This window comes from Lissotriton helveticus, chromosome 1_1 (assembly GCF_964261635.1).
Source record: "Lissotriton helveticus chromosome 1_1, aLisHel1.1, whole genome shotgun sequence".
NCBI classification, from domain to species: Eukaryota; Metazoa; Chordata; class Amphibia; order Caudata; family Salamandridae; genus Lissotriton; species Lissotriton helveticus.
In genome coordinates this window covers 261,376,651-261,665,008 of record NC_136057.1, presented here as the reverse complement: position 1 = coordinate 261,665,008, position 288,358 = coordinate 261,376,651, and the positions used below count along the sequence as shown (strand labels likewise).

Below are 288,358 nucleotides of genomic sequence, written 5' to 3'. Positions count from 1 at the left end.
CAAAGATACCCCTACTTCAGCTTGATGGAACCAACTGGTTATACTATCACCTCTGCAAAAGATGTACATTTTTCAGCAGTCAATCTCCCTTTGTATTCAATGTCACCTAAGAAGTACCCAAATAATTGTATTGGTTGACCACCATAAGCCAGTGGTTTTATATCAGGCTTATATATCTTTACTTTGCCACAGAGCTGTTGTTCAAAGAAGACTTTAGGTATGAGAGAAATCTTCGCCCCAGAATCAAAAAACATTTTGATTTTACATTCATTGACCTGTACCTCATCAATGGGACCTTCACACTTTTTATTACAGCTGAGTAAGGAGACTTTACCTCAATCCAACTCATTACAGTCAGAGTCACTTTCCTCTTCAATAGATACTTCTTTAACTCGTCTACCTTTCTTGTTCGTTTGTGACCTACAAGCCTTTGTTAAATGACCAACTTTCCCACAGTTGAGACATTTGGAAGCAAGTGCAGGATAAGATTTATCATTAGCTAGGTGATCAAGGGCATTACATGGATAACATTTAATCTTGACTGCAGCTTTTGACTTAGTAGAGCTAGAGGAAGGAATGGAATCACATTGTGTCCAAGTAGGCTTAGACGTAGGTTTGTTGTAAGATTGTCTTTTAGTGATATAGAGTACTTTCTCTTCAGAAGTACTTTTTTCCTTTTTGATTAGTTCAACACAAGCGAGAGAATGCTCTATCCTTTTGGCTATAGAAACTACCTCATCCAATTTAAGATCATCCTTTTGCCAAAGCTCGTCTTTTACGTTCTCTATATTACAACCTAGCATGAACTGATCACGAATTTGCTCCTCCAGAGAGCCTTCAAATTTGCATGTAGCTCCCAATTTGCGTAGAGCAGTCACATAGGTTTCAACAGATTCTTCATCCTTTTGTGTGCATCTGCCAAAATGATACTGCTCTAAAATGGTACTTACTTTAGGGAGATGATGCTTGTTAATTTTCTTTACATTAATTTCAAATTCATTGAGAATATCTGACTCATCGTCATTCAAATCTGGAAGGTGTTCAAACACTTCTTGGCCCACCGAGCCCAGACAATGCAGTAATAGTGCAGACTTCCTTTCTGCACTAAGAGATACTCCGCATACTCTTGTATAGTTTAAGAAAACTTTCTTCCATTTTGACCAACGAATAGGCTGATCACCAGGGTTAGAGAGAAAGAATGGCGGCGGAGTGATGTTTTGCATGTTGTCACATACATATAAGTTTGAGCTATAATAAGAAATGTAGTAAAATTAATTTAGAAATGCAGAACCTTAAATGGAGTAAAAAAACAATTTAGTAAACAAAATTAATTTTGTGAAATGACAAAGTAGTTTCTGTGCGGAAATGAGATGCAAACTCACAAAATAAGTGCTGTGCACCTCAGCGTGAAAATCGCCATATCTTTTTCTTTTGCTATTATTATTTTTTTAATAAGATGACATACAACCTCCAATGCTGTGCACATCAGCGTGAAGAATGTTTTTATTTTTAGAATGACATGCAACTTCCAGTGCAAGAGCTGTGTACATCAGCAAGAAAATATACTAATCCTCTTACGTTGATACACAAGTGAACATGTGCAATAGTGGAAGGTAGCTGTGTGTGTCAGGGTGATGACAAAGCAAGAGACACGATACACACAGGTAGGAAGCACAAGTATTAAATAACGACATACAGCAAGGCACATTACTATACAATCAAATTGCTGTGCGAGTCAGCGCTGCTGTGTTTGTCAGATATGTGTGACACACTTATTATTATTTATTTATAGAGCTTATAAAGCGCACTGTCGCCATTGCAGGCATCCTGGCGCTGACACTGTAAAAATACAATGTAGTATACGAAAAACGCTTTGTGTGTCAGCGCGATATGTAAAGCTGCAAGATAATGAGTAAAGATGATTTGGTTAGTTCAATTTAGTTGTGTAGCAATGTTGTTGTGCGGTTGCTAAGGAAGCTGCTGGGTTGCTCTGTGACGAGTAGACGTATGTGACGTCAGTTGTTTTGAGATGCGTCTGTTGTTAGAGAAGTCTCAGTGGTTGTTAGGTGACGTACAAATGCTGGTGACGCTGGTTGCTGGGTTAACACATGGATAGCAATGAAAGAAATGGAGCGTTACAGAGTGAGGCACGAGAAAGATGCAAAGAAGGTAACGTGCTAATTTTTTAAAAGACTCTTGTGTCCACGACAACTTGCTCTGCCCATACAATGTGATTAGATTGAGGCAAAACAAAATCGTAACGCCAGTGAAGATAGTCAGTGCTGTGTATGTGAAACACAGTAGAGAATCATCCTCAAACAGACATGCAAGGAGCAGGCAATAAGCTCATGCGCTGGAATATCACTTGTGCTGTTAACGCAGACGAAAATAGTTTATCTCAGTAAATTAGTGAGGAAAGTACATTTAAATCTCCAGAAGCAGCTCCCTTTAGGCTTATCCCAGTTAAGTTCAGTGTAGAAAATACCTTAAGATATCCAGAAGCAGCTCGGTTGTGTTAGGACCTTGGATTTTCCTTCTGTAACCTGTAGTAGTACAAGGCCCCATCCATAGGACAACAAGCATCAACTGATCCACAGCACTAGGCAACCAACATCAACCTGACATCACATTCTGGATTGCACAGCTAACATTCTAATGAAAGAGAGAACTTTACTATGCATAAAAAGTATGGAAGAATACCACAGTCATTTTGCCTACTCCATGAATCCCACAAAGCGTTGATTATTTCTTCTCCAGCATCAATTCTGGTCTTCGGCTCGATCCTCCAGCTTGTTGTTTCCTTTGCAGCTCCATGACCATGTTCCTGAGAGATTTAATCTCTGTCTTTTTTGGTTGTGGTGACTCTGTCTGCTACCTTATGCAGATCACATCGCAGAAGGCTGACATCAATCGCTATTGCGTCTATCCTCGACACCATCTCATCTATTGTGTTCTGTATAGCCTCCAGGATGTCTGCCAGGGAGGCATCCCATCTTTCTTCCTCTGGGCCCTCCCGCTGCTTCGTCCTCCGCTGGGCGTGCAGATGTGTCCCTTTGCTGTAGGGACTGCGTGTAGTTAAGGATTTTATTGGCCTGGGCCTTGTTTGCTTTTTCCTTCACCATTTTCATTGTTCTTCCTAATAGCCACACCACGAGAATAGCACTATTTGTCCCTTTCGCTTCTCAGTTCTCCAGCTATTTCAAGTGTGCGACACGGCCAGCGTCCCCAGGTCTCAGTGCAAACAGGTCCACTGGCCAATTCGTCCTTCCGCAATCAAAGGAGGCTAGGTCAAGTGGGGTCTGCTGCTCCAGGCTCGGCGGCAATGGGTCTGTCTTGTGCTCCGCCGCGGGTGCCTAATGGGGCCAACAGTTCCACCAACAGCACCGAGGCCGCATGGTTCCAGTGTCCCTCAGTCCTGGGTACGGGCAACCCCACCAATGCCACACGCATCACCCGGCCTCCTGGTCTGGGCTATCAATATCAGCAGAGTTCCAGGGCAGGCTTGCAACACTATGAGTCGGCCCTTCAATAATCGGGGAAGCCCTCACTTCTCACCCGTTCCGTCGCCCTCTCCACCTCCGCTTCAATCTCTCCGGCCAGGGGCCATGACTCTGCCAGCGACTCACCTTCTCACATCGCGGGCGGCCCCAACACCTCAACCGCCGATCTGAGTATTGGCCCATTCCGCACAGTACTAGCTGCGCTCACATATTCCTGCGGGTCACCGCTATCCCTAAGTTTGCTCCCATGGTATTGGCAGCGTGTAGGCTCACCGCCGACTCCCGGTTGTCCGATGGGGTCCCCCATCTCCGGTACTCTGACATCTACACCATCCTTGGAGGCGTCCACGTAAGGGAAGATGGCGGGCCCATTGATTCCTCTTCATTTCCTGGTGTTTCACGGCAGGATTCCCCACACCAGCAATAAATCCTGGCCAAACTTTTTATTTATTTATTTATGGGGTCGATGCGATGTCGCACCGTAGGATAGTAATAGATTTCTCTGTGAGTTGGCAGGAACACCGGAAAGGCACCTCCTATGCAGTGATTTTGTTGGCCACACCCCGAATATCTCTGGAAGTCGTATTGCAGAATTTGAAAGTAACAGTTAACAGAAGGGACAAGGCAGGAGGCAATTTGCTGATGTACACAGAAAATATGTTAACCAAATGAGATTAATGAACATTACACAGGTATTACCAGTGACCCCACAGGTATAGTTCCCAAGAACATACAATGGCTGATCACACAAGCTCTAAATGAAGGCATCATATGCACTAAGGAATTTGATTTTTTGAATGGCAGAAATCCTCGTATGGCAAGTATTTTTGTGGTATCCAAGATTCACAAACATTAACATGATTCCCCCTTAGGGCCTATAATTACTACGATAGGATGAGTGACGGAACCTTTATTAAAATATGTTGAGTCTTTTTTGCTCCCCATAGTGCCTTGTATCAAACCCTATATCAAAAACACCTGACATATGACAGCATCTGTAGAATTTTTAGGGAATCAATGAATCAGAATTTGTAGAGCATGGCACTGTCACCCCTGGTGGTATCTAGGCGCGGGGATGCAATGTCTCTGTCAAAAAGATTGGTCTTGAGGAAACAGAGGGAAGAGGTAAGAAACGACCAGAAAAATGCAAAACAAGGGCAGAAAAGCAACTGAGCTGATAAGGCAAAATAAAGGGCAAAAAAACAATCAGAAAAGGCAATCCAGAAGGAAGAAAAACAAGCAGAAAAGGCAAACAGCAGAAGAGGGAAAAACAAAGGGCAGAAAAGCTAGCAGAAAGGGCCAAAGAGAGGGCAAAATAGAGGGCAGAAAAATGAACAGAAAAGGCAAAACAGAGTACTGAAAAAACAGCAGAAAAAAGGCAAAACAGAGGGCAGAAAAGCGGCAAAACAGACGGTAGAAGATGGCAAAACAGGCCACAGAAACATGAGCAGAAAAGGCAAAACAGAGAAGAAGAGAGCAAAAGAAGGCAGAAAAACTAGAAGAAAAAGGCAAAACGGAGGGCAGAAAAATAAACAGAAATAGTAAAGCAGAAAAACAAGCAGGAAAAGGCAAAACAGAGGGCAGAAAAACATGCAGAAAAAGCAAAACAGAACAAGAAACGAGCAGAAGAGGCACAAACAGAGTGTAGCAGGTAGACAGGCAGCAATGAGTAGCGGACTGCAGACAAGCTGGACAGGAGAACTGTCACAGGGGGAGCTGGCATAAACAGAATGAGATTTTGGTCATACTAGATATCAAGGCTTTGTATAGCAACATCCCGTCATAGGCAGTCATTAATGTGGTGGATAATTTCATACAACAGCACTTGAGAGTTGTATTTAGATTTTTCATTATAGAATACCTTAAGATTGTTTTGCATGAAAATACTTTTGAATTTGGGGAAGACTCTTGAAAAAAAGAGTTATCATGGAGCATCCTGTGCACCAAGCGTAGTGAAGGTCTTTATGAGACTTTTTGAGGATAAATGTACCCATAATGTACTACCGCTGTTGTAGAAATGTAATGGTCATATTACATTGAAATATTTTTTTCATTTGGGAGGGTGAGTAGGAGACCCTTATGGAATGTATTGAATGGCTCAACTTTTGGGACCCAAACCTGCAATTCACAGCCAACATAGAGACATCTCAGACACCAAAACCAAGAGATCCCGTTTGGTAAGTTTGCCAGACTAAGGCGTAATTGTAGCAACCTTGCAGACTTTGATGAGAAGGCAGCATTATTAGAGACAAAACATGGATACTCTAGAGCGCTCATTAGATAATCATACAAGAGAGCAAGATTCGTTGACAAACACCATCTACTGTGGGGCAAGAACGACAAAAGCTATCCCAAACTGGTGTGTATCACTAAACACTCAGTGTTCAATGAAAAAGTCATTCTAATTGGCGCATTCTGAACAGTGATTCAGTGAAGTACACCAGGATACCAAACCCAAGTTTTCCCACGGTGGCGAACTTACAAATACAGGCCATTTCATTCAAAAGACCATTGTTGGCACTAAGGCCATTAAAGGAAATGTTACATGTTTCTAGCCTGAGATACTGCTACAGAAGCAAGTACCCACACCCATAATGGATACAACATACATCTACAAACTATGACAAACTGCAAGACGCAACATGTTATTTACCTAATGGTGTGCCCCTGTGGTCAGGGGTATGTGGGGAAAACAGGATGTAGCTTCCTTATTCGCCAAACTGAACATATATCAGTAATTAAAACTCACAAACTAGCTACCCCATTACTAAACAATACATTGAACAGGGACACAAGCTAGAGAACATACAGTGGTTTATTCACAGAAAGCTTGGGATACAAAGATCTGACAGATTTGAGGAAATTCAGAGAAGTGTTTTAGATCTTCACCCTTCAAACCCAGAATTTGGGTTTAAATTAAATAGCAAGAATCCCTGGGAACATGCCATTCGATATGGCTGAAGGCATATTTGAAAGTTGTCCAGCTACTAAGTTAAGGTCGCTTTCTGCATATCTGCATGCTGTGTTTGGCATGGGTGCCACGGGTGCCTTGAGTGATTTGGGCCATTGTGAAGAAAGAACACTTTAATTTAAAGTTTTCTATACCTTTGTTAAAGTTTTTTTAACTCTCCCCCACTTTTCTCAGACAAAGCATATTAAGTAAAGGGACACACTTTTTGAATAGTTGGCTCTCAATTACAAGAGCTTAAGATGGCTGCTGCTTTATTAGGATGTTCAGGCGAAGAGGTTGTAATTCCATTCAAAGCAAGTATATTATAGTTCTCTTTTTTTGTTGTTCAATGGCATTTTAGGAGGGCAGGCACAGACCCATTGGCCTCCTTGTATTTAGTGTTCGAGTGGATTTTGAGTCTGGCGGTTTATCATCTGAACATCCTCTGAAGTATTTCTATATGGTGCCTCAGGTGTACTTCTTTATTTTTCTATTTCCCGCTCTTTCCCCCTTGCACAAAGATAACCGGCTGCCACATCAAGATGGCTGCCGCTGGGCTTAGGACTCACTTGCTCGTACTCCTGTGGGGGTGTGATGCTTCCAGTATGAAATCAAAGCGTTACTTTACTTCTTTCTGTTGTGCCTGGTTGTGTTAGGACTCCATATTCTGTTGATTTATGAGCAAAGATCGTAGGGGATTAGACCACTGCCTGTCTGGATAATTTTGTGATCACATATGAAGCCGAGCGCTGCAGCAGACAGGAGATATCTATTATTACATCCTGTGCCCATTTTTCAGCACAATGCAACGATTTGAACTTTGTTTAGGCAGCTTTCTTAGTATAACACATACCCGGGGCCTAAAACTCAATGTCAAGAAGACATATGTGATGACATGTGGAAAGGGGAGAAATAATTGTAAAAGCTTGCCGCTAGGGAATGATAGGATTAACGTAACCAATACTTTCTCCTATTTGGGTGTCTTGCTTGATCATACTGGGACATGGATCCCGGCGGTTAAGAATAGAATCTTCTTTTTAAAAGGACAATAGGGGCACTGATTAACTTTTCTAACAAATTGGGTAAAATACCCCCGGGATATTGCTTCAAATTTACCAAGCAAAGTGCATGAGTATTGCTATGTACGGGGCAGGAGTATGGGGATACAGGGGTGTAGCAACACTACAAAAAGAGGAAAACTTGTTTTTAAGGTTTTTACTAGCGGTACCGCGGAGCTTCTCAGTTTGTAATTGCCACAATGAATTGGGGATTCCTTATATCTCAGATCTGATTAAAATGCAGCCCCTATTATCATGGCACAGAGCCTGTACAGCTGATAACACCGAGCTAAACAGAGGTTTAATTGGAGATGTTATGAGCTTAACCCAAGCAAATAGGATTCCATGGTTAAACTCAACTCCTAAACCCTGAGTACAATTTCCGAGAAGGATTTTAAAATTATCTGCCAGGCATACTTAGAGGCTTTAAGAGCAGCCACAGAGATGAAGAAAAGTACTGTTATTCCACACCAGCTTACTCTTGTATCATACAATATTCAACCATATTTGGAATGGTGTAATGGAGGATATGACAGGTATGTCCTTACAAGACTTAGATTTGACAGTTTCCATTGATTAGTCAGCTTCCCAACACCAAATTACTTGACCAGTGACTAGACCATTGACCTTTACAGGTGCCCTTGCGATAAAATCTCTTTTCAGACGACAATACACATGATTTTATTTTGTACGTTTTATAGCTCTGAAAGAAAGTGGTGGATTTTGCCATTGCTGAAGAGAGGGGGCTGGAGGCAATGTCGTCCTGCCTTCCTATATCTACAAAAATTGGACAATGTGTATTGTGTGGATGCTATGACTGGACTCCTGAAATCCATATTGAAAAAAAGGAAAAGTCTAAAGTGGGAGACCAATTCTGAGGATGACCAATGTATAGAATGCCTGTTATAATAATTATGAATTAACTGAAGAAGGGAATTTAAGATCCAAGTGGTATATAAAGATGTAATTGCTGCATGCAATAATCTAATTCTTTTTACACTGTATTTTGTAAATTTTTAACATGTGACTTTTATGATTTTTAATTGCAAAAATCGAATAAAGTTTATTTGATTTGATTTGATTTAGTATAACACATACATGTGTGGAGCCTTCCACTCATGCCAGGGTGTTAGTGTCTGTGTTTAAGTCGGTCGCCGTGTGAAGAGGAGTTTAAGAGGCCGCTTCTCTATAATGACTGGCGTGGCCAAGCTCCTTTCCAGACCGCAGCTGGTCGAGCTGATCAGGATTGTGTTGGGCTTTTTAAGCATGCTCCATTTAGTCGTTTTTTGGGAGAGTGATTTTAGGTCGTTTTTATCTTTGTTTTCAGGAGATGAAACAGAAGCCCACCAATTAGAGGCTATCCATTCCACAGTGCATGGATGGCAATTTAAACTCATTTCCTTTAAGGATCCTTTATAGGAGAGCAGGTAGATCTTCCTCAACCTAGTACATCTTGTAGGGTCTTTCCCTATTGCTTGCTCTGTAGCTATTTTTCAGATCATGAGATGAATTCTCCCTTGTTAGTGCACCATTTCGAGTCAATCATCTAATATCAGCTAAAGTTTTGAAAGATAAGGTGCCAGCGAGTTAGAACCTTCAAAAAGATTCAGCTAAGTGGTGTCATAGAGAATTTATATGAATCAACATGAGTGAACAGTGACTTCTCAGCGACTCATTTGAGGATGGGATACATGTTTGGACTTTTTAGCCCAGTTACCTCTGCAAGAGCCCTACTGTAAATAGGTATCTGCTCAAGCTATAAACTATTTTTGGGACATACCACTTTTTAAAATCCTAAATGCTTTTCAATGTTTCCTATAACGCAAGTTGCGGCATAGAGGGAAGATCCATTACTTTCTGGGACTTGTGTATACAGGACAAAATAATACATTTGTCTCTCCCCTTTCAGTTTTGTAGCAATCTATCAAACAGTCGCTGCTATTATAAAAAACTGCATAGATAAAAATACTTATGTGCACTGCTCTCAGCAACACCAACAGTTATTTCATGCCAGGGGCGTGGCTTTTAATTGTGCAGTAGGTGCAGTGGAACCAAGGCCAGTAGGTTTGAGGGTCCCATACAACTCTGATTATTGTTCTGTTTTTACAGCAGTCTTGAGTCCCATTTTATTTGCTTGCACTAGACCGAGGCACTCTTGCTACACCTCTAATGCAAATGTCAGATCTTGCTGAGAAGTTTTGTTTACATCTATACACTACCATCAGGGTTATGTGTTCTCAAACAGATAAATACATGTATATTTTGTAAACCAGGGTGTACACTAGAGAACTTAAAATGTCTTCCTTGCTCAGTCACACATTGTATTCCTCTCGGTACTCTCTTCTTAACCCTAATCAATTAGACTTGGACAACATTACTTCTTTCAAAACCCTTGTGGATGTGAAAAATGCTTTTCTCAAATTGTTCCAACATTAAGGAAAAGGAACCATCACCTATTTCTTGGAATCCTCTTATTTGTGATTTGTGGGTGGTAGCTCAACTCCAGAAATGCGCAATCAAAGGTAGAAATCTCCCAATCTCTTTCTCAGTGATTTTTATTTGGGATTCCTCACATTAAACTATCAGACTCTACTGGTTTGCTGTTAACAGGGCCCATCCTGCAGTAGAATGCAATGCAAGAGGAGCTCATTGGGAGGCCGACACCTGAACTCGTGCCCACAGTTTATCTGGGTCTCAAATGGCCAATACCGCCCCACCCTCATTAGCTTATATTGTGTAGGTAGCGTGTGAAACTAGCTGCTCAGCATCACACAAATATGGTCACTCAAGATGACCAAGTATTGACTGGCACAAGGGGTATGCAGGACCTTTCCGTTGAAGACACATATGAGTCTCTCATGCAGTTTCAGGAACTCAACACAAAGCTTAGCAACATTTCCTCCAAGAAACAGCCAGCCAAAAGTCTAATCTCCATGTCACAAGAGTCTTACACTAGTCTTACACTAGTGCAGGCATGTTGAAAGATTGTCAGGGATTGCCAGCACCAGACAATAATGTGTTCTGTGCAACTTACTGAATTTCCGAGAGCACAACCTGGTGTAGTGTCTTGAACAAAACTGTTTACATTGAATGTTTCATTGGATTCATACCAGAAGCAACAGACAGAGGGAGCAATTATGAAGGCCAGAGCCATGGTAAATGTTTCCAGGGGGGAGGCACATTTTTAACTTCATCACCATCCAGCTTGCACCCTTCTCCCCTCTGCCTTGCACCCTTCTCGCCCTCCCCCTTGCACCCTTCACCCACTCCCCCTTGTACCCTACTCCACCTCCGCCTTGCACCCTTTTCTACCTTGCACCATTCTCCCCTCTGCCTTGCACCCTTCTCCTCTCTGCCTTGCACCTTCTCCCCTCTGCCTTGCCCCCTTCTCCCCTCTGCCTTGCACCCTTCTCCCCTCCGCCTTGCATCCTTCTGGCCTCTGCCTTTCACCTTCTCCCCTTCGCCTTTCACCTTTCTCCCCTCTGCCTTGCTCCCTTTTCTACCTTGCATCATTCTCCCCTCTACCTTGCACTCTTCTACCCTCTGCCCTGCGCCCTTCTACCCTCTGCCCTGCACCCTTCTCCCCTCCGCCTTGCACACTTCTCTACCTTGCACCGTTCTCCTCTCTGCCTTGCACCCTTCTCCCCTCTGCCTTGCACCCTTTTCTACCTTGCATTATTCTTCCCTCTGCCTTGCACCCTTTTACCCTCTGCCTTGCACCCTTCTCCCCTCTGCCTTGCACCCTTTTCCCCTCTGCCTTGCACCGTTCTCCTCTCTGCCTTGCACCGTTCTCCCCTCTGCCTTGCACCCTTCTCCTCTCTGCCTTGCACCCTTCTCCCCTCCGCCTTGCACCCTTCTCCCCTCCACCTTGCATCCTTCTTCCCTCTGCCTTGCACCCTTCTCCTCCCAGCCTTGCACCCTTCTCCCCTATGCCTTGCACCCTTCTCCTCTCTGCCTTGGACCCTTCTCCCCTCTGCCTTGCACCCTTCCCCCCACCGCCTTGCACCCTTCTCCCCTCTGCCTTGCACCCTTCTCCCTCTCTGCCTTGCACCCTTCTCTACCTTGCACCCTTCTCCCTTCTGCCTTGCACCCTACTCCCCTCCGCCTTGCACCCTTCTCCACTCTGCCTTGCACCCTTCTCCTCTCTGCCTTGCACCCTCCCCCCCTCTGCCTTGCACCCTTCCCACTCAATGGAGGGGTCAACCACCTGGAACAATGGCACCATTTCAAAAGCATTATGGACTGGGGCCGGCCCTGACTGGGCCCACACTGGATGCACTGGCGATCCGGGGGGGATAAGTGCCCCACCTTGCCCCCCCCTGCGGACGCCCCCATTGTACCTTCTCCAATTCCTATTTAATTTACTGTTTGTGTGTCATAATCATAAGTCTAAGTAAATGGGGCACTAGGTTAGTCCGTTCCATTTCTGGTGCTTTGCAGCAGTTCTGAGATCGTCTTAGAGTTTCTCGTTGCTCAGATAGGCGTAATTTTTTATATTTATGTGTTTCCCTCATCTTCATTGATTTTTTAATATTGCCTGTGGGAAAGTGCCACTCATAGTTGTTGAATATCAGTCATAATCACATTTTCATTATGAAAATTTCACAAATAAGCATTCTGAAACCTTTGCAGCAATGATGTGTCTGAAAATCTTGTTTCTTTCTGTTTGAGCATTCAACATAGTACTTGTCTTTTGTTTTTTGTTTCCTTCATCCTCCATCGCCTCATGCATCAACCCCAGCCAAATCAATCTCACAATTGCAGCAAGCTTAATGTTAAAAAACTCACATACACACACTTGTTTGCTGCATGCTCGTGTTGGGACTGGTTAGAGAGGGAAGTTACTGATTGAGTCAGAAAGCTTGGACTGAGGCCTTTGCTATTACTTACTGGAGTGTGTTTCACCCAGTTTCCTGCTGCAGGTGCATTATCTCATTAAGCTACATTACCAGTTTATATTGATTTTTGGTATGAGGACCCAGACTAGTAGTATGCGTGTTCATTCAATGCGATGTACTCCCGTAAGGGACCTCAAACATAAACTCTGTGGATGGGAGGCAGGAATGGCGGTGGTGCTATTTAGATTCAACCTGCCCTAATAAAACCTGTGTTAACCCTCCGAGTTATGGTAATGTTGCATTATAGTATTCAAAAGTCATTTACGTGATTCACTTGACCGGATTCCTCCCTCTTGTGGACATATTAAGCAGTGATTTAATGCAAATGTATTTTTATTTTCTACTAGCTTACCCGTCACGCGTTGCTGCGATCTCAGAAGAAAGGAAATTTAAGGAAACTTGTTATGATAACATTTAATTTACATTGTGTCATTTTTATTGCAACTTATTCATTTTAATATGGAAAACATTTTAAAGTGTTGTTTTATTTCTGTTTATTTATTCGAGTGCTTGTGGATACACAGTATTTTTTGTTTTTCTGTCTGGTGCGTACACAAATGAATCAGAAGGTTTTCCGACGTGTGAGCTGGCCACATACAGTTGTCCAGTGAGAAGCACGGATTCTCCAAATCTAGTCCACACACTTGCAGCGATTGTCCTTGTGCTTTTTTGATCGTCATTGCAAACGCGAGTTGCACCTGAAACTGTAAACGTTCAGTATTGGCAAGATTATGAGGGCCCTGAGAGTCCGGGGGGCCGATATTTAACACATTTTTCTTTTTTTTTTTCTTTTTTTTTGCCAGAAACCTTAGCGGGAGTGTACTCAACAACTTTTAACATTTTTTTATTTTTTTATTTTTTTACCAGAAACCTTCGGGGGAGTGTACTCAACAACTTCACAAAGTTTCATGCCGATCGGATGATTGATTGTTGCATTCAGCGCCAGACAGTAGAACTCCCAACGAATTGCTTGCTTCCCCTCGCTTTCTCTTTCTCACACCTTCCCCAGAGGCAAGGTTCGCTGCTGCTTTGTTTCCCTGGGCCCTGAACTTCATATCCGCTCTGTTTCTACTCACTGTCTACTCGGAGATGGTTAGTTCTCAGAGGCTGCTGCCCCAGCCCAGGCCACTCATTCCTCTTGAGACATTGAATAACTTGCACTCTTGTGCTAAAGTGTGGGTGTAGAGAGTGGGGAGTCGCACATTTTAGGGAATATGTGCGAGATTGCACAGAGGCAGCTTCAGCTTGGAAACAGGACCAGAGATATGTTTTTGAATATTCAGCTCAGTGTTTGTGCTTGCCTCCTCAACAGTGTGACTCAGTATCACATTATTTCACTTAGAAACAGATTATACCTCTAAGTGTCTATTTTATGTTCAGATTTATTCATCCGTTGCATTAATTTTAGGAGGCCTACACAAAATAGCATGTTGCCATTCGGGTGCTCTACAGCCCCACTATTTTATGCTGTTTAGTGTCATCTGGTCAGCATTCAGAATTGTGTGTGGCATCTGTGTGCACTGTTTTTTTTTATCTTACCACAAACTTCAATTGTTACTAATGAATTTTTTTACTTTGAAGTCTATATGTGGATTAAAAAACAAAAAGGAGGGGCGTGTGTTACGGCGCCATGCAGGATGGCTGCCTAAGGGTGTTTCTCCACCACACTGGACCTGCTCACAGAGTCTCTGCTGCGTTTCCACGACGTGCTATGCAACAGTAATATTCCCAACACTAATTGGAACATGAGCTGCATCTGGTGAGCTCCTCGCTGACAACCGCTGCACCGCGCTTTATTGTTTATCGACGCTGCCGCATTTACGATATTGCAGCGGCCGCTATTTTGAATGCGCGTGTTTTCCTCATGGAGCACTGCGCCTCCTCAGAAAGACTTGCATGTGTGCGCTGGCTCAACCGTCGCAATCCTGACTTCTGCTCCTGCATCAACTGCCACATAACTGGGGGAGGTACTGAGTGATTATGCCCAAACCCTTGCTATTGTGGTGAAATGCTTTACAATGCCTGTTTATCCATCGTGTATAACAGAAGGATAATCTCTCTAATACCTCACTGTTCATCGTCTAGTGCCATTGTCTGTGACTCAGTGTTGTAAAGAGGGGATTAATTAAACTCACGTTGCCTACTTATTTCATGGGAAATGATGTTTGACCTCCTTCAGCTGGGTACATGCCTATCCAATTGCACTATTTAAAATACTACATGCTGTACTTTTCAACAGGAATTTTCTGGAATATATTATTACACCTCATCAATTCAGTTTGCTATGTCATGCCATTACTCCTGCATTATATATGTGGCTAAGCAGAATAACATGCAGAATTCCACCATTTTATAATTTCAGGACTATTTTTACTCTCTACAGTTGGTCACTTTTTTGTGGCATTGAACTTTTTTTGAACTTTTACATCACTAATTGACAGTAATTAATTTCTATGGGCAGACTGCGTAAATCAAAGTTTGTTTTTATGCCTTCTAAGAGTGTTCAGGTGGACTTTTCCTCATCTTCGTCACCCTTCTCATCCGTGAGTATGTATTCACCCACACTCCAAAGGGTAAGAGCATGCCTGAGCGGGGAGAGAAAAAGTGATATGTGTGGCAGGACCAAGGGAGAGAGATAATGCTTGCATGAGGTCCCCCTAGTCTTTGTGTGTATTTTCCACACTAAAAAGGAAACGGAGGGATATAATTCAAAGAATGTGTGAACTTAAATCTAACACGAATTTGTAGGTGATTTATGAACTGCATAGATGGCAATTATATGCATACGGGGTAAGAAGGGTCCCCGGGTCCTACAAGACTTAATGGGTACAGTAAACTTATGTCCCCCGAGAGTGAGAGGTGTCAAAGACACATTCAATGGATGGAAATACTGTGAAACAAAAGCATATGATGCTAGATGGTAATACAAACACACCCTGTAAAGACGGCTAGTGCTGTCCTACCAACATTTGTGTCCCGAATCATTCCACAATAGTGACACTGTGTTTTTCTCCCTATATATTTACAGAGAGGGTATTAAATAATAGTGCTTGAAGCCGGTGACCCCAAAGAAACGGCAGTCCTGAAGAAGGTGCTACAATATCAAGTTCCCGCAGCACCGAAATGCGTCAACGCTATACTTTTTTGTGTAGAATCCAAGTAGGGTCTGGGGAGTAACAGATACTCATGTATTAATGGTACTGTTAACTACACCACTTGTCTATAAACTAAGGACCATTGGATCTAGTAACTAGAGTGGCGAAGGAATCTAAAAGCCACATTGTGTAGGGTTTTTTTTGTGATTGAATTGCATTTCTGTCTGTTATATTTGCCTTTAACATGTTTTCATTTCTGGATACATTAATTTAAATAAATGTAATTGTGTTTATCTAATGTTTACAATGAATTGTTATGAATACTTGTTTTTTACTATACATGTTCAAAGACTTTTTCTTTGAAATTTTAAATTGTCATTTTGTGTAGATCTAATAAAAAGACTGTGAACGTTCAATTTTAGTGTGGAAAATTAATTATCCACCATCTCTGCGGTTCATTGATCCATCCGTGCGGGAGTGAGAGTGAATGAATGCCTAGATTGATAGGGTGTGATAATATAGTGAATTCTTATGAAAGTGCTTACCCAGGGATTTTCTCTGACTGATGGTCAATGTACCCTGTTCCCTGGTGACAGTGGGGTACTCTCTCTCTGGAAATCTTCAATGTTTATAGCCCTACACACCCTGATTGCTCTTTCTGGCCTTCAATAACGGAAAAATGTATTCAACATAAGGATGCATTATTTATTTCAGGTGGAGACTGTAACCAGATTGTTGATCCATTCCTTGATCGTAAATCCACGGTTCGCTTCACACCTCACAAAACTCACAAGCAATTTTTTGACACTATCTTGCAATCACGTTTTATTGACTCTTGGCGACTCTCACATCCCAATACTTTGGACTACTCTTTTTTCTCTCCTCCTCACGCATCTTTTTCTCCTCTTGCCTCCATTTTTCTCTCTCAACCTGTATCTCAAAACTTATTGTCTTCTTCTATTGAACCCATACTAATTTCAGACCATGCCTCTATTGTAACAGATCTTGACTTGCTTCTGCCACACCCCAAGTCCTCTTGTTCAATAGCGTCCTTCTTACTGATCCTGACTTCTCTTCCCCCTTTCGTTCCTTTACTAAAGACTTCTTTTTATTTAATTGCGACCCTAGTACCCCTCCTCATATCCTCTGGGATTCTTTTAAAGCTACTGCAAGAGGATTCATCATTGATTTTGTCTCTCGGAAAAAGAAGCAATATATTCAGAAGTGGAAAGCCTCCCTGGCGCATGTAAAATCTTTGGAGCATACATTTTAGACCTCTTCAGATAAATCCATGTAACCAGATCTTTTACGGACAAAATTGGATTTTAATACATTTACTACAGATAACGCATCTTCGATTCTTCTTCTTCGTAGTGCTCGTTACTATGGAGGTCATAATAAATCTGGGAAACTCTTAGCTACTTACCCTAAATCACGTAAGGAACATACTCTTATAAAATCTATCTACTCTTCTGATAACACTCTCCTACAGAAAGATAAGGAAATACTCGACCAATTTCAATTGTTTTATCAAAAGCTTTATACCCCAGAATCTCCCTCTACTCCTTCTCTTATTCAGACCTATTTTGAGAAACTTCCTAAACCTTCTACTTCTCATCTCAATTTTCCGGATCTTAAACTTGACCTCTCATTACACGAGCTTTTCGTGGCTTTGACATCCCTTACTAAAGGTAAAACACCTGGTCCTGATGGTTTTCATGTTGAATTTTATTTACATTTTTCTGATCTTTTATTGCCCAAACTTTTACGCTTTTTCATTCATTTTATTCATCTGGTAAGGCAGATGGCACTTTTCATGATGCTACCATTTGTCTTATTCCGAAAGATGGTTGTGATAATAATCGTCTGATTTCTTTAGTTAATGTGGACTATAAATTATTTGCTAAATTGCTTGCTTTGCGCTTAGATCCCTTTATGCCCCATCTCATTGGCAAGGAGCAATGTGGCTTTGCTAAAGGCAGGCTTACCTCTGATAACTTTTGCCTTTTTCTTAATTTTTTAAATAAAACCTCATCTCTTTTAATTCCTTTAACTGCTTTCTCTGTCAATGTGGAAAAAGGCTTTTGACAGGGTTGATTAGTCTTTGCTGTTTGCTTCATTACGTTGGCACGGCTTTGGTCCAAAATTCATATCCCTTATATCCTTGTTATATCCTGCATCGAAAGCTTGGATACTTGTAAACGGTCAAATCTCCTCATCCTTTACTCTTCAACGAGGCGTTCGTCAGGGCTGTCCTTTATCCCCACTTCTTTTTGTCCTAGCACTTGAACCATTTTTATTCTTCATTCGTAGCAATAACTCAATTTTTGGTTTCACTTATGGTAATAATCAATTGAAGCTTTCTGCATATGCAGACGATTCTTGATTGTCTGTATCCTTTTTCTCAAGTCAGGTGGTGTGGGCTAGTAATCTCCATTTGCAGGTGTGCATAAATAGCACTCAATAATTGATTGTCCAGTCTGTACTTTGCTTTATAAAAGTATAAAAGTAAGAGTAAATTTATTACACATGCACACTACTCAATACTATGCACCAATTTACAAATATACATACGCTGTTGGAATTACTTTGTGACATTGCATGACATTATCAAGAATTTTTTGTCCGGCACCACTTGCAAAATAGAGTTCAATCAAATCAAATCTCTTAAAGTCCTTATCGAAGTGCAGAGTCTTGGTACTTGCTCAATTGCTTTTATTTTCTCATATCAATTTATCAAAATCAGCCGACGCGTTTCGTTCTGTTGTGATGACGAACTATTATAAGAGCAATATATTACTTAATTTTACAGAAACCCTTTGCTCGAATCCAACATGTACTCATCCACTGGTTAAGAGAATGGAAGGGTAAAGAACAAAAAACGTAAAAGTATATTCACTAATCTGGGAGAAATTCGTGAAAAAACGCGGGGTGGGATAGGGGAACTATTATAGACGCATAGGTGTCACACGTAAATACGCAAATTCTATAAGTAGAGGTACAACTGATGGTGTATGATGGTGTATGTATGGTGTATTGAGCCCAATACACCATACATATTCAGAATTACTCATATACCATATCAAATCAAAGATCAATTCAGTAGCTCAAGCTATAGGGACACTCAACAGAAACCTTCAATAGATCATTTAAGTCATCAACGATACAGTACAGCTGAAGGAGAGCAGGGAGAACCCATTGACTTTAACACTGTTTACATGTAATAGTGCATTTCATCATCGGTAGTTCACCTAACAAATTTTCACAACATAGGCAGAACTTAACTAGGGCAGAAAAATCAGCCTTAGACACTCTCAGCAAGGAGGAGTAAATCAGGATTAAGGAGGCGGACAAGGGAGGGAACGTGGTCGTTATGAATACCACAGATTACAATGAAGAGATAAAAAGACAACTTGATGACACTAGCTGTTATCAGCGAATAAATGACAATCCCACTCCCTCCCTTGTCAATCACATCAATGCTAAGATACACGGATGGGATGAGATTGGACTACTATTGGAGGAAGAATGTAGATATCTGAACGTCAGAAACCCACTGGCTCCGTGTATCTACATCCTGCCGAAAATCCATAAAGGGGGAGAATTTCCCCCTGGACGCCAAATAATATCTAGCATAGATTCTCCAACTGAACGGATATCACAGTATGGTGATTGTTTTCTCCAACCCTTTGTTATAAACCTACCTACTTATATACAGGATTCAAGAGATATCCTTGGAAGATTTGAGGGTTTAACATGGTTGGATGACTTAATCTTTGTAACCATGGATGTGACTGGGCTATACGTCTGCATTCTTTGGACACATGGCAGTGAGTACCTTTTTGGCTACTCGCACTGCAGATCATGTCGAACACAGCGAAATTTTGTTAGACATGATTGACATCATCTTATCATGGAATTTCTTTTTACACTGTGGCATGTGGTACCACCAGACCCAGGGTACCGCGATGGGAAGCAGATTTGCTCCTTCGTTCGCGGGACTCTTCATGGGATGGTTGGAGAAGGAACATGCGTGGGGCAAATATGCCTCCCCCTGGATGGACATGATTTTCTTCTTGGGGAGGTATATTGATGATATCATCATATTATGGAAAGGGACCCCGGACCAACTCATGGAATACCACACATTTTTAAATGACAACCCCCACAATGAGCATCGAATTTCTGGACATTCTTTTCTATATCGATAAGGGCACGATACAGATTTCCCTCTATCGGAAGACTACATCATGTAACAGCACATTGCATGCCTCAAGTGCACACCCTAGTTCGGTTATCAGAAATATTCCCTTTGGCGAAACGGTGCGGGTACGCCGCAATTGTAGCACAAATTAAACATTCAGGGAAAACATCAATGATGTAAAAGAAAGATTTAGACAAAGGGGCTATGGTGATGATATCCTTAGAAATACATTTACATTACATTACATTACATTACATTACATTACAGGAGCAGGCAGGTAGAGCCTCAAAAGAAGGAAATCTCTCGCCTGGTATTTACCAGACAATACCAGACAATACACTAACAAGAGCGCTAACCTTTTTAGGATCCTGAAAAAACATTGGGGCCTATTGCATGAGACGCCTAATTTGAGGGGCTTGGGTAGAGCGACACCGAAGGTTACATTCAAAAGGGGCAAAACTTTACGTAACCTGTTGTGCCCCAGTTACCCCAGGAACAAAAGTGTTAAAACTTGGCGACCTAATGCCCCAGGAGGTATTTACACATGCACAGGGTGCAATATGTGCCCCTTATAGAATTTGCGTATTTACGTGTGACGCCTATACGTCTATATTAGTTCCCCTATCCCACCCCCGCGTTTTTTCACAAATTTTTTCACGAATTTCTCCCAGATTAGTGAATATACTTTTACGTTTTTTGTTCTTCGCCCTTCCATTCCCTTAATCAGTGGATGAGTACATGTTGGATTCGAGCATAGGGTTTCTGTAAAATTAACTAATATATTGCTCTTATAATAGTTCGTCATCACAACAGAACGAAACGCGTCGACTGATTTTGATAAATTGATATGAAGCAATTGAGCAAGTACCAAGACTCTGCACTTCGATAAGGACTTTTAAAAGATTTGATTTGATTGAACTCTATTTTGCAAGTGGTGCCAGACAAAAAATTATTGATAATTATATTTTACTCGACTTCGCGAGTGGTGCCCTTGGACAGGGGGCATTTTTTGGAGGTGGTACACGGAACTTATTTTCAATACATTACTGATTGGTCTACATGAGGTTGGTGCTGTATCTGGCTTGTCTGATCCACTGTCCACTTCTTGGTATTTACATTGCATGACATCTCCACCCCTCCCTCAGGGGGGTGGGGTGTAGTACCACCACTCCCCTGTATGCACATCATTTTGCCCCCAATGCAGTTAGTGGATTATGACCTGGGGCATGGGCCCTGCAGACTGGCACCATCCCAGTGGCGACACACCACATTACCTCAACCAGCATTAACAATAAGTACACTTGCCTTGGTGACACATAACGCTGACTGAGCATCTCCTACTGACCATAAAGTATGCACCTCTACATCTTAAGGGCTAACAGTCTGGGTTGTTCCTCACCTAACAGCAGCAGCAAGCATACATGCTTAAGCACCACTTTTGAATGATAGTACTCATACCATTTGGATATCATTAAAAATGCGTCGCAATTACAGCCCCCGGGTCTCCAAGAAAGTGCATTCTGCATGGAGCAGTCTTCACTGGCTCCCTGCGCCAGCCTTTTGCCTGGCTCTCCTCCTGAACCTCTCGTCCCCCTGTGCAGAGGCCCCTGCGTCTGCGCACCGGTCCTGGGCTCTTCTTCTGGTGCATCGAGGGCCCTGGGGGCCACTCAGGTGGTACCTTCTTCCAACTGCCCATTGCTAGGCTCCAGCACCTTCCGCCTCAGTATACCACACCCCAGAGAGAGCTTCACTTCCTGTGCAAGTTCTTTTAAGAATTTGGGGAGGGGACTGGCAGAAAGTCTCTGTTGGCCCTATCACACAGCGACACATCACTTCCCTGCCTCTGCTCCCTCCTTCTTGTCCTGCATCTGGGTTTATTCAAAATGGCGTTGTCCAGTGTCTCTGGCCACATGGTCCCCTTCCCCGTGCTGCCTTCACCTTCGTTCTGCTTGGTGCCTGGCACCCAGTGACTGCTCCTGATGGATTAGCCTGTAGCTCCACCTATCTTCCTCTCCCTTGGAGGGAAGATCTTCGTTCTCTCTGAACACGCATTTACACATGTGTCTGCATGTAACCAGCCCAGCGTCCCTTACTCCATCTGCTGCGCAGTGGCCTGGACAAGCCAGGGGGACACCAGTAAAATCCCCAAGCAGTCTCTTACATCCTGAGTTCACTGTGGGTGAGTCTCAACTTATGAGGTTCTCCCACAATAAAAGCTTAACAGTTAGGTGCTCAAAAAGCAAAAATATCTGGGCGGCCCATAGTGTCAGAACCACCTTCTAACAGACTGCTAAAAGTGACTGTTATTAGCACTAGGGTGCTGAGTGCACATGACATTTAAATATATGCTTGCACACAGAACATCCACAGTAACAACAACAGTGAACGTTTTTCACTGTACAGATAAACTACGTACAGAACTGGCAAATAATGCATGCTTTGCTCACACAAAAAAGATGCATTCTATTTAGTAAAAGCTTCCATCACAAACAGAGCAGGAACCTAGCAGACACCTGTAGGGCGATCCTTCCTCACACAAAACAGGCACAATACAGTACCAGTCATACTTGCACAGTCCACGATTCACTCTGGAGCAAGTACAGTGCAATCGTCTGCAGTATAAAATTGACACAGAGTAGGTACCATTCTAGGTACAGCAGTGGAAGCATCCCTGATGCACAGAGCAGCTACTTTCCAGGTGACCACAGTACGGTCTACACTGATATACATGGCAGGTACAATTGTAAGCTTCTCTTACACATAGCGAGCACCGATCGTGTCCTGTAGACACATATCCAGAGTGCAAGCTTCTCTAACACAGGTGCCTGTGGGCAGGTTTCCTGTTCTCTAATTATGCATGGGGTTTGGTGGCAGCAGTGCAAGCTTGCTTCAAACACACAGCATTTTGGCATGCATTGTTAAAACTTTCTTCATAATGAGGTGCAGTGCAATCATCTGCAGTACAAAATGACATAAGACACAGGACCGATACAATTCCAAATTCAACAGTGCAAAATGTTGTCATGCACAGAACAGCAAATGTACAAGCATTTCAGTGCATGGTACAGTAATTTACATACCATTCACTATTGCAGCATTTCTCATAGACAACCAATACCTGCATTGTAGAGATGTATCCACAGTGAGGTTTCACTGACACAAATCAGGTGGAGAAGAGCGCTCTGACAGCTCTCAAGCTGCATATGGATCTGATGACAGCAGTGCTAGCTTCCCCTGTCACAGACAAGTAGGGAGCATAAATTTACAATGCAAGCTTCTCTGAGCTTGCAAATAGACTAAATGACAAACTTCACTCACTCAAAATATTTACAATAGTAGTATCACCAGTAGAAGCATCCCAAATACAAAGAGCAGGTACATATCTGCACTGAAAATGTTGGTATTACACTGCAGGTACTGTAGCAAGCTACCACATGGAGCAGGTATGGTGCAAGCCTGCCCATTGCATGCTTTATTGACATAGAACAGGTACAGGTGGTGTGTCTTTTTCATGAGGAAAAACATTTACACTGCAAGTACACACCAAGCATCTGAATTTCATGTACTGCACAATCTGGTATGATACAATTATCGACAGTGCAAACATCCCTTGCACACAGAAGAGGTACAGTAGAGGAAACTTTCAGTTCTTGTAGTATAAATAGCACTGTAGACAGCACTGCAAACTACCCCCAAACAAAGAGCTGGTACATTATGAACGTTTGTGGTGTGAGTATTTCTCTGCTCACACACAGTGATTCATTAGGGCCAAGGGTTTGTGGTAGGGCCCACCAACTCTCTTTTGTCAGGGCTAGAAAAAAAATTCCACCACTTTTGCACAGAACAAGAGAGCAAAGGCAGAAAAGCTGTAAGGAAAGGGAAAGAGAATGATTGGAAAAGAGTGACAAAGTGAGAATACAGGGGTGAAAAAGAGTCTGTAAAAGTGAGAAAGGGGCAGCAAGTGTATGCTGGTGGAATCAAGATGTTACATTGGACAATCTGTTAGCTTCAGAGGAAAATATGGGCACTAACATGTATTTCTCCACACTAGCTTAACCAAGCTCTGGTATGATATGCCAAACATTTAGGTTTAAGCACTGTAATGAAATCAGATGTTAAGAATTAAACATTTGTAATTTGGTGTGAACAGAATTACATCTGTCACCTTGCAACTTTAGATGTTTAAAACTAAATTAAAAGGCCAGTAAGGGCAGCCAGTTTTGGCAATAGAAAATCATCCCTTGCTTTAAGCCGCCACCTCCTCTCTAATCTTTTCCACATGAAAAAGTACCTTACAGTGAGCTTCCTTGCAATGCATCACCCCTTCCTACACACAGCCGAGCCTCTTTTCCACACACTGTCATATTTCCCCATACAGTGACCTTGCTGGAGAATACCACTGTTGTAGCTGTTCAGTACTCTGCTGAACAATTGTGTGTCTTATCTAGCAAAGCAGGGTAATCAAGCTTAACTCTTTATATCTGAGAGCATGTAAAAAACTGGCAATTGTATTTTAGTGCTCTTCTGGTCTCCTTATTCTAGATAAAATGTTGGAATTGTTTGTTACTCAGGCTCTAAGCAGGGTCCTTTATTCATCCAATTTCTTCATACATTGCAGGTTGTGTTTTTTTATCATCTCCACGGTGCAGAAGGGTCACCCTACCAAGGGTCTCCCAGGCTCAGCATTATCTCCTTTGCTGTTTAATGTTTATATCTGCTCATTGATGTTGGCCCTGGCGAGTCGTGGTTGCAGAATCTACAACAACACTGATGGTTCTCAGCTCATCTTTCAGCTTGAGCTTACTGCCCGGAGCCAGCAAGAATTTCAATCTACCCTGAATTGGAACCGGATAGGCACTAACCTTCTTAACCTAGACCCTGATAAGATTGAGTTGGGTATTCTGAACGACAGAAAATATCTCAGGTGCAACATTTACTGGCTGACTGAGGTCAGTTCCCTTCCTGTTCTAGCAGCCTCTGCCAAGAACCTGGGCACCGTGGCAGACAATTTTTCAGGATCCCCCAGATCAAGACAGTCATGGCAAAGTGCCTTGCCCTATTGAAATACATCAGGAAGGTCACTCCTCTTCTGTCACCCGAGACTTTGCAAGCGGCTATTGCATCGGTAATTATATCCCACTTCAACTATGCAAACTCCATGCAGTTAAGTCTCCCTGCAATTTTTTACATACATTACAAATGATTACAAATAAATCAGCAATCATAATCCGTAAATTACACAGCCCTGTGCACATCTCCGCAGCCTAAATGGAGCTTTCCTGTCTCCATGTGAAATGGAGACCCTTTTGTAAATGGCTTGTATTATTTACAAATCAATTTATGACCAGGCTCCAATCTTTGCAGCAGGGAGAATAACGAGGCAGGTTCCTCTTTGACTTCTCAGGTCCTCTTTTGCCAAATAGTTGAGGTGCCCCTGTTTCAAGCAACAGAAAGCAGGGGTCAGGAGCTTCTCTATCATGCCCCCCACCTTATGGAACTCTCTCCGATCCTTCATCAGGCTGGGACCTAACTCACTGAGGTTCAGGATACTTTTGAAGACCCTGAGCCCTCTCTCCTCCCCCCTCCAGGTTGTCACAGCACTAAGAAATCCTTGGGCGCATGTGTGCTAACATAACATAAGATAAAATTAGCAGTCTCATGCAAATAATTGGAAGTACATCCTTGTCCTCCCAATCATTCACAAATCTGCCCTTATTTGGCAGGTTACCTCTCTTTCTTTGCATATAATGATAGGTATGAATTTCCTGCTTTCCTAGTTTCTCCTATCTAGCTAGGTTACTACAGGACTGTTTCCTTCATTCCATTGTCATTACAAATCTGTCACAAATATAGCCTTCTACCCAGAAAAACAAGTACAGTTTCTTTGTAGGACTAATTGGGTCATTTTGCAGTGACCCTTCTCACCACTTCTTAGGAACAGCAGCTTGATCATCTGTGCCTAGTTTGTTCTTGTTAGAACTGGGGGTCTCTAGTTGGCAGAGGTAGGTACCACTGTCCAAATAGGGACCCTTGCTTCTAGTCAGGGCAAGAAGATAACCCTCTGAGATAACCCATGCTCACCCTCTAGGTAGCTTGGCACGAGCAGTCTAGGCTAACCAGAGGCAATGCGTAAAGTATTTGTACCAACACTCACAGTAACACAGTGAAAACACCACAAATTGACTCCACAACAGTTTAGAAAAATAAAGGTATTTAATCTAAACTACACAAGACCAAAACGACAAAAATCCAACATACACAGTTCAAGAATATGGTTTCAAAAGAGTTCTTAAGATTTGCGATAAAGTTCTTTAGGTTGCGATAGAATAAACAACAGATGCATGAAAAGTTCAAAGTTGCGTCACGTTTCCTCACAGTACCTTTTAGTTGCAACAAAGTTCCAAAAGCAGAAGCTGGTGCGGTGGAAAACAAGCAATGCATTGCTCCTGAGACCCTGGGGAGGCGATGCGACAACCCCGCTGCAGCTCGGGCGTGTTGCGACGAATCGCAGCAACGTGATGCGGTCCGCAAGCAAGCGGTGCGGCGATCTCACCCAGCGACGACAGGCTCTGCAGGAACAGGAACAGCAACGTTCTAAAAGTGCTGTTCACAAACACAGGATTTAAAAACAAACTTTCCTAAAAGATGTGTCATTAAATTCTGAGTTCAGGGATACTAGATACTTATGTCCTATCTTGTTCCTATGGGAAGAAATGATGTTAACCACTGTAGCCAGCCTCCCCCATGTTAATCTATGGAGCAAGATAACCTTACTTTTTTTCTCTCTCACTTTATCCAGTCTGTATGGGGAGGAAGGCCACTTGTATGGATTCTGGTACGTAGGTTCCGTAGGAAGTCTGTTCTCGCAAAAGGCACGATGCACAGATCTCGTAGGGGCTGCGACGATCTCCGGGGCACCGATGCGCGGTCCAGCGGTGATCCTCTCTCTCGCAGCTCCTCGATGGATCTGCGACGATGCTCGCAGCAACGTGATGCGGTCCGCAAGCAAGCGGTGCGGCGATCTCACCCAGCGACGACAGGCTCTGCAGGAACAGGAACAGCAACGTTCTAAAAGTGCTGTTCTCAAACACAGGATTTAAAAACAAACTTTCCTAAAAGATGTGTCATTAAATTCTGAGTTCAGGGATACTAGATACTTATGTCCTATCTTGTTCCTATGGGAAGAAATGATGTTAACCACTGTAGCCAGCCTCCCCCATGTTAATCTATGGAGCAAGATAACCTTACTTTTTTTCTCTCTCACTTTATTTATTTATTTTTAAACTGTTTTATTGCGTTTTACAGTGATTACATTAACCCACCCTCCCCACCCCTAAGAACCCCCCTCCCCCAATACAGGAAAAATTCTAAACTTACAATACATCATCTTGGTATTGTCACAAAAAAAACATTTAGCATTTAAAAAATTTGATAAATAGAAAAGAAAAGGAACAAAAGAGGAAAGGAAGACAACAAAACTTAAGAAGACCAAGAAAAGCAAAGAACAAAAAGAAAAGGAGAATCTAAGGAAATCTCTAGTTTAGTAATATAATCACAAATAATTTCATTTCATTATTGTTCATTATATCGTTGCTAATCCGGTCTCCCTGCCCATTGTATGACCAAGTCCCAAATTTCTAGCCCTTTTTTTTTTTCTTCCAGCCCTTCCGATTATAGATTGCTTTTTCAAGGTTATATGTAGCTAGAAATCGTATCCGCCATTGTTGAAATGTAGGTGGGTATTGATCCAACCAGGCGGATGTCAGGCAGATTCTTAGTACAGCTATCGAAATAAATATAAGTCCCTGGATGGCATAAGGTCTAATAGCATTATCCACCCCTAGGATTATTTCTGCTGTGGTAATCTCTATAGTGGTTCCTAAAATTCCAGATAAAAATAAAGAGATTTCTTGTTTGATATTTTCTAAGGTGACGCATGTAGCCAGCATGTGTGTCAGATCAGCCTTGGGCATCATACATCTCGGGCAGAGTGTACCTTTGCCCACACTCCATTTAGATATCCTTCTAGGGGTGTAATAAAGTTGGAAAAAAGTTTTATAAAATTGTGCTTGTAATTTGGTGGACATTAATACAGAGCTTGATAATTCCAAAGCTTTATGAGCTTGCACCTCTGAGATACCTATTTCGTTATGCCACATACATATATGTTTATCTACATCATCTGGTAGTGCGTCAGATAAATCTTTGTAGATCTCTCCAATTTTGACCCTATCAGTTCTAACCATGGTTTCAATTTTTGGGGTTTTCTTAAAGCACCCACTGCCACCCCCCTTCTTTAAGATGAAATCCCTGACTTGCAAGTATTTAAAAAAATCGTGGGTATCCAGCTCACATTTAGTTTTTAAGGATTCAAATCAGCAAAAACCCATGGAATCATACAGAGAGCCAAATTGTAAAATTCCAGATCTAATCCATCGACTCATACATGACTCCCTAAAAATTTCCGGAAGATTAGTATTGTTCTCTAGGGTACTATAGTAGGAAAACCTACCTATCCCCAAAAGTTTTCAAACCTGGTTCCACATGGTGTAAATACCTTTAAGTGTTTTGAATCACACTTTTTTCAAATGACAATCAAACGTAAATTTCCATAGGTGGTTATTAGCCTCGTTGCCAAGAATAAGTTCCTGTGGTGTTGGAACTGATCGAATTTGATTAAAATCTTGCCCGGCAGTTAAAAGTAGACGACTGTATTTAATCGTTGTAGCCCACCAATATATTTTAAAGTTAGGCAGAGCAAGACCGCCTCTTTCCCTTGTATGTGTAATAAATCTGTGGGCTCTACGTGTACTTCCATATCCCCAGATAAAGCTCGAAAAAATGTTGTCTATTTCCTTGAATATTGATGTGTCAAAGTTTAGACATATAGTACGAAAAAAGTACAACAATTTAGGGAAGAATACCATTTTGATAAGGTTACACCTTCCGATGATTGTTAGGTGTAAATTATGTAGTCTAATTAGATTTTTTTATGTTTGATTCAATAGTGGGATCAAGTTGAGGGTCACTAGGTTGTTTAATTCGGAGGTGATATTTACACCAAGGTATAATGCATTGTCCACAACCCTTTCATCAGAAGAGTTTATTTTGTTGTTAATTATTATATGGGTTTTTGTTTGGTTCAATTTATAACCGGAGATCTCTCCGAACTTTTTCGCTTCTTCCTCCATTTCCTTAACTGTTATAATTGGATCGGCTGTAACAATCGCAATATCATCTGCGAAAGCTAAGGTCTTAGTATCACCATTAGGGGTCTTCATAGGTTGTATAGTTTGGTTCGTTTCTAGCCTTGCAATAAATGGATCGATATATATGAAGAAAAATAGGGGAGAGCAGGGGCATCCCTGCCTTGTACCCCTTGTCACTTTGATGGTATCGGAGATGTCTCCGTTGACCATTACCACGGCTTCAGGAGAGACATACATTTTCTGAACAGCTTTAATGAATTGGTCCCCTATCCCACTATTTGACATGGCCGACCATAGATACTGCCAGAAGACCCTATCAAATGCTTTTTCTGCGTCAAGCAATATTAGGCCCATAAGGTGTCCTGCTACCTCGGCCATGTCAAAGAGAGTGCAAGATAGCCTTACAATAGTGAAAAACGAAAATGGCTGCCATTCACTATCAGAACATGTCACCTGTACTAGTACATGCTCTGCCTTTTACATACACTGCACCCTGCCCAGGGGGGTACCTTGGGCCTTCCATAGGGGTGACTGATGTGCACAAAAGGGGAAGGGTAGGCATGGTCAGTGGGAACACTGACCAGGAGGACATGGCAGTTTCTAAACTGCACATAGGCACTGCAGTGGCAGGCTTGAGACACCATTTTAGAGCTACTCCTGTGGATGGCACAATCAGCACAGCTGGCCCACTAGTAGCATTTGTCATCACCAGCCCTGGCACACCCAGTGCGCTTTACTAGGGACTTCATGGTGATACAAATATGCCAAACATGTATATCCAATCAGAATAACACTTTACATAGGGAGCACTTACACTCTGGCACTGATCAGCAGTGGCAGAGTGTCCAAAGCATCTAAACCAGCAAAAACGAAATCCAGCACAGCATCAAAAATACAGGAGGTAGAGGCAAAAAGATAGGGGGAAGTCACGCCAAAGATGCCAGGTCTAACACGTGTCCCCTCCAGCTGAAAGTGGGGAAAACTACCCACCCTCTTGGGAGTTCTCTTCACTAAGGCAGAAAAACCTGGACAGACCATCAGTGTTGGCGTGCTCTGTGCCAGGACGATTTTCCACCGTAAAGTCCATTCCCTGTAGGGAGATGGACCACCTCAACAGTTTTGGGTTCTCACCCCTCATTTGAATTAACCATCTGAGGGGCCTGTGGTCGGTCTGAACACGGAAGTGAGTCCCAAACAGGTAGGGCCTCAACTTTTTTAGAGCCCAGACCACAGCAAATGCTTCTCTCTCAATCGCACTCCACCTCTGTTCCCTGGGGAGTAGCCTCCTACTAATGAAAGCTACCGGCTGGTGTCCGCCCTCCTCAGTGATTTGTGAGAGTACTGCTTCCACACCATGCTCTGAAGCGTCTATCTGTACTATGAACTCACTGGAAAAGTCAGGTGCCTTGAGCACCGGTGCTGTGCACATTGCAGTTTTCAGGGCATCAAAAGCAGTTTGGCAGGCGTCAGTCCAGTCAACTCTTTTGGGCAACTTCTTGGAAGTGAGTTCTGTCAAGGGAGCAACGATGGTGCCATACCTCTTGACAAACCGTCTGTTATACCCGGTGAGTCCTAAAAAGGCTCTCACCTCTGTCTGGGTCTTGGGGGGCTCCCAAGCCAGAATGGTATCAATCTTTGCCTGTAGGGGCGCCACCAGGCCGCTCCCCACCTGGTGTCCCAAATACACCACAGATCGATGCCCTATCTGGCACTTGCTGGCCTTGACAGTGAGGCCTGCCCTTTGCAGAGCCTTCAACACTTCACAGGGGTGTTGCAAGTGTTCCTCCCACGTGGAGCTGAACACAGCAATATCATCCAGGTATGCGGCACTGAATTCCTCCAGCCCGGACAGTACCTGGTTAACCAGTCTCTGGAACGTGGCAGGGGCATTCTTCAACCCAAAGGGCATGACTCGGAACTGGAAGTGCCCATCTGGCGTTGAAAATGCTGACCTCTCTTTGACCCCATCAGTTAAGGCAATCTGCCAGTACCCAGAAGTCAAATCAAATGTACTGAGGTACTTGGCAGCCCCCAACCGATCAATGAGCTCATCAGCTCTGGGGATGGGGTGTGCGTCAGTCTTCGTGACCGCATTGAGCCCACGGTAGTCCACGCAAAACCGGAGTTCTGGAGGGCCACCGGGTGTAGCAGCTTTCTTGGGCACCAAGACCACTGGGCTAGCCCAGGGGCTGCTGGAGTGCTCAATCACCCCTAGCGCCAACATCTTGGAAACCTCTTCCTTGATGCTGGCCCTGACCTTGTCAGCTACCCTGTAACATTTTTGTTTGACAGGCAGACTGTCTCCAGTGTCCACATCATGGACGCACCAGTTGGTGATTCCTGGGGTCAGGGAGAACAGGGAGGAGAACTGACCCAACACTTGGCGTCAGTCACTCTGCTGTTCTGGGGTCAGGGTGGGCGAGAGGACCACACCATCCACTGACCCATCTTGCTCCTTAACTGCCAGGAGGTCAGGGAGAGGATCACTATCCTCTTCCATTCCTGCATCTGTAGCCATGAGCATTGTCACTTCAGACCTCTCAAAGTGGGGTTTGAGGCGGTTTACATGCAAGACTCTCAGGGGCTGCCTGGGAGTCCTCAGGTTAACCAGGTAGGTTACCTCACTCTTCCTTTCCACCACCTCATATGGCCCAGTCCACTTGTCTTGGAGCGCACAAGGCTCCTCTGGCGCCATCACCCACACTTTCTGCCCAGGTTGAAATTCGACCAGAGTGGTATTCTGGTCGCACCATCTTTTCATTTCTTCCTGGCTTGCTTCCAGGTTCGCCTGAGCGAGCTTCCTGAAGCGTTGTGTCTGGTTGCGGATGGCCAGCACATAGCTGAACACATCCTGGGGGATTTTCCCACGGGACTTTTCCCAACCCTCCTTCACCAGTGGGAGAGGTCCTCTAACAGGGTGGCCATACAGGAGTTCAAAGGGACTGAACCCTAAGGACTTCTGAGGCACCTCCCTGTAGGCAAACAACAGGCATGGTAACAAGACGTCCCACTTCCGTCTCATGGGCTCCGCTAGGCCCATAATCATACCTTTCAGGGTCCGGTTCAACCTTTCAACCAGCCCATTTCCTTGAGGGTGGTAAGGAGTGGTGAACTTATAAGTTACCCCACACTCCTCTCACAGAGACTTCATGTACTTAGAGATGAAGTTGGTACCCCGGTCAGAGACCACCTCTCTGGGGAACCCCACACGGGAAAAGATCCCTATCAATGCACGGCCCACCACGGGTGCTGTGATTGTCCTGAGAGGGACTGCTTCCGGGTACCGGGTGGCATGGTCCACCAAGACCAGGATGAACCTGTTGCCTAAGGCTGTCTTGGGGTCCAGGGGCCCTACGATGTCTATGCCCACCCGCTCGAAAGGGGTGCTCCCCACTGGGAAGGGTTGGAGGGGTGCCTTCAACTTCATTCCAGTCTTGCCACTGGCTTGACAGGTTTGGCAAGATCTGCAAAAGGAACCAACGTGCTTTCTTATCTTGGGCCAGTGGAAGTGGGTGACAAGCCGGTTCAGGGTCTTGTCTTGCCCCAGATGTCCTGCAAGAGGCACGTCATGAGCCTCGGGTACCACCAGCACACGGGCTGCACCGGGCTCAGCAAACTTAGGCTCACTATACAATAAGTCATCTTCCCAGTATATAAAGTGATCTCTGGCTGCTCCACCTGCTGCCTGATCTACAGCCTGTTGCCGCAGACCAATGAGGGAAGGGCATTCTTTCTGCGCCTGGCAGAATTCCTCCCTGGAGGGACCACCTTCTTGCTGCCAATGGGTCAGCTCAGGTAGGTCTCCCAGTTCGGCCATCTGTTCCCCTGTAGGTTCCAGGGCATCCCCCTCAGGTTCTGCTCCTTCCTGGACCGTGGGAACTGCTGGGGCGGGTTTCCCGCGCCCCCTGCATCTTCCTCTCCTGGCAGGTCTCTTGGCCATTGTTTCAGGCTCCAGTTCTGCTGAATCACCCTTACTGGCTGCCATAGCACGCGTGGTCACGCAGATCCACGCAGGCAGACCCAACATCTCCAAGTGAGTTCTGTGTTCTACATCCTTCCATGGAGAACTCTCCATTTCGTTACCTAACAGACAGTCTACAGGCAATGCATCACTGACAACTGCTTCCAAAAGACCAGAGACTCCCCCCCCCATTCAAAGGGAACACGCGCCAGCTTGCAGAGGCGCACTGAGCTGTCAGCTGCCACTACAGGGCGGAGTACACAAGGGATGATTTGCTCTTCAGACATCCTTCCCATTGATGGTCACCTTCTGCCCATATTTCTTAGTGTTAGAGGGCAGTAAGGTTTCCTGGACCATCTCTCAGTCTCCTAGAGAGACAAGGGTCATAACTGCTAGCTCCTCCCAGTCACTAGAAACAAAATCCCCTCCCAAAGCTACACTTGCTAACCCTGGGGCTGGAGCACCAGTGGGTGTGGGCTTCTTCTTGGGACATTTTGGAGCAATGTGGCCCACGCCATTGCAGTAATAGCAGGTAGGGGGGCCTTGGTTATCCCTTCTGTCTCTATTGTCCTGCCTGCCCTTAGAGGGCCATGACTGTTTAGGTTTCGGGGGTTGGGATTCCTTTCCCTGGGAACTATTTTGGGGCCCTTGTGAGAACTCCTTTTGGTTACCCTTGTCCCCCCCACTCTTCTGCTGGGGACCCTGCCCACCTTTGGCTGTGGTAGCCGCAATTCCTCTGTGGACCCTGGTACTGGTCCAGCGGTCCGCCTCCTTAGCAAGCTCAATTTGGTCTGTCACCTTGCTGTCTAAAAGATGCTGGCGCAGCTCTGGAACACAAAGACTACTCAAGTGCTCCCAACTGATTAAATGCAACAACCCCTTAAAATCAGTTACTTTACTGCCCTTCATCCAACCTTCCAGTGCACGCGAGTACAAATTCACACACTCCATCCAAGTCGCAGACTCTCTCTTCTTGGAGTTTCTAAACTGCAGTCTATACTGCTCTGGAGTAAGGCCATACCATGAGACATAAGGCCTCCTTCATATTGGGGTAGGTCATGGCACCTGCCAACTCTAAGGGCTATAGAGCACTCCTCCCAGAAGCCTCAAAATGTTTCCACAGGCCCGCCCCCCAATGCTGATCAGGCACACCATTCATCTTCAATGCAATTTCATACGAAGTGAACCAGGCATAAATATCCTCACTCCTATGGTAATTCTGTACCAGGTCTTTGGGAATATATACTTTACCCTCATGCACTGGCTGCGCGCTGCCACCATTTGAACTGGCATCCACCTCCTTGGCTTTAAGATCCAGTTCTCTCATGCTCAACTCATGAGCCAAAAGCAATTTCTTTTCCTCCAAGGCGCAGGCACTGTTGCTCTCCTCCGCTGCCTTTTCTCTCTCTTTATCCATTTCAAATTGCTTCATTTTCATTTTCATTTTCAGAACTTCCAACTCATATTCTCTTACTCTCTGATTTTCTTGTAACTCTTCTGGGTTGAAGCCCCTGCAGGAATGGTTGCTGCCAGCTCCTGAGCCTACTCTGCCCACTGGCAGATCTGTGACTTGAAAACTGTTTTCCCCATTCACATCATCATTTCCTTCTTGTGCCTCCCAATGGGCCTTCAAGATTCTCTGCAGCTCCTCCTTTCTGTAGGCGCTCTTTATGGGGCACTCAAACTCAAGGCAGAATTTTCTAAGTTGCTCAACTTTGTATGAATACAAATCTCCAATGACAAACTCCATCTCTACTTCTGCCCCCTCACTGAGTGCCTTTCCTTTCGCAGACATGATGCTTTGAAGAGTTAGTCAAAAATCGAATCAAAAATCAAAAACCAGTAGTATGCGGTGGCATAGTGGTCTGCACTCACTGGTGATGTACACCAATTACTGTGGGTCAAGTACAAATACAAGTTCAAATCCCACCGCTGCCACCAATGTTAGAACTGGGGGTCTCTAGTTGGCAGAGGTAGGTACCACTGTCCAAATAGGGACCCTTGCTTCTACTCAGGGCAAGGAGATAACTCTCTGAGATAACCCCTGCTCACCCTCTAGGTAGCTTGGCACGAGCAGTCTAGGCTACCCAGAGGCAATGCGTAAAGTATTTGTACCAACACTCACAGTAAAACAGTGAAAAAACCACAAATTGACTCCACAACAGTTTAGAAAAATAAAGGTATTTAATCTAAACTACACAAGACCAAAACGACAAAAATCCAACATACACAGTTCAAGAATATGGTTTCAAAAGAGTTCTTAAGATTTGCGATAAAGTTCTTTAGATTGCGATAGAATAAACCACAGATGCGTGAAAAGTTCACAGTTGCGTCACGTTTACTCACAGTACCTTTTAGTTGCAACAAAGTTCCAAAAGCAGAAGCTGGTGCGGTGGAAAACAAGCGATGCATTGCTCCTGAGACCCTGGGGAGGCGATGCGACAGCCCCGCTGCAGCAGCGGGCGTCTTGCGACGAATCCGGTCTGTATGGGGAGGAAGGCCACTTGTATGGATTCTGGTGCATAGGTTCCGTAGGAAGTCTGTTCTCGCAAAAGGCATGTTGCAACGATCTCGTAGGGGCTACGACGATCTCCGGGGCACCGATGCGCAGTCCAGCGGTGATTCTGCGACGATGCTCGCAGCGACGTGATGCGGTCCGCAAGCAAGTGGTGCGGCGATCTCACCCAGAGACGAGAGGCTCTGCGACGACACTCGCAGCGATGTTCGACTTTCCCGCACCGGTCTGGTGAGTCCCGCAAACGAAGGATGCGACGGCTCTGGCAGCGGCGTCAGGCGCTGCGACGATCTTGACCTTCGTAGCGGCTGGAAACTTCTCGCACTGTCGGGGATGCGCTCCGCAAGCGAGCGATGCGACACTTTTCGATTGCAAAAGTCTCTTAAGCTTAGTTTCAAGCTTCCCAGCTCAGGTACAACTTCCAGAGGCCCCACAACTGGATAAAGCACTCTAGGAAGGACAGAACTCTCTCAGCAGTGTACAGGGAAGCTGGGGGTGAAGTCCTTTTGTTCCTGGGACTTCAGAACAGGGAGCCAGCTCTTCTCGGGCCCTTGGAGATTCCTTCAAGACAGGGGACACAGCACACTAGCAAAGTCCTTCCCCTTCCTTGGCAGCAAAGCAACAACAGGTCAGTCCAGCATGCCAGGTCTAACAGTTCTACTTTGCACATTAATTACTTCTTAAAATAAATTTGTCCACAAATAGTAACATTGTCAATCACCTGAATATATCTTTGACACTGACATTAATATATAGACCAGAATATATTAATAAACAAAGCAGATCATTTGTAATGACAAAGCAGCATGAAAAGGGTGAATCTGGAGATCTGGGCAAAGACTTTCAGAGTTTTCCATTCAAATTCTGTGTCAGAATCAAAACTATTCTTTTTGGTTAAACTGACTTCTTGATAGCGGGATGAACACAACCCTGTTGATTGCCAGTAGCAAGGATGAGACATTGTGATCTTGACAGTAGTTTTTTGGTTTTGCATTAGAGAATCTATTTCTCTTTTATCCCATCCTCCCGGCACAGATAGCAAGGTACAGCAATGCAAATGATCCAGGTTCAACAGTGTAATTTCTCTCTATCTTACAGGCAATACCACAATAACCCGACAGATGATTCATCCTGTCATGCCAACATCAAACTCTTCTAGTATCAGTGAACAGACGTAACATGACCTGGCTGATGTCTTGGAGCCCACAGCGGTCATGTGCTGATAGCATGTGTTTTGTAAGAGAGCACTGTGCAGATCATGTGGGATGCTAGTGTTGGTTTTGGTGTAATTATAAGTGATACAGAAGAGGTCTGTAAGCATGCTCTGTGACAATTACTGGGTAGACTCCATCTGACTAGGTAGCTCATTGACGATGAATGGATCTGGCAGTACCCATAATAAATGGACAATGTACATGGGAGTATAACAATACATACCTTATTGAACATTGAAGGTCTTGGGATGACTCAAAGGAAGATATCTGTTTTTAGTTAACAAACTTTGTTTTTTTTGTTTTTTAAATATATTTTAGTTTTCGATAAAGCAGTGCAAATGCAGCTGATAATACAAATATTATTACAATCCATCCCAAAAAAACACAATTTCATTTGAAATAAGAATCAGTCAATTAATACATTGATCATATAAAGCAGTATGGCATAGGCTAGAGATCAAAATAAAATAAAGGCTAACAGCATAGAATCATCAAATTTTATCTATAGCTTTGGGGATTATTCCAATAGAATGAATGATGTAACCCAGGCAGTAAAAGGGCCCCAAATCATATCCCCTTTAATCCTGCCATTTCTGCCTCTTCTTTCATAAGGTGCTTTTTCAAAATTCTATATATGCAGAAATCGTCCCTTCCACTGCTGAAAGGTTGGAGGTTGCGGATCAAGCCAGGCTGAGGCAAAACAAAGCCTAAGAACTGCCATTGCTATAAAAATGATTTCTTCCCCGTGGTTCTCGTCTAGATCATTTTACACCTAGTAAAATCAAACTGAGGTATCAGAGGGATATCCTCATTTAAAACCTGCTGTAAAAAACATGATATTTCAAGGCCACTAGGTTCTATGCAAGGACACGTGGCAAAAATCTGTACTATATCCGCTCCATATGTCTTACATCTAAAACAGTGAGTACCCTCCGTTCCTCCCAATCTAGCAATTTTTGCAGGCGTTATGTAGAGATCAAATAATGTCCTAAAATGTTGGGACTGCAGATTGGCATAGCATAGTACGGTATTCCCTAATTCTAGAGATCTCAAAAAGCAGGAATCCGTGACCCCTAGCTAATCCTGCCATTTCCACCTATCTAAATCATCTGGCCCTCCACCTAGCAGGGTTCTATATATCTGCGCAATTGAAGAACCAAAACTGCTAGTTAGAAATTCAATTAGAGATACCTGCCCAAAACCTGCGGCACCATCAGCTTTTTTAAGTAGAACATCTTTCAATGCAGGACTTTAAAAAAATCCTGGGGGTCAATACTGAATCTTTCCCTGAATATGTCAAAAGAGGCAATGTGGTCCCCAGCCAGTAGGTCCCCTATCCTGTAAAAGCTGCCATTTCTCCACCTTAACAGACATGCATCTTGTAGTGCCTTTGGGAGCTGATCATTCCCTAATTAGTTAACAAACTTTGAATTAAAAAGTTTACGGTAGAGTTCATAGTTTATAATTTGCACACTGTAGATCCTGTCTTGGTGCTGATGTGGCCTCTGAAAAGGTGGTGCACTTGGATATTTGAGTGTTTACCTGTTGAATTAGATCTGCATTCATTAGTTACCTATGAAAACAGTGCATTACTGCATGTCCCATAGTAAATCATTTTCTTCTGAGTTTCTGTGCTTTTCTTTACGGGTGTGTTCTTAACACTCCATTCGTGTCATTTTAGTGAGGCACCAGTAGGTGTCCCCAGTCGGGGTATCTATTTTTTATGGTTTACTTTAAATGGTGGGTACTGTTTATGGAATGCGTCAGCTTATTATAATCGTTAGGACTTCCCCCTCTCTGTACCTGACTTGAAGTTTAGACTGCTAAATAATTTTTATGAGGGGATCTTAGGATAACGGCAATTCAGTTAAGGTTCCATAGGCATTGCTAACCCTTCTCTCCCAAGATGTGCAAGGGGTGCTGTCGGTGTGGGTGGTGTCTTTTAGCCTACACATGTGCAGGACAATATCTAACAAGGAGGCATTGCGCTTATTTGACCCCGTGGCACCAGGTTTCTTGGCTACACTGTTTTTCTGGAGTTTTCTTTAGGGTTAGTTTAGGCTTTGTTTTGTTGGTCTTTTTAGCTCCTCCCTAGATCTATTGTGATCTGTTGTCTTCTTTTTCATGAAAGCAGATGTAGTTAGGAAGCTGTTCCCAAGGCCTGTGTACACCTGCTCACATTGTTTTGTAGTTTCTGAGGCTTGGCTTATTGTTTCCTTTAGATGGTGTATGTATGGCCTTTTGGGTTGGATTATTTTCAGGCCTAACATGGAAGTGAGCACATTCTCATTCTACTCTTGTTCAGAGGTGTGATGGACTTTGCGGATCCCCTTCTTCCAGACACTCCCCTGTCCTTCTTACCAAGACTTTCCTAGGGTGTTTGGACCTGCAGCTGTAGCAAAGGACTTCTAACCTTCCACACACTTCTGTTGTTGTTGTAATATAGGGACATGACCCTGTGAACAGCCTTTGTACATTAGGATGATTTAAGGGAAAGGAAGAGAAAAGATCCTGCATAGAGGGTTTTAGGCCAAGAATTCCTTGAAACTTGCCTAATGATTGTGATGGACTGGGATAGCTGGTTGTTCTGGCAAATCCCTCCTCCTGACTGACTCAGTGCCACGCAGCGTTTCGCAACCTGTCGGATCTTGTGTGCATGGTATAGAAGTTATGTAGTCTTTACTTTCCAAAGCGTAGAAGGAACCAGGCTCAGGACACTAGAGCACAGTCTTGTTTAAAACTGAATGGGGGCCTCCATCTGGCTTAAGGCTTCTGGTTATTTTGTGTCACTTTTGGGGGTATGTGCCCTAAATAAATTTTGGGTCCCAGGCTGGGTGACCGAGAATGAGGTCTCTGTGATTAGTTGATCGGAACCCCTCCCAATTAGGTTTGGCTGCGGGGAACTGGGTGCCTGTTATTGAAGACTGGTCAGGAGGCTGTCCTGCCCCGTTGTCAGGTTGCCCTCCCCCTGGTAAGTGGTCAGCCAGCTCCACTCTAGGGGATCAGCAGCAAATAGGGGCCCCAGGCTCCCAACCGTGCCCTGAATGGCACACTCTAGTCGGTTGACAAAACACAGCCCTGAATTCCAAAATGCAAGTAAAGACTTGAATTCCTTGTTTCCTTTGGTTGTTTTTGATTTTTTGGGTGCAAGAAATTTTGGGGTGTGGATGAAATGGGTGGAATGCATTTGTAGTTTCTAACTTAATACATATTTGGCGTCTGTATTTGTGTGGAGCCATTTCCTTACCAGACAGTAACTTCTCCCTGCTATGGTTGTACCCCCAGTCCCTGTTGGGCTGGGTTCTCTATCTGTTGTTGCTGTTGCCACATGTTTATCCAAATACTTGATCCCTGGTGGCTAACTGACTTCCCTGCTGCTAAGGATAAGGTCCATTCGGGTTTCCCCAGGCTTTGTTTGTGGATGGAAATTCTGTGGGGACTGGCTCAAGCTCATTGGACTGTTCATAATATGCTTTTAGATAACATTGGTCGGCCATGTGGCCAGTTCAGTAACAATCGTGATGTTCTCAAAGTTCTGGCTGCTGACAACCTCCCTGACCTCTGCTGTTATCGCTCGGTTGAGACCCTCTGGGCTTTTGTGGTGATGCCCCCCTCAAAACTGGAGACATAGCTGCACTTGTGGCCAACCAGCCCACTCGAGGGCGATCTCTTTCAGTTGGTGTCTCTTTGGGCTTGCTCCTTTTTCTTCCTATCCATTTCTTTTTGTGATAGAGTAATATGTGAGTTTGTTTCTCCAGCCAGGGTTTGGTGTCTAACCCCACTATGCTGTCCAATCCATTTTGTATTTTGGTGGGCTGCCCCTTTTTGAGGATATTACAGATGAATGCATCCTGGGGGCCTGTATTGGTCCATGGATGTCCTGTCTCCTGTCCCATCATTCCTTCATTTGATTCAGAACATCAGTTATGGTCTCCCAGGTTTTATAGTTTCTGCCATTAATGTTCCTACAGTAGAAATAGAGAAGTATCCTTTGGGTTTTATATCAACTTTCGTTGACCAATCATCTATGACTTACACACCTAGTTGATCTAGGCTCACCATTCATGCCTCATCACACTTGAGAAAAATGTACCATACGGCTCCCACAAAATTATATTTACTGTCAAAGTTACTACAATATAAACCAATTTATTGATTAAAAGCAAAAGATAAAAAGTACAAATTACAAACAAATTACAAACAAGTACATTTTACATTCAAAAGAGCAACATAGAAATGATGGAAAAAGAAGAGTACCTAATCTCAGGTTTACTTCACAGTGGAGTAACTTGCATATTAATTTTCTAGACATTTGCATTAAGGATAATGATAAGACACTGGCAGTAGAATTGTACAGGAAACCTACTGATAAAAATACCCTTCTGCCTTATAAAAGTCATCATCCTAAAGCACAGAAAGACAATATCCTCTTCGGTGAATTTTTGGGATTGTGCAGAAATTGCACCACTCTTGAGGATTTCTATAAACACGCTGATGAAATGAAGAAAAAGCTAGGTGACAGGGGCTACCCTAAAAAGCTCATAAAAAATTCATTCAAGAGGGCACGATTTTATAACAGAGAAGCCATGCTTGATATGAACAAACACAAAAATAGGAACCACAATACAGAGAAGATAGTGTTTGTTAGTAAATTTTCAGCAGTCAGCAATCAAGTTAAAAATATAATTAACAGAAACTGGAAAATCATTAATAGTAACAGGCAGAGTCCATTTGAGAAACCACTGTTTGCGTTTAAACGTAATACCAACCTTCGCAACTCATTGGTTTATACGTTTAGAGACACTCAAGAGAATTTTCAATCCACATTGTTCCAAACCAAAGCAATTGGTGACAATAAGTGTGGTTCCTTCTCGATTTGTGAACAGTGTAGGGTAGACAAAACTATATTGTGGGAGCCTTATGGTACATTTTTCTCAAGTGTTATGAGGCATGAATGGTGAGCCTAGATCAACTAGGTGTGTAAGACATAGATGATTGGCCAATGACAAGTTATTATAAAATCCAAAGGATACTTCTCTATTTCTACTGTACAGTGCCCTAATCCTTTTGGTTTTAATGGGCACCTCTTTGTTTGTATTGATTAATGTTCCTACATCAAAGCAGTCAGGAAACTTTTCCCTTAGGGACATCCATATTTCATGGCTGTACATGCTTGGTGTTTGTCAGTGTGACTCTTGAAATGTGATAGTCTTTTCTCCAATGAGACTACTTAGCAGACTTTTGGCATAAACTTTCGCTAAGTTTTTTCTTATGGTGTTCTTCTCAAATCATGAGATCTATATCCCCACCCCATCCAACAATGACAGCAATTTGGTCCTTACCCTTACTTTAGCCATTGGAGCCCATGGCATATAGATGGTCCCTGACGGGCCCTTTTGCAATAGTGGAAACATTTTGGCTTGGGGTAGCTCCACTGGGTTTTCCCTAACATGGTATTCTCATCATAATAGGCAATCCTGCATTTAGGAGGAATTCTAACTGTGATCTCCCCCTGCATGCCAGATGCATGCTTCTGCAAAGGTTTATTATCCTGACCCTTCGCAGGTGGCAAGATGGTCCTGCAAAGATCTCACCTTCCTCTCAGGCTACTATCTCCTTTGGGGGCAGTTTGTCTTTCACGTGCATTCAGGAAGAGCAGCACACTTCTTTGTCGCTGTTTCCCTCGTGCACGTGCAAAGTGGCCATCTTATTTCTCCTCGGTATTGAGCTTGCACTAGGACTACCTTGGTCTTGTATTTCTAGACAGACCCACTCCTAAGTTGACGATCAGGTAAGGCTGTGATCCCAACCAAAGGCCTCTCCTCCACTTCTGCCTCATACTATTCCCTGAACAGTACTCTGTACCTATTATCCTCTCTTCATTTGGAGGGTGTGCAATTCCAGGGTACGAGCTCTCTTTCTCTCTCTCTCTCTCTCGCTCTCCTTAGTTTGCACCTTTCCTCTAAATCCCATCTAGATTGCCTCCTTTCCTCTGAGCTGCGTGCTGTTTTTGGTCCGATTTTGTGCTCAAACTCACTTCCTGACATTTCTTTGGCTATCTGCACAAACCCCATGGCTCCCCTCTTGTATTTGGATCCTCGAGGACTGAGACCCCTTTCCTTAACCCTGCTAGTTGTATCAGTGTCAGAACTGCTATTAATCTCCCTGTTACCCAAGTGTATTCACCTGAGCCAGTGGGAGTGCACGTTCTCAGTGCTGCTGAGGTTTGATGGGCTGAACGCGACGGATGGGGGGGCCGAACTTCGGGGAACTTGAGCACTGAAATTTGATGGGGCTGGGATTGCATGGTCCTGCTGGCCTGTTAGACTCACATGACTGGACCTAACATTTCATCATTCGGTAGGGGGACTTTTGGCTACTTTAAGAGGCAGATTGGTACAATCTAATAAGGGAATAGCAGGCATCGGGAAGAGCACCTCCATTCCTGCATATGGCAGGGGAGATGCAGCCACTTTACTTCCTGATTGTGAAACAGGATTGTCGGTCTGTGCCTCCTCGAAGATGGCCCATATTTCTAAAAGAGCCTCTCTCCTGTCCTTTTGTTCTATGTATTTGGTCCATATTTGTGACCTCATGTGTCCAATTATGTTAGTGTCAAAGCTTCCCTCCTTTGGCCAGGGAAACACACATGTCTTAAAGTGTGCATGCCATTCTTGGCAAAATATGTTACGTTTTTTAGCCTGTATGAGGGACCTCATTTGTTGTTTTATTGTTTTAGTGGCAACTGCATGGTAAGTTGCATAGTTTTGAATGACAAGTGCACCCTAGTTTCTCTTATTTAGGGAATCTTGGGTTCTACCCTGGTTATGAAGACATATAGGGACAGGGATTGCAGGTTTGAATTACTTTGCTATGAAGTTAGTTCTTTTGTACGGTTGCATTGGCATTAACTTTCTACAAACACAAAAAGCAATGCACATGAAGGATCCCAACCTCAAAAAAAGTGTAATTGTTAAATAACATGAACGTTTGGCATTGAATAATACATTTTGACTTTGGCATCAAATATAATGAATGGAGTATTAGCAGCTGTTAGACCTGGCATCTTTGGTGTGTGTTTCTCCTTTCTTTTTTGTTTCTGACTTCTTGTCATTGACTGTGTGCTGCATTATATTTTTGTTGGTTTTAGAACTCTGGGTACTTTGCCACTACTGAACAGTGCCTAAGTGCACATACTCCTTTTGTAAATTGTATGTTTCATTGGTTTATCCATTATTTGCATATTTGATTTACTAGTAAGCTATTAATAAAGTGCACTGGTATAAATCTTCCCTTTACCTACATGTAAGGTACACCTACGGCAGGTCCAAGGTAGTCCCTTGGGCAGGGTGCAGTGTTTTTTAAATGTAGGGCATGTACTTGCGTTTTGCACGTCTTAATAGTAAAATACTTGTGGTAAATAAATAAATAATACCTCTATTTTTGACTGGATTTAACAATATCAGATAGCTCAATAAATAAGAGTCAAGATTCGAGGTAGTAGGAGTTTGCAGGTTTAATACAGCATAAAGGACAGGAACAGGACAACCTGCACGGACAAGATCTGGGATGGCTAGCAACTTTTAATAACCGTGCACAACCATATATACTAAAACAATTGCATTACAGTACATACAGTAGGCGTAGCAGTGGGTGGGGTTAATAGCAGTCGCGAAAGATAAGGGTGAAAGTAGGTGTAACAGGAGGCGTGTACATAGACATGTGATGTAAACGTAACAGAATATGTCATAAATGGGGCGGAAACATGGAGGGGGCTACCTAAGGAGCCGGGACCTCTAACCTACTGGTGCGCGCAAACTGGCAATGACGTGTTACTAAGGAGAAGCTGGGGGCTATGACTTCTGCGCTAGAAGGAGAGACTGAAGTCTGGAGAGTCAGAGCGACATGTACCTAAACACTATCTAGTATCTAATGTTTAGAGAACATGTTGATAGAATCCAAAAGTTATCGGGGTAAAGGCTAACAGACTCTAAGACTGGTGCATGCATTATTCTTCATGTAGTGCGTGTTGAGGAATATTAAATGACCATTAAATGCAGTATTTCTCTTACATGGAGACGTAAAGGCTAGACTGTGACGGAAACTATTGATGCGATTCAGTAGCTTAGGAATGCAGAGAAGGAGGGCTGGACTGATAACTAGAATCATAACATACTCTTGGCAGACTGGCAGGCAGAGCCAGGACGAGCCGGGCACTGTGAGGCAGGAAGTAAGTGAAGGGTCAGGGATACAGGTGGGGGCTGTATCGCTCCTCAGCGAGGGTTCAGAAGACAGGAGCTGAATCTGATGTCCGGGCCCTTTTGAGGCCTAGAAACGGGGACTTTACAATGAAATAACGTGCACACTGAGAAACGTGGCAACGTAGCTTTACATAGGCCTGATATTCGTAGTTTTCACGAGGACTGGAAACTGGCATACTAGAGATGGACACAACTGTAATTGCGTCTTTAATCGATCATGGGGAATACATATGCATATTAATCATGCACACATAACATAAGATGGGGAACACGTAGGGACACAGAACATGACAAAATGTACTTTTCCACATTCCCTCCTTGTCACTACGTTTCCATCAGGAAACATCAATATTCATGATACCATCTATCATTTCATACAGTATCATTTGCTCGTCTCGATTTGTCTTGGAACGGGATTTAGGACGGGACTTGGGACTAGGAATACAAGAGGTAGCACAAATGCCGCAAATCGCAGGGCCACATTGTATACAGAGGCAGCAACTGAATATGATCGCTACTGCAATACCTAGAAAGGACAATACTTTCCATCCCCCGGCAGAAACTATACTCCAAAACCAACCGGACCATGTCCAGGTGCCTGGATTCTGGTGTAACTGATGGGCAATTTTATGAAGTCTGGTTATAGCTGAATAAACAGATGGCGCGTTATTAGGAATAAAAATGCAGCAACTAGATCCGATGACTCTACATGCTCCTCCTCTATCGGCCAGTATGACGTCAAGAACGAGACGATTTTGGAGCACGACAAATCTCATAGCAGATTGCTCTTCGGTTAAGTTACCTAGAGCAGAGGCAGTCTCATTAACTACTGCTTCAAGGGTTCTGGTTAATCTACGTATTAACTTACTATTCTGGATAGGGCCTATAAAGAAGAAGAATCCTCTATTGAAATCTGTATACTGTTCTAGAGCAGTTTCAGTTTGATCGACAATCGGGGACTCGATCTCCCTTCTATGTCTGATGTGTACTAGATGTGTGTTTCTATGATAATCGGACGGGGCTAGGAAAACTGGTGGCAGTAGGAAGGCAATGTAACAGGTTCCCTCCCAATCGAGGGGCAGACGAACATATGCGGTCTGACCACAAACAAAATAAGAATGACGTGAAGCTTTGAAAATAGATTTCCCACTGTCACTATACTCGACAATAGTAGTACAATCACTATGTCCTACATGTACGGAACCATTATTTCTAACACATAATTCGCCTTTGACTGGTAGTACTGAAATAGCAGGTAAGTCTGGAGTAGGATCAGACTGAACATTCAGGACCATGAAATTCGAAGAATAATTACCCAAATTATAAACTTCATTTTCTAGATCTAATCCTGTTCTGTGGGGAAGACCTTGCTTGTCTGGAAAACATGTACTGTTCAGAAAGGACATATCAGTTGAGGATGACGTCAACGTGGACCATGCTCCACACGAACCATTATGTGAAAACGGATAAGGAAAGAGTGGCAGAACTCCCTTAGGTGTCTGGAAAGGGGGGAGTCGACCACACACCCAACAATTAGTGGCATTGCTGGTCTGGTGTGAATAATGTAACATACGGATAAATGAATTGTTGCGCATAGCGAGACGATAAGATAGTTCATGAGGAGGCAGATCACTAAACGTGTGCTCTACTGTAGCATTAGAAGACTTATTTACATGAGAAATTGGAAAACATAAATGAAATGCATAACTAGTGCAGGTAATCATTAAGCTTAAAAACAATATAAAACTTAGAAAAATGATACATCGGATTGAGTTTTGACTAACTCTCTCACTATGGGGGTCTATTTCATACATGTCAGATACCTGTCTAACCGTTTCACCTAGGGGAGGACTTAGACAATTAAACTGGCTGACTTATTTTACTAGACCGAAGCATCTTTTTATACTCCTGCTGCGGAGTTTCCTCTAACAGGGGAGGCTTGGTATCAATGTCATTTGCGGGACAGTCCTTGAGAATAGTATTTTGGCAGTCTTTAGGTAAAATGCAATCCTTGGCAAAAGTTTTAGGTTTTAGTCCATGAAATTCCTTGACGTGAGACAGATGGACCCACCCCTTACGGCCCTCCAACTTCACGGCCGTACGGGTGGTCAGAAGGACTTGCTTCGGTTCCTTCCAGCGAGGCTCCAGCGGATTTGAACGATCAAAATTCCGGACAAGCACTAGACTTCCTGGAACGATTTCATGCGGTTTCACCTCGGTATTGTCTGGAAATGCGGCGGCAACCTGTGAACGACAAGAGTGGAGGGCAGACATCAAGGAAGCTAGGTAATCTGTCAGCATATTACTGGAAACATCTGTAATACTTCGGGGTCTAGGTGTACCCCACATATTTGGGGGGCGGCCGAATACGACCTCGTACGGGGACAGACCTGATCTGGAATGTGCGACCATGCGCATATAAAATAGGGCGACTGGCAGAGCTACTAGCCAGTCCACACCTTTCTCTTGACAGATTTTAGCAATACGTATTTTCAAGGTTTGATTATGTCTCTCTACGAGACCGGCTGCTTCAGGATGGCGTACACAATGAAACTTCCACTGGTACCCTAACAGAAGGGAAACATGCTTCATTAACTCAGATGAGAATGGCTGGCCGTTATCAGAATACACGACCCTAGGGAGTCCATAGCGGGGGAAGAATTCACAAACCAGCTGCTTGGCAGTGGTCGCGGCTGTGTAATCTGGGACTGGATATGCCTCTGTCCACCTGGACAAAGCGCATACAACTACAAGGACATACTTGAAACCTCGACATCGCTCCATCTGAATATAATCCATCTGGAGGACTTCAAAAGGGTGGTCAGGAGGCTGGAATCCACCTTGTTCCACCGGGACACTTTTACCTGGATTGAATTGACAACATATCATACAAGTACGGACTTTCTGCTTGGCTGCAGCTCGTAAATGCTTGTTAAACCAAATGTTCTGGATACTGTCTAACATGGCTTTTTCTCCTAAGTGTGCAGGACTATGTGCGGTATTGATAATGACTTGAACCATTGAGTCGGGGAGAAACCATGTGGCTTTTCCCTTCGTCAACCATCCCTGATCTGTCTGGACCCCTCCTTGTTCGGACCATTTCTTAATTTCCTCGGGAGTAGCATGTAACTGGATATCTATGACATCTTGAGTAGGGTCCTTAACTGTCATACAAGTAGTCTGTTCGAGAGTGGATGTCGGTGTCTTGTTAACTGGTATGTCTGGTGTCTGTTCTGTAAGCTTGGCTGTTCGATCTGCTAGATCATTACCTTGGGAAATAATGTCAGTGACTTTCGTATGTGCTTTGCACTTCATGATAGCGATAGATGTCGGTAAATGTATTGCATCTAACAGAGCTTGAATGAGGAGACCATGCTGAATCTTGGTTCCATGAGAAGTCATGAAACCTCTCTCCTGCCAGAGCACTCCAAAGTCGTGTACGACTCCGAATGCGTAACGTGAATCTGTGTAAATATTAACTTTCAGGTTCTTGGCGTGTATGCAGGCTTGAGTCAGAGCAACTAGCTCTGCTGCTTGGGCAGACAGGGTGTCAATACGGTGTGTTTCAATAACTTTAGTGTCAGTAGTCACTGCATACGCGGCTACTAGTTCTCCTGTACTAGTTCTCATACATGAACCATCCACATAAAGTGTCAGGTCAGGATCTGGTAATGGAATATCTGTCAGGTCTTGTCTTGGCTTGGTCATGGTGTTAACTACTTCCACACAGTCATGTGTGGCAGGACTGGAAGTAACTGACGGTAACAGTGTAGCAGGATTCAGAACATTGCAGCGTCTGATTTCTATGTGAGGCTGGAACAGTGTCAATTCATAACCTGTTAAACGTGCAATTGTCAAGTGCTGAGTCTGTGTTCGATTTAAAAGAACTTCCACGGAGTGTGGAACTTGTACTGTCAAGGAGTGTCCTAATACTATGGAATCACTTTGTCTGATAGCTAGTGCTGTGGCTGCAACTGACTTGAGGCACGCAGGCAGAGCCTGGGCTACAGGATCTAGTGTGCTCGAAAAATAAGCACAGGGCTTGTATTGTCCTGCTTGATCTTGTGTGAGAACAGATAATGCTGTACCATTACGTTCTGTGACAAAAAGTGTAAAAGGCTTACTGTAGTTCGGTGTAGCTAGAACAGGTGCTTGGCATAAAGCTTTCTTTAGCTCATTAAAACTAAGTGTATGTTCAGATGTCCAAGGGAGGACAGTCGATACGGCTGCCTCCTGTGTCGTTAACTGTATCAATGGCTTGGCTAGAAATGCATACTGAGGAATCCATTGTCTGCAATAAGAAGTGAGGCCAATAAAAGCACGTACCTCCTTCTGTGTCTTAGGCTGTGGAAGACTCGCTATTAACTGGATACGATCGGGTGTCAACTGCCTACCCCACTTGGACAGCAAGTGGCCTAAGTAGATCACTTGCTGGACACAGAATTGAAGCTTTGAAGGAGACACCTTGTGCCCCATCTCGGCTAGGAAATACAGGACTGTAAGTGACGCTCGCTCGCAGTCACGTTCAGAACGGGCTGTGATCAGTAGATCATCGACATATTGGAGCAGGGCGGTGTCAGTTGGCATGTGAATATTGTCTAGTTGTCTCTTAAGTGCTTGACTGTAAATACTAGGACTTTCTGTGAAACCTTGAGGAGCTCGTGTGAATTTATAGCTCCTTCCATTTAAACAGAAACCGAAAAGGTACTGGCTATCTGGATGAATGGGGACACTGAAAAATGCGTTCTTGAGGTCTATGACTGTAAAAAATGTGGCTTCAGAATCAATGGCTGTCAATAAGGATGAAATATCTGGGACTACTGGGTACTGGGGAATGATACATTTATTGAGTTCTCGAAGGTCAATCACTAATCGATATACAGGGGGTGCATTTGGATCAGTACGTTTCATGACTGGAATGATCGGAGAATTACATACATTGGAGTCAGTTTCTACAACTACTCCTTGAGCCATGAGCTCGTCAATAATTTTGGATAAGGCTGCTACAGCCTCAGGTGGCAGTCTGTACTGTCTGATTCGTGGTAACACTACACCTTGCTTGAGAGTCACACGATGGGGTGTGATTTGCATGAAGCCAACATCAGTTGGACCTTGCGCCCATAGATGCTGCGGAACATTAGACAATCTCGGATCAAAATCTCGTAAAACATAGTGACCCTTGAAGTCACGTAAAAACAAACGTATTCCCTCTGGGGAGCAGCAAATAACTGCACCTAATTCTTTCAGTGTCTTAATGCCTAACAGATTTTCTGGACATGACTTAGTAAGTAACAGATCAGTAGTTCGGGACAATGGACCTACTTCTAGAGTAACTGGCTTTGATATCTCGTTTACAATAGGCTTTCCTGAAAATCCAAGGGAAACATTTCTTGAGCCTGAGAGCGGAGCCCCTGGAACCTCGTCGTGACTAATAGTCGTCCTACTTGCCCCTGTATCAATCAGAAACTTTCTGTCTTTCCCTAATACTTGACTGTGAACATAGGGACCCTCTTGATCTACAGGTATCTCGATGAGAGGCAAGCCTACCTCCCTCTCTAGGCTGTTTCATGAATACTGCTGGTACTCTGGATACTCGGACTGTGCATACTGGTACATCTGCTGTGTAACATGCTGAGTTGCAGCAATAGGCTGCGGTGCTGGAACTGTCTGTTGTGCATTCTGTGGCTGAGAAGTCTGTGAAACTTGTTCTTGTCTAGGCGGACGTGGTCTTTCTTTAGTCTTACCGGTAGCTATATTGTGTTTCAGAACTGCACACTCGTTTATAAAATGACCTGGCTGTTTACAATAATTGCATGTCCCTTTAACGGGAGCTGCAGGATGACTGGCTTGATTCGTTCCCCTCTTCTGACTGTCTTGAGGAACAGATTGTGCAACTAGTACTTTCATTTTCGTGTCTTTCATACGTTTCCTTTCATGATCTTGCTCTTCTCTGATTCTATTCTGGTGATACTGGAGCATCTGTAACATTTGGGACGGAGTATTAGCTTGCCAGGTACTTTCGACTTTCAAAACTCGATTTTTAACTTGTGGACTCGAATTCTCGACTAGTTTAGTAACAAAAAGATGAGGGTATGACTCGCTACTCGTCTTGAGACCACTGTTAATGCTAAAGCATTTCTCGAATCTAGAATAAAAATCACTAGTATCTTCGTCTTGTTTCTGTTTACAGGCTGAGATTGCATCCCAGTCTTCCTTTTTCGTGGCTAGTAATCTTGGCAAAACTTGTATTAATAGTTCAGGTAATTCTTTACATTTACCTCCTAGACCGGTACCTGGTACACGTGTATTTTATTCAGCTTCTAGAGCTGTCCAATCTATCTTTTTCTCTCCCACCTCCCAATCTTTTTCCTTGAGTTTTTCATATATGCCCGCAGGCAACAGGACTTTTAGCATTTTAATAATATCTGGATACGTGTATTCTCCCATACGGAGTATGTCCTTTAATTCTCGGTGGAACCCTGCTGGATCTTTGTCGTGACAGGGAATTAATTTCTTCATCTCTAAGAGTTCCATCTTTGTAACTGGGGTGTAAACAAATACTCGTTGCATTTCACCATCTGGTGTCCTAACTGGGTGTACTTCTCATAACGGATTCTGTCTGTCTATATAAAACGGTTTACTTTCTGGGGGTGAGACATGAACAAAATGCGGGTTCAGAAACGTTCTATATTTGTGGCGCTGTTCTAGAATGACACTAATTAAATCGGTACCTAAACCTTTCCATCTATACTGGAGTAACTCGTTCAGGACATCATGTAACGGACCTGGATCGGAATGCTGACCCTCATACAGTGTAATGAGGTGCTGGATCATATACATACCCACCAGTCGCTGCTCGGCTGGGGGCAATTTCAGAAACATTTGTGCCACTATTTCGTCTGGAAAAGTGGTAGAATCAGTAATCCATCGGACTGCTGATCGGGCTAGTTCTTGTTCATGCATGGTACTTAATTCACTATAACCGATTCGTGATTTCAGAATTTGATCGGTAGCTTGAAATACTTGTTCTAGAGAACCTTGTTCTGGTGCTGGAAGGTGAAAGACTTTCTTGTGTTCTAGGCGTAAATGTCGGTCTGGAAATCTAGATTTACCTACATACGCTATTCTGGCGGTATTCTCGTCCTCTACCTCTTCAGTATAAGAGTCATTTTCTTTCTCGCTTACTTGTGCTTCTCTGCGTTGTTCGTGTAACCTGATTATTTCTTTACGTATTTTCTTGTACATACTCTCTATACTATTGAGTGTCTTGTGCTTACCCTCGGCTATATTATCACTCCACCTTGTCAGGACTTTCATTTCGGTCGGGTCTTTAGTCGGGGAATCTTGTTCCCGTATTAAACAATTGATCAGAAACTTTAATAACATCAACTGGATCTCAGCTTTTCTGGGAGACATGACTTCACCAATACTTTCTGGATCTTGTCCTGTACGAATGAAACGATACATTCTGTCTAGATCTTCTTTCATATTCGGTAGGGTGACCAAATACTCGGACACCTGCCTTATACGTATGGAATATAGAACCATACTATCCTCGCCTGGAACTGGATCATAACCGCATTCAGTAAGAGCTCGTCTGATCTCTGCAATAGACTTATATTTGGGCGTACGCTGTAACGCACGTTCATGTAACTCGACTGCCCCTAGACGTCTACTTGGCGGCGGGGTACCAGGAGGACCTCCTCCCGCGGCCCCTAAACTGGAATCGTCGACTGATACTCTTCGAGCTGGCAGAGTGACTGATGTGGCGGGAATTTGTACTACGGGCTGGACCGGGGGTACCGTAGCAGGTACTGCACCAGGTGCCCCGGTGACTGGAGGAGCAGGAATTACATTATTTACAGGAGCTGGTGGAACAGGATTTGCATATTCTGGGACTGTGTCGTCCAAATAGGACGAGAGAAAAATATCAGCTGCGGTCGGTTTGTGACGTTACTTGGTCGGGACTAAAGGTGGCGGAAGATTACTGGATGCTTCCGGGGTTGCTTTTGGCAAGCCCTCGGCAAGAAGAGGGTACATACCCTTAATAAGGGCATTTCTCTGTCTGTCTGACTGTTCGGTTTTAACTCGTTCACCTATCTCGATTAGTTCCCTTTCCTGGGCTCTTTCTGTGGATTATCTACTTAATTCTGACTTTCTGATTTCTTTTTCGGTTCTTTTATGAGATTCTTTGCGCCATAACTCGATGGCATCTTTCTGTGACTGTCTGGCTTTCTTTTTCCATAATACTTCTTCTACTCGCATGATGCACTCGGCATCCCATGTACCCGATACGGGCCATCTGTACTTTTCCTCTAAGTTCTTGGTGTACTCCACCCATAAATCTAGATATAATATGGCGCTTATGCCATGCTTTTGATACATAAAGTGACCTGGACTGTCCCTAGGCGGGACAGGAACTGCTTCTTCTAACAGACCTTTTCTAGTTCTTAACTGACGTAATTTAGAAAACAAAGGCATGACTGGGCTGGAGCCTAGACACAATACAATACACAATGAACACAATAATTACACCACTTTCATACCACGACATTGAAATACATGAATAACATTTAGGATAACAGTTCGGACAGAATACTACCTGGAATACTGAGAACAGAATACGTGAATTTCTCGAGAACAGAACGGACTAGAACAGAAACTAGATGCACTGCTAAAACAGTACGAAACTTACCGGTCTCATAAAGAGACACGTCAGGACCCGCATCCACCTGAGTGGATACTTCGTGTTGGATCTGTGTACCCCAAACCCACGGACCAGAGACAATGCAATTGACCCTGTCTAGATACTACCTCAGCAACGGTACTCACCGGGCAGCAAGAACGGAAGGCCTCGGACTGGACTGGACTGCTACGACGCCGGACGGACGAACTTCGGACTTCAGTTACGGGTGGGCCTCCGGATACCTCGGACCTTGGACTCTCGGCTTGGGCTCTGGTCGGGACTCGCCGCGTTCCTCCACCGCCTCGTCTGGATGCTGGACCGCAACCTCCGTCTCCTCCGTGGGCCTGAGGGATACTTGAAGCAGAAATATCTGCCACTGCGCAGGATGGTTCCGTCACGACTGCAGAGGATCAGGGGGCTTGCGTGGCTTCTCCGGCGCGTGGGGAAAGGGCAAGTCCCTATTCGGGCGCCATTATGTGGTAAATAAATAAATAATACCTCTATTTTTGACTGGATTTAACAATATCAGATAGCTCAATAAATAAGAGTCAAGATTCGAGGTAGTAGGAGTTTGCAGGTTTAATACAGCATAAAGGACAGGAACAGGACAACCTGCACGGACAAGATCTGGGATGGCTAGCAACTTTTAATAACCGTGCACAACCATATATACTAAAACAATTGCATTACAGTACATACAGTAGGCGTAGCAGTGGGTGGGGTTAATAGCAGTCGCGAAAGATAAGGGTGAAAGTAGGTGTAACAGGAGGCGTGTACATAGACATGTGATGTAAACGTAACAGAATATGTCATAAATGGGGCGGAAACATGGAGGGGGCTACCTAAGGAGCCGGGACCTCTAACCTACTGGTGCGCGCAAACTGGCAATGACGTGTTACTAAGGAGAAGCTGGGGGCTATGACTTCTGCGCTAGAAGGAGAGACTGAAGTCTGGAGAGTCAGAGCGACATGTACCTAAACACTATCTAGTATCTAATGTTTAGAGAACATGTTGATAGAATCCAAAAGTTATCGGGGTAAAGGCTAACAGACTCTAAGACTGGTGCATGCATTATTCTTCATGTAGTGCGTGTTGAGGAATATTAAATGACCATTAAATGCAGTATTTCTCTTACATGGAGACGTAAAGGCTAGACTGTGACGGAAACTATTGATGCGATTCAGTAGCTTAGGAATGCAGAGAAGGAGGGCTGGACTGATAACTAGAATCATAACATACTCTTGGCAGACTGGCAGGCAGAGCCAGGACGAGCCGGGCACTGTGAGGCAGGAAGTAAGTGAAGGGTCAGGGATACAGGTGGGGGCTGTATCGCTCCTCAGCGAGGGTTCAGAAGACAGGAGCTGAATCTGATGTCCGGGCCCTTTTGAGGCCTAGAAACGGGGACTTTACAATGAAATAACGTGCACACTGAGAAACGTGGCAACGTAGCTTTACATAGGCCTGATATTCGTAGTTTTCACGAGGACTGGAAACTGGCATACTAGAGATGGACACAACTGTAATTGCGTCTTTAATCGATCATGGGGAATACATATGCATATTAATCATGCACACATAACATAAGATGGGGAACACGTAGGGACACAGAACATGGCAAAATTTACTTTTCCACATACTGCTAATCTTGTTTTTCACTATTGCAAAGACTGTCTTTCCTTTGGGGTATCATTGGAGCTCTCTGTGCAACATCTTACAAGTGTAACTCCCAGTTGGGAACAGATTCTGCTATTCAGGTCCCCAGCCTATCTGCTTCCTCTTTAAAAATAATTCCATGAACTTTAGGTACACTCCAGTTTGGTTACTGGAGCGTCCCCCGTGGGTCCCCTGTGCCACTGCCTTGGGTGGTTCCTTGTGGTTGCAGCACTTCTACAGGCTGTAGGCCTCGTGTCTAGTCAAGTTGTGGTTCTTATACCACTTTATTGATATATGATTTGGTTCGCCCCGAGGGCCTAACGTATATTGTGCTAATTTACTCTGATATCTTAAGTCTAACATAAGTGCTTTGACCTCTAGCCTCATAAAGAGACTAGTAGGGTGTGTTTAGAATAAATACATATATTTTATATATATACTTGATGTGGTTCTCCTTTCACTTAGCCATTCAAGAGATTATATACTGGTAAAACAAGCTGCTTTACATTCTTAGCCCGAAGGCTGCTCTCCATAGCTACCACTAGGATAGCTTTCAAATAAGGTTGTCTTTAACCTATCACCTCAAAGGGTTTGTTTGGACTGGTGCAAGCTGCCCACTATATAACTAGTGAACAGCATATGCCATGCCAACTTATCACAAGGCTGATGGGCCTTCCTGAGCTAGAGTGGTAGGAGGAGTTGTCGCTGACACCTGAATAGGGCTTTGCCTGTCCTCACACAAAGCTATGTCAACCCCCCTGTAGTGTGTCGGTACTCAGGTCAGGAAAAGGCAGGGTCTTGTGCACTACTCTTCCTGAGGGCTACAAAAACTTACAGGAAAGATAGAGTTGGGAAAAGGGGAGAAGGCTCAGCACTCATAGCCAGATATGGTTTCAATATGTGGTTTAAACCAATTTTAGATGTTACAGAGAGCAAGGCAGTTATTTTTAAAGTCGGGCTTGATAGCTAGAATACCTTCAATGGCACACTCATTTATCATCCTCCCACAGCCAAATCCAGCTTCCTAAATTCAATTGGTCAGGTTGGCGATTAAGGCAACACAGTCCAATGTTACTATTCTGGGTGACTTTAACTTTCACCTTGAAAATACTGCTGACACAGACACCGAACCTCTTATAGACCACATGGCTAGTACAAGACTTACTCAGCTGGTCAAGGAGCCCACACACTCGGCCGGGCATTGCTTGGATGGGATCTTCTTGGACCACCCCATTCTAGTATGGAACAGAATATTGCCTGGTCTGACCATAAGGCCATAATGTTTGAGGTTACCCTGCCAACTAAAATGGCCGCTAACATATTCAAGAAAGTCCGTAGCTCTCAACCTTGGGATAAGGTAAAGGGAGAAGAGCTAAAAAAGATGCTCACCTCCTCCTGTCACCTAGCTCCAATAGACCTGGACGAGGCAGTGAAGAGCTATCACTCCTGGATTGTCGCAGCTGGTCAGCAGTTGGCTCCTCTGTCCAATTTTGCTCACCAAGGCAGATAGATCCACCACCCCTACACTTTCAGTCTTTCCACTAGTTGCGCTTGAAACGACAAACAAATTAATTTCCTTAGTTAAATCTGGTTTTCCTCTCGACCCATGCCCGCCAAAAATTCTTCACAAGGTCCCCGAGACCATTGCATCTGTACTTTGGCCATCTCAATCTTATGATTTCTTCAGCGAGTTTTCTCCACGGAATAAAAAAAAGCCTCCATTCTGCCACTTTTGAAGAAACCCAATCTGGATCACCCCTCCAGCTATCACCCCTCCAGCTATAGACCCATATCCAGGATGCATTTCCAGCTAAGATCATTGAAAAATGTCCTAATGAAGAACTATCTGCTTTCCTAGCGGAGGGTGACATTCTGGACCATTTGCAATATTGTTTTAAGGCCCATCACAGCACTGAATTGGCACCAATCACGGCATTTGACACTGTCAACCACTATGTGTGATTAAGCGTCTCGCTTTGCTGGGAATTCGGGATGAAGTGCTCCTCCTACTTAGCTCCTTCCTGTCTAACAGGTCTCAATCACACAATGCATTAGTCTCCCCGGTGTTCTCACTCTCCTGTGGAGTCCAACAGGGCTCATTATTGAGCCCCACCCTTTATAACCTGTATGTCACCCCCTGACCAGGTTCATAAGAAGCTTCGAATCACACTAGTGTCTTATATGCGAATGTCATACAGATAAGAGTGTCCATTAACAGCTTGTCCTCTGACACTGACCCTCGATTTAAAGAATGCATGAGCCACATAGGGAAGTGGATGCAGGATAACTGTTTAAAGCTCAACACATCCAATACAGAAGTCATGCTACTTGGCAACACACCAGTTAACTGGTCAGACAGATGGTGGCCCAATCATATGCGATCTCCTCCGACACCCACTAACAAAGTAAAAAATGTTGGTGTTCCCTTCAACACCAAATTATCCTTAAGAAACCCAGATCAATCACACCACATCGGTTTGCTTTTCAATTCTTAAAATCCTGAAAAAAGTACTTACATTTATTCCACTTGAGTTAAGAAAACCAGTGGTCACAGCTCCTAATGCCTCCAGGCTGGACTGTTGCAATGCCTTTTTTACTAGTGTAAGCAAGCGTAGCATAAATAAACTCCAGATGACTCCAAATGCCACAGCTAGAGTCCTGCTTGGGCTCACTCGCTATGACTCGCCCCCAAGGCTCTCGCAGAGCTGCACTGGTTGCCCAGCAGCAAACGTATGCATTTTAAAGCATAATGTATTGCGTTTAAGACTACACATGGCCTTGGTCCTTGGCAACTGTCACAACTTTTCAATCCTTACATCCCGGCAGGATCACTCGGATCATCAGACAGCGGCAACCTGATCATCCTCAAGGCACACAAAGTTAAATAGGGAGGAAAAAGCTTTGCATATGCCACCTCCAAACTTTGGAACACCCTGACTATTTTTCTCAAATGAATCCAATTTGCATTATTTCAGCAAGCACCTGAACACCTGGCTCTAGTAACGTATTTTCATCTCTACCTCTGCTTGCCTAAACTTGTTTAGCACCTAGATACTTCCGGGTACTGGTAGCACTACATAAATTCTTCATTTAATTTATTTTCATTGCAAAGACTTTCCTTTGAGGTTTGCCCACTTCAAAGACAGACCCTGGAAAAAGTACTGGAGCTGTGTCACTCTAATTTCATAATACTTCAGGACTGAGGACTTTGTGCCAAGAAGAAGAGCTGGAGAAGCTGTCAGGAGGGACTGCTACTTTGCTGTCTGATTTGTTGGGTTGACCTGCTGCTTGCTGCTTCTGTTTCGGGCAAGGAACTTTGCTTTCTTCATCCAGCTTTCCAAATTTCTCAAAGGGCTGATGTGTGCTTGCCTTCTGTTGTGGGCCACAATTACTTCACCTACGTCTTGCTAACAGCACATGGTTGCCTCAACTTGGAGTCCAGATTATCAATTGATGCCATCTCCAGTCCCGGGGTCCTTGGAATTGTGTGGTTGGTGCTGCAATCCACAAAAAAGCAACATTGACGCCATCAGCAATGCAGGGGCCTGCACCGGAGCCAAGGGCACCGCTCATGAAGAGCATGGCACAGCTAATGCATTGCACCGCACTCCCTTTTGCCTGCTAATGCCTGCAACATATCGATACTGACTTTGTCATTGAGGCTGCTGCCTGCACTGGAGACGAAGGCACTGATAATGAAGAGCATGAGGCACCTCCTGACTTGCACTGCAGCCTCATTCCCTATTGACACCAGTGCCTCACTCGCATCATCACTGAGTCAATAACCGATGTGGGTTACCTGCCCAACCAATCAACACTGCACCGTTGTGAGGAACCAACACACTGCTGCCGCTTTACCTCCCTTGCGCCAGTGAGGAACTGATGCCTCACCTCCCCTGCAACAGTAAGGATCTGATGCATTACCCCCCTGTGCAGCAGCAAGGAATTGACACCTCACCTCTACTGTGATAGTAAGAAACCAACGCCTCACCTCCCCTGTGGTAGTACGGAACTGATGCCGCTGGCACCTGTACTGCATCATCTCCTCAATGTCGTGAACATCTTTGTTTTTATCATTAACAATGTACGGTTTCTTTGGGAGTCTGTGTGACTCAGTGGCTAGCCTGCTTTCCTCGCAGTGAGCTGTGTTTGGGGGTTCATACCCGTCACAACAGGGACACATTTACTCTTCCATATGAAATGGGGAGACTTAATGCCCAAGATCTTGAGACTTATTATAGAGCGGCGCAATGCATGTTAGCGTTACATGGCCCGGTAGACCTGACCTATCTATGGCAGGAAAGAGATGCTGCCTCTCCCTTGTCGCTAGCCCAATTCTTGTTCAGAAGGCCATTACGTTGTTTCCATGTTCTTGACCTCTTAGACACTGCACAATGCCTCTGGCAGAAGATGTTGGACCTTTACCCCAGATCCTTACTATACTCCCCTAGGCTCCCATTGGAGTGGTGCACAGGCTTCTCATTGGGTCAGGAATAAGCAGCTGCAGCAACACTCTGTGGCTATGTGATAGAGTGCATGGGAGATTTTGTTAAGAGCAACGTTCCATGCCCAGGTCAGCACCCAGTGCACTGATTTGACTACACGTGTGAGTTTCAGTTCTATTGAGCTCATCATTTATTGAGGACTTTGTTAGTTGATACACTAGCGGAACCGTGGAGCTACCAGCTCTCATAGGGATGCGAGCCCTGGATGAAGAGACCTCTATCCAACGTGTCAGAGTGGCACAGTGATATGATCTATTGTAAGACCCAATCAGTCGCATTCCATGACCTTATGCCAGCATGAAACTACCCCAAAGATATATAAGGCCCATATCAGGTATACCTAGTGGTTGTACAGAATGATATAACGAACACAAGGTGATGAATGTTGTTGTCTGCTTGGGCCCATGAGGCAGCCTTGTTTGTTTGACAATTGTCTGGAAATTATAGCGCTTGTCAGAGCAGGCGGCAGAGGTGTGTCCTAGGGCTCCCATTTCATATACCATAAGCTGCTTTGCAAATAAACACCTAATTCCAACCCCTGAGGACAACCGTGGTGTATCCATAAATATTTGTGTAGGATCATCTGCATCGATTGATACAAACACACCAATGCACTATGTATTCATTTTGTCATACCACCAGTGCTGCTTTTCTATTTGTTCAATGTTCCTCATCTGTGCCAAGGATGTCATTCTCCATTGCCTGACTGTTAAATTAATCAAAATGAAAATCGGGTTGTGTTGCATGTTCAAATCAAGTAAAGCTTAACATTGATGTGTATACAGTACAGGAAAGCATTTTACTTTCTAGCACAGTATATGTTCAAGAAAAGTAGTGCTGCAGTGGACAGACATCTATTTAAGTCATTTATGTAACGTTTGGGTCTGAGTATTGGCAACACGATTAGTTGACCCTTGCTGACTGTGCAGGAAGGCTTGGAGGGAAAAACTTGGATACACCAATGCACAACTAAATATGAGAGCACAATGCCTTATCCTTGCTGACAGGCTATCAACAGGGCGTTGAGCATTGATGCTGTTGAAGACACAGGATTATCATGGATAACTATCACCACCTTTGACAAGATCTCCAGATTCCCCATTTTCATGCTGCTTCTTCATTACAAATGACCTACTCTATATATTCATACCATCGATCTATACATTATGTTTATAATAAGGTGATTGAAGATGTTACTATGTGTGAAAATATGTGTTTAAAAAGTACTTGATGTACATGGTCGACAAAACTAAGCACAAGTGATAATGCGATTCCTAAGACGTAGTGAGAAGGATCACTGCAAAATGACACCATTAGTCCTGTAAAAAAGAAGAAAGCTATTCTTGTTATTCAGGAGAGTAGGCGTTTTTGTGCCAGCTGTGTGATGGCAATGACACAATGGGAACATTCCTGAGATAACCTAGATTGACAAGATAAAAGCCATCAAGCAGGAAATGCACCTTTAAATTTGAATGCAACCGAGAAGGAATAACAAGTCAAGTTTACATACAGGAAATATGTGGGGGACCAGAACGTGTGTTTAATTATTTGCATACGCCTGCTAATATAAGGAGACCAGAAGATCACTGACATTCAACTGCTGTTTTTGACACACAGTCAGTTAACAGTGAAGCTTGCTCATCCTGCTTTGCCAGGTAAGGCATTTGCTCATTGAGAAGGGAGTTAAACTGTTACTAATTCTGCAACAAGGGCACTGTATGGGGAAATGGGACAGTGTGTGGCAAGGAGGTTCAGCTGCGTGTGGGAAGGGGCTGCATTGCGGGGCAGCTCAGGATAAGGCTTATTTTTCATGAGGGGGAGACTAGAGAGTAGGAGGTAGATTAAAGCGAGGGATGTTTTTCCATTGCAACAAGATGCTGCCTTAGCTGGCTTTTTATTTTATTTACATATACAACGTTGTGAGGTGACAGATGTTGTAATTTTGAACACACATAATGTACAAATTTGTAAATCTTACGCAGTAATTTGACTACGGTGCTGAAAGTTTCAGGGCATATTTTTCAATATTTGACACAGCACATCGTAGCAAGACACATTGCTCTGTTGTGTGTAATGGATAGGGCAGGAATGTGCTATATCTACCAAGATATGGGGCATATCTGCTCTCTGCCTGTGCTGCCACACTATGAGCTGCCTACTGCCAATGCACGTAACCTTGTTGGTACTAAATCCTGCAAGGGTGCCTGTGTTGCACGCAGGATCCTTCTGGTGCATAAAGGGCTAACTCCTGCTCAAAAAAAATCCTTAGAGGTGTTTACAGTTAGTGTTGGCTGAGTGTAAGAAACTCTTGCAACTGTACCAGCTATGTGTATGAGTGTACCATGTACTGAGAATGGATGTCCAGTAGCTGCTCTCTCCATGAAGGAAGCCAGAATGGTACCTGCTCTGTGTCTTAGGTAATTTTACACTTCAGATGATTGTAATGTTCTTGCTCATGAGAGAAGTGTGAAATGTGCATCCCTGACTGGTACTGCACTATACTGTACCTGATTTATGTGAGGAAAGATTGCACTACAGGTGTTTGAAGGGTTTACGCTTTGTCTGAGATGGTAGCTTGTACTACACATACCTGTATTATAATTGTTCTGTGTGAGCAAAGCATGCTTTCTTTGCCGCTGCTGTAGCTCGTCTGTCGGTATAGTAGAAACGTTCACTGCAGCTCTTACCGTGCGTGTTCTGTGCCTGAGGGTATTAATATCACCATATGCCCTCAGCAACCTAATGCCAATAACAGCCACTGCTAGCATTTCCATGTCTTTTCCACCTGAGATAATACTCTCATTTTTTTTTTTTTATGTTTTTATTCAGAACTTGACAATTCATTCATCACATTACTTTCAAAGAATCAAAGAGAATACACAATGATATGCTGAAGAACAAATAATAAAATATTACATCATCTCAGAAAAAAGGATCTGAAAGAAAAAAATTCATATCCAGAAATATACAAAGAAATTTAATTAAAAAAAAATATCCCCCATATTTTTTCAAATTTGCGCAGTCCCCCAATCCTTTGTGCATATATAAATTCGCTTTTCCTTACTCTCTTCATTTTCTCATACCATTCATCCAAAGATGGTACCACATCCGTTTTCCAATACTTGAGAATCAGTGATCTGCCAACCGCTATTATAATATATATCAGTTTCGCCTGTGACTCAACCAGATTAAGCTCTGGATCAATACCAAATATGATCAGTCCTTCATAATTAATAATCGTACAGTACATATGAAGTGAGAGCAAAGAAGAGCTGCCCTCCCAGAAGGCCCCTATTCTGGGGCATAAGGCTACTATGTGAGACCAATTAGCCAAATCTGGTCGAGAACACCTAAAACAAATAGAGGATGTATTACTAAACATTTTAGCAAGAACTGCAGGGGTATAATATAGCAGCCATTTACTAAAAAACAACATTCGCTTCCAGTCGGCGCCTCTCAATACCGAGAAATTAAACTTATTTAAAGTTTTCCACATATTAACTGTTAAGTTGAGACTTTCATGTTTCTGCCATTTTTTAGTTGCTTTAGTACTCAAATCCTCCTCTCTACTCTGTGCTAGTTTTCTTCTCCATTTTCCTGGTTTAAAAAATAATGAAGACCAAAATATATCATTAGATAAATCTGAGGCTCGACTAATCTGAACTAGGCCATTTTGAACAAAAACTCACTTTCACTTGTCTCCGCTGCCCATTACGGAGGTTTTCTGCCGCCCAGGAGGGTCCTAACTGCTGTTTGCTTGCTTGCTGAGGTCCAACCACTGGTGGTAGAACATCCGCATTCGGCGGTACACCAGCACGCTCCCAGTGGGTGAGTGACCAAAAAACTACCAGGCGCATCACCGGGGGACTGCGAGGCCCAGCATTCAACTCTCACCACAGCTGGTGCCTCTTCCCCCTGCGGACACGCCCCTATGACTGTGGCCGGTATTTAGTTTTCGCGACACCCGCTTCGCGGGTGACGCTCACTTTCACTTGTCTCCGCTGCCCATTACGGAGGTTTTCTGCCGCCCAGGAGGGTTCTAACTGCTGTTTGCTTGCTCGCTGAGGTCCAACCACTGGTGGGAGCACATCCGCATTCGGCGGTACACCAGCACGCTCCCAGTGGGTGAGTGACCAAAAAACTACCAGGCGCATCACCGGGGGACTGCGAGGCCCAGCATTCAACTCTCACCACAACTGGTGCCTCTTCCCCCGGCGGACACGCCCCTACGACTGTTGCCGGTATTTACTTTTCGCGACACCCGCTCCGCGGGTGCCGCTCATTTTCACTTGTCTCCGCTGCCCATTACGGAGGTTTTCTGTCGCCCAGGAGGGTCCTAACTGCTGTTTGCTTGCTCGCTAAGGTCCAACCACTGGTGGGAGCACATCCGCATTCGGCGGTACACCAGCACGCTCCCAGTGGGTGAGTGACCAAAAAACTACCAGGCGCATCACCGGGGGACTGCGAGGCCCAGCATTCAACTCTCACCACAGCTGGTGCCTCTTCCCCCGGCGGACACGCCTCCACGCCTGTGAGTACATAACTGTCATCGTTAACCCACGACGCGGGTCGCGCGCGGGACTAAGCACGGGGCGAAGCCCGGGCCAAGGGCGGGCCCGTTTAAGCCCGTTCAAGACCGGGCAAGACTGGACTGGGCCACCCCATTTGTCTTATTTAATTTTTACTTTAGTTTTTGTTTGCGTAGGGTACTTACAAGATTTTCATATTCTGTAAATTAGCATTGCTGTTTTTACATAGCTTACTCTTTGCAATTTACCATGTCTCCCAGAGGCACTAGAAGTTTAGTTAAGAAACAGGCCCAATCTGCTGCGCAAATCATCGGCCCTATTGATCAATTCATATCTAAGACCAATGAGGTAATTGATCAGAGCATCATCCTGTTGGAACGCAGAGTCTCACAGGATCTTGCCGCTGCTAGACGTTCCTCCATGGGCCTGCTAGCAACAGCGAAAACCCCACCGCGCCCCTTAGATCCTGTTCCACCAGTGCTCAAGCATGCGGATATCCACAATGTTCCCTGCACCGTGGATTTGTCCGCGTCCCTAAATCTCTCTGATTCACAGCTAATACACTCACTGGAGAAATCACCGGCAATCTTTACTACCCAGGCTAGCGCGGTCGTCACTCCACCTGTAGATAGGGGTTTACTAGAGGGAGCAATCCCTAAGAATAAGAGAAAAGCAACCAAATCCTGTAACTCTGTTGGCCCCCCGATTCACCCTAATTCCCCACTACTGCCTACCTCTTCCCTTACTATACAGTCCACAGATTTTGCGTTATCGCTACAACAGGGAGCTACCTGTTCACTCGCTCAAGCAATAAACCCTCCTCTTACTGACAACGCAAATCTAAGTATAAGCAGTTGTGACAGTAGCCCAGTTCGAGATTGTGAGTCCTGTTGTAATAATAACTTACTTTTGACAAAAATATGGGACATATTCAGAACTCTTTTAAATCCCTTAGAGCAGTCTCTCCAGCTGATTGAAAAGCAATTAGCACAACTAACACTAGCTTCGAAAACCAAAAAAGACACCAATACAGCCCAAGCTATCACCCCCAACCCTAATCCTAAACCTAACCCCATAACCTCTAAGGTAGGCTCGACACCGTTGAATACATCCACTGTGACTTCAACGGTGCCGCAAAAACTGCCACTAACAACAGGGACTAAGGGTTCTGTACCATCTAAAGTTCCCACGTCCCTACCTACTCCTGTTCTTACTCAAACAAAGCCATCTGAAGTCTTTAACCCCATCCCGAGAACTAGAAAAAGGAGGGGTTATCCGATCCATCTTCCCCCAGAAGCTTCCCCTTATGTGGTGATCATGACCGGCGTCCCTGAACTGACAATTTGGTCGAACCGGCTTGGTCACTGAAAAACAAAGTGATCCATTGGTTATCCACTAATAGACCTCTTCCACCCTTTTTGGACAATAGAGTCACCACAGTTGGAAGGGTTCCCTGGTTGGGCACTGAGCCCAAAAATATTCAGGGCGACTGTGTTTTCGTGAATTTTGTAGATCCAAGCACAGTCGAGCATATTTGCTCCTGGGGTGATCATTCAACCATTGAAGGGATAACCACCAATAGATTGTCATATTTCTATCCTCCTGTCTCCCGGTACAACGCCAGCCCTGCCTGGAATTGGACTAGAGTCGGGAAATGGGGTGGAAGTAGAGAAAGGGGCGGTTGGTCAGGCTATGGGTCCCGGAATATAGTTCATGCTCCACCTTTAGGTTGGAGAGGTCCACCATTAGCAAATAGGTACGAATGTCTTGACATGGTGGACTGATCACCAACCCCCAGTACCTCCATCAAAGGTGGAACCTTCACCCAAATTTTGTATACACCGCATTTATCTTACCCTCCCACAGGATTATCCCCGATGGATACTGTACTCTCACAGAATCTTAGTCCTATAACAGTACTACCAGTACCCTCGGTGGAACTACCTCCCAATGCACTACTTCCTTCGGTTCAAGAATACATAACCGAACATTCACTCATTAATGGAGATCTATCTACCTCACAAATACTTCTATGAATTCATGTCATCATCTGCTACCCAGGCCAGTCACTCAATCACTGCACTCTCTCCCTGGTGCTCTTCATGTAAACATTTTGTCTCAAGGTCCCCTACCCCCTGTTGCCCCGCCAAGATCAACTATAACATCGTCCCCAAGTTGGGAGCTCTCAGTTGTTTACTGGAATGTAGCGGGGCTTCGATCCAAGGTGGTTCTCCAGCCGTGGCTTGAAGTGATTAACTCCCATCATATAGTATGCCTCCAGGAGACTTGGGCCATTAACCCTATTCATATTCAGGGTTACAAAACATTTCATGTCCCTGCCGCTTCTACTACGCATGGGAGGTCAAAGGGAGGCTTAGTTGTCTATCTTTCGACCAGAATATCGCCACTCACTGTAAATGTTTCTCTTACGTCTGCTAGCTTCCAAATTTTAAGGATTGTTTTTGAAAAAAGCTCTATATACTATGTTATTAACATGTATAACAATCTTCTACCTGCAGACTATGTAAAGATCTTGTGTGAAATTTCCCTATTTATCCAAGACCAGCGGGCAAAGTATTCCCCTCTGCTATGTTACATTGTGTGGGGGGGGGTGATTTTAATGTTTCTTTGTGCAATAACTATACGAAAGGTATATGCGGCCTTCAAGATGAATGTGATTCTCCTATGACGCATTTTACTCATTCTAGCACCGGTAATGTCTTGAACGAATGTCTTTTTTCTCTGGAACTTGAGTATGCCAATGAAGTAGTGAACCCTCCCGTTGAGTTTAAGCCGACCTTTCACGGGAGAGGCTGCTCCAGTACCATTGATTACATTCTGTGTTCACAAATTTTGAAAGGTCACGTGAAGTCCTTTTTAACAGGCACAGACATTTCCAGTGAACATTTTCCAAACACTATTACCATTACACTTATTACTGCACCACATGCCCATAACAGGACAAGCTTGCTAAACCAACAATCTTTGGTCTTAGACAAACAAAACGGTTTCACTGTTAAATGGTCTAAGATTAATCCTGATGACATCACTAGGAAGGTTATACAAAAAACTCTCCCTTTTATTAATATCTGTTTGGCAGAGGACTCGTCGCCCCAGCTGATCCTTTCTAGCTTTTCGGTAATACTTAAAGCTATTCGCCACGAGTTAACTCGAAACTATAAACCTTGCGACAAGGATTCGCTGGGGTGGTTCGATGCCCCTTGCTGGAAAGCTCTTTCTGCCTTAAAAAGTGCATTGAAAAAAAAAGACAGAGATGTAGCAGAAATATCTACGCTCAGAAAAAAGTATAAATTGGCCCAACAGAACCGGAAACGAGAAATAAAGAAAAACCTATGGGCTCAATTACATGAGAGCACAAGGAGTAAAGAGTGCTCGCTATTTTGGCGGACAGTCAAGTCACCCTTCCTAGTAGATGCTTCAGCCATCCGCCACCTAGACGTGGCGGTGCCAGCTGAAAAATGGGTGGCCCACTATTCGCAAATATTTGGTGATTCCTCCGTTGAAGCCTTAAATGTACAACCCTATGAAGAAGACCTCATTTTGGATAATCCTTATCCAATTGACCTCTCCTTCGACCTTAAAGAGGTCTCAGCTGCATTATCTTCCTGAAAGACTGGCAAAGCGCCTGGCCCCGACGGAGTTCCACTCAATATTTTTGTGAGTAATCCTGATCTTTGGTCTCCAATAGTCACTCAGGTCATGTTTGCAGTTTCACAGGCCGGCCTAATAGAATCTTGGTCCTCGTCAGTACTGCTGCCAATTTTTAAAAAGGGTGAACGGGACAACCCTGCCTGTTACAGGCCTATTTCACTCTTGGACTCATTGGGGAAGGTTGCTGGCCGGCTAATCCTGGAGCGCCTCCAGGACTGGGCTACGGAGAATAACATTCTAACCGACCTACAGTATGGGTTCCAGGAGGGATTGGGCACTGTAGAACAGGCTCTGAATCTGACCCTACTAATGGGTAAATATGTAGGGGCAAAAGGAGGCAATTTGTATTTAGTTTACGTTGACCTCAGTGCCGCATTCGATTGCGTCATTCACTCCAAATTGTGGGAAATCCTGAGGGACTTGGGGGTTGACCCCCTCTTTTAAAATTTCTTAGAGAGCTTTATACTGACGCCAACGCGTGCGTGAGGTACGGTATAAATGGTGAACTATCCCAGTCATTTAACGTAACCAAAGGTGTTAGACAGGGGTGCGTCCTTGCCCCGTTTTTATTCAATATTTACACTAATGGGTTGGAACGGGCGATGCTGGAAGGTAGCCAGGACCTTCCTTGCATAAACACTCGGCCTATTCCAGCCCTATTGTACGCCGACGATTCTGTTATCTTGGCGAGAACACTAAAACAGCTTCAATTACAACTGGACAAGTACTGCCTGTTCATGCTCTCGTTAGGGCTAAAAGTTAATAAGAGCAAGACCTTTGTGATGCATACCGGCCCGAAAGTGAAGAAACCGAAACCTATTTTTGTAGAAAAGGCTAGGTTGGATTGTGCCAGAGAATATCCCTACCTGGGTATTCTCATTGATGACCAAATAACCTGGAAACCCGCCATGGCGAGCAAAAAGTCATTATTTCATCGAACAACTGCGGCGCTGGTTTCTTTTTCTATGAAACTGGGCAAACCAGCTCCCACCGAGTTGCTTAAAATCTACCACGCTAAATGTCATAGCATTGCAACCTACGGTGCAGGAGTTTGGGGCTACGTTCCTTCTGACGACCTCCAAAAAATTCAAAATAGGTTTTTAAAATATATTCTTGCCCTCCCTCAAAGCGCCCCAATCTACGGTTGCCATATAGAGTTAGGCATTGATTACTTATCGGATACCATCAGCTACCAGCCGATCCTCTTATGGCACCGTATTTGGACCAAACAGCAATGTCATCTTACTCGCTCATTCATTACCGATTGCTTATCCTTGGCACACTGGAAAAAGATTCCATGGTTATTGTATGTTTTCAACTTTTTGAAAGCCTTAAATTGTTTAGTATTTTTCACAGACCCCCCATCACTTTTTGACATATCCAGGAAGGCCTTGAAAAACCTGTGTGTAACTCATCTTAGAGATCTTCGTTTATGCACAGAGGCAGGCAAACGTACAAATACTCACTTACTGATGGTACCAACCTCACCTGGCATTCAGTTGTATTTGTCTTCCTTTTTGTCTAATTATGAAAAGTTTGTCCTAACGAGGTTCCGTTTTGATTCCTTCTTTCGTCTCGTTTCCTTTCCCGGGGTTTCAAATTGGTCTCACGAACTGATTAAATGTCCTTGTGACGGAACTACACACCAGTCAACCTTGCACGTTACACTGTTTTGCAATTACTATGTGATTCCCCGCAAACGCTGGATTATCCCTCTCCTCCGACAAATGGGCTTGAGAAGATGTAGGCCTGCGCTCCTGGCGTTACAGTCTCTAGAAACCCAATTCGCTGCTAAAAGCATAGCTTGTTTTTTAAAAGCATGTTTGAAAATTCGTTCACAAACAGTATAGTTGCTTACCAGAGATATCTCTTGATTTTTGCTAGTAGACATCAATTGTCTTTTAAAACTGAAACATTATTAATTTATCTGTAAGAAATGTGTATGTGATAACCTTTTTTAGGAGTCTGATGTGTTTTTATTATGTACTTTTTATGATTGTAAAAAACTCCAATCGAAATAAAGACTTTGAAATTAAATGAAATGAACAAAAACTTTATATAGGAGATTATATGAACTCCTAAGAAGAAAGTTTCCCCCTATTAGAGAGAGCATCTCGTTAGGAGTTAACCAAGCATCATTTTCCACAAAATTCAATAGTGATGTAAACCCCAGTCTGACCCAATTTTGTATAATTTCTGGCCCCATTTTTATACCAAAACCAGTGATAGCATCACTAAATGGAGTTTTTAAGCTAAAGAGAGAAAGATAGTATCTCATCAACATGATGTCTCGTTTTTTGAAAAACCAATTTAATATCTTGTATTCGACTAGTTTAAATTTTAACTTCTTTACAAATTGTTTCAAAAAAGAAATTTATAAACAGTCCTTGACTTGACATTGAATATTTAAATCTTGAGAGATACTGTGCAAAATACGCAAAGTAATAGTCTCTAAGGTTTGGGAGACCGAGACCACCTTGTTCTTTTTCTGCATATACAGTATTTATGGCAATTCGATGTAATTAAGGAGTAATACCACTACATATCAAGATCTCGGTTTTCCTCCTATTAATGCGATACCCTCCTAATGCGTCAAATTCTGAAAAAACAGAAAGAGCCCGTGTTTGCGAGTGGATCTCCGGTTTAAGGAGAAGCATTATATCATCTGCATATAATTTGATTTTATCCATAGATGTTATAGGTGGTAGAATGTCTGTAGAATTCCAAATTGCCAGTGCCAGTGGTTCTATGAAGAAGGCAAAGAGAACAGGGGACAGTGGGCATCCCTGTCTTGTCCCTCTTTGCACTAAAATTGAACCCACCATGGATTTGTTAATAAGCACATGGGCTTTTGCACCTTGATACTAAGGTTATAATTTGTGAGGGGATTCCAAAAAATTGTAAAATAAAATAAAAAAAGTGTATCCCAGACCACCAAATCAAAAGCCAGTTCCCATATTTCGATCGATAAAATCCTTTATTTCATTTTTCAATAGGGTCACCCAAGTTACATCGACCAGGTATGATTTATTAAACACCCAGCATTTGACAACACTAGTGCTTTGCTCATACGTCAGTTCTAATGTTAAGAGGGCATGATCGGAGAGGCCATTGTGTAGAAATCTTTGATAACTATTTTTAAAATTTGAGGAGATCAAAAAAAAATCAATACGAGAAAATGACCAATGTCTTCCCGACCAGCAAGTATATTCTCTTTTATGGGGATTAATAAGTCGCCATGGATCAACAAGATCTAAAGTCCTTACATTGTTCGAAATTGTCTTAAATGTTTTAGGTTTTGGTTGTTTTTTACCACCCGTGCTGGAATCTAGTTTGAGGTCCATAAGTATATTAAAGTCCCCCCCAATGACAATATCACCTCCGACCAACAAAAGAGACTGAAACATTTCCTCATAGATTTCCGAATTATCGTTGACTGAGGCATAAAAGCTTACAAATGTGATAGGGGAGGGCCTATTCTTAAATTTACATGTTGCCCAACACCATCGACCCCGGCTCTCAGCCTTTGATTGCAAAATCTCTATCTCCATATTCTTATTAATAAAAAGTGCTACTCCCCTCTGTGACTCTGAAAAAAAGAAGAACCTCCGATACGAGGCCCACCCTTTAAACATAGAAAAGTTATCAGCTTTTGAGAGAGGGATGTGTGTTTCTTGAAGAAGAATAACTACAGGATTTTCAGTTAAGACCCATTTCTCTATTGCCCGCATATTTTTTGTTATTATTTAGGCCATTCACATTAAACAAAAGGATTTTTATACTTTTTCTAACCATTCTGGTAGTGTTTACTAAAGTTTAGTAAAAAGATTACTCCCTCTTTGCATATCATACTCCCTTTTTTTTAACAAAATGCAGTTGTTCAAAGTCCATAAAAAGAATATTTTTAACTTCAGCTGACAGACCAAAAAATTAAAATAAACATAGAATTTTGCCAAGAACTGTGTTTTTTTATATTTCCCCCCCCTGACCTGCCCCCCTCCCTCTTCTTCCATCTGTGGATCCTCCTTGCTCTTCCTCTTCCTCCCTCCTTCCACGCACTCCACAGAATCCTCTCCCTTCCATTTGAGGTGTCGTGTTGATACACCTGTCCTGCCCTTCCCCCACCCCCACCCCAACATAGTGCAAGAAATAAATCACCTAGTGGGAAGGGAAAAAAAATAAAGAAAAAAAAAGAAAAAAAAAAGAAAAGAGTCCACATCTCATGCAAGTAGTCTATCTTAAGTCCGAATTTAGCCATTTAGCCATTTTGAATCCCGTGCAATAACTCTTGTGCTGCCTCTACATCCGATAGCATGTAGAATTTACCTTTAAAGAGCTCTCTAAGTTTTGACTGCTGTGCTATCATTGCTTGTGCCCCATGTGCTTTAAAAAGATGAAGAATTTTAACAAATTCTTTCATTCGTCTTGCAGCCACCGCTGACATATCTGAGAAAATCCGACATTTCACTGTGGCATTCACCGGGAACTGTCTTTGTCGAATTGCTCTGGATAGAATTTGCTCCTTTACCCTAACATCAGCAAAGTTGATAAGAATAGTCCGAGGTAACGTAGAATTCGTAGGGAGGTGTGCAGGAACACGATGAGCCCTGGTGATCGTTAAATCTCCTTTGTGTTCCGGTATCACCCCCTGTTGTAGAAATGTAGAAACCCCTTGGAGGATGTCTGACCCCTCAATTCCTTCGGGGACCCCCACTATGCGTAGGTTGGATCTTCTATTGTAATTTTCAAGATCATCCAGCTTATTCTCAAGAGCCCTAGATGTTTTAGATACGTCTACAGTCTCTTTCTTTACTGCAACCATTTGATCCTCGAGAGAGGAAATCCTTTCCTCTGCCTCAGTTAGATGGGCTGGAAAGGTGGAGACTAGCTCTTCAATTTTGTCCTTTTTGTCCAGCCTCTGATGGATTGCTGACAGCTCCACGTTTTGTGATCTCTTAATCTCTCTTAGTTCGTCTAATATTAAGTTTAGCATGTCTTTTACGGACATCTTCATCTCTCCTTCTGTTTCCGTACCCATCTCTAGTACAGGGGCTGTGGAGCCACATACTCTCATGAGATTCTAGCAGTATTAGTCTCACCATGCTACCAAGACTTATATCGCTCTTCCAGAAACCCCTTGTTCTGCTTCTCTTGGCATATTTAGTCCCTACCCCCAATAATTTAAAGCAACTGCGCTGCTTTGCTCTCCTTCATCATATATATTAAAGACTCCATGTGCTACACTGGCAATAGCTCTGCTATACTATCCAATGCTTTCCTTCTAGTTCTTATGGTGCCATACAAAACGCTTCCACATGTTTCAACCTGAGCACACCTTGTATGTCCACAGCATATATGAGCAGTTACATTTCCACTCCTTCTTCTCCTGTTTTGCCTTCGCTCACCTTTATATGAACTCACCACTCCATTGTGCAAACATGTAGTGGGTGCCTGCTCACCTTTATATGAACTCACCACTCCATAATGCAAACATGTAACGGTGGGCTGCTCACCTGTATATGATCTTACCAATCCAAACTTTGATTTCAAACGTTATACTTAATCAACCAAATCCACAGAAAAGGTTAGTTTAGTATTTTCAAATCCTATTGGCAATTCTGAAAAAATATCTTTTATGAAATTCAAGTATTTGGTCAGTTGTTATCAGTTCAGGGAATGGTGAACAACTGCAAAAAGTGAATTGGTTAACATGAATAGTTATAAGGTCCAGCCAAAATGACACAACATTGTCATCATTTGTGGACAGTTCCATAAGAATGCGGTAGCATATTAAGGATAACCAAATATAGAATTGCTGGAATAATGTTGATGTAGCATGTGGCCCCTGTGAAATTATAGAATAACTAACACTTGTAGTGTCACAACTTGCATAACCTCCCTTCTCCAACATACCCCCATTCTATATAAATGCCTCCCATATTGCCCTTTCCTTGTATCACCATCACACAATCCCCAGGAACAACTATTGTATTTTAACCTGAGTTGTGACCCTAATGTGTTGTATTGAAGGGTGGTTTAACCAAACATATCTTCAAACTGCAGATCTAGTGTTTCCTTACTGCATGCTTGGTGACTGAAAGGTTTTATTTTCATCCCTCTTTGCCTCTATGAGTCTGAAGTTAGTTTGCCAATATTTCCAGTTCTATGAATGAATACATTCCATATTTATTGATTCATTATTGATAGTATTACACTGTGAGCAATGCACGATTTGCAAGATTGGGTATGGTTCATTGCAAATTCAACCCACTTAAGCAAGCTTTTGCCAGTGACCCATGTTATCTACAATTCCACGCCTATTCAATCAATAATCTAAATACCCAAGAATGGTTTTAGTATGTGACATCACACTCCAAGTCATTCCAAGGCACAGGTGCTCCATTTCTGGCGTTAACCATTTAAAAAAAACCTATATCATAAAATTGCTATTCACAGATGTGGTATAAGCACTGTGACAGAAGTAAGAGTATTCCATGGTTAGCCAAAAGAAAAATTAGGGTTACTTACATATATGTACTAACACAATTGTACAGTTAATCAAGTATGAGGATGCTTGTTTGTATTCGAGTATTATTCTATTTTCTCTATTCAAAGGTGAATGACTACACAGCCAACATATTTCCTTCCGAAAACAATGGGACATCTTTAGGGCTGACAAAATAAGCAAACTATGATACTTGTTAAAATCACTTTTACTGCAATTGTAAGAACAGGACATAACAGAAAAATACAAAAAATACATATTGTTAAAATCATGCAAACTATATGATACATTGAGCCACAAAGGTTTGAATCCTTATCTCAGGGCACAAAACCCTGCCCCCTCCAAAGAAAAACGGAGACCCTAATTGGAAGCAAGCTATGAGACAGGTGCAGATTTATAATGTAGTGATCAACTAATGTACAAGTAATTTGTAATATATATTGGTACCCTTGTCCTGCAACTTTACATTGATGTCCATTTCTTAAATACAATTCCATTCTTTTAATTCCTCATACTCTGGGATTGGCAGATATGCAAATGGACCTTACAAGATGCAGGGTCAAACATTTTGAGCAGTCATTGTGTAAATACAAATGTTAAAATATACACACAATATTTTTTACACCTTAATCTCAAATATTCAGTTTTGAGTAGACAGTCACAGTTTGTTATACGTTAAATCCTACATAAAATTAAGTATTAATATTGTTCTATTCTAATTGCCTAGTCTAATGCAGTATATAAAAATAAAAAAATGCATAATCAATACTTTTTTCCCCTTAATTATTATTGTCCAAAAGCTGTGTTTATTTGCATGCTTTTTATTCATGTTTTAAATTATTTCCAGAGTCAAATTAACTCCAGCAATAACTGTATTATGAAAGATTTGAATACCTTGGGCCCAATTCACAAAAGTAATCTGAGACAAATTCCTAAACTTACTACTTTTGGTAGGAATCCTAACTTTACTACAACTAAATTGCTTATGTCAATACCGAAAGTCGTAAAGTTAGGATTTTGTCTCAGTTTAGTAGTAGTAAAGTTAGGAATCCTAACTTTACTACTACTAAATGCCTTCTGTGAATACAAAAAGTAGTAAGTTTAGGATGTTGTCTCAAATTAGTTCTGTGAATCGGTCCCCCTATATCTAATATTCTACCACATGTGGGTGCTCAAAGGAAAATTCAAATGTTTGTTATTGAGTTTAGCCATTTTAGCAACTAATATAGAGAAAGGTACATTCAAAATACACAAATATTTCCATGCAGACTCTGAAAATGAACTGAGGCCAAGTAAAAAAGAAATAAATATATAACATATGTACTTATCCAAAGAAAGATATGTCAGAGTACACCTCACTGGGTAATACCTGCCCGTTGCAAGAACAGACCAATAGTCAAATTAATACTCATGCCAAGTATTAAGCATCATTCTGCAATTTTGGAACTGGCCATGTCTAACTCATGTTCATTCTAAATAGTGGTGATCAAACTACCCTGAACTTTTCAAACAAATGCATAGAACAGTTGAGGTCCATGAAACTGGATAATAATTCAAAATATATAAATGACAGCATGTTGGGAAACAGCACAACCAGTTCCTAATAATTGGTTCAATGTTCTTTGTCTATTAACCAAATCAAACACTCTGACCATTTAAAAAACGTCAGGTATGGCTCATCAGATAGCAGGCAAACTATCAAGTACATCACAACCCAATTACAAAAACAAAAGTCCACACATCTGACATCTGAATAAACTTTATTATATTTGAGTCATTTAAAATCACAAAAGCAGCACCTTAAAAAAATCATTTCATATATATAATAGTTAAAAAGAACAAATACATTGAACAGTTTAAGCAGACTGGTTATTTCATACAGATAACTTGCAGTAGGGTACATTTAAAAGAATGAAAGGACAAACAACCAAAATTAGAACATTCTAGACTATTTTTCAGAGTGGTTTAACCAATTATACTTTTCTGTACTCTCAATATATTTTTCAGATAAACCGTCATAACATCCACGCAATAAAAATTATCCAGTAATTGTAAATATAGAAAGGCAGGTCGACATTGACTCCATGCCCCCTGCTTTAACAATGGTGAGATCCATCTAGCTCTTTCCTTTGTATAAAATTTACAAATGAAAATCACATGAATAGTTGATTGTGGTGACACATTATCACACGGACAGTAACAGAGATCTCTAGACCAGTCATCAAGATCTGGATAACTAACTAATCGATGAAAACTGCCGGACCTGAACCGTGTCATAACGTACCTATTGTATCCCCTTGTGCAGCATGAAAGATATGCTTGAATGTGATAGGTAATCAGGGTCAATTGATGTTGGGGTATGGTACATTTGTTCATTCTAGGCCTTCTCTAAGCAGCTCTAAATGTGTCATGCATTTTATTTTGTACTCCTTCCTAGAAATAGAATTTGTTTTCTCTGGAAAAGTGTAAAAATCTAAACAGCAGAGATCCGTCAAAATTCCATTACCATAATTCAACCAAATGATATTATTTGCATGGTCCAAATTCATGGAGTCCCTGATTATTTCTCTGTTTAGCCCTGTACTGCTAGAAGTCTAATTCCATGTCACAATAATATTGGTTGACCCTTAATACCATCAGAAATATAGGGAATCCCCAGCTCACTATGACAATTAAAAATCGAGGAACTGGTTGGTACTGCTAAAATAAACCATAAACATGCGTTTTCCACGTGCTGGATCGGAGCTACATAATGAAAACCCCAAACACTCGCCACAAAGGTTGCAATAGTTATACACTTTGCTTGATATATTTTAAGAAGAATCCCCGGGGGCCTTTTGCCCATTTAAAAAAAGAAAAATACAACAGCTGTGGTCTACTTCATAAAAAGAAGACTCCTACTCTTGACCGCCTGTCCCCAGGAACCTGTGTGCTCAATTAAAAGGACCAAATAAGTAAAAATATTAGTGGCGTTTAACCTGCTATCCCCTATTGGTACACTGCTACATTTATTTCTCCCCTTTCCACAGGTCACAACAAAAGTTTTTTTTCGCATTAAGTTTTAACCTACGATTGAAAATGAAGCTGATATATGGGGTAATGGCATGCTGTAGACCTAACTGTGAATGGGCCATAAGTACTGCATTGTCTATTAACATAGGGTGGATCTCTCGCCCTTTCTTCAAGTTCCTTTTCCAAAGCATTGGTATATAAAGTGAAAAAGAATGGTGCTAGAATGCAGCCTTGTCTTACACCCCTCTCCACACGGAACACTGCGGTACACTGCCCTTTTAATCCGTACCGCACCTTAGTAGTAGCCCCTGAATATAGTTCTCTTAAAAACTGGACCAGTACCGGATCCATCAAAATATTCCACAGTTGATTGTATATAACACAATCAAATGTGGCTGTAAGGTCTACGAATGCCACATAAAATGTCCTCACCTTTGCCTGAGTGTACTTTCCAATTAAAATACTAAGATTTAAAACCTGTTCCTTTGTCCCTAACCCCTGTCTAAAACCATATTGAACATCACTTAAAATATTATTCTCTTCAGCCCAGGTGTGTAATCTATCCAGGACAACCCTTCCTATTACCTTCATCAGGGAGTTTAAAAAGGATATCGGGCAATAACAGGCTGGATTTTCCCATTCCCCTTTTTTAAAAATCGGTATTATTACTGACTCCAACCAGGACTTAATGAAACCCTTCGCGCAACAGGCTTGGAGAACCCGTGTTATCAGCGGTAACCAAAGTAAAGGCAACCCACCAGGTCCTGGGGCCATTCCACCCTTACTTGCATGTATTGCCCTATTACCTCATCATGCATAATTTGGAGCTTGATGGGTGAGAAACTGTAAGGATCTCCGTCCTGACAAAATGAGGGTATCTATGGTGTTTTCTACATACACCTGAGCCCTATACACACTTGAGAAGAAATCTATCCATGTTTTCTCATCGATAGCGACCGCTATTGTCGCGACATTATTTTTAGTGAAGAATGATGCATTCACTGACTGTCAGAATGAGGAATAGTCCTTACTCAGGGATGCTTCATGAAGGGTCGCCCTCACTTGCTCTTTTAACTCTTTCTTTCAGTTTTTTTCGAGCCAAATTATAGGAGTTCCTACATTCTTGTATTTCCCCCTGATGTCTCGCGGTCCTATGAAGAGCCTCTTTCCACAGGTGTATGTTTTTGTACAGTTTGAATCAAACCATCTGTTTTTCGAATCACGAGAACCCTTATTTTGTACTCTGAGCAGATTTTGTATTATCGACGTAATCTGGGAAAATGCGCTCAAGATATTTTCATGGGAAGTACTTTCCTGTAAACACGCCAAAATAAGTTCATAGGCTTTAATGATAATTTGCTTATTTAATTCAGCTGGATCATGGCTGTCCCAGCGTAGAGAGTATCAATTTTGGCTGATCACTCATAGCATTTCAGTGGATTTTATAATTTTCAATCCAGGTAGCGTAACAATTTGGGACACACAAGAATGCTATTGAACAAAAATATATTCCTCTCCAATAATATAAAAATCTCAATTATCCACCTGGTTTTCATAATGGTATAGGTTTGCTGAAAATTATGGCACCAACAATACTTCAAACAACTTTATTCGTATTACCTAAAACCTTTATTCAGAGCCAAGTTACAGCATCATGGTTGTGTGCAAAAAGAGTGCCATGATCCCATTCCTATAGAAGCCGACCCAGAAGTAATTTCAATAACTCTAGCCATATTGGGCACTTGTTCAATATCTACATTATAACAGTGGCCATCTTGGAACAAAAACGTGTTCTTTCAAAAAATATAATAAACAAAGTTAGCCGTATCAGCTCTGAATTTGAAGCACAATCTAATATCCAATCCCACAAGTGGTAACTATATTGGGTATATGTCAGTAGCCATCCTATTAGAAATAACAGTCAAATATGTTCAAAGGTTTGATTAGATGTAATTGCCTCATCTAAAATGGCCCATATTGTGTTCATGGCTCTCATGAAACCAACATTGAAAAATAATGAAATTTAAAAGAAATAAATGTATTTAAACAACAATTGTGCTTGGTAAACAGCAGTTGTAGTAAATGAGTAGAGATTTTACAGACCTTTTCAAATGTGTTGAGGCAATAAACGATTACTGATTCAACAAAGCACTCCAAAATTAGAGAATCCTGGTTCTATTTTTCTAAATGCCTATCAACAAACTGCCAATCAAATTAAATTCCCAACTTGTTTGTGTTAAAGATAGATTGCATTGTCTGCTTGTTCATTCCCTATCTCTACTCTCGCTATTACATCAATGCCTTGGAAGCCAAATCAGTCTTTATCTGTCACTGTACACTTATGTGATATTAGGGATATGAGACATCTTTATCGAGTCGGGTTCTCACATGTTCCAGAACTCCCTGGTGGGCTTACCAACATAGATCTGGTCATAACTACTTAATATGCACCTGTCCTCATGTATGCAAGGGGGCGTATTGATGCAAGAAAGGGTCGTAAAAGTGATGCAGTGAAATCTATGTGATTGCACTGCGCCACTTGTAGGACACAAATGCGTCAATTTCTTACACCTACCTCACAGCAGGTGTAAGACTGACGCAGGCCCTTTCACATGGGGCTTGCCCCATGTGAAAGGATACAGTGCTGGAGTTGCGTCACTTCTGTGACACACTCCAGCCATACGCCACTTTTGCCCCATACAGATACGTCAGAAATACTGACGTATCTGTAACTCCTTGCGCAATGATGCGTCATACTGTAAATATGACGCATCATTGGTAGTGCAAGGAGGGTGCAGTGATGCGTCACTTTTCATAAATGAGGCCCCAAATTCCTTACATTTTTGGCAATGGCCCTAAGCAGGAAACCTGGGTTGCTTCAACTCCATAAAATGGGTCTAGGTCGTATTCTTGGAAAATAGAAGATCACAATGGTCTGTCCTATTTGCCCAATTTAATGACCAACCAGTGGTTTGGGTTGCATCTACAGCAGAAAAAATCCACAGTGGCCCAGCTCATTTTGCACAAACACTGCTAAAGTTTCTTGAACTTGCCCCTGACCTCCTTTACTACTAAAAGCTAATGATCATGATGATAGCTGCCATGCAGTTTCTGCCAATGAAGGCACCACGTTAATTCACTTTAACCCATTGCAGACAGTTTTATCAGTAAATGTTTAAATTTTGAGAAAAGGCCTGCATAGCCGCCCAGTTATTAACCATTAAATAATGTAAAAATGTTCTGTGGCATGATGTGTGTAAAGATCAAAGTTGAATGATTGTTTTCATCTTCCCAGGAGTGTATTATTTTGATGTTTGCCTATTTTTAACAAATATGGAATGATTTTAATTCATTAACTTGCTCTGGAAATGTATGTTAACAAAACAAGCTGAACATTTTTATTATGTTTATAAATAGCAAAGAATCATGGTCTTATCAATGAAATCTTTGTGTCTTTAACTAACAATAAACTTGAACTTGGTCACGTCCACAGACAATCACATACATTACATACTTGGTCTGACTGTTTAAATTTTGTCTTATTTCGTGATCCTGCTTGAAAAATTTGATTTTATTTATGACCAATTTACGAGCTTCGCAAGTTGTACAAACGAAATCCGATGGTTGTTCTGTCATCCAGGTTCTCTAGTTGAAGGGGCTGTGTAGCTTACAATCTCTTTGTTCAATCAATGATACCTTTACCGACTTTCAATGCACAGGCAGAAGTCTATGTCTAAATACCACAACTGTTTCCAAGTAGTCACTTATGGCAATCTTCTTGTTGAACAGCCCACAGATACCCTCTTGCGTACTTTAGAAAATCCAGTTCCACAAACACTAGCCATTCCACACCTATCCCTTTGGAGCAATAGACATGCTGCCTCCTAGGATAGTGTTTCCTTCTATTCACCTTCTATCCATCTCTCAATTCCTGTCCACATCAGCTTCTAAACTACATAAGGAGATTGGGTTACTTGTCAGTTCATCATTCAGTAAGCTTTAGGCACTTGAAAAGATAAACAAACCCATCCTTTCAGGCTCTTGGCTACTTCTCAAGCTCAAGCTTTGGCTTCCTTTCGGTTGTTTATGGCTTCCTAACTTGGGTAGTGATCTGCTTGTGTCGAGATGTCCCCCTAGAAATATTGTTCAAGATGGCCACCAGTGGGCTGTAGAGCACAGTCGCATCTACTCCCTCTCCTGACTAGAAGGACAAGTAATATCCCCTAGCGCACTGATGCAGACCTAATGCTGGGAATGCGGGTATTCCTGTGGATAGCGGACGGTCAGCGAGAAGTAATCATCACAGCAGGAATACGCCTCAAGAAGCGAGCCCTACTAGCGCTCAGAACTGCGAGAGAGCACTGGGGGGCCGTGTGTAGCAGCCTGCTGAAAGTGTCACAAAGAGGCAGAGGCGAAAAGGACAAGGATAAAGACAAAACGGTGCCAGCAACAGGTAGCGCAACAGGCAGCGCATCAAAACTGTTAGGAACGGGCACTACTCCTAAAATACTGCCATTAACCAAACGGGTAAACCATGCAACCACTGCCCCTCAAAGAGTTCAACAAAAGTAAGCTTAAAAGGAAAAGAAGCTCTAAAGCAAGCCAGCGCAATCAACTCTATTAAAGAACAAAGCACCGCCGACAGCACAAGGGAAAAACAAATATAATAGCACACTGCCACGTAACAGCAGATCGGAAACGGCCAAGGATCTTAAGGATTCCAGCTACAGACAGCCTACCTTAACTGAATCATTCGGGGTGAGATCCGCAGCAGCTCGGAATCCGGCAAGGCATACTACGGGGGAAAACACCGGCATGAACGATGATGCCTGCAGAGACGCGCGTGCAGCGGGAGCCGTCCTCGAGGACGCACGCGTCTCCGTTGCTGAGCAACCACGAAACACAGCCACTGCTCGCGCGCACCCAGCAGAGCCGGGAGAGACGGAGGACGCGAGCAGTGCTCGGCTGCAACAGGTGAGCAGGGGACCTGAATCATTCGGAAGCGGGGTAGCGGACGGGGCAGGGAGCTCAAACAATGCCCAGATGTTGGACGCGCTCCTGCAGGTTGAGGAAGAAATATCTAAAAAAACGACTCTGACTCAGGACACTAAATGAGGGAGTCTGATGAGCCTTGACTCACAGAAAGACCATGAAGGTGAATTCTACTCTGTTAATGAGGGCACAGACTCCACCTCAAGTGAGGAGGAAGGTGGCATCTCCGCAGAAAGCAGCTCTGATATGGAAGAGAGCTGTGGTTCAAAGGATAAAAACACACAGAAAAGGAGGAAACCGATGGCAAGACGAGGAGGTGGAGGGGGAGGCTTCCCAGATAAAACTAATAAAAAACTCTCATGTGATTGCTCGGCAACCTCTAGCATGTATCAGGTGACCTAATTCTAGGACACCCCCGCGCCGCACGGCCACCAGCTGCTGCGAGTGCCTTTCCCGCCTTCTGCCTCGCTGCCCCGGCTCCGCCGCGTGACCACGCCCCCTGACATCGAGCGGCGTGGTCTCCGCTCGCTTCCTTCCCTCTGTTTCTGTGCCTGTTAATATTGTGCTTTGTTTTGTAATATTTGCTGTTATTCTGTGATTTTCTCCCCCATTGTTGCCTGGTTGCCTGTTCCTTCAGCCGCCCCTGTCTCATCCCTCCCCGCTCCCCGCTTCCCGCCTCCACCGCTTACCCCGCCCCTTTCTTCATTCTGTACCCTCCCCGCTCCCGCCTCCCAGCTGCTCCGCCCCCCCGCGCACTTCGCCATATATGGCGACCGTGCGAACGCGCAGCGTTGACGCGCAGCGGGCGCGCCGATTGTGCGCCGAAGGCGCGCCAAAGGTAAGCCCGTCTGCGCCCGTCCGCGCCTGGACCGCGCCCAGTGCCAGGAACCCTGTCCCCCACCGACGAAGGCCGACCCGACGAACCTACAACGCCGCCGAACTCTTCGCACTCAACACCAGCGGCATCCCGGGATGCCACCGAGCCACCCCGAAGCACACCCACGGACCCTTCAGCTGCCACGCCTGCAAGTTCTCCTGCGTCCGGACCTGCCCTGCACCAGCACCCGCCAGGCCGAACACCAGCAGCAACCACCTCAAGTGCATCCTGCTCAACACCCGCTCCGTCCACAGACACGCCATCGAACTCTGGAACCTCCTCGACACCACAGCCCCTGACATCGCCTTCCTCACGGAGACCTGGATGAACGCCTCCTCAGCGCCCGACATCGCCATCGCCATCCCAGAAGGCTACAAGATCATCCGGAGGGACCGCACCGCCAACCAGACGGGAGGAGGCATCGCCATCATCCACAGGGACACCATCCGCATCACGACAAACACCGACGACACCCTAACCACCGCCGAACACCTGCACTTCCAGATCCACACCGACCCGAAGACCACCCTCAGAGGCACCCTGATCTACCGACCCCCGGGACCACGCACACGATTCAGTGAGGACATCGCCGACTTCATCAGCCCGCATGCCCTCCCCTCCGCCGACTACATCCTCCTCGGGGACCTCAACTTCCACCTGGAGAACAACAGCGACCGCAACACCATCACCCTGCTCGACAACCTTGCCAACCTCGGACTCAAGCAGCTGGTGTCCACCCCCACCCACCTCGCCGGACACACACTCGACGCCGTCTTCTCATCCAGCAAAGACATCGCCTTCAGCCACGCAACAGGACTCCACTGGACGGACCACAGCTGCGTCCACTTCAACTTCAAAAGAACGACGATCCACCACCACCAGCAACAGGTGGCCCGAAGAAGCTGGAACAAGATCACAGCCGACCAGCTCACCGCCTCCCTGAGACAGCACCCTCCGGCCGGCTCAACGAACCCCAGCCAGGCCGCCGACAACCTCACGAAGTGGATCAGCAACTGCGCGGACGAACTCGCCCCTCTGAGGACCCCGCCCAGCAGACCCGGCAGCAGAAAAACCCCATGGTTCACCGACGAACTCAAGAGCTCCAAGAAGAACTGCCGAGCCCTCGAGAAAGTATGGAGAAGGGAACCAACAATGAACAACATGTCCACCCTCAAGCTCGCCACCCGCAAACACCACCAACTGATCCGCGCCACCAAGAAAACTGCATACAAGGACCGTCTGGACAACAACGCACACAACTGCAAGGAACTCTTCAACATCGTGAAAGAGCTCTCCAACCCCAACGCCGGAAACAACGACATCACCCCATCGCAAGACCTCTGCAACTCCCTCGCCTCCTACTTCCACAACAAGATCGCGGACATACACAACAGCTTCAGCATCCAACCGACGCACGTCACAACCGCAGCAACGCCACCCACCACCACCCTCCGCGCCTGGACCCCGATCAACACCGAAGACACCATCTGCACGATGAACTCCATCCACTCCGGATCTCCAACCGACCCCTGCCCTCACCACGTCTTCAACAAGGCCGACGTCGTCATCGCACCCCACCTGCGGGACATTATCAACACCTCCTTCGACACCGCCACCTTCCCGGAGAGCTGGAAGCACGCCGAACTCAGCGCTCTACTCAAGAAACCTACAGCGGACCCCACCGAACTCAAGAATTACCGTCCCATCTCGCTCCTCCCGTTCCCGGCCAAAGTCATCGAAAAGACCGTCAACAAACAGCTGGCCGCCTTCCTCGAGACGAATGGATCCCTCGACCCCTCACAGTCTGGCTTCCGAGCCAACCACAGCACGGAGACCGCCGTCATCGCCGCCACCGATGACATCCGAACCCTGATGGACAACGGAGAAACAGCGGCCCTCATCCTCCTGGACCTCTCCGCGGCATTCGACACTGTCTGCCACCGCACCCTAGTACAGCGCCTTGGCAACATCGGAATCCAGGAGAAGGCACTGGAATGGATCACCTCCTTCCTCGACGGAAGAACACAGAGAGTCCGCCTACCACCGTACAAGTCAGAGGCCACCGAAGTCATCTGCGGCGTCCTTCAAGGATCCTCGTTGAGTCCCACCCTCTTCAACGTCTACATGAGCCCCCTCGCGGCCATCGCACGCCAACATAACCTCAACATAATCTCCTATGCCGACGACACCCAACTGATCCTCTCCCTGACCAACGACCCCGCCGCCGCCAGAGCCAACCTGCACGAAGGGATGAAGGACGTAGCCGAGTGGATGACGACCAGCCGCCTGAAACTGAACTCAGACAAGACGGAGGTCCTCATCCTGGGCTCCTCGCCCTCCGCCTGGGACGACTCCTGGTGGCCCCCCGCCCTGGGCACCGCACCCAAACCGACGGACCACGCACGCAACCTGGGCTTCATCCTGGACTCCTCCCTCTCCATGACCAGACAAGTCAACGCCGTCTCCTCGTCATGCTTCAACATCCTGCGCATGCTACGGAAGATCTTCTGGTGGATCCCCACCGAGACCAGGAAGACTGTCACCCAGGCCCTCGTCACCAGCCGACTGGACTACGGCAACGCCCTCTACGCCGGAACCACTGCCAAGCTCCAGAAGAGACTCCAGCGGATCCAGAACGCCTCAGCCAGACTCATCCTCGACATCCCACGAAACAGCCACATCTCCGGGCACCTGAGAGACCTGCACTGGCTCCCCGTCAACAAAAGAATCACCTTCCGCCTCCTCACCCACGCACACAAAGCCCTACACGACCAAGGACCGAGCTACCTCAACAACCGAATCAACTTCTACACCCCCAAGCGACACCTCAGATCAACCAGCCACGCCCTCGCCGCCGTCCCCCGCATCCGAAGAGCGACAACAGGAGGAAGGTCCTTCTCCTACCTGGCCGCCAAGACCTGGAACTCCCTCCCGACCGACCTACGCCTGACCCAGAACCACCTCTCCTTCAGGAAGAAGCTTAAGACCTGGCTGTTCGAGCAGTAAAGGCACTCCCCCTCCTAGCGCCTTGAGACCCTACGGGTGAGTAGTGCGCTCTATAAATGTATTGATTGATTGATTGATTGATTGATTGATTGATTGATTGAGGAGGGTATGCAAGGAGAGGTCGGAGCCACAGGAGGGGTAGAAAGTGGAAATCCACAGCAGATAACAATGGACATGATGTACAATACGCTAAAACAAATGCAGACGGACGCTAGAGTAGAGAGCCGGAGAGCTAGACATGATACCAAGAAACTACAGGCGTCAATAAGAAGAATGAACAAAAAGTATGAGGAGGTTGAAGAGCGAGTGGGTCAAGTAGAAGAAAGGACGGGCAGGCTGGAGGACGAGGTCACAGACTGGCAGGCATTTAAGTTGGAACAATCGAAAATAACAGAGAACCTGCAGTGGAAAATCGAGGACTTCGAAAATCGCCAGAGGCGCAATAATGTGAGACTTTTGGGACTAGAGGAAGGAGTGGAGGGTCAGTTACTGAAAGATGCTTTTCCGGAAGCTCAATGGCAATGGGAGCTAGACGTACAAAGGGCGCATAGGTTCCCGTTGTTTAGTAAAAAGAAACGAGATGGTAGACAGCATAATTTGCCCAGAGCTATGTTGGTATTTTTTGGAAACTTTTTGGCAAGGCAAGAAATTATTGAAAAAGCCAGACCAGATTAAAAAAAAACATCTCAGGGAGTCACTTTTTTTGCTCGACTTGATTTTTGCCACGTCACTGTGGAGAGGCGGTGGAGACTCAGACAATTAATTGCGCCCTTTCAGCGACAAGGAGCAGAGGCTTACTTAATGTTCCCGGCGAAATTAATAATTATCGTAGGTGGTGCTACGAGGATGTTTTTTTCAGAGATAAAGGCAGGAGAATATCTTTCAGACCTTATTGAGTTGAACAAAGGGAGAGGAAAGAAATAGTTGAAGCAAAAGGTATAAGACATAAGATATCATCAGTAAACTGGAGTGATATACAGGCTTTTGGGCATCATGGCAGCGGGGGGTTTGGATGATCAGGAGGGAGGAGAGGGAGGCGACTCTACAACACACAGCAGTCACACATAGGTCATGCGTGACCTAGTTGCCTGTAGAAGGGGGGTGGGAAACGTGGGAGAAGGGGGGCGTTGCAGGGAGGGAGGAGGGATGGAGGGGGGAAGGGGGGGCGATGGGACACTGGAAAAAACAGCACAAAATGACAAAAATGTTAAAAACGACAGAGAGGAGGATACATTAGTAACAGAATACAAAGATGGGAGTATTAGGATCCTTGGGATGGGAAAAGTAGGAAAAGTTGGAGAATATAAATGGCATTAAGGATTATTTCTCTGATCATATGTGGTCTGAATAATGGAGATAAAAGGCAGAAAGTTGCTGCGAATTTAAGAATGCTTAAGCTAGAAATAATGTGCCTGCAGGAGACACACATTGCAGGAAAAGAAAAATTCATGCTGGAACAGATGGGGTTTGAGGTTCTTGCATATACAAAACAAGAAACTAGAACAACAGGAGTGGCCATACTAGCTAAGAAGGGGTCAGTTCAACTTAAAGGAAAAAAAGAGGATCAAGAGGGAAGATGGGTTGTGGTGGAGGTAGAGACACGGGCTGGGTGTTTTACAATTGTATCAGTTTACGGCTCTAATGATGACGAACCCAGAATTTTTGAATATCTAGACACAGAACTCTCACTGTGGCCAGAGCCTATACTATGCGGCGGGGATTTCAACATCAATGGCCTGGATGGGGTGGGACTCTCGAAGGAAGGAGACTATGCCGGGCGTAAGAGGAAAACGCATAAAGCTATACATAACATGATGCTACATAACGCTCTGGTGGATGTGTGGGCAAAAAAGAACCCAATAGGGACAGGGAGCACGTATTACTCAGCACCACACAGAATGGTAGCAAGATTAGACTACTTCCTTATCTCAAGTTCAATTTTGAGTGGTTCCCAGTTAGAAAGGCTACCAAGGTTAGCTTCGGATCATAATCCACTAGTGCTAAGTCTCCCGCTGATTAATAGGGACGGGGGTAAAAGCAACAAATGGACATATGAGAGAGGCTTATTGACGGAACCAGGATATATCAGGCATATGCAGGAATGGATACCTCAATTTTGGGAGATCAATAGGAACTCAGCTCCTGCCAATATGATTTGGGACGCATTCAAGGCCGGGGTGAGGGGGGAGACATTAAGCTATACATTACAGAGGAGCAAGAAGGAGAAGAACAGCATGGATAAAAGACTGAGAGACCTGGAGGGACTAGAAGAGCGCCTAGTTACGGCCATAACTAACCAAGAACCATTAGAGGGGATATTGCTGGAGATAGAAGTGAATAAAGCACAGGCAGGGGAATGTCTCGCGCAGAAGGCGGCGGGCAACTTTTTGTCTAAAAAGGAAAAGTGTTATGAATTTAATGAAAGAGTAGGTCACCTTCTAGCCATACGGACTCGGCAAAACCTAGCAGCAGGGGAAATAAAGGAAATCAGAGATAGCCTTGGAAACGTAGTTAATAAAGTAGAAGAAGTACAGGAGGTCTTTAGGAGTTTCTATGGGAATCTCTATGATGAGAATCTAAGTAATACAGATTATGAGATTACGGATTACCTGGAAGGTATATCACATGATAAATTAAGTATAGAGGGGAAAGAGAAATTAGACCTCCCTTTAACATTACAAGAAGTAAGGGAAGCTGTGAATCAACTACCAGCGGGGAAAGCCACAGGACCTGATCAAATACCAGCAGAATTTTATAAGGTATTCTTGGATATACTGGGGGAAGATATGTTGGAAACTTTTAGGCTGGCACAGATAGGCAGAGCAGTACCACATTCATGGGCAGGGGCAGATATCATAGTGATTTTGAAGAAGGATAAGCCATCATTAGAGCCAGGGTCTTATAGACCAATCACTTTGCTAAACGCAGACGCAAAAATGTATTCCAAATCACTGGCACAAGGACTGAGCAAGGTGATTGAGGGGTTAGTTATCACCTCTCAACACGGGTTCATTCCTGGGAAAGGAACCACCCAACACACTAGGCAGATGATTACCATTCTGGACGCTGCAGGGGTCGCAGGAGACCCTGTCGCGGCCATTTTTCTTGATGCTGAGAAGGCTTTTGACAGGGTCTCCTGGGACTATCTGTGGAGGGTTATGGAGTGGTTTGGGATAGGTGCGAGTTACATCAAGGCAATTCAGGCCCTATATGAACAGCCAACAGCAAGAGTAAGAATAAACAGGACTTATACAAAGGCAGTTCAGATAAAACGTGGGACTAGGCAGGGCTGCCCAGCCTCACCGTTGTTGTTTGCCTTATATTTGGACCCATTTTTAAGAAAACTCACAAATAACAACAATATCTGTCCGGTTAGGCTCCAAGGAACTGCGTATAAGCTATTCGCATATGCAGATGACGTGGCTATTATAACACCGAGTCCAGGGAGAGCGATAACGGAAATCGAGCAAGAGGCGTTGAATTTTGGAGGGATAGCTGGATACTTAATCAATAAAAATAAGACCAAGATTGTGCAGAATAGCTATACAACATATCAGGATATTAGAGTGGTGCCTATAGCCACCTATCTCGGGGTAAATGTGACTACTGACTTGGATAATCTCGTAGGTCTTAACATGGAACCGTTATTATCTAAAGTAAAAAGCAACACGGAAAGGATCCACAATCTCCATCTGACATTAATGGGCAGGATAAACGTGATTAAAATGATCACATTTCCGAAAATCTTCAGAGCGATACCGTTATTTTTTGATCAGATATGGTTTCGAAAATTAGAAGTAGTACTTAATAAATTGATATGGGCTCAAGGGAAGACCAGAAGAGCGTATCGATATATGGTACTACCTAGGGAGAAGGGGGGCTGGGGAGCCCCGGATTTTAGATTATATTACTGGTCAGCGGCCCTGCAGTACTCACAGGGGCTTTTGGGTGGAGGGGGAACCGAGCAACAGGTTGGCAGGTCAGGTCTCACAAATGTATATAGGGCACTGGTGGGGGGGCTGAGAATGGCTTGTTAAATACGATTGATTACAGCTATTTTAAACACACTAGGTTTAAGACTTTACGAGCGGCATATAATGTATGCAAGGCTGTGGCTAAAAAGCTGGGTATAGGCAGATACAATTACTACACCCCCTTGTATACAAACCATTCATTGCCAGGGGAAATCTTCCGGGATGGAATTATGAAGGACTGGGACAGCAAAGGGATTAGGAAGATAGGGGACTTACTGGATACAGATGGGGTGGTTGTGCAATTCCAGGAATTACAAAGGAGACATGGTATACTGTGTAATAATTTCTTTAAGTATCTGCAGATAAGAAGCTTTTTTGCAAATAAAAGAGGTGGCCCGATAGGATTTAATCACTGCAGAATAATGGATCACCTTGAAAAGAGTAACCACTGCACAATTCGCCGGCTGTATGCAGAAATGTATATGTTAAAAAATGACGATAGAGCAAAATATGCCAGTAAATGGGAGGAGAAGGTGGGCTCCACCACGGAGGGATTACAGACATCTATAGACCTAGGGCGAACAGTTTTATGCTCGGCGTCATTACAATCACAGCATTATAAGACACTGTACTCCCTGTATCATACCCCGGCTAAAATTGCACAATGGGGGGGAATAACTGGGATTACTTGCCCACGGTGTGATGCAAGAGAGGCGGACATTGTCCATATGTTCGCGCAATGCCCACAACTACATACACTTAAAGGGGCAATAGAGGAATTTCTGGAGAACACACTGGGAATTAAGATTAAATTGACAGATGAATTAATAATTCTAGGTGTCTCGGCAGGATCAGGGGGCTACTCTTCAGAATTCTTATTTATGGTAGCTGCGATATATCGTATTGGTATTGCAAGGACATGGCTTGACAGGGTGCCCCCATCATTTCAAACATGGATCGCAAAGTTACTCTCAACATATAATTTGGAAAAAGCCATATATGAAAGGAAGGGTAGTAGGGCGAGAGCATTGGGGGAAAAGATTTGGCAACCAATACATCAATGGAAAAAGAGACTAGGATAGATTGGATTGGAGAAGATATGTTAAATGAGATTATAAAAGTATATGTTCCATATCAAAATATGTTTTCACGATTTGAAAAGTATTTATGTTTGTATGATATTTTTTTTCCTCTTTTGAAAATTTTGTGCTGTAACATGTATTGGCAAATACGGTAAAAGAGGGGGGGGGGGGGACTCTAATAAAAAGATTTAAAAAAAAAAAGAAATATTGTTCGTTCAATCGGAAATATAGCAGCCAAAGCCTGCTTTGCATGTTTTTCCTTTGTTAATGTGTGGTGAAGGCTGTACAAAATATATTAAACTACTTTATGAATCTTCCTGAGCACGTCACAAGGAAGTCACTAAAAACACCTAATTTTCTTTTTTTTCAGAAACCATGAAAATATTCGGCATTCTGCTTCTCTTCTTGATAATAGAAGGTTTGTGATCTACGTTTTTCATAAAATGGGTGTTACTAGTTGCATGTTCCCATAGGTATTGAATTGTCTACTCATGTAGCCATTTTATTCATTAAATAGTGTCATAATTCACAATGACATTTCCAAATTGTATTCAGCCTGAGGGGTCTTTGCCTATATTTTGTTTTAATTCTGGAATGACTCGATAGTGAGAAGTGAAATGCTTGCAATTTCATGTTTTGCCAGAAGGGCTCCACGGAGGCATGATAAGGGTTGAGAGATCCTGCAAACTTAAAAATGGTAATGTAATGTATTCTTGCGATGTAGAGCATATTAGCACATAGACATTAATTCCATTCAAATAAAGTAAATACAATTGTCACTAACCTTGCTGCACATTCTCCTCATTCAGTTTGTTGGAGCAGGATCTGGGCATGCTCCTATGGGCACTGGGGGTGCTTCATCTCAACACAGCTGTATAAGACAGTGGGTAAGAAAAGTTTACAGTGCATGTGTTTGGCTGGCCGTCACAAGAGAGCCGGTCAAAGTGGCATGTGCACTTTAAACCCACCACTCCTCCATGCTGCTGCCACTCAGCAGCAATGGCTCTGCCCTTCCTGAAACTCATCTTGGGACGCAGTTTAGTGAAAAATAAAATGGTTATAAATTAACTATATACACGTTTTTTCCATCCCTGGAGCATTTCCTGAGAGTATTTAATTTAATGGGGCAATGTTCCCTCCACTGTTAACCAGGACCTTTCCCAGGTAAATTTTGACAGGTTTTACCTGCCAGAACTTTCCTCTGGAAAATAGTGAGGCATATGGTAAATACCAGAAACCACCTAAGTCCAATTCCTGTGCAACTTGAATTTAGGGCCAAAGCAGGGTGGCTACCAAAAGGGAGACAAGAGGTGCAGTGGCATAGCAATTGCAACATGTGCCCTAATGCAAGCTGGGAAAGTGGTCTCTCATCTCTTGGTTTGTTAGTCGAAAACAGGTGTACTTTGAGTACAGGGGCACTCATACCCACTGAGCCCTGGTGTCAATGCACCTGCTGCACTATTGACAGTTATAATGATGAGGAGGAGAGAGACTCTATAAATGAACGAGGCTTGGGAGAGAATGGTGGAGTGCGATCTTGAGCATCGGTGCTGGAAGTAGAGGACTGGGAGGCCCAACCCCCCAACAAGTAACCATGCTCGAGTCCAAAAGGTGGAAGAGCAATACAGATGCCTTTGCACTTTGTGTTTATCTTGTCACTTTCACTATGAATTTAGTGACAAAGGTCAAATGTCGAGATATGACTTCTGATAAATCATTGATTAGTCAGAAACTGGTGCTTATTTTTGTTTCTCTGACTGCAAAGTGGGAGGATTTTCAAAGAGTGCCCGAGATGACTATCTTTCTGAAAATAAAGACTATGAGCCATCTGATTTTTTCTAACATGCAACAGTATCTAACTACATATTATAAATCATATACTTTTTTTTTTTATAAACTTTATTTTTGAGATTTTCAACATGAAGCAATACAGCGGTTGGCAATGTGAAACAGATGAGCAATAACCTGATTCGTACATCTGCATACAATTATCAGCAAGGCAGGAGCATTAGAAAGCGGAGAAAAACATCAGTATAAGTATATTGCATGTCAGGCAAGAGTAATGGCTCAGATTCAGCTTACATCAAAGAGGTAACATAGTCCAGTGAATTACAAGGAGGTAGAGAAGGGCGGTTTATGTTCTCTGCATGCTAGGCAACAGACATCGGTGAGAGGCATGCCAGATAGGTACACATGCAGTAATATATGCAGTAGTTGGATACAATTATAGTGTATGTACAAGTAATACCACTTAGCAAGTCAGGCAGATTCCGTATCTGCATTCCCATCATTGCAAGCCCTGTCTCCACCCGATCCCTCAACCTCAACTGCTTGGGCTAGTGAGTAAGTGATAAGAGGACCCCATATGTCTCTAGGTCTGCTGGAAAGTGGGAGCGTCTCTGCAAAAATCATGTATTGGTCTTGACAATGGGGCATGTCAGTAAGCCAGTCCTTGAATTTCGGTGCCCTGCCCCGGCCCCATCTGCATGCAACGCGCCGTTTGGCAAGAAGCAGAGCGACATCCAGGAATTTCCTGTAAGTCTTGGGAATATGTGGTGTGTATCCTAGTAGCATCAACAACGGATCCGGGTGTAGAGAAGTACCAACCATAGCTTCAAGGGCGGTATGTACCTGTTGCCAAAAGCCCTGAATGGGGGGGCATTCCCAGGCCAAGTGAAGGAATCCAGTACGGTCTGCATGACAACGCTCACATCTATCGTCACTGGACAAATTAAACCTGTGCTTTTTGACAGGTGTATAGTACAACCGGTGCAAGAATTTGTAGTGGATCATCTTGTGCCTACTGCTGGCAGATATCCTGGCCGTAAGGTTACAGCAATAGAGCCATTGTTCATCAGTGATCTCTGCTGTTAGATCGGAAGACCAGTGTGCCCTGGCCGGGCTTTCCGGACTCAGGCCAGATGCCCTAACATGGCGGTACATGCCTGACACTAAGTGGGAACCATCCTGGGAACATAGCAGGAAGTGTAAAGGAGGGAGGACCTCAGGTTCATCAGGGAATCCAGGCAGGATGTCCCTCATTCCCTGGCGGAGTCGTATGTAGTAAAACGAGTCTAGGGGAGTAGGCGTGTGAGACTTAAAAAACAAATCTGCAGGTCGGAACTGACCATTGGAGAAGAGGTCGCCCCAACAAGTGATTCCGATGTGCCGGCAGAGCAGCTGAAAGCTGCGTTACTGCAGGAGTTTGAGCCGGGGGTGGTATGTCAGAGGCAGCCTAGGCGAGTATGGTAGGGAGCATCCTAACTTCTTGGCTAGGCGACTCCAAGCATCAATAGTGCATGTAACAGTAGTGTACGGGGTATCTATGGTTGCCGCTGGGCAGTGTAGAAGCCCATTGAGAGGTAGAGGGTGCGCTATCCAGTCTTCGACTGCCAATTGAGGCATGCAGGGAGTGGGGAGCATGTAGTGATAGGCGTAATGCGCCTGTGCACATAGATAATAAGCTTCGAAATCAGGTACATCAAAACCCCCCTTATCCTATGGCAGGATTAGTGTAGACCACCGTAACCGTGGATGTTTACCCCCCCAGAATAAACGACATAATTCCGTCTTTAATGTCTTAAAAAAATACGCACTCGGATAGTCGGGATATTAAGAAATAGGTACAGGAACCGGGGTAATACCACGCTTTTGATAAGCGAGGCTCTCCCCGCCATAGACAGAGGGAGGGAGACCCAGCGATCGACCGAGGCAGTCAGTTTTGTGATTGCCACGCCATAGTTAAGACGTAACGTCTCATCTTTATCGCGAGAAATTTGAATACCGAGGTAGTGCAGGTCCGAATGACACCACTCCAGAGGAAAGTTGAGCGGGAAGTCAGATACCGCATCCGTAAGCGGGACAATTTGAGACTTGGCCCAGTTGACATGGACTCCAGAGAGTCTACCAAATACTACGAACTCCCTCAGCAGGGGATTTAAGTTATTCAGCGGATCCTTGACAAATAGCGTCATATCGTCCGCATATAGGGACACATCTATCTGACGCTGAAAACAGCGAACCGCACTCTCACGGTGCAGCTGTCGCAGCCTATAGGCTAGTGGCTCAACGGCTATCGCAAAAAGGAGGGGCGATAAGGGACAGCCCTGACGGGTACACCTCGTGATGGCAATGGAGGGAGAGAGGTGCCTATTAATCAAAATCTTCGCTGATGGGCGCGTATACAACAATTTAACCCAGCAAATAAACATTTTAGGGAACCCCATGCGTTCCAAGACAGCGAATAAGTACGGCCATTCGACGGAATCGAACGCCTTGGTGGCATCCAGAAAAACCGCTGCGACAGGGAGATCGGGGTGCAACGTGCGAATCAAGGAGAAAAGTGTACGAAGATTATGGTAGGTAGATCGACCGGGGATGAACCCGGACTGATCAGGTAACACAATACGGGTCATCGAAAGTGACAATCTGGTGGCCAGGACCTTCACCAGTATTTTAACATCGCAGTTTAAGAGCGAAAGCGGACGGTATGAGTCACGGGCAGTGGGGCTCTTGCCAGGCTTCAGGAGAGAGGTAATCACAACCTCACACATGGAAAGGGAAAGGATCCCGTCAGCCAAGGATTCCTCAAAGATTTCTCGAAGGACAGGAGCCATGATGTCTATGTACGCCTTGTAGAACTCAGCCGGGAGTCCATCCAGGCCGGGCGCTTTGCCATTTTGAAGAGACATAATGGCATCTCTGATTTCGTCTAGATCAAAGGGAGCAGCAAGAAAGGCCCTATCGGCGTCACTAAGCCAGCATAGAGCCACGTTGCCAAGGAAGTTATCGTACGACACATCTGCGGTAGTAGCTGTGGTATAAAGTGCGTGGTAGTGAGTCATAAAATCAGTCAAAATGTCGCCTGTGTCTCTAACCGTGTGCCCTAGGTCCTCCACGATTTCCAGTATTGTGTTCTGTGAGTTTGGTGTACGTGTCAACACAGCAAGAGCCTTGCCAGGTCTGTCCCCTTCACAGTATCTCCTAGCCTGCCAATATTTCCCCCTAAACTTGACTTCTCTGGCCGCTTCTTCCTCATAGCGCGATAATTTAGCCCTAAACTCCGCGTGTATGTCAGGTGTACCGCCCACTAACATTCGGGTTTCCAATTCTTTCAGCTCATCATCCAGTGTATTGATTGTGCGCTGTATGTCGTGAAGCACTCCGAAGCTTTTCGACATACAGTAGCCCCTGACCGTAACTTTGAACGCCTCCCAGATGTGCTCAACCGAGTCAACAGACCCCTTGTTACGAGGGAAGAAAACTGTAATCTCCTCGCCAAGCTCGGTTCGGAACACCATGTCCAACAGGGCCGCAGGCCGTAGTCGCCAGTGTGGTCGGGGATTGTCCCAGCCAGAAACCCGTAGTTGCAATAAGATCGGGCAATGGTCAGAGTATGTTCTAGGCAAATGCACTACCCTGGACACCCCAGCACCAATCTCTGTAGTAATGAAAAAATAATCTAATCTCGCCCATGTGCCTGTTAATGAGGTAAAGTGTGTGCCTTCTTTCCGGGAAGGGTTTAGAGATCGCCAGCTGTCGATTAAGTCGCCCTCCGAGAGCACACCCAGTAATACTTCTCTGGATCTGGGCTTGTAATGTGTCACTCCATCCGCTCTGTCCAGGGGAGGTGCCAGCGCCAAGTTAAAATCGCCTCCCCAAATGACGTGTCTGGAGCTGACATCCAGAATCTTGCCCCATAATGTGGTGAAAAAAAAAACTGGCATATCTACATTAGGCACAACACATATGGAGAGAGTAGGGTCCAAGGGAAATATTTAACCCCTTTAGAGCTTGTAAATAAACCTCCCCAGTGCTGCGCTGTCCATTGGAACTAGTGCTGAATGGACGTCCAACGGTCGTGCGCAGCACTGGGGAGGTAGTGGCCGTGACGACCGTTGGCCGACGGCAGCAATTAAGGGGTTAAAGACCTAATCACAGTTATAAACCCCTTACAAAGCACTGTATACAATAATAACAACTGTGGGTCTCAGGAAACTCAAAGTTCTGTGTTCAAAGTGTGTCTAGTCCACTACATGAAACGCTAGGACCCATCACTGCTTGGTATGGATACCCATCAGTTACGTTTCCTAGACCGCCCTCTTGGTCATCATTTGGGCCAATCTCACCAAGTGGTACGTCCACAACGTGCCATCAGTGCACACAAACATTGGTAACTGAAAAGCAGTGCATAAAAAATAATAAGTGATAGTGAGTGATTAAAAATGGATAGTGGGTGCAAAAATGGCTTTAATGAGACGCAATTCACTTCCAAGATTAAAAAACATAGAGTGCAAAATACCAGTAGTTTTAATCAAATATCTACTGCGTGTATAGAGAGGTCGACATGTTTCTGCAGTTACTGATACTACTTGTATCACCTGCTTCTTCAGGACCAAAGTTATATTTCGCTACTGCTTCAAAAAAGTGCGTGTGTGCATAATAAAAATAATAGTACAAATATTATGATGTCACCTGAAACGGCATTCTCAGTGCTCCTGTTTAGTAGAAGCTGATAGATACAGGCAAGAAGAATCATGTGTAGACGACACATATAAGGAAAACAGAGAACAGGGAAAACACATTAGTTAGGGTTATCCATCCTGAGTTTCAACAATTGGTATCATTAATGTACTTGTGTATTCCAAGTACAGAACCCAACCACTTTTAATTTGAATATGTCTCTCACACACCTAGAGTTTGAGAAACCGGCACCACACCTCGCCTGGCCACAGCTCAGGAAATAGGGGCACCGCTCTATTTTGAAAAAAATGGACCACAAAAATCACAATGAAAAACCTCAAAAAGACCACCGAATCTCAATCAGTCGACCAAAACATTTGTATAATGGTCATCAACAGCTCTCATAGCACATTGTGTCAGTTGTTTGTTAAAAGTGCTAAGTGGATGTTATGCCTTCAAACGGAAAGATAAAATAGAAAGGAAGATAAAGCAATCCATTGTGAAGGTATGTCATGTTAATACAAGTCAAAGCGCCAACGATCAAACGCATACCAAAGTATACTAAAGCGCTACCACAGTGTTGCTAAATCAGGCACACTCAGCGCGTTAATGAAAAAATGTTTGGTACACATGGAGCTGCCAAACGGAAAGGTCATAAAATCCCTTTTGGCAATTATACTCCAATAGAGATTTCTAAGCCCCAAACATCGAGCAAAAGTCAGTTAGAATTCCGACTATACTCGTACTATGCAGGTCAGTTCAAGACCATAACGCTTTCACGAGTTAGTGCACAAAACATTGTACATGGGACAGTCTGTAGACCTACCTGTCCGTCGATACCCCAGTCTGGCGTCTGCGCTGTACGGGGAGGCACCGGGAAGTGTTTGTTTGTTGTATTTCAAGATACGGAAGTGCCGTCTACCCTGTCGCAGTGCCAATGCACATGCGCCGTCCCCCGACTACGTCGAACTACAGAGTCCGAAGGGATCATGGGAAACGTAGTAGAAGAGCTCGTATGTAATGAAATGTAACCGAGCTCTTTCTTTTTCACACTCCAAACACGTACTAATCGAGGTTCATGAATTATTGGAGATTGTTATTTGATAGTTCTGGCATAAAATTATCTAAAGTGAAAGCGATGATGTAGTGTCGCTAACATAACACAAAGTGTAAAAAAACAATTATAACATGCCGTGTAAATATCCGGACATTGCTTGTAGGTTAGTTAGGGGCAATAATTCTGGATCTGGTATCTCAATCGGTCTATGTACGAGACATGGTGTTATTCAATCCGTATCCTTTGTGCGTATAGCCAATAGTTATTACAACGCTCAATGCGTAGCAAACGACACTCGACTGGTCGTAAATAGATCTAATATCAATTGTCCATGATTAACTGATTGGCTAATGTTTGTAGACAATCAAGTAGTGTCAATAGACCCTGTGGTCAATAGAGCATACAGGCGTTCTCTCATTGCTCTTAAGGGCAATGTATGAGATCTAGTGCCATCTGAGGCAAAAAGATCCTCACAACCTGTCAGCTCAAAGCGAAGATATAGTACTGGAGGTCAAACAGGGATCACACTATAATGTAGTCCATGGAATATCTTCGTTGAGACCATTTTTATCTGTATTCAGACGATACACCCATTTTTGTTCCAATTTGAAAAGATGTTTTGTGATATCAGTAACATGCGGGGGGATCCGTGGCTGTTCCAACACTGTCCAAGAGAAGTCCGTGGGGGCGTGTCCTACCTCCAAGAAATGGTTCGTGAGGCATCGACATAGGGACTTCAAGACGCTGGGAACAAAAACAGTTTACTAACTGTAACAGTTCCAATCTCATCTATCTCATTAGATGCCCCTGTCCCTTACAATATGTTGGAATGACGACAAGAAAAATAAAAGTCAGGATATCGGAGCATAAAAGCACGATCCGGTGTAAAAAACAAGCCACCCGCCTCACGAACCATTTCTTGGAGGTAGGACACCCCCCTACGGACTTCTCTTGCAATGAGAGAACGCCTGTATGCTCTATTGACCACAGGGTCTATTGACACTACTTGATTGTCTACAAACATTAGCCACACAGTTAATCATGGACAATTGATATTAGATCTATTACGACTGGTCGAGTGTCGTTTACTACGCATTGAGCGTTGTAATACCTATTGGCTATACGCACAAATGATACGGATTGAATAACACCATGTCTCGTACATAGACCGATTGAGATACCAGATCCAGAATTATTGCCCCTAACTAACCTACAGGCAATGTCTGGATATTTACACGGCATGTTATAATTGTTTTTTTACACTTTGTGTTATGTTAGCGACACTACATCATCGCTTTCACTTTAGATAATTTTATGCCAGAACTATCAAATAACAATCTCCAATAATTCATGAACCTCGATTAGTACGTGTTTGGAGTGTGAAAAAGAAAGAGCTCGGTTACATTTCATTACATACGAGCTCTTCTACTACGTTTCCCATGATCCCTTCGGACTCTGTAGTTCGACGTAGTCGGGGGACGGCGCATGCGCATTGGCACTGCGACAGGGTAGACGGCACTTCCGTATCTTGAAATACAACAAACAAACAATTCCCGGTGCCTCCCCTCCTGAAGAAGCAGGTGATACAAGTAGTATCAGTAACTGCAGAAACATGTCGACCTCTCTATACACGCAGTAGATATTTGCTTAAAACTACTGGTATTTTGCACTCTATGTTTTTTAATCTTGGAAGTGGATTGCGTCTCATTAATGCCATTTTTGCACCCACTATCCATTTTTAATCACTCACTATCACTTATTATTTTCGATGCACTGCTTTTCAGTTACCAATGTTTGTGTGCACTGATGGCACGTTGTGGACGTACCACTTGGTGAGATTGGCCCAAATGATGACCAAGAGGGCGGTCTAGGAAGCGTAACTGATGGGTATCCATACCACGCAGTGATGGGTCCTAGCGTTTCATGTAGTGGACTAGACACACTTTGAACACAGAACTTTGAGTTTCCTGAGACCCACAGTTATTATTATTGTATACAATATCTACATTAGGGGCATAACAGTTCAGTAATGTAATGGTATCCCGGCCTAGGCGGCCCCACATCATAGCAAAGCGGCCTTCCACATCTGACAATTCGCCACATAACTGGAAAGGGACTGTACGCCCAATTAGGATGGTCACCCCCCGCGCGTAAGTGGAGTAGGGTGAGAAGACTCGGGCACTTGCCCATTTACTAACGAATGTGATGCGTGTTTGCGGTGACATGTGTGTTTCCTGCAACATAGCTATCTGAACTTTATGACTTTCCAAATATACAATCACATTTCGACATTTTTTTGCATCGTTAAGGCCCCTGACATTCCAAGACATGCAAATCAGTTGTGTATTAAGGTTCGTTCCCGCCATTAACTAATAAGCCAAACAAAGGTATAACATGCCACAATAGTGTTTGTAATATCGTATCCGCTCAGTTGCGCAACCGGACCACATATGCCAAACGACAGGGCTCATCCCCGTGGAACGAAAAACCCCGCTGTAACTACCCTCCACCCACTACCGCATCCCAATCATGGCAGTAGCCACCCATCCTCTCTCTTGCCCACCCTCCTGCCCCCCTCAACACTTGTAACTTGTACCCATGAATGGGGTATACCCGTAGGGGACCCAACATCAAGAGTGCACAGCCACTTCTCCCCCTGTTAGCCTCTCTTACTGTACCACCCTAGGTGGAGGCAAAGGCAGGATAGTGGTCCCTGGAATACATTACCACTGGGTGAGTTCAAGTGTACCCATGTTCAGAGCGGCGCCTGAGCCATCGGCCACCAGGAGTTCAAAGGCCAAACAGCCAGGACAGCAACCAATTATTGCAATTCGGAGGAGGCATCTTAGCTCAGTCATCATCATCCGGTGCCGCTAGGTCATCCTCATGTTCAACGTTTCTGCCTCGGTTACCCCTCTGCGCCTTCCGGATGGATTTCAAGTATTCTTCCACCTTTTGAGGATCTGTGAAAAATCGCTGTTTTCCTTGATACGTAATGCGCAGCCTCGCCGGATAGAGCAAGGCAGTGGGCATCTCGCAGTTTCTTTTTGACGTGCAGGAATTTACGCCGCTCCTCCTGAACCATAGGAGTGAAATCAGGATAAATTGAAAAAGTGACGTCATTGTAAGTTAGGGACTGCTTGGTGCATGCCACCCTCAGAGCAACGTCTCGGTCGCGATAGTTCAACAGACGAGCAATGATGGGACGAGGCGGGGCTCCGGGCTTGGGGACAGGGGCCAGCGACCTGTGTGCCCTTTCAATGATAAACTGAGGCGAGAAAGCATCTTCTCCCACCGATGCTCTGAGGAGGTTCTCCACGTAGAGCTCCATCTTGCCCGTGTCCGTGGATTCTGGAATGCCAGTGACGCGGATGTTGTTCCGTCGACTACGGGCTTCCAAATCCTCATTTTTGGCAGCTATAACCCGCAGCAGGTTGTCCATGCGGGGGAGTTGAGTTGTATGTGATGCGGTGATATCGTCATTGTCTGAGATACGTTGCTCTGTTGTCGTAATTCGCTCCTCATGTTGGTCCACCTTGTGCACCAGAGCGTCCATCCTGGATGACATCCTGTCCACCTTCACTACTACCGTGGCAAATCCCTGGCGCATCTCGTGCAATAGTTTGTGCATGTCAAATTCCGCAGCTGGAGATTCAGTGGCGGCCGCGCCAGCCCCTCTAGCTCTCGCGTCTTCCGGCGTTGTTTTTGAACCTTTCTTTGCAGCATCAAACGTGAGTTTCGGTTGGCGGTTATCCGGTCGCACCATCGTGCCTCTGCTCTTCCCACCACGCGCCAGCACAGGGATCAGTAAAGCAGGGGTGGTCCCCCCACCAGCTGTTTTGGGGTATCTACTGTTTGAGTCCGGACACTATGAAAAGTGCCAGCACTCTGACAATAGCCAACCGTCACTACTAGGTAGTCCACGCTAAGTATGGGTCAGTCAAGGATTGTGCATTGCAGACATCACATGCACACGGGGCATCCCAGAGGCGACCTTCAAAAAGACAACGGTACAAAAGGGGGTGGTGATGGACGGAGCATCTGAATCAATCAAACACTCACACCCAGTCAAAAGATCTGGGTTTATTCCATCACCGTTCTTTAGCCCACTCTGCCACCCCAGTTCAGACATGGCTATATGCAAATCAGTCTGACCCTGTGCCTCATGGGAACAGTCCAGCCCGAACTGCCAAGCCATGCCTTCCCTGGACCGTACACAAGCTTCCGAGGACCGGTTTCTTGCATTCCAGCCGTCTTCAGCCCGGCTTGCTTGAATCCAGTGGCAAAGTGAGCAAGGGACTCACGTCTGAGCATACCCTGCCACACTTATGGCGGCCAAAAGCGGTACAAAAGGGGGTGGTGATGGACGGAGCATCTGAATCAATCACACACTCACACCCAGTCAAAAGATCTGGGTTTAATCGATCACCGTTCTTTAGCCCACTCTGCCACCCCAGTTCAGACATGGCTATATACAAATCAATCTGACCCTGTGCCTCATGGGAACAGTCCAGCCCGAACTGCCAAGCCATGCCTTCCCTGGACAGTAAACAAGCTTCCAAGGACCGGTTTCTTGCATTCCAGCCGTCTTCAGCCCGGCTTGCTTGAATCCAGTGGCAAAGTGAGCAAGGGACTCACGTCTGAGCATACCCTGCCACACTTATGGTGGCCAAAAGCGGTACAAAAGGGGGTGGTGATGGACGGAGCATCTGAATCAATCAAACACTCACACAGTCAAAAGATCTGGGTTTAATCCATCACCGTTCTTTAGCCCACTCTGCCACCCCAGTTCAGACATGGCTATATGCAAATCAGTCTGACCCTGTGCCTCATGGGAACAGTCCAGCCCGAACTGCCAAGCCATGCCTTCCCTGGACCGGAAACAAGCTTCCGAGGACCGGTTTCTTGCATTCCAGCCGTCTTCAGCCCGGCTTGCTTGAATCCAGTATCCAAAGTGAGCAAGGGACTCACGTCTGAGCATACCCTGCCACACTTATGGCGGCCAAAAGCGGTACAAAAGGGGGTGGTGATGGACGGAGCATCTGAATCAATCAAACACTCACACCCAGTCAAAAGATCTGGGTTTAATCCATCACCGTTCTTTAGCCCACTCTGCCAACCCAGTTCAGACATGGCTATATGCAAATCAGTCTGACCCTGTGCCTCATGGGAACAGTCCAGCCCGAACTGCGAAGCCATGCCTTCCCTGGACCGGAAATAAGCTTCCGAGGACCGGTTTCTTGCATTCCAGCCGTCTTCAGCCCGGCTTGCTTGAATCCAGTGGCAAAGTGAGCAAGGGACTCACGTCTGAGCATACCCTGCCACACTTATGGCGGCCAAAAGGGGTACAAAAGGGGGTGGTGATGGACGGAGCATCTGAATCAATCAAACACTCACACCCAGTCAAAAGATCTGGGTTTATTCCATCACCGTTCTTTAGCCCACTCTGCCACCCCAGTTCAGAAATGGCTATATGCAAATCAGTCTGACCCTGTGTCTCATGGGAAAAGTCCAGCCCGAACTGCCAAGCCATGCCTTCCCTGGACCGGAAACAAGCTTCAGAGGACCGGTTTCTTGCATTCCAGCCGTCTTCAGCCCGGCTTGCTTGAATCCAGTGGCAAAGTGAGCAAGGGACTCACGTCTGAGCATACCCTGCCACACTTATGGCGGCCAAAAGCGGTACAAAAGGGGGTGGTGATGGACGGAGCATCTGAATCAATCAAACACTCACACCCAGTCAAAAGATCTGGGTTTAATCCATCACCGTTCTTTAGCCCACTCTGCCACCCCAGTTCAGACATGGCTATATGCAAATCAGTCTGACCCTGTGCCTCATGGGAACAGTCCTGCCCGAACTGCCAAGCCATGCCTTCCCTGGACCGTAAACAAGCTTCCGAGGACCGGTTTCTTGCATTCCAGCCGTCTTCAGCCCGGCTTGCTTGAATCCAGTGGCAAAGTGAGCAAGGGACTCACGTCTGAGCATACCCTGCCACACTTATGGCGGCCAAAAGCGGTACAAAAGGGGGTGGTGATGGACGGAGCATCTGAATCAATCAAACACTCACACCCAGTCAAAAGATCTGGGTTTAATCCATCACCGTTCTTTAGCCCACTCTGCCACCCCAGTTCAGACATGGCTATATACAAATCAATCTGACCCTGTGCCTCATGGGAACAGTCCAGCACGAACTGCCAAGCCATGCCTTCCCTGGACCGTAAACAAGCTTCCAAGGACCGGTTTCTTGCATTCCAGCCGTCTTCAGCCCGGCTTGCTTGAATCCAGTGGCAAAGTGAGCAAGGGACTCACGTCTGATCATACCCTGCCACACTTATGGTGGCCAAAAGCGGTACAAAAGGGGGTGGTGATGGACGGAGCATCTGAATCAATCAAACACTCACACCCAGTCAAAAGATCTGGGTTTAATCCATCACCGTTCTTTAGCCCACTCTGCCACCCCAGTTCAGACATGGCTATATGCAAATCAGTCTGACCCTGTGCCTCATGGGAACAGTCCAGCCCGAACTGCCAAGCCATGCCTTCCCTGGACCGGAAACAAGCTTCCGAGGACCGGTTTCTTGCATTCCAGCCGTCTTCAGCCCGGCTTGCTTGAATCCAGTATCCAAAGTGAGCAAGGGACTCACGTCTGAGCATACCCTGCCACACTTATGGCGGCCAAAAGCGGTACAAAAGGGGGTGGTGATGGACGGAGCATCTGAATCAATCAAACACTCACACCCAGTCAAAAGATCTGGGTTTAATCCATCACCGTTCTTCAGCCCACTCTGCCAACCCAGTTCAGACATGGCTATATGCAAATCAGTCTGACCCTGTGCCTCATGGGAACAGTCCAGCCCGAACTGCCAAGCCATGCCTTCCCTGGACTGGAAATAAGCTTCCGAGGACCGGTTTCTTGCATTCCAGCCGTCTTCAGCCCGGCTTGCTTGAATCCAGTGGCAAAGTGAGCAAGGGACTCACGTCTGAGCATACCCTGCCACACTTATGGCGGCCAAAAGGGGTACAAAAGGGGGTGGTGATGGACAGAGCATCTGAATCAATCAAACACTCACACCCAGTCAAAAGATCTGGGTTTAATCCATCACCGTTCTTTAGCCCACTCTGCCACCCCAGTTCAGACATGGCTATATGCAAATCAGTCTGACCCTGTGCCTCATGGGAACAGTCCAGCCCGAACTGCCAAGCCATGCCTTCCCTGGACCGTAAACAAGCTTCCGAGGACCGGTTTCTTGCATTCCAGCCGTCTTCAGCCCGGCTTGCTTGAATCCAGTGGCAAAGTGAGCAAGGGACTCACGTCTGAGCATACCCTGCCACACTTATGGCGGCCAAAAGCGGTACAAAAGGGGGTGGTGATGGAAGGAGCATCTGAATCAATCAAACACTCACACCCAGTCAAAAGATCTGGGTTTAATCCATCACCGTTCTTTAGCCCACTCTGCCACCCCAGTTCAGACATGGCTATATGCAAATCAGTCTGACCCTGTGCCTCATGGGAACAGTCCAGCCCGAACTGCCAAGCAATGCCTTCCCTGGACCGGAAACAAGCTACCGAGGACCGGTTTCTTGCATTCCAGCCGTCTTCAGCCCGGCTTGCTTGAATCCAGTGGCAAAGTGAGCAAGGGACTCACGTCTGAGCATACCCTGCCACACTTATGGCAGCCAAAAGCGGTACAAAAGGGGGTGGTGATGGACGGAGCATCTGAATCAATCAAACACTCACACCCAGTCAAAAGATCTGGGTTTAATCCATCACCGTTCTTTAGCCCACTCTGCCACCCCAGTTCAGACATGGCTATATGCAAATCAGTCTGACCCTGTGCCTCATGGGAACAGTCCAGCCCGAACTGCCAAGCCATGCCTTCCCTGGACCGTAAACAAGCTTCCGAGGACCGGTTTCTTGCATTCCAGCCGTCTTCAGCCCGGCTTGCTTGAATCCAGTGGCAAAGTGAGCAAGGGACTCACGTCTGAGCATACCCTGCCACACTTATGGCTGCCAAAAGCGGTACAAAAGGGGGTGGTGATGGACGGAGCATCTGAATCAATCAAACACTCACACCCAGTCAAAAGATCTGGGTTTAATCCATCACCGTTCTTTAGCCCACTCTGCCACCCCAGTTCAGACATGGCTATATGCAAATCAGCCTGACCCTGTGCCTCATGGGAACAGTCCAGCCCAAACTGCCAAGCCATGCCTTCCTTGGACCGGAAACAAGCTTCCGAGGACCGGTTTCTTGCATTCCAGCCGTCTTCAGCCCGGCTTGCTTGAATCCAGTATCCAAAGTGAGCAAGGGACTCACGTCTGAGCATACCCTGCCACACTTATGGCGGCCAAAAGCGGTACAAAAGGGGGTGGTGATGGACGGAGCATCTGAATCAATCAAACACTCACACCCAGTCAAAAGATCTGGGTTTAATCCATCACCGTTCTTTAGCCCACTCTGCCAACCCAGTTCAGACATGGCTATATGCAAATCAGTCTGACCCTGTGCCTCATGGGAACAGTCCAGCCCGAACTGCCAAGCCATGCCTTCCCTGGACCGGAAATAAGCTTCCGAGGACCGGTTTCTTGCATTCCAGCCGTCTTCAGCCCGGCTTGCTTGAATCCAGTGGCAAAGTGAGCAAGGGACTCACGTCTGAGCATACCCTGCCACACTTATGGCGGCCAAAAGGGGTACAAAAGGGGGTGGTGATGGACAGAGCATCTGAATCAATCAAACACTCACACCCAGTCAAAAGATCTGGGTTTAATCCATCACCGTTCTTTAGCCCACTCTGCCACCCCAGTTCAGACATGGCTATATGCAAATCAGTCTGACCCTGTGCCTCATGGGAACAGTCCAGCCCGAACTGCCAAGCCATGCCTTCCCTGGACCGTAAACAAGCTTCCGAGGACCGGTTTCTTGCATTCCAGCCGTCTTCAGCCCGGCTTGCTTGAATCCAGTGGCAAAGTGAGCAAGGGACTCACGTCTGAGCATACCCTGCCACACTTATGGCGGCCAAAAGCGGTACAAAAGGGGGTGGTGATGGAAGGAGCATCTGAATCAATCAAACACTCACACCCAGTCAAAAGATCTGGGTTTAATCCATCACCGTTCTTTAGCCCACTCTGCCACCCCAGTTCAGACATGGCTATATGCAAATCAGTCTGACCCTGTGCCTCATGGGAACAGTCCAGCCCGAACTGCCAAGCAATGCCTTCCCTGGACCGGAAACAAGCTACCGAGGACCGGTTTCTTGCATTCCAGCCGTCTTCAGCCCGGCTTGCTTGAATCCAGTGGCAAAGTGAGCAAGGGACTCACGTCTGAGCATACCCTGCCACACTTATGGCAGCCAAAAGCGGTACAAAAGGGGGTGGTGATGGACGGAGCATCTGAATCAATCAAACACTCACACCCAGTCAAAAGATCTGGGTTTAATCCATCACCGTTCTTTAGCCCACTCTGCCACCCCAGTTCAGACATGGCTATATGCAAATCAGTCTGACCCTGTGCCTCATGGGAACAGTCCAGCCCGAACTGCCAAGCCATGCCTTCCCTGGACCGTAAACAAGCTTCCGAGGACCGGTTTCTTGCATTCCAGCCGTCTTCAGCCCGGCTTGCTTGAATCCAGTGGCAAAGTGAGCAAGGGACTCACGTCTGAGCATACCCTGCCACACTTATGGCTGCCAAAAGCGGTACAAAAGGGGGTGGTGATGGACGGAGCATCTGAATCAATCAAACACTCACACCCAGTCAAAAGATCTGGGTTTAATCCATCACCGTTCTTTAGCCCACTCTGCCACCCCAGTTCAGACATGGCTATATGCAAATCAGCCTGACCCTGTGCCTCATGGGAACAGTCCAGCCCAAACTGCCAAGCCATGCCTTCCTTGGACCGGAAACAAGCTTCCGAGGACCGGTTTCTTGCATTCCAGCCGTCTTCAGCCCGGCTTGCTTGAATCCAGTATCCAAAGTGAGCAAGGGACTCACGTCTGAGCATACCCTGCCACACTTATGGCGGCCAAAAGCGGTACAAAAGGGGGTGGTGATGGACGGAGCATCTGAATCAATCAAACACTCACACCCAGTCAAAAGATCTGGGTTTAATCCATCACCGTTCTTTAGCCCACTCTGCCAACCCAGTTCAGACATGGCTATATGCAAATCAGTCTGACCCTGTGCCTCATGGGAACAGTCCAGCCCGAACTGCCAAGCCATGCCTTCCCTGGACCGGAAATAAGCTTCCGAGGACCGGTTTCTTGCATTCCAACCGTCTTCAGCCCGGCTTGCTTGAATCCAGTGGCAAAGTGAGCAAGGGACTCATGTCTGAGCATACCCTGCCACACTTATGGCGGCCAAAAGGGGTACAAAAGGGGGTGGTGATGGACGGAGCATCCGAATCAATCAAACACTCACACCCAGTCAAACTATCTGGGTTTAATCCATCACCGTTCTTTAGCCCACTCTGCCACCCCAGTTCAGACATGGCTATATGCAAATCAGTCTGACCCTGTGCCTCATGGGAACAGTCCAGCCCGAACTGCCAAGACATGCCTTCCCTGGACCGTAAACAAGCTTCCGAGGACCGGTTTCTTGCATTCCAGCCGTCTTCAGCCCGGCTTGCTTGAATCCAGTGGCAAAGTGAGCAAGGGACTCACGTCTGAGCATACCCTGCCACACTTATGGCGGCCAAAAGCGGTACAAAAGGGGGTGGTGATGGACGGAGCATCTGAATCAATCAAACACTCACACCAAGTCAAAAGATCTGGGTTTAATCCATCACCGTTCTTTAGCCCACTCTGCCACCCCAGTTCAGACATGGCTATATGCAAATCAGTCTGACCCTGTGCCTCATGGGAACAGTCCAGCCCGAACTGCCAAGCCATGCCTTCCCTGGACCGGAAACAAGCTTCCGAGGACCGGTTTCTTGCAATCCAGCCGTCTTCAGCCCGGCTTGCTTGAAACCAGTGGCAAAGTGAGCAAGGGACTCACGTCTTGAGCATACCCTGCCACACTTATGGCGGCCAAAAGCGGTACAAAAGGGGGTGGTGATGGACGGAGCATCTGAATCAATCAAACACTCACACCCAGTCAAAAGATCTGGGTTTAATCCATCACCGTTCTTTAGCCCACACTGCCACCCCAGTTCAGACATGGCTATATGCAAATCAGTGTGACCCTGTGCCTCATGGGAACAGTCCAGCCCGAACTGCCAAGCCATGCCTTCCCTGGACCGGAAACAAGCTTCCGAGGACCGGTTTCTTGCATTCCAGGCGTCTTCAGCCCGGCTTGCTTGAATCCAGTGGCAAAGTGAGCAAGGGACTCACGTCTGAGCATACCCTGCCACACTTATGGCGGCCAAAAGCGGTACAAAAGGGGGTGGTGATGGACGGAGCATCTGAATCAATCAAACACTCACACCCAGTCAAAAGATCTGGGTTTAATCCATCACCGTTCTTTAGCCCACTCTGCCACCCCTGTTCAGACATGGCTATATGCAAATCAGTCTGACCCTGTGCCTCATGGGAACAGTCCAGCCCGAACTGCCAAGCCATGCCTTCCCTGGACCGGAAACAAGCTTCCGAGGACCGGTTTCTTGCATCCCAGCCGTCTTCAGCCCGGCTTGCTTGAATCCAGTGGCAAGGTGAGCAAGGGACTCACGTCTGAGCATACCCTGCCACACTTATGGCGGCCAAAAGCAGTACAAAAGGGGGTGGTGATGGACGGAGCATCTGAATCAATCAAACACTCACACCCAGTCTAAAGATCTGGATTTAATCCATCACCGTTCTTTAGCCCACTCTGCCACCCCAGTTCAGACATGGCTATATGCAAATCAGTCTGACCCTGTGTCTCATGGGAACAGTCCAGCCCGAACTGCCTAGCCATGCCTTCCCTGGACCGGAAACAAGCTTCCGAGGACCGGTTTCTTGCATTACAGCCGTCTTCAGCCCGGCTTGCTTGAATCCAGTGGCAAAGTGAGCAAGGGACTCACGTCTGAGCATACCCTGCCACACTTATGGCGGCCAAAAGCGGTACAAAAGGGGGTGGTGATGGACGGAGCATCTGAATCAATCAAACACTCACACCCAGTCAAAAGATCTGGGTTTAATCCATCACCGTTCTTTAGCCCACTCTGCCAACCCAGTTCAGACATGGCTATATGCAAATCAGTCTGACCCTGTGCCTCATGGGAACAGTCCAGCCCGAACTGCCAAGCCATGCCTTCCCTGGACCGTAAACAAGCTTCCGAGGACCGGTTTCTTGCATTCCAGCCGTCTTCAGCCCGGCTTGCTTGAATCCAGTGGCAAAGTGAGAAAGGGACTCACGTCTGAGCATACCCTGCCACACTTATGGCGGCCAAAAGCGGTACAAAAGGGGGTGGTGATGGACGGAGCATCTGAATCAATCAAACACTCACACCCAGTCAAAAGATCTGGGTTTAATCCATCACCGTTCTTTAGCCCACTCTGCCACCCCAGTTCAGACATGGCTATATGCAAATCAGTCTGACCCTGTGCCTCATGGGAACAGTCCAGCCCGAACTGCCAAGCCATGCCTTCCCTGGACCGGAAACAAGCTACCGAGGACCGGTTTCTTGCATTCCAGCCGTCTTCAGCCCGGCTTGCTTGAATTCAGTGGCAAAGTGAGCAAGGGACTCACGTCTGAGCATACCCTGCCACACTTATGGCAGCCAAAAGCGGTACAAAAGGGGGTGGTGATGGACGGAGCATCTGAATCAATCAGACACTCACACCCAGTCAAAAGATCTGGGTTTAATCCATCACCGTTCTTTAGCCCACTCTGCCACCCCAGTTCAGACATGGCTATATGCAAATCAGTCTGACCCTGTGCCTCATGGGAACAGTCCAGCCCGAACTGCCAAGCCATGCCTTCCCTGGACCGGAAACAAGCTTCCGAGGACCGCTTTCTTGCATTCCAGCCGTCTTCAGCCCGGCTTGCTTGAAACCAGTGGCAAAGTGAGCAAGGGACTCACGTCTGGAGCATACCCTGCCACACTTATGGCGGCCAAAAGCGGTACAAAAGGGGGTGGTGATGGACGGAGCATCTGAATCAATCAAACACTCACACCCAGTCAAAAGATCTGGGTTTAATCCATCACCGTTCTTTAGCCCACTCTGCCACCCCAGTTCAGACATGGCTATATGCAAATCAGTCTGACCCTGTGCCTCATGGGAACAGTCCAGCCCGAACTGCCAAGCCATTCCTTCCCTGGACCGTAAACAAGCTTCCGAGGACCGGTTTCTTGCATTCCAGCCGTCTTCAGCCCGGCTTGCTTGAATCCAGTGGCAAAGTGAGCAAGGGACTCACGTCTGAGCATACCCTGCCACACTTATGGCGGCCAAAAGCGGTACAAAAGGGGGTGGTGATGGACGGAGCATCTGAATCAATCAAACACTCACACCCAGTCAAAAGATCCGGGTTTAATCCATCACCGTTCTTTAGCCCACTCTGCCACCCCAGTTCAGACAAGGCTATATGCAAATCAGTGTGACCCTGTGCCTCATGGGAACAGTCCAGCCCGAACTGCCAAGCCATGCCTTCCCTGGACCGGAAACAAGCTTCCGAGGACCGGTTTCTTGCATTCCAGGCGTCTTCAGCCCGGCTTGCTTGAATCCAGTGGCAAAGTGAGCAAGGGACTCACGTCTGAGCATACCCTGCCACACTTATGGCGGCCAAAAGCGGTACAAAAGGGGATGGTGATGGACGGAGCATCTGAATCAATCAAACACTCACACCCAGTCAAAAGATCTGGGTTTAATCCATCACCGTTCTTTAGCCCACTCTGCCACCCCAGTTCAGACATGGCTATATGCAAATCAGTCTGACCCTGTGCCTCATGGGAACAGTCCAGCCCGAACTGCCAAGCCATGCCTTCCCTGGACCGGAAACAAGCTTCCGAGGACCGGTTTCTTGCATCCCAGCCGTCTTCAGCCCGGCTTGCTTGAATCCAGTGGCAAGGTGAGCAAGGGACTCACGTCTGAGCATACCCTGCCACACTTATGGCGGCCAAAAGCGGTACAAAAGGGGGTGGTTATGGACGGAGCATCTGAATCCATCAAACACTCACACCCAGTCAAAAGATCTGGATTTAATCCATCACCGTTCTTTAGCCCACTCTGCCACCCCAGTTCAGACATGGCTATATGCAAATCAGTCTGACCCTGTGCCTCATGGGAACAGTCCAGCCCGAACTGCCAAGCCATGCCTTCCCTGGACCGGAAACAAGCTTCCGAGGACTGGTTTCTTGCATTACAGCCGTCTTCAGCCCGGCTTGCTTGAATCCAGTGGCAAAGTGAGCAAGGGACTCACGTCTGAGCATACCCTGCCACACTTATGGTGGCCAAAAGCGGTACAAAAGGGGGTGGTGATGGACGGAGCATCTGAATCAATCAAACACTCACACCCAGTCAAAAGATCTGGGTTTAATCCATCACCATTCTTTAGCCTACTCTGCCACCCCAGTTCAGACATGGCTATATGCAAATCAGTCTGACCCTGTGCCTCATGGGAACAGTCCAGCCCGAACTGCCAAGCCATGCCTTCCCTGGACCGGAAATAAGCTTCCGAGGACCGGTTTCTTGCATTCCAGCCGTCTTCAGCCCGGCTTGCTTGAATCCAGTGGCAAAGTGAGCAAGGGACTCACGTCTGAGCATACCCTGCCACACTTATGGCGGCCAAAAGCGGTACAAAAAGGGGTGGTGATGGACGGAGCATCTGAATCAATCAAACACTCACACCCAGTCAAAAGATCTGGGTTTAATCCATCACCGTTCTTTAGCCCACTCTGCCACCCCAGTTCAGACATGGCTATATGCAAATCAGTCTGACCCTGTGCCTCATGGGAACAGTCCAGCCCGAACTGCCAAGCAATGCCTTCCCTGGACCGGAAACAAGCTACCGAGGACCGGTTTCTTGCATTCCAGCCGTCTTCAGCCCGGCTTGCTTGAATCCAGTGGCAAAGTGAGCAAGGGACTCACGTCTGAGCATACCCTGCCACACTTATGGCAGCCAAAAGCGGTACAAAAGGGGGTGGTGATGGACGGAGCATCTGAATCAATCAAACACTCACACCCAGTCAAAAGATCTGGGTTTAATCCATCACCGTTCTTTAGCCCACTCTGCCACCCCAGTTCAGACATGGCTATATGCAAATCAGTCTGACCCTGTGCCTCATGGGAACAGTCCAGCCCGAACTGCCAAGCCATGCCTTCCCTGGACCGTAAACAAGCTTCCGAGGACCGGTTTCTTGCATTCCAGCCGTCTTCAGCCCGGCTTGCTTGAATCCAGTGGCAAAGTGAGCAAGGGACTCACGTCTGAGCATACCCTGCCACACTTATGGCTGCCAAAAGCGGTACAAAAGGGGGTGGTGATGGACGGAGCATCTGAATCAATCAAACACTCACACCCAGTCAAAAGATCTGGGTTTAATCCATCACCGTTCTTTAGCCCACTCTGCCACCCCAGTTCAGACATGGCTATATGCAAATCAGCCTGACCCTGTGCCTCATGGGAACAGTCCAGCCCAAACTGCCAAGCCATGCCTTCCCTGGACCGGAAACAAGCTTCCGAGGACCGGTTTCTTGCATTCCAGCCGTCTTCAGCCCGGCTTGCTTGAATCCAGTATCCAAAGTGAGCAAGGGACTCACGTCTGAGCATACCCTGCCACACTTATGGCGGCCAAAAGCGGTACAAAAGGGGGTGGTGATGGACGGAGCATCTGAATCAATCAAACACTCACACCCAGTCAAAAGATCTGGGTTTAATCCATCACCGTTCTTTAGCCCACTCTGCCAACCCAGTTCAGACATGGCTATATGCAAATCAGTCTGACCCTGTGCCTCATGGGAACAGTCCAGCCCGAACTGCCAAGCCATGCCTTCCCTGGACCGGAAATAAGCTTCCGAGGACCGGTTTCTTGCATTCCAACCGTCTTCAGCCCGGCTTGCTTGAATCCAGTGGCAAAGTGAGCAAGGGACTCATGTCTGAGCATACCCTGCCACACTTATGGCGGCCAAAAGGGGTACAAAAGGGGGTGGTGATGGACGGAGCATCCGAATCAATCAAACACTCACACCCAGTCAAACTATCTGGGTTTAATCCATCACCGTTCTTTAGCCCACTCTGCCACCCCAGTTCAGACATGGCTATATGCAAATCAGTCTGACCCTGTGCCTCATGGGAACAGTCCAGCCCGTACTGCCAAGCCATGCCTTCCCTGGACCGTAAACAAGCTTCCGAGGACCGGTTTCTTGCATTCCAGCCGTCTTCAGCCCGGCTTGCTTGAATCCAGTGGCAAAGTGAGCAAGGGACTCACGTCTGAGCATACCCTGCCACACTTATGGCGGCCAAAAGCGGTACAAAAGGGGGTGGTGATGGACGGAGCATCTGAATCAATCAAACACTCACACCAAGTCAAAAGATCTGGGTTTAATCCATCACCGTTCTTTAGCCCACTCTGCCACCCCAGTTCAGACATGGCTATATGCAAATCAGTCTGACCCTGTGCCTCATGGGAACAGTCCAGCCCGAACTGCCAAGCCATGCCTTCCCTGGACCGGAAACAAGCTTCCGAGGACCGGTTTCTTGCATTCCAGCCGTCTTCAGCCCGGCTTGCTTGAAACCAGTGGCAAAGTGAGCAAGGGACTCACGTCTTGAGCATACCCTGCCACACTTATGGCGGCCAAAAGCGGTACAAAAGGGGGTGGTGATGGACGGAGCATCTGAATCAATCAAACACTCACACCCAGTCAAAAGATCTGGGTTTAATCCATCACCGTTCTTTAGCCCACACTGCCACCCCAGTTCAGACATGGCTATATGCAAATCAGTGTGACCCTGTGCCTCATGGGAACAGTCCAGCCCGAACTGCCAAGCCATGCCTTCCCTGGACCGGAAACAAGCTTCCGAGGACCGGTTTCTTGCATTCCAGGCGTCTTCAGCCCGGCTTGCTTGAATCCAGTGGCAAAGTGAGCAAGGGACTCACGTCTGAGCATACCCTGCCACACTTATGGCGGCCAAAAGCGGTACAAAAGGGGGTGGTGATGGACGGAGCATCTGAATCAATCAAACACTCACACCCAGTCAAAAGATCTGGGTTTAATCCATCACCGTTCTTTAGCCCACTCTGCCAACCCAGTTCAGACATGGCTATATGCAAATCAGTCTGACCCTGTGCCTCATGGGAACAGTCCAGCCCGAACTGCCAAGCCATGCCTTCCCTGGACCGTAAACAAGCTTCCGAGGACCGGTTTCTTGCATTCCAGCCGTCTTCAGCCCGGCTTGCTTGAATCCAGTGGCAAAGTGAGAAAGGGACTCACGTCTGAGCATACCCTGCCACACTTATGGCGGCCAAAAGCGGTACAAAAGGGGGTGGTGATGGACGGAGCATCTGAATCAATCAAACACTCACACCCAGTCAAAAGATCTGGGTTTAATCCATCACCGTTCTTTAGCCCACTCTGCCACCCCAGTTCAGACATGGCTATATGCAAATCAGTCTGACCCTGTGCCTCATGGGAACAGTCCAGCCCGAACTGCCAAGCCATGCCTTCCCTGGACCGGAAACAAGCTACCGAGGACCGGTTTCTTGCATTCCAGCCGTCTTCAGCCCGGCTTGCTTGAATTCAGTGGCAAAGTGAGCAAGGGACTCACGTCTGAGCATACCCTGCCACACTTATGGCAGCCAAAAGCGGTACAAAAGGGGGTGGTGATGGACGGAGCATCTGAATCAATCAGACACTCACACCCAGTCAAAAGATCTGGGTTTAATCCATCACCGTTCTTTAGCCCACTCTGCCACCCCAGTTCAGACATGGCTATATGCAAATCAGTCTGACCCTGTGCCTCATGGGAACAGTCCAGCCCGAACTGCCAAGCCATGCCTTCCCTGGACCGGAAACAAGCTTCCGAGGACCGCTTTCTTGCATTCCAGCCGTCTTCAGCCCGGCTTGCTTGAAACCAGTGGCAAAGTGAGCAAGGGACTCACGTCTGGAGCATACCCTGCCACACTTATGGCGGCCAAAAGCGGTACAAAAGGGGGTGGTGATGGACGGAGCATCTGAATCAATCAAACACTCACACCCAGTCAAAAGATCTGGGTTTAATCCATCACCGTTCTTTAGCCCACTCTGCCACCCCAGTTCAGACATGGCTATATGCAAATCAGTCTGACCCTGTGCCTCATGGGAACAGTCCAGCCCGAACTGCCAAGCCATTCCTTCCCTGGACCGTAAACAAGCTTCCGAGGACCGGTTTCTTGCATTCCAGCCGTCTTCAGCCCGGCTTGCTTGAATCCAGTGGCAAAGTGAGCAAGGGACTCACGTCTGAGCATACCCTGCCACACTTATGGCGGCCAAAAGCGGTACAAAAGGGGGTGGTGATGGACGGAGCATCTGAATCAATCAAACACTCACACCCAGTCAAAAGATCCGGGTTTAATCCATCACCGTTCTTTAGCCCACTCTGCCACCCCAGTTCAGACAAGGCTATATGCAAATCAGTGTGACCCTGTGCCTCATGGGAACAGTCCAGCCCGAACTGCCAAGCCATGCCTTCCCTGGACCGGAAACAAGCTTCCGAGGACCGGTTTCTTGCATTCCAGGCGTCTTCAGCCCGGCTTGCTTGAATCCAGTGGCAAAGTGAGCAAGGGACTCACGTCTGAGCATACCCTGCCACACTTATGGCGGCCAAAAGCGGTACAAAAGGGGATGGTGATGGACGGAGCATCTGAATCAATCAAACACTCACACCCAGTCAAAAGATCTGGGTTTAATCCATCACCGTTCTTTAGCCCACTCTGCCACCCCAGTTCAGACATGGCTATATGCAAATCAGTCTGACCCTGTGCCTCATGGGAACAGTCCAGCCCGAACTGCCAAGCCATGCCTTCCCTGGACCGGAAACAAGCTTCCGAGGACCGGTTTCTTGCATCCCAGCCGTCTTCAGCCCGGCTTGCTTGAATCCAGTGGCAAGGTGAGCAAGGGACTCACGTCTGAGCATACCCTGCCACACTTATGGCGGCCAAAAGCGGTACAAAAGGGGGTGGTTATGGACGGAGCATCTGAATCCATCAAACACTCACACCCAGTCAAAAGATCTGGATTTAATCCATCACCGTTCTTTAGCCCACTCTGCCACCCCAGTTCAGACATGGCTATATGCAAATCAGTCTGACCCTGTGCCTCATGGGAACAGTCCAGCCCGAACTGCCAAGCCATGCCTTCCCTGGACCGGAAACAAGCTTCCGAGGACTGGTTTCTTGCATTACAGCCGTCTTCAGCCCGGCTTGCTTGAATCCAGTGGCAAAGTGAGCAAGGGACTCACGTCTGAGCATACCCTGCCACACTTATGGTGGCCAAAAGCGGTACAAAAGGGGGTGGTGATGGACGGAGCATCTGAATCAATCAAACACTCACACCCAGTCAAAAGATCTGGGTTTAATCCATCACCATTCTTTAGCCTACTCTGCCACCCCAGTTCAGACATGGCTATATGCAAATCAGTCTGACCCTGTGCCTCATGGGAACAGTCCAGCCCGAACTGCCAAGCCATGCCTTCCCTGGACCGGAAATAAGCTTCCGAGGACCGGTTTCTTGCATTCCAGCCGTCTTCAGCCCGGCTTGCTTGAATCCAGTGGCAAAGTGAGCAAGGGACTCACGTCTGAGCATACCCTGCCACACTTATGGCGGCCAAAAGCGGTACAAAAAGGGGTGGTGATGGACGGAGCATCTGAATCAATCAAACACTCACACCCAGTCAAAAGATCTGGGTTTAATCCATCACCGTTCTTTAGCCCACTCTGCCACCCCAGTTCAGACATGGCTATATGCAAATCAGTCTGACCCTGTGCCTCATGGGAACAGTCCAGCCCGAACTGCCAAGCAATGCCTTCCCTGGACCGGAAACAAGCTACCGAGGACCGGTTTCTTGCATTCCAGCCGTCTTCAGCCCGGCTTGCTTGAATCCAGTGGCAAAGTGAGCAAGGGACTCACGTCTGAGCATACCCTGCCACACTTATGGCAGCCAAAAGCGGTACAAAAGGGGGTGGTGATGGACTGAGCATCTGAATCAATCAAACACTCACACCCAGTCAAAAGATCTGGGTTTAATCCATCACCGTTCTTTAGCCCACTCTGCCACCCCAGTTCAGACATGGCTATATGCAAATCAGTCTGACCCTGTGCCTCATGGGAACAGTCCAGCCCGAACTGCCAAGCCATGCCTTCCCTGGACCGTAAACAAGCTTCCGAGGACCGGTTTCTTGCATTCCAGCCGTCTTCAGCCCGGCTTGCTTGAATCCAGTGGCAAAGTGAGCAAGGGACTCACGTCTGAGCATACCCTGCCACACTTATGGCTGCCAAAAGCGGTACAAAAGGGGGTGGTGATGGACGGAGCATCTGAATCAATCAAACACTCACACCCAGTCAAAAGATCTGGGTTTAATCCATCACCGTTCTTTAGCCCACTCTGCCACCCCAGTTCAGACATGGCTATATGCAAATCAGCCTGACCCTGTGCCTCATGGGAACAGTCCAGCCCAAACTGCCAAGCCATGCCTTCCCTGGACCGGAAACAAGCTTCCGAGGACCGGTTTCTTGCATTCCAGCCGTCTTCAGCCCGGCTTGCTTGAATCCAGTATCCAAAGTGAGCAAGGGACTCACGTCTGAGCATACCCTGCCACACTTATGGCGGCCAAAAGCGGTACAAAAGGGGGTGGTGATGGACGGAGCATCTGAATCAATCAAACACTCACACCCAGTCAAAAGATCTGGGTTTAATCCATCACCGTTCTTTAGCCCACTCTGCCAACCCAGTTCAGACATGGCTATATGCAAATCAGTCTGACCCTGTGCCTCATGGGAACAGTCCAGCCCGAACTGCCAAGCCATGCCTTCCCTGGACCGGAAATAAGCTTCCGAGGACCGGTTTCTTGCATTCCAACCGTCTTCAGCCCGGCTTGCTTGAATCCAGTGGCAAAGTGAGCAAGGGACTCATGTCTGAGCATACCCTGCCACACTTATGGCGGCCAAAAGGGGTACAAAAGGGGGTGGTGATGGACGGAGCATCCGAATCAATCAAACACTCACACCCAGTCAAACTATCTGGGTTTAATCCATCACCGTTCTTTAGCCCACTCTGCCACCCCAGTTCAGACATGGCTATATGCAAATCAGTCTGACCCTGTGCCTCATGGGAACAGTCCAGCCCGTACTGCCAAGCCATGCCTTCCCTGGACCGTAAACAAGCTTCCGAGGACCGGTTTCTTGCATTCCAGCCGTCTTCAGCCCGGCTTGCTTGAATCCAGTGGCAAAGTGAGCAAGGGACTCACGTCTGAGCATACCCTGCCACACTTATGGCGGCCAAAAGCGGTACAAAAGGGGGTGGTGATGGACGGAGCATCTGAATCAATCAAACACTCACACCAAGTCAAAAGATCTGGGTTTAATCCATCACCGTTCTTTAGCCCACTCTGCCACCCCAGTTCAGACATGGCTATATGCAAATCAGTCTGACCCTGTGCCTCATGGGAACAGTCCAGCCCGAACTGCCAAGCCATGCCTTCCCTGGACCGGAAACAAGCTTCCGAGGACCGGTTTCTTGCATTCCAGCCGTCTTCAGCCCGGCTTGCTTGAAACCAGTGGCAAAGTGAGCAAGGGACTCACGTCTTGAGCATACCCTGCCACACTTATGGCGGCCAAAAGCGGTACAAAAGGGGGTGGTGATGGACGGAGCATCTGAATCAATCAAACACTCACACCCAGTCAAAAGATCTGGGTTTAATCCATCACCGTTCTTTAGCCCACACTGCCACCCCAGTTCAGACATGGCTATATGCAAATCAGTGTGACCCTGTGCCTCATGGGAACAGTCCAGCCCGAACTGCCAAGCCATGCCTTCCCTGGACCGGAAACAAGCTTCCGAGGACCGGTTTCTTGCATTCCAGGCGTCTTCAGCCCGGCTTGCTTGAATCCAGTGGCAAAGTGAGCAAGGGACTCACGTCTGAGCATACCCTGCCACACTTATGGCGGCCAAAAGCGGTACAAAAGGGGGTGGTGATGGACGGAGCATCTGAATCAATCAAACACTCACACCCAGTCAAAAGATCTGGGTTTAATCCATCACCGTTCTTTAGCCCACTCTGCCACCCCTGTTCAGACATGGCTATATGCAAATCAGTCTGACCCTGTGCCTCATGGGAACAGTCCAGCCCGAACTGCCAAGCCATGCCTTCCCTGGACCGGAAACAAGCTTCCGAGGACCGGTTTCTTGCATCCCAGCCGTCTTCAGCCCGGCTTGCTTGAATCCAGTGGCAAGGTGAGCAAGGGACTCACGTCTGAGCATACCCTGCCACACTTATGGCGGCCAAAAGCAGTACAAAAGGGGGTGGTGATGGACGGAGCATCTGAATCAATCAAACACTCACACCCAGTCTAAAGATCTGGATTTAATCCATCACCGTTCTTTAGCCCACTCTGCCACCCCAGTTCAGACATGGCTATATGCAAATCAGTCTGACCCTGTGCCTCATGGGAACAGTCCAGCCCGAACTGCCTAGCCATGCCTTCCCTGGACCGGAAACAAGCTTCCGAGGACCGGTTTCTTGCATTACAGCCGTCTTCAGCCCGGCTTGCTTGAATCCAGTGGCAAAGTGAGCAAGGGACTCACGTCTGAGCATACCCTGCCACACTTATGGCGGCCAAAAGCGGTACAAAAGGGGGTGGTGATGGACGGAGCATCTGAATCAATCAAACACTCACACCCAGTCAAAAGATCTGGGTTTAATCCATCACCGTTCTTTAGCCCACTCTGCCAACCCAGTTCAGACATGGCTATATGCAAATCAGTCTGACCCTGTGCCTCATGGGAACAGTCCAGCCCGAACTGCCAAGCCATGCCTTCCCTGGACCGGAAATAAGCTTCCGAGGACCGGTTTCTTGCATTCCAGCCGTCTTCAGCCCGGCTTGCTTGAATCCAGTGGCAAAGTGAGCAAGGGACTCATGTCTGAGCATACCCTGCCACACTTATGGCGGCCAAAAGGGGTGCAAAAGGGGGTGGTGATGGACGGAGCATCTGAATCAATCAAACACTCACACCCAGTCAAAATATCTGGGTTTAATCCATCACCGTTCTTTAGCCCACTCTGCCACCCCAGTTCAGACATGGCTATATGCAAATCAGTCTGACCCTGTGCCTCATGGGAACAGTCCAGCCCGAACTGCCAAGCCATGCCTTCCCTGGACCGTAAACAAGCTTCCGAGGACCGGTTTCTTGCATTCCAGCCGTCTTCAGCCCGGCTTGCTTGAATCCAGTGGCAAAGTGAGAAAGGGACTCACGTCTGAGCATACCCTGCCACACTTATGGCGGCCAAAAGCGGTACAAAAGGGGGTGGTGATGGACGGAGCATCTGAATCAATCAAACACTCACACCCAGTCAAAAGATCTGGGTTTAATCCATCACCGTTCTTTAGCCCACTCTGCCACCCCAGTTCAGACATGGCTATATGCAAATCAGTCTGACCCTGTGCCTCATGGGAACAGTCCAGCCCGAACTGCCAAGCCATGCCTTCCCTGGACCGGAAACAAGCTACCGAGGACCGGTTTCTTGCATTCCAGCCGTCTTCAGCCCGGCTTGCTTGAATTCAGTGGCAAAGTGAGCAAGGGACTCACGTCTGAGCATACCCTGCCACACTTATGGCAGCCAAAAGCGGTACAAAAGGGGGTGGTGATGGACGGAGCATCTGAATCAATCAAACACTCACACCCAGTCAAAAGATCTGGGTTTAATCCATCACCGTTCTTTAGCCCACTCTGCCACCCCAGTTCAGACATGGCTATATGCAAATCAGTCTGACCCTGTGCCTCATGGGAACAGTCCAGCCCGAACTGCCAAGCCATGCCTTCCCTGGACCGGAAACAAGCTTCCGAGGACCGCTTTCTTGCATTCCAGCCGTCTTCAGCCCGGCTTGCTTGAAACCAGTGGCAAAGTGAGCAAGGGACTCACGTCTGGAGCATACCCTGCCACACTTATGGCGGCCAAAAGCGGTACAAAAGGGGGTGGTGATGGACGGAGCATCTGAATCAATCAAACACTCACACCCAGTCAAAAGATCTGGGTTTAATCCATCACCGTTCTTTAGCCCACTCTGCCACCCCAGTTCAGACATGGCTATATGCAAATCAGTCTGACCCTGTGCCTCATGGGAACAGTCCAGCCCGAACTGCCAAGCCATTCCTTCCCTGGACCGTAAACAAGCTTCCGAGGACCGGTTTCTTGCATTCCAGCCGTCTTCAGCCCGGCTTGCTTGAATCCAGTGGCAAAGTGAGCAAGGGACTCACGTCTGAGCATACCCTGCCACACTTATGGCGGCCAAAAGCGGTACAAAAGGGGGTGGTGATGGACGGAGCATCTGAATCAATCAAACACTCACACCCAGTCAAAAGATCCGGGTTTAATCCATCACCGTTCTTTAGCCCACTCTGCCACCCCAGTTCAGACAAGGCTATATGCAAATCAGTGTGACCCTGTGCCTCATGGGAACAGTCCAGCCCGAACTGCCAAGCCATGCCTTCCCTGGACCGGAAACAAGCTTCCGAGGACCGGTTTCTTGCATTCCAGGCGTCTTCAGCCCGGCTTGCTTGAATCCAGTGGCAAAGTGAGCAAGGGACTCACGTCTGAGCATACCCTGCCACACTTATGGCGGCCAAAAGCGGTACAAAAGGGGATGGTGATGGACGGAGCATCTGAATCAATCAAACACTCACACCCAGTCAAAAGATCTGGGTTTAATCCATCACCGTTCTTTAGCCCACTCTGCCACCCCAGTTCAGACATGGCTATATGCAAATCAGTCTGACCCTGTGCCTCATGGGAACAGTCCAGCCCGAACTGCCAAGCCATGCCTTCCCTGGACCGGAAACAAGCTTCCGAGGACCGGTTTCTTGCATCCCAGCCGTCTTCAGCCCGGCTTGCTTGAATCCAGTGGCAAGGTGAGCAAGGGACTCACGTCTGAGCATACCCTGCCACACTTATGGCGGCCAAAAGCGGTACAAAAGGGGGTGGTTATGGACGGAGCATCTGAATCCATCAAACACTCACACCCAGTCAAAAGATCTGGATTTAATCCATCACCGTTCTTTAGCCCACTCTGCCACCCCAGTTCAGACATGGCTATATGCAAATCAGTCTGACCCTGTGCCTCATGGGAACAGTCCAGCCCGAATTGCCAAGCCATGCCTTCCCTGGACCGGAAACAAGCTTCCGAGGACTGGTTTCTTGCATTACAGCCGTCTTCAGCCCGGCTTGCTTGAATCCAGTGGCAAAGTGAGCAAGGGACTCACGTCTGAGCATACCCTGCCACACTTATGGTGGCCAAAAGCGGTACAAAAGGGGGTGGTGATGGACGGAGCATCTGAATCAATCAAACACTCACACCCAGTCAAAAGATCTGGGTTTAATCCATCACCATTCTTTAGCCTACTCTGCCACCCCAGTTCAGACATGGCTATATGCAAATCAGTCTGACCCTGTGCCTCATGGGAACAGTCCAGCCCGAACTGCCAAGCCATGCCTTCCCTGGACCGGAAATAAGCTTCCGAGGACCGGTTTCTTGCATTCCAGCCGTCTTCAGCCCGGCTTGCTTGAATCCAGTGGCAAAGTGAGCAAGGGACTCACGTCTGAGCATACCCTGCCACACTTATGGCGGCCAAAAGCGGTACAAAAAGGGGTGGTGATGGACGGAGCATCTGAATCAATCAAACACTCACACCCAGTCAAAAGATCTGGGTTTAATCAATCACCGTTCTTTAGCCCACTCTGCCACCCCAGTTCAGACATGGCTATATGCAAATCAGTCTGACCCTGTGCCTCATGGGAACAGTCCAGCCCGAACTGCCAAGCCATGCCTTCCCTGGACCGTAAACAAGCTTCCGAGGACCGGTTTCTTGCATTCCAGCCGTCTTCAGCCCGGCTTGCTTGAATCCAGTGGCAAAGTGAGCAAGGGACTCACGTCTGAGCATACCCTGCCACACTTATGGCGGCCAAAAGCGGTACAAAAGGGGGTGGTGATGGACGGAGCATCTGAATCAATCAAACACTCACACCCAGTCAAAAGATCTGGGTTTAATCCATCACCGTTCTTTATCCCACTCTGCCACCCCAGTTCAGACATGGCTATATGCAAATCAGTCTGACCCTGTGCCTCATGGGAACAGTCCAGCCCGAACTGCCAAGCCATGCCTTCCCTGGACCGGAAACAAGCTACCGAGGACCGGTTTCTTGCATTCCAGCCGTCTTCAGCCCGGCTTGCTTGAATCCAGTGGCAAAGTGAGCAAGGGACTCACGTCTTAGCATACCCTGCCACACTTATGGCGGCCAAAAGCGGTACAAAAGGGGGTGGTGATGGACGGAGCATCTGAATCAATCAAACACTCACACCCAGTCCAAAGATCTGGGTTTAATCCATCACCGTTCTTTAGCCCACTCTGCCACCCCAGTTCAGACATGGCTATATGCAAATCAGTCTGACCCTGTGCCTCATGGGAACAGTCCAGCCCGAATTGCCAAGCCATGCCTTCCCTGGACCGGAAACAAGCTTCCGAGGACCGGTTTCTTGCATTCCAGCCGTCTTCAGCCCGGCTTGCTTGAATCCAGTGGCAAAGTGAGCAAGGGACTCACGTCTGAGCATACCCTGCCACACTTATGGCGGCCAAAAGCGGTACAAAAGGGGGTGGTGATGGACGGAGCATCTGAATCAATCAAACACTCACACCCAGTCAAAAGAACTGGGTTTAATCCATCACCGTTCTTTAGCCCACTCTGCCACCCCAGTTCAGACATGGCTATATGCAAATCAGTCTGACCCTGTGCCTCATGGGAACAGTCCAGCCAGAACTGCCAAGCCATGCCTTCCCTGGACCGGAAACAAGCTTCCGAGGACCGGTTTCTTGCATTCCAGCCGTCTTCAGCCCGGCTTGCTTGAATCCAGTGGCAAAGTGAGCAAGGGACTCACGTCTGAGCATACACTGCCACACTTATGGCGGCCAAAAGCGGTACAAAAGGGGGTGGTGATGGACGGAGCATCTGAATCAATCAAACACTCACACCGAGTCAAAAGATCTGGGTTTAATCCATCACCGTTCTTTAGCCCACTCTGCCACCCCAGTTCAGACATGGCTATATGCAAATCAGTCTGACCCTGTGCCTCATGGGAACAGTCCAGCCCGAACTGCCAAGCCATGCCTTCCCTGGACCGGAAACAAGCTTCCGAGGACCGGTTTCTTGCATTCCAGCCGTCTTCAGCCCGGCTTGCTTGAATCCAGTGGCAAGGTGAGCAAGGGACTCACGTCTGAGCATACCCTGCCACACTTATGGCGGCCAAAAGCGGTACAAAAGGGGGTGGTGATGGACGGAGCATCTGAATCAATCAAACACTCACACCCAGTCAAAAGATCTGGATTTAATCCATCACCGTTCTTTAGCTCACTATGCCACCCCAGTTCAGACATGGCTATATGCAAATCAGTCTGACCCTGTGCCTCATGGGAACAGTCCAGCCCGAACTGCCAAGCCATGCCTTCCCTGGACCGTAAACAAGCTTCCAAAGACCGGCTTCTTCCATTCCAGCTGTCTTCAGTCTGGCTTGCTTGAATCCAGTGGCAAAGTGAGCAAGGGAGTCACGTCTGAGCATACCCTGTCACCCTTATGGCGGCCAACAGCGGTACAAAAGGGGGTGGTGATGGACGGAGCATCTGAATCAATCAAACACTCACACCCAGTCAAAAGATCTGGGTTTAATCCATCACCGTTCTTTAGCCCACTCTGCCACCCCAGTTCAGACATGGCTATATGCAAATCAGTCTGACCCTGTGCCTCATGGGAACAGTCCAGCCCGAACTGCCAAGCCATGCCTTCCCTGGACCGGAAACAAGCTTCCGAGGACTGGTTTCTTGCATTCCAGCCGTCTTCAGCCCGGCTTGCTTGAATCCAGTGGCAAAGTGAGCAAGGGACTCACGTCTGAGCATACCCTGCCACACTTATAGCGGCCAAAAGCGGTACAAAAGGGGGTGGTGATGGACGGAGCATCTGAATCAATCAAACACTCACACCCAGTCAAAAGATCTGGGTTTAATCCATCACCGTTCTTTAGCCCACTCTGCCACCCCAGTTCAGACATGGCTATATGCAAATAAGTCTGACCCTGTGCCTCATGGGAACAGTCCAGCCCGAACTGCCAAGCCATGCCTTCCCTGGACCGGAAACAAGCTTCAGAGGACCGATTTCTTGCATTCCAGCCGTCTTCAGCCCGGCTTGCTTGAATCCAGTGGCAAAGTGAGCAAGGGACTCACCTCTGAGCACACCCTGCCACACTTATGGCGGCCAAAAGCGGTACAAAACGGGGTGGTGATGGACGGAGCATCTGAATCAATCAAGCACTCACACCCAGTCAAAAGATCTGGGTTTAATCCTTCACCGTTCTTTAGCCCACTCTGCCACCCCACTTCATACATGGCTATATGTAAATCAGTCTGACCTTGTGCCTCATGGGAACAGTCCAGCCCGAACTGCCAAGCCATGCCTTCCCTGGACCGGAAACAAGCTTCCGAGGACCGGTTTCTTGCATTCCAGCCGTCTTCAGCCCGGCTTGCTTGAATCCAGTGGCAAAGTGAGCAAGGGACTCACGTCTGAGCATACCCTGCCACACTTATGGCGGCCAAAAGCGGTACAAAAGGGGTTGGTGATGGACGGAGCATCTGAATCAATCAAACACTCACACCCAGTCAAAAGATCTGGGTTTATTCCATCACCGTTCCCCTTTTGTATCGCTTTGTTCGCCCTAAGTGTGGCAGGGTATGCTCAGACGTGAGTCCCTTGTTCACTTGGCCACTGGATTCAAGATAGCCTGGCTGATGAGGATTATGAATCCGAAACCGGTCCCAGGATGCTTGTTTCCGGTCCAGGGAAGACATGGTTCGGAAGTTCGGGCTGCACTGTTCCCATGAGGCACAGGGTCAGACTGATTTGCATATAGCCATGTCTGAACTGGGGTGGCTGAGTGAACTAAAGAATGGTGATGGATTAAACCAGATCAGTTGACTGGGGGTGAGTGTTTTGATTTGTTCAAACGCTCCGTCCATCATCTCCTTTTGTATCGCTTTGTTCGCCCTAAGTGTGGCAGGGTATGCTCAGACGTGAGTCCCTTGTTCACTTGGCCACTGGATTCAAGATAGCCTGGCTGATGAGGATTATGAATCCGAAACCGGTCCCAGGGTGCTTGTTTCCGGTCCAGGGAAGACATGGCTTGGCAGTTCGGGCTGCACTGTTCCCATGAGGCACAGGGTCAGACTGATTTGCATATAGCCATGTCTGAACTGGGGTGGCTGAGTGAACTAAAGAATGGTGATGGATTAAACCAGATCAGTTGACTGGGGGTGAGTGTTTTGATTTGTTCAAACGCTCCGTCCATCATCTCCTTTTGTATCGCTTTGTTCGCCCTAAGTGTGGCAGGGTATGCTCAGACGTGAGTCCCTTGTTCACTTGGCCACTGGATTCAAGATAGCCTGGCTGATGAGGATTATGAATCCGAAACCAGTCCCAGGATGCTTGTTTCCGGTCCAGGGAAGACATGGCTTGGCAGTTCGGGCTGCACTGTTCCCATGAGGCACAGGGTCAGACTGATTTGCATATAGCCATGTCTGAACTGGGGTGGCTGAGTGAACTAAAGAATGGTGATGGATTAAACCCAGATCAGTTGACTGGGGGTGAGTGTTTTGATTTGTTCAAACGCTCCGTCCATCATCCCCTTTTGTATCGCTTTGTTCGCCCTAAGTGTGGCAGGGTATGCTCATACGTGAGTCCCTTGTTCACTTGGCCACTGGATTCAAGATAGCCTGGCTGATGAGGATTATGAATCCGAAACCGGTCCCAGGATGCTTGTTTCCGGTCCAGGGAAGACATGGCTTGGCAGTTCGGGCTGCACTGTTCCCATGAGGCACAGGGTCAGACTGATTTGCATATAGCCATGTCTGAACTGGGGTGGCTAAGTGAACTAAAGAATGGTGATGGATTAAACCCAGATCAGTTGACTGGGGGTGAGTGTTTTGATTTGTTCAAACGCTCCGTCCATCATCCCCTTTTGTATCGCTTTGTTCGCCCTAAGTGTGGCAGGGTATGCTCAGACGTGAGTCCCTTGTTCACTTGGCCACTGGATTCAAGATAGCCTGGCTGATGAGGATTATGAATCCGAAACCGGTCCCAGGATGCCTGTTTCCGGTCCAGGGAAGACATGGCTTGGCAGTTCGGGCTGCACTGTTCCCATGAGGCACAGGGTCAGACTGATTTGCATATAGCCATGTCTGAACTGGGGTGGCTGAGTGAACTAAAGAATGGTGATGGATTAAACCCAGATCAGTTGACTGGGGGTGAGTGTTTTGATTTGTTCAAACGCTCCGTCCATCATCCCCTTTTGTATCGCTTTGTTCGCCCTAAGTGTGGCAGGGTATGCTCAGGCGTGAGTCCCTTGTTCACTTGGCCACTGGATTCAAGATAGCCTGGCTGATGAGGATTATGAATCCGAAACCGGTCCCAGGATGCTTGTTTCCGGTCCAGGGAAGACATGGCTTGGCAGTTCGTGCTGCACTGTTCCCATGAGGCACAGGGTCAGACTGATTTGCATATAGCCATGTCTGAACTGGGGTGGCTGAGTGAACTAAAGAATGGTGATGGATTAAACCCAGATCAGTTGACTGGGGTTGAGTGTTTTGATTTGTTCAAACGCTCCGTCCATCATCCCCTTTTGTATCGCTTCAAAAAGACAAGGTAGTCACGCAACTGACTCCAGGCAGAAGGGTATGTTCAGGTCTTGGACTGGACATGCAGAGCCGTAAATATGAGAGAGCTGGGGCCCCAACGTGTAAGCAGCAGGGGAGCTGCGTCGCAGCCCGCAGGAACTGGAATCAGGTGTCGCAGGCACGTGCATAAATCAGCGTGCAGTCCTCCACACAGGCCAGCAGCACTAAACCCAGACACAACACAGCCGTAGTCTTCAGCTGTCTCCGCAGTGCCACCTACTCTCTCTCAGGGGGCAGATAAATCCAGATGAAGCAAAGCACTGCAGGCGCAATATCCAAACCCCCGGGAAGGGAGTATCTACGCACGATGTCTCCACAGGTCTTCGGCGGGCTCCGGTTGCACCCTGAAGTGTCCCCTCCTGACTGGGCACGTAGTGGCGGGCAACAAGGGCGGTTTTCAGGACGAGAACAAGCCAGACACACAATACTGCGGGCCAGTTCGATATCAGCAGTTCACACAGCAGTTAGTTCCGCCCGCCCCCACAGTGAGGACATAGGCCATTTCCCTCGTGGCCCGGGTCAACACACTCACCGGGCGCCGGTCGGGAATCCTCCAGGGAGGGCGGCAGGCGTGTGAGGGGCCGGAACGGAGCCCCGCAAGCCCGGTAGTTCTCCGCCGTCAAACACTCAGGTGACACATAAATCCCGCAGTAGGCGGGGGAGATGAGATGCAGGTGGCGAGTCAGAGGTGTCCAAGTGTGCAGACCTCCCGGCAGGCGCCAACGGCCGGGGCCTGTCACCTCTTGTAAATCCCCGGACTTTCCTGGCAGCAGGTGTCCATTCTGCCCGACTCACCAGCTCAAGAGGCACCACCGGGGAGTCCTAACAGGATCGCTTTTTCGGCTCCAGATAATGCTCGTGTCCCAGAAATCGAACCAAGTGCAGGTGGCAGCGCTGGACACAGAATGTCCTGTTTTCGGGGACCTACAATCACCAAGAGGTAGGATTTAAAGAAGGATAAGTGATCCAGGGAACGGGGGCCTCCCTGTTAGGCGGCCATTCCGTGTGCGCGCCCTCTAGCGCCCCCATAAATCATATACTTAATTTAAAAGATACCAGCAATTAGAAAGCATTCTTCAATTCTGAAGTGTGATGGAAACAAATATTTTAATAGGATCAAAACAAATCGAGACGTTATAATATTAAAGTTTGGTGAAACTCAATTTCAATACATTATTGTTTGTGCTCTATATAGTTTTTCCTGTGTATACATTAAGTGGTATAAATTAGGTGGGAATTTTAATGGAAAACGGGCTCTCTGTAAATGACAATGCATTACCACAACGGGGCCATATTTTGTAAACAGTACACTTTCCCTATTTGCACCATGGCACATGTAGGAAGGTGGCTACCTGACTATGGTTACCCCAGATTTTTTGCCTGTGTTTAGCTGGTTTTTTGACTTAGTTGACCTGGTTCCCTGCTAATCAGGGCCCCAGGCCATCTGCTCTCTCTGTAAAATGGATTCCATGTACCCTAGGTACATACCACAATTGGAAATGGACTCCTTGTCAGCCCCTGTATAATGCACTATAGGTGCCCAGGGCATAGGGGCCACCAAGGCCTACCAGGGGCTGCAGCATATCTTTTGCCACCCCTGGCTGGTTCTTAAATTGACACAACTGGCTGATCACTCAGCTGGGGTAAGGTGGTGTAATCACCCCTTGCTTAGATATAGTATACCTATATCTAAACCTATATCTGGACACATGTAAACCTGTGAGCCACTCCTATGGAAGGCCTCATCAATCCTGGAGGCAGAGTGCGTGGTTTTATGTGAGATGGAGCTCTAGCATGAGCTGAGCCTGTCTGCAGCTGTCGGGAACAACTCCCTAAGCTGTTTCAGGATAATGCCATACCATATACTCTTAAGTGCCTTATAATCCTCGCGGTTATATAGCAACTCTGGTTTGGCTTTATCAAAACATGTCGTGTAAGGTGTCATACGATTTGGAATACTATCCCCTCGCCAGTTCTGGCGACGGGGATAGCATTCCACCCCTCTAGAGGGGTAAGACATGTTACCTTGCTTAAATGCGGTTAATTTCAAAAAGGGCCTTAGATCCACAAAATGGATGCCTCTGCCACAGACAAATGTCTGGACCCCTGCAGTTGACCGAAACTCAACCAAATGGGTCCTGGACAAAGGGTTTCCTGTCACATTAGGGTGTCACCGCCCTCCAGACAGGAGATAGTGGATTGTAGCAGGGAGGTTTGAAAGAAACCAGACACTGCCTGGGGCGCACAAGGCTGCCCCTTGCATAATCCGGCCAAACCGGTTCTGGGGCACTCCAGCCCTCGTGCCAGGGTGGCCTGGATCAAAGGAAAGGGGTGTATCCACCCCCTTCCTGGGTCCCACCCATAGGGAGGGACCAAGCAGGTAATCACGCCCCCCAGATTGGAATAAGAGTGGGAGCAGTGCCAATGCACATCAGATTTCCTGGAAGAAACATTAGAAACGAAACTCTGGACCCTTGGACCTCCATCTCAACGTGGAAGCCCGAAGAATCTCCCTTGTGGTCAAGGAGTGACCACCCTGCAGCAGCAGGCACCATCCAGCCCTCGACATCTACTTAGTTGCAGTTCCCGCCGGAACTCGAGTGACTGAGATCGACGAGATCAAGCTTGCCTGCCTTCCAACAGCCCGATCCACAGTCCCTGCAGAGCTGAGACCCGTGGAGGCGACCGGAAGCGTGGGGCACGCCATCTTGAATTGACCACGAGACGCTGACCGTGCAGCCCACGAGTGACCCTCGAAGCTGTGCACCGGGGTTTGAGAAGCCCCCACCCTGAGCTGCTCCTGAGCCAAAGTTCAGCCCTCCACACTCGTTGAGTGCTGCGTGGGGCCCTTTGGCTCTATTTGGCTCAACACGTTGGCCCGGTCACTTGCCAGCTGGCTAGTGGTCCCTGTGCCGAAGAACTAACTAAGAAGACTTGTGAATCTGGTTGCTCCAGATCCACACCAGCTCCCCTGAAAAGGAGCCCCGACTCTGACCTTCCTGGTCCGAGTGAGAAGCAATCTTCCGATCCCGCGTGGATTGCTCTTGCCAAGGCTTGTTTGCTCCAAACTTGAAGCCGACTGCACCGACGGTGAGAGCCTGCGTGGGACAGATCGTGACCTGCTCCTGGACGTCGCAGATGCCCCAGAGCCCACGTGACAGCGGAGAGAAGCTCCTCGACGACCACCTGATTGCGCCCGACATTGCCTGGTTCCGTCCTGGTTCCACCCTGGTCACTGCTGAGTGACCCAGACTCTGTCCCCTCTGCTTTCAGGTACTCTACAACTTGAGTCCACCCTTGGACTCCACCGGACACTTCATCTTTAACCCGCCTGCAGCCCTTTCAGCTTCAAGCACCAAGAGCGTGCGTGTCAAAACCCGACGCCACTTCGACCCTGTGCACCCACTTCCTGTGGGTGAGGTAACTTTGCTCCGCCGGTGTTCCCACACTGGTGCACACCTCTAGGGTCTGTGTGTTAAGTTTTGTTCCTCTAGGTTCAGCGGAAGTGTCCTTAAACTTTAACTCTATGACTTTTACGCACCATTGGTTAACATTGGTGCATGCGTGCGCTTTCCGCACATCTCCCGAATCCCGAGGGCCATTCCCGACTTCAGCATTGCTTGTCCTGACTGCTCCCAGCGATTCCCTAGGCCCTAGGCCTAACCACTGTTCGAGTGGCCTCTCTTATACCACTTGTTTAGTATATGGTTTGAGTGGCCACCCGCCCTCATCCATAATTGTGCAACTTGTATGTTTAAACAGTGCTTTTGATTTAACGCTTGTGCCCCTTTATTCATAAAGAATACTGGGGATTGTTTTTAGTAATAAACACATATATTTTTATAATATATACTTGTGTGGTGTCCTTTCATTTGATATTACAGGATTGTATGTGGTAAAACAGCTCGCTTAACACGACCTCTTAAGTTAAGCCTTTAGGCTGCTTAGTCCATGCTACCCCTAGGATAGCTTGTCTAATAAGGTTGACTTACAACCAGACACCATAAGGGATTGTTTGGTCAGGTAGTAGGTGGTTCCAGAATTGGAAACATCCCCTACCAGGCCAACTTCTCACATTGGTGAGCAGCGGTGCGGATTTGAGCTTGCTGTTGTTTTACCATTGCAATCTTTGTATCAAATTGAAAGATCACATCAAGTACCTCTAGGTACATATAAAATCAAAAGCTTAGCATATTAAGTTCTACTGAACTTAGTAGTTGTAGGTTGAAGGGATTAGCACACCCTGACTACAACTCACTAGTAAGGTACAGTAGGAAAACACTTAGTGTAGGTAGGTGCATCACTTACACCACACTAGAGTCATGTCTGACACAGGAAAAGCCTCAGGGTCTACTCCTGTGACAGTTGACCTTACCCAGGCAACTTCCAGCTATGACAAGCTAACCCGAAAGGACTTGGTTGCCTTGTGCAAATCAAGAGGGTTAAAAAGGGGCAGAAGCCCCACCTGTCCAATCCTGATAGCCATTCTAGAACAGGATGACTTAGAAAGGGCGAAGGGAATTCCCCTAAGGTCAGGAGATGGAGAGAACCCAGCTGTAACTGGTACCCCTCAGGAGGAAGAAGGAGAAGAGGTGGATGAGGACTCAGAGATTGAGGACACAGAAGACCAGGGTCAGGAGGGTAGCCAGGTTGGATTTGCCAGGCTTAGCCAGGCCAATTTAAACCTACTGGGAAATGGAGAGGGCCAGCACCTCCCCAGATCCCACAGTCTTATTCTCCCAGGCAACAGAAGAGTGAGATCTCCCTCAGGGGACTCTCATATTTCTAGTGCCTCCAGAGAATCTGAGAGAGGTATGACTGCCTCTCAAAAGACTGAGCATAGGGCCAGAATGAGGGCTGTCAGACTCCAGATAGAGAGGGAGGAGGTAGCCCTGGCTCAAGCTAAACTTACCTTGGCTCAAGCTAAACTTGCCTTGGCAAGAGAGCAAAAATTGTGTGGCTCAGATGCCACTGGTGGCAGCAATATTCCTAAAGAGAACCCCAGGTCCTATGATAGTAGAAACCTGACAAAGATTGTGCCCCCCTACAAGGAAGGGGATGACATCCACAAGTGGATAACTGCTCTTGAGAGAGCCTGCATGGTACAGCAGGTTCCTGAGGAACAGTGGGCAGCAATCTTATGGTACTCCTTTTCAGAGAAAGGGAGAGATAAGCTCCTCACTGTTAGACATGAGGATGCAAACAATTACAAAGTCCTGAAGAGTGTTCTGATAGATGGGTTTGGCTTAACCACTGAACAGTACAGGTTGAAGTTCAGAGATACCCAGAAGACACAGACTCAGGACTGGACTGATTTTGTAGATTGTGCTACTAAGGCTCTGGAGGGTTGGCTACATGGCAGCAAAGTACATGACTTTACAGGATTGTATAATTTGATTATGAGGGAGCAGATCCTATGTAATTGTCAGAACCAGCTCTTACACCAGCACCTGGTGGACTCTGATCTGACCTCTCCCCAAGAATTGGGAAAGAAGGCAGACAAGTGGGTCAGAACCAGGATTAGGCCTAAGAATCAGGACAGTAACCAGAAGAAGGAGTCTACCAAGCCTCAAGATAAGGGTGGGGATAAAAATAAAGAAAAGACTTCCCCAGGGCCCCAAAACTCCAAGGATGGGGGTGGGTCCCAAGACACTTCTTCAACTGAGAAAAAGCCTTATTGTTATGCCTGTAAACAGGTGGGGCATTACAAAACAGACAACTGTTGTCCCAAGAATAACAATAAAGAAAATATACCTCCAAAGCCAGCTTCAACACCTCCTGTTACTGTCAGCAGTAATCCCCCAGGAAGTGGAAGCACACCCAGGAATCTGGGTGGGTTTACTGTTGGAGCTCAGGTGGACCCTGGCCTATCCAGGTCCCCATCACCCAATGATCTTGTTTATGAGACTGGCATGGGGTTTGTCAACTTCTCTGCTTGCCCAAATACTTTGAGCAAGTATAGACAAGAACCCATCATCAATGGTTTGAAAGTTGAAGCTTTTAGAGACACAGGGGCTAGCATTACCATGGTGGCTGATGGCATAGTCCCCTCTAAGCAACTTTTACCTGGTGCCACATACCAGGTTACAAACATTGATGGAATACAAACAAATCATCCCATGGCAGTAGTAAGTCTCAGCTGGGGAGGTGTCATTGGCCCAAAGAGAGTGGCAGTGTCACCAAACTTGCCTGTAGACTGCCTACTTGGTAATGATTTGGAGATCTCAGCCTGGGCTGAGGTTGAACAGGAAACCCATTCTAGAATGGTGAATTCCAATGGAAAGGTTAGTGGGGCTGTAATGGCTACAGCCCCAATTCAAGATGTCCTTCCTGAAAAGGTTGGTAGGGCTGAGAAACTCTCTGCCCCATCTTTAGCAAAAGCTCTTCCTGAACAGAATAGCAAAGCTGTTATGATAACAGCAGAAACCCAAACTGAGTCTCCTCCTGAAAAGGTTGGTGGGGCTGTGATGGCCACAGCCCAAACTCAAACTGATATGTGTGTTGTGAAGCCTGAAATGATGGATAACTCCACACAAACTGAGAGCATGGAGGAGGAAGAGAAATCTCCCCCTCACCAGACTTTAGGACAGGATCAGCCTCCTCAGGGAACTGACCTTACCCCTGATGAAGGAACTGCCCCAGAGGTTGTTAGGCCTGGCCTGACAGAGCCTCTGATTGCGGTGGACCCTTCCCAGGTGGGACCCAGTCTGGAGCAGGTAACCTGCCCCTCTCTACCTTGCCTTAGCCAGCCCAGGGCTGCAGAGGACAAGAAGGACGGTGAGACCCAGAGGGCCCCCTGTCAAATAAAGCACCCCCATCAAAAGATTAGGGGCACCAAAACTAGTAGCCCTAGTAAGGTGAAAACTTTAAAAACTCCTGAGGGAGCCCCCTTAAAAACAGTTAGGGACCTCCCACAGATGGATTCTGTTGGGCACAGCCAAACCTGGGACCCAAGGGGCCCAAACCTGAACTGTCCCTCCAGCAAGCCAAACAGAGGGACCCAGCCTCCAGCTTTAGGTAGCCAGAGGTTGACCCTGAGAGCACAGTGCAACTCAGTTAAAGAGAGAAAGGCACACATGGTGGAAGATAATTGGAGGAAGCTAAGCCCTAAATTAGTAGAGCCTTGCTTCAATACTCCATATCCAAACCAGCCTTTAACTTTGCATAAACACACCCAAGGTAGTGATTCCCTATGGTGGAGACCCTCTAATACCCAAAGGGTGAGGGACTGCTTAGTGGACCATGAGACAGGGGGTACCCATGCTAGTGAAGGTACTTCCTTATATGGCCACTCAGGCAATATAGGCTTACCTGGCCAAGGATAGCCTTATCTCCTTTCGTTTGGTGGGGCGTTATGTAGGAAGGTGGCTACCTGACTATGGTTACCCCAGATTTTTTGCCTGTGTTTAGCTGGTTTTTTGACTTAGTTGACCTGGTTCCCTGCTAATCAGGGCCCCAGGCCATCTGCTCTCTCTGTAAAATGGATTCCATGTACCCTAGGTACATACCACAATTGGAAATGGACTCCTTGTCAGCCCCTGTATAATGCACTATAGGTGCCCAGGGCATAGGGGCCACCAAGGCCTACCAGGGGCTGCAGCATATCTTTTGCCACCCCTGGCTGGTTCTTAAATTGACACAACTGGCTGATCACTCAGCTGGGGTAAGGTGGTGTAATCACCCCTTGCTTAGATATAGTATACCTATATCTAAACCTATATCTGGACACATGTAAACCTGTGAGCCACTCCTATGGAAGGCCTCATCAATCCTGGAGGCAGAGTGCGTGGTTTTATGTGAGATGGAGCTCTAGCATGAGCTGAGCCTGTCTGCAGCTGTCGGGAACAACTCCCTAAGCTGTTTCAGGATAATGCCATACCATATACTCTTAAGTGCCTTATAATCCTCGCGGTTATATAGCAACTCTGGTTTGGCTTTATCAAAACATGTCGTGTAAGGTGTCATACGATTTGGAATACTATCCCCTCGCCAGTTCTGGCGACGGGGATAGCATTCCACCCCTCTAGAGGGGTAAGACATGTTACCTTGCTTAAATGCGGTTAATTTCAAAAAGGGCCTTAGATCCACAAAATGGATGCCTCTGCCACAGACAAATGTCTGGACCCCTGCAGTTGACCGAAACTCAACCAAATGGGTCCTGGACAAAGGGTTTCCTGTCACAGGAGGGTGTCACCGCCCTCCAGACAGGAGATAGTGGATTGTAGCAGGGAGGTTTGAAAGAAACCAGACACTGCCTGGGGCGCACAAGGCTGCCCCTTGCATAATCCGGCCAAACGGTTCTGGGGCACTCCAGCCCTCGTGCCAGGGCGGCCTGGATCAAAGGAAAGGGGTGTATCCACCCCCTTCCTGGGTCCCACCCATAGGGAGGGACCTAGCAGGTAATCACGCCCCCCAGATTGGAATAAGAGTGGGAGCAGTGCCAATGCACATCAGATTTCCTGGAAGAAACATTAGAAACAAAACTCTGGACCCTTGGACCTCCATCTCAACGTGGAAGCCCGAAGAATCTCCCTTGTGGTCAAGGAGTGACCACCCTGCAGCAGCAGGCACCATCCAGCCCTCGACGTCTACTTAGTTGCAGTTCCCGCCGGAACTCGAGTGACTGAGATCGACGAGATCAAGCTTGCCTGCCTTCCAACAGCCCGATCCACAGTCCCGCAGAGCTGAGACCCGTGGAGGCGACCGGAAGCGTGGGGCACGCCATCTTGAATTGACCACGAGACGCTGACCGTGCAGCCCACGAGTGACCCTCGAAGCTGTGCACCGGGGTTTGAGAAGCCCCCACCCTGAGCTGCTCCTGAGCCGAAGTTCAGCCCTCCACACTCGACGAGTGCTGCGTGGGGCCCTTTGGCTCTATTTGGCTCAACGCGTTGGCCCGGTCACTTGCCAGCTGGCTAGTGGTCCCTGTGCCGACGAACTAACTAAGAAGACTTGTGAATCTGGTTGCTCCAGATCCACACCAGCTCCCCTGAAAAGGAGCCCCGACTCTGACCTTCCTGGTCCGAGTGAGAAGCAATCTTCCAATCCCGCGTGGATTGCTCTTGCCAAGGCTTGTTTGCTCCAAACTTGAAGCCGACTGCACCGACGGTGAGAGCCTGCGTGGGACAGATCGTGACCTGCTCCTGGATGTCGCAGATGCCCCAGAGCCCACGTGACAGCGGAGAGAAGCTCCTCAACGACCACCTGATTGCGCCCGACATTGCCTGGTTCCGTCCTGGTTCCACCCTGGTCACTGCTGAGTGACCCAGACTCTGTCCCCTCTGCTTTCAGGTACTCTACAACTTGAGTCCACCCTTGGACTCCACCGGACACTTCATCTTTAACCCGCCTGCAGCCCTTTCAGCTTCAAGCACCAAGAGCCTGCGTGTCAAAACCCGACGCCACTTCGACCCTGTGCACCCACTTCCTGTGGGTGAGGTAACTTTGCTCCGCCGGTGTTCCCACACTGGTGCACACCTCTAGGGTCTGTGTGTTAAGTTTTGTTCCTCTAGGTTCAGCGGAAGTGTCCTTAAACTTTAACTCTATGACTTTTACGCACCATTGGTTAACATTGGTGCATGCGTGCGCTTTCCGCACATCTCCCGAATCCCGAGGGCCATTCCCGACTTCAGCATTGCTTGTCCTGACTGCTCCCAGCGATTCCCTAGGCCCTAGGCCTAACCACTGTTCGAGTGGCCTCTCTTATACCACTTGTTTAGTATATGGTTTGAGTGGCCACCCGCCCTCATCCATAATTGTGCAACTTGTATGTTTAAACAGTGCTTTTGATTTAACGCTTGTGCCCCTTTATTCATAAAGAATACTGGGGATTGTTTTTAGTAATAAACACATATATTTTTATAATATATACTTGTGTGGTGTCCTTTCATTTGATATTACAGGATTGTATGTGGTAAAACAGCTCGCTTAACACGACCTCTTAAGTTAAGCCTTTAGGCTGCTTAGTCCATGCTACCCCTAGGATAGCTTGTCTAATAAGGTTGACTTACAACCAGACACCATAAGGGATTGTTTGGTCAGGTAGTAGGTGGTTCCAGAATTGGAAACATCCCCTACCAGGCCAACTTCTCACAGCACACCACACCAAAAGTGTGCTGGGTGCAAACAGGGAAGGGGCACCATATTGGAAAGAAGGCACTGCTACGCAATCGCACTGTTCAGAAGGCAGGACATTCAAGTGAAATACTGACCTGCTGCTTTAATGCCACTCCATGTTTCACAGTGCAGACAGCAATCCATGAATGACTGCACTCACCCACCTATAGAGGGATGTCTGGGGGGTCCATAGGGCCCCCTTTTTACCCTCCGTAGGGCTGATTTTAGGAGGCGGACTGAAAGTGCATCTTTTAATAACCCACTATCAGTGCACCTCATAAGGGAATTATTTGCCTTGGCACCAATGTCAGAGAAAAAGAGCTAACTTGCATGCGGCCACATCCCCATACAAATGAGGGAATGCCCTCCCTCTAAATGTGTGCCAGCATTATCAATATTACAGAAGGGGATACAGAAAGCACATGCTTGTTGCATCCCCCGGGCACAATATATAATGTGCTCCCAGTGTTACAAAATGCACTGCCAACTAAATACCACACCCTTACAACTCTCCTGCTGATTGTGGCGACATTTGTCACATTTATTTTATTGAGTGATGCTTGGATTTTTTGCAAGTTTTATCACTTCTTGATATCATATTAATATAACATTAATGGCAGCACCCTCACTACAAAAACTCATTCAGCACCACTGGTGTGCAGTGCTACCAGAAGGCATTTAGTAAAGATCAAACTACTGAAAAAAAGATTTTCAAGGTAGTAGGAGAGAGATAGGATGAGAGAGAGAAGAAAAGCAGAGAAAAACGTTTGCAGAGCAGTCCAGAGAGACCCACTGCAACAGCAGGGGGGAATGGTAGCAGAATTGATTCCAAGAGACAAATTGTGAAGGTAAGGCAATAGAGAGAAACTACTGGAACAAATATTAGCAGCACAGTGTGATAGATTGCCTTGGAAAAGATTATCTGGAGGTAGGGTGCAGTGAAGGAGGATAGTAGAAATGACAGAGGTTAAGATATCAATAGTACAGCAGGTGCCATGACACAGACGACAGCCACATGTTCATTTCAACAACTAATATATAGAAAGCGCATTCAAAATACACAAATATTTTGATGCAGACTCTGATTTTGGAAGAGGCCAAATCACAAAAAAATGTAATATATATAACATATATATTTATCCAAAGGAAAATATGTCAGAGTACATTAGCCACCTCACTTGGAAATACCTGCTTGTTCCAAGACCAACAGTCAAATAAATACCTGTGCAAAGTATTAAGCACAATTCTACCAATTTGGAACTGGACATGTCGAATTCATGTTCATTTTAAATGTTGGTGATTAAACTGCCCAAACTATTCACACAAATGTATAGAACTGTTCAGGTCCATAAACTGAATCATTATTAAAATATATATAAATAACATCATATTGAGAAACTCTGGCATAGATACTCTTTATTTACTTAGCATGGGAATAGAGTGTCTTGTTACACCGCTGGAAAAGAGGGGCATTACAAGCAATGAGAGATAGTGTATGTAGCTAGAAGAAATAGAACAGCAGAGACAAGAAGCAAAACAGAACTATAAAAAAAGAGTCATTTAAATGCTTTGAGACAAAATTATTGCATTTATGAAATAAAGCTGATGTTTGCGAGATACTTGAAACTCAGTTATATAGGGACTTTGCTGATTTTAGTTATGCGGTACCGGACTGAAGGTTCTTACGCAGAGACATTTTGCCATCCATGATAAGGATGTTTATTAGATTCTTTTAAAGGTCTATGTTTTAGGTAGTATTATTGCTATTTGTACACCCACAGGATTTGTCTACTTCAGGTGTCGTCTGCTTGTGAGATCTGTATTGCTGTTAGTTTTCTCACCAGTGGCGGCCCCTCCACTAGGAGGGGCCGCCACTGGTACGAGCATCGCCTCACCCTGCTGCCAGTGTAGTAAAAGTGAAAAATAAAATGGTAATAAAATGAATCACTAGTCCCGGGCCTGAGTAGTGTTTGGGGGTGTGGTATTGCTGCTGACTGGCAGCAGGGGAGTGGTGCTCACTCCAGTTAACACTGTGCATGTTACTTTGGCCAGCTGTCTTGCGAGGGACAGCCTGACATGAGCAGTGGTGACCTTTCTACTAGCTGTCTCAGGCAGCTGGGTGGAGAGCAGTTATAGGTTTCCTGTGCCTGATGGAGCATTGATGCAGCCCACTTCAGCCAATCCCGGTGCTGCTTTCATGCTGCCCATCTACAGCATGAGACCAGCATCGGAATTGCAAAAGAAGGTTGCATGAGGCACCATGAGATGCTCTCGCGCTGATGGCATCCATGAAGGAAGAAGTAAACACAGAGGAGATGAAACACAGAGGAGAGCGTGGGTAAGTACATTTAAAAAAACAGTTTTGGCCCCTGCTGAGTTTGGTCCCTTGATGCCCCTCCAATGTTAAGGGTGACCACCCACCACTGACTCACCCATTATTTACATTCAATACTACCACTGGTACAAAACTAGAGCTCAAGGAAGAATGAATGTCCAATTTATATTTGGTTTCTTTAGACTCGCAAGGATATATTTTGTCTGGAATTGTTCAGGGTCAATAGTCAAGAACCCTTAATCTAGCAAGCAGAATGAAAATTCTAAACTGATTTAGAAAAATAGAGTAATGTTAATAAATAAAATGACTCCGAAACATCAAAATCGAATATGTGAAACCAGAGATATGATTTTTAAAAATCTTTTTTTATTATATATTGTAAAGAAGGAAATGTTGACAAGTAGCAAGATATTTATATCAAGTGATATTGTAGTCCAATGAATATCAGCTTAAACTGTCGAATGAGTAGTTGCTAGAAATTGGGTTTTTGTTTGATGGGATGTTAACCTTTGTCAAACAAAAGCCACAATCCTAATCAAGGTTTATCACAGAAGTGACTACATTTACCTGTGCTTAACCCTCTAGAAGCTTGTCACACAAGCAGTCAGGCTTAACGTAGAATCCCTGTGTTAAGTATTTACGCAGAACATAAACAGTATGAAAACACAACAAAAAAAAATCCCAAACCAGTTTAGAAAAATAGAGTACATTTTATTAAATTAAAAACACCAAACCTCGCAAGACTAAGACAAGACTAAGTCAAACATTAAGGCCTACCGTGGCAGAGCATAGTTTTTCTATAAGCAACAGATTTGGCCCGGCCTCGGCTTACCTTTTGACTTGGAAGGAAATATGTCTGAGAAGGTTCATTGAGGACAAGGCAGCAGGTATTATTGAGAAGGGAGTCAGGGATCCATTGGAAGAAGTTGAAGTGAAAAATCCTTGGTTCACTGTTTTGGAATTTCAAGCGAAACAAACGTGCAGACTGTGGCAGATAAGGGCTCTAAGAGGCGGGATACCCTCTCTGAGAAGGACCACTGAACAGGATTTTCTGCTGCAGAGAAAGATTTAGAGGAAGCTTCCTTGAAGGCAGGCCAATCGGCGATGCACTGCGGGTGGATCGGCAAACAGTGGGGTACCTCAGATATTCGTAACAAGAAGCGAGAGAGGTCGGTCACTTGTTGTGAAGAGTGCAGGTATGGCTAGGCTGGAGTACACTGTGTCTTCCGTTGTGATGAGATGCAGCTTACCATGACTAATTGTCTAGTAGGGAAACAATATTATTGATCCCGCTTTTATCTTCACAGACTTCCTTATTAAATATTAGCTGTCGAAACTTGGTTGGACACATTAGAAACCTTTGCTTCAATTTGAAGTACACCGGATACACTTACGGGATTACTTGGATCTCTTATCCCCTGTAAGTTTTCATCTTGTCTCTCCTCGATTACCCTTAGCTAGTTTATTAAACTAGATTGTTTTACATTGTTAGAAATATTATCGTTAACATAATTTTTGCTTGTCTCTCATATTAAAGGAGACAAGTTTTTCGCCATTCATAGTTCTATTCTATCATCAACTTCGTGTTCTCATCATTTCTAAAGTTATCATTATTTACAAAAGGTACATTCTTTAGACCCAACTTCTCTGCTCTCTTTTTCTCTCACCTTACCTATCATCCCCACTCTTTCTCATCCCCCTCTTTTCTTCCCTCCTTTCTACTTTTATCATGATTATATACACATTCTGCCATTTGCTTTAGTGAAACATCCTGAGTCCCTCATGTCTGAGTGCTGTTTCTCTCTTTGACCAGTGATTTGTAGCTAATTTTATGTATGATGTCCTTGATGACCCAAGTAGCAAAACTAGAATGTTTACTGTGCTACCCAAATGGAGCTAGTATATACATCACACTCCTATGTTAATTAACTTTTATGCTGTCTGTCTAGATGTGTCTAAATCGGATGTATGACGTTACAACGCATACTTTTACCACGCATACCTTTACAACGCGGTATTTACAACGAATACCGTTACAACGCATAGCGCTTTGAGGTGCTGGATAGTGGTAAGTATAATTTTCTATTCCAACTCCAGTCCCCATGGACACTAGGGAAGGTGTTGGATAGAAAATTAAACATATTCCCTATCCTAGAGCGCCCCCCAGCGCAATGTGTTGTAATGGTATGCGTGGTAATGCCTGCGTTGTAATTGTAGTGCGTTGTAAAAATTTCGTTGTAAACGTTACATACCGTCTAAATCTGTATGGAGTTAATCCAATCAGACACACACTTCTTGAACTATAACAGAATACTTTTATGTCTTGTGAGAACCCATAATCGCCTCATGCTTATGAAGTTGCTTCTCTTATCATGTAACCCATCATATCTGCCGAAGCAAAATAGTATATCAACACCATCAACAAAGCTGCCAGTAGAAGCAGAAATCAAGACAATCAAGCTAAATATCAGGATTACAGCTTTCCATCTTATTCTACACGAAAGCACAAAAGTTCAATACTATAAACTGCTTCTTCACTAAAAATAGACAGACAACGACATCAAATCAACAACATCAAGCATGCTTCCCCTCTAAGATTCCCCTTTGTTTATTAAAAATGCAATTGCCGCTTCAAAGCCCTATCATTTGTAAATTTCACTGATATACTCAACTCACTCAAAGCTGCTTCCTATGAAGATAATGCCTTATTCTTATCCTTCATCAAAGTTATTTCAAGAGATGGACTCACATCTACTCACCATTGCCTAATGTTACCGCACTCAAGAATCTTGAAGACGCTCTCATGACTGGCCATATTCTCCCACTTCTAAAGTTATCTGCACTAGACCCTGATGACAACAGTCCATTCCATCACTCTCATTGGCAAGATAATTGAAAAAGAATTTATGCCGAACTGCAACATAAAATCAGAGCCACATGTCCTCTTTACAGCTATCTCACTTCAGATCATGATTCAGTATAGAGACAGCAATTTTGCACATCTTAGACAAAGACCTCCTGACCAGATATGAAGATGGCCCCTGCCTCCTAATATTGCTGAACCTCTCAGCTGCTTTAAGCACTGCTGACTATCCCTCCATTATGGATACTCGAAATGCTTAAGTTAGATTCACAGGTATTATCCTTTAATGGTTCCCCTACCTTTCCATTTGAGACCAATGCTTTCACAATGGTATCACCAGGTACCTGGACATCCCTAGGTTCTGTGGAGACCCCAGGTCTTCATATTTTGCACCTTCATCTTCAACCTCTGCACCTCATCTAGAACTGCATGTCCAGTACCAAACTGAAGCCGAGACAAGTTTCCTGTTATTTGCTGAAACAGAGAGATAAAATATTTGGCATAAACCAATTATGAAGGATTTGAACCTCAACTTACAGTCAATGCCTCCTTTCTATGACCAACCCTAGATGTTAACCCAACCCTGAGGAAAACCATTGCTCAGAAAACAAAGACAACCTTATTTCAGCTGGTGAACAGTCACAATATTGAGTTTTTAATATCTAATTGGCAAAATATTGACTTTTAAATATCGAGTTGACATAATATCGAATTACAAAATTATAGTGGTAGAGAATATCGAAATTCAGGTTAGAAATACCGATTTTTATATTCTCAAAGTTAGTACTAGTGACAGTCATAATAAAGTTGTTAAAAATATCGAAATATTTTATAGTGTTTTAAGTTTTAGTATATGTGTTAAAAGTATGTATTATTAATGTAGGTTTGCATTTTCTTAAAGTCATGAATTTTATGTTATTTCATTTTTGCATAATTTAATTCCGTAGCAGGTTGTGGATTTATAGGGGAATAGGGTGGGAAGTAATTTAATTATAATAAATGAAACATGAATTTTTAGGACTATTAATTATTGTTTATTTCATTTTGCATTTTAGTTCTGTAGCCGGTTGTCGGTTTATAGGGGAATAGGGTGGGAAGTAATTTAATTGTAATTAAGTAATTATTTCTTTTTATTTATTGGTATTGATAATTAATTTATTGTTAATTAATTATTAATTAGTAATCAATTTTTATTAATTGGTAATAATAATGCAGGAAATATTGGTGACTAAAACACAACAAATATATTGCACAGGTGCAAAGTCACATAGCCAAAGTCTATCTAATCACAAACCTCAAAATGATCTCCTTATGTAAAACTTGCAAGCAAAAACCGTAAAATAAAATTTAAAACAAGAAGCATGTAGGTGACAAATCCACGCACACATATCTGCGCAGAAGGTCGAAAGTCACATAATGGATAAGCATTATAAAAATAATAAAGTAGATTGACCAATAAAAGTGAAAATCAACAGTACAGTAAGGCATTGTGCAGTAAAGAAAAGTCGCAGAAAGTAAAAATGAGTATGAGGAGGAACTAGGAATGTGAAACATTGAAAAAAAATATATATATATGCAATACACATGATTAATGGGGATAGGAGGGTTATCCTCTTTACAACAATTTTAAATTCAAGTACAGCATGGTAATAATATGCAAGGTTGAGAGAAAAGTGGACAACGAAAAGATGTAAAACCCAAACTACTCACCCATTACTACACACCACGCACTAATGAGGGAATTGTGCAGGACTGGGAGAAAGCCACATTGCTAGACAGAACAAATATATGGGTAATATAAGTGTAAAAGGGTAAACAACCCAAACTGCTAGGCAAACAATCTACACTAAGGCTAGGCACAAAAACGGTATAGGATGAAATCAGTGTAAAGGGTGTGCACACTACCCACACTGAAGGATGAAAAACAAGTGTATGGAGGCCAGCTCCTATACATCAAATACCCTAAAGAAACAGTCAAAGCCTAGTGCCCTGAAAATATCTAGATTGGGAAAATCAATAACAAATAAAGCTCTCACTAAGTGGATACAGCCTAAGCAAATACTCAATTGAAGTATGAGTAAAGGATAGTATAATACCACAGTGCATATAACATGTGACTCAATGTACTAAATAAAATAAAGACTGTAATACGCCACCCCTTGCACAACATCAAAAATTTAATCTAATGCCTTTTGTACCCGAGTATCAAACAGGATTCAGACTCATATAAATTCTTGCATAAATCATTTAAAGCACATTCAATGGTGGTTCTTAAACAATAGCAGATGGCAATATATATATAAAAAAAAAACTGAACAAACACTGGTGAGTGAACCCTCTCACCCAAAGAGTGTTGAACACGTTCCACATCGATTAGTAAGTCCTTCAATTGCCTAGAGTGGAGAGAAAAAAATTCCAGATCCAGCGGTGGTTCAAGAAGCCATGCAGCAAAAGATGAAAAAAGAAAAGCCAAAGCGATGTCAGTGCTGCAGAAGAAAGCCTTAATAAACTCCATCAAAAACCTTGCGCAAATATGAGGAGGAGGCAGGAGGAACTTAAAGGACTCAGCATTGTCCTTGCTGGTCAAGTGCAAGTCCTCAATAAACTTTGTTAAGCGAACAACGTGATTGGCAAAGTGTGTCTTAAGTTGGAGACTGAAAATCAGACCCTCCAATCACAAAATGGCAGGACATTGTAGACGCCTTGGGGGCTCATTAGGATGACGGGCGGACTTTGTCCGCCCGCCATCCTGTCTGAATTTGGGACCGCCCACCATTAGGGTGGGGGTCCCGTGGGGGGTATAAGGATGTGCCCGCCACAGTGGCAGGCACATCCTGCATTAATAGCATTGTGGCGGGCGATGCAGAGAGCACCGCCCGCCACAATGCTATTAATGCATAAATGCATTTGCATAAACAAATGCAAATGAAGGGGGGTACCACAGGTACCCCCCATGTGCAACCCCACCCCTCCTTCACTCTGGGGGCCAGCAGGGGACCCCCAGAGTGAAGAGCACATGTTTTTTGTGGCGGCAATGCCACCACGGAAAAGCATTAGTAATAAGGGCATCCTAATATGGCAGGCAGTGTCTGACAGACACTGCCACCATAGAAACCCTTTTCTGCTCCGGTCGCCTTGTGACCAGGGCGGAAAAGCGGCGGACTGTCTTTCCGTCTGCTGCGGTCCCCCCTGCCATTCTAATATGGCGGGGGGAATTCTGGTGAGGATGTCGGGCGGATTGCCCCCGCCAGGCCGGCGGTGGCTACCGCCAGCCTGGCGGGGGCAATTCGCCCGACATCCCAATGGGCCCCTAAGCCGGGTGGCTCACGGTGCATCAACGCAGCAGAGCATCTTTCAGCAGTCCCAAACTGCTCGAACACTATTGTGTCAGGAAGAATCCATGAATCAGTAATGCAGTGCTCGAGGACACAGGTAGGACCGCTTGGAAGGAAACTGCGTTGTTTTTTTTTTTTTTAAATCATAAGAGCAGCGGTTAAACTGCCAACTAAGCCAGAAAAGCTGTGGGTGCCAAAATGTAATAAAAACAAAAATAACGGCTTGCCCATAAGGGTCAAAGGCAGCAGTGGGACTCGTTATGTTTAATACAGTGCTGAAAGTGAAAATGATTGTAGTCCTCTTTACCTTGTCTCGCTGGGAAGCGCAAGAGGCGTAACTTGTGGTAGTTCTTACTCTTGCCAAAAGGGGAAAATGCACAGCTCACCAACAAGAACAGCAGGGTTACTAACACTCAATGGTGTGTTGAACTTGAAGAGACTTTACAACCAGGGCAGCTGTAAATGTTGCACTTGCCCCTGACGCTCTTCACTACCTCGAATACACATTTATAAAGTGCTTGCTGCGCATAACGTCTCATAATGTTTGTTGAAGTACACAGTTGTCCTCTGTAGACGGAACTCACACATATATGTATATTGCCAGGCTCTGCTGATAACTGTGGTTTGAAGATTTGTCAGTCTTTTTGGTCATTATTAATGCCAAGTTCACACCATGGTAGACAAGTGTTTGAAAGTATTCAAGTTTTCAAGGTACACTGGTTAGCGCTGTTTTTTTTTTTCCTTTGATGTTTAGATCATGAAATTAAGGAATATGAAGCGCCCAGGGCAGGCTGTCTGGATAGTTGAGAACACTGGTGGGGCTGGGATGGGCGTTCTTTTCCATGGTTTTTATTGAGTTTCACTTGAAGTAATGGGGGATAAGTAGTTTCCAGTATACGTAGTTTGTTTCCAGTTTGAAATTTCCTCATGTAGATTAGTAGCCAGTCACAAAGGGTCCTTTCTTCCAGATTGTCTCCAAATGTAATAATGGTAAATAAGTCCATGTAGCCGAGGTGTAGACCAATGAAGCAGGTTTATTGAAGTAGATCATAAAGGGAGCCCCACCAGGAGCAGCTCCCTTGCGGCACTGCCCATGCTCCAAACTGACACTCATCCCCCAGGCATCCCCAACATTCCAACACCTCACATGCACCAGCATTCCACAGCACATCCACTCTGGCTGAGCAGCAAGGCAGAGAAGCAGGAAAGTTGCATAGCATTGAGAACCAGATAACACAAATAGTTAATCCAATAATGCAACAAGTTCTCAGGATCAGTGGCAGAGTGATCAATAGGACCGATTCTTGGATATTTTAAACATGGTTGGGAATACCACCAATAGATTCAGTGAAGACGATGTCATGTGCCTAGATGGGTAGTAGGAGCAGAAGACTTCGGCCAATCAGCCTAGTTCATGGACATGGATGAATATGCAAATAATTTTAGGTGTTTTGAATTGAATCTGTGTCCGAAATATGAGTATGATATGATCCATATAAATAATCCCAAATTCGAATATTCTGTCACGATTTCAGCCTCCTTAGTGTTCACCAAATAAAAAAATAAAAAAATCTATGTGATATATAGAATGTTATAACCTGCTATTGTTGCTGTCAAATGCCACATTTTATGCTCTATCTTCTCCGAACAACCAGGCGTTAAATTGAAGCCATTAGGATTATCTCCCTATGGAGATCTGCTCATGTTTGTTTGATGACTAGGTACCAGGGCTGACTCTGTCAGCATCCTAACATCACGGAACGCAGGGGATTTCTGACATTTTTGAAGAATTACTAAACAATGCATGTCATATGGTACAAAATGATGCTGTACGATCCTATGGTAAGCTCTAGAGATCTTGAGTTATGCCCAGTAGAGGAGGTTTCCAGGAATAAGAATATCACTGAGTTCACTAGATTTAGAGGGAGTTGAGTGCTGCATTGCTTGTTAGAAGTATACCAGTGTATCACACCGGCTATGGCCACTTGGTTATTTGAATGAACTGAAAGTCTGAAATACATGTATGGAACAAAAAAATCAAAGTAAACATTTTCAAGCAGAAAATGAGCTAGCTTTTCAAGCTCTTAATTCCAAAGGAGATTATTCAACCATGGACAAATTTAGCCTACTCAGAGATTGATCCACTATGAAGAAATCATTGATTTTTAGCTTTTACGCAGACTAGCAAGAAAAATAGACAGAAGTATGGCATTCTTCATTAGGACAACATAAATGAGTAGCTTGTAGATAGGTCAGAGTTTCCGCTAATACATATTTTTCTGAGGAACGTTTCAATATGTAGGATAATAAAGAATGGGCTGAATTTTAGCAACACTTTTTATTGTTGTAATCTGACGTAGAGTGGACAAAACACAATGGTAAAAAAGTGGACATAATCGTATCAGAGATGTTGATTTTATTTAGGTACAGTGTACACAGAATCATGAGGCCCATCACTGCATTTGCGTACTCTAATACCCCCACTGACATAAGATGACAACTATGAGACTGGTTTTAAATTTGTGTGGGCAGTTTGTCAGTATGTCAAAGTACTTTGCACCCGCTTTAGCTGGGGTTCTTTGCCTGCCAAATTTAGAACTGTCTACAATCCTTGCAGACAACTCCAAACACTGGCAGGAACTGCCATCATGGTGGTTCATGTCAACATTATAAGGGTTTGAAACACTGTTGTGTAAAACATGACAGCTCCCTGTAAAAATGTGACATCATTTTACATCATTTGAAGCAGCATTTAAATTTTTTTTGGGATTTGGAAATAATCAAACTAATGGCCCACGCATCATGGTGTGGTAGGTCATTATTTTTATATTTACTTTTCTTCACCAAGTGTTACCTGATGATGATGAACATCATAAAATCATATAACACAATCCACTCTAAATTGGGTGCACTGTGTATATGTGTGACCCCATGATGGGGCTTACTTATCAGGCATATCCACTATGTCAAACCTTAACCCTTTGTATGCTGATGACGGAACGGCTCCGTCATCAGCTGTGGTGGCGCTGTGCTGATGACAGAGCGGTTCTGTCATGGCCCGGTCGCCGCGCCTGTGCGGCGCGGATTCCGCACCTGCGCTGGGCGTTCTATTGAGCGGGCGGGCCATGATGGAACCGCTCCGTCATGAGCATAGCCCAACCGCGGCTGATGACGGAGCGGTTCCGTCACCAGCATGCGGCCGCCGCGCGGCCGCCCCGCCTCCTTAGCACTGCGGCAGAATAGCCGCCGCAGTGAAGGGGTTAAATCAGCTCCTCTGACTCTGCATTCTAAGCATGAGGAGTCTGAGGAGTCTGCATGGATGTGTATTACATGAATTTGGACCGTCATTTGTGCCTCAGCTGTAAATTATGTGCAGGCATTACTTTTTTTGAAGAAATGAATCAGACATACGCATTTTTAAATCAACGCACAGGGCTGGATTGGCTATTCTGACTCAAACTAACCGATGTTTATTGGCTAGAAGGACAAATTAAACAGTTCAATAAGGGTTAGTAGAAACTTGAACACTTTTCTACCAGATCCAAAAACATTGCTGGGGTGGACAGATGCTCGTGGGTTCTGTACTAGACTCTAACTATTGGAAAGTGCTATGAAAGTAATCATTCTGTTACATTTTCAAAAATATCTCTGGAGGGCAGCCTCAACTGGGAGAGGAATAGACTTGCACACTACACTTGATTCTTTTGTGTATTAGGTGGTTGAAATTCAACGTCTTCCATGGCCAGATTCAACTTAAGCTTTGAATATACTGATGGATACAACACAATTTAAAATAAGTATATTTATAATAATAATTATAATTATTATTGCATGTTTACCTACCAGCCTCAGCTACTAGCTTCATCACGTTTATTTTCCAACAGGCCATATCTAGGTAAGCCCAGATGCTTTACCATGAAAACGTAGCACCAGGGACTTGCAAACATTTTGTTTGCATCAGATTATATAAATTTTCTGTTTTTTTTCCCTTTATATTTTTTGGGTGCCTTATCTCAATTATCTGTTTTCATTCTAGGATTCCTCAACTAATTTATTATAGTATGGTCTTGCAGATCTGTTTTTATAGAACCCAGTGATAGTATAATAAGCATGGGTCATTACATTCATTAAAGAGACATGCATTGCAACAAGGTTGAACTGCATTTTTTATGTATGTCCCATTTGGTAATCACATTATCACCTTTATTAGCATGAAACATATTGCTTGGTTAGTGATGATTGGTGTTTAATAACCACATAATATTTAACCTATTTTAATGTCTTTATTTAGCAACAATCATATAATTATTATTCATGTCTATTCTATGTGAATTTTAGTGTATACGAATGACCAGGATCTATTAGCACTAAAATGCTAAACAATAAACCCTCATACAATGATTTATATAGGAAAAATGTTACGTCCTACCACATGACATAAACACGACAATTCCTGCGCACATGCCTACTGAAAGGTCCTCCCAGCACTAGCAGATCGTACCAGTACCCATATCGTAAGAGAGTTAAATAGACAGTAGTCGTCAACTGCTTCATGAAACGTAATTTATCTTTAGTCTTTCTTAGTTCTATAGGCAGTGAGTTCCACAATTTAAGAACAAGGTAAGGAATATATCCCCTTCCACTTCTTAGTTTGTTGTCCTTAGAAATTGCAAGTAGACATAGAGCAGAGGAATACAATGTTAGCTTGGGAAGGTAGGAACAGGTACGGTGTTGTAATAGCCATAGGTCCTTGCTATGTAAGAGTCCATGAGCTATGTATAGGTCCTTGAACTGCATCCTCTTAGCAACAGAGAGGGCTACAGGAAGTCAGTGATTATGAAAAAGAGTTATCTTTAGTTAATGTCAGCAAATCCTGAGCCACAGTGTTTTGCACACCACTTGAAGTGTTTTACAAAACACTGGGGGTTTACAAGGTAGAAATAGTTACCATAGTCCAATCACAACAGGACTAAAGCCAGTACCACCAGTCTCCATGAAGAGAAATATAAAAATCATACCATTTTCAAGAGTATCCACAGAACACTAAAGCATCTACAAACTAGCTTCCTTGTTTGTATCCCCAAAGTGAACCGATTGTCAATTCATACCTACAAACTTTTTTATAACTGATTTGGGGGTTGGGTAGTCACCTTGTATATCTAGTCAGTGCAGCGTGGACCAACAAATAGGATCATTTCCTACTGCTACCACTTCAGTTTTATCACAATTAAGCTTTAGACAACCGTCTGGCATCCATTCTGCTACCTCATTCAAGCATGAATTGAGCCGGCCAGTCTTTCATCATATCAGGGATAATTGAGCTCAAAAAAGGGGCTACAGATACCATAACACATTCTTATGTATTCACAATCAGCCTTATCCTGGGAGGGACATGCTGTTCTTCACAGGCATAAAAAGTTATCGGAGTGTTGCATTGTATTTCAGTCACTGGCACTTACCTTCATGCAAAGAACTATAAATATGATTATCTTCAGGTGAAGTTGCAGCAATCTAAGCAGTTGGCTCAGTTGCCAAATCTAAAACACTCTCACCTAAGGTGGAGGAGGAAGATCTCCTACTTCAACCCCCACTATAAGTAGCCAACAACACACACAAAATGTAAGTGTGAATAAACGTACGTTATAAAATCAAGATGCAACGGTTGTTGTTTTTTAAAACTGCCCTCATCAACAATGTTGTTGCATGCTTCATCATGGGCTTCCTAAAGAACACCCCTGCACAGACCAACGCCTGTGGTGGAGCAAAAGGGAGGGGAAGACAATACAAATATAAAGGAAAATAGGGATCAATAACGAACTTATAAGTGCAGATTATAGAGTCTAAAATTGGCTCAGGGATATCCACTTTTCTACTTTATTCCAGGATTCCCTGTTTAGGATTAAAATGAAGTGGAGGATGGTCTTGATAGGGCTGACACTTCTCCTCTCTTCTCTGCGTGTATGTCAATATGTTTCTGACAGGTATTGTGTCACTTACGGCATTTGTCAGGACCAAAAGATCCTCTCTAGTTTGCAAGCTCCCATGATTCATCTAGTTTCAGGTCCATGCATTAACTTGTACAATCTAGTTATGCACTCAGTTGTCATAATTTGTAATTATATGTCAACACTACGAGGAGTAAACCACACCAAGTATCACCCATAATAGGGATACCTTCTATCATAGCCAACTAAAATGTATTTCCGACTTTCATAGTTGTTGAAGCTCAAAAATGTGTGGGAGAGACGGCGGCGCCCTGCAGTCAAACACTGGTTGTAGTAGGAAGTAATACATATAGTTGGAAAATGTTACCCTGCGTGTCCCATATACTCCTTTCAAACCGGGTTCTCGAATCAAATCTCTCTCCTCCTGGTCCATGGGGAATATTTGCGGAATATTCCAAATTTGACCATTCCTAACTTTATGCCTTCCATGCCTTTCTTTAAAATAATATTGCCAAGTGACCCTTTTCTCAGGTATCTATATCTATAGATAGCCTCCCATCAGCTCCTGCATTTATCCTCTTATTTGGTCAATGCTAGGCTGCCGCCTTTAATCAGTCTCTCCGTACGCCGTGTAGGTGCCCGGCTGCAGCATCGGTCTCCCTACTTAGCGCATTTTCTTCCTGTCATGTTACCTGGGATTGTGGTCACATGATCGGGTCCCCTTTCTATTTGTACTGGAATTGCTGAAGATTTCCTGTCCTCTAGCTCCCTCCATTTTGGGTGTATACTACCGACATTCAAATACTGGTATTTGTCAATGGTCTGATGGTGATATATTCAGATAGAAAAGCAGACTTAATCCAGTTCGTTCTCATTCTAAACCATTGGTACTTCAGGATTATATCCGGATCAGACTCGTGTTACAATTTCATGTTTGAGGTTTGTTTTTCATGAGATGCCTATGATCAACAGAATATCATCAACCACTGACACATAGAAAAATATATCTGGACAGTGACTATTCTAATGTATGTGTTGTATACCACAGTACATGGAATCCTGTCTACACAAAAACTTGCATATTGTGAACATAATATCTAATTTCAATGTCCATGTGTATTCATGAATATATTGTGTTATTCACTACCCCAGTAGTGAGTTCTGGGAGTTGTAGTCTGTCATCATTACATGGAAATTATGTATTGTAGTTGTGAGCAGTATGGGTGGATACATTTGTGTTCACAGCCTACTCAAAGTTTTCCAAGGGTTTTCATTGTTCAGAACATTTTCATGTCTTCCAACTCTGTATATGCATTTCTATTCCCTTAGTAACAGGATTTTCTTTGTGTCTCGTGTTGTAGCAGAGATGTTAGCTTTGTTCAGTATGTGTTTCTTCTCCAGGTAATGTGTTGTGAATTTAGTCATTGTTGTTTACATCTGAAATTATTCCTCTGTCCCATTATCTGCATCTTAACTTTGCTTGTTCTCATACCTCTATATAGTAGGCCACATGGCCTTTTAATAAGATAGATCACATTCTCTGAATTACAGTTGGTATGTTTCCTTTGCTCCCAAGGGTAATTTAAATCCACGTCAATGCCTTTGGTACCTTTTGTGAGGTTGAAGACATCGCAGGCACCAAATCTGGTATGGCCAGCCACTGGTAGTAGATCCCAGAGTATTTATTGTCTACCCTATTCTTCATGGTGTGGCCTAGTATGCAGTAGTAAGTCCCTCATATTGGCACTTCTCTTGAAAGAGGTTTCTCAAGGTTGAGCCCATTGGAGTTCAAAATGTGCCAATTCATTAGTACAATACGTTTTATGTTATTTGAAGCAGTATTGAAAGTTGTGACACAGATTATATTCCTTTCTCACGGTTCTTCTGTATTGTCCATGAGGGCATCCCTATTATAGTTGGACACTCTTCTTAGTACTTTCTTTATGGCCTTCATCAGGTAATTTCTGTTCTGACGTTTTTCCACCAGTACTGTTGATTCTTTTTTTAAATCCCACGTTTCTGAACAGTTGCTTCGAAGGTAGAGAAATTGACCCACTGGTAGGTTTTCCCTTAGAGATTTTTGGTGAAAACTGTGGAACAATAAAATGCCATTCTTATCTGGAGGTTTGTGAAAAACCTGGGTCGCGAGTTTGCCTTCTCCATGTATGATCACCAGGTCTACAAATTGATGTTTTTCTCACGTGATAGTGGATGTAAAGTGTTGTGGAAGACTGGGGATATTTAACCAGTGTATTAATATAATTTAATGTATGTTGTTCACCCAGGGACTTCCCTGATTGAAGATGTATTTTTCTTATTATTTTTATCCTCATTTGCCTCTTCAAAGACGAAAAAAGCACCATTCCACTTGCATCCGTAAAATGGAAAGTACCATGCCCTTCTGTACATTTGTGCTGGAAGCGGAGGGAGAGGAGCGAGGAGACACCTGCTTTAAGGTTGTTTCCGCCTGGATTGAAAAGACGTGCAGTCTTTTAACCTCAAATCCCTTGCTATCACTGCTCTGCAATCCCCCGTCAGCTGAAGCACAGATTGGGAAGCAAGAAAGGAGAGCAAACCTGACCAGCCGTACCAGGCGGATCGGGCATAATCTTTGGATAGCAGCATTCGTTTGTTGCTCACACCACTCAAAAACAGAAGACGAAAAGCTATGCTTTTTAAAAACCTTCATGTCTAGACTGGGCACATATTTAACAGAAGACAACAAGGCAAGAAACCTAGGAGGGGATGCCGATATCCACTGCTTGCAAATTTCTCTGCGTGCTAGTAACATAGAGTAGAAAAACAGCCTTGACTTGTACTCTGTGGATCCTACAAGGGAGTCTTCACAGCCAAAAATAATCGACAGAACGCTTACCTTAATGTCAAAACCCATCATGGAGGACAGAGCCTTACTCACGTCAGACTAGAATATCTGGATCTCCAGACAGTCCACAAACATGTGCACGTTATCTTCTTTCAAACTACCGCACTTTGGGCAGGCCACATCACCTCCACTCCCAAACTTTGACAACCTCTGTGGCAACCAATATGCTCTGTGTATGGAGAGTGCGCAGGTTTTACAATTTTAAAAAGCATAGACATTGATACTTGCCACTTATTTTCCAGCGAAGATTCCGGCAAGCATCTAGCCCCATAATTCTGTAGATAATGTAAAAACTCCGTCCTCCAGCTAAACCAGGAGCCAGTAAATCATCGCCAGCTCTTTTTTAGTAGGTGTCTCATCCAGAAGTTTGTCCTCCAATTCATTCATGTTTCCTATCCCCGGGCGTCAATCTTGGGACCAACTCTGTATTTGTATATATCTAAATCTAGAAACAGGTAGTTACACATTTCCCAGCGTATTAGTTGCGTATCCACTGTGATATGTTTCCAGTTCGTTAGACCTGCCTCTCTCAATGGCCTAGCTTAAGCATCTTTTGTCCATTCTGGTGAGCCTGGTGAGTCCCAGATGGGAGCCATAGAACTATATTATGATATTTTAAGAGCTTTTCTGACCCTAAGCCAGGTCTCAGCTAGGCCTCTCAGGATCTTCAGCCTGACTTTCTTGAAGTATTTAGGGTCTGCGTATTTAAACATAAAACCTTGGCTGCCTCCTGGCTCCTGTCTTGACATAATACCCAACAGTCTCCCAATTTATGATAGTGTGGGTGTGTTTAAAAACATTTTCCCATTCTTTAGTAAAAAAGCCCAAGAATAAAAAAGCAGGTCTGGCAATGCTAGGCCACCTTTCTCGACCCTCCTTCTTAATTTCTTCCAAGCTATTCTTGGGTCTCTGCTTGACCAAATAAAACTGCTAATCTGGCCTTGCAGTTTTTTAAGCGTTTCACTTTCAAAGGGGAGAGGGATGGTATCGAACAAGAATGTTAGCTTGGGGAGGATCATCATTTTTATTAGATTAACTCGGCCTAGCAAAGTAGATTGAAGATGTGCCCAGATTTTTAAAAGCCCACTAATCACTTTTTTTGCCTTTTCCAAATTTATTTTTGTAAATTTAGAAATATCCTGTGGGATCGTAACCCCCATATATCTCATTACTTTTTTTTAACAACTTCCCCTGCCTCTAAATTCCAGGACATAATTTCTGTCTTGCTTTTATTTATGTCATATCCCGATACTTTCCCCAAATCAGGTGTTACTATCGTAATCCGACTCAAGGTGTTTTGGAGATTGGTTGTCTAGATAAGAACATCGTCTGCATATAAAATCAATCAATCAATCATGTAACTTGTAAAGCGCAGTACATACCCGTGAGGGTTACAAGGCGCTGGGGGGGGGGGGGTGCTGCTGCTATTGGTCAAAGAGCCAGGTCTTGAGTTGTCTCCTGAAGGTCAGCAGGTCTTCGGTTTGCTGCAGACAGAGCGGGAGGGTGTTCAAGGTCCTGGTGGTGCAATGGGAGTAGGATCTGCTCTGGAAGTAGTTCTCCGGATGCATAGGACCATGGCCAGGGCGTGGTCGGCGGAGCAGAGTTTCCTGTTGGGCACGTAGAAGGAGAGTCGACTGTTCAGATAGGCTGGACCGGTTTTGTGGAGTGCCATGTGTGTGCGGATCAGGAGCTTGAAGGAGATTCTTTTGTCGACGGAGAGCCAGTGCTGGTTCCTCAGGTGGGGGGTGATGTGGTCGCGGGGTGGGACGTCGAGGAACAGGCGTGCAGAGGCATTCTAGATTCTCTGTAGACTGCTGAAGAGCTTGGACGAGGCTGCGGCGTAGAGGGCGTTTCCGTAGTCGAGTCTGCTGCTGACTAGGGCCTGGGTGACTGTTTTCCTGGTGTTTGTCGGGATCCATCTGTAGATCTTGCAGAGCATACGGAGGGTGTGGAAACAGGTGGAGGTGACCGCGTTGGCTTGTCTGGTCATGGAGAGTTTCGAGTCGAGGATGACTCCCAGGTTGCGTGCGTGGTCGGTGGGGGCTGGGGGGGACCCCAGTGACATGGGCCACCAAGAGCCGTCCCAAGCAGAGGGGTTGGACCCGAGGATGAGGATTTCTATTTTGTCTGTGTTCAGTTTGAGGCGGCTGTCCTCCATCTAGTCTGCGACCAACTTCATTCCCTGGTGGAGGTTGGATTTGGCAGTGCGGGGTCCTTGGGGAGGGAGAGGATCAGGTCATCTGCGTATGAGATTATGTTGAGGTCGTGCTGTGGAGCCATGTAGACGTTGAACAGTGTCTGGCTGAGGGAAGATCCTTGAGGGACGCCGCAGATGATCTCGGAGTCATCGGAACGGGGGGAGGCGGACTCTCTGAGTTCTGCCAGAGAAGAAGGAGGTGGTCCAGTCCAGGCCTTGTCTCGGATTCCTGCGTCGTGGAGGCGTGTGCGTAGTGTGTGATGGCAGACGGTGTCGAAGGCGGCGGAGAGGTCCAGGAAGATGAGGGCCGCCATCTCGCCGTTGTCTAGAATGATCCTGATGTCATCTGTGGCGGCGATGAGGGCGGTCTCAGTGCTGTGGTTGCTGCGGAAACCTGATTGGGACGGGTCCAGGATGTTGTTGACTTCGAGGTGGCGGGTGAGCCGGGTATTTACTATCTTCTCAATGACCTTGGCTGGGAACGGAAGCAGGGAGATGGGACGGAAGTTCTTGAGGTCGCTCGGATCCGCCTTGGGTTTCTTCAGTAGGGCGTTGATCTCTGCGTGCTTCCAGTTCCCAGGGAAGGTGACGGTCTCGAAGGAGAGGTTGATGATTTTGTGCAGGTGGGGTGCGATGGAATTGCTGGCTTTGTTGAACATGTGGTGTGGGAGAGGGTCGGATGGGGAACAGGAGTGGATTGTTCCCATGGTCTTGATTGTGTCCTCGATGCTCACATTGGCCCAGGTTGTCAGGGTGTCGTGGGGTTCGGTGCGGTGTGGTCGGCATGGGTCGTCCGGGGTCTGAAGCTGTCATGGATGTTGGTGATCTTCCGATGAAAGAAGGTGGCGAGGGAGTCGCACAGGGCTTGCGATGGTGGGATGTCGTTGGAGCTGGGGTTGGAGAGTTCCTTCACGATGGTGAAGAGCTCCTTGCGGTTGTGTGCGTGTTTGTCAAGGGGGTTCTTTTGGCGGTCCTGATGAGGAGGTGGTGGTTGCGGATGGCACAAAAGGGGGTGGTGATGGACGGAGCATCTGAACCAATCAAACACTCACACCCAGTCAACAGATCTGTGTTTAATCCATCACCATTCCTTAGCCCACTCTGCCACTCCAGTTCAGACATGGCCATATGCAAATCAGTCTGACCCTGTGCCTCATGGGAACATTCCAGCCCGAACTAACAAGCCATGCCTTCCCTGGCCCGGAAAAAAGCTTCCGAGGACCGGTTTCTGGCATTTCAGGCGTCTTCAGCCCGGCTTGCTTGAATCCAGTGGCAAAGAGAGCAAGGGACTCACGTCTGAGCATACCCTGCCAACTTATGGCGAACACAGTGGTACAAAAGGGGGTGATGATAGACGGAGCATCTGAACCAATCAAACACTCACACCCAGTCAACAGATCTGGGTTTAATCCATCACCATTCTTTAGCCCACTCTGCCACCCCAGTTAAGACATGGCCATATGCAAATCAGTCTGACCCTGTGCCTCATGGAAACAGTCCAGACCGAACTGCCAAGCCATGCCTTCCCTGGACCGGAAACAAGCTTCCGAGGACCGGTTTCTGGCATTTCAGCCATCTTCAGCCCGGCTTGCTTGAATCCAGTGGCAAAGTGAGCAAGGGACTCACGTCTGAGCATACCCTGCCACTGTATGGCGAAAAAAGTGGTACAAAAGGGGGTGGTGATGGACAGAGCATCTCAACCAATCAAACACTCACACCCAGTCAACAGATCTGGGTTTAATCCATCACCATTCTTTAGCCCACTCCGCCACCCCAGTTCAGACATGGCCATATGCAAATCAGTCTGACCTTGTGCCTCATGGGAACAGTCCAATCCGAAATGCCAAGCCATGCCTTCTCTGGACCGGAAACAAGCTTCCGAGGACCGGTTTCTGGCATTTCAGCCATCTTCAGCCCGGCTTGCTTGAATCCAGTGGCAAAGTGAGCAAGGGACTCACGTCTGAGCATACCCTGCCAACTTATGGCGAACAAAGTGGTACAAAAGGGGGTGGTGATGGACGGAGCATCTGAACCAATCAAACACTCACACCCAGTCAACATATCTGGCTTTAATCCATCACCATTCTTTAGCCCACTCTGCCACCCCAGTTCAGACATGGCCATACGCAAATCAGTCTGACCGTGTGCTTCATGGGAACAGTCCAGCCCGAACTGCCAAGCCATGCCTTCCCTGGACCGGAACGAAGCTTCCGAGGACCGGTTTCTGGCATTTCAGCCGTCTTCAGCCCGGCTTGCTTGAATCCAGTGCCAAAGTGAGAAAGGGACTCACGTCTGAGCATACCCTGCCATCTTATGGCGAACAAAGTGGTACAAAAGTGGGTAGTAATGTACGGAGCATCAGAACCAATCAAACACTCACACCCAGTCTACAGATCTGGGTTTAATCCATCACCATTCTTTAGCCCACTCTGCCACCCCAGTTCAGACATGGCTATATGCAAATCAGTCTGACCCTGTGCCTCATGGAAACAGTCCAGCCCGAACTGCAAAGCCATGCCTTCCCTGGACCGGAAACAAGCTTCCGGATGCGGTTGCGGGTGGCGTCTTTGTGGGCAGTGCGGCTGTCTGGCGTCTTGTCGCTGTGCCATGTTTTCCAGTTTCCGGCAGGTGCGTTTTGAGTCAAGGAGTTCCGGGGTGAAGCAGCTGACTCTTCTGCTGGTGTTTCGCCTGGTGGGGTTTTTCTGGGGGGCGACGGTGTTGGCACAGTCGTTCATCCAGCGTTTGAGGGTGAGTGCACCTTCATCTGGGTTGGTGGGGTTCGTCAGAGGTTTGAGTGTGAGGCTTGTCTGTAGTTGTTCTTCAGTGACTTTGCCCCAGCAGCGGCAGGGGGTCTGTAGTGTGCGGTTGTGTGTGAGAGGTTTTTGGAAGGAGAAGTGGATACAGTGGTGGTTTGTCCAGGTGAGTTCGGAGGCGTGACTGAAGGTGACGTGGGGGCTTGAGGAGAAGATGGCATTTAGCATGTGGCCGGCGCTGTGGGTCGGCATCGTGACGAGCTGTTTCAGTCCGAGGTTGGTGAGATTATCGATCAGGGTGGAGGAGTTGCAGTCGTTGTTGTTCTCCAGGTGAAAGTTCTTGGTCTCCGAGGAGGATGTAGTCAGTGGAGGTCAGCGCGTGCGTGCTGATGAGGTCGTCGATGGAGTCGCAGAATCAAGGCCGGGGTCCTGGTGGTCTGTAGACGAGGGTGTCTCTTAGGGTGGTCTTGGGGTCCATGTGGATCTGGAAGTGCATGTGTTTGTTGGTGCTGAGGGTGTCGTTGGGGTTTGTTGATGCCCTGATGGTGTTTTTGTGGACAATGGCGAATCCTCCTCCGACCCTGTTAGTTTCGGTCTCTGCAGGTGATCTTGTACCCGTCTGGTATGGCTATGGCAATGTCTGGCGAGGGGGTTTTGTTCATCCAGGTCTCGGTCAGGAAGGCAACAGCCGGTGATGTGGTGTTAAGTAGGTCCCAGAGTTCGACGGCGTGTTTGTGTGCGGAGTGGGTGTTGATCAGGATGCATCTAAGCTGGTTGGGTTCCGGCTTGGCAGGCGTCTTGACGCTTTCGAGGTAGGAGAAGCGGCAGTTCCGGCAGGTGAAGGAGCCGTGGGTGCACTTCGGGGCGGCCTTGCAGCAGGTGTGGGTTCTTCCTGGGTTGAGAGCGACAAGGGTGCTGGCGTCATAACGGAGGTGGTCCTCGTGGCTGGTGCGAGGGCCAGGGATTCTGGCGCTAGGTGCGGTCCAGGTGCGGATGGGCGCAGACGGGCTTGCCTTAGGCGCTCCTTCGGCCACCACATGTGGGAAGGTGTGGAGGGAGGAGCAGCTGGGAGGCGGAAGGCGAGGGACGGGTGAAAAAATGGGCACGGATGGGGCGGGCCGAAGGGGAGGCAGTGGCGGGTACGGGTAAAGAGACCGGCGCGGGCGCAGAAGAGAAAAGGGGACAAAATCAAGGGGAAGAGAGGCACAAGTTAGCACAGGGGTACAAAGAACAGCGAGGGGTACAGAATAAAAGGAGGCACAGAATCAGATCGGCGAGCGGGGGGCAGGGGGCACAGACAGTTACAAAGCAGGCACAAAGCAACAGGCAGCAAGTGAAGCGTAAGAACTATGGGTGAAAACGAGAGTCTAAGGGATAGTAGTTAACAACCAGCTAAACTCCATACCCCAAATTCAGATACATATATAACACAGGGGAGAAAAGCAGTCAGTTAAGTCAAACTAAAATTCTAGAAGTTCAGAAGGAGTGTTCAACACAGACAGACAATTTGCCCAGCACTTGGCATGAGTATGAGTTCCATCAACCCACCAATTCGGCGGAGTCTCATCATCTGGAAAACGAAAGGGTAGAGTCTGTACAAGCAGTGGGGCCCAAAGACTGGCAAACTTGGGTACCAGACTTCTTCTTCTCTGCTATAGAACTGTTCAATCTATCAGCCAGTCCCTTAGCAAAAATCTTATAATCACAATTTAATAAAGATATCGGCGGATACGAATCACAGTTAGTTGGACATTTGTCGGGCTTCAAAATTAGACAAATATTCGTCTCATTCCATCAGGCCGGCATTTCTGCCCCGTTCATGAAAAAGTCATTACAAATTTCTGAAAGAATGGGTTTTAATGGATTAGCCAGAGCTTTATAAACTTCAAGGGGTAAGCCATCAGGGCCTGGGGCTTTTCCTTTCTTTACTTGTCTTAATACTAATTTAATTCCCCCTTTCTTAATTTCCTGAATCAAGAGCCTGCTCTTTTCCTCTGTAAGGAGCTTTCTTGAACCCTGATCCAACCAAGCTCCAACTACATCCTGAGAGGGATTTTGATCTTCCCGGTACACCCTACTGTAATACTTATGAAAGGCCTGCTCAATCTCCTCATCATTGCTAGTAAGGACCTCTGTGCTATCCACTTCGACCTGGTCGATTCTATTCCTCATCTGTTCTTTTTTAGCCTTACAAGCCAACAACTTGCTCGGCCTTCACTGTATTCAAAGTGAGCCAGCTTGCTTGCGTCCCATTTTTTTCTCACCCGTTCATGTAAAATTGTTGCCAAGCTAGATTTTACTATCTGCAATTTTTGTAGTAAGTTCTCCCTGGCTTCTTCATCTATCATAGGGTCGATTAGGTCTTTCTCTAAAATCCGAAGCTGTTCCTCTGCTGCTGACAACTCCTCATAGTAACAAGATGTATTCTTGTTCAAATGATGCTGCATATTGCCCTGCCAAACTTAGGGGAAAAAGGCGCTGCCCATGGAAAGTACCATGTGTTTGCAAGTAGATGGTTCCCTAGAATTCCCCCCAAAAATTGTTAGTGCAAATTCAGCTAGATGCAGTATGAATGCCCTCGGGGTGCAGTATGCCCAATCCTGTATATACAGGAGTTCTTCTATTACTTAGAGAGATTTGATGTCCAGCCCTATGAAGAGTACCCTTGTGGAGAAGCGTGGCTCGGTGGTTAGAGGCGGCAGACCCGGAAGCTGAGATCGGCCGTGGACCAGGGTTCGATTCCCCGCCTCGGCGGGTCTCGGGATCAAAAATTCCACGGACTCGACAATTCTCGCTCCGGTGCCTACTCGACTTATGGGGTCACACTCTGCGACTCTGGGCAATAGCTTGCTTAATCTCCACTACGGCCCCTCGCGGCGGGATGCCTGGCTTTCACCTTGTGGATACCCTGCCGGGGTATCTCACAGGGGAATACCAGGACGGGTTCCCTAAGCAAGCGCCTTGATACCTTTGGGTGATACGTGCGCTATATAAGTCGCAATACATTTACATTTACATTTACATATCTCTGACAATATTCAGTATGTCTCTAGTGTCCTTTACATATGCGTCCGTCTTTTGTACCAGTAGTTTGATGAAAAGATTGAAGAATTGCAGTAAGGGTTCCAAAATAGATCAAATTCCAGATACTATCGGTCTGCCCAGTGTTTTTTGTGTGTACCCTATGTAGTGTATACAAATAGGGGGTAATTGGATTTTGGATACGAATGAATAGGCCTTTTTTTCTGAGATCTAATCATTGTTTACTGCTTCCTCCACTAAAGTAGCTATTTCTGTGTTTCTTTCTGGGGTAGGGTACCGAAGTGGAATGATATCATTTCTACTGTCTAGTAGGCTGTCTTGGACTGAATGACTATGGCCCCTCTCTTTTGTCCACTGGGTTTATCATTAAATCAGTTTTTGTCTCAATTGTTCCAGTGCCTCCTTTTCCTCTCTGGTCAATTGCCTAATCACCTGGAAAGGGACTGGTCACACTCATTAGTCCAGGTTCAGCCTCAATGAACTTTAAAACTGGTTGATTAAGATATATGTGTGTATTTCTTCAAGTTAGAAGAATATATAAAACTGAACACTCTATGATTCTTACGCCATTTATCAGCATTGTATCTAATTTTATTCTTACTGTATTTCTAAAATGACTTAAATACTTAAACATGATAAATCCATCCACCAACTTCTCTGTGGGCTTATATTTACATGCTGGTTCTCAAAAAGGTGTTGAAACACCTGCATGGGCCTATATATTTTTGTTGGTTTTCAAAAAGGTATTGGAACACCTGCAAGTACTTGCATACTTCTGATCAATTATTTCCCGTTCTGGTAGATGTAGAAACAACTTGCTGTAAGAATAACAGCTCTTAGCAGGATTTTTATTATTTTCACCAATGGTACATCAATTACTGGAAACATACCGTTTAATCATCAGAACAATTTCCAATATTGTGTTAATGTGTGGAAGTTGAAATTACTAAAAATAGCAAGCCAGGGAAATTATAATGTATCTGTTATTCAGCAGCTGCCAAGGAACCAAGTGCAAATGTGACCCCGCTCAAAATACAGACGTTAACATGGTTTTTTATAGATGACAATACTTATTGAACAAATGATACACAGCTAATGAGAGCCAGTTCCTTGGTGAAACAGTAGGGTTGCATCTGCTATTTTATGCAGTCATTATTCAGAATAGAGTGATTAGACGTATGGGCATTGATTTATTAAATCAGCTAGTGAAGCATAGCAATAGCTTGCCAAGAACACTTGTGACTTGTTTATTTCTCGAAGCCTTGCAGTTACAGCAAAAGTACATACAGTTCAAGTTCCCTTAGAGGCCAAAAGACCTGTGCACCTTCTGAAAGCTTGCTCCAATTGAGTTTCACATAATGATACCAGAGATGACATGGATTCCACATTCCTGCCTCTGACACTCAATAGTGTCACTTAAACAAGTTCAATGGCCATCATTTGTCTTGTTTCCTGTTCAATTGGAAGCTCTGCTCTGTGTTTCCTTGGCCTACAAATTTTAGTTGGGATCCATTTTGGCACTGCCATTATTATGCACAGAATTGCAAAGATACAACGTCCCATCATTAATGCTTCCAATATCCATGTTCTTCATTCGCCCATCCAGACAGCCATGGAATCCCATATTCTTCCTTTCTGTATATTTCCTTCTTCCTAGCAAATGGATCTTTTTTATTATCTGTTTAATGTTGCACTTGTTGTCCAGTAGGTAAGCACAACATTTGTTGCCCTCTACCTGACATATTCTGACTTTCTTGGCATTTGGAATTCTAATGCCATATTGTTCTGTATAAGTACAAACCCTCAATGTAGTCATGTTATCTGTGATATTTCCTAGGTCAGCTGGGGTGTCATCCAACAAGTCCTCTATGAATCTTACCATGTTAATTATCCTATGACTATTCTGTGACATCCCTACTGGTGGTGTTATTGTTCCTAAGCCTTCAAGTATGGTAGTAACCCAATTGGTCATTCCCCTTGCCTCATCATTCCCTTGCTTGCTCTAGACAAATTATCTCAGGCAAATGACCATGGCACATCCTGAGCCTTATAAAATATAGGTTTCAAGTTTCACCCCAACCCCTGGGTAGATGGGGTGGGTCAGAGGGAAAGCACACTTGGCACACTTACTATTCTCCCTAATGGATTGTGGGAGAGCCTCCATTATCACAGGTAGCCACATCATGAAGTATGAAAACCAATTTCATCTTCTTTATTTTTGTCGAATGATATATAGTAGTTGAATCCTATGCCAACAATCACAATGCCATACATCATTTCATTCACCCCTCCCCCATGCCTTGAAGCTTAGCAGGAGAAATCAAAATAGTGCAGGAAGTGCATAAGCAGCTGAAGCTTGATCCAGTACACACAAATAGATTCCTATAGTTCACTATGAAGATCTTTTAACATTAACTCAAATACATTATGCACACCCTAAATATACTACCATCATTGAAATGGAAAATAGGTTGTTTAAGAAATGAGGCAAGGAAAGCACTACAGACATGTGAGTTCACTATCTTTGTTGTCATCTTTCAAATCTGGAACTAATGTGCTAAGAAGCATTAATTCTTTTATTTATAATGAAAGTTCTTGGGCATTAAGATATTGAATAGCTTTCCTGAACGTTCATTTTTCGGCGACAGCCTGTTGAAAGTGAGATAATAGTTTTGATAATTCCCATGAGTACAACTGGTTTGCACTAAAATGTAACACATCAAAAGGCCACTGATGCACATCAGGCATGTTCTGATCTCTAAAGTTTCTTTGTAACTACACACCTGAGACCCTAATGTAGTAGTCATAGAGACCATGTAACAGAGAAGACTTTTCATCTGCACAGTCACGGGAGAGGAGCCAAAGTTCAGCAAGTTGTTCTGTGGAACTCAAATTGTTAATCAGGTAATTTATCTAATCCATTTTAATTCCAGTGCACCCTTTTCAACTCCTAAACAAACTTAGGGCCATATTATCAAGAAAGGGCGATACATTATCGCCGCTTTTATCGACAGGAAATTGCAGGTAAAGCGGCGATAATGGGCTTGATAATATGCCCTTGTGAATTCCCATAGAAGCCCATGTTAACACCAAAACCCGGGCTTCTATGAGACAATCAGGTGCAGAGGCCATCATGGTGAATGGGAAAGAAGGATCATCATATTTCTTTTTTTTATTTAAAAAAAAAAATCTTTATTTATCATTTTGTGTGCAATCATACACTATGATTTTTAATAGCACCAGTTACAACTTAAACATAGAGCAAACTCTTTGATGTGATGGAGAAGGGCATATCCGTATAGTTAAGATTTGGAGCGAGAAGCAAGTGGGAGTTATGGTAGAACTACAACCTTAATCGCATTGTGTATATTGTGTGTATTTTACATTTGAATTCATACAAAGTTCCCAATCTTGTAATCTATCAAGGGGAGTAAACCCTTCTATGTTATTGGTTGTTCAGCAAAATGTCCCCGTCGGGGGGTCACACAAACCTTTCACTCATCACTCAGGTTACCTTCGCCTTGCGTATGATCCATTCCTTTCTGAGCATTATCAACAGTGTCTGCCTTACTATACAAGTACGCTTGGTATGGCCCCCATATGTCGCATGGCCTGCTGCGGGCCAGTGTCAGAGCATTGAAGGTGCCCACTTGAGAGTTACAAAAGGTCATGTGCGTTTGCCATTTCAACAGCATCGGTAATGGGCCCTTCATCCAACGCATGGCATTTCTCCTTCTTCCCATTAGGAGGCCTAATGCTACCAGGCACCTACATTTTTGGGGTATCTCGCAATCGAAGCCTAGTAATGCCACCATTGGCGATTCTGGATGTGTCAGTCGCACTCTCTCCGGGAGTGTGTTCGTCCCGGGGCCAGACCAAGCCAGATGACTATATTCACCACCCTCACTGCCACATCTCGGACATCTAGCATTGTTTCGTAGACCATATTTAAATAATCATGCTTCGGCCTGGTCACCCCCACGCTCCTGTGCCTGCTGCCGCTGCCGCAGCCCCAGCCTCCCGAGGGCCGCCGAGCCCACACCAGCTTTTCCCGCCGCCCCAGCCTCCCGAGGGCCGCCGAGCCCACACCAGCTTTTCCCGCCGCCCCAGCCCGTGGCCCCGCCCCCCCGACAGCCGATTGGCTCGCGCTCCCGCCTCCCCGCAGACCCTCCCGACCGGCTCCCTTCTTAAGGGGAGCCAGAGCAAGATCCAGGGAGTGACCACAGCGCCTTCGGCCTGGTCACCCCCACGCTCCTGTGCCTGCTGCCGCTGCCGCAGCCCCAGCCTCCCGAGGGCCGCCGAGCCCACACCAGCTTTTCCCGCCACCCCAGCCTCCCGAGGGCCGCCGAGCCCACACCAGCTTTTCCCGCCGCCCCAGCCCGTGGCCCCGCCCCCCCGACAGCCGATTGGCTCGCGCTCCCGCCTCCCCGCAGACCCTCCCGACCGGCTCCCTTCTTATGACGTCCCCAGAGCGACCGCGCAGCGGACGCGCGCAGCGGGAGCACCGATTGAGCGCCGAAGGTGCGCCAAAGGTAAGCCCGTCTACGCCCGTCCGTGCCTGGACGGCGCCCAGCGCCAGGACTCCTGGCCCCCGCAGACCCCAGCCCACCCGCCGGACGTACGACGCCGCCACCCTCAATGCACTCGACGCCGGCCGAACCCCTGGATGCTACCGAGCCACCCCGAGACGCACCCACGGACCCTTCATCTGCCAGTCCTGCAAGTTCTCCTGCACCCGGACTTGCACTGCACCAGCGTCCACCAAGCAGAACACCAGCAGCAACCACCTGAAGTGCATCCTGCTCAACACCCGCTCCGTCCACAGACACGCCGTCGAGCTCTGGAACCTGCTCGACACCACAGACCCAGACATCGCCTTCCTCACGGAAACCTGGATGAACGCCTCCTCAGCGCCCGACATCGCCATCGCCATCCCGGACGGCTACAAGATCATCCGGAGAGACCGCGTCAACCAGACAGGAGGAGGCATCGCCATCATTCACAGGAACACCATCCGCATCACGACCAACACCGACGACACCATCGCACCCGCCGAACACCTGCACTTCCAGATCCACGTCAACCCCAAGACCACCCTCAGAGGCACCCTCATCTACAGACCCCCGGGACCACGCACACAATTCAGCGAGGACATCGCCAACTTCATCAGCCCGCTCGCCCTCCCCTTAGCCGACTACATCCTCCTCGGGGACCTCAACTTCCACCTGGAGAACAACGACGACCGCAACACCACCACCCTGCTGGAAAACCTCGCAAACCTGGGACTCAAGCAGCTGGTGACCGCCCCCACCCACCTCGCCGGACACACACTCGACGCCGTCTTCTCATCCAGCAAAGACATCGCTTTCAGCCACGCCACAGGACTCCACTGGACGGACCACAGCTGCATCCACTTCACCTTCAGAAGAACGACGACCCACCACCACCAGCAACAGGTTGCCCGAAGAAGCTGGAACAAGATCACAGCCAACCAGCTCGCCGCTTCCCTGAGTCAGCACCCTCCCGCCAGCTCAGCGAACCCCAGCCAGGCCACCAACAACCTCACGAAGTGGATCAGCAACTGCGCAGACGAACTCGCCCCTCTGAGGACCCCGCCCAGCAGACCCGGCAGCAAGAAAGCCCCATGGTTCACCGACGAACTCAAGAGCTCCAAGAAGAACTGCAGAGCCCTCGAGAAAGTCTGGAGAAGGGAACCAACACCGGACAACATGACCACCCTCAAGCTTGCCACCCGGATGCACCACCAACTGATCCGCGCCACCAAGAAAACTGCATTCAAGGACAGACTGGACAACAACGCACACAACTGCAAGGAACTCTTCAACATCGTGAAAGAGCTCTCCAACCCCAACGCCGGAAACAACGACATCACCCCATCGCAAGACCTCTGCAACTCCCTCGCCTCCTACTTCCACAACAAGATCGCGGACACAACGACCGCAGCAACGCCGCCCACCACCACCCTCCGCGCCTGGACTCCGATCAGCACCGATGACACCGTCCGCATGATGAACTCCATCCACTCCGGATCTCCGACCGACCCCTGCCCTCACCACGTCTTCAACAAGGCCGACGCTGTCATCGCACCCCACCTGCGGGACATCATCAACACCTCCTTCGACACCGCCACCTTCCCGGAGAGCTGGAAGCACGCCGAACTCAGCGCTCTACTAAAGAAACCAACAGCGGACCCCACCGAACTCAAGAACTACCGCCCCATCTCGCTCCTCCCGTTTCCAGCCAAAGTCATCGAGAAGACCGTCAACAAACAGCTGGCCGCCTTCCTCGAGACGAATGGATCCCTCGACCCCTCACAGTCTGGCTTCCGAGCCAACCACAGCACCGAGACTGCCCTCATCGCTGCCAACGATGACATCCGAGCCCTGATGGACAACGGAGAAACAGCGGCCCTCATCCTCCTATACCTCTCCGCAGCATTAAACACTGTCTGCCACCACACCCTAGTGCAGCGCCTCAGCAACGTCGGAATTCAGGAGAAGGCACTGGAATGGATCGTCTCCTTCCTCGACGGAAGAACACAGAGAGTCCGCCTACCACCGTACAAGTCAGAGGCCACAGAAGTCATCTGCGGCGTCCCTCAAGGATCCTCGCTGAGCCCCACCCTCTTCAACGTCTACATGAGCCCCCTCGCGCCCATCGCACGCCAACACAACCTGAACATCATCTCCTACGCCGATGACACCCAGCTGATCCTCTCCCTGACCAACGACCCCGCCGCTTCCAGAGCCAACCTTCACGAAGGGATGAAAGATGTAGCCGAGTGGATGACGACCAGCCGCCTGAAACTGAACTCAGACAAGACGGAAGTCCTCATCCTGGGCTCCTCGCCCTCCGCCTGGGATGACTCCTGCTGGCCCCCCGCCCTGGGCACCGCACCCACACCGACAGACCACGCACGCAACCTGGGCTTCATCCTGGACTCCTCCCTCTCCATGACCAGACAAGTCAACGCCGTCTCCTCGTCATGCTTCAACATCCTGCGCATGCTACGGAAGATCTTCCGGTGGATCCCCACCGAGACCAGGAAGACGGTCACCCAGGCCCTCGTCTGGACTACGGCAACGCCCTCTACGCCGGAACCACCGCCAAGCTCCAGAAGAGACTCCAGCGGATCCAGAACGCCTCAGCCAGACTCATCCTCGACATCCCCCGACGCAGCCACATCTCCGGACATCTGAGAGACCTGCACTGGCTCCCCGTCAACAAGAGAATCACCTTCCGTCTCCTCACCCACGCACACAAAGCCCTACACGATCAAGGCCCGAGCTACCTCAACAACCGCATCAACTTCTATGCTCCCAAACGCCACCTCCGATCAGCCAGTCACGCCCTCGCCGCCGTCCCCCTCATCCGAAGAACGACAACAGGAGGAAGGTCCTTCTCCCACCTAGCCGCCAAGACCTGGAACTCCCTCCCTCCCGACCTGCGCCTGACCCAAGACCACCTCTCCTTCAGGAAGAAGCTCAAGACCTGGATGTTCGAGCAGTAGCAGCACCCCCCCCCCTAGCGCCTTGAGACCCTCCGGGTAAGTAGTGCGCTCTATAAATGTCCTTGATTGATTGATTGATTGATTGATATAATATCCACAGTTAAGGTATTTAAAATGGACTGGTCGGTGCCTACCATTTTGTGATATTTTTTTTAGTGATCAAGCAACAATATGTCTATTGTTTATCTATTATTACTATGCCAACATCATAATGCTAGTCCTGTCGTGTTTTTGTGCTTAACAGGGTAGTCGTTTGCCTCATAAGTTTGTAAAGTGATGAAATTCCCCGGCGAGGGGTTTTTGTCTCAAGTAAGTGTGTCAGTGGAGCTATGTCCGGCGGTTCTGACATATCAGGCTCAAGTAGTGTGTGCAGTGAATACCATGCCCAAGGTAATTATATATTCTGACTTGTGTTATAACAGGTATTAAAGCGTGGGTCCGTTCCCAAGTGTTAAGAACCCCATCTACAAAGAAGTCTCCCATATTATGTATTTTCAGTCAGCGGCCTCTCTCTCCAAATATAAGTGAGGGAGGTCTGGTGGACCATGTATTCGATGGTGCACATGCATATGCTGCGTAGCTCTATAATATATCTCCCCCAGACATATAGAATATTAGTGTTTTTTTCCAAGTCTCCACTTTGCGTAGAAATGGGGTTAAATTTGGTTTGGGGTCACGTACATACAATAACGTGTCATCTGCATATGCAGTGATTATCAAATTGTAGTTTGGGAATCTAATCACGCCGTTGTGCAAGGTATTCGTGCAGAACGCCAGCTAATAGTTCTGCGACTAGGACATATAGAAGCAGCGAGAAGTGGGCATCCATGCCTCGTACCTCTTGTGATCGGTAAAGGAGCAGATAGCATCCCGTTCATGTGCACCTGAGCCGTCGGATTTGAGCAATGGCTCAGGATTAGTTTCATGTAAATATCACCCAGACCAACCCACTGCAGCACCACCAGCATGCAGGGCCATTCAACTGAAGCAACCACTTTTTTAGCGTCTAAAAATACTGCTGCGGCGCGGACTCCCGGGTCTATTTGAGAAACTGTGACAAAGAGAGTGTGGAGGTTGCTGGTTATTTAGTGCCCAGGAACGAACCCAAACTGTCAGTTCTTATATTGAGGGGCAAACCTGTTCGCTAATATTTTGGTGTCTGTATTCAGCCGGGATAGTTGTCTGTAAAATAAGCACTGCTCGGGGGACTTGCCTGGCTTTAGTATTTCTATTACCAGTGGGTACCGCATAGTTGGGGGCATGTCTCTGGCCATTGCTTCAAATTGACAAGCCATGTGGGGGATGTGCTTGTCTTGTAATGCTTTATTTTAGGCCACAGTAAAGCCTTCTGATCTAGGTGCCTTCTCGCTGGGCATGTCTTTAAATCTGACAGCTATCTCTGTTGGCTGAAATGGAGCCATCAGTCTTTCCCTGTGGGCGTTAGTTAACCACTTCATGGCAATATAGGATAAATATTCAAAGGTGACTTTATCTTTTTGTGTAGCGAGCAATGTGTATAACTCATTGCCTAATTACGATGGTGGAAGGACTTCAATCTGTCCGCTGTCATTTTGTATTTGGCACCGTTTGCCTACAAGGTGGTGGTCCCACAATTCAAATTACAATGCGACCGCCGCCACAAGACAAAACAGACACCCCACACATATCCCTGCACTATGTGGCAGGCACCACAGTGCAGGGATATGTAGGTGGCATTATGGGTGCCCCCCAGGTCCTGTGTCAGTTGACTAGGGGCTGAGGGGGGCCTGCTAGAGGCCCCCAAGTCCCTATCCACTAGCCTTTTAATGGCGGGCTCACCGCCATAAAAGGGCCAGCAGAAAGGAACATTGAATGCCTATGGTGGTGCCTGGTGGGCACAGCCACCATTTTAGGCAATACTCTGCCTCCGATGGGCCGACGGGCTCCATAAGCCCATTGGATCTGTTGCGGTCAGTCTTTCTGACCTCCACACACCATCCAAATGTGGCATGCTATAAAGGTGGTTCAGATGGCGAGAGACTGCCACCAAAAGACTGTCAGTGGTGGTCTCTCGGCCATCGTAATAAGGGCCTCATTGTAGTATATACGAAATCTATATACCACTTGTGCAGCCCCAGGTCTGGGCTTTCCCCCCTCATCATATATCATTGGCTCTTCATTTTCTCCCCTGTTAGGTCAGATCAGTTTAACGAGTTTGAAGCTTAGCTTTTCTCCCTCCCCATATATTCTGGCCATAGCATACTTGCCTAAGTGTATTAACTCATTTTGATCTAATTAGATATATTCTTCTAGTTTAACCTTATTTCTGCATTCGAATCAGGGTGCTAGGTCCCGCAAGTGATGACTGTTCAAGTTCCCTCAGTTCCTTTTCTAGCTTCTGCATCCAGTTTCGGATTGACTGTGGTACTCCAGAATGTTTAGAGAATGCAATACCTCAAATGTGGGCTTTAAAGGCCTCCCAAAGAGTGGATAATCGAGGGACACTGTCTGTGTGAATACTGAAATATTCATCAACAGCCTGGGGGCTACTATACCACCAGGTGATGACTAACCGAATGGCGTCAGCTATTGCCATTATAGCACAGGAGGATGCTGAGGGTTTCCTCAGGAGTCATCAAGATCTGTCTAGTTCAGAGGATAGTATACAGTTAAAGTCCCCACCCCAAATTTGAGGTATGTGTCTATACTGTGCAATTGTGTTGTGTAGTAAATAATACAACTGCAGATCATCAAAGTTGGGCCCATAAAAGCCTATAAATAATGTCTGAAAGTGCCCCTTGCTACAGTGACAATCACATATCTCCCCTACAAATCTGTGTGTATCTTACTTAGTCAGATGCAAGAGCCACGTTGGGACCACACCAGTACCCCACGAGAGTGTGACGTGAACCCTGCTGGAAGACGTTCCCCCTTCATCCTGCATAGTGAAAGTAGTCCTGTTTGAGGGGACAAATGTGTTTTTTTGGAGTATAGCTACATCCTTTTGGTGTTGTTGTAAGTATAGTAACACTTTGCAAATTTTATGTGTACCTTCCTGCACATAAACAATCTTTAATGGCTATTTGTTACTTCTGTGTTTGCTGCATTCATCAGGATACATAGATGTAGCAAATTGATATTATTTGAGGATTGTTTCCAGGACCTGATGGGTACCACTTTGGGCTTAGAGCACACTCCAGCCGAACCCAGCAGCAGGGTCAAGGGCAAGTCCAGTTGGTACTGGTCATCTGGGCAGTTGCATAGAGAGAGTTCTCTAGAAGCTGTATCTTAAATAGGAGGTTAGCCAACTGAACCTTGTATTGTATTGTATTTTTATTTTTATAAAGCGCAACTTACACTCCAGGGAGCATCTTGGCGCTGATCATTCGAGTCACAAAGAGATGGACCTCAGACAGCAAAGGGGATCTCAGTTAAAGAAACATCCTATATGTCTGGAAAGGGGAATTAAATTAGAGAAAGACAAAAGGTGTCAGTGTTTTTGAAGATCCATGTTTTGAGCTCTTTTCGAAAGAGATTCTCTGACGGGATCTGACGCAGCTGAAGTGGAAGTTTGTTCCAGGCTCTTGCTCCTAGTACTCCAAGGGATTTTCCTCCTTTTGTAGTGAGTCTGAATTTGGGAGTGACTAGTAGGTTAAGGTTGGAGGATCGAAGTGCATGAGGGGGTGCATACCTCCCAAATCTTTTGGACAGATAGGTGGGACAAATTGGTGGTAGGCCCTAAAAGTGATCACTAAGATTTTGAATAGTACCCTCTTGTGAATGGGTAGCCAGTGCAGTATCTTGAGTGCTGCTGAGGCAGAAGATTTTCTAGGCCATCTCAGCACAAGACGGGCGGTGGCGTTCTGGACAATCTGCAATTTATGCAGTGTAGCTTTGCTGGAACCTGCATAAAGACTGTTGCAGTAGTCCAGACGAGATGTGATAAGAGCCACCGCTACCATTTTTCTGGCTGTTAGGGGGAGGAGGTCAAAAAACCTTCTGAGGCCTTTAATTATATTAAAACAGGATCCTGCCACCGTACCTGCTTGTTGTCTGAAAGATAGTGCCTCATCGAACCGTATCCCAAGGTTACGGGCAGTTGAGATGGTATTAGGGGGGACTTCCGCATCCTGAGGCCACCAATCTTTGGGAGAGAAAAGATTTTTTGGGCCAAAAGGGAGAATTTCAGTCTTGCCTGAATTGCATTTGAGATGGTGATTTCTCATCCATTCAAAAGTTGCGGACAGACAGTCTCTCAGGTTTTCCTCTGCCTTGGTGGTGTTGTTATCCAGGATGAGGATGAGCTGAGCATCATCAGCATAGGACACTGTGCTGATGTGGAAGGATGAAATCAGCTCTATCAGAGGGGTCATGTAAAGATTAAAAAGTATTGGACTCAGGCTGGAGCCCTGTGGTACCCCTGTTGTTAATGCTTTTTCATCTGAGCAGTGGCTTCCTAGTATTGTTACTTGCTTCCTATGGCTAAGGAAATTTTTCAGCCATTCGAGAGCAGTTCCTGCTATTTCTGATTCTACTAGTCGGCCAATTAACACGGGGTATGAGACCGTATCAAAGGCCGCTGATAAATCCAGCAGAACCAGGACAGCCTTTTTTCCTTGATCCATTGCTGTCTTAAGTGTTTCCACCGTGTGAAGCAGTGCTGACTCCGTGGAGTGTTTAGCTCTAAAACCTGCTTGATTGGGATGTAGGATGTCGTTATCCTCCAAGTACCTGGTCAGTTGTTTGTTTACTGCTGCTTCCGTAAGTTTGAAGAGGAGTGGGAGCAGTGAGATAGGGCGGAGGTTAGAGAGTGTGGTGGGATCAGCTAAGGTTTTTTTTTGTAAAGGTTTTACAGCGGCTAATTTCCATGTAGATGGAATGGCTGCAGTGGCCAAAGAGGAATTGATGATAGCATTGATGCTTGGATTTACAGTGTCCACTAGAGTCTGTAGCAATAGAGGGGGGCAAGGATCAAAAGGGGAACCTGACTTGCTGGCGAGAATGGCCTGGCGGGTTTCATCCAGACTGACCGGAGAGAAAAAATTTAGTTTGATTTTGTTATTCGTTAAGTTAATGTTTTCGACAGAAACAGACTTTGGAGGGTCAGGGAAGTCTTTGGTAAGGTTAAGTATTTTCTGTTCGAAATAGTTTGCTATGGAGTTACATAGCGGAAGTGATGGCGGGATCTCTTGTCTGAGGAATCTGGGGTTCATGAAGTCATTGACTATTTTAAAAATGTCTTTCTGTTTGTTTTTTGAGAGGTTGATGGCTTCTAAGAAGTACTCTTTTTTTGCGTCTTTTATCATTATATGATATTGTCTCCTAGACGTTTTGTAAATGGTGAGTTCATCAGTTTGATAAGTACGTCGCCATTTCTTTTCCAAGGCTCTAACCTCATTATGTTTTCCTTTTAGAGGAAGAGAGAACCAGGGGGCGGACTTTTTATTCCGCTTTTTACTCATTTTTTCCATGTCAGCTGGTCCACAGAAATCTGTGACCCAATTACAGAAAGTATTGTAGTCAGTTTCAGTGTCACCAGTCAGAGATGGTTTGGTTTCTTCGGCAATAATGAGCAAATTAGGGGAGTTTTTTATTTTATTCCAGTCTCTCTTTATCTGGATATCAATTTTCCCATTTACTATTTTGGCCCTTCTCTTATTAGTAGTTAGATTGAAAGGGACCAACCAATGATCCGTCCAGGTTTGAGTCTGAGGGGATTCGACTGTCAGCGTTTTATTATTAGTACAGATACAGTCTAGAATATGACCAGCTTTGTGTGTGGGTTCATTGGTCAGTATTGTGAGTCACAAGATGTTGGTTAGGTCTCTGAGCCAGATTGCATTAGGGTCATTAGTTTTGTCGAGGTGAAGATTTAGGTCGCCTAGTACTGTAAAATTGGCGAATTTAAGAGTTAGATGCTGAGTATTTCCTCAAAGCTTTCTAAAAAATCTTTCTGAGGCCCAGGTGGTCGATAAATTAGGACACCAGCGAATGTGTTTTCCTCATTTATTTGAATACAGAACTCCATGCTTTTTGCCCCCTTTATATCTGTAAGTTCAAATATAGTGCACTTGATGGAGTCCCGATGAATAATGGCCAAACCACCCCCTCTTTGTTCTTGCCTGTCAACCCTCTGTATGAGATATCCTTCGGGGACTGTTTGGGCTATTACTGGGTTGCACCAGGCTTTAAGCCATGTTTCTGTTATGAAGAGCATGTCGAGGTCTGTCTCCGTCACTAGGTCGTAAATATGTGCACCGTTCTTGCACACTGACCTGGCGTTAATCAGGCCTCCTCGCAGGGGGATCTCCCGTTCCCTGTTTGGTAGCCATTTCTCTGGATTAAGTTGGATTCTGCATGTATGGCAGCATATTTGCCCTAGCCACTTGTCGACGGCAATGCGTTGATGGCAGTTTGTAGTCTTATGGTTAAGGGAAAGAATCTTTTCCCTAGTAAGAGTAGGTGTTAGAGTATTACCTGCCGTGGTTTGGACATTGTAACTGGCCCCGGGCCCGGCCGCGGCACAGACGGGCACAGACGGGCTTGCCTTAGGCGCCCCCGCTGCGCCCATCCGCTGCGCGTCCGAAAAAAGCACATGATTTATAGGGATACCGCGGCGTCTTGAGAGGGCGTGGCCTCGTCAAGGGGGCGTGTCCGTGTTTCGTGGCGTTAATGTCAGGGAATGCTTTGGCGTTTGTTTTTTGCCCGGCCCAGCGATAAGATCCGCTGCGCGGAAGTTTCCAAAAGAATGAGGAAGGTAGGAATGAATCGAGGTGTTTAAAAACAATCAAAGTAAATAGTGACACTCAAATTTTTAAATGCGCTATGCTAGCTCCCGGCTTTCCGCCTCAGGAGACACGAATGATACCAGCGTCGCTTATAATCAGCGGCGCCTAAATAGTATGCTTGAATGGGCGTGGCCTCGTCAAGGGGGCGTGTCCGTGTTTCGTGGCGGTGATGTCAGGGAATGCTTTAGCGTTTGTTTTTTGCCCGGCCCAGCGATAAGATCCGCTGCGCGGGAGTTTACAAAAGAATGAGGAAGGTAGGAATGAATCGAGGTGAACCTTAGATTCACTGCTGATATCCCGGGTACTTCCTATACATTCTTCAGACATCAGTGTACTCCTTCTAATCCACACAGGTCTAGAGATGGTCTAAGGAAAGGTCTGTAGAGTCATTGCTTTGGTATGGCAGAGACAGCTTTGCTACAGTCAAAAACAACTTTTTCACTGCTAGGAAATGTAAAACATTAAATATACATGTACTACCTTGTTAATACAATGTGCCTCACCTATCAGGTATTTAAGGCCTACCTTAGTGGTAACTTCTAACTACCAAAAATGATGGTTTTAGTGCTGTCAAAAAGTTTATTTTGCAAGGCTGAAATAGAAGTTTAAAACATTATACGTACGCTGCAGGGGCAGCTTGGAGACTGGTTTTACAATGCTACTTTAGAGGGTGACACAAGAAATGCTGAAGCCCCCTGATAATATTGAACTCAGAGTCCCTGGGTACCATATACCAGGGATATACATGTAAACTAAAGGTGTCAATAAGGTATAGCATTTGTATCATGTTTAGAGAGAGGAGCAGAAGCGCTTTACCACTGGTTAGCAGGAATAACGTGAACAACGGTCTATTGCCCACAAAATAGAGTTCAGCAACAGAAGGCAAAATCATGGAGTGATCCTAGAGAAAGGGCACATTTCCAACAATGTGGATTGGATGATTATAAGTATGCACCACTGTATCACATTGCATCACTATGCTCATTATTATAGTACTGTACAGTACAATAAAGATGTTTTGGGTTTTGGATCACTGACATCCGTATGTCTCCTTCACCCTTGTTGGTTTCAACCCCCCGCCCTTGCCTGCACATCACTCTCTCACCCACCCCGTTCCCAGATATGATCCTTCTTTCTTTGTTTATTCACTAAGAATGTAAATTCTTATGGAAATGTTGCTTCTTTGTGTAAGTATGATAGCCCAATGGCTCTTAATTGTGAAAATTGTCCTAATTTGCATAATAATAATTCCCTCTTTCTGCAAATTACTTACATTTCTTTTTTTCTTCCTACACGTTTTTCTCTGGCAGTTATTGCAGGTGCCCAGGAAACTTGTTTGTGTGCTCAAGGTAACTGTGAAGCTGGCTGGGTTCAGTATAAAAATGCGTGTTACAGGAGATTTGCTTCAAGGATTTCGTGGCTTGCAGCAGAGGTAAGTCCTTTATGCATAGATTATGAGGCCCATAACATATTCAGGACATCCGCAGAAGCATAACAACTGGACCTTAAATCCAAAACCTTTCGAGATAGGACAAACCATAGGGAACCTCCTAACTCCTCCAGACCCTTCAAGCAAATATGAATTAAATACCATGCTTTTGCTGCAGATTACATACACACTTTCTAATAGCTTTCTAACCCTAAACCTCATTAAATGTAGTCATCATATAATGCATGAAACACAAAGCACTTTGTCCAGTTTTTTTTTGTGTTTGATTTGTGATTATGGGCCATATGTATCAACATTCCGTTTTGGGATTCCTAAATAGCGAATTTTTAAGGAATCGCTATTTAGAAATCGTAAAATGGTATGTATGTAGGAATTAGCTATTGTTTAGCGATTCCTTAAAATTCCTTAATTGTGATTAGAAAATTGCTAATCGCAATCATGGAATAATTTCCTATTCATTTCTATGGGCCAGGAGGCCCATAGGAATGAATGTGAAAGTATTCTCAATTTGCGATTCGCAATTTGCTAATCGCAAATTGAGAATAATTTCAAGGGTGTAGGGGTGTCTCAAGAACACCCTGCTGCACCCCTGAAAATGACATGTGTGCGCATATGGCGAGCGTCACATGGCACCTTTGGTTTTTAATACAAATGCTTTTTAAAAAGAATTCGCAACTTACCACCAACTAGAAGTTGGTGGTAATTTGCGATTCCTTAGGGCATTTTGGAATTTCTTTTTTCATTTATACATTGCTTTTAAGGAATCGCAACATTTGCAATTCCTTAAATACAAACGCAAAATAAGGAATGTCAAATTTTGCGATTCCTTATTTTGCACCCAAATTGCGAATTTCGTCGTTTGCGAACCAATTTGGACTTCATACATATGGGCCCACATGCATCAATATCGGCTTTTGCGAGTTCTAAATTGCGAAAAATAACGATTCGCAATTTAGAATTCGCAAAAGCCTATGCATGAATATTTTTGTTTTCTTTTTGCAATTCGGTAAAAATCGCTATTTTTAACGATTTGCAAAAAAAATGCAAATTTTCAATTGCGAATTCACAATTCCCATTCATTCCTATGGGCCAAAATGCCCATAGGAATGAATGGTAATTGCGAATTCACAATGTGCAATTGCAATTCATCAATGCATTTCAAGGGTGGAGAGGGGGGTCAAAATGACCCCCCCCTGCACCCATGAAATGTACTTTTCAGCATAAGTTACATACACACATGTCCTAAGGACATGTGTGTCTGTAGCTTAACAGTTTAAAAAATGCATTTTTGTGCATTTTTAAACAATTTCGCAATTTACCACGAAGTTGAACTTTGTGGTAATTTGCACTTCCAATTTTAAAAATCGCACATTTTTCTGTAATGATGCATAGCATTTCAGAAATCGCACAATTGCGATTTCTTAAATGCTAACACAATTTCAGAAATCGTAAAAAAGATGCGACTTCTAAAATGGCATGATGCATCCCAAACAGCACTTTTGCATTCGCAAACGGCCGATTTTAAGGAATCGCACCGTTTGCGACTACAAAAATGCTTGATGCATGTGGGCCACGGCCCTTAGAGTTTAACAATATAATTCATTCACTCTGCAGAATCACCTCTAAGGCCACTTGTCTCCCATGATGGACATCCTTGTTTGTTACAAACCTGCAATTTTGAGTGATTCACATAAAACATTTACGCCCTCATAACACATGGATGGATCCCTATCATTCTGAGCAGCACTGGATGCATAAATACAATCGCAAAATAAGGAATGGCAAATTTTGCGATTCCTTATTTTGCACCCAAATTACGAATTTCGTCGTTTGCGAACCGATTTGGACTTCATACATATGGGCCCACATGCATCAATATCGGCTTTTGCGAGTTCTAAATTGCGAAAAATAACGATTCGCAATTTAGAATTCGCAAAAGCCTATGCATGAATATTTTTGTTTTCTTTTTGCAATTCGGTAAAAATCGCTATTTTTACCGATTTGCAAAAAAAATGCAAATTTTCAATTGCAAATTCACAATTCCCATTCATTCCTATGGGCCAAAATGCCCATAGGAATGAATGGGAATTGCGAATTCACAATGTGCAATTGCAATTCATCAATGCATTTCAAGGGTGGAGAGGGGGGTCAAAATGACCCCCCCCCCTGCACCCATGAAATGTACTTTTCAGCATAAGTTACATACACACATGTCCTAAGGACATGTGTGTCTGTAGCTTAACAGTTTAAAAAATGCATTTTTGTGCATTTTTAAACAATTTCTCAATTTACCACGAAGTTGAACTTCGTGGTAATTTGCACTTCCAATTTTAAAAATCGCACATTTTTCTGTAATGATGCATAGCATTTCAGAAATCGCACAATTGCGATTTCTTAAATGCTAACGCAATTTTAGAAATCGTAAAAAAGATGCGACTTCTAAAATGGCATGATGCATCCCAAACAGCACTTTTGCATTCGCAAATGGCCGATTTTAAGGAATCGCACCGTTTGCGACTACAAAAATGCTTGATGCATGTGGGCCACGGCCCTTAGAGTTTAACAATATAATTCATGGTAATTTCACTCTGCAGAATCACCTCTAAGGCCACTTGTCTCCCATGATGGACATCCTTGTTTGTTACAAACCTGCAATTTTGAGTGATTCACATAAAACATTTACGCCCTCATAACACATGGATGGATCCCTATCATTCTGAGCAGCACTGGATGCATAAATACAATCGCAAAATAAGGAATGGCAAATTTTGCGATTCCTTATTTTGCACCCAAATTGCGAATTTCGGCGTTTGCGAACCGATTTCGACTTCATACATATGGCCCTTAGAGTTTAACAATATAATTCATGGTAATTTCACTCTGCAGAATCACCTCTAAGGCCACTTGTCTCCCATGATGGACATCCTTGTTTGTTACAAACCTGCAATTTTGAGTGATTCACATAAAACATTTACGCCCTCATAACAGATGGATGGAGCCCTATCATTCTGAGCAGCACTGGATGCATATCTATTTCTGGTACCTCGCATTATGTTTCCAGACACGTGCAGCTTCCTTCACTCCAGTATTATTGAGCCAATATGGAAGTGGAGGAGATGTTTGTACAGCCTCTTCTGTAATACCTGCTCTTGGTTGCTTAGGAGACAATGAAGAGGTGGTGAAGTCCAGAACATAACCAAAAAACCTGAAGTCCTGTTTAATTTATATTTACCGTCTGATGACTTCATTTACCCTTTTTGAGCAGGGATAACATGGCTGGTTTTGAGGTAATCAGGAGCAAAAGTAGGGGTAGTGGTTCTTGCACTGACGACCCCTAATTGGCTCCCATGAATGCAATGGTGCCACATTGCATCTCCACATGCATAACAACTAATGTGAATCAATCAATAAACCCTGATGTAAACACAAAAGGCTGGAGTCTGTGATCTGATACTCGGTGGGTCAAATATCTCACGAGGCTTCATAGAAACATCTCCATTTGAGAATGGATTAACTTTAAAGCATCGATGAATGAATTAATGTAAAACAAAATTAAATTAAGAGCTACCGTGTAGCTCTTGAAGATATGCTGGGAAAACATTAACATTTCAGTATACACAGTATAGTTTAAAGAAGACTTTTTACACATTGTGTTGGAAGCTTGTTGGGCCAGTGTAAGTTCAATCGTTGGGGTTTCTGAAATATCTATACAGTATTATACCATGTCCTCTACCACTTTCCGCTTGTGCTTTGGCTTACAGAAAATGACACTTTCTCAGTAGATTTAAAGTTATCAAGTTAAGGCACAATTTTATACCAGTGAATTTATAATATTAGTAGCTGGAAATCTCACTATGAAGCTATGGTGAACAAGTCAAACCTTAAGTAGGCGACTCATGTAAGACCAAACCAGAATGTGCTCAACATCTCATTCAGCATGCTAATGCACCATTTGGTTTCAGTGAGTTCTATATCATCGTATCGAATTTTGTTCTATACAAACAAAAAATATTCACTGTAAGAAAGTGTATGATTAGTTGCAAAGCATTTGAGTCTTTCACAAGATATAGTCCTCAAATTTCCTCTTCTTGGAAATCAAGCATGTCATTGTACCACTTGATTCTCTCAGAGTAGTGAAACATAGCATTTCAAGGCCAGTGTTTTTTCTTTTAAAAAGGAACAAACATTTATTACACTACTGAATACAAAACATTAAATTACAAACAAATACATACAGGTAGGTGGAAATATTTTTGGGTGACACTTCCGTATCACATTGCAGCGTTAGTGGTTCCTGAACCCAATAATTGACAATTCCATCCACCTATAACGGATGTAGCAGCACAGTATGAGGGAGTGTATTTACATGAAAGCCAGGCCTGCTGAATTTTAATGGTGTCACCACATAAGTAATACTGGCAGTCACGTGTTATAAGGTAACATTACAGGACCATTAGAATAACTAGGAGCAGTACGGGAATGCAGTAGGTAAAATAGTGAGCGTTGCTTTTTCAAAGTTTTAAATTAAGTATTACAATGTGTTGGAAATGAGGTGTCTGGATGGCAGAGCATGCACCCCGTCCAAGCAGGAGCCACAGTGCTAGTCAGGGTAAGTCACAACACAATTTAAATTCTCCTCTGCTCACCCTGTGGTAGCTTAGCCAGAGCAATTAGGCCTATTTTAAGAGGCTATGTGTAAAGCATGTGTGCACCACTTAAACAGTAAAACAGTGGAAAAAAATGACAAAATAAGCCAATACAGCTAAGAAATATAAAGTGCGACTGTATAAATAATACAATACAAAAACAAAGAAAATACTCTATGTAGAAGTGGAGTGGAATGTTGAAGGAATACATTTCAAAGTAACGCTTAGAAGCAAAGGGATAACTGGTTGTGGCGGACCGGTATTAAGTCAAAAGTTCATGTATTCCACGAGGGAGCGAGGGCCAAATGCAGGCACCCACTTAGGCCTGCTGAACAAAAGTACATTGATAATAGGTATGCATGGACAGAGAAGGGGTGCAGCCAAGTGATGCTTCTGTGTTCTCTGATGCAGCAAGTGCAATGCAATGAGGGCTGTGAGCAAAGCATCGGTCATGCATTGCGGCGAGACTGAGTGAGATGCGACAACTCCAGGTGTGATGTGCTAACCTGATTCTAGCGGCAGCAGATGACATAGATAAAACTGCAGCAGGCCCTTAGGTCCAAGTCCAAGGGTCCAGGACTGGGTTGGCACCTCTTGGCAGGACAAATTCACCAACAGATGAGCCTAAGGGTTGGAAAAGGAGAGTTCTAAGTCTTTTGTGTCCCTGAGACATAAGCAACATGAGGCAAGCCAGCAAACCCTTAGAGTCACTCTGGGTTCAAGTGATGCAGGTCCAGTACTTCTCAACCAGTCAGAGGGAGAGTGGCAGCAGCAGGGCAGCACAGCAAGGGAAGAGGACAGCAACCAGCAGATCCAGCAGGGTGGCAGCCCTTTAGCAGCTCAGTGGTTCATCTTCTTCCTGGTAGAGAAGTCACAGGTTCTGAAGTGTACTACTTTGATTGGGTAGGAGACCCTGTACATATACCCAACTGTGCCTTTGAAGTGGAGGTGACTTCAAAGAGGGGTCTTTACAGTTCACAAGTTCCTCTCTTCCAAGCGTGAGCTTGAGACTCTCACTGAAGGGTAATCAGCCCTTAATATGGGGTCTGCCACTACCTATTAAAGTGTAAGTGTCAGCCCTTCTCCCCTACCTGCCCAGGGAGAGTCATCGGACGTCAGATGTATATAGCTGGGTACTAAGACGCACATATCCTCCCTACGTTTGTGGCTGTCTAGAAGGAACGCACAGAATGTAGCCTGTCACGGGAAACACCAATTACATTGATGTAAATACATCGCGGTGCTATCGCCCCGCGACTTTTACATCGCATGGTCATTGACATCGCAGCCTTTTAGTCCGCATGCCACAACGGCGCGATGGCATTAACATCGCATGCGATGTTAAGATGCCATTACTCGGAAAAATAGCTAGCACGTTATTTTGATACTGGGCATTCGTTTACGTCCTGTGTGAAGAACCTCGGAATAATCACAGCACCATCACAAATGGTTTCTGAACTAGCACGTATTTAAACAAATGGTCTGCTTTCGGTGCATTTTAATAGTTTCTGGGCAGTCCTGTGTGAAGAACATTAGAGCTACTGCGTTATGTCAGGTTAACATTACGTTTTTTTGTTTCTTGTGAGGTACAGCAACATATAGCCTCTTTTGTAATTAACTGGCTGAGACGGGCTGAGACAACTAAATTATGCCATTACAATGTCACGTACATGCCCCTCTTTATAAAAATGCTGAAAAGAAACGGTCAGAGATGCTGGCTACAATCTTGTTGGGCGACACAATCGCAACAGAAACGTTGTTATTATCAAGCGTATTCACAGCCTACATATGTTTTAATGGCGCAGATGCAAATTTAAAAACGTCGCTATCACAACTGGGTGGATGGATGCATGAATTAAGGATGGGTGGAAGGATGGCTGATGGGGGATGTTATAATGGTGCATATGTCAATATTGATGGGTGGCTGGATGAATGGATGGCAGGTGAAAAAAATCAGTGGCTATCACTACTAGATGGATGCATGAATGAAGGATGGGTGGAAGGATGGCTGATGGGGGATGTTATAATGGCGCATATGTCAATATTGATGGGTGGCTGGATGAATGGATGGCAGGTGAAAAAAAATAGTGGCTATCACTACTGGATGGATGCATGAATGAAGGATGGGTGCAAGGATGTGTGTGGTGGATGAATGGATGATGAATGGCTGGATGGATGCATGGATGGGTGGATGAATGGATGGCGGGCGGAGGAATGGATGGCGGGTGGCTGGATGGATGCATGGATGGGTGGATGGATGCATGGATGGGTGCTAGGTGGATGGCTAGATGGATGCATGGATGGATGCATGGATGGGGAAAAGTGTGGATGGGTGCGGGAAATATAATTTTCTTGAGCGACAATCAAATTGGAACCTTGGGCACATGGGCGAATGCACATTAGGCGCACTGACAAAGCAATCCTGAACAGTTTAATTTTTTTCGCCTGACCAAGAAAAGTATTTCTCAGAATAATCACAGCACCATCACAAATGGTTTCTGAACTAGCACGTATTTAAACAAATGGTCTGCTTTTGGTGCATTTTGATACTGGGCATTTGTTTAAGTCCTGTGTGAAGAACATTAGAGCTACTGCGCTATGTCAGGTTAACATTACGTTTTTGTTTCTCGTGAGGTCCAGCAGTCTCGAGAGCACGATGTGCGCAGGGAAACATATAGCCTCTTTTTTTGCATGCTATTCTCTATCGCTCCTCTTCACAGGAGACGTAAAGATACGATGGAGACAGTTCCCTGTAGGTAGCCGTATTGTTTTCAGATGCAAGTCCTGTTTGGAGCAAAACCTCAATGGTGGCGGGTGAAAGGTGAACACTCCTCTGGTATTTTTTTTTCATGAGTCACATGTAGAAGAATACCATCTGCCAAACGTAGATGTTAAAAACGAACATCAACTAAATGTGCATGTGTGAGGGAGAAAAGGGAAATAAGAGGAAGAACCATGTCTTGATCTCGGTTTTCCATTCAAAACATTTGACATCCCGCATATTTCAGTCAGGTATTTATTTCCTCGTGTGTGTGCTTAATGGCTTGTTAAACTCAGTGTTATTCAAAGGCCCGGGATATAGATTTCCCAGCGGTGCACAGTGTATGTCGTAGAACGGCATTGCTAGAACTAAGATTTCGGATAGAAAAGCACATTAGTGAATTCGGCTCAGGATGACAGTGCAGTCTGTAGAATCATAGCCATTGTCCAGTCTGAAACGTGTGGGCTCAAACATCGCGTTGTCATGTCGGGCGATGTAAAGTCGCCGATGTGACACGCTAACCAATTAAATGCCCGCATTTGCGTCGCAACAACCTGCGATGAGAAAATTGCCGATGTGACTGCCGTTGCGATGTTATGACCGCGATGAAAACTGCCGCGCGGTCTTTGTTTCCGATGGATCGTCATACAACCGCCTGTCACCCACCCCAAATGTGCATTGGAGGCAGGCTGTACGGCACACACAGCTAGGAGCAAAGAAATGCTCACTTTCTAAAACTAGCATTTGCCAAAATAGTAATGGTAATTCCAACTTTACCACTACAGATTATGCCAATCCTTGCAATTGAAAATATATAAAACATAATGCAGATACTTATTTCTGATATGAAATTATAGCCTAAAAGTGTGTTAAGGAATTCCCAGTGTTACCCAATAGGAGAAGTAGACCCCACAATAGTGAAAAACGAATTGAGCTGTTGGTCACTACCAGGAGATGTAAAGCTAAGAGTACATGTCCTACCTTCTACTTATACAGCAACCTGCCCTTAGAGCTACCTAGGGCCTACCATTGGGGTGACGTAGGTGTAAAACAGGTAGAGTTAAAGGGCTGGCAAGTAACGTTCAATGCCAAGATGAAGTGGCAGTAAATTCCACATGCAGGCCCTGCAATCACTGGCCTGATACCTAGTTAAGGGGATACTTATGTGAGTGACACAATCAGTGCTACAGATCTACTAGTTGAATTTAATGTACAGGTCCAGGGCACATGTAGTGCACTTTAATAGGAACTTATAAGTACATTAAACATGCCAATTAAATTGAACAATATTACCATGTTTGGGGGAGACAGCACAAGCACATTAGCACTATTTGGCAGTAGTTAAGTGTGCAGAGTCCTAAATTCAGCAGCAAAAACAAGGTTATAAAATGTAGGGAGGAAGGTAAAAAGATGGGGTAAGACCATCTTAATCTGTCAGGGCTATACACCATGTGTCTCAGTTTTTGTTTTATATTACCCAAACATCCATTGCAGTCTTAGAAACAAATGCAAGGGCTCCTTGCATTTCAGAACCCAAGAGAAGAAGCTTCACTTTTCTCTGGGTCAAGGATTGAATTGCCTGGGAGAGGTAGGGCTGGTATTGATAAAAAATTCCAGGGAGGTGCAGTTCCTCACAACACAAGTACATAACGTTGTTGCTGCCTGTGTCCCTCTTTTCTTTTCAAACCAAATGTATTGGTGTTTATTTTCAGCAAAAGGACCCAGATGGACCATGTACATAAATGGGACTCTGAAAGGATGAAACCCCAAAAACATGTAAAATCTAAACGTATGCGCAGAAAGCCGCCGGCAACTGCCCCTCCAACTTCAATGCAGCATCTAAAATCTTATACAGTTTCAGTTCCAGGTCTCCTTGCATTACCCAGTATTTCTTGGCCATATTGTCTGAGGTCAGCATCTAATTGTAGTTTGGCTGTGTGTACCGGCTCCGAAGAGCAAGCCCGGAGAATTTGCCCACCTCTACCAAATGTTCTGATTTTTCGTAGGAGCATTCCCTAGCCTGAAATAGTCCAGTTTCCAGTCCTCCACTTCCATGCTCTCAGAGACTGCCGCACACTGGTTCTTCCACTCTCGAGTCCAATGGTGTGTATAATGATTCTGGCCTAATACCTCACTGATGTGGAGGAGAAGCAGTTTTGGGACAAATGGAATGTGTCATGCTATAAATGCTCTCAAACAACACACCACCCCCTTCCAGAAGCATGACAATGCACTGCAGCTTCACACAGTATGTATGAACATGCCTTCCTCTGCCTCACAATGTAGGCATGTGAAAGATCCTATGAGACCCAGGCGCCAAAGGTGGCTTCGCGTATAGTATACCATATGTGTATATTTAAATTGGATCAGTTGCAGACTGGAAGATATTGTCACTCCACTAGGGGTCTGCTGGGCCTCTGCTCAATCATATGTGAATACGTTGTCAATGTTGGCTTGCCATGCCACTCAGAGGGCATTCATTATAGTGGAGTTGTTAGTGACGAAAGATTGACACATTTTGGGAACTTTATGGCTATCTAAATCCCCCATAGGAGCTTGCCTTCAAGCAGGGTAAATTCTGGGAGGTATAAAAGGTTGCACACATACTAGGAGAAAGCATAACACAGGTGCAAGTATTTGTAAAATTGGCTGCGATGCATTAGGAATTCAGGTTAGAGCTCCTAGAATGATCTAATTATGATGAAGGTCGCCCAATGTAGAGATGCCAATATGATCCCTCCCTAGAAGCCCATCAGCTTAGCTACCTGTGGGAGGATTGTGCCCGCCACAGTGCAGTCTTCCGCTTCAAGCGCCCCACCAGCCCATTTTGCGAAGGGATTGTCTCCGTACCTGCAGCACTACTCCTGTCACTGGAAGGAGGGAACCCATATGCTTCACACTATAAAGTAGGCTCAGTCCAGAGGTATTAAACATCACCCACACTTTGCTGGCATAAGCTGGGTCATCCCGTGGACTATACCACCAGTCATTAAGGATCTGCAAGTGGTAGGCATCATAATATATTTAAACATCTGAAGCAAATGAACCAAGTGAGGCATGAGAGCCATCCATCAATTAACCAGGCCCTTAGCGATAAGTTTGACCTCGATGTTAAGGAGAGAGATTGGGAAATATGAAGAATGAGCCACCGTCCGATGCCCTGGCTTGGGGAACACAACAATTTCAGCATGTCTCCAATCTGGGGGAAGTCCTGCCCCTGTAAATTGCTATATGGAATGCCCACAGCAGGTATTCCCCCAATTCGGGTATATATGCCTTGAGGAATTTCCTTGGAAAACAATTAGGTTTAGGGGCCTTCCGGGCTGCAACTCCAACAGAGCCACATCTATTTTTTCTTCCCTAAGCAGCTCATACAGCTGCATGCTGGTGGACACAGACAAGAATTTAGGGGGCAGGGCTTCAATAAAGTCTGCTATTTGGTCCGTGGTCAAAACCTCTCTCTGGGCATATAGGTCTTTATAATACTCAGCAACACTCCATGCCACCTCTCTGGGGCTCAACTACAATCCACCCTTCCGGTCATAAATAACTGGCACTGGGGCCACTGTGCGGGACACCTGACAAAGCTTATGGAGCATTTTGCTAGATTTATCACACCCTTGTTATATGCGGCTCTGAGATGCCTATCAGGTGGGCTTGGCCTCATCTCGGAGCAACTGTTGGTATTTTTGTTGGATAAGACTTACTTGTTGCAGTGCCATTCCACCACCCTCACTATTACCGCTTTGCTCAAGGTCCATCATCTGTATCTCGATTTGAGACACCTCCTGAGACCTGCACCTATGCTCACGGACACAAAACACCCCTCCTACAGTACTATTATAGAGGAGACAGTCTCAGTGTTAAGTGAGAAGTATTCCGGTATGGCACAATATAAATACGCTCAGTAAGAATGGTTACTCAAGTGCCAAGGAGAGACGCCATCTAAAAGTTGGGTGCTGCAGATCCATGTGAAGCCATGATGCCACTGTCACAGTCCTTTAGGCAGAATGTCAGTACCAGACATGATGTATGAGGCCGGTAAACACCAGCTGGCGGAATAGGTGGGAGCCTTGGATCCTAGAATATTATGTGTAGGCAGCATCAGCGGGATGATATGCACTCCAAGCATCCACCCACCCCAGCACGGCCACTGGAGACCTTAGTCTAGACCCCTGTGCATCTATGCCACCTCTCTATGTGCACCATCTATCCACCTCTGGGGACACGACATAATTTTAATCACCTTCAATAACAGCCAGAACATCTTGGAACTCTCCCCACAGGCAAAATATGTGGTTTATAATGGTTTACCCCAGTGGTGGGGTGGCATAGACACTGCAAATGACCAGGCATTCCCTATATATTGTACCTGCTATGAATACAAATATGCCCTCAGCATCCACCCATACTTTGATGGATCTAAAGGTGACCCTGAGGTGGATAAGCACAGTTGCACCTGGCGATCCCCTCACAAACCTGGAATTAAATATTTGAGTACCCAAATATAGCCAAACTTGGGACCTTGGACCCCAGGAGGTGAATGTCCTGTACACGGAGATGGTCAGCGTGTTACCTTTAGCCTGTTTAAGCACTGCTCCATGCTTGATCTTATTTAGGACTCCACAGACATTCCACGTTAATAAACAGAGTTGCCCAACGGGATTGATGGGGTATGTATCAGCCCCCCAGATCAGAGTTAGAAATAGAAGAGACAGCTGCGGACAGAATTATGGTCAAGTGGGTGCCATTCCTGTGCATGTCAACCTTTTTAAAAAACATTAGAACAAACCCTTCCTTCTCTCCCTTATACCTCACAAATGTTGAATTTTCTGTCATGGAAAAAGTCCATGCCCGACACCATTGGAGGCTGTGAGAAGGGCCCATCCAATAGATCACCATATTCCAAAAACAACCCAGAGTCTGCCAACCCTGTTTTTGTGTCTATTTGTTCCTTCAAATATTTTCTGTTTCTATGAATTGGTGTGGGACTTGTATTGTGTGTTGTGTCCTAATTGTTTGATCTATTGGTGTTTTTAAATCTTTTATTCCCATGTCTTGTAAGTTAGGCCTGACTGCTTGTTGTCAGCAAACAACGGTTTGAGAAATGGGACAATATACTGTGACGTTTACTGTACTCTACCCCATTTTAGTAGACTTGTTACTTGTTGTAAGTGCATACCTACCCGTACCAATAACTGGGCCTGGGTGGAGCTTGCATAGTAGTACTCCACAGAATTATATGGAGTTACTAGAAAACTCAGTGACATTCCACAGAGTTCTGGGGCTGGAGGAGTCACTTATTGCCCCGTCCCTCCCGCACCCGCCGTGCTAAAACCCTGGCCCCCCACTAAACCCCGAACCCTCCCTAACCCTAAACAGTACTGTCCCTGCCCCCCACGTAGTAAGGCCTGCTGGCAGGGAGACTTACCTTCTTTCTCCCAAATCGGTGTCCTGCCTGCTCCTGCAGTGCTGCGGCTCCACTAGCCTTCTGTAGCGCGGCTCCAGTTCAATCAATTACCAGGAAGGACTGCAGTGCACACGGCATACTGTGCGAATGTATGCCTGATTCTGTCATGGGATTTGATAGGGTCAGGCATGCCTTCACTCAGTATGCCATGCACAGTGCAGTTCTTTCTGTTAATTATTAATTGAACCGGAGCATCGCAGCAGAAGGTGACTGGAGCCAAAGCACCGCAGGGGCAGGCAGGACACCTATTAGAAGGTAAGTCTTACTCTGCTTTGCTCCGCTTGCGGAGTTTGGGAAAAATGCTGGTGGAGCGGACTTATCCACCCAGCCCTACCAATAACCCACTTACCAATAGGCCTGTAACTGCTGTTAAAGGTCCTATTGGAATTAGGAGACACTTTGTAATAGGGACCAAATACACTGCACAGAACATAATCATTTCATTACACATTTATTCATTAAGAAAGTTTATATAGCGTGAACATGACCACTGAGGGTTTCAGAGCGCTTTACAGATTATGCAACAGGAAGGGTACAAGAAAACACAACAGAATCAACAAAGCGAAAAATTCACAGTCTAAAAATGTCTGACATTCTCGTGAGCCAAGCATCTGGGCCAAATTCAACAGCTTTGAACCCAGAATCAAATGGAAGAGCCAAGCTGAGGCAGACATTTCTTCATCAGGACCCCTTTGACTTCTTTTTTGAAGAAGACAGTAGAGAGGTTCACCCTTACTTCGGTAGGAAGGGAGTTCCAGATCCTCAGAGCTATACCTGAGAAGGCTTGGTTATAGGTCTTTTTTTTCTTGAATTTTTTTGTTAGACCAAAAGGGTGCTTATGCTTCTGGAGGCTCTCAAACCAAAAGAGAGCTCCAGTTTCTGAACGAGGTAAAGGGTCTTGAAGTGGATGGCTTTCTGTGCCATGCATGCTGTATCCGAGATTCATATGTAAGCCAGTTCAGGTTCCGCAAGTCCGGAGAGATATGGGGATATTTTTCAGTGCCAGTAAAGAGCCTAGCAGCGGAATTGAGGGCAGCCCTAAGAGGAACTGTCTTCACTCTTGGCAAGCAGCAAAGTGTTGCGCCACCATAGTTCAGCTTTGAGATCACAAATGCTTGTAGTGCAACCTTTAGGGCATGAGCGGGGAGAAAGGGTTTGAGTTTCCAATGGATGCTGAGTTGGAAGTTTGCTCCTTTGGTGAGGGAATGGACGTTTGTCTAATGTAATACCCAGAGAGGATGCCGAATCCACAGGGTGAGGTCTACAGTTAAGAGCAGTCATCTGATTCAACCATTGTTCCATGACCAGAGATTGTTTGTGGGGGGAGATTAGGAGGAATTCAGGGGCATATTACCAACAACTAGCGATAATTATCGCTATGTTGGCTTAGCGGCAATATTTTTATCGCCGAGTTGCGGTGATTTTTATCGCTTAGGAACCTTGCTATTATCAAGGTTTATCTCCTAAGCGATAAAAATCGGCCGAAATGCATGAATATCGCTGAAAAGTCAGCGATATTCATGCATTACCGAGCTAATGCTCTTAGCCATGTTATCCACCTACCATTGGATAACATGGCTAAGAACTGCTCAGGGGCAGGTGTTAGCTTTTGGAGATATTCACGCTTAGCGCGAATATCTCCAAAAGTTGGTAATAGGAGATAGCGATGTTAGCGACTGTTTCCAGTCGCTAACATCTTGGCACACCCACTTTGCATGTCATTAGTGATAAATTTCACTGACATGCAAAGCTGGGCCCAAGATGGTCGCTATCTCCTACTAGCTGTCGCTAACTGGTGTTAGCGACAGCTAGGTAATAGGGAGATAATTTTATCTCCGCTTTCTTGGCTTTTAAATCCAAAAAAGCAGAGATAAACCCCCTTGATAATATGCCCCTCAGTTTTTAGAGCATTTAGCTGTAGGTGATTACGTGTCGACCATCTTTGTGTTTCCTGCAGGACTGAGTTGAGGGACCTTGGGGCATATTACCAACCAATAGAGATACTTTTTGTCTCTAACTTGTTTAGAGACATAAATTATCGCCGCAAATCGGCGATTTTTATCGCAGATAAACCTTGCTATTAGCAAGGTTTATCGCAAATGCGATAAAAAACGGCCGCAATGCATGAATATCGCTGAAAAGTCAGTGATATTCATGCATTATCGAGCAAATGCTCTTAGCCATGTTATCCACCTCCCATTGGATAACATGGCTAAGAACTGCTCCTGGGCAAGTGTTAGCTTTTGGAGATATTCGCGCTTTGCGCGAATATCTCCAAAAGTTGGTAATAGGAGATAGCGATGTTTGCGACTGTTTTCAGTCGCTAACATCTTGGCACGCCCACTTTGCATGTCATTAGTGATAAATATTACTGACATGCAAAGCGGGGCCCAAGATGGTCACTATCTCCTATTAGCTGTCGCTAACTGGTGTTAGCGACAGCTTGGTAATAGGGAGATAATTTTATCTCCGCTTTCTTGGCTTTTAAAGCCAAAAAAGCGGAGATAAAGCCCCTTGATAATATGCCCCTGAATGTCTTTGGGGGAGGCGATCTTCAGGTATAGTTAGGTATTGTCTGCATACATGTGATAGTCAATGCTGGATGATTTCGGAATTTCTATCAGAGGCGCATCGGACAGGTTAAAGAGTGTGGGAGACAGTGCTGAGCCTTGGGGAAAACATATTTGATCAAATTCATTTATACCCCGTAGTAACAAAAAGGTGGTGCTTTTTCCACTGAAACTTTCATCTTCTAAATTGTAAAGTATGGTATAACTCAGATAAAATATGTATCACTAAATAAAGGCTCTGTAGTCTCTCTTTCAGAAACAATGGTGCTAAACCATACTTGCTAGACTTCTTTAACCTCTTCTATGCTAATGACAAGGTCAGCTCGTCATGCAGTACCACTGGAGCTGTGCTTATGACGAGTTGACCTTGTCATGAACAATGGTAAATATCGATTTGCAGCACAGGAGAAAAATACACTGTAGCATTGAAGGTCCTTGATTGTGTTGATATATGATTTTTATAGTAATCATTTCTGTGATTATCTTCATAGATTTTGTCTAGATCCATTACAACAACTGATGTTTCATGTTATTAGAGTTTCCTTGTACCACATACAGACACTGCCAGTGGCTTGTCTCTTTAACTGTTATGCCTAAATAATATTCAATAATATTCAACTGTGGGTCAGTAAGCCTAGCCTGTATTAAGCAAAGCACTACAAATGAATATCACAGGTTGTTCCTGTTATTCATATTTGCTGTGACAAAACTTTACCCTCTGCATATTATATACAGAGTTATTTGTATAATGAATTGCTTATCCTCATGTTGTGCCCTCTGCATTAGAGTCTTAGCATAATTCATATTAGGAGTTTTAACAAATCCCTAACTCTCAGAGCTATCCAGTTGAAAAATGTGGGTTGTTATGTAGAGATTAATATAGTCACGGTTGATTGTATCATGTTTGACAACTAGACATGCCCTGAATGTTGCATACTAGGATTAGATAGCTTAGATCTTTGGTCATGCTTGGTGTGTACAAGACCTCACCATCTGGGTATCCAGAAACACCACATAGCATTTACTCTTCTGCTTACTGCAGGCCAGGATGAAATTATATGAGGTGAGCCCTTTATGTATGTATGTGTTGGTAATTGTAGAGAGCAAACAGTTCTTAGAACAACAGAGGGCTGAAAAAGAGGCATGGCAAGTTTATGTTGACAGATGGGTCTGTAGACTGCAGTGCCTTACAAAGAGACAGCACTGAAGTTATCTAGTCCCGCCAGGACCAGCTAAGAAGACTCTGCCTGGAGGCATTGACATTCTTCAATTCAGAAAGCTTCACTCTAAGGTATAAGTTGTTAGGGATGGAGAATGCTGACCTCTCCATTAAATCTCAAGTTATTGCTAGCCTACTAGCATCCAAAAGTCAATCGCTAGCTTTAAGTAAGTTAGTAGCTTCTTCCTAGTCAATGGTGTCATTAGTTTGATTTAGTTGGTGTTCAACATCAGCATTACTGTTATACAGAAACTTGGCTGTTGGAGATCCATTTAAAATATGGAGTTTTGTATTAGATAAACCATACTAAATCAAAGACTATTGAAAAAACTATTTGAATACTCTACTCTTTATTCTAGCCCTCGTTTTGTGTCAGGATTCTAAATCATCAGATATATTGCATGAGTTGTAGGATAAGTCATGAATTGAGATTTTTTTGACTTACCGGTTATATTAACTTCCTGGTAGAAAGGGTTGTCTCATGGTCAGCATAGGGGCAATGAAGAACGCTGCCATTTTACATTCTCTCATTTCTTAAATTGCCTTCTCTTTTTCAGACAGTGATTTTTGACATACATTTGCATGTGTGACCATGCAGCATAACATTCTCTGAATCTACACTGCTTGCATTTCCGTTTCGCAGGCACACTATCATGATACCTTGAACATCAAATACAAGGGATAATTCACTTTGCAAATATTATATATTTCATTGTCTGAAAGGCAAAATCGCTATCGAGCTAAAATTATGGCCTAACAGGGATTACAGCATGGTCACATGGGTTCTATTGTTATAAATACACAGCTACTTCTTTGAATAGGCAGAGGAGCACCCATCTGACACTGCAGGGCTACCATATGTTAAATTCCAGCTTAGCTGCTCCCTAAGCCTGGGCGTAGTTTGCGTAGCAGTACTACACGTAGCTTCATGTAGTATACTTTAAACTTTGCGTAGTACACGTAGTCTGTGTAGTATAGCTTTAGACACTGTGTACTTGTCTGTACTATGCTAAAATTGCACACTAATTGCAAAAAGCTTCCTGTACATGAGCAGATATGATAAAATAAGCTATTCTATCTTTATATGCTAAAGTGCATATAGTACTTTCACAATGGTGAAACTGAAAAATTGGCAAGCAGTGGGAGATGTGATGATTTTGAGATCCTCCCTAACCTAGGGGGAGTACCAACCAGATGCCTTGATTTAGTTGTGGTCCCATCCTCTTAGGACAAACCCAAACACAGTTATTGGCAAAAAAACATTTCCAACCAAAGGCCCTGCAAAGCATTATGGGATGAGATTAGCAGTGAGCAGTGAATATTATATAGTATACAATATCAAAAGAATTCTACAAAGAGCTGCAGTTCCACTGGTCGTCCCTAGATATCCCTCACGAGTCAAATGCAAATGCTTGATGAAAGGGTTTCAATGGTTTTGCATTGACTTGTGCGGGACATCTAGGGACGACCAGTGGAACTGCAGCTTGATGTAAGAATAATTTCAATGCTTTGCATTTGACTTAGGAGGTACATCTAGGGACGACCAGTGGAACTGCAGCTCTTTGTAGAATTATTTTGATATTGGATACTATAATATTCACTGCCACTGCTAATCTTGTCCCATAATGCTTTGCAGGGCCTTTGGTTGGGATTGTTTTTTGCCAATAACTGTGCTTGGGGTGGTCCTAAAATGATGGGATCACCACTGAAGTTCAACAAAATGTGTTTTTTGTTTATGCTCTTTGTGTTCAAGGCATCTGCTTGGTGCTCCCCTAGGTTAGGGGGGACCCCAAAATCATCAGCTCTCTCATTACCTAATGTTATCATTGTAAAAGTTCATTTTTGGGAATTTGTTATATCTTGTGGTAACGGGGAATTATTACACTCTGGCTGGGATTTGGCAGACTACTCACTCTTTTGAAAATTAGGTTAGGGAGCACTAGGTAGGAGTACAACTAGACGTATATTCACTGTCTAAGCATAATGGTGGAAATATTCCTCCTTTTAACTGTTTTTGTAATGCTAATTACTCTAATGTGTTTCATCAGTGCTTAATTTGTGCCGGTGCTTAGCACCAGCACTTAATTATCAGGGCCGGGGCTACACACATCTGCTGCACGTCATATATTGCCTTGCGAAATTGGTATTTTTAACTCACTACTGGGATCGGAGTCAGCGCTGATTATTTTCCTCATCTCCAGAGTCAGTCCCAGTGAAGAGTTTATTTCTCTTCCGAAAAAGGATCCACCTGAACAGAACAATGCACCTGTACCTGTGTGTAGTCAGCGTTATATATAAATATGAATGACACAGCAATGAAGCATGCTGAACAGGGGACCAACCATGAACGTACGAGTAACAAATAGAAACTGAGTGTGAGCCAAGGGGAGAGAGAAAGCGGTAAGGGAAGAGGGCATGGAAAGGGAGGGGAGGGAACGGTACGGAAGTGAAGATAGGGAAGTGAAGATGCGGCATGGAAGTGAAGATGGGGCAGGGAAGTGAAGATGGAGCTGGGCAGTGAAGATGGAGCAGGAAAGTGAAGATGGGGCAGGGAAGTGAAGATGGGGCAGGGAAATGAAGATGAGGCAGGGCAGTGAAGATGGGGCAGGGAAGTGAAGATGGGGCAGGGCAGTGACGATGGGGCAGGGCAGTGAAGATGGGGCAGGGAAGTGCAGCTGGGGCAGGGCAGTGAAGATGGGGCAGGGAAGTGAAGATGGGGCAGAGCAGTGAAGATGGGGCAGGAAAGTGAAGATGGTGCAGGGAAGTGAAGATGGGCAGGGCAGTGAAGATGCAACAGGGAAGTGAAGATGGGGCGGGGCAGTGAAGATGGGGCGGAGAAGTGAAGATGGGGCAGGGAAGTGAAGATGGGGCAGGTAAGTCAAGATGGGGCAGGGCAGTGAAGATGGGGCAGGACAGTGAATATGGGGTAGGGAAGTGAAAATGGGGCAGGGAAGTCAAGATGGGGCAGGGAAGTCAAGATGGGGCAGGGAAGTCAAGATAGGGCAGGGCAGTGAAGATGGGGCAGGGAACCTTAAAGTACAAGCCACCTTCGGTGTTCTGATTCCTCCAACCCCCGCCGAACTATCTGTACACCTTTCCATGAAGGTAGAATGGGTGACATAACATAACATGACCTCACTTAAATCACATGGATGCAAAAGGGGTGAACACCTGTTTTGCAGTATGTACTGATTTTTTATTGGGAAGGACTGGCTTTTGCAGCAGGGTCCTACTTTGAAGGTGTTTGACAATTGCAAAGTTCTGTACTTAAAAACACTGTCATTCAGACCCCCTTATGTCCTTTCCGCATTCCCACAGCCCACGATGTCCCAGACATACTGCCATGACTTGCTCCTCTCCCACCTGCCCAACCCAAAATGCTTTTAATTAAAATGCCCTGTGTAAATAAAATTATGCTTCTTTTTTTAAAGATTCGCATTTAAATAATACTAGCAAAAAACGTAAAACTTATTTTGGGGTTTCTGATGAGAAGTTTTTCTTTTAAAAAATTGTGTTTAATTTTTAAAAAAATGCGGTAGCATTTGCTTCATTATAGGGGAGGAAGGATACGGAGTGGATCACAATAAGGAACTTTAAAAGGGGATTGTTTTATTGTCATGTTTGGTGCTAAACCAGGCAGCTCTGCCATTTTAGCTCACATCATCTTGCATTCTAACATGCCTAATCTTGCGATCATTTAAACTAAAAGTCCCTTAATGCTGATGAACATATCTCAAACAGCCAGGGATTCGTGAACAAGAGACAATGTAAAAACCATGCTGTTTTTGAGTATTCCCTCTAAACTACACTCAGGTGTACAGAGGGTGGTAGTGGCATGGTCTGCAGAGCGCACAACGAAATTCGTTTCATTAATTTATATGTTTACTTACCTCTAATTGGCCGTAATCCATACTTTACTACCCCCCACCTTGCTCCCCCACCCCACCTCAGCACCCAGCAGCACTCCCACCACGGGCCACTACTGTTGGGGCCAATAGACTGACGTTTTGAGGTTCCTGCTTGCACTGCCTTGGAAGACATTTAGCTCCAGTTTCCTTGAACTGTCCCCAGGACAATAAAAACATGTATACGTGTGCGTTTATAGTCTGTAAAGAGAAGACTGCAGTGTTGCTTAGTTCAGGAGAAAGTATTTATGTACAGACGTGTAGGAAATGTGCATTATTCATTTCACTTATAAAAGTTTGCAAGCACAAGTAATGCACATAAGGTGATGGCATCACATGGGTGGCCACAGTTTGTGATTCACACTTGGGACTCTTGCACTGCTGTCACTGCTTCCTCTTTCTTCTTTGTGTTAGGGAAGCTTTGCTCTTGTTGCTATACCTGTGGTATTCTGCTTCTGAAGCCAAACGGATTGACTCTATGAGGAAGAGGGCTGCAAAGAGGTGGAGCACGTGTATAAAGATGGGCAGGCTTCAGGCTCCCACACACAGATGTGTGTACAGGTGGCTGTGTGGGTTGTTGTCTGTGCGTGTTGCCTGTGTGTCGGTTTGTGTCTGGCTCAGGTGCTTTGAAGCTGAAAGCTGAAGGAGGGCATTAGTGATGTTAGCTAATGTATTCCAAAATTGTGCTTTAAATGCACTTTTGATTTAATCTTTTCAAAATGTTCACAGGGAAGGGGAACCTCTATCAAAACTTTACTATGAGAAAGGCTCCCTTGCTGAAACGTACATCGGGTATTACTTCTGATTTGTATCAGTGCCTGTTGAGGATGTGGGTGGGGTTAATATAGTAAGTGGGTCGAGCCATTGGAGGAAATGGGTGGAGTAGGTGGGGCCTCCAACAACTATTTGAGCACATGCACTTCATATTTTACAAATTAAGCACTGTATTTCATTCTACTGAATATCACAGTGCATGTATTTTACTCAAGAATCACAATTCTTCAATAAATATTGAAAAGCCTTGTTGAGAATTTCTTTTATTTTTCTTTGGGTATGCATGAGAAACCAAACAAAAGGGTTTCTGCAATTTCCTTGAGGGATCCAGGTTGTTATATTTCTACAGTTGCACACACATTTGTTGCCCTGCAGGGTTGGGGCTAATGATGGTGCACTATGGCTGGCGTGGACAAAGGCCACCAAATACTGAGGGTGTGCGTGGAATCAGTCTGGCAGAATCCTGTCTAACAAATGCACAATTTTACTGATTGACGTTTGAGCGGTACGACATGGCACTTCCAATATTAGAGTTTAGGTTCTTATTTAAGGATCGCCTGGGTAGTTTTTTTTTTATACCCAAACACCCCATATCACCTATTAACAGGAGACGTCCTTGGTGTTAGGGAATAGTTCTCTTCAGCTGAGTAGATTAAGCTCTATATATTGGCTTAAACCTTTCGTGCCCTCTTTGAATCTAGATATCAAAATGTTTGAAATGGGTGAAGTGCCTATCAACAAACCACGTAATGGCAGACCTGAGGGTACACACATTTTGTTACAAAGTGTTCTGCCATAGACAGGTGGAGAAGTTGCCTTCACGTTGGAAGCTCACTGAGGGCCTCATTTATGACAAGTGACACGTTGCTGTGTGAAAATAGCGATGCGTCACTTTTCATTGCGCCCTCCTTGCCACATGCTGGATGCGTCATGTTTACAGTATGACCCATCATGTATATATATCCGATGTATCTGTAGGCACAAAAATAACGCATTGCTGGAGTGTGTCACGAATGTGACACAATTCCATCAATGGGTAATTTCACATGGGCAAGTCCCATTTCACATGTGCCTCCGTCAGTCTTACGCCTGCTGTGAGTCAGGCGTAAGATACTGACGCATTTGCGTCCTAGAAGTGACGCAGTGAAATCTACTAGATTTCACTGCGTCACTTCTATCAGGCTTTCTTGCATCATAATGCCCACCCTGCATACATTGTACCTGGTGCAGGTATAATGTGACGCAGGGGTTTACAAAGTGACGTATCTACCTAGTTGCGTCACTTTGTAAATATGAAGCAACATGGTGCCTTTTTACCCTGCTGGTGCGTCACAAAAAGTGACGTATCGGTGGCGCAAAAGTGGCGCAAGAGCTTATAAATAAGCCCCAAAGTATTTAGGACAGAGGCATTCTATTCATGTGTTACATAGCCAGTAGTCAACGCAATTACAAGACTGTTTCACAAATAGACTGAAGAGAATGCACAGCTTATGAAGCTCTAAGAAGTACCGTTGATTTACAAAGAACATCAACATTGGTTTCAAGGTGCCCTACCACATACATATACAAATGTTAGACTAGGTCCCCTTAGTAATGAGGGAGCAACATGGTCAGTCCTAGCAGGTTACACACCATATCCAGATTTACATAGACTGGGTATTCCAGACCTGCATACATTGTACACAGATCTGGTCAAAAGTAATAGATGTATAAAACAATTTGTCATGTGAACAATGACAATAAATCCTGCGAGGGCTGCTCAAGCAGACCAACCACATTTGGCTACACCAAGCATTAATCCACAGACTAGCAATGCTGTTCTGGGTTAGAGTTGCGCCAGACTATAGGAATTTCTCCAATGGATGGACAAAAAGAGGCTTGCTTGAAGTAATCTTTCCCTTACTGGACATCAGTAAAAAAACTGAGGGGCATATTACCAACGTTAAGCGATATTTATCGCTAACGATGCTTAGCAACGAATTTTTTAACGCTAAGCATCGTCAGAAATTATCGCAGATAAACCTTGCTATTATCAAGGTTTATCGCAAATGCGATAAAAAACGGCCGCAATGCATGAATATCGCTGAAAAGTCAGCGATATTCATGCATTACCGAGCTAATTCTCTTAGCCATGGTATCCACCTCCCATTGGATAACATGGCTAAGAACTGCTCAGGGCAGGTGTTAGTTTTTGGAGATATTCGCGCTTAGCGCGAATATCTCCAAAAGTTGGTAATAGGAGATAGCGATGTTAGCGACTGTTTCCAGTCGCTAACATCTTGGCACACCCACTTTGCATGTCATTAGTGATAAATATCACTCACATGCAAAGTGGGGCCGTAGATGGTCGCTATCTCCTACTAGCTGTCGCTAACTAGTGTTAGCGACAGCTAGGTAATAGGGAGATAATTTTATCTCCGCTTTCTTGGCTTTTAAAGCCAAAAAAGCGGAGATAAACCCCCTTGATAATATGCCCCTGAATTCTTAAAATTTGCTTGCCAATGAGAATGGCACCCCTGGTGGAGGACTGCACCACATGGAGTACAGTGTTTGCTGCGATATATATCAGGACTCAAGGTACTCCTTCATAAACTGTTTTACCAGAAGTGGTTAAACAGATTAAAAATGAGTATGGGGCAGCACCTGCTCTATATTTTGGATGAAACTTGTGGGAAATGTTGCTGTAGTGTCCACCATTATTTTAAGCACTGTTAAAGGGGAAGCAGCAACGTTAGTTATATGTCAGCGCCTAAGGGATTTGGCTTCAGGAAAGCAGGAACGCGAATTACCAAAAATTATTAAATTAAAAATTATTAAAGAAAGTTAAGCAACAGACCTACAAACGCTGCTCCTGAGGCGGAAAGCCGGGAGAGCGCACCGTCCTTTTTAAAACTTGTTTTGTGACTCTTGTTGTGCTTTTAAAATTACCACTTACTCACCCAAGCTTCTCCCACTGCAAGCGGCCCCTCCGCTGCCCAGAAACCGGCGTGCCAAACGCTGACAGAGCCTCGGCCGATCGACAGGCCACGCCCCCATCGGAGGCCACCCCCACCGACCTAGAGCTCAAAAGAGACGCTGCTCACCAGCCTCTCCACCTACAAACGCTGCTCCTGAGGCGGAAAGCCGGGAGAGCGCACCGTCCTTTTTAAAACTTGTTTTGTGACTCTTGTTGTGCTTTTAAAATTACCACTTACTCACCCAAGCTTCTCCCACTGCAAGCGGCCCCTCCGCTGCCCAGAAACCGGCGTGCCAAACGCTGACAGAGCCTCGGCCGATCGACAGGCCACGCCCCCATCGGAGGCCACGCCCACCGCCCACCTACTCACCGACCTATAAGTATGTGCCTCCCAAGGAAGCGCAGCGGACGAGCGCAGCGGGCGCGCCGATTGCGCGCCGAAGGCGCACTTAAGGCAAGCTCGTCTGCGCTCGTCCGCGAGCGTCCGGGACTAGGGGCCAAGGACTCTGTATGCTATCATACTTATACAGCTGCTGAACTACTAATGCTGTGCCCAACTACCACAACGTGTCCACCTGTTCCCCATAACGCGGCGAAACGTATTTCCTACTTGGGCATAGGCAATCCCGCCACCCTTACAAACGCCCCTGCTCCTGAGTACTCTATGCTCACGACCACACCCAGCTCTACCTACATGTTCAGGTGTATATACCTAAACACCCGCTCCATGATTAAACACCAGTCAGATATTTTTCTGCTACTTATGGATAAACAACCTGACATGCTGTTATTGACAGAGACCTGGCTCACCCCGGACTCATTGCCGGACATTTTAGCTGCCCTACCTGCAGACTACTACATTTTATCAGCATTACGCTCAGGCGCAAAAATCGGGGGCGGAGCAGCTATAATTGTTAATAAGAAATTCCAACTTAGACAGCTCCCATCTCTGCCTCTACCTAACACTGAAAACATAGTCGCCAAAATAGATACTCCCAATGGCTCACTTGTACTGGTTCTATTATATCGCCCTCCCCAAACCATGGCCACATTCCCTTCCACTCTAGCTCAGCTACTGGCGCCGTTGATCACAAATCACCCTAAACTACTTTTGGTCGGGGATTTAAACTTCTGGTTTGACAATATATCATTGGATCCCCAAGCTGCAGAGATGAGTGAACTTTTCTGTGATCTCAACCTGACACAACACATCCATACTGAGACTCACCAGAAGGGCCATAGTCTTGACCAAATCTGGTCCCTGAACTTGCCACTATCCTCAATAGACATAAAACCTTGCTGCTGGTCTGACCACCACAGCATAAGTTTCTCCTTCCAGTTAGACAAGACTACCCATTTCAAGTTACAAACCAGCAAAACCATTAGGAAATGGACTTCTATGGACTTGCCTGCCTTTCTTAACTTTCTAGGTGACTCCCTTCCCCTTGACAGCACTAATGTGGAGGAGGCCGACGCTCGGTTCAATGAATGGATTACTGCAGCGACTAACATCTATGCTCCTCCTACGCGTCTTTGCAGCTCTAGGAGCCTGGACGCACATAAATGGTTTACACCTGAGCTAAAAAAACTGAAATCGGAAGTGAAGCAAAAGGAAAGAACATGGCGCTCCCAGTACTGCCCTTTAGCCAGGGCCACATACTGCTTAGCTAGGAAGACATACCAAAAATCTCTACAAAACCATAAAACTACTTATTACTTATCCAAAATCCTAAACTCCACCAATAAGTCAAAAGAAATCTTCAGGATAGTAAACGATCTTTGCAACAACGATAGAACTTCCCCTCCGGTAGTTCCCACACAAGCGCTATGCAACTCCCTGAATTACTTTTTCCGCGATAAGATTTTATTGATTAAACAGAACATCTCCACACTTCCAGCTTGCGCCCCAGTGGACGACATCTATCTTAATCCCTCAACTTTACATTCTTTTCCCCTTATTGATTCGAAAACTTTTTGGGAATTATTGTCTAGAGTCAAATCAGGCTCGCCTATGGATGTCTGCCCCCCCCAAATCATGAAAGAAATCGGTCGAGCCATGCCTAACAGCATGATACCCCTGCTCAACGACTCTCTCACTTCAGGGATAGTGCCTAGTAGTTTCAAGCAGGCCTTACTGATTCCCCTCACCAAGAAACCTGGTATTGACCCGCTGGACCTCACGAACTACCGGCCTATATCCTTACTGCCCTTTCTATCCAAAATGTTGGAGGCGCATGTCACCAACTGCCTCTCTAATTTCGTGGAGGAATCGGACTATCTCCAACCCAACCAAGCAGGATTCCGGCCTGGTCACTCCACTGAGGCAGTAATATTGGCCGTCCAGAACACCTTGAGGTCCAACGCTGACAAAAACCTTCATCAAGCCCTGGTACTTCTTGACTTGTCCGCCGCATTCGACACGGTTGACTATTCTATTCTAGTCAACCGTGTCGAACAGGCGGGCCTTAGAGACTCTGCCCTAGCCTGGTTGAAATCGTTCATTTTTTAACGTACTCAGTCTGTCCGCTTGGGCTCCTTTGCTGCTGCCAAAGTCAAGTCTTTCTGTGGGGTGCCCCAAGGCTCTTCGTTATCCCCCCTATTGTTTAACTTGTATATGCGGCCCCTTCTTTTTGCCCTGAGAAAGCACAAAGTCACTGTATACAACTATGCAGATGACTTGCAGTTAGTTTTCGTTCTTAATTCCCCAAATGCTGTGCAGGACTTCCAAGCCACTATGACTTTAATCCAGAGTTGGATGTCCTCAAATCATCTCAAATTAAACCCAGGGAAAACTGAGTTGATCCTGCCTGGCAAGAGCGAAATCAGTTGGAGCCCTAACTTTTGGCCTGCTGATATGGGCCTTCCCCCTAAGAAATCTCTGACTGTAAAAAGTCTGGGGATAACCATCAATGAGGACCTCTCGCTAAAATCCCAAATTGGAACCGTGGTTTCCTCGGGATTCTTCCAATTGAGGAAAATTAGGAAAATCGCCCATTTCCTCACTCCTTCCGCCTTAATTCAGGTGGTCATGGCCCTAGTTCTCTCCCATATCGATTTCTCAAATAGCCTATACCTTGGCCTACCTGTAGGACAACTTAGAAGATTGCAGTACTTGCAGAATCAGGCCGCCAGGCTGATCTGCAATGTACCCAAATGGGAATCGATCAAATCAGGCCTAGAGACCCTGCACTGGTTACCCGTGGCTCAAAGAGCCAAATTTAAAGCCGGGTGTATTATCTTTAAGGCTTTGCAAGGCAAGGGACCTCTATTCATCAGGCAGCTGATTGGAAGATATATTCCCTCACGTAATCTGAGATCAGCCCACAAAGATCTACTTGAAGTACCTCGCTTTAAGAAAAAACGACAAGGTGGCAGCAGCTTCCATTTCTTAGCAGCCACCCTATGGAATTCTCTGCCACTAGCCCTTAGACAGAGTAAGGACCTCCTGGCCTTTAGGAAAGTGTTTAAGACTCACCTCTTTACACAGGCTTACCTGAAATAAAGATTCCTGCAGACTCACCCCTTGTTATGTTTTTTTTTTTTTTTTTTTTGTCTTTTTCCAGCGCCAAGAAGCCTTCGGGCGTATGCGCGCTTTATAAATTTTTAATAACATAACATAATAACATAACATAACAGTGGTAGAGATAAATTGGGATCCAGAGCTAGTAAACCTCAAGTTCTGAAAAGGATAACTCTAGGCGAAGCACCCAAACCTTCCACAAAGAAGAAGTGGGATATTAAGAAACACAAAGAAAAGACTAAGTCACAGGGTGAATCTCTTCAACAGGAGGCCACTGAAAAATTCTATAATGCGTATAACCGTGATAGTGTTAAAGCACTTTACAGGTATCAGGATACTGATACATGCTCATCTCGTTCTTTTCAGAAGACATCCCAAGAAATCCTGGTAGAGAGATGTCAGAGCGCAGATCAGAAGAGTATGGGAGAGTGAAGAAGGACTTACAATGCTTCTCTGACTATATAATACAACATGAAGACAAACCTAAACAGTTAAAGCCTCATTACAAAAAGAAGAAGGTAGCATGATTTAAGGCCAGGCATGCTACGGATATTGAGGACACTTCTTCAGAGCAGTGAAATGGCAATGACCATGCTGTACAGTTCCGCAAAAGTCATGATAGTTCACCGGAAGCTGGTTGACTGTCTGATGGCTATATTCAGGTGAAAACACAGGATAACAGGGGTCCCACATTGTTTATTCAAGGTGAGACTCCAATTGAAGGGAGACTACCAAGATACATTAATGTTATCTTTTGAGAGAAGCTGTCATTCGGCTATGACATTTTCTTGTTTTGAAAGGATTGGCCATCTAATTTTATGATAGATTGTCCAAACAGGGAAACAATAATTTTACTTGCCTTCCCCTAACTTCTTCCCGAATCATTTAAACATTAATACACCAAGGAGTGAGCGTTAGCGCTAGCTCCAGTGGTAGACGAGATGATGGTTCCCTTTATCATGAAAATCCATTGAGACCGACCCCACAATCTCAAAGACAATACCTCATTAAAAGGCAACAAAACAAGTTAGAGAGAGGTCACATAACTTGAATATCAAGGTATAATAGAAAACTACACCTCTCCTATGAATAATCCCATGTTTCCAGTTTCAAAATGTGATTTTCATATTGTCTAGTATTAGATTATAGACATCTCGTATTTGATTACTAGTATTAGATTATAGACATCTAGACACAGCTATACATTCATTTGCAGTATAAAATGTGCCCAGTGTAGTATTAATAAAAAATACAATCAATCCTAGATATCTTGAAGGGATTTGTTTGTCAAAATATACGGCCTAGAAGAAGTTATTTTACCACATGTTGGAGGCATGCTGGGTTCTGAAGCGTTCTGTTGATTGCACTAGGGGTTTAAGAACAGCCCTGGGTTATTTTTAGACTGGGTTTCAGAACTTCTCCAAGAAAGTGACAATCAGGTATTATCCAATGTCAACAACATCTATTTGACAGATAATGGTGTCATACTTGGCAAGAGTAGATCACATAGTACTGGAATTTGCTCTTGTGGGCTACAAATGTAACTTTAAAAAAATCAAAAATTGCCCACCTCAATATCCTGTTTCTGAGATATGTGCTGTCAAGTGAAGGCAAAAACCTTGTGATGCACTTCTTTGAGAAATGGATGTTGTTACACCCACCAAACCCATTGAAGAGACTTCACTCCATACTGGGATTCCTAAATGTTGGCAGAACATACATTCCAGGTTACACATAATAGGCCAAACCAATCTGGGCCATAATACATCTAAACTTTTAAAACACACATTGGACAACTGAACACACACTGAACACAAACAGATTGTACGTTCAGTACAAGCAGATATACTAGCTTCAAAACATTTACACACGTGTACACACAATAAAACTAGTGATCTGTGTAATTCCGGGTTCATCAGTATACACCTATGTAACATTCAATGGAGGTGACACAAACCTATCCATATAAATTGCATTTATTGATTAATGTTGAAATGTGTTTTGCAACAACAGATAAAATCCTGACAGCAGTGCAAATTGCTGTGGTGAGAGAGAGAGCATTGGCTCAGGGGAAACAATAATTGTTGTGTGTCCAGTGCCAGCCTTAGAGACTGTCACGAAAGGCAGCATTCCTAACACAAACGCATTAAATCCACGATTGATACAGTGGGCCAACAATCTCACCGCAACTGATATAGACTTTGGATTTGACTCTACACCATAAACACAGGCATTTCTGCAATACGAACATGAACATGCACTGACTAATGAAGGCATGCATCTTGATCGGAATGATTAGATAATTTATACTGATGGTTCTTCTCAGCCTGCTGTAGGGACAAAGCACAAATTCTCGGCAGCATGTCCCGCCATGAAGGGTTGCATGTAGGATGGAGAAATACACATTGCGAAAAATAAAATGCAGTCATTTTGTGACTGCACTGCACAGGTGGCAGAACAAAGGGCTCTAATTCTGGTACTGGAGAAGAACACTTGCCAAGGACTCAGGTGATTCACACCTTGAGTCAACAGCTTGTAGGGATACATGTTTTAGGGAATTCCATAGCTGATGAAGCCGCAAAAACAACAGTGTAAACTGCTGCAGTCACTGCAATTATTTGTTAAAGCATAAGATTGACAACATTACACATGAAAACACCCATCTGTCTAAAGGCTTTCCAGTAAAGTGGTACTGCCAGTTAAGTGTGCAAAGCATACCATCTCTTCATATTCCTGGAGTGGGGGATAGAGTAATACCAAATTCAGATCACAGGTTAGGTTTGATCCTGGGAGCACAAGAGGGTTCAGCATCTGCACATTCAGGGGTGCCAGCTACAATTCACTACTGCAGCAACTTTATTGGTGGCCAAGTCTTTAAAAACAAATTATGCACTTTGTCTTTAAATGCTACATCTGCCAGCATATGAAGAGTTCCACCGCAGACACCTCTTTTGATCTTGAGCAAACCTCTGTCTTGTATTTATCTGGACCACTATGGCCCCTACCAATCAGATAGGGGCTTACAAATACATCTTGCTTGCAGTGGATTCCTGCTCTCGATTTCTATGAGTTTGGCCACAGCAATCATCAGACGCCCAAACTGTTATCAAAGACTTGCAAGTCTTCATTAGGACTTACACAGTTGGCACATTCCATTCCAGACCATTGGCTGGCGTTCGCCTCTAAAGCTTACAAAGACACCATGGGAAAATTGGGTGTGACTGTGCAGTACTCCTCCCCCTAACATCCCGATGGAAGTATGGTATTGAAAAGGAAGAACCAAGACCTAACATAGTATTTAGTAGCAAGGGTATCAGATTACAGTCACAGTTGGTTCCATCATCTATATGGTGTCTAAAGAGCACTAAACAATCTGCCTAGAAAATCCCTATGAGATCCTGTTTGGGGTTAAGATGTGGGTACCTGACCTCAACAGTCCCAGCACAGTAGCGGCAAAAAGACCATTTGGTATCAATAAGCATTTGGCTGATTTACAGGCATTCAACAGCTTTCACTGCACACAAAACAATATTCAAATAAAATGCACCGACACTGGAGAAGTGAAGGAAGCAATTGAATCCTTAAGATTGGTGAACTGATCAGGGAGAAAATTGTGAACAAGAAAGAATTTGGGTCATCCTACAGCGCACCTGTACCTTTTCTGGCGGTTGAAGGTACAGAACTGTACTTTTACTGTCTCTTGATATTTGCAAAAACAAGAGATTTGTGTCAAAAGCTTTCATAAAACCACATCAGGTGTCTGGTTCTACACAGTACCACAACTGAGTCTACTCCAAGCTCTACACAACATACAGAGCTGCCAAAAATAGATCGAGCAACCTCCAGCCACTTTGCTGGCTTAGATAACTGTTTGTCAGACTCTTTGGAGGCTCTACCACCTCCAGTTCCACCTCCCCAAGTTAGATTGCATGTTTTCTACTTTCTTTTTATATTACAACCGTTTTAATTAACTATGCAAATAAAAATGTACTTACTATAACTGTGGATTACAATTTCATTACTTATCCTCGTCCTATGTATTGGTTTTGTGACAGTCTTTTTCTTTCTTCCAAATGGGCACTATCTCCCAGAACTCTCAACTGTACAAATGGTGAACTTGGTTTTAACACCCCATTCTTGATAACACAAAGTGTGAAAAGATCTTTGCCTGGTGAACATTTCTGCTGTTCTGGTTCCAGTTGTAATTGTTTGGGATAGGTATTGTATGATATATTAGGTCCTCCTGAACTTTTGCAAATTCTATGTGTGTTTCACATTTCCTTAAATGATTTTATCACCCCTAGTACCATCTCCGATGATTGGGACATTGATACAGTGCAGGTAATGCTGAACTTTCACAGCTTTTTATTCTGAGGATAAGTACAAAGGCATTTATTACGATAATGTAATGTGCTGTTTTCAGCATTATGGTGATAATTTCTTGCACAAAGCAAGTGCACCACGTGCAGTATTCAATTAAGTGCAATGGGATAACTGCCAAACACAACCACGTGGTAACTCACAAAAGTCTCCACAGATGCTTGTGTAGTTCTCTGATAATGATACAACTAACCCACTGTCTTATTATTATAGCTGGGCACCATCTCCAGCCAAGACAATTATGCTCACTAATAGAAAAAAAACTGGTTCCAATTGTCCACATAAAGGTTTAACTTTTGGAGGGACATAGTTGAGTTAAAAACAATTTTGGGAACTAAAGAGTGGCAGGTGCAGGAGATTGAAACATTATTCAGAGCATGCCAGAGACCACAACATATCATTTTTCTGAACAAAACTGTGCAGTAAACATTTTTAATCCACCTAATATTCCGCCATTTGCAAGTTTTGCGAACTGGCAACATCAATGGATGTCCAACCAAGAGGACAAATGGAAAGAGCACTTCCGCATGTGCTCCTCTGTTGTGAATGTATGATATGGTGTTTTGGCACACTCTTGCTTCAGGAACTAAACAAACACTGGTTGTGTCCTTAAGGCCTCTGTGGCTACAACGCCTGCATCCCATATTCCACTATCTTCTGTGGACTTTCAATTGTGAACAGGATTTATGCCTAGAGATGCATCTGGTTCCTAGAACCCTTTGATGGCCCAAACCTAGGAATCCATTTAGGGCCCTGTTGGACCTGGCATCTTTGGCGTGGTTTCCCCCTATCTTTTTGCCTTTACCTCCTGTATTTTTGATGCTGTGCTGGATTTCGTTTTTGCTGGTTTAGATGCTTTGGCCACTTTGCCACTGCTGTTCAGTGTCAAAGTGCAAGTGCTCCCTGTGTAAATTGTTATTGTGATTGGTTATCCATGATTGGCATATTTGTGTCACCAAGAAGTCCCTAGTAAAGTGCACAGAGTGTGCCAGGGCTAGTGATAACAAATGCTACTAGTGGGCCTGCAGCACTGATTTTGCCACCCACATGAGTAGCCCTAAAATGGTGTCCAGTGCCTGTGTGCAGTCTGTTAACTGCCATGTCCTCCTGGTCAGTGTCCCCACTGGCCAGACCTAACTCTTCCATTTCTCTACACATTGGTCACCCCTATGGAAGTCCCAAGGTACCCCCTTGGGCAGGGTGCAGTGTATGTGAATGGTAGAGCTTGTACTAGTGCAGGTGACATGCTCTGGTAGTGAATTACAGCCATTTTCGTTGTTCACTATTGTAAGGCTATCTTACCCCCTAGGCTATCATGGGGAATGCTGGCTACAGTGGCTACCAGCATATCTTCCCATAGAAGCAAGATAGGACATAAAAGTCTGGAATCCCTGAACTCAGAATTTAATAACACATCTTTTAGGAAAGGTTGTTTTTAAATCCTGTGTTTTAGAACAGCACTTTTAGAAAACTGCTGATCTCTTGTCTGACCTTTCTGTCTGCCTTGGCCTGTTTGTGAATTGACTGTCTGGTTTGAGAGTGACAGATGCTGGGGGCAACCCATGAGGCTGCCTGAGTCAGTCCTAGGCTGAATGACTGCATCTGCATCTTGAGTGGTGGGAGGGGATATTACCTGGGCCTGAATTTGGCTGTGCCTGCCTCCTACAATGCTGGCTCCACCTCCTGCTGGGTGGCTGACGACCCTGCCCCTGTCCCTGAAAGGAAAGGAGAGGCCAGGAAAACAAAGTGCTCAAGTAACACCCAGAACTGGTTCAGACCGACTCAGAGCCCTCCTGCACAAAGGGATCGAAGACTTTTAGGGGTATTAGTACAGGACCCCTGACTACAGAAAATTAGATCATCCTGGAATCAAGAAGGAACCTCTGCCAAGGAGAAATCTGAAACTGAAGAAGGGATACTGTCCTGCTGTTGCTCTGCTGGACTGACCTGCTGTTGCTCTGCTAGACTGACCTGCTGTTGATTTGCTGCCAAGGAGAGGTGAATGACTTTGCCTTGTGCTGTGTCCCCTTGCTTGAAGGAATCTCCAAGGGCCTGAGAAGAGCTGAGTCCCTGTTAAGAAGTCCCAGGAACAAAATGACTTCACCCCAAGCTTCCCTGAACGCTGCTGGGAGAGTTCTGTCCTTCCTAGAGTGATTGGGCCAGTTGTGGTGCCTCTGGAAGTTCTACCTGTGTTGGGAAGCTGGAAACCAAGATTTTAAAGACTTCCTGCAAGTTTTATCGCAATCACTAACTTGCGGAGGGCATCCCCGTCCGTGCGAGGAAACTCCCGCCGTTACGAAGGCCGAGATCATCGCAGCGCCGCTTGCCGCTGCCAGAGTCGCCACATCCTTCGTTTGCGGGACGCACCAGTCCGGTGCGGGAAGAATACCATCGCTGCAAGTATTGACGCAGAGCCTGTCGTCACTGGGTGAGATCGTCGCACCTCTTGCTTGCGTACCGCATCACGTCGCTGTGAACATCGTCTCAGAGCCATCGCATCGAGGAGCTGCGAGAGGAAGATCGCCAACGGACCGCGCCCCGGAGATCGTCGCAGCCCCCAAGGATCATCACATCGTGCCTTTGCGAGCTTTTTCACTATGGAACCTCCGCACCGAAATCCATACAAGGTATTGCCTCCCTCCCCATACAGACCAGATTTGTCGCAACACATCCGCTACATCCAGCGAGGTTGGCGCATCGCCTCCCCAAGGTCTCAGGAGTGACGCATCGCTTGTTTTCCACCGCACCAGTTTCTGTTTTGGAACTTTGTCGCATTTAAATGTACTGTTGGCTAAACCTGGCGCAACTGTGAACTATTTTCACGCAACTGTGGATTATTTTAACGCAACATTAAGAACTCTTTTTGAAACCATATTCTTGAACTGTGTATGTTGGATTTTTGTCGTTTTTGTCTTGTGTAGTTTAGAGAGCAGCGCGAGTTAGGCGCTGGCAACGAGTGGTGTGTTGATCTTTAAACTGTGTGATTAGCAATTTATTCAGGCGTCTGTGCGGTGATTTAAAAACCGACATATTGCTTACTTTTAATTTTTTAAAAAGCTCCTGTGTTTGCTGATACATCTGGGCGTTTTATTTCATTTTTAATGGGGGGTGAATTGATGTAAGAACTTTTGCACACTCTGGCACTTTTTACCTACCCTTGGTCGGTCCCCGGTCCGTCACGGCGATTCTGTGCCGCTTGAACCGAGGGACGCGACTCCTCCCCCTCGCTACCTACATAAGCGTCAGTTTACAGCGACCCGCTGGTGAGAGCAGCGCATGTTAGGCGCTGGCAACGAGTGGTGTGTTGATCTTTAAACTGTGTGATTAGCAATTTATTCAGGCATCTGTGCGGTGATTTAAAAACCGACATATTGCTTACTTTTAATCTTTTAAAAAGCTCCTGTGTTTGCTGATACATCTGGGCGTTTTATCTCATTTTTAATGGGGGGTGAATTGATGTAAGAACTTTTGCACACTCCAGCACTTTTTACCTACCCTTGGTCGGTCCCCGGTCCGTCACGGCGATTCTGTGCTGCTTGAACGGAGGGACGCGACTCCTCCCCCTCGCTACCTCACTTCCTGGGGCTACCATTAAGTGGGGATGGGCTACCGGCCGCGCAGCGGACGTGCACAGCGGGCGCGCCTAAGGCAAGCCCGTCTGCGCCCGTCCGAGACCAGACTGCGGCCGGGGCGAAGCATGCTGTCAGTGAGGGTGCTTCTGAGGGGAGGATCGTGTGGTCGCGGGAAGACCTGTGGGTGCTCAACACGGCGGCTGATTGTTGCGCTCATAGGACAGACATAGGGGCTGTCGCCCTCCCTCAGGCATGTGGGGCTTGCGGGAAATCACTGGGAGCGATGGGCGGTGTGAGGGCAGAGGGATATACTAAGCCCAAGCCGCCCATTAGCAGAGGTTTCAAAGCTGGCCTTTTGAATTGTATATCTCTAGCCAAGCATGCAGATGACATTTGGCTGCTACTGGAAGGTCATGAGTGGGATGCTCTGTTTTTAACAGAGACCTGGCTCAATGAGGATAATGTGACCGCCATCGCGCTGGCAGTACCCTCTGGGTATAAAATGTGTTTTTCTAACCGGGCAGGCCCTAGAAGAGGATGGGGTGTGGCTGTTATATTTAAGGAGCAGTTTACACTAACATCCTCCGCTCCCACCCTGATTCCGGGACTGGAGGGGCTACACTTCTGCCTACAGGTGGGACCTCAGCTATCCCTAGCGGGATTAGTTATATACCGCCCTCCTGGTGGGGATGATCCCAACCTGACAGCTCTGATGGATACTATCATTCAGAGTTCCCTCCTTCATCCTCAATTACTCACTGTCGGGGATTTTAACATCCATGTGGATAAGGAGGGCTGCGTCCCTGCAGAGACACTGAGGGCCACACTAAATGCAGCCAATTTGAGACTTATCAACGATGGCCCTACACATAGAGCAGGTCATACGCTTGATTTAATTTTCTCCAACATTAAAAATGTGGCGGTAGAGGCGGCACTGCCGTTAGTTTGGTCAGACCATTCGCTTATTCCATTTAAAATAAATGTAGCGGCAGATAGACCTGCGACAAGCAAGTGCTCCTTTATGAGGAGACAATGGAAGAAGCTAGTCCCGGCCACTATGGGCCCAGTTCTGGCTCAGAATAGACCAACTTTAACCTCGAATGTCAATATAGATGCACAGCTGTTTAATGACTGGATCGGGAACATGGTGTCATCCATTGCACCGGCAAAACGCGCAATGTCCAAGCGGGATTCCCCTTCCGGTCCCTGGTTTTCACAGGACCTTAGAGTAGAGAAGGCTAAGAGGCTGGAGAGGCTTTGGAGGGTACATTACGGGACCCTGGAAAAAGCCCGATATAAGGAAGCCTCCAAAAAACTGCATAAGGCTGTTAGAAAGGCAAAAAAACAGTTCTTTGCGGCATCAATCCAGCGGGCAGAACACTTGAGTAAGGAAATCTTTAAGGTGGTACAATCCTTTTTCAAACCCAGGTGTATTGAGAGGGAGGTCCCCCCGTCGGCCACACTGTGCGATAGCATTTCAGATTTCTTTGACTGCAAAATTAAGCGAGTTTATGAGTCCTTCGGCACAGAGAGGAGAACGGTGAAGACGGATCTGGTTGTCAAAGAGGTGGTTGGGGAAACTCTGGCACAATTCCAGCCGACGACCCCTGTCCACCTAAGCTCTGGAGCACCATGGCGGACTTTGTGGCTCCCACAATACAGCACATCTGGAATATGTCCATCTCCTCTGGGGTGTTCCCGAAGATATGGAAACATGCCACCCTCCTCCCGTTAAAGAAAAACCAAATGGGGATCCCACGGACCTCAGTAACCTTCGTCCGATTTCTCTGCTGGTAGCGCCGGGCAAAATGTTTGAGAAAGTAATCCAGTGGCAGTTAAGTAAATTCATTGAGGTAAATAGGATATTGCATGAGACGCAATCAAGCTTTAGACCCGGCTTTAGTACGGAGACAGCACTGATTGAGGTGGCAGAGTCAGTGAGGTGGTCGATGGATTCGGGAGACTCAGCCATGCTGGTGCTCCTGGTTCTGTTGGCTGCTTTTGATACGGTCGACCACGCAAGGCTGTTGAGGCGACTGGCAGAGGCCTCCAGGACCAGGCTCTGGGGTGGATACAGTCGTATCTGACTCAGAGAACCGAGAAGGTGGCGCTGGGGGCCGTCTCTTCAACACCTAAGGTCCTCAGCTGTGGCGTCCCTCAGGGATCGGCACTTAGCCCACTATTATTTAATATCTACCTGGCTCCACTTTTTACGCTGATTGCCAATTGGGGGGTCAAGGCAATTTCATATGCCGATGACACCCAACTGGTGTTTCCGTATTCGGAGGTGTCGGAGGCGACCTTTTCGAGCTTCAAGGGCTGTCTCCAAGACGTTGCATGCTGGATGAACACAAACAAATTAAAACTTAATGCAAACAAGACGGAAGTGATCTTCTTTGGCAAAGGTTCCCCTCCACCCTCGGAGCTTTGGTGGCCGGCGGCGATGGGACAGGCCCCGTAGCCTAGCCAAACAGCAAAAAATCTGGGGGTGTGGTGGGACGACAGCTTGTCCTTTGCCTCGCACATCCAGCAAGTAGTTGGGTGCTGTCTGTGTAAGTTGAGGAATCTACGGAAGATTCTACGACTCCTACCAGAGGGCTGCCGAAAAACAGTAATCCATGCCACAGTGACATCAAGGCTGGATTACGCAAACGGCCTCTATCTGGGCTTACCAAAGTACCTAACTCAGCGGTTGCAACTGGTCCAGAATGCGGCTGCGAGACTGTTAATGCGTATTCCTTTTAAGCATTCGGTCTCTCCGCACCTTCTTTCACTTCACTGGCTACCTGTAGCCAGCAGGATCAAATTTAAGGCACTCACGTTGGCCTTTAGATCTCTGTATGGCACCTGCCCAAATTACCTGAGAGCTCGGTTGCCAAGATACACCCAGGCCCGCTCCCTCCGCTCCAACTGCCGCGTTCAGCTTGCAGTTCCACGAGGACGAACCTTCTCGGCCAATGTGGCGGCACTATGGAATACCCTGCCCCCAGCGCTTCAGCAGGTCCCCTCGGAGTCCCCCTTTAAGCAGATGCTGAAGACCTGGCTCTTCACCCAACCGCGCTAGGCGCTCAATTCTGGTCCTTGTGGCCATGCCTGCTCTTCTAGCGCCGGGACACCTCCGTGTGAGGTAGCTGTTCGTGCTTTAGAAAATGCCGTATTATTATTATTGTTATTAATAAATACCTTTATTTTTCTAAAGAGTCAGTTTGTGGTGTTTTCACTGTGTTACTGTGTGAATTGGTACAAATACTTTACACATTGCCTTTGATGAGCCTTGACTGCTCGTTCCAAGCTACCAAGGGGGTGAGCAGGGGCTATCTAAAGAGTGTATCCTCCTTACCCCCTGAATAGAAGCAAGGGTCCCTATTTGGACAGTAGTACCTACCTCTGCCAACTAGAGACCCCCAGTTCCAACAGGCCCTTTTATACTGCTATCCCCTGCACTTGCCATTGCTTCTAAAAGTTTGTTAAGAGCGATCCTGGAATGCTTCTGCTCCTAGAGATCTGGATTGTGTTTTGGCATCTGCAAATAATAATAATAATAATAATAAATAATAGTCACATTTATAAAGCGCATGGTTACACTCGGCCAGTGTGTCCCCGTGCTGCGAGGCAGCTGTTCAGAATTCCACTTCCAGCGAGTCCCACACTAACTGTCCCGAGGGAAGAGATACGTTTTAGGCTTTTCCTAAAACAACTCTCCCGGACCTTCATACGGAGACCCAAGGTGAGTGCGTTTCAGTGCTGGGCAGCCAGCAGGTGAAAGGAGCGTCTGCCCATCTAAGCTCTCTTGATAGCGGATAAACTACGCTACTGCTATGCTAATGTTGGGGGTACTGCTGAATCCATGCCAATGTAATACTAAAAGATATAATAATACAAATATATTTTTTGGTCTCTAAAAGTACACATTGCCATTGTAGTTGGTTGACCTCTCCTTCTCTGCAGGATCATCCCAAACAGTTTGCCTTTTTCCTTCCAAGTTTTGCTGAATTTGTTTTTGTTGGCCTTAGGACACTGCTAACCATTGCTAAAGTGTTGTTGCTCACTCCCCTAAATATGTTTTGTTTGTTGTACACCTAATTGACAAATTAAATGTACGTATAAGTCCCTTGCAGATTGGTATTCCATATACCCAAGGCCTGTAAATTGGATGCTACTAGTGGGTCTGAAGCACTTGTTTTGCCACCCACTTGAGAAACACTTTAAAACATGTCCCAGGGCTGTGTTTGCATCCTGAATGAAGTTTTGATATGCCAATTTGACTTGGCAAGAGGACTCCCCTACATTGACCTGTTATTGCATATAAGTCAAGGTTGATAGTACACATGGATTAAATATTATTATTATTATTATTGTATTTCAGGTACCTAGGGGCCTAACAGGTGAGGGGGTCGACAAAGGTCAGCTCTTAACTGATAGTGGCGTGCACAGGGGCTTGTGCCAAACCAGGGTCCCCATGTTTCCATACTTAAAAATTCCACAGACTTGAATGAGCCATCTGGCAGAAGCATGATGATGGTCTGAGCTATAATGGGTTACTAGTTCCCCTTTTCCCCAAGTTGGTTTTTAATACCTAGTGGTATTCCATGTAAATATAAAGATCAGTTTAGCATATCACATTTGTTTTTCATGTATCTACGTCGCAGGTACAAGTGCCTTCCTGAACTTCGGGTGCAGGTCTGCTCTTCATCAAACCGGTTTTGAAGAACAAGGGGAGTCCTATAATGATGCATGACACCTGATGGGTGTGTGACAACATTCTGTCACATTTTTGTGTATGTCCTGAAGTAGGCCGCTATTTAAATATATTTTCGGGTGGCTTAGTTATGTTTAAAACATTTGTGACTGGCAGCCAGTTCACCCTTTAGGCCCCATAGCCTTTGGTTACCTACCATGTTTAGAGTCCAAGATTAATTGTGATTTGATCTTAGCTCTTTTATGCATGCAGCCTGTCTTGGGTCACATGACTGGGTGAAACTGACAGTTAGACTTTGTGAATTTCTCCCAGAAAATTATACCATAGAGTGATTAGGTGTACCAGTATGGGCCATCTGCTGGCAAGTCGGGGGCAGAGCTGAGAACAGTCCCTCTTGCAACTGAATTGGGTGTGTCACCTACAAATTATGACTGCAGCCAGCTTGGAGCCAGGGCAGGGGAGTCAGAAGCTTCTCCCAGGTTCCAGGGGAACTCTTGAGTTCACTCCTTGACCCAGGGAAGGACTCTCAGAGGACTGCCTGCTGATTTGACCTGCTGTGCACTGTGCAAGACTGCTTTGATAAAACTGGAAGGACTGGTTTGCTGCTTAGAGCCTGCCTTGAACCCTCCAATGCCAGCTGCACTGTTGAGCGTTCACCTGAACCCAGAACTACGTGAGTGGCTCCAAGTAGTAGTTTGCTGGCCTCCTGCTTAAAGCAACAGGGACACAAAAGAGTCCTTCTATCTTTAACAGGTCTCGCACCCTAGTCAACCAATAACCCAATTTCTCACAGTAGCCCTATGAACTAAATGAAAGCTACATTGTGTGTGAAAGGGCTTCTTGTGAAAGAGCAGAATGCCTTCACTCACAGTGAAATTGGACAATGGCTAAAGTTTGCTGACCCCTTTGCCCTATTCTGTTTGCTCTGGTGGCCAGAATATAAATGTGTTACTTAACTCTTGGTAAGGGAAGTCGCCTTAAACCATTTCAAGAGTAACACTTTGAGTTCCCCTCATGGTGTAACAATACAATCTTTAAGACAGTCTTAAGTCATAGAACAGAATCTATGTTGACCCATGACTAAAAACTGGTACCAAGGATGGGTCTATATCTGCTGCTGGGGCATTTAGGGCAGGGCTGCATGTCTCTCGCCATGCAGGGGATTTTTCTGTCCAAACACATGATGTATTAATAATTAGATTATATGTATGAATAGCTCTGTAAATGTTCTTTATTAGCTACATCAATAGCAAAACTTTGAGACAATTAGCAAATAACGTTGTTCTTTAAAGCAATTATGTTAAGATGAAGTGAAAAAGGTATTGGTATCATCATATCATCAATGATGTCAATAATTATGTTATATTTAACATTTCATGAGTAATGTAAAGTACAAGCTCATAAGCAATGCACAGGGAGCAAGTTACGGTCAGTGCACTCAACTTTAACTGGCTTAGTACAATCATTTTTAGGTTCAGTTCAGTAACTGTATCTATCTATCTATCTATCTATCTATCTATCTATCTATCTATCTATCTATCTATCTAGCTATCTATCTAGCTATCTATCTATCCTATAAATAAAATACATCTCAAGATAATTAGACAGACAGGCAAAAAGAGATAGATAGATAGATAGATAGATAGATAGATAGATAGATAGATAGATAGATAGATAGATAGATAGATAGATAGATAGATAGATAGATAGATAGATAGATAGATACTTAAAATTATACTATCATCATCATAATCAAACTTGATTTGGTCAATGCAAACATTGCAATTGGGTGACAGTGAAACATGACAGCTTACCTACTAAGAACAGGAAATGGGCGATAAAAGAATTCGCACACAGTAAAATCCAACAGGAAATACATAAAAATGCCCATGTCCATGCCTATGATTTAAAAGTCTAATAGTGCAAATAAGATTTTAAAATGTAAAATTACAATGCTCCTTTATCTTTAGAATACGTCAGTTGGGTAAGATCTCAAATGTAAAACAGCAATTCATGGTAAATATTACTTTGCTAAACCCTTGGGGCATAAAGGTAGGGACCTAGGTGGTATATAGCATTAAAAGGAGGCTCAGCTTTGATACAAAGAAAACCTTAAAAATACATAAAGTGCAAATGCATAACACACTGGTTACAATTTTTGGGTCGAAAACTCAATTGTTGTTGACAGCGGAGCCTTCAAATATAGGCGGCAGTTTGAATAGTGTGTTTTAGTACGGCCTATTGCATTTATCGTAGTTCTCCTAGGACAGAATCTTATAAGGTATTTCGCGGATGACCCGTGGACAGGTTGTCAACAGTTTAGACACAAATCCTGTAGTTATGTATGCCAAGATTGTCAAGTAAAACTGTTGGTTATCTGGGTTGGGATTGGGATGTGATCTGAGGATGTATTTTGATTGTTTTTTTTATGCCTGCACAGACTACTTATGGCGTTGTATCTGTTCTAAGGATGCGCAATGCTTCTTGATGACATCGGGTTCCCATTTGTCTACAGACAGGGGCTTGCCATTTAGGTCTTGGGGATTGGTATGTTGCACTAGCAAAGAGGACGTGTTTGGTCTTCTCTTTAGTCTCAGAGCAGCATGGACAGTTACGTGATGTGGCCAAAGAGCCCCTGTTCCATGACACTGTGAACGGTTTCAGTGGGAGGGAACCAAATCTAAATTGGATGTATAGCTTTCTCTCTTGTAGGATAGTAATGAACTCCTTGTATGGCTCAAACACACCAAGCAGCTTGAACTCCATAAATTCTATAATGAGGCGGCCTCCTAGTGTGTGTGTGACGGCTTTCTCTGCCTCCCAATTCCAATAGTAGGACTTGATACACTCTCTGCTAGGTAGTAAGCTGGTATTTGTCACATCCCACATGTTCCCCAGACCTATTGCAGAAAAGAATGTCTGGATGTTACTAAACAAGCCAATTTTTTTGAAGTGATCAAGCTTGAGGACTTCTTCAAGGGCAGTTGCATAATGGATAAGCTTGGGCGTTTGTTTTAGGCCAAAAGAGAAGTGTGCAAAGCCCCGCCTTGTCTACTATTGTAGTTCTACCCATATCTAACCTTAATGGGGTAAGCAGGGTGCTCTGGGGAAGGGAGCAAAGTAATCTCAAGAATTTGTTTTCTTTGCGAATCAACCCCTCCAAGTTATCAAACCCACAGATATAAACCCCATACAGGGATAAGCCTACTACCTTCTGATCATATATGTGAAGTGGGCTGCAATCATCTGGTTTGTGACACCCTGTGTTCTATATTTAGAGCACCAATAGTTTCCTCTGCTGGAGAATTCGCTTAGAGATGTGATGTTTCCATGCTATTTTCACCTTGAGGGTTACACTGAGATAATCAATCGTATCCACTCTTTCTAATGGAATCCCACCCAATAGCAATTTCTCTCTGAATGATTTGTGGGGATTCATTAGCAGGAGCTCTGTCTTCGGGGTGTTAACATCCAACCCTCTCTGTCCACAGATAGACCTAAAATGATCAAGTAACAGTTGGAGGCCACTGGGGTTTTATAGACGAATAGCGTGTCACCCGCAAACAGTAAAGTAGGTATTTTTACACTCCCTAATGAGGAAGTGTCTGTGTGGACTTTCACTAGATGTTTCACCACCCCATGTATGAAGAGCGAGAATAAGGTGGGGCTAGAACACAGCCTTGCCTTACCCCTCTTATGACCTTTATTGGGTCTAACAATTGTTCTTGATCCCCCATCAAACTCTTACAGTGTCAACTTTAATAGGAGTGCCAGGATGTCCTGTGAAAGCCCGAGATCTTGTAGGACTTGCAAGAGTGTGGCCCTGGGGATAAGATCGAAGGTTGACTTTGAATCGATAAAGGCAGTGTTGAGAATGTCCTGCTCTAATGTCACTGTCTTCCAGGCCAGTAGAGTGAAGTGAAAGACTCGGTCGATGGTGCTGTTTTCCTCATGAACCCTGCTTGGAAGGGGGGTAGTATGTTGTTCTCCTCCATCCATTCATTAATTTTGGTAAGAAAGGGCACAGGAGAAAACCTTCTGCGCACCATCTATCAAGCTAATCAGCCTGTAGCTAGAAGGCAGCAAACAGTTCACCATCTTATAGACCAGAATGACCTCTGCTCCTTGCCATGATGGAGGTATAGGGGCCCCAGCGGCAATTCCGTTTGTTAATGTTCAGATGTAGTTGGACCAATTAGGAATGACGATTAGAAAGACATCTCCCGATACTCCATCGGGACCTGATGCTTTATTTTTAACTATGGAGTTGATACTTTGGATGATATTGGCTGAGGAGAATAGGTCATTGTCTGACTGTATACTGATGTAATCCTAGGAAGGGCATTCAATGTCCATCACACCTGTTCCTGTGTAAACTGCAGAGAAATGGTCAAACCAAGCAGCCTCTGTAATGTTGTTGGTCTATGGTCTAGGTCTTTCTTCATCTCCCCTTGTTACGAGCAACAAGAACTGCAGGAAATCTTTCATTCGACAGGCATCGGAAATCTGTAGCCATCGATCCTCGGCTCACTCCCTTTTTACTTCCGTCCCAGCTTTTTTGTACTAGCTCCTAGGGAATCTTATGTTTGATACATTCTTGGCTTTAATCTCAGCTTCCAGATGTGACCGTGCTTCATAACACTTTTGATTAAACCAGGAATGCTGCAAATTAATTGATGACTTCTTGCAATGAGATCTCGGGCGGTTAAAAGGAAAAGCTATTTGCGTAAAAAAGGATGTGTGAATGTCCATGACCATTTCAAGCTCATCTTGATGTTCTGCACTTTTTTGAAGCTTATTAATGTTTTCTCGGAGAGTTTGATTCATGGCTTCGGTTTTCTTGGTATCCATTGCTACATGCGCCCATTTTAGTCCTCTGTTATCATTCGTGGGACATAGTTCCTTGGACGTGAGCATTGCGCCAGAACTACCATTATATTTGATCCAGGGTGAAGTGATGGCAAGCTCATGCGGCTTATGGTCACTGTCTATCGTTTCCCAGACCACCATAACCAGAAACTCTGGCCAAAGGCTCACATCTATCAATACATAGTTGATTTGGCTCATATTGGTAGTTTTATTGAAGGTATTGGCCTCTCTTATCAGAATTGGTGCGACCATTAGCTGCCCTAAGCCCATACTCAAGGGTTATAGCCTGGAGCTGCAAGGCAGTTTGTGTCCATTTTCTGATCGGTGGTAAATCGAGGAGAAGAATATGCTTCTGCACCTCTATCTGGTCGCTGTTAGTTATATCTGCTGAGTCCAGTGGCTCAAATGTGGTATTAAAATCTCCTGCTACTATTAGAGGTGATGACAACTCTTTCTCTTCAAGGGTGTTTTCTGGCGCTTGAAGGGTTGGTGAGCTGGTGCCTGCCTTAACGTCACAAACATGGACCTTGTATATCTCCATCATCCTGCTATTTCTGTCCCTGAGGGTGGTTGCAAGTATGTTGGAGCTCTTGATCTTAATCTCTTTAATGGTGCATTGCAGGCCCATATGCTTTGAACCTTAAAATGCCAGCTGTGCTGTTGAGCGCTGCATTGTCACTTGAACCCAGAAGTACCAGAGTGGCTCCAAGTGCTAGTATGCTAGCTTTCTGTTTAATGCCACAGGGACACAAAAGGCTCCCGCTATCTTTAACAGGAGTCACACACTAGTCAACCAACAACCACATTTCTCACAGTAGCCCTATGACCTAAACAAAAGCTACATTGTGTGCGGATGGGCTTCTTGTGAAAGAGCAGAATGCCTTCTCTCAAAGTGAAGTTGGACAATGGCTAAAGTTGTTGACCCCTTTGCCCTATGATTTTTGCAGCAGTGGCCAGAATACAAATTTGTTGCTTAAATCTTAGTAAGGGATGTAGCCCTATACCTTTCAATGGTAACGCTTCGTGTGCCCCTCTTGGTGTAACAATACAATCTTTAAGACAGTCTTAGGTCATAGCACAGCACCTATGTTTATCCATGACTAACAACTGGTACCAAGGATGCAGCCATATCTGCTGCTGGGACACTCAGGGCAGGGATGCATGTCTCTCACCATGCAGGGGATTTTTGTGTCCCAACACATGTTGTATTAATAATAAGATTATAGGTATAAATAGCTCTGTACATTTTCTATTATTTGTTACATCAAGAGCAAAACGTTGAGACAATTAGCAAATAATGTTGTTCTTTAAAGCAATTATGTTGAGATGAAATGAAAAAGGTATTGGTATAATATCATCAATGATGTCAACAATTATGCTATTTCTCATGTCATGAGTGATGTAATATACAAGTTCACATGCAATGCACAGGGCTCAAGTTATGATCAGTGCACTCAACTTTAACTGGCCTAGTACAATTGTGTTTAGGTTCAGTTCAGTAACTCTATCCATATATCTATCTATCTATCTATCTATCTATCTATCTATCTATCTATCTATCTATCTATCTATCTATCTATCTATCTATCTATCTATCTATCTATCTATCTATCTATCTATCTATCTATCTATCTATCTATCTATCTATCTATCTATCTATCTATCTATCTGTCTGTCTGTCTGTCTGTCTATCTATCTATCTATCTATCTATAAAAAAAAAATCTCCAGACAGACAGACAGACAGACAGATAGGCAGACAGGCAGGCAGGCAGTTAGGTAGGAAGATAGATAGATAGATAGATAGATAGATAGATAGATAGATAGATAGATAGATAGATAGATAGATAGATAGATAGATAGATAGATAGATAGATAGATAGATAGATAGATAGATAGATAGATAAAATGATGTATTAGTATTGTCATTTCACTGATCCTTGTAAACCATTGTTACATTATCTGGGGCCTGGCTCATACTCATTTAAACTGACAAGAAACAAGTTAATAGATTAATAACACATTGTTTATTTTCAATTTAAGGCAGCATGTCTTGCCAACAATTCTCACCTAGCCTCTATCCATTCTGATGAGGAAAATGATTTTGTGTATACATTGATGGGTAAACCTAGTAGCCCAACGTCCGAAGCACCTTACTGGATCGGCGCACATGACACATTCCAGGTGAGTGACTGCTAGTCAGAGTCAAACAGTATGCATTTCTGACATATTCCCCATCCCTACTTTCTGACACACCTCACACTTGTGCCCTTTTTACAGGCTTAGATGCAATTCCATTGCATATAATAATTTCTTAGAATTACAAATTATGCGTTTAACCTCAATCCTTTGATGATGGATTTTCCAGCTAATTCCTATTCTTATAATAATCTTTAACGTTGTCCACGTGATAGAGTCTCCCATCAATCTACCGAGCATATTACGTTTTTTTAACATTTTTATAAGCAGCAGAGACACCGTATTTTAGTTCGTTTCTTAGGCAGTAGGGGTGAACTGCACGGTAAGAATGTGTTACACTTTTTACAATGGCTCGATAAACCCAGTGTTTTACATAATGGCCTCTTAATCTGTGATGATTTGTTACATGTTTACTGATTTTCCTGCTAATGGCTACATGATTTAGCACTTTGAAATTGTAGGTATTTATGTGCTAGATATGATGGGGAGCTTTTAACTTTGAACGTATCCTGATATTTGCTTGAAAAGGTGGATGTACTGTTTTAGCTCTAATGCCTTATGTTTTTACTAATTTTACTGTGGGAATTTTATGAGATAGAAACGTTGTGAATGAATTTGGACTTCACTTGATGTGTTTGAATTGCTCTGCAACTTTTTTTGCTGAGTATACTTTGATATCAAATTCTGGTGAAATGTGCATGCCAAATGCAGACCAGGGACAAATACTACATAGGAAAAATTGTGGATTTTCTGATTCACATGCACCTGCCAACTCACACCATGCCCCCATCTGTCACACCATGTATGCTACCTCCATAAACTCATCAAAAATAAGGTAAAGGATGGAATGCTTGAATTAATCTCAGCCACTGGTAATCTCTCAGGCCACACCCCAATCCAGCATTTTTCTCCCACTATGTCACATCAGTTTGACCCACCCATAATCAAATCAGTCTTGACCCTCCTCTAACAGGAAAAGTCCAGTCCCTACTATCAGACTAGGTCCTCCCTATACAGCAACACATGCAACCCTTTACCGATTTAACACTTATCAGAGTCCAGGCAGATTAGCTAGGTTCCAGTGGCATTTTCTTTTATTGCAAGCTCATGCATTTTAACTGATACTATGTTAATCTATGACGTGTGGTTTATTTATCACATTCATTTGCAATATTCATCTAAAGGAAGGGAATTTCATGTTTACGGATGGATCTAAAATGAATATTAACCTATTTGAAAGTGGCCAGCCTGACAACTTTAACAACGCTGAAAACTACGTTGGTACTTATAACTTCAGAAATGGTGAGTAGATTTTCATGAAACTAACCAGTCATTCTTTCATTTTTGCACAGCTATAGAAAGAGCACTACATGTGCTTAAAGTAGGACTTTTCAGAGACCAAACTACCTCAAGTTATAAACCTCCCTTCTAAACTCCAAATACTTTGTAGCTGCTGAAATATCAATATGGATATATGCTGAACATTATCTGTAGATGTGTTTATTTGATACCTAATGTTGGATAGTTTGACTGTTTTATATTAAATAAAATCATTCATCAAGGAATCCTTATTTTCTTTTGTTTGCATATGGGTTAAATCCTGATAATTGTTTTCTCTGTAGTCTATTCTACTTTGAACAGTAATATTTATAATAGGTGCCTAAAAATATACTATCGAAATATGGTTTATTGTTGTGTTTCACTTTAACTTATCTGCCTTGCTCTGAAATGAACTACATGTATTTAGTTTAATGGAAGTTTATTTGTTGCAAAAACAAGACATAATGTAGTAAACAAAGAATTATACATATGCATAGAATAATACAGAGAAAATGATTGGGAAAGGGGGAGGGAGGTAAAGAAAGAAAAGACAGGGGGGTAGAAAGAAAGAAAACAAGGGGGAGGGGGTTGAACATCCATAGTAGGCATTATATCTGGAAAAACAAGCGTTATGCATAACATGTCCTACTTATATTGAAATATTCTATAACTCTAAGGTAAACTTTAATGAAAATAGCAGTAATTGCAAAATGAAGGGGGCTTGGGTACTTCTTCAATGCAGGGGTTATGTGCTGATAGCTTTTTAGCAGAAACATTTAAGAACTTGGTAATGGGCATCAAAAGCATCTATCTTTTAATAGCAAGTGAGATTGAGTGTACATAGGCTATATCTAATCTATGATTATAGCCAATGCCATGCCACAATGCTTGAAAAGATACCAGAGAGGCATCTTTCCAAGACTTATTGATCTGTTGAAATGCAACAGCTATGAGTAGATCAATAATATGAAAATTGGCAGAAGAATAGGACCAAACTTTAGAGATGCTACCTATAAAAATATGGAAAAAGGAAAAAGGAATATGGGAATGACAAATGGTATTAATTTGCCTCTAGACTTGGGTATAGAAAATATGAATTGCTGGGCAGTCAAAAAAGCATATGCTTGAGGTCTGCTAATAGAGTGTGTCATGACCAACAGGTAGAGGAGATGCTAGGGTCACTCTTATGTAGTTTCCCGGGAGTTATTAGGAGTCTATTATAAATAAAAAAATAAAGTTTGCGTAGTGTTAGCTCCTCTAGAAGATTTTCTTATTTTAGTCCAGAACTTATTCCATGAGTCACCCAAATCAGAGTCCCAACTACACTCCACGTCAGATTTATCATGAGAAATAATAATCTCTATTAACTTTTAGCATACTAGAGAAGCTGAAGGAGAGTTACTTAAAAATGATGTGGTAATAAGAGTCAAGGGGGTAGGAGCATGAGAAGAGATTAAAGAATTGTAAGAAGCCTGGACAACTGTTATTAAAAATATATATTTAGAATGATATGAAGAGGGAAGGGAAAAATGGGATTGTAATACTATGAAAGGTATACAAATACCATCTTGAAAAAGTTGGCGAGTCCATTTGAGACCATGGGATAACCACTCTTTCCAGAAAATATACTTATTGTGAAGTTTAATATATTTATTATACCAAATTGATGTATTTAAAAATTGTGCAGGCTCATCTAGAACAGATGAAAAAAGTAACTGGAAAATTCTTAAAGCATTCTTAAGGATACGGAGAGATAATGATAAGGGTACATGACAAAGAGAAATATATTCTTCGAAGGAAAAAGGATGAAAAAAGAATCTTTCAATGTCTACTCACAATGGGTAAAGATTAGAATCAGTTCTACTCTCAGACAATAAAAAGGAGGAATGTTTAAGAAAAAATGAGGTGTGGTAAGAATGAAAATGTGGAAAATGAACACCAGCCATATGCCTAGGTTTTTAAGTTTACTGAGAGACATCATAGGTGGTTTACTATACCATAACATTTTTTAAAGAGTGCTATATATAGTTTTATAGAATCTAGTCTACCCCACCAGGATTAAAATAAGGGATGCCAATGATAAATAGAGGTGATTAAAGATTGTAGTTCTTTTTGGTTTAAATCAACAATAACTTTAACCCCTTCGACGCTGATGACGAGCTGGGCTCGTCATGAGGTAGCCTCCTCGCACGCTCATGACGAGCCCAGCTCGTCACGTAACATGCGATTTAAAAAAACTCAGCGTACGGGCGGAATTCCGCCCACACGCATGCGGTTAATAGATGAAGTAAACCAAATTCCAAGATATTTTATTTTAACTGGGTTCCAATGAAAAGAAGAGGGTAAGAAGTCAGCATGAAAACAGAGTTTCTTCAGTGGGAGGATCTCACATTTAATGGCATTGAGCCTATAACCTGAAACAAGGGCAAAGTCAGTCACTTCTGATAAGAATGCTGGTAAGGAGGATTGTGGGTTGGAAATAAATAATCACATGTCATCCGCGTATACTGAGAGTTTTAACTGGTTAACTCCGTAAGAGAAACCAGCGATGTTTGTGTTGGACCGAATTTTTATTAAAAAAGGCTCTAGGGAAAGGATAAATAAAAGTGGAGATAATGGACAGCCTTGCCGCACTCCTCGATGAAGAGGAAAAGAAGGGGATACAAGACCATTAGCTAAAATAAAGGACCTGGGAGAGGAATAGAGTAAAGAGACATACTTAATGAATTTTGGGCCTACACCAAACAAGGGTTGAGAACATGAAGGGCCAACTGAGTCTATCACAAGCTTTTTCAGCATTTAATGAGATTGTGGCTAACAATTTTTTATAAAATTTAGATTAACTTAGAACATTATTAAACAATCTAGCATTATCCGATAAATGAGGTCCTTTCATGAAACCACATTGTTCCTTTCCAATCAATTGAGGCAAAAAAGAGTCTAAACGAAGGGAAAATATTTTTGCGAATATTTTATAATCTAATTTAATTATGGAAGTGGGCCTGTAATTTTTACAGAGTGTGTGGTTTTTGTTATCTTTTGGGAGCAGACAAATCAACGCTTCCTGAAAAATCCTTCCGATTTTTTAGTCAAAATAAAATATGCAAATAAGTGATGTAATTTGGGGAGACGGAGTAGGAAAAAGTGTGAATAGAATTCAAAGGTAAAGCCAGCAGGACCAGGAGCTTTTACTTTTTTAATAGCTTGATTAGCATTAAGAATATCAGTAGTTTTAATATGTTCTTCCAAAGAACAAAAATCTACATTAAGATTTGAAGGTGGAGGAATAGAGGATAGATATCAAGTAATATCAAACTGTTGAGAGGGACCTTCAGGAGTATAAGCTGCTGATAAAAATTTGAAAATTCTAAAAGATTATGTTCATTTTTATGGACTGTAGTATTAGTAGAAGTTAAAATAGATTCAATTTTGTTGCGTTCTTTTTGATCTTGAAATAATTGGCAAGAAGATTACCAGTCTCATTCTGTGTGCTATAATATTTAGCACTAGATTTAAGTAAGTATAAGTTAGCAGATTCAGTGGAGAGTTTATTAAAGGTAAATTTGGCTTTAATAAGTCTACTCAAGTCAGAAGGGGCTTTTGTGGAGTAATAAGAATGCTCTAATTGCTGAATACGTGAATCAAGCTAACGTATGGTTTGGGCGGATGCTTTCCTCTTTTGAGCTACAAATGAAATCCTTAGAAGCAGCGTTGAAAGTGTCCCAAATAGTAGGAGGAGAGGTATGAGCAGATTCATTTTCTAAAAAGAAAGTGTCTGCAAATTTCTGAAAAACAGGTGTGAATTTAGGGTCTAATAGAAGGGCATTAATAAATCTCCATCTCCTAGTTCCTTCAATGGGGGGATGTAAGTCTAAATCCAAGGATACAGGAGCATGGTCAGAGATTAATATAGATCATATGTCTGAATGGGAAATATGTTGAGTAAGGGCTTTTAAAATAAATAAATAAATAAACTATACAGGACTGGTGAAAAGAACATATATTCTTGGAGAGTGGGGTGACATAGTCTCCAAGAATCAACAAGGGATCTGTGAGTTATAGTAGACGTAAATTGGGTATGCATGGGAGAAGGGATACATTTAGATTTGGAGCATCTATCTATGAAGGGGTCCTTAACCATATTACAATCCCCACCCAATCTTAAATAATCACCGGTATATAACATTAATTTAGATAACATCTGAGGCCAGAAGAGCTTATCTGACTGTTAGGTGCATATATATTTAAAATAGTTAGAGGAATTGTATTAACTAGTAATGAAACTGAAACCCATCTACCTTCAGGAATCAGCATCTTGATGTTTAAGTTGAATATCTAAATGTTTATGGCAAAGGATAGCTACACCATTACGTTTGCCTGAACCCGATGATGCATAAACGTGACCCACCCATTGGCGTTGTAGCTTTGTAATTTCTTTACTTGTTACGTAAATTTCTTGTAATGAAACGATATCACCGTTTAATCTTGCAATATGCGTTAAAACCCGTTGTTATTTTATGGGGGAGCGTAAACCTTTAACATTCGAGGATAAAACCTTTAACGACATTTATACAAACAGAACGTTTAAGACAAGTTAATATGAATTACAAATAGTAAAATACAATAATGCATCATAAATAAAGCATCCAATAAGAAGAACCCAAGAAGGAAAGCATTATGCATGGGATAGATACAAAGTAGGAAAGAATATCATAGTAAAACAAAAAATGAGTAATAATGAAAAGAAAAGAAGAAGGCCAGTGTATGAAATAGAGAGAAATAAATAGATTAGAAGAAAAAAGTAGAATCTGTTTGAAAAGGGGTGAACACAAAAGTGAGGAGAAGACAAAGCAAATAAGGCAAAAGGAAGAATGGAAATAAAATGGAAAAAAGGCAATACAAAAAGAGAATAATAGGAAAACAAAACAAAAAGACATAGCACAAACATATTGTGAACATGGGGGTGGTGGAACCACATAAGGAAGATGGTACGATCAAGCGGTAAGCTCCAAGACGAAGATGAGGAAGGGAGACATCCTCCAGGTGGGAAAAGGGTGTAAAATATCAGAGGACCACAATAAACTGCACCTGCCATTGAAAGGAGAAAAGACTGATTATAAGAGATACAGCAAACGACAATAAGAACAAAACATCGATACGAATGACCTACGTAAAATGCAGAGAAGTAACAGACTACAAGAAAAACAATCAAGACATTGATGAACGCGGAATCACCATGTTCTCTTCTCTGCAGGTATCCAAGAACTGTTGCAGGCAAGCTGGATCGTCATAGGCAATAGTTTTGTTGTTATAAGTTTCTTTCATAAGGCGAGGATGGAACAGACTATATCTAGCATTTATGCTTCAAAAAGCAGGTCTCAAGTCAAAAAATGTCTTCTGTCGGTCTGCTGTTGCCTTAGCATAGTCCTGAGTAAAAAACAGATTGGATCCCTGCCATGAGATTTTTTCTTTGAGTCTGTCAGCCAGTAGAATTTTAAGTAAATCAGTGTACTCCAATAAATATAAGATAAAGGCTCTGGGCTTGGCTGAGGAAGATGATGATCTTGGGTCTTGCCCCAAGCCATGAGCTCTTTGAATATTCAATGTTGGAGTCTCGGGAAGACCCAGGGGACTCTGAAGGAAGGATTAAAAAAGGAGAGAGGATCCGTACCCTCAAGACCTTCCGCAAAGCCATAAATGCGTAGGTTATAACCTTAACTAGGTGTGAAATCTCCAAATGTAAAGAAGGGACTTGATTGGTAACACCTTGAATAGAGTCCACTCGTTGTTCTAGGTGTCAGACCATTTGTTTTCAAGACTTTGTAGACGTGTATTTGTATCTTCCATATAAGGCTTGAGAGCACGTATTTCCTCCAATAGCAATCCCATAGATAGTGCTGCCGAATAATTGGAAGGAGAAGATGGGTCTTTTTTACACGTTTGCCTGTTACAGACGATGAGGCAGCAGGTATTTTAGAGGTTGCTTGGATACACTGCGAGGTACAGTGGACATCATAACTCCGATGGCTGCAAAAACAGAGCCCAGCTCTTCCATGTTTTCTTGTAAAATGCTGAAGGGGTTGTAATCCTCCAGCAAAGAAGAATTAGCAGAGATAACACTATCTTTTGCGATAAGATAAACCAAGCAGGACCACCTTATATCAAAAGAGGCTGATTGAGGTAAGTATTATTGTCCAAAGCTGTCAGGATCATGGACGATGAAAAATAGCCCAAAATGTGCTGCTGAGCTTCGTGAGAAGAAATATGTGGCTGAAGGGTCCAGGGAACAGGAGACAGCACCAGAAGAGAATTCTTCCCCTCACATCGTCATGGAGCTCCGCAGCAGAGCGGCCCTCTTCTCTCTGAAATGGTTTCTACTGCTTAGCACCAAGCCTGCTCTAGCGCTTTTGTTAATTCTCATAAGAACACCAATTGTGGTTGTATCTTTCTAAGCACCAAGCTCTAAATTGCTATGTCCATTTGTTTCATTTCTTTGAGAAAAGATATGTGGAACTAGTGGTGGATCTGATTTGAAGCAAAGACGCCAAACAAAAAAGGTTCCTTTGCTGATCATGACACTTCAGCTTACGACCTCTCTGGATGCTCTTCTAGTATTTCATTATGATCCCTGGCAGTGAAATGAGGTAAGAACCCAACCAAATAGAGAGACAAATAAAAATGAAGTACCTCAAAAACAAATAGCCAATTGGTAAGTGTACTGGGGGTTGTACATCAAATTGCAATGTTTGCCTGCTAGTTTAAATAGTAGTGAAAATGTAAGCTGAGTTACTGGTCTGAGACTGTATCATATTGTTTTTTGCTGGAAGGACGATAGGCCTCAACAACTCATATTTCTTCGCCATCTGGTAACAGCGAACTTATTTCTCTCTTTTTCGTTTTCTCAGATTTTTGTTTCTGTTTGGTATTGTATGTTCAGCTGAATACATATGTTTAACTTGTCATAGCAAAAGGTTAACTAGTGGAATGTTTTAATGATTCCATTGTTTTGCTATCATTACTAAGCCCACAGGCATGGCCATACATAAATAAATGTTGGTAAGTAATATATTTCATGCCTATCGTGAGCATTATCAAATTCGGATCAATAAGTATCTCTTCACCTACAGGAGAGGCAAAATATTCTGCTATTAATGACCGAAATAATAATACTCAACATGAATAAAACTGCATGTCACCTGAGGTAGCAGTTGTCCAGGCTTGATCATCTGCAGCAGTCATTGCAGAAACCCAATGCTTTCACAGTCCTTTGAAACAAATATCAGTATCAGTCTGTAGTTATTGGTAGAATTGCAATACGATATGAATGTGATATTCAGAGCTGTTTATCGCTTTTTCGAAGTTGTAGTAATCTCATAAAAATATTGAAAACTCCTTATTGAAAGTAATTAAATATTCAAACTGATTTACCCTTTTGAAGCTTCTTTTCTCCTATTAGCCTTATGAGAAATTATTTTTATTCGAAAGTGCAATACAAGGTTTATTTTAAATGGTTTAAATGCTTCTAAAAGTCCCACAAACTGTGCTAAATCCGGAACATTTTTAATAAAATATTTTAGCTAATAAATGTAGAAAAGCCTTTGGTGTATTCTAAGCCATTCTAAAGATGATCTTATTATTTTAATTGAATACTATGCGAGGACACAGCCCATGAATATTGCCTGATTCATGTGTCTAAGTTGACGTCTTTTGTCATAATATAATTACTTCCCAGAAAATTCTGGTAATGGTATTTTGGCAGTTAAAAATATCAATTATGGCCTCCGTTTTCAAGAATCTAGAACATAAATTGATAACTGCCAAAATATAAATAACTGCCAAAATATAAAATATAAACGGACCATTGCACCCTCATGATTCTAAATACGTTACTAGGGGCCCGATGTAGGTCGGTCGGTAACGGCCGAAAATCGGTATTTTCGGCCGTTACCGATCGGTATCGAGCCCTCGGGATGTAGCAGTCAGAAAACCGCCCGAATCGGTTAAAATTCCGATTCGGTAAGGTAACCGTTTCGGTAGAATACCGAATCGGAATTATCCCCGAATCGGCAAATATACCGATTCGGTAACAAACCGATTCGGTAAATATCATGGAATCGGAAAATTCTCCGAATGGGTATAATACCGAATCGGAAAAACTCCGAATCGGGAAAAAAATACCGATCGGTAAATTTATCGATTCGGCAATTTTACCGATTCGGTATAAAACCGATTCTGTGTGAAAAACTGAAGAGTGAGATGTAGGAAAGCTCTGAAATACCGATTTAGCGTCAAAATCGGTATTTAAAAATCGGTATTTACCATGGATTGGAATCAGGTGGTAACCAGGTGCAACCTATAAAAAAGGACCCAAAATGCATTGCTGCTTGCACCATGGCAGCTTTTTATGTCATAGCAAGACGGCTACGGCTACAGCAGGAAGGAGAGAGGGAATGGCTGAGACAGGAGCAGGTGTATAGACAGCGGATCACCCTGTTCATGCTGACAGATGCAGAGATCCTACAGAGGTACAGGCTGGACCCAGAGACCATAATGGAGCTCATTAGGGACCTCAAACCCCTGTTGCAGCACCCCACCCCAAGGGCACACGCAATCCCAGTGCACGTGCAGGTGCTATGCAGCCTACACCTGCTTGCGTCTGGCAGCTATCAAAGTGTAGTTGCTGTGGCAGGAGGGGTGACCCAGAGCAGCCTGTCAAGGTTCTTCCATAAGTTCCTAGACGCCATGATACACAGGATGGACCACTACATTTCCTTCCCTTCAACCCATGCAGAACTGGTACAGACAAAAGCAGACTTCTATCAGATGGCAAGATTCCCCCACATCATTGGCTGCATAGATGGCACACACATTCCGATTTGTCCCCCTGCTGACACAGAATATATATACCGTAATCGGAAGTCAACGCACACCATAAATGTGCAGGTGATTTGTAATGCCAAGTGTGTCATCACTGACGTGGTAGCAAAATTCCCAGGGAGTACCCATGACTCCTACATCTTTCAAAATAGCGGAATTTATGCACGGCTGACGGCAGGGGAATTCGGTGAAGGATACCTCCTAGGTAAGACACAGTGTCAGACCCCCATGACCCAAATAGCTGTGTGAAGTACATGTATGCATGTGAGTAATGTTACCCCTTTTCCTTCTAGGCGACAGTGCATATGCCCTCCGCTCATTCATACTCACCCCCTACCTCAACCCCTCAACACCCAGCCAAAGGAGGTATAACCGTGCACACAAAAGCACAAGGAATGTAGTAGAACGGACCTTCGGCATCTGGAAAAGCAGGTTCAGATGCCTGCACAAGAGCGGAGGTGCTAGACAATATACCCCCATCACCTGCTGCAAGATGATTGCTGTCTGTGCAATGTTGCACAACCTTGCGGTCAAGAAGGGCACAGAGGTAGAGTTGTCTGACTACGAGGACCCTGACGATGACACAGCTGTGCCACTAACACAACCTGCAGGAGTCTCTACACCAAGTGATGGGAGGTACAGACGTGAGGAGATAACAGACAACTATTTCTGAGTGAGTACAGATGCACAAACATGTTGTGAAAGTGAAGAAATGCTATGTTTTAATGTAGGAACAACGTGACAGCACTGATGTGCAACAATTGAACAAGAAGAAAACAATAGGTGGTCAGGAACTGTGCGTGGTTGCATCACCCACACTGGCAGTCTTATTTCTTGCTGCGCTTGGCCGACCCACTGGGATGCGCCTCCCCCCCTTCAGCGTGTCCGGCTGCCTCTGCCGAGCGCCTGGTGCTCCGGCGCGGCTCGGACAGTGTGCTGGCAGGACTGCTGCGGCTGCTGCTGTCCCCAGCCTCTGCCACGTCCAGGGCAGGATTCACTACAGTGTTTGAAATAATTAGTGCCTCCATGGCACTGGTGATGCGGGCCATGCCCCTGGTCACCTCAGCAGTGTTATTAGTGAGGCACTCCTCCATATTTGCCCCACGGCGGCATAGCAGGGCTGTTGATGCCGCAAGCCTGTTGATTCCCCGGTTCTGTACTCTGGCATCCCTGCGCCGTATGTGTTCATGTTGGTCCAACTTTCCACACAGCTGTGTCATGGCAGTTGTCATTCTGCCCATACCTGTGCCTATTTCCCGGGTGGTTGCAACTAAGTCAACAATCCCCTTTGTTAACTCCCCCATCTGCAGGTTGTGCTGTCGCAGTTGCCGGTGACAGGCAAGGATGTATTTGGCCTGCATCCGCTGTATCCGGACCATGCTCCCCTCTAGCCCCTGGAAGACGCTGGGCTCCCGTGATGGTACAGCACTGCCACTGCTGGAAGTGCGTGGACGGCGGCGTTCGGTGCTGGTCTGCTGTATGGGCTGCTGTGCCACAGGTGTGACTGGTGTGGGATCTGGTGCCTGACCTGCATCTCCCTCCATGATGGACAATGGGGCCACTATTATCCTCCTGGCTGTGGCTGTGGCAGGTGCTGGCTGGGATCGTGTGGGTGAGTTCTCAGGGGAGAACCGGAGTGTTGGGGATTGGGACAATTGGGGGGAGTGGGGAAACAAGAGGGAATGTCCAGAGTCATCCTCAATTGCAGTCTCGCTGCTGTCCTCCAACTCCTGCGACTCAGGCATGCTGCTTGGCCCTGCCACCTCACTGTCTGCTGGTGCTGGTGCTGAGGCCTGTGCAGCTGCTGCTCCACTACCTGATGGTGGCCCTAGGAATAAAGTAGATTTTGTCAACTGAGTGGAAATGTCTTACTGTCACTACAATGAATGCATTGCACATGTGAAGTTCATTACTCAGATTATTTCTTAAGGTGCATAGCTGTGTCATGTGCAAAGTGAAAAGTTCCTACATTAGCTGGCTACATTTCACATCATGCTTTGCACATTTAAATTGCTAGCAGTACTGGACTGGGGTTTGGCTGTACACGGGGGACAATGGGGAGGTGTCTGGTAGGGTGTGTCATGCTGTGCATGCTTCTTACCTTTAGCTTTGGCTCTGGCTGAGCTGTCCAGGTCCCCGACTCCGACCACACTCTCCCTCTCGATAGTTGTCGATACCAGTTCCTCCAGTTCCGTGAGGGGGGGCGCGGGGTTCCTGCCGCCACCGGTCAGTCCTGCCTGCTTGCTGATCTCCGCCAGTTTCCTCTTGGTGAGGCTCCTGATGTCATAGAACCTCTTCTTGAGGTCATCCATTGTCCTGGGGGTCACACCAACTGCATTCACCCTCTCGCTGATGGCACTCCACAGGTTTCTTTTTGTTGACTCTGGTACACTGAGGGACAGCCTCCCATACAGCTGCCTGTGTACCAACACCACCTCCTCCACTAAGACTTTCAGCTCCAAGCTGCTGAACTTCACCTTTCTCTTCCTGTCAGCCTTCTGGCTCTCTGAGCTGCTTGCCATTTTCAATCTGTACTCAGTACTCCCAAAACTCTCTCTGCTGCTCAGTCTCCCTGTTCAGCTCTGGCTTCCTTTCCAGAAAGTTCTGATGAGTTGCACCTGCATGGGTAGCCACTCCCTGCTAGGGTGGGGGAGGGTGCTTCCACCTCATTGGCTGCTTTCAGTAGTTTCACTTCCTTGTTTGCCGATCACGTGTTTACCGATTCGGTATTTACCGATTCGGGAAATACCGAATCGGGAAATACCGATTCAGTTTTGATAATGCTTTCCTATGGGATGCCATTACCGATTCGGTATCTACCGAGTGGGTATCTACCGAATCGGGAAATACCGATTCGGGACATACCGATTCAGTAAATGCCGATTCGGTAGATACCCAATCGGTAAGTGTAGGGACACGATACCGATTGTTACCGAATCGGTATTTTTAGGAATTTTTTTATCTACATATCAATTACCGATTTCAGAATACCGATTCGGTATGATTCGGTATTTTAAAATCGGTAAATGACTTTTACCTACATCGGGCCCTTAATATTGTACCAGACCGACAAACACACTCAGGATGATAGTTCCATGTAGAGATTGGTTCTTATTTTCTTCTTCTTTTCTATTTAATACCTCTTTTAACTTCATTCCTTGTTGTGCTCCTCTTGTTCAAGTTTATAATGTACGCTGCAACTGTATGTACTTGATTGAAGAACTGGGGGGCATATTACCAACAACTAGCGATAATTTTTGTCTCTAACTTGTTTAGAGACAAAAATTATCGCCGCACATCGGCGATTTTTATCGCAGATAAACCTTGCTATTAGCAAGGTTTATCGCAAATGCGATAAAAAACGGCCGCAATGCATGAATATCGCTGAAAAGTCAGCGATATTCATGCATTATCGAGCAAATGCTCTTAGCCATGTTATCCACCTCCCATTGGATAACATGGTGAAGAACTGCTCAGGGCAGGTGTTAGCTTTTGGAGATATTCGCGCTTAGCGCGAATATCTCCAAAAGTTGGTAATAGGAGATAGCGATGTTAGCGACTGTTTCCAGTCGCTAACATCTTGGCACGCCCACTTTGCATGTCATTAGTGATAAATATCACTGACATGCAAAGCGGGGCCCAAGATGGTCGCTATCTCCTATTAGCTGTCACTAACTGGTGTTAGCGACAGCTTGGTAATAGGGAGATAATTTTATCTCCGCTTTCTTGGCTTTTAAAGCCAAAAAAGCGGAGATAAACCCCTTGATAATATGCCCCTGGATTTGAGGAACAATGGCTGACTCTCCTTGTGGTACTCCTGATACAATCTGATTGCATTTGGCTGAGCGGCACTGCGGAGTGAAGCAACAAGCCAGTCAGAAAGATGGACACTGACTGTCACTTAAATGAGCGTCTCCTTATACCCCTACCTATGTTATTTGATACTATTGTTATTTGATAATGTTAAAAGCTGTTTTGAATCGTCATGTAGATGTTATTGATGTTACTTTATTGAAATTAATAAAAATCATTAAAAAAAAAAGAACAAATGCCCTAGAACAGGGGTCTCAACCATTAGTTAGTATGATAATATACCCATTATGTATAAATTATTCCCTTTCATTTGCAGTATGGGTGGGAAGAAGTATACTGGTACAGTGAGCATTTCAAGAATAATAATATCCAGTCCTCATGACTACAAATTACTTGTATCGAAAGACCGATTTACAAAGATATTGTGTTTTTCCAAGGAAACAGTTGTACAAGAAATATCCAGTCAATGCTGGAAAGATTTAACGATTATGCTGGAAGTTAACTAGTTTTCTCCCGCAAAAATGTTTGATATATTAGTGAAAAATTTTGCAGTACATTTGGCCAGTAACATTGGTGCAAAAATGTGGCATTTAAATATGATTGGAAAAAAGGGTTTGGGGAACTTTCCCACTGCAAACGTTTTAGATATTTAAGCCTTCATTTTGCGTAGTCTGGTCAATTTGAACCTTGTAGAAATACCTGTTTCCCCAGAGGTCGGACTTGCTATTTATATAAAAATAAATAAATCACCCCCCCAGTACTGCGTTTAGTAAAGTTTTCATACCCTATTGAACTTTGGTGTTTGAAATCAACTCAAATATAATATAAGCAAAAGAAACAGTTTTTACTAGGCAATACATATTTTGATACAATAAACACTAACATCTGCAGTTTATTTCCCAAAATCTATTATAAGAGGCTGTTGACTGCACCAGATGAATTCCTAGCTCTGCATTGGTGATTTCATTGGGTGCAATAAATAGTGCAACCTGTTCCTGCCTACTCATAAAGAGAACCGTAATTGAATATGATACATTTATAGCATATTGTGCCAGCAACATTGGTCAAAAGGTTGAAGAGTTCTCCCCATGGACCATCCAATAAATATAGATGTAATCGGCTAAATAACATGGGTCAAAAGGTGGTATGATACAAAGACTACTCTTCTGCAAATATGCTTTAAAACGTTCAATGGCGTATTTTTGCACAATAGTTTGGTACTCGGTAAAAGATTGGTAGGATGAAAGACCAATTTACACTTGCAGTTTTCTATATGACAGATGTTAAAAGTCAACTAGGAACATGGAATGTACACAACAGTGCCCAGTGATAAACCTCCTGACAGAATTCGACTGATTGCAGCAGCAAGAAGTAAAGCCACACACGTCTCTCCAGTAACACAAAATAAACAAAGAAATCCCAGTTTAAAGTGTCATATATGCCATATGGGCTCTACTAAGGGCAGTTGTGTTCAGACAATGCTTGCTCAAAAGTTATACTGAAAGCATTTTTGTTTAAACAATACCTAACCACCATATAATTCCTATCACTTGACATTGAAGTGGTGTGGATTCAGACCCTAAATTAACATTGTATATGTTCTTAACACTACTCCTAAAGCTTGTGTTTTAATTTTGTTTCATTTCCTCATGGTTTAGCTTGCAACCTGACACCATGCAAGTGTGTCCATTTTTTCCTTCTTTGGTTTCTTCTGAGTTATAAATCGTTTGTGAATTGTATTAAAATAAATCCTGTAGCAACAGGATTCATTTAAAAGATGATGAGATGATAGTATTGAAAGCTCAGTCTCACCTGATGATATTTTAAGCCAGCTCAGATGGCAACCTCGCTATCGCCGAACACCTTCACTTCCAGATCCACACCGACCCCAAGACAACACTTAGGGGGACCCTCCTCTACAGGCCACCAGGACCCCGTACAAAATTCAGCGAAGACATCACTGACTTTATCACCCCACACGCCCTCCCTTCAGAAGAATACATTCTACTGGGAGACCTCAATTTCCATCTGGAAAAGAGCAACGACAGTAACACCACCACCCTTCTGGACAATCTCGCCAATCTCGGACTCAAACAACTTGTTAACACCCCCACACACTATGCAGGACACACACTCGACCCTATCTTCACTTCCAGCAAGCATATCTCCTTCACTCATACCACACCCCTCCACTGGACGGACCACAGCTGCATCCACTTTATTTACAATAAGACCTCGACCCACAACCACCCTCAACAAACTCTGCGAAGAAATTGGAACAAAATCACCATCGACCAGATCTCAACATCGCTTCTTCACAAACCCCCTGCCTATTCAACGAACCCTAACCAAGCCGCCATCAACCTCACACAATGGTTAACTCAAACGGCCGACAAATTAGCACCCTTGAAAAAACATCAAACCAAGCAAGGTAGCAAGAACGCCCCCTGGTTCAACGATGACCTTAAGAAATCCAAGAAGCTCTGTCGTTCCCTTGAGAAAACTTGGAAAACAGACCCAAACACTATCACCCAAGCCGCCTTCAAAAACGCCACCCGCAAACACCACCAACTAATCCGGACAGCCAAGAAATCAGCGCTCAAAGACCGACTAGACAACAACGCCCACAACAGCAAGGAACTTTTCAACATCATCAAAGAATTCACCAACCCCACCGCCAGCTCTAACGACATCACCCCCTCTCAAGTCCTCTGCGACTCCCTTGCCTCATTCTTTCATGACAATATCGCCGACATCCATAACAGCTTTGACAACACACCTGTAAACCATTCCACCCCACTCACCTCTGAACCGTTACCTCCTCCGAATATCCTTCTCGAATGGAACCAAATCACCACAGAAGAGACCATTCGCCTGATGAACTCCATCCACTCAGGATCCCCTACAGACCCATATCCCCATCACATCTTCAACAAAGCAGACACCATTATCGCACCCCATCTCCGAGATGTCATCAACTACTCCCTTAACTCCACCACATTCCCAGATAGCTGGAAACACGTCGAACTCAGCGCCCTTCTGAAGAAACCCACAGCTCCCATTCCCTGCCAAAGTCATTGAGAAAGCCATTAACAATCAGCTCGCCACCTTCCTCGAAACTAACAAATCACTCGACTCCTCACAGTCTGGCTTCCGAGCCAAACACAGCACCGAGACCGCCCTCATCGCAGCAACAGACGACATCAGAAAACAACTGGACAACGGAGACAGAGTCGCCCTTATCCTCCTTGACCTCTCCGCAGCCTTCGACACAGTCTGCCATAGCACCCTGATACAACGCCTCAGAAACATCGGAATTCAAGGAAAAGCATTGGACTGGATCATTTCGTTCCTCGCTGGAAGAACTCCGAGAGTCCGCCTCCCCCCTTTTAAGTCAGAGGGCACCGAAGTCATCTGCGGCGTCCCGCAAGGATCATCACTCAGCCCCACCCTCTTCAACGTCTACATGAGCCCCCTCGCAACCATCGCACGTCAACACAACCTCAACATCATCTCCTACGCTGATGACACTCAGCTGATCCTCTCACTCACCAAAGACCCAACCACCGCCAAAACCAACCTACACGAAGGGATGAAAGAAGTAGCCGAGCGGATGAAGCACAGCCGTCTGAAACTGAACTCGGACAAAATGGAAGTCCTCATCTTAGGCTTATCCCCTTCTGCCTGGGACGACTCTTGGTGGCCAACGGCCCTAGGAAAAGCCCCCATACCGACGGACCACGCACGGAACCTGGGCATCATCCTGGACTCCTCACTCTCGATGACCAGACAAGTCAACGCCGTCTCATCTTCATGTTTCAACATCCTACCCATGCTCAAAACAACATTTCACTGGATCCCCACCGAAACAAGAAAAACGGTCACCCACGCACTGGTTACAAGCCGTCTGGACTACGGAAACACCCTTTACGCCGGTTCCACCGCGAAACTACAGAAAAAACTCCAACGCATCCAAAATGCTTCAGCCAGACTCATACTAGACATCCCCCGCACAGACCACATTTCCGCTCACCTGAAAGACCTTCACTGGCTCCCCGTCAACAAGAGAATAACGTTCCGTCTCCTCACCCACGCACACAAAGCCCTATACGAACTTGGACCTGATTGCCTCAACACGCGCCTTTCCTTTTACACCCCCACCCGCCAGCTGCGTCCGTCCAACCAAGCCCTCGCCGCTGTTCCGCGCATCCACAAAGCCACCATGGGAGGAAGATCCTTCTCCTACTTAGCGGCCAAGACCTGGAATTCCCTTCCCATCCACCTCCGCCTTACTCAAAACCACCTAGCCTTCAGAAAACAACTTAAAACATGGATATTCGATAAGTAAACCTCCCCCCCCCCTTCCTCAAGCGCCTTGAGACCCTATGGGTATGTAGTGCGCTATATAAATTCTGACTTCACTTGACTTGACTAAGTCAGACCATAAAACATCCTTACAATCTTTATATAAAAATGACAGTTTATAACAAGTTTCTTTCTTAGCTAATATTTCTGAGCTTAATTCTGATAAAAACCAATGTCAAACTACAAAACACTATCTGTTTAGAGTTTATGTTAAAGATAAACATCTCCACTGGAAAAAGATGATATCCAAATGTTAAGGTTTGTCTTTCGTCTATCAAGGAACAACTAAATGTTTTAATTACTATTTTGCTACATTTATGTTTCTCATGGGAAGGCGTTATGTTTACCATTGATTTTACCTGAATAAATTATTAAATGCCAAAAGAAGAAATGTAATAGTTCCTGTTTTAGCCTTTTCAGCAATATTTTAGTACAAGATGGGTAAGTTTGAAGAATACATAATTGAATATATATATATTTTTTAATAAATTTGTACACCCTAATAAGTGCCCTAATTTAAAGACATTCCTATTATTAAGTGTCCATAGGATGTATAGGAATAATGCATGTGCTCTATAATATATAACTGTGAAAATATTACTTCTTCAATAATCTTGAACATTAAATAGGGGAAACTACATTTTTTTAAATATGTGTTTGTGAAAAGCCTTCTAGGATTTCTCATCTATTGATCCTAAATGACATCACTTCTTTTATAGATTTACAGATATATTTTAATTTATAAAGAAATTGTGAGAAAATGGGTTGCTGGTTGACTGGGCTTTTAGGCCTGGCCAAGCAAGGTGCAAGGTGAACGAAAAAGGTCACTAAAATAGCATGCTCTTAAGACCAAGTAGCTTGGCACAACTGGCAGTCAGGCATATTTTGGAGGCAATGTGTAAAGTATTTATGCAGCACAAAAACAACAATAAAAGTGAAAACACAACACCGAAAACTTCCAAACTAATTTAGAAGAGTAGAGTAAATGTTAATAAATTCATTTGAGAATGACAAAAATCCAATCAGTAGAACTACAGGTAAGAACTTATAAGGTTTTTAGTGTTTTTAGTTGTAAGTGATCTACGCGCCAAATGGGGATATCTAGTTCACATGTGACAGGTTAAAAGTCAAAGGGTAAGGCAGACTGCAATGGAGTGTGTTTTGTAAACAAGAAATGTATTGGGACCTATCAACGCTTACCTTCAGACTCAAACAAATTCTTGAAGAAAAAGTTCTGAGAGGCAAGGCTGCATGAGATGTCCAGGAGGTTGTCATTTGGCGAAGCTGAAGTGAAGATTGCTACATTCTGACATAGTTGCTGAAATGGACCAGGCAGTGGGCTGTATCCGAAAACAATTCCAGGAGGTCAGAATCCCCTTTGGTGAAAGACTAATGAAACTGATTTTCTGCTGCATAGAACAACGTAGAAGGAGCAGTCAAATCGGGCGGCAATGGAAGCAGGTTGGTCCCAGTACCCTCCTGGTCCTCAGACCATATTGCTCATCAAATTAGTTGTGGCTCACTTCGACTGATGCAGTGAGCCTTGGAAATCATTTATAAATGGTTCGCATAGATTGATGATGTGACCCTTTGAAACCCCTCCAAATTAAAAGTGGGTAAGTGTCATGTCCTTGACACATTTCTGTGAGAGCGTAGTTTTACAAATGTATTTATAGACGCTCATAAACAAGGACTTTAAGGCTTAAGGTTATTAACAGCTGTACATAGATGGTTGTTGGCAGTCATTTATATTATATGACTTTTTTTATGACTTAACCAAATTATACCTTTCCTGGGAAAGTCTCTTTTCCCCGCTCCATACTGTGGGTGTATTTGGGTATTATTTGGCTGTTTGTTCTCCCTGCTACTCTGGAACCCCTTATTTTGGCTGCGTTTACAGTGGTGACATTTATGTTATTAGGGTATTTATTTCTTGATACACTGTTCTGAAACATAGCTTCTCCAGGCACATCTCATTTCTACAGTGGTGTATAATTTGTCTGCATCATCAGGATGTTATATACTGTGTACCCATTTTATGTTAATGAACAGTTTTTTGGAGCCCCCCTCCAGAGAATTCACAAATCTCTAAAGTGAATTATAGTTATTAGATTTTAGCAGTTCCCTGATTTGCGAATCCATTTGAAAATGCAATGTTCAACATTCACTACATGAGTCCTACCTAATGGGTGTTTCCCATTCTTTGGCCTGATGATCATCCAGTAGAAATAACTTTAGTTGGCCTAAATATAGATATGATAATAGTGTATTGTGTTTATGTGATTTAGGAGCCTGCAAATACCTTTGGAGAAAAAAAGGAAAAAAGAGGTAGTTTGGGTGTGGTGTGAATGAAAGTAGATTGAATGAATGTGAAGAACAATATGTGTGTTAACAAAGAATGTGATTTCACTATTTTTCAGCTCTTTTTTTTGCTGAGTACTGAGGAGAACCCTTAAGGATACCTGGAAGGGTTCAAAATGTGTTGACAGTCCTTCTTTAGCCAAACAAGTGTTTTGTGCAAAATATACCACTGCAAAATATGAATTAATCTATTTTGAGCTCAGTAGGGTCACTGTTTGGTGGTATGTCCATATAAAAGAAAGAAAATGTCTAATATTTTTCGTGGATGGGACTTTACAAGGTTTACAAGTATTATTCCTGTATTGTTTAATCTAAATCTTTAATTGTACAGAACCAAAGAGACGAACAAAGACATGACTGTTTAGTTGTTCTTATTGCAATGATTATTTTAATTGTAATTTGTTCAGTGATGCATGTTTTGTGAGTCTATCTCTGTGTATTGTGCGGTAATTGGTTTTTGATAAAGTGTGTAAAAATTGATGAATATTGATGAAAATAATATTTCATAAAACAACTTGAAAATTGAAACATATTGTCTGAATAAATTTAAAGGATAGTAGTAACTCAAGTGTGTGATCTTTAAGATAAATGATTGATTGAAAGATTATCATTATATGCATTTGTTCAGTTGATTTACATAGTATATATGGCCTAGCCCTACTGATTATGGGGCAAACCCTTGAGAGGCATGGGGCATTTTCATAATTGTAATGGAAAATCCGACTTTACCATTACAGAGGGTGTATCATTAAATATCTTTACCTGCTTTCATTTATAAATTACAGCTTATTAAATATAATAGGGAATCCCCAAAAATATACCCTATGGGATGTGTAGGCCTCAAACAAGTGAAAAACAAATGTAGTAGTTTTGCAATTGCCGAACATGTAAATGCTTTGGGGTCCATTAGGATGTCAGGCGGATTGCCTCCGCCAGGGTAGCGGTGGCCACCGCCACCCTGGCGGAGGCAATCCGCCCGACATCCTTCCCTGCATTCCCCCCCGCCATATATTACGATGGCAGAGGGGACCGCAGCGGTGGGAAACACCGCCCGCCTGTTTTCCGCCCCGGTCGCCTTGCGGCCGGGGCGGAAAAGGGATAACATGGTGGCGGTGTCTATCAGACACCGCCAGCCATATTACAATTGGCATTTTTCCATGCCTTTCCGTGGCGGCAATGCCGCCACTGAAAGGCATGCGGTCTTCACTCTGGGGGCCCCCTGTGGGCCCCCAGAGTGAAGTACAGGTGGGGGGGTGCACATGAGGGGGAACCTGTGGTACCCTCCTGCATTGTCATTTGCAAAGCGGCAGGCACCGCGCGGTGCCTGCCGCTTTGCAAATGAAAATGTGAAAGTGCATTTTCAGCATTGTGGCGGGCGGTGCAGAGAGCACCGCCCGCCACAATGCTGAAAATGTAGGATGTGCCCGTCACTGTGGCGGGCACATCCTAATGGCACCCCCGGGACCCCCGCCCTTATGGCGGGCAGTCCCGATTTACGATAGGATGACGGGCGGGCAAAGTCCGCCCGTCATCCTAATGGACCCCAAAGTTTTCATTGATATTTAATTACCACACATTATAATATGTAAATGGTTCTTATCATTTTGCCATTATTGCTTTTCTATTGACCTTTTGATGCGGAAAATATAAACAAACAGTATTAAATAAAAATATAGGCATGTATTCAGCATAATATTATAATGCACCAAACGTTGTAATATCATCTCTTGAAAACTTTAGAATAGTAGAAGGAGAAAAAGATGGTTTACTCACTATCTTTATAGCCTTGAAGATCGATACCTACCCAAACCTACCCAAACCCAATAAACAATGACACTGAGCTCATCCATTAAAGCCTAATTGTATATCTCTATCTGTTGAAAGCTCTTCATATATATTGGAAATAAATAAATATGGAAAATGTTAAAAGATGATGAGGAAAATATAACAGAAACAATGAGACAACACTATTTTCTCTCTGTTCTAGGACACATTAGGTGGAATGATTACAGTCTGACAGGAACTTTTCTCCATTACGTCTGTAAATATTACCTCAGTAATCGGTAAGACTCCATTATTCATACAGTATTTAAAATATTGTAAATGAATTTGAAACTTTTTGATGTGTGCTACAGCCATGGATGTATCCTTTATTAAACAAAGGTTAAAGTAACCCTATAGGTAGGACAAATATTCGGTGACAACATTACCATTTTGAAATAAACAAACACAGGAATTCAGCAGTTATATTTAGCAGCACTAACAATAACTTGAGCCTCTGAAATATACTGCATTTGGCCTCATATATGACATCACTCATGACATGTTCAATGAGATCATTTATGTCATCACTAATCTCAAATTACATAAAAGGCTGTTGTCAGAGCCACCATATTCCAACATTATGTGATTGCTTTATGTGATTGTTTCATGGTATTAATTCCTTTTTTTAGGGATACTGACATCTGCAAGACTCTCGCAAGAACAGGTGAACCAAAACACCTACCCTCACTTGAATATTACTCCAGCACTTGCAAGAGTCTCACGAGTCCATACATTTAACCACTATTGCATGCATAATAGCTGAGTATCGTAGGGTAAAGACTTTCTCCACCCCCAATTCCACGAGAATCAGTTAACATTGTTTTGGACATGAATTTATACTTTCCTTCATTACAGTACTTATTACTTATTATCCCATTAGTAGGGTGTAGGGGATACATGGCCTCTCCAATAAAAGCTTTTTACAGTATAGCAGCAGTTTATAGTAGGGTTTGAGAAGAGGCTGAGTTCTCACTCACAGAACTCCTAAGGGCAACAACTCTGTATAGAGGATATGTGGTGGGACTGGATTCTCCACTAAGACCTTGTATCTAGGTGACCAGTATTTAGAGTATAGTATAAGGAGATACTACCTCTCCACTCGCATCTTTCCCCAGGCATAGCAGTATGCATAGTAGGGTGTAGAAAGTACTCACCTCATATGTAAGATCTCTCTATTGCATAGCAAGTTTTCGAGGTACTGGTCTCTCTACCAAAAACTCTCCCAAAGGCAATAACCATCTATATTCGCATGTAGGAATGGATTTACCTTTCCAATGGCACCTCTCTCCAGCATGACATTCATGCACAGTAGAGTGTACAGAAGTATTGTCTTCTCTACTACCACCTACCTCCAGGACAATATGGATGTGGAATATGGCGCGGGTAATATGTGGCCTCTCTGCTGACATCTTTCCCTAGAACAACAGAGATACACGGTACTGTTTATAAAGGCCTTGACCTGCCCGCTAAAACTTCCCCTGGAGTTAGAGGTGTCTGTAGTAGTCTATGAGAAAAACATACCTCTCTGCTCATACATCTTTACATGCTGAAAGGTACACTTACTAAGCTGTGGGGCCGAACTAACTTTTTTGCTGCCACATCTCTCTTGTATGATGCGTCTGCATAGTAGAATGTAGAGAGATTATTGAGCCTCTCCTGTGACCTGTCTCTTGGATGATAGGTGTGCACATTTGGGTGTGAAATGGGGCTAACCTCTGATCACAGCTCTTCCCAATATGACAGATGTACAAGGGCGGTGTGGAAAGAAATGATCTCTATGCTGAGAAGTCTATCTTACATACCAGCTATAGAAGCTAGGGTATGGACACACACTACCCGGTCAATTCAGATATCTCCTCAAACTAAACATGTGCAAAGTCGACTGTGGTTAGAGACTGCTCTCTCTGCTCATACCTTTCATTATGGTGATGAATGTCCAAAGTAGAGAATAAAATGAAGTAGCCTCTCTGCTGAGAACTGGGTCTTGAACAACTGGTGTGCATGTTTGAATTAGTGGCACACTCAGCTCTTACTGACACATCTCCCCATGAGGACAGGAATGTATAGTAGGGTGTAGTTAGAGATCGACCTTTCAGCTTAAACTACTCTCCAAAGCCACAACCCCCACACAAGCATATATATTAACACGTGCAGAGGAAGTCCCCTCTCCACTATCACATCTCCAACAGCGTATAGCTTTGTGTTGAAGCCTATGTGCCAAGCCCTGTCTTGTATGAGGGGTCTCTATGCAACAGTATAGACACAAACTGTTCTCTATACTGAGATTCACTGATGCAATACAAGTTAACATACTAGGGTATTCAAATAAATTACTTCTCCATTACCATCTCTCCGTAGCATAAAAGCTGTGCATAGCACAGTATAGATGTATACATGCATGTGAAGATGGAAGTGGCAGTTTTTATCAACATTACAATACTGTTATAATATTTATTCAATAAAAACTATCAAGTAAACAAATCAGTAGTAACTTTAAAAGATGTTAATCACAACAACATCATTGAATTACATAACACATCTCCAACAACTCCATACATAAACTATTTAAACAAAAGTAAGACTAACAAAACAATCTACTTCAAATAATAATGCTGTCTTCCTCAGCAGCTTGGTGTAGTTGCAGCACCTCAACCACCTCAGCCTGCCAAATAATCTTTGGTAGGCATTTTCTAATATGAGGCCAGGTGGTAAAAAGGTCTCAGCAAAATGTTTCATGCTTACATTTTTTTAAAAGGAATTTACCAAGGATAGCTTGGACTGAGTTAGCTTGAGCTGTTGAACTGGAGAATACTTGTGTGCATCCACAGCTTTTTAACCTGGATACACTGTGCCTGCTCAGGTACTCCCTGCTGAACAACACAATAATCCTACTACACTTAGGGGTCCATTAGGATGGCAGACGGTTCTCCACCGCCATGCAGGTGAGGCGATCCGTCCGCCATCCTTGCCCGTCCGCCACCTTTCTTTCCCCTGCCATATTACAATGGCGGAGGGGACCGTGGCGGAGGGGAAGACCGTCTTCCGCTTTTCCGCTGCGGTCGCCTTGTGTGTATCAGACACCGCCAGCCATATTAGGATGGTGCATGTCATGTTGTGCTGTGAAACGCACAACAAACATTTTTCACATTGCAAGGGCCAGTGCTTTAAGCACCGTGTGCCGCAATGTTAAAAATGCGTGATGCACCCGCCACTGTGGCGGGTGCATCCTAATTGGGGGCACGGTTCCTCCGCCCTTGTTGCAGACGGTACCTGCCCCGGACAGGATGGCGGACGGACTTTGTCGGTCCACCATCCTAATGGATCCCTTAATTAGGCTCTATTTCTGCTGCTTATGCAAGACATTTTTTTTTCATTCAGGACAGGTTGACCTGCACAGGAAATGATTGGCAATAAGAACATAATACCTTATCCAATTAATAGTTTTTTTTCCTGATTTTCCATGCAGTTATTCTTTCCTGTTTCCTGAAAAGTGAACAACTTTTCGTTTTGTCCACCATATAATTTTTGGCATGGTATATTTCTTTTTCAAAATTCGTGTATGCCATTTCTTTCCAACAAAAAGACAACATAACCAGAAAAGTAAAACTTACATACTAGTAAATAATTCATAATAGTGATTTATTACAATATTCTCTTAACTTTTCTACATCTTTCACTCACAATCACATATTTATATCTAGCATACCCTAATTTGTTCTTCCTTTCTCCTGATTTTATAACATGCCATCAAACCTAGTTCACAAAAAGTTTATAAAGTGACACATTCCTCTTGAAAAATCTATCCTAACAGTGATCAGGATGGTTTACACTATGAATAGCAATATCAACACTCAAATATCTCATAGGGATAAGTTATGTATACAGTAAAATTCATAAAAACACTAGGGCTTATATTAACAGATTGCAGATTATTTGTATTATAATTTGAGAAAAACTCCCTCTTTTACTTACAACTACACACACATTGAAAAGTTCATTTTGTAACACAATATGCAATACATGCTGCTATCATTCTACATTCTAATTTCTACTTCTTAAAAGATATATTTAGAAAAAACCACACCTCTAAAAACAGCTTTTCACTAAGTAAACCTTGTGTGGAGTCTTTACCAACAGTAGTGTACTTATGTAACTTTTCAATACATTTCATAAAATATATTATTAAATACCTGAACTTGGAGCTGTTTCTTAAATACAGCTGTAAAGACCAATCTCTATCAGTTCCAAATTAGGTCACACCTGCTAAGCACAACTAAAACAGACGTCCTTCTCCTTCAAAGTACCAAGGACAATCCAAGCTATATCTGAATCTGCAGCCAACCTTGAGGCAGAGGCACAGCATTTCTTTAAATATGTAATCAGAATATTACCTATTGGTTCCCCCAGGCCCTATTATTTCTACTTCTCCCCATACAATCTCACAAGACTCTTGGAGGACCGTAAAACACCTAGTGGAATGCCTAGTTTTTTTCTGTGTGAGTCCCCTGAGACACTTGCGAGATTGAATAAACCTCATGCAGCAAGCTACACTCCCTGAAGCTTGTATTCTACTTTTGGGAGACTCTGGCGAGATCGCTACATTACTGTAGGGAAATAGTAGTTTACAGAAAGGAATAGTCTCTCCAATTAAAACCCTATCAGGCATAATGTTTGAGCTTACAAGAGTGTGAGGAGGAATAACTTTTTCTTTCAAACTACTTTCACTCGGATGACAGGTATGCATAGAAGGGTGTGTGTAGGGACTGACTTCTCCACTGAGATCTCCCTCCCTTGGATCACGTGTGTACATAGTAGAGTGTAGGTGGGAAGTGGCCTATCCTTTCAGACATCTCTATCAGATGATGGATGTGCATGGTACTGTGTGTGGATGGACTGGCCTCTCGTTAGAGAACTCTCTGTCAGATGATGGGTGTGCACAGTAGGGTTATTGGGAGAAAGGGGCCTCTCCTTTAAGACCTCTCCCTCAATTAATTGGTGGGCATGATAGGGAGTGAGCAGGGAATGGCCTCGTCACTGAGTTGTCTCTCTTGAAAAACATGTGTGAATAGTAAGGCGTGGGAAGTGACACATCTATCATTTCAGGCCCCTGTATCAAATGACAGGTGTGCACAGTAGTAAAAAGGGAAAGACTGGCCTCTACTTTCAGACCCTTGACTTATGTGATGGGTGTCCATAGTAGGGTGCAGGGAAGAACTGGCCTCTCATTTCAGACCCCTATCTCAGATGGCGAGTGTGCGTAGTAGGGTACTGGAGGGACGGGCCTCTCTTTTCAGACCTCTCTTTCAGATGATGTGTGTGCATAGTAGAGTGTGTGGGTGGACAGGCCTATCTTTCCAGGCTTCTCTCCCAAATGACGAGTGTACATAGTAGAGTGTATGGTGAGTAACTCACCTCTCTAAAATGGCGGATGTCCCAATTCAATAGTGTCATTGTAAATATTGCAGTGATGTCATAGAAAATGTCATGAGTGATGGGATAAGTGTGGTAATTAGCAGTGCATGGCAAGGGAATGAGTTGTAGCTACTTGAAATTACTGTAACTATAACTGATCAATTTCAGTGTTTTTTGTATTAAAAAGTTACGTTGTTACTGTTACTTTACCTTTGTTTTTTCCATTGAATTTCTAGTTTCATGTAAAGTAATATTGAATTACCATGTGTAAATCCAAAACCTGCGGCCAGATTCTACAGCCAACCCCTTGCACGCATCCAAACCCACACTGGGGGGCTCATCAAATCATGCAGGCCATCCCCCTGTGGCCAATCCCACTAAAGGCAGTCAACCCCACACTGTGCAGAGCATTTGATCATATTAAACCCGGGTTGGCCAGAGGATCTGGCTCTGCAGCCATCCCTTGCTAGCAGCCAACCACATGCTTTGCACGACCTTCCACCAGGTGTGGTGGGGTGGCCCCAGGGCCTGTCCCTAGGAACCTCATCCCCTTGAGTACTTTTTGTAAGGTGAGTGGGGTGCTTGGCACCACTACCTGAGCCTCATTAGGCACTGGGGACCACAGCCCATGGGGCCCTATGTACTTTAAAAGGAAATGGAGCCACATTCCCCCCTATCTGAGTCAATCCTGGCCCTGGGGAACAGGGCTGTTTTTTTTATTTTAAACATTTCACCAAAGGTTAAAGTAATGTATAGTTAAGTCAAATATTCCGGCCCCCTGAGCCTTATTCACCCTTTGGAACCCCAGGAAAATTATTTAAGTAGAGGACGGCCATGTGCCCTCCCTCCCTGAGCTTTATTAGCACCTAGGGACTGCATCTCTCAGGGTGTTTTTTTCTAAATAGGAAGGGCTGTGATCTCCCCTCCATTAACCATTTGGGGCCCAGGAGCCCCAGCCCCAGAGGCCCTACACTCTGCTCAAAGGGGGTGTTCTTGTACAGTTCAAAAGTCTGCTACCAGCCGGAAGGAGTATTTTCGAGCTGCGATCAGAGTATTGTTTGCTCCCATTTGGCTGGAGTTCTGAAAATGCTCCTGCCAAGTGGACATATATGTTCCTGTCTACCCCGTTGTAGGTCAGGGATCAGCTGCATCCTCAGGTAGACTCCCCTGGACATAAGATGTAAGGTTACTCCAGGGGTTGAGGTCCTTGTGGCCTTTTGAGGCTCAAGGAGGGAGCTGCATGTACCCCTCCACGGAAAAAATACTTTGAGCCCTGGGGACCCCATTCCAGGTCTGAGTATATGGGACCAAAAGCGCCCCTCCCCAGAAAAATTCAATATTGTTGCCCCCCCACCATGGAAAATTCTAAAAAGAAGCACAGGTGACGTGTTTCTTTTAAAAAAAATAATGTTGTGGATTCATGCATCCTCCACAAATTCACAGCAAAACAATATAAAAAAAGTTTCAGGCCCATTCCGAGGCCCTCTGGGACTGCACCACCATGCCTCCAGGGGTCATGCTCATCCTAACCTGCCCCCTTATGTTTCAGTTTACCTCTTTTATGACTCAAAACAAATTCCAAGTCATAAGATGGCTGCCACCACTTGCTGATTGAGCTGGTGGCAGACAATCAAATCTCACTTGGAGATCAGTCTGCTCTATGGATACTCTGCAATGTGAAAAATACAATTTTGTTTTTAACCTAAACTTCTCCAAAACTACTGAATGGATGTACACCAAAACACAAAACACACTTTTTCTGGACCAAGTGTTTTTTGTCAAATCAGGAGTAAATCAGCTCAACAGTTTGGGCTGTTGCAGCGCCTACATTTCTTACAGTAAAATGAATAGGGACCCCCTTTTTCTCGACCCCCGCTTGACGGATCACTGCAAACTCTGTATATTTCATGCTGTAGAGGATCTGAAGACCCGAGAGATGGCCACCTGAGATTTGATTGGCTGCCAACACAACAACAAGGATGGGGCTTGTAGCCATCTTAGGACTTGTAACTCCTGTATCCCCAAAAATACATAGGGGCGGGTAGGATACCCTGAAACCCAGGCCTGGTGATGAGGTCCCAGACAGACCCCACCAGGGGCCAAAAATAAGAATCCTCAGCATAACGTAACCAAAAAATGTGCAGACTCCTGTGATTGTGAAAAATACATATTTGTGTGGGGGCGCTAGGTGGCGCGCAACCAAGATGGTCGCCAGTCGGGCGGGCAAAAAACATTCAGTCCCATCCTGAGAGGTCTCTTGAACCCCAAATGCCGTAAAATCAGCGGTGGAACAACTGAAGAGCGTGCGGGCATAGTGTGACCTGCAGCGGAGTTCAACGCAACTTGGCAGAGAGCTTGGCATAATGGCGCCCAGAGTTGTGCTGGCGCACAGAGACAGAAGCGTGGCAGGGGCACCTAAGTGAGACCGCGGCTGTGTGGGCAGTCACAGGCCAGACCGGATTGGAGGAGCTGTAGTGGTGCAGAAGGTGGCAGACGGAATTCAGGCACCCTGTTGGTCATAAAGATTAACAGCATTATGGTGAGGCACCACTGAAAGAGCGGATGGCCGGCCCGCCAATCACATTGTGAAGGAGGTGCGCAGGTGATTTGGAGATACGGGTTGCTCCCCAGGGGGATGCAGCTTGGCTGGCAGCCTGGGCGGCATGAGTGAGGGAGAGTAATCACCAGTGGATGTGGGCGCATAAGAGCTTGTAAAGCCGCACAGAGAGAGTACTCAGATAGAGGCATGATAGTGGGCCCCCAGAGATACCAAAGGGGTACTGCTGCACACTCTACAGGCAGCTGACAGTGTTACACCAGCGGGTCTGCAGTGGCTAGCGCATTGCTGTACGGAGGACGCCATTTTGTTCACAACTAACTGGAGTGTTCTTATGGATTAAAAAGCTCATTGCAGAGGAGTGATCAGGATAATTCAGGCCGATCTATGCGTAGAGCGCTTGGGCTGGCTGATTGTAGGCCCCAAACACCGAGGCTAAGGCTGAACAGCTTGTCCGCTCCGGCAACCCACCGAGAACAGTTAAGGCGGTGGCCATCTTAAGACATTACCAGGCAGCCGAGGGGAAACCGCACTGTGAAACGGCAAAGCTATATTACGTCCCTACAAGCGTCTGCTCGGAGGTCACCTAGTGAACACCATGGACAGGACGGACACAAAACAGTCTAAGATACCTTTTGAGACACAAAACACTGAAGGCCAGGAGGAAGACTGGAAGGCACTCCTGCTCAGTAGGAAATCCAGCCTGACCTCAATTGATGCGAAAATGGACACAATGAATGCACGACTGGACTCTGTGGTGCATAAGTTGATCAACATGACCGGAGGATTAAAGAGGCGGAGATTCAAGTTTCGGACTTGAAGGAGGAGGCCGTGGGGACCAAGGGACAGATCTTGCATATGGACAAGCTTCTTAAAATCACCGCCGATAAGAATGAAGACTTGAAAGCCCGGTCTCAACGGAATATGTTTGCATTTTGGTCCTGGCGGAGCCCACCAACATGGGCCATATGGAGGACTTCATTGAAAAACTATTGATTGATCTCTTTGGCAGGGAGTCCTTTTCCGCACATCTTACGATTGAAAGAGCACATAAGTCCCTGTCGGGGCATCCTCCCCCGGGAGCACCCCCACATCCAGTGAAAGTACGATTCTTAAATTACCGAGATCATGACATAGTCCTGCGCCTGGCCAGAGAGAAGAAGCAAGTCCAATATGAAAATGCCACTCTTGCTTTCTATCCAGATTTTACAAAAAACGTGCAGGAAGCGAGGCGCAAATATGCAGCGGTGAGGAAGAAATTCCAGGCACAAGGCATTACATATGCAATGCTCTATCCTGCCAAACTCCGTATTATGCAGCTTGGTAAGCAACACTTTTTTCAGAACCCACAACCAGCGGAGGAATACCTTAAGCGACACCGTCGGATGGTACCTACAGAGAATGATACCATGGTGAGATCCCAATTGCCCACATCCGTCCCAAACTGAAAACGATGCCAACCACTACAAGGACAGACTGGCTTGCGAGACCGCCACTATTAACATCTGTGAAAATGGCAACATCACCAGATGAACTATGAATGGACTGATGAGACTCATAATGTACCTGCTCGGACACTCACCGTCCTCCCATGAGTGCTACGGGTTTGTAAAGGTCCTGTAGCAAGTGGGTGCAAACAGGGAGTGGAGAAGGCAGGTCGTGGGCCCCTAGCAAATGCCCTAGGAGGGAGATCCCCGGTAGTGCTTTTTGTATGTTATATTGGGTATACTTCATTTGAGTTTGACGAGGGGGGAACTAATGCCCAACATGTTGGGGATATCAGTGTGGGAGGAGGTGGGGGGGTCCTTGCCGTTGAATATCAGTGGTAATACTATGTGTTAATCCTCATGTCGCAGAACAACCATTAGCAATCCGAATAGGACCGAAAGGACAGGCAATCCAGATATAATGACTACAACGAACAGAATATCAATCGTATCATGGAATGTCTGGGGGTTGAATAACCCACGGAAGAAGAGGCAGGTCATAGGCTATCTTGAGAGGCATTACTTTGACATTGCTTTGCTGCAGGAGACGCACCTTAATCCTGCAGAAAAGCCCCTCTTCGCAGCTCGATGGGCCGTGCATTGCTGCTTCTCATCTTATTCAACGTATTCTAGAGGGGTGGCTATACTCATTAGGCGATCCACAGCCTTTGCAATGGGAGAGACAGAGATAGACTCACAGGGCAGGTTTTGCTTGATGTGGGGTCGACTGGCATCGCATGACATCACAATTGAAAATTATTATGGCCCCAATGGGAACAACCTGCATAACCTAGCTGAACTCTGAGATAGGATCCAGACTATTGGATTCACATACGTGATATGGGGAGGAGATTTCAACATGACTATGATCCCACAGTTGGGTAGATCTCAACCCACAGCCCTACACTACACGGCATCACACAAATTGCTAGCAGATTTGGTCGCCACCAACTATCTCCAAGACACGTGGCGCTATAAGCACCTGGCAGAAAAAGAAGGAACGCATCACTCTGCTGTTAACTACGCATGGGCTACACGTGGGCTAGACTGGATTATATATTTGTTTCAGTGGGAATGGCACATTGGGTAGACAAGTTCACACACATGGCATATACATATTTGGAACACTTGCCGGTCAAATTGATATTGTACCCCCCAATTGAGCAGGAACCGTTTGCACAATGGAGACTTATCCCAGCCCACCTACTTGACTCAGTTTTCAAGTCAGATCTAGAACAGGAAATACACGTTTTTTTTGCACAAAATGTCCACTCTGTCCTGAACCTCACTACAGTCCGGGAGGCTTTTAAAGTCACAGTCAAGGGGTGGTGAATTGCTATGGGGGAAGGGTACTAAAAGACATCGGGGGAGCTTGGCCGATGGAGAAAGACATCAAACAGCTGGAGAGAGACCTGGCTAACAAGGGAAAGAAGGGGGACGTTAACGCAGCCTTACGGGCCTAAATCTTCTAATTGAGAGACTGGCCCTACCGCATCAGTCGGGGTTCATCCCCAACCGAGCTACATCGCATAACCTCCTAACATTGCTGGCTGTGCTCCAAGACATAGACCCCAATAGCTCGGCGGTGACGGTGTTCCTCCATGTCACTAAGGCATTTGATTCGGTGGAGTGGGGCTATCTAATAGGTACCCTGAAATATATAGCTCTTCCCCCTGCATTCTTGGGCTGGGTGGAACTTTCGTATACCCAGCCGATAGCCACAGTGTTATTAAACGGGGCTAGATCCAACAGTTTTGCCATTACCAGAGGCACGAGACAGGGCTGCCCCCTCTCCCCCATCCTGTTCGCTTTGGCAATAGAACCCCTTGCTGCAAAAAGAAGACAGCGTCATAAAGAGTTGGTATACCCTTCAAGGCAACTCATAATATCACTCTATGCTGATGAAATGACCTTAGATATCATAAACCCCTGAGACAATCTTAATCCATTTAGGAGTGTCCTATGTGTCAGCGCAGCGGACGAGCGCAGCGGGCGCGACAAAGGCGCGCCGGAGTTGCGCCTGAGTTAAGCCCGTCTGCGCCCGTCCGCGGCCGACCGGGGCACGGGGCATGTCATTCTGCTCAAATCATCACCTATACATCCTTCCAACTGCGCAGCTTTCATGGCTTGTGGCCTTTGCCCACCTCAACGCGCTCACGCCTATCCAACCTTGACCTGCTCCCTCCCATGCCGCCTCCCCGTTCTCTTGCTCCCCCTATCATCTCCGACTCCCCAAGGGAGGAAGTTAGCCCAGCTCCACCAAGGACTCTCTCGGCCTATTATCTTAACACCAGGTCGGCAGTGGCTCATTCACACGAACTGTCGGTGCTGCTGGACCTTTATGCACCTGATCTCCTTTTTTTAACGGAGACTTGGTTCAGTGACGACTCTCTTCCTGCTTTACTGGCCACTCTCCCTGCTCCGTACTATGCACTATGTGCAGATCGCCCTGCTGGCAGGACTGGGGGTGGCGTTGCCGTCATTACCCGGTCCGATCTTCCGTTCCAACTTCTATCTTTGCCAGATATTGCCACTACCGAGTACCTTGCAATTCGAACAACATCCATTACTCCCCCTCTTACCTGTGTTCTTATTTACCGCCCTCCCCAGTCACCCCTACTGTTCCTACCTGATTTTCAGGATGTGTTGGCTACACTTACGGTCAATAATTCTTCCATTCTAGTACTGGGAGACTTTAATTTTTGGCCTTCAGATTCGGTGGAATGCCCATCTTCAAGAGAGTTTTCAGACACACTTCACTCCCTCAATTTTGTGTCACTAGTACATTCCCCCACTCACGTTAAAGGACACATCCTGGATCAGATTTGGTCTCTGAACTGTCCAGTAGACTCCCTGTCCATTTCGCCCTGCACCTGGTCAGATCACCATTTGATCTCGTTTACCCTCCCCATTAACTCTACTACCAGGCCTCCGCTCCCCAAGAATGTTTGGGCCCACTCATGGAGCCGAGTGAACCTGGACAATCTATCCTCCCTGTTAGTTGCTTCCTGTCCTAGCCTACACGGCCTATCTACCTTCTCCCAGGTCAATGCCATCAAACACTGGCTTTCCTCGGAATGTGACCTTATGGCCCCGCTGAAGCGAGTGTCTTCTCGGCGGGAGAAGGATGCCAACTTATGGTTCAACGAGGATCTTAAGACCACCAAGCTAGCGGTACGCCGAGCTGAGCGTGCCTGGAGGAGGAACTATTGCCCTGTTCTTAGATCTGACTACACCACTATTTTGTCTCAATATAAGAAGGCTATTTTGGCCGCAAAAACTGCCTATTTCTCTTCGAAGATTCTCGCAGCTGAAAACCAGCCGAGGGAGATCTTCTCGATTGTACATAATTTGGCATTCTCTGATAGAACATCTCTTAAGCCCTCCCCTTCCCAGGATCTTTGTCATTCTTTAAATAACTTTCTTCTAGATAAAATCATCATCATCAAAGCCAACATTCCCCCACCTTCCCCGGCTTTTGTTGACCCTCAGTGCCCTCCATCCAAGGGACAGCTTGACGCTTTCCCTCTTCTTACTAGGGAATCCCTGCTCCCTATAATTCCCCTTGTTAAATCCGGTTCCCCGCTGGACACTTACCCCGCTCACATTCTTCGTCACATCTATTCAGTTTGTCCTGACCCCCCCCTCCATTTCCTCTATAGCTCTCTTTCCCAGGGGGTTGTAACCAATTTACTGAAAACAGCTGTTATTGTTCCCATCTTAAAAAAGCCTGGCGCGGACCCTTCGGTCCCTGCCAATTATCGCCCCATCTCTCTCCTGCCATTCTTGGCTAAAGTGCTGGAGCGCCATGTCACCAGGTCCCTAAGCACTTTTGTGGAGGAGTATGGGGTCTTGGCTCCCCGCCAGGCTGGCTTCCGCCCCGCACATTCCACTGAGTCCGTAGTACTCTCGGTCCTTGACAACCTCAGGGAGGGTATGGATACCAATCAAGCCCAGGCTTTGGTCCTCCTCGATCTCTCAGCCGCGGTCGACCACACCATCTTGCTTTCCCGTGTCAGGGCGGCGGGGATCGGGGGCACCGCCCTGGTGTGGTTATCCTCCTTCCTGAGGGACCGCACACAGGCTGTTCGCCTGGGTGGTTTTTCTGCGGACTTCCGGAAAGTTCAGTGCGGGGTCCCCCAAGGTTCCTCCCTCTCACCTCTTTTGTTTAACCTCTACATTGCCCCTCTTATTTTTTCCTTGCAGCAAATGGAGGTCAACGTATACAATTATGCGGATGACCTCCAACTTGTTTTCAATCTGTCTTCTTCCTCTGCTTCCATTTCTAATTTTCAGTCCATTATGATCTTTATCCGGGACTGGATGAACTACAACCACCTGAAACTTAACCCAGATAAGACCGAGCTGGTTTTGACAGGTGGTTGCTCCAGTCCCTGGTCCCCACTGTTTTGGCCCCCCTCCTTAGGTTCTCCCCCGGTCCCTTCTGTCTCTCTTAAAACCCTGGGCATTAAACTCAACTCCCAGCTTACCCTTCACTCCCAGGTTAGCTCTGTGGTGTCCTCTTCCTTTCTGTCCCTACGCACCATCCGTAAGGTATCCCGATTTTTTTCCTTCGATGCCTTGAAATTGATCATATTGGCGATGGTAATTTCCCGCCTGGATTACGGCAACGCCTTATACGCAGGTATACCTGCATATAGTTTAAGGCGTTTGCAATTGATCCAGAACCAGGCGGCACGGTTGGTGTTTAATCTCCCTAAATTCCATCACGTAACACCCCTCCTCAAATCCCTGCACTGGCTCCCTGTCCGCGAACGCGTCCAGTTCAAGCTTGCTTCTATCATCTTTCAAGCTCGGCTGGGCGCGGCCCCGGCTTTTATCTCATCGGAGCTCGTTCCCTATGTTCCAACCAGGGAGCTACGCTCATCCACACAATCCTTATTGTCAGTTCCTCGCTTTAGGAGGAAAAAATGGGGAGGATCGAAGTTTGCGACCCTTGCCCCGGTTCTGTGGAATTCCTTGCCTTTGGAGCTCAGATCTATAACTGTCTACCCCCAGTTTCGAAAAAAACTCAAAGCTCACTTATTTGCTAAAATCTTTAAAATAATTTTTTAGCTGCCTCTGTTCCCTCTTCTCCTTTCATATCCCCGCGGCTCCCGTACTAGGGACCTGCCTGCTGCAGCGCCATGAAACCCCTGGTGAAAGTGCGCTATATAAATATTTGAAACTCAAACTCAAACCCAGTGCTTAGGGAAATAACTAGATTCGGAGCTATCTCTGGCTTACAGATTAATTGGGCCAAATCAGCGGTATTTCCCTTAACGGACGAGACTGAATCGCATCAGCTAGATTATCCTTTAGCCTGGAAAAGTGCCAGCGTTAAATACTTAGGAATAAATGTCACTAGAGATAAAGGCGAGTTGTTGCGCAGCAACTATGGCACCACAATAGAAAGGGTGACTGATACTATCACTAGATGGCTCACATTACCACTTTCCATGGCTGGGCGCATATCACTGGTTAAAATGGTTTACCTATTAGTTAATATACTGTATCACCCCAGGCGGTTCTTTTAAAAAAAACTAACAACAGAGGTGACTCGCCTGATCTGGGGTGATGGGGGCGACAAGCGAGACTCAGCTTTGCCACACTGATGCTACCTTACTCCCAAGGGGAGTTTGAGGTCCCTAATTTTGAAAACTACTATTACTGCTCGCAGGCACAATTTGCTGTGTTTTGGTTCCACCCCCCCTTCATGCCACATTTAGCAATAGAAGATGGTTACATGAACCCTACCCCACCCTCGGCATACTTGTTTACACCAAGTGGGAACTGGATGCGCGACCCATCTACAGTTGAATGCACCACCATAGCTTGGAGAAAGATAGCTGCTAAACTCAAAGCACCAATGATGTATTCCCCCCAAAATACCTCTGAGCCAGCACCCAGAGTTACAAGTCACATCTGAGGGACTATGTAAGAGAATGTTACACCAGTTATAATATAAAGTGTGGGGGGATCTTTATTTGGCAGGTACATCTCGGACTTAGGAACAGTTTTTTGATACACATGACCCCACTGCCATGGAGCTCTTTATGTACACCAGGCTCTGCCAGAGTTTACGGGCTGCTACCCCAACATACCCCCTAGAACCGTTGACATTTCAGCCGCTACATGCACTTTTACAGCCGGGCCCCATAAGTGTGTAATTTCACTGTTATACAAACATGTCCAGACCGCTACACAACGAGGCGCCCTTAAAGCTAGATCGGAGTGGAATGGGGATCTAGAAACGCCTCTGAAGGACGAGCAGTGGGAGTTCATTGCGCACAAACAGCAGCCCTCACAGCCAATAGCCTGCTGAGGATTATACACTAGAAGTATGTGCACAGACTTTATTATACACCCGCCAAACTCCATAAATTCAAGCTGCGAGAAGATGACAGATGTGCCAGATGTAGGAGGGAGGACGCAGTCTTTTATCACCTGGCATGGCAGTGCACACAGGTACTAGACTATTGGACACAGGTGTTCGAGGGCATTTCTAGCACGAAAGGAGCATGAATACAACCAGCCCCGCATATAGCACTGCTAGGTTACATCCAGGAGACTAATACAATGCATAAAAAGTTTTTGGCATTAGGGTTCCTTATAGCAAAAAGCAAACTTGCATGTAAGTGGGGAAGAGGGTGGGCCACTAAGTTTAAAGAATGGGTAAAAGACTTGACAACATGGCAGGAACAATCACTGTGTTATGCTGAACTGCTCCCACTACTATCTAGGCCTACGGATATATGGGCCCTGCTAATGTAATATCAACTTCTCAGAGTGCAAAAGAGAATGTGACGAAGGAAGACCACCTCGTGGAGGATGGGCAGGGGTGAAGTTAGTGTGGCGCAAGGCCAGAGACAATAGAACACTCTCAGACTTAAGGTGGAATTTGACCCACTGAGCAAGGAAAAATGGATCAAGAACAATGGGAAATGCACCCTCGGATTAACAGATACAGGGTTGCTACACTTATTGTTATGTATCACTCAGGCATAGCACTGATAGGGTATGGCGGGGAGGGCGTTGTTGTGGGATTGTTTTGAGAGATACCGCATCATGGAGCGAAGTACATATCATTTTCAAAGCACTGTTGTATTGTGCAGTTTGATAAGACAATAAAAAAAATTATAAAAGAAAATTACATATTGACGTGGTCAAAAGACCAGTGGAGGGGTTGCATTTTCTTTTTAGAGGGATGGAGTTCATGGCTCCCCTCCCAAGCTTCTAAGAGGCCGTGTGGACCCACTCTTCAACGCCAAAATGGTCCTGGGGACCCCACCCCGAGGTCAGCTCACACCAGGGATATAGTTTCCCTGGTATTTTTATATCTCCCAATAGCAGAAGGAAGCATTCATTCCCTACCTGCATCAGCAGGATCGGAGCAGACTTCTAGTGGATTGCACTCTTGTGGGCAGGGAAACAGATATTGCTGCCACCCAGAGGAAGCATGCAAAGACAGCAGCTCTGGCCAGGTGGGACCAATGCTGTATCCCACACCATATAGGGAGTTGGCTAGGGCCACACCGGACCAGGGCCTTTCTCATTGACCCCAACATGCTGCTTGGTAGGTTCCCCGTGTGAGCAAAGGGACACCCACTGACAGTTAAATCAGGCCATGGGGGATGGGATCCCCAGGGCCAAAAAAGGCTTATTGTAGCCTACCTCTTCGTTAATATGTTAATTGGCCCTGGGGGATGGGGTCCCTGGAGCCTACTAATACTCAGTGAGGGAGGCTAAGTGGCTGCTTCCCCTTTTATTATGATGTTTAGTCTCTATGGGCATGGGGAGTGGGCTGTGTGCCCTTAAAACCTTAAAGATTATCGGGGTTGGGGTCATGGGGCCCCTTGAAACTTGGTACGGGGAGGCACATGTCTGCCCTTTACAACTTAAAAACAATCTGTCGGGTAAGGGGGTCCCCATTGACAAAAGTTGAATGGGCAAAAGGTCAACACACCCCCTTCACTTAAAATTAAGTTCTATAGGAAAGGGGTACCCAGTGCTCAAAACTGCATGGGGAGAGGAATGGTATTGGCCTGGCCATGCTCAGAGTGGTGTTGGCTTCCTGCTGGGGTTTGAACACAAAGCCTGACACACAAACCAGTCCCAGCAGCTGACCCCTGCTGCTCACATCTAAAGCCTGTGCACAGGGTCATGTAGGCTGACTGCAGAGGGTAAGACACAGGGGAGGCACATGTCTGCCCTTTAGAAATAGATTTTGGTACCAGGGGATGGGGACCCCAGGCCCAAAGTGGCCTGTGAGGAGGGCCACATTCCCTCTCAACTTAAAAATAATCATTCAGGTAAGAGGGTCCCCAGTGACCAAAGTTGAATGGGCAAAAGGTCAACACACCCCCTCCATTTAAAATTAATTCCTCTAGCAAAGGGGTTCCCAGTGCTAAAAATTGTATGGGGAGAGGAATGGTAATGGCCTGGCCATGCTCAGTGTGGTGTTGGCTTCCTGATGGGGTTTGAACACAAAGCCTGATACACAAACCAGTCCCAGCAGCCAAACCCCTGCTGCTCACATCTAAAGCCTGTGCACTGGGTCGTGTAGGCTGACTGGAGAGGGTTAGACACAGGGCCAGGTTGCAGGCCATGCCCTGTGGCCAACCCCCCATGCAGCGCTTTATGCATAGTAACAGAAATATTACTTTGCATTGAAAAGCCCAGGAAATGTACTGAAAAAAATGAAGGTTAAGGTAACGCTATAGTTAGGTGATGATTTGAGTGGAAATGTAACATTTTAAACTCTATAGTACCTCTAACTCATATCCTAGGGTAACTATACCTTGCCCCCTCATCATAAACTAGTAATTACCCCACATGATAAATCACTCATAACATCTTCTATGACACCATTGATAATATCACTACGCATCATTGATGCGAAATATGTGCATGGCGTGGGGCGAGGAATGTGGATCCTACTGTCTCCAGAGGGTACTGAGGGATACTACCACCATTAATACTGGAGTCACTTGCTTGGCTCTTATGTCCAGCTCTCTGCAACTTAGCTCAACGGCCATTCTCCTCTCCTTCATGGTACTTTCGACATCTGCATTTTCTCTTGCCAAGGCTCCCTTAGCCTCAGCTTTCTTCTCTCTGGCCTCCATGGCCAGTTTCTTCTCTATATCTTAAGCTGGGTTATCTACAGCCTAATCTCCCTCTCTGCCTTCCTGTCTAACAACACCTCTGGGGACAAGCTTTACAGCCAGGGTACCTTCTTCTCTGGGAGGACGTTCCTAGGCAGGGACTGAGTCGTCTCCCTATGCTTGGTGCTCTATTTCAGGACCTGTGCCCAGGTCTTCCATCTGCTCTTCTACCTCATTTATCATCCGCTGCTTTAGCTAGTGGACTTCCACCCAAGCACTCAGTACCTTTTGCTCTTGGCTGGAAGTCCCCTCTCCCGCTAGAACTCATTCAGTTCAGCTTTGGTGTGTGCATCCAGGATTGCAAGGTCAAAATCTATTCTGACAGGTGTGATTCTAGGCACAAACATCAGTTAGAGTAAGGGTACATTTGTAAAAAGCATAAGGCCAATCAAGAACATTTTTAAAAACTTGAAACGGTCTCAGATTATTTATCTGAGATTTTCATTCTAACAAATAAATCACTGTATGGCATTGCACGTACACATGTCCAAATCCGTACTGCTGATCACCAATAAAAGAAATTGTGTTACTGATTGAGGGGGGTCTGAACCTACCTAAGCAGCAACCACAATCCTTGCCAGGGTGAAGTCACAAGCACACCACAAATTAACATGTGCTCAACCCTCCAGTAGCATGCCACAAAGAAGTCAGGTTTAACTTAGAGGAGAAGTGTAAAGTATATATATAGCCCTTCATACAGGACTATCACTTAAAAAAATAGACCAAAATGTTATAAATAATTCAGTCAGTGGAGCAAGATGTATGCAATTTTAGAGGTTTTGGTAACATTAGCACCAAACAGTACAAAGCTCCAACTGTGGCTGGCCTTGCATGAGGATGCGTCAAACAGCAGCTGTTCTGATGGGCTGAGGGCTGTGCTGCGCAGCAGAGGAATTGAATTGAATTGAAATAATTTTGCCCATAGGAATGCATTGAATCTACCGAATCGGTAGTTACCGAATCGGTAAATACCGAATCGGTAAATACCGAGACGGGGATACAAAATATCAGGCAGTTGATGTATCAACCAATCACGTGCCTCCACCCCGCCCCTCAGCCAACCAACAGAGCAATAGACCAATCCTGTGCATCCACCCCACCCCACAACCAGGAAGTGGCCACACCCATGCAGGTGCAGTGTACCTGATCACACAGGAGAGCAGTTGCACAGAGACAGGCTGGTGTGAAGCAGAGCCCTGCAGGACATACAAATGGATCCCCAAGACTCTCAGAGGGAAGGTGCAGAGAGGAAGAGGAAGATGAAGTTCAGCACTGGTGAACTTCAGGTGCTGGTGGAGGAGGTCGTCAAGCACTACCCAAAAATCTTTGGGAAGCAGTCCCTGCAGGTACCAGAGGCTGTCAAGAGGAACACCTGGCTGGGGATCCAGACCAAAGTACACGCTATAGGAGTGACCACCAAGGAAGTGGACGATCTCAAGAAGCGATGGTACGATCTAAGGATTGTTACCAAGAAAAAACTGTCTGCAAGAAGCAAGGAGGCCAATGCCACAGGAGGAGGGAAGAACAGGGCACCTGCTCTCACAGACCTGGAAGAGCTAGTGGAGTTCACACTGGAGCCAAAGTGCGTTGTGGGGATTGGTGATGCAGACAGCTCAGCCCGAGCTGCAGCTAAGAAAGGTAAGGGACATGTCCATCATCCCACACCCCCTGCCTGTGTCCCTCCCCCAATGTGGCTATGAGTTGAGGAAATCCAGTACTGACTTCAGTATTCACCTGCAATGCATTTTGTGAGTGGTAGTCATAAGAATAGCCATATGAGCAGTCTACATGAAATGTTGACAGGCATGCCAAACAATACAATCAGAGACATGGGAGGAGCAGGAAATAGTGAAATATTAATGTTATTTAATAGTGATTTACACGGTGAAAGCACCACTAAGACACTGTCCATATCTGTCCACAGGGGAGACATCACGCAAGTCACTGCAGGTGAGGGAGAAGACACATCCCCAAAGGGATAGGAGTGAGCAAGAAGGCAGGGTTGCAGGGCCCAGCACTGAAAGACCTACAGCACCCTGCACACAAGCAGCTGAGACACCAGAGGCAGACGACACCATGCACCTTGAAGCATCTCCAGTGCTCCTTGACTCACCACAAGATGAGTCACAACAAACACACACACCAGCAGACACAGATGTCTCAGACATCTGCAGGCCCGTGAGGCATGAGGGTCCCCCGCAAAGGATCCTACAAACATCCTCCGATGAGGAAAGGGAGTGTGAGGAGTCAAGACAGCCAATGGCAGGAAGTGCACCATGTAATTCATCCACTCCTGTCAGGCGATCCGGTGGAACAAGACGTCGTAGGGTCCAGGAGTCAAACGTCAGTGGCCGTGATGCGGATGTCTTCCAAGGCCTTGAGACCACAATGGTCAAGGTGCAGCGCCTGCAGGCAAAAGGAATAAGTGCAGTGCACAGACAAATGCGCCTTTTGAACACTGATTTCACAGACATGAACAAGGGAATAGCATTAATGGCAGACAGCATGAGGGACATGGCAGATGGAGTCAGGGACATGTCTCAGTGTGTGATGACACTGTGTGAGTAACTACGAGAGGACCGTGCACAAAGGCGCAGGGAGAGCCATCGTATGCACCAGCAGACAAGGGGAATGCGCCAACTTGCAACTGCGACTTCACTGATGTGTCGCCGTTCAGTTGCGATGCAGGAGGGGCTGGTGCACTGCTGTACTGATCTCTCCCGGGGGATGGGGAGAGTCACTACAGCACTTGAAGTACTGCTGACAAACCAGTCAGCCACCACAGGAGCAGAAGTTGTTGGGGACACAGATACCCCTAGTAGCAGGAGCAGCACCCCTGTCCCTGAAGTAAGGAGGAGCAGCAGACGCCAGAGTGCCGGCGCTGGCACAGCAGACTCGGAACTTAATCAACCTCAGGCATCACGCGTGGCTGTTCATGGGCGCAAGCAGTGAGTCTGCCATATGCAGCTGGACATGTGAGGGTGAGGTAATCCCCGTCCACACAGTAGTGCTAAGCACACTAGTATGTGTGTTCTGTGGCTTATGTCATTTCAACGTAGTGCAAAATAAACTATGTGCATTGAAGTACAACACATGCTTTGTCTCTATACTTACTCAGAAGTAGTTGTGTGTGATTTCTGCCCGTCTCTGTCTCCCGTCTGTGGGTGTTGGTACTCCTACTGTGTTGGCTGCTGGTAGTGCCTGCTCATCGTCATGGTCTTCATAGTCCTCCAATTCCACCTCTGTGCCCCTCTTAGTTGCGAGGTTGTGCAACATTGCACAGGTAGCAATTATCTTACAGCATGTTACAGGTGAGTACTGCCGTGCCCCCCCACTTTTGTGGAGGCAGCGGAACCGGCTCTTCAGGAGCCCAAAGGTGCGCTCAATGATGTTGCGGGTGGATTTATGTGCCACATTGTAACGTCTCTGGCTGGGGGTTGTGGGGTTGAGGTAGGGTGTCAGGAAGAAGGAACGGAGTGCATATGCACTATCCCCGAATGTGAAAGAAAAAAGATACATTACTCAGAGGCACACATTGACATACGTCTGCTTCATCTATCAAGGGAGTGTCACCCATTTATTTACCTAGCAGGTATCCTTCCCCGAATTCACCCGCTGTCAGGCGGGTATAGACCCCACTATTTTGGAATATGTATGAATCGTGGGTGCTTCCTGGGTATCTGGCCACTATATCGGTGATAATGTACTTGGCATCACAGATTGCTTGTACATTGATTGTGTGTGAGGACTTCCTGTTCCTGTATATGTGCTCAGTGGCAGCTGGGGGGCAAATGGGGATGTGGGTCCCATCAATGCAGCCAATCACGTGTGGGAAATTTGCCATGAGGTAAAAGTCAGTCTTGGTTCTGAGCAAGTCCGCATCAGTGTCTGGAAAGTGGATGTAATGCTCCATTCTTTGCATCATGGCATCCAGGAACTTTCTGAATAAACGTGACAGGCAGCTCTCGGACACCCCACCTACCGCAGCAACTACACTCTGGTAGCTCTCAGATGCAAGGAGGTGTATACTACAGAGCACCTGCACATGGGGTGGGATGGCGTGGGCCCTTGGTCTTGGGTGGTCCAGGAGTGGGTGCAGGTCCCTGATCAGGTCCGTTATGGTTTCGGGGTGCAGTCTGTATCTTTGCAGTATCTCTGGCTCTGTCAATTGGAAGAGTGTAATCCTCTGCCTGTAGACCTGCTCCTCCCTTCTCCATTCCCTCTCACCTGCTGCATGTAGCCTTAGCCGTCTTGCTATGATGTAGAAAGCCGCCATTCTGGTTCCAGTGTTGCATTTTGGGGCCCTTTTTTATAGGCTGCACCTGATTACCACCTGCTTACAATCCATGTTAAATACCGATTCATAAATACCGAATTTTGGTGAAATTCGGTAAATTATGGCTCACCTATATCTCCATGGTGTTGTTTTTTCCACTTCTTAATTTCCGAATCGGTAATTTTACCGATTCGGAACATTTACCGACTCTGTATATTTTCCGAATCTGTAACTTTTCCGATTCAGTAATATTACCGATTCGGATTATTTACCGAGCCGGTAATCTACCGATTCGGAATTTTTTCCGATTCTGTGAAATTTGGGCGAGCTACATCTCAATGTCCAAATACCGGTCGGTAACGGCCGAAATTACCGATTTTCGGCCGTTACCGACCGGTGTTTGGCTACCTGCATTTGGCCCCAAAAGAGCAAATTATTTTGAATGACTTTGTAAATTCCTCTTTCTCAGCCCCTCAAACATTCAGAAATTCCTGAAACTTCTTCAATGAATGCTTAATCACAGCTATGGTGACAATATGACTTTTTCTCTAACGCAAACTTTGAATGCAACCTCTTAGCTACAGGGTTGAGGCACAATGTACACACCAGTTCTCAGTGATTGATGACGTTCACCCTTTGTGGTGTAATAGAGTTGAATTTGCACTGAGGTATTCTCATAAAGGACAAAGTAGCGCAAATTGAATACAGAGAGAGGTTTAACACTATAATTCTGGTGGTTGGGGCAACATAATGAAAGAGCCATATTAATATTAATGAATGTCTTTTTGTCTTTTTCAGACTGTGTGGCACTGATTAAGTCCTCTGAAATGTATATGGATCTAGGTGTCAACGCCATAAACATGAAAATAGGTATCCGACCGAAATAGTGTCCCTCAGAAATAAGGGGATATCTTAACTGTCAACTTAAAAAAAGTGTGATTTGTATGATGAATTTACAAAGAGACAATCGCCTAATCAAAGTGAACTGACTCTAAAATATGATCACTTATAAACATTATAAAAATGCTGTCTTTGAAATTGTTGTGTTTATTTGGAAATATAAGGACACTTTCTCTAGAAACATGAATAACCATTTGAATATACATCTCTGCCTACTAAAATGGTTTGTTAGTAACTGAAGCACTGTGAATTTGAATTTGACCTTTAAAAATCTATCTCATTAAAACTAAAGTACTGTGAACTTGAATCAGATTTGTTTAATTGTATCACAGCACGATGAATGCTCATTACACAAGGACGCGCTGAGTCCGGTTCTGATTAGATCAGCAGAACAAATCAGTACATAGAAGGGCGGAGCTACCAAGAGCTCTAGAGCCCTTACAGCAGGGGCGGCAGTGTGGATGAGCCGGGGGCATGCCGCTGGAGCACCAAAGGAAAAACCATCTGCACCTATCCACGTCCGTCGCCAGGGGCCAGTTAATATGCCAGAACCTGGATGATACATCTCATTAATTAAGACACCTTTCTTCACGAAGTAAGTCATTGGAAACTTATGTGAGCATGGTCTTGATAATGCCTCCTTTAACATGGCCATAACAAAGCAGAACCCAAACAATATTACAGCTACAATCAATAGCACAGCCTCCACTCCCACCATACATAAAACCAACAGTCTCACCATTATATATCTTAACATGTGTTAGATGGCCAAATATCAGTTAGAGATACTCCATCTATTAAGCACAGAATAACAGTACATTATGCTAATACCTGAGACATTGTTAGTGGACGAATCCATGCCCGACATATTAGCAGCTTTGCCAGAAAACGACCATGTTTTTAAAAGAAATAGACCATCGGGGAATAAGGGGGAAGAGTTGGTGCAGTAATCAAAAGCCATCTGACATTCACTATACTTTCCCCATTACAAATCACGCCAGTTGATAACATTGTAATTAAACTAGACCCTTTCTCCTCCTCGATGGTGTGTGCCCTTATGTAGACCGCCAGATCACATGCAGGAATTTCCTCAATGCCTGGCTAACAACATATCCGCACTGAATATTGACCATGCAAAATCCTGCTTCTCGGAGACCCGAATTATTGGGAAAATGAGGAAAAGGGGTGCAAAGACTCCTGGGATCCGACAAGCATGGTACACAATCTTAACATTACTCAATAAACCTGGCTCACAATAAAGGCCACACCCTGGATTAGATTTGGTCCATCAATCTCACCATATTCAATCTCTCCATAACTCAGTGTATGTGGTTGGATTACCATTTAATTAGGTTCACTCTAGATGAGCCTGCCCAGCCTAAAATCACCACTCCCCTAGAGATTATCTCAAGAAACTGGAACCGTATTGATATGAACTCCTTACACAACACCTTATCATCTAATGTGCCCCTTTTAATGGAATACCTGAAGTGATTGAGGAAGCAATACCAGACTGGCAAACAACAGCCAGAAATATATATGCTCCGTTTCGAAGAACACAATGCCATGAGGTGACTGAATGGTTCTCTGAAGATTTAAAGACAGCCAAACTAAAACAGCCCCGGGCAGAACAGAAATGGAGGAAAACATAGTGACAAGGAAATCATGAAACATGAAAAACGATGAAAAAATGCTATTCTGCAGCCTTAAACTCTAGAAATATAGAAAACATAAATGTTGAAATTGTCCGAGAGCTATCTAATCCAGAAAGAGTATCACTATCAGTGATCCCCACACAGTCAGTCAAAAAACAACTTTATTTGGTTTATCACAACCATAAAGCACGCAATAAAAAATTTATGACAATCAAAATTTAAAAACAAAGGGTTTACCAATTTCTTTTTTTAAACATGTTTAAAATATTTACAATCATTTTAATATTTCCAGTCCTGTTCCAACCCCAATCATTTATTCTTTGTCCACTTTCTGTGGGAGGTTGTCCACCAGTGTCATGAATTTTACACCCCCATCTAGCATACTTCAGCCTGTCTGCAGGTGCGGATATTTAATTCATTTAGAGTTGCTTTTAGCAACTTCCTTCTTTTGTCCTTTAAAGTGGCGCAAACACACATCAAGTTGCAAATGGATTCTGTGCGGTAGCCACATAGACGACAATTTTCAAATTGGTGTTTGCTTTTCCAGGTGGGGACCAAGCCCTTCGAGTTATGATCTCCTAATCGGTACTGCATAAACCTCTTATTTAATGTTAGTCGAAAGTGAGCCGCTAAGTAGGCTTGCGGTTTTAGCTTTGTATATTCGTTTATTACAGCCCAGGCGTGTCGGCGTTTAGTTAATCTTCTTTTATCTTCCACAAAGAATAATTTATTGGCCGTGGCATTGCACACTCTGTTAAATGCTGTTCTTTCCATCTTGCTATTCCACGCTTCGTCGATGTGTAAAACTTCCAGGGCTGTACACAAATAATTGCCCCATGTGTTTTGTTTTTTCAGATCAAACTGAGTCCTCATTTCTGTCCAGCACAAGTTGTTCAAATCCAGATTCTGATGCTCGGAATTTCCAGCACAATTTTGCAAAAGTTGCTTTTCTTTGGTATTCCAGTTTCTGAAGCCCAAATTCCAAGCGTATCCGTGCTGGAGATGCTCCTTTAGGAAGGTTAAAACCTGCTTTATATACTTTTGTCTGCAGCTCATTTAAAATATTGATTACTTGACCATGCCATATTTCAAGGCCATAGGACAGAGTTGGGAGTAGTTGTGCTTCCATTATTTTCAAAAGATAAACGTGGGAAGGACATCGCAGATTCTTATACAGCTGTCTGTAGGCAAAAATTAATGATTGGGCTTTTTGCTTTTATATCTGCTTTTTGATCCGTAAAGGACATACTTAGGCCCAATTTAATGCTCAGGTATTTATATGAGCTGATTTCCTCAAATTGTGTGCCCTTTGCATACCATTAATATTTTCCTGGCCTACGGCCTGCTAGTCGCACTACCTTGGTTTTTTTCTTATTTAATTCCAAGCCTAAATGATCAAAATAATCAGTCAAGTTGTTAATGACTCTTCGCAACCCAATTGGGGTTTGGCTCACAACCACAATATCGTCCGCATATTGCAGGAACTGAATTGGCTCATTTGCCAGTTTAGGAGGATGGCCATTGTTTAGGTCAGCTAAATATAGGTTGAATAGACATGGTGAAATGACACATCCTTGTTTTAATCCATTAGTTATGTTTATCTTTGAGGATATTCTGCTGCCGTCTTCAAGCTTCACCCTGGCCCAAATTTCGCTGTATAGGGATATTATAATATTGATCAGTTTTTGAGGTAATCCCCATGCTTTCAATTTCTGCCAAAGACGATCTTGCGGCACTCTGTCAAAAGCTGATTTCAATATAACATGCAAACTGTCCTGCTTTTTTACTTGTAGCTTTTTCAATTAGGATTGTCAATGCTGCCAGGTTTGTGATGGTGCCCATGCCCTGCCTGAAGCCTGTTTGGAAATGTGGGTTTATTCTTTTTTCCTCCATCCACTCCTCTAAATGCTGTAAAATACAAGAAGCGTTAAGTTTTACCTCTACATCAATAAGAGCAATGAGCCTGTAGTTTCCAGGTTCGATTCGACTGGCATTTTTATAGATTAGGTGAAATAAGATTCCTCTCCAGGAATCTGGTGTCTTATTCTTGCAATATAGATGGTTAAAGAGTGGAGTGAGGTAGTTAGCCCAAACGTCAGGATCTTGCTTAAAAAGGGCATTTCGGAGGCCGTTTGGCCCTACGGCACCTGCGATTTTCAATTTTGTTATCACTGCTTTTAAGTGTTTTGTTGTTGTAAGGGTTGTTAGATCTTGAATAATGGGGTTCATTTGGTCCCCTTCCAGTTGCACTTTTTCTAGTATAGAACAGCCTTTTGCAGTTGATTTTGGATTTGCGTCCTCCAATTTATATTGACCTGTTTCTGCCCCGTATGAGTACCAGTCTGTATGTTGTTGTACAATTTGTCACTATGTTGCATCTAAGCTGACTCACTTTGAATCAGTGATCTCCACACAAACATTTTGCAATGACCTAAATACATTCTTAATAGACAAAATAAAGGAGATAAAAGATACCATCCCATACAAAACATTAGATTTAATGACTACACCCGAAAATTGAAATCCCTTTTCTCTCACACCTTTTCCCCTCATCAGTCAAGACCGTCTCATGGAACTAATGCTAAAAGTTAAATCTGGATCTCGAAAACATGTATGCCCCCCCACTGATCAAAAAAATAATGTTCTCTTCTTTTCCACAAATTGCTCTATCCCCTCTGAATCAATCCTTAACTCAGGATTGTGTCCACTCAATTCTTTAAAGAGGATGTGATAATCCCACTCCAGAAAAAATTAGGTGAAGACCCTATGTCGTTGAAAAATAACAGACCCATCTCCCTGCTTCAGTACCTATCACAAATCTTAGAGGCACATGTGGCGATTGCTTATGATCCTCCCTAGAGGATTCTAAATGTATTGATCTCAGCCAAGCAGTACTGCCCCATTAACTCAACTGAATCAGTCATTCAATCTGTGATAGATGATATGAGTCTAATCATTACCATTGACAATATTTCAGAATCAATAGAAGCTTTACAAAACATGCTATACATCAGAGACTGGATGAATGATAATCAACTAAAACCTAACTCTGATAAGACAAAGATTGTTGTCATCTATAACAAGCTAAACCGGTGGGCCTCCAAATAGATAAAAGTCTATCCATGAATTCAGATAGGAGCAGTAACGTCATCATGCTTCCTTCAACTTAAGAAAACCAGAATAATTAGGAGCTTTGTTTCAATGGAAGCAATCATCCAAATCATCACAGTTTTATCAATAACTGATTATGGCAAATTGCCTCTACCTGGGACTTCAAATGGTGAAAAAACAGGCAGTTAGACTGGTCTTTCAACAACAAAGGCACTGTCACATCAAACCACTGATGAAGAAACCACATTGACATCCGGCGGCTCAATTGACCATCTTTAAAACAGCCCTTATTATCTATATCTTCAAGAATCCAAATCTGTAACCTGAGTGCAGTCTCAGATCCGCCTACATGCACCTTTTAATGGTTCCGAGTTTTAATCTGAAAAGGTTGGAAGGAGCAAGTTTCTCAGTGATGTGGAACTCAATTGCAGTTAAAATTAAACTAGAAGCATGCTATATAACCTTCATGAAGCAGTTGAAAACCTGGCTGTTCCCACATGCTTATTGTTAATAACCTGAACAGATATTGCCTTCTTTACCCTAACGTTAAGAAACCTATGGTGTGTGTGCGCTTTACAAGATCAACAAAACATAACGTGTCCCCTTGCAGAAGCAGTTGAACAACTATTGTGAAAATGATAGATTCTACACACATTTTATAGCATGATTAATATAGCAGTGGGAGTTTGGCACAAGGCCCTGTGTCACCTTGCAAAAGTAGAAGAACAACCAGATAGTCTTACCCTGAAACAAACACAGACTTAGTCTTCCTAAAGACAGAAGGAGTTCCCTTTAAAGTGTGGGAAAAGGCAGGGAAACATCCATATATTTGACAGGAAAGTAGAAGAACAGGTTCATCAAATGTGACAGTAAAGAATTCCCTAATTTGTAAGGAGCTACATCTCCAAGCCCTATTGAGATCTTACCACGGCTAAATGTATGCTGGCACAATCAGTATTACAGAGAGGGCTGCAAAAATTACTGCTGCCTTTTTGGTGATACCAAAATGGACTAGGGGCGCAAAAAGGGGCCTATTTAGTGTTTTTGCAAAGCTTAGACTCTGCTGAGGGGCAAGTTTACAATCAACACAAGTATCAAATCAATAACCATTCTACAAGCAGAAATTGTCTGTTCCAGCTTCACAGAATTAGGAACAGTGTACCTTTCTAATCAAAGGTTGGAATTATGAATACAGATCATAATGATTCAAAGTTTTAGGGCAGGGGTGATAAGTTGTACATCCAACAGGTTGCTCATAGCAAGCAGTTTTCTTATTATGTCATACCATTGAAATGCATTAACCATCCGATTAAGTGGCACAGACTCCTTTCCCCAACAGAAATAACAGGAAGGAAAGGGTAATTTTACATTCTACCAAATGATCACTCTGGATCTATGAGCACCGCAAACAAACCTAGGCTTCAAATTAAAGCTTCATGCCAACTGGTTGGATGAGAGAAAACTACCATTGACCACATTTTCAAGAAGTCAAGACCTTGAAGATGGTGGCAGAGTCAGATGTTTAGTCACCGAGCTATGCACTGGCCCCTCTAATATCCTGCACCAATCCTTGCCATTGTGCATTCTTCTACATTAAAATTGCCTGTTTGAGGCCCCCGCCACTGCAGAAAAAACCTGCCCAAGCACTATGGTGCCAGATTTTTGCCAGTTATGGCTACGAGACTGGAAGGCCAACATAGGCGAGACAGAGCCCGAAGGCCTATCTGCGTGGTTGGCCTACCGGTTACAGGGGCCTTTGAGGCGTACAGTCATCGATTCTGTGCCCCCCTTCTGTATTTGAATGTGTTAGCACCAAAGGAAGAGAAGTTGGCCCAAGGGCAAGGGTGATCGACCTCGAATGTGTTAGCACCGAAGGGAGAGGCGTTGGCCTAAGGGCTAGGGAGGTCGACCTTGAATCTGGGGAGCTGGGTTTGAGTCTCGGCAGTGACGCTGAACATCCTGTGATTCTGGGCAAATCACTTAATCTTCCCGTGCCTAACAAAAATGAATGTGTCCTCATGTAATGCAACTTGTGCTATGTAAAGCTCTCTGATATGCAATTCGGGTCAAGTTTGCGCTATATAAAACTCTTTAAGAAAAATGTGAAATTGATGTTAAAAAGCAAACATTGTGCAACCTCATTCCAATTGCAAAACGTTCATACATACCCTTGGAATTCGGTATTAGGGAGGGATGCCTTTAACACGCCCCTTCCTAATACCGTCTGGCAAAAAACAATTTGGGCTTTCTACAATTCATTTTCCCTTTCGCAAAATGCCCAATTCACAGCAAAACGAACATAGCTTTGTACGTGTGGCCCTAGGTCTTCTGTGAGGTTAAATGTACTAAAATTACCAATGTCTACCATCTGCCAGTTGTGTGGTGCTTGACCAGTTGTGATATCAGTACAAGGAGCAAAAGTCCCACTTGCTTGGGACAGGGTTTCAGTCAACATCACTGGGCCTATAAGAATATGGGTGCATTTCTAATAAATTCAATATTTTGCATGTCAAGCCAATATATACTAGCTAGGTTTATATGAAAAAACCAAGCAATATACTGGATTGTGTAAAATTAGAGTACAACCTGGAACACACTTCCTGTCAGTATATTTGAGTACCAGTTATTACAGGTGGTTGTAGTTTACCTAGCCCTTGACACCGATCTCCTGCAGGGCATGGACCTCTGCCCCAATGGAAGGATTCACTCTGGCTGCATGCTGAAAATAAATACATACAAACACAACCACTGATGATTATGTACATATATGAACATAGTTATGAAGTACAATATACAATGCATTTAATATTGAAACACAAACAAGGTAAAGTGCATAAGCCAGTTATAATTCACATCTCAAATCACAGGTAGAGGATTGGCAATTGTTACTCAACATGAAAATGGAACTTTGAATTTGCCTTATTTAGGATTCTGGGACTTGTAGTGTGATAGCGAAAATGAATCACTCTGTTAGGGCACGGAAATATAGCCCCCAAGAGCCCTTGCTCCACCTGATCCTGCATCCTGCACCTAGGGGCACTTATCTTCAGCCGCAAGATAGTGCTGCGTGGGACCCTTGAACCGCTGTGTTGGGGCATAGAACTAGAAGCCCCCCTGAGCCCTTGCTCCACCAGATGCTGCTTCCAGCGCCCACTGTGCGGGACATGCCCCGACCAAACCCAGGCCAAGGATTTGCCCTTTCTTGCCCATCAATGCCAGGAAGAGGCAGGGCCACTTCCCTTGGGTTTGTGGACCGTGGTGACATTATCCATGAGTTGGTCACATTTACAACATTGGCATTAAAACCTGTCCTCCAAAGTCTGACTGTGTGACCTGGGCACTTAGCTTTCCTTTAATGTATTAGCTCAGCAGAAGCAAGACACTCGCAGTGCCACGTGGACAGTGTCACAATATTGTTTGGATTTGTACCCTAATAAGTATATATATGTTATTTTACTTGTATTATGCTGTGTCTCAATGGGGAAGAGAAAACTTGCAACATGTGAGGGGGGTAGAACTGACCGACCCTGCTCGAAATTCAGTAGAAGAAAATTGGTTTGTAAATCAGCAGCCAACAACTGTGTTTTGGGTCGCATCAATGATCTACTAGTGAAATGTGAAGAAATCTTACCCCCCACCACTCCTCCAGCCTCACTTGACGTCTTGAACCCTCCAGTTGAGCTATCACACACTTTTAGCCAAAATCTTAATCCCAATCCTGTGAAAGGTATACCTGCTAATTTTACGAAATACACGGAGCACTAAAAATCCCCCCCAAGACACCATAATGCAAATGTACATACAGCCACAACAGATGTAGGTGAGGCAGGGTTTTATTCACAATTTCTATTGTTGTTATGGACAAATCCATAGCGGGTATTGGTGCCAACATTGACACTAACATTGTTTTATTCAACGGACTTCTCCCTATACATCATCTGGCCTGTGATAAGCAGGGAAAAGCATCTGGTCTAGTGAGGGCCCCTCTCCTATGAGGCTCGTCCTTGTACATATAGAGAAAGATATGATTCACCAAAGGGCTGAGGGCACCCCAGTAGAGGCAGGTATGATGGGACAGGATATGTATTTCATTATTTCAGATCTAAGGGCTGAAGTCACTTCACTCAAGTTACTAATCATAGCACTTGAAGATCAGGTCATATGTCTGCTAGAGAGATCCCTCTATGGAACAACAACCCAAGCCGAAAACTGGATGCCCGCAGGAACTTAGCAATGCTCCAAATTGCATAGTCTCCTTAATGTCCATTCCCACCCAGCCTCCTGCTAACAACCCCAGCAAGAATGCTATGGAACTAATGTGAAGCTGTGACAGAACAATAGCTGACAGTGGACAAAACACTAACTATAGGTGAGATCAGGTTCCATGTCACGGTAGGAGTATTGATGTGGTGAATGTACACACAATTCTGTCACACGTGAAATATGAAGGTAAAGACTCCCTGATTAACAAAGCTATTCATTGGACCTGTAAAGTGAGGGAGTTTAGATCCATTGACAGGGAAGACATTGTATGGGGCAAAAGGTTAACCAATCATACCTTCCAAACGGACTGTATCAGATTACATCTAAGAGATGGAGACCTAGCCAACAACCTCATAGCACTAGAGGCAAGATGATGCTCACATACTCCTACTGGTATTCAACTAAAATACAGACCCTTCACCACATCTCACTTACAACTACCAATCGACACGGCAACTTATGGGTTCAAATTCCCCTTTAGCCACCAACAATTGACTGACATGCAAATCCTGCCCACCCAATACTATACCTTTACATCTAAGTAGGGCTGAACACCCAAAAAACAAAGCTAGGCTTCATATTGACTCCATGTTATCAACTTCAAAGGTTAATAGCCAGGGGCCTCCCAAAGGATCGCTGAGGGGTTCTTATCATCACGAGAAACCACCCCAGGCCCACAGTTAGGCATTGCTATGGATGGGCACCAGTCTTCATACCCAGCCACCAGAGATTTGTCATCAAAACTCAGCATATTACCATGGAATAAATTGAGTAATTTGATATATGCATTTTGCAGGAAACCTGGTCCACTATCCCTGTTTTTATCACTGGGTATGTGACGTTCTGTTGCCCAGCAGTTACCAGTAGACCAGGAAGACCGGCTAGTGGCTGTTATTCTGGGTTAAAATTGAGCTTCACTGTACCACAGGAGAGTTTAAGACCAACAGCTTAAATATCTTAGCCAGTCGAATTAGGGGTAGGAACGACATAGGGCTAGATATTTTTAATGTCTATGCCCGAGGCTCTAAGGCTTGTTGTAGCTCAACCACTCTCCAAGCTTTAGAAGATTGTCTTGAGGTGAGGGAGCACCTGCCACCACTAATAATAGCAGGAGACTTTAATGTCACCTACTAACCCCTAGATACAGAGGATATAACTGATAGTGACAAGGAGGACAAGGTATTGTTCCTCCCTCCTCAAGAGTTACCACCTATTAAAAAATGGATATGTACAGCATTACAGCTTAATGCCCTAACCCTCGACCATGGACTTAGGGCAGCAAACGGTCGAACCAAGCCAGATAAGATGGGGGCAAAGACAAATCTAAATATCAGATGTATTGACTGTATTCTAATAGATGTCAGACTGTGGCCTGGAATGATGGACATGGTGGTCGGAACAATCACCGATAGCAACAATAACCCTTCTTGAGCTTACCACAACATCGCTTTGGGCCAAAAATCCTAGTGTTTCAAGTACACCCCTTACAATGAGGGAGGTTTGATAATGGGTGCCTCAAATGGGCCAGAGTAGCTACCGATATATCCAAGCTTGAAGATATGAAGTCCAACCTCCTAGATAGTACAAATGAGTTATACTGCCTGCTCGAGCAGCAGGATGGGCTCACTAAAATCACGGCTAGCCCCACACATTTTTTTAATCAGCATGCATCCTATTTTAGTATGCCTAATGGCCTCAGGGCAATCCTAAATCCGCCAGACCACACTCATCCTGGTTCAATGAAGAGTGTAGGAATTTAAGATCAAAGCTACCTATTGCCATTAGAGCAAATAATCTTGTGGAATTAAGAGAAGCAAGGAAAATGTATAGGGCAGCCATGGTCAAAGCCAAAAAGGACTGTGAAGAGAGCAGATGGCTTCAGATTAGCGATGCTGGCAGAGGAAAGACTCGCAACAGTTTTGGATTCTAGTTCCGAGGGGAGATGTGGAAAAACCGAGGCAACCTACTAACAATGTTGCCATATCCACCTGGCATGAACACTTGACAACAGTATATACCGGATCGGGGGATTCGGCTACTGAAGCTCCTTTCATTAACCATTCTAGTACCAAGACGCTCAGGCTGTTTTCGCAAGCTGAAATCATGTTAAAAAAATTTTAGTTAGGGTTTTCTGCATGTTCAGGATAGGTCACAGTACAATCAACGAAGATACGATTATTGCATGACAATGCAATTCTGATACAATGACGACAGGATAACTTATGTCTCTTGGGCATGTCCGTCATGCAGGGGATTCCTGAGTCTGTCAGTAGGCTATTGTGTAGGTGAATGCCATGTCTTTGTACACCTGATTCCGTGGTCTGTGTGATCTTGGGGTTGCAAGGATCCATTATCCACTGACTGCGTCCCACCCTGTAAGCTGAAATCATACTAAGCATAAACTCAGTTGTAAGGAATAAAGCACAGGACATGACGGAATCGCTGGCAATGTATTCTTAAATGACACCTGCAACTGGTCTAAATACATCTAGGTCCCGGCCAATGCAATTTCTGCAGGGTCTCTTATACTGCCCTCATGGAAGGGGGCCTAGATGATCCCAGTTTTTAAAAGGGTGATCGCTCACTGCCATCGAACTACAGGCCTATTAGCCTGAACAATGGTGCTCAAAAGCTCTTTTCCTGTCCCCAACATCCTATCTCCTTCCCAGCAGGGTTTAGACGGAAAATCAGCACCATCGATCAGGTGTTTCGTTTTACTCTACTGGCCTGGAAAACTGTGACCATTGAACGGGGAAGTCTCTATATAGCATTTATTGAATTGAAATCAGCTTTCAACCTCATTCCCAGGCATAATCTGTGGTCTGTCTTTCAGAGATCCTTGCTTTAGTTGTCTGTCTTCATGAAGACAACTATGCAAGGGTTCGCTTGGGTCCCAAGGGCAGCTGACTGACTCGATTAGTATTGATGGGGGGGTTTGTCCTATCTATGTGTTGGCCTCCTCACAGTTTTCTCTATATATCAACTGAGTTGTCCAACGCCGAGCAGAAGTTCCAGACGATGCCCCCGTTTTGGGGGGGGTCAAAGTAACAACTTTATTGTTTGCGGATGACACACTAATTGTTTCTAAAACACCTAGTGATCTGCAATTGCTCCTGGATCAATTTGAGACTTTTTGTGGAATGAGAGGCTTGAAGGTTAACACCTCGAAAACCAAACTTTTGCTGATGAATCCTTACAAAACGTTCACGGGTAAAATGCTGTTGGGGGATCCCCCTTGAGAGAGTGGCCACTATTGATTATCTAGGTTTAACCCTTACTGAGAAAATTGATTAGAAACATCATAATATGAAGCGGACCCCCCAGCAGAGGCAGAGCTCTGGGGCTTTAATTAAGGAGCACAGAACCTCCCAGACTAAACCAATAGCTGCCCCATTCCATATTTATGATCATAAGTTAGTGGGTTCTGCCTTGTATGGGGCTGAGCTCTGGGGATTTGGAAATCTGGAAGGTCTCTGGGCCACAGAGAATACATTTTACGGTCCTTTTGTTCCCTTCCCCAGATCACTCCATTACAACCATTAAAACTAGTCATGGGCAGATCGACAATCGTGGATAAAGCGAGGCTTCACCCCCTGCTCTTTTGGCTGTGCTTGAAGCTGACTGCCAAGCTCTCCCACTATGCCGGTACAGTTGACAAAGTTTGCACAGTTTACATCATTTAAGAAAATCGGGTGGTTTACTAATGCCAGATCATTGCTCACAACAATAGGCTTAGGGAGCTTGTGGGATGCTCAGGATTTCAGCTTATTGCCCAGTAAAGGGTTGATTAAAACTTAATATTGGAACTGGGTAGCGCAGACCTCTGTTACACAACAGTACATGGGCACTAGAATTCATGGAACTAAAACTGCAAAGCACCTTCTAACAAAATATGTAGGTCATAACGATTCAACAGGATAGGAAGCTCAATACCCAGTTTATATTTGGCTCCCTTCCTGTGAACTCTTTTTCAGCAGCTTGGCATTAGTTCTCCTCCGCTTTATAGTACTGCCCAGGCTGCACTCTAGCGGTTTAGACAATTAGTCATATTTTCTTTGCTTGCCCTTTGTATACTTTCCCCAGAAACAGATGGCTAGCCCATGTTTGCAGACTGTTGGGAACCTGATGCTACCAAGAAGCACTGCACATCTTGAAATCCGATTGTAGGCCCTCAGTCGCCTGCAGAGTTGCCAAGTTGCTTGCCAAAATTTGGATTATTATAAGGTATGAGTCTAAGATGCGATAGCATATTTTAGTCTATGCTCTAAAACAATAATTTTATGTCCTTTTTAACCCTGTATATTGATACATTTTTGATGCTAAGATTGCATGATGGGTCTTTCTTTGTAATCTAATTGGGGTACATGTTTTTAATTGCTCTTTTAATTTTTCTATTTTGGATATCACAAATCAAATGGCAATTGGTGAGTTATATTTAATGAATTTATGCCATGTTTATGTTATTGAAACCATGTA

The 288,358-nt window shown here is 45.0% G+C and overlaps 1 protein-coding gene across 1 annotated transcript; it reads left to right on the top strand.

Annotated features, from left to right (window-relative positions):
- The first annotated feature begins 61,325 nt into the window (after window positions 1-61,325).
- Window positions 61,326-275,160, top strand: LOC144769223 (echinoidin-like). The gene is made up of 7 exons (XM_078653269.1): window positions 61,326-61,364; window positions 91,729-91,776; window positions 180,820-180,941; window positions 228,342-228,482; window positions 229,682-229,799; window positions 251,221-251,296; window positions 274,752-275,160. The coding sequence occupies exons 2-7, from the start codon at window positions 91,734-91,736 to the stop codon at window positions 274,768-274,770; spliced, it is 519 nt and encodes a 172-aa protein (XP_078509395.1). The 5' UTR covers window positions 61,326-61,364; window positions 91,729-91,733; the 3' UTR covers window positions 274,771-275,160.
- Window positions 275,161-288,358: the final 13,198 nt, after the last annotated feature.

Coding starts and splice junctions, on each gene's coding strand:
- LOC144769223 (XM_078653269.1), top strand. CDS start 91,734: ATGAAAATATTCGGCATTCTGCTTCTCTTCTTGATAATAGAAG. Junction 91,777..180,819: donor TCTCTTCTTGATAATAGAAG/GTTTGTGATCTA, acceptor TTTCTCTGGCAG/TTATTGCAGGTGCCCAGGAA. Junction 229,800..251,220: donor TACTTATAACTTCAGAAATG/GTGAGTAGATTT, acceptor TCTCTGTTCTAG/GACACATTAGGTGGAATGAT.